This window comes from Schistocerca gregaria, chromosome 7, assembly GCF_023897955.1.
Source record: "Schistocerca gregaria isolate iqSchGreg1 chromosome 7, iqSchGreg1.2, whole genome shotgun sequence".
In the NCBI taxonomy this organism is placed as follows: domain Eukaryota; kingdom Metazoa; phylum Arthropoda; class Insecta; order Orthoptera; family Acrididae; genus Schistocerca; species Schistocerca gregaria.
Window position 1 is genome coordinate 63,913,810 of NC_064926.1, and position 288,358 is coordinate 64,202,167.

The window sequence follows — 288,358 nt, forward strand, 5'->3', positions numbered from 1 at the left end:
ACATACATATGTTTACTGTAAGATTGAAACTAACAGTTAGAGCAGCACAAACTATTTGCAAAATTATATCAGATACCGAAACACACTATTACTTTCAGGGCTTACACAAACTGAATGGTCTTTATAACGTTATTATTACTATTCACTGCAGAATCATTAATTGGATATAGGTTAAGTCTCTCTCAGTTAATTACTTTACTATTTAAAATGAAAGATAATTGGGATCCACAAACAGGTTGCTTCTCACTATCATTTGAATAAAGAAATAATGTTTTTCATAATTAGTGGTCTTCCCATTACTTGATACCTAGCATTTAACACAATCGGCAAACTGTGGATCCTGTTATATTATTAATATGCACTTCCAATACACAAGAGAGACAAACACTTAGCAAACATGAGTATATAACGTTACACACTGCAGTTTTCCACTTTTACTACATTGAGAGACAAAATTAACATATATGTAAGATACTGACTCACCTTCTGCGATTTACAACAGGCAGTAATGTGATCATTTATTAAGCAAAACTTTATAAGCCTCAGTCTTAAGAACTCTTAATTTGAAGTTGGCAACAACACATTAATAAGCAGTTTCACTAGGAAAATTATTTTTAGAGGGCATCATTAACTTTAACTTTCTTTTTACTATGTTCAAGAGGCATTAATTAGCAAAAACGCTGGTCTTTAATGTTATTTCGGTAGGGATACTCTGTAATCACTTTAGTTCAAACGGAGAGGATCCTGATAGGTGTTATGATGGGGAGATAAAACAAGGTAGGTACATAAATTCAGTTGTAAATTACGTTATATTTGACCACACTAACACATCCATTAAGCTGATCCTTCACTGTACATTATTATAGTACTCCTTTACAGTGATTGCGCAATGTGGTGGCACCTGCAAGTCGGTAGGCGGATTTGCAGATAGAATTGCTGGACTCTGGCCTTTCATGGTGGCGATGATGAATACCAATTCCAGAGTCGTTCGAGCTATTTATCCATCCATTCGAGGCATTGAAAAGTAGCAGAAAATATCCTCTCTCGGGACCAGCACAATATGCAACATTTACATTGCAGTTCACAGTTTGGTATCTCGTCCCCGACTCGTAGCTCGTTCCCGACTGACTCTTGTTCCACCTTTTCTACATGGGCCAACCACAATTTGCGCGCGCTACACAGTTCCGTCCCCAAGGGAATCACATCACCTTTTACATACAAACTAACTAAGAACCCTAAGTGAGGATCAGCAGTTTACATAGCAGCAACCAAATTCATTCAATAAAACAGAATATTTGCACATATTGACATTTCTACAAAAAATTATTCACACAGAAATTACAATTATATACAGTAAGATTTGTTCCTTCCAAATGGGACAAAGAATTAAATGACAGATATACTACACAGCATAGAATCATATCATGACATCGAAGTTCTTACAGAGAAAGGAGTATACAATTCTGTGTTATCTATTCAATCAAAACATTTACAGAAGGTTAACTATGTAATATTAAATGAAATAAAAACCAAAATAAATCATTGGAGTATTAGAGCTATGGTGTTACACATGCCCCATGTTTCGTTAAAGCTTCCCGTCAGAGATACTTCAAGGAAACATCTATAACACCTAAGTGGTGCTGGCTACCAAAAAATTATTCTATCCAACTTCAGTTGGGAGAGAAAAAAAATACATATTACAAACATACAGTATATACACTAAGAAATTTCATACATTTTTTCCCAAAACATTTTTAAAATAATACATTTACAGTATTTTTCATTTTCACAGTAGTTTAAGGAAACTAATTATCATCATTACACAAGATATCTTTAAGCATGTTCATTTCATACACACACTTCAAGTAATTGACAAACAGTACACAAAATAATCTACATATTAGTAAAATAGGTAAAGCCTTTAAATTAAATAAAAAAGATGAACTCATATACAATAGAACAGAACATTTGAACTTAACAGAACAGAAATCAGTCTTTCAATATTTTTAAAGAAAGTAAATATTCATAGACAAACAAGCATGTTAATGACCATAGTACATTTCACAAGGTTCAGCAATTAATGAAATATTAAAATTTTCAGTTTGCATCCACATATGCAGAAATATTTAGATGAACAGCTATGAGAAACCTTTTCAGCTGATTATTTAAATACAAAAGCAACTTTTCAAAGCTTTTTCTTTTCAAAATTTTTAACTTTATAGCTGCTCTTCATTAATAGCAGTCCAAAATGTTTGTTGCATACAAACACACTAACCTATTCAGAACCTATCTTTAATCATCACTGCTGTATTTTTAAAACAAGGCAGTCCAAAACTTTAAGTTATTTCAAAAATCCTAGTATCAAAACATCTACATACATTTGAATAAGAATGCTTATACATTTTATAATAACTTTTCACTGACTCCAATAATTACAGTTAGTCCATAACACATTGATCAAAAAACCTAACTTACTTCACTGCTTGCCTCAGCACTAGCAGTCTATGTTACTGGTTATATATTTGGCAGTCTTTGTATGTAAACATTTAAGTGTAAAACACAATTTAGATTAAGAACACTAAAAGACACATTTTTAAATTAATACACTGCCCCATCTTCTAGGTCTGGATGTATGTGACCACCTATCAACTTCTTGCCCCACAATGGCAAGTCCTTTGGCTACTGCTCACATAGCATATTTGGTTGTCCTCAACTTCAGGACCACAGCACTTTTATACTTTCGTCTTGCTTTGCTGCCCAGCAACATGTTTCTGAGCAGTTTATAGTCATCATCTTTAAGTTTTTTATCATTATGTCACCTCTTTGGTAAAATTTGCATTAATGGTATAAAACATAAAACTTGCAACTTTGAAACAGCAATTAGACACTGGTAATATTAAATCTTCCTTTACACCATAATCAAAATCAGGTAACATACACATCATTACTAGAGAAAAATTTAAATGACATTTTTGGTATAATGACGATGTTCAGGAGTTATTTGAGAGACCCAGAATTGTGGTTTTACTCCCCACCTTTTTACTCATCAATATTTCTTTTATAATCAGTATTCAATTTAATAATATTTACACATATTTATGTCATCACATACGTCATTTTCCAGTAACCTACTCTCTTCTCATCTACACTTTTCCCTTTACTTTTCCATTATATTTTCACTTTTACAGCACCCACTATACTTTCATTATTCTTGGTCATTTTCTAGTGTACCCAATTTAATCATTCATTTACTTGTCCACAAGCAATACACAGTATCTCATATCATTTCCACATTTTTTTCCTACTCTGATAGAGAGAAGGAAAGAATATAGTAAAAGTTATGAATGATGAAGAGGAAGATTGGCAACACGAAAAGAAATGCAAGTAGTGCTGCCAACGACTCGGGTCCCTGGTGCTCGTCAGGCACCTGACAATGCAATGAGTGCATATCCCCTGAGGGTTTAACAACCCTCATATAAGGACATGTGCCTTTAAATACACAACATGGTGCAAACATAAGCTTTTTCTGATCTTTAGGTATATTAGGAATAAATTATCTTGTGGAATTCTTTGCACTTTCGTTAAGTTACTATAAGCATCATTATTCATAAAGTTTCCAGGTTTGTCACACTATGCCCTATCCTCATAATTAGACTGGCAACAATAAGTATTCAATTGAAAATAAAGAGTTCCTAAGCAAAGTTGAACTATAAATAAACAACAGCCTGCCCCAGGTCTCATGATCAACAAAACAATAATCCACTTTCAGGTAACACTCAGATACAATGAAATTTAAGTCATGCATTATATTAACAGTGTATATACATTCAGCAACCTGCCCCCAGTCTCTTTGTTAACAAGGCCGTCTTTTATGGTTCATAAAACAGTTACTAAGTCTGGTGGCTTTTTAGACCTCCTATCTTCTACATCTTTCACTAACCCATTCAGATCTTGCCAACGTTTTGTTTCACCAGGCGGCTTTTTAGGTTTTGGAATTTCAAAGTCTTTAGCTAGGTACATCACCGATTGTTCTGCTATTATTTTATCAGGTGGATCTTTTTCTTCCTGTAATTCACACTCTTTCAAAACATTAGTTAAAGCTTGCCCTAATATAGTGTTACCAGGAAGTTCTTTCTGCTCCTGTAATTCACACTCTTTCAAAACATTTGTTAAGGCTTGCCCCAGTATAGTATCATCTGGTGGTTCCTGCAAATTATGCCCTGGTGTTACAATACTAAATAATTCCTTCGGTTTTGGCCCAATTCTACTTTCTGTATCTTGCTTTAGAAAAATGTCACTAATTCTCTCATACCCTCTTTCAGTAAAAGTATATTCACTTTCGTTTACACCTGAAAATTCGTCTTCACTGGAATCATCACTACTCTCTTCCTCACCATCAGATTCACTTAAGTACTCGACTTTTGAACAATAGGGAAAGTTAGTATATTCATTCTTATCTGTATTCATATACCCTTCATTATCTGAACTATCACTGATTTCATTTTCATCAACAGATTCGAGCAGGAAAGCAACTTTTAAACAGTGAGGCAGATTATCACTAGATGTTTCAGCTACTTCGTTTTTCGATTCATTTTCTACACAATGCACATCGTTTGGACACTCAGGTACTTCTGCTGTATCACTTTGAACGATTTCAGCCTTAACTTCATACTTAGTATAATCGTCATATACTTCGATAACCTTCATTTCATTTTCCCCTTTGTTATCGTTTTCATGTAATCGTGCGAAATTCCTAGTAGGCCCTTCTGCATTAAAATCATTAAACACATTTCCATTAACAATAATTTCATCTGCACTGCTTATAATGTCTTGTTTACTAACGTCCTCCTTTACATCACTTTCACCTATTGTTAATTGTGCACACGTCTTTTGCGTGGCATATTCTACCTCCCTTTCCTCTTTATTCATCATAACCTCCCCCACATCTACGTCTTTTACCTCATACACATCATTAACAGTACAAATATTCTCCTTTTCACTCGCCTTTTCTGGCTCCCTTTCATTCTTTAATGGTGCCTTTTCGCACGATTTCGATATCGAGTTATCTTTACCATATGACATATTAACTTTATTTACAGTTTCGTCTGTTACTGAAACTGGCCAACGAAAGTGTCCGATCCCGCCTCTTCTGTTTCTCTCTACGACAGCCATCTTGTTCTGACATCTGCCATTTGTGTGTGCTGCCAAGTGCAATGTGCGGTTCTCCAGCAAGCGTTGACCCGAGCACGAACGGTCACGTGATTTCGCACTAGGAACGCCACTATGATCACTCAGCGCATGTCTTCCCTAGGTGCGTCCTTAACCTTCCTGCCCCATATTTTATATCTTTCCTTCTCAAATTTATTGATTGACATGTTTTCTTTGGGCCCAAAACCGGTTTCCGCGTGAATCCGGCCCGTAACACACGCGGATTACAGTTTTCCATTTCGTCACTATTTTGGAAATTCCGCGCCATGTATCCTCTGCCGCGCGTACTGTAATTTCCCCTGACTCTCGCACGACCTCTTTGAATCGTGCTTACACGATATCTATTGATTTCAGGTCGTTCGTTTTGGTCATTGCTTTCACGCAAATAATTGTTATTATTATGAGGACGAGGTTCGCGATTTCTTCGCCAGTGATCTTCATCCTCTACCCTTTCCAAGAACGCAGAAAAACTTTTGTGGGTACTCCCAACATATCGTTTAGAATCCTCAGGCAGTTTCTGCCAAAGAACCCAAACGATCTCGGCTTCAGTCCTCCTTGCTTTTAGGTGTATCAGTTTTCTATACCACGATTCGCAAAACTCTTTCATGGTTTGTCTACCCCTGCTATCATACAGCCTGGCCGTTAGGAACTCACGCCACAACTGGTCTAGCTTTTGTTCCGACCAGTATTCGTCAATAAATTTTTTCTTAAAGTTTTCAAAAGATATCTGGTTTGTATCCAGATTCAACCCCCACCTCTTTGCTTCTCCCGTTAAGGCACTGATTACCACATTAATTTTTTCCTAGTCAGATAAATATTCAGGAAAGTTTTTTTCGCAATTCTTCACAAAATATAGGGGTTGCCATCCGTTATGCCTCTTTGCAGGTTCGAATTTTTTCTCGCCCTCTAAGATTTTACTGAAAGGCATTTTTTCAGTAAAATTTGTAGGTCCTGATTGTATTTTTGTTTCCAAGTCATACATTTTGCCTTGGATTTGTGAAGTGTTATGTTCACACTTCTTTTCGCAAGTAACAGTCTGTTTGGTTAGTTCTCTAATTGTTTCTGTTACAGATTGTTTAATCTGTGCAAATTTCACGTTACATTCTGTTTGTATTTCCGATTTAATACCGAATACCTTTTCGTCCACAGACTAATGGTTCTATTTGATCTTGAATTCTAATTACTTCAGAGTCAAATCTTTCGTTATTGTCATCAATTTGTCCTTGTACATTGGCAATATTGCCATTGATGACAGTAATTTCGCTTTTAATAGTTTTGATATCATTACTCACTGTTCCTACTCTTGAGTTGACTTCTTCAATTAGTTTACTAAGTCTGGTACCCTGCATTTCGATTTGTTTACTTTGTGCTGTAATTTGTGCCTTAATATTGTCATTGATACTGTCATTTTGGGCTGGAAATTGCGCAGACAGTATTCTAAGTAAATCAGTCAGATCTGGTGTCTTTTCACTTTTAGGTTCTGCTACATTTTTGTGTTCGAGTCCTACTTCCCCTTCAGTTTTTGGTGATTCAAACATATCCCGCGATTCATCAGCATAGCCACTGTCTTTGACAACATCGCCTACACTGTCTTGCTTAGTACGCGCCACGTTCATAGCCTCTATCTGTTTATTTACCTCCGCGAGATAGCGTACGTAATTTAACTCGCGCGTAATGCCATCTGTTGGTGTGCTGCCTGAACTGCTCCCGATTGCATCCTGTTCTCGCGTGTCTAGATTTATTTCTAGTTTCCTGTCAATTTTAGCTATTATTAAGTACTGATACCTTTTATTTTCAATTTCAACTGAACTTTCACTATCCTTTCTGTCAAATAAGGTACAGCTTCTTGCCGCTGGACGTTTTATGTTCACTCTATCTTTGTAAAATGCTAACTACTTATAATTTTTTCCGTCTGTAGATGCAAGTTGAACAACGTCCTGTCACGCAGAGCCACGTAAAACACTACCGTATGCTGCCGCTGTACCGTAAACTTAAAGCTGGAAGCAGGTTGTGTGATAAAACTATTTTATTAAAGCAATAATGGTACAACGCAACAGAGCAGTGTTACCCTCTGGGACGAATTTTGTTGTGTTGACCGTGTTGTACCTAACGGAGGTGGCTTATCGGAAGTGAAAGTCAGAATTACGTAAATATTTGAACAGTAACAAACAAAATTTTGCCTATCTGCACTGTTCAACGGATAAAGAAAACGGTCACCAGCCTAACTAGGCAAGAGACTGATTAACATTCTCGTTCCAGAATATAGTTAATAATTACGTTAATGGATAAACACAACCTATACTTTGTCACACGCGAGTGCAGTGAACTCTTGACACATACATATGTTTACTGTAAGATTGAAACTAACAGTTAGAGCAGCACAAACTATTTGCAAAATTATAACAGATACCGAAACACACTATTACTTTCAGGGCTTACACAAACTGAATAGTCTTTATAACGTTATTATTACTATTCACTGCAGAATCATTAATTGGATATAGGTTAAGTCTCTCTCAGTTAATTACTTTACTATTTAAAATGAAAGTTAATTGGGATCCACAAACAGGTTGCTTCTCACTATCATTTGAATAAAGAAATAATGTTTTGCATAATTAATGGTCTTCCCATTACTTGTTACCTAGCATTTAACACAATCGGCAAACTGTGGATCCTGTTATATTATTAATATGCACTTCCAATACACAAGAGAGACAAACACTTAGCAAACATGAGTATATAACGTTACACACTGCAGTTTTCCACTTTTACTACATTGAGAGACAAAATTAACATATATGTAAGATACTGACTCACCTTCTGCGATTTACAACAGGCAGTAATGTGATCATTTACTAAGCAAAACTTTATAAGCCTCAGTCTTAAGAACTCTTAATTTGAAGTTGGCAACAACACATTTAATAAGCAGTTTCACTAGGAAAATTATTTTTAGCAAGCATCATTTACTTTAACTTTCTTTTTACTATGTTCAAGAGGCATTAATTAGCAAAAACGCTGGTCTTTAATGTTATTTCAGTAGGGACACTCGGTAATCACTTTAGTTCAAAGGGTGAGGAACCTGAGAGGTGTCATGATAAGGAGAAAAATCAAGGTAGGTACATAAATTCAGTTGTAAATTACGTTATATTTGACCACACTAGCACATCCATTTAGCTGATCCTTCACTGTACATTATTATAGTACTCCTTTACAGTGATTGCGCAATGTGGTGGCACATGCAAGTCGGTAGGCGGATTTGCAGACAGAATTGCTGGACTCTGGCCTTTGGTGGTGGCGATGATGAATACCAATTCCAGAGTCGTTCGAGTTACTACCAGCGGTTCAGACTAGCTCGAAGTGCTGCTTGTACGTGCGGAGAGGGTGATCAAACAGCAGAAGGGTGATCTAAGACTAGATCACCTGTTACGGGTGTGTCACGAAATTAATACGGAGAGAGGGGTGCGTTGAGGGAGAGTATTACGTGAAAGGGAGGCAGCTGGCCTGTTGATAAGCCAGTTTCAGTAAAGCTATTGATGAACGAATTTCACAAACTTTGCAATTTAACAACGTTTCCCAGCATATGAATATTTGTGTTACTAAAACTTAAAAAAATGATGTTCTACCTGAAAATCTTATATCAATCATACAAAAGTTTATTTATTGGAATATAATTATTAGTATACTTTTATCGTGTTCTACCTGGAAGCCTTACATCGATCTTACAGAAATTTTCTATTGTAATACTTCTCATTCATGCTATTGTAACTCCTTACAATTAGACTTCTTTATGTGCCTTTGTTTCTAAACATGTAGTGTTGCAAATACTATAATGGAAGACGTTGAATAACTGAAATAAAAATGAAAAATACAATGAGTATTACCCAACATCTGAAAAGAAACTTCCTTCAGAACAAACTCAAAGACGATGGTGTACATGACTCTAGAAAAGAAAACATAGCAAGGAGCAATCTCACACTACACACACACACACACACACACACACACACACACACACACACAAAATCAAACTCGCCTCCAGGGCAAGAAATAAGTTTCACCTACCTTCTGTGAGACGTCTCCGACCGGCAATACACCCTCACCAACACACTGCTCGCTCCTCAGTTAGCTGACAGGCTACGTGCCTCGCTGTTATCTCGTATGCCATGTGTAAAATGGATCATAAGGCCTACGTCACTGCAAAAGGACATGCTTCCGTTCGGAAGACTCAAAGATAATTCTTTAAGGGGGTAGGACGTTAAGCGGGCCGACTTGGAGCAGGTGAGGCACCACAGGACATTTTAATTTCCGCTGTCTATACTTTAACAAATAAATTCATTAAAGTTTGTCAGCATGGCCAGGAAGGAGTCAGGTTTCACACTCATAGCAGTGGAAGTTCAAAAACATAATAAAATAAACTTTTCTTCCATGTCAAATTTCATCATTTTTTCACTTACTATTGGTTGCATTTGTTGCTACAGGTAAACATTTCTTCATAAGTAAGAGAGATTCTTCGATGACTTTTGCACATCATAAAAACCATACTTGCAAGTGTATGAAACTCTATAAGTTTCCAAATCTATTAAAAACTGCGGTAAAAATTGATATAATTAACTATAAAATTCGAGTTTTTTCTAAACATGAAGTTTAAAATGTAACAGCTCATTCATTTTTTTATAAAGTAAATAAATTGTAGAGTTTCATACACCTGTAACTATGGTTTTATATTAAGCAAAATTAATCGGAGAATCTCTCTTACCTATGAAGAAATGTGCGCCTATAAAAACAAATGCAGCCAACAGTAAGTAAAAAACTGATGAACTTTCACATGGAAAAAAATTATTTTGTTATATTTTTGTACTTCTACTGCCGTGAGTTTGAATCCTGCATCCTTGCTGGTCATGCTGACGAAGATTTTATGAATTTATTTGCAAAAGTATAGACATTGGAAATTAAAAGGTCCTGTGGTGCCTCTGCTGTTCCAAATCGGCCAGTTTGACGTCCTCCCCCCCCCCCCCCCCCTTTTCCCCTGCCTGCTGGAGATTTGTATACGCTAAGCCCAATCGATCAAACAGTTCACTTGTAGACTGCAGTCGAAAGATAGCCATCAAGCAGCAGGAGCGATGGCAGGCGTCCTGTCTCACTGCTAAAAATCGATTTGCCTATGAGGTATGATTCTTTGTAGAGCATCGAGATTAGTTCTTTTCAAAACCTCTCGAGCGATCTTCATTACATGGGCATTTCGAACAAAGTTGCTCTAGTGGTTACTAATTAACCCATTAATCACAGGTAACGATATGTAGCATTGTCAGTTTTCGCCTGTGTGTGTTACTGCATCATTTGTACATCCATAGAACTCCACTGGGGGAGCAGTCTGCAGACAGGCAGACAACTACAGGGGCGGACAAAAATATTACCTTCCTAATATGGTGTAGGAACACCACTGGCATTCGAAACAGCTTCCAGTCTCCTCGGAATGGATTAAATACAGGTCCTGTATCTTATACCATTCTTCCTAAAGAAAAGTGGTAAGTTCATATAATGATGATGGAGGTGTTTAGCGATCCCGGACCCTTCTCTCCAAAGGAGATCACAGAGGCTTGATAATATTGAGATCTGATGATTGTGGTGACCAGGGGAGACACATCTCATGCTCGTGCTGCCAAAACCAGTACTGCAAGATGCGAGCTGTGTGAACAGTGGCCCTCTCGTCTTGGAACCCAGTGCTATCATTGGGGAACAAACACTGTAGCATGCGGTGAACCTGATTAGCCGGACTGGTCGTATAATCCTTAGCAGTAAAGCTGTCTTGCCGCTTACACATTGGGTCTATGGAATACCACGATATGACTGCTGAAACTGAACCCCAGCAATGTTAAACTTGGCCATAGGTGGAAAAAGTGAGCAAAAAGATTGATCCAAATAAATGTTTTCTTCATTGCTCCATACCGTACGCCTTTTCGCTTTAGCTCCACGTTTTCCTGATATGGGCACTTGCATCGCCGACAGGAGATCTAGGAATTCCAGCTCTCTCTACATTTCCCTCTTTATGGAGATCGCTTCGTGTCATTTTGGTGCAGACGGGGTTTCTGTGTGCGACATTCAGTTCTACAGAGACTTTCACAGGAGTCGTCATCTTATTTTTGCTCACACTTCTCTTCATTCACCGTCTGTCACGATCACTCAATACACACTTTCGTCCGCGTTCTTACTTAGTGGATATTTTTCCCCCTTCACCCACATACGTATAAATTGTGGATATAGCGCCTGCTGATGAACCAAGTACTTTGACTACCTCGGTTACACAAGCACCCACCTACGAGCTCTACCAATTTGCTCACGTTTGAATTCAGCTAGTTCCTACATAATGTACTCACAATTACACAGTGCACTGTTGTGACGCCGAACGGAACTTGCAACCTACTGTGGACATGTACAGGTGCAGTTAGCGGTCAAATACAACAGTGCAATCTATGTGCTTGGCTACCATCCGCATTTATATTCAAGCATGCATTTTTGGCGGTGTTTCCGTATTTTTGTAAAACCCCTGTAAATGAAATTGTGAACATTTGATACGTGCGACACCTTGGAGCACAGAACACAGGGAGATGTCGTTGTCTGGTCAAAATAGTGAACCTCACCAAAAACCAATTCAGAGTCTTGAAGAGATGGCGCAATTTTCAGTGTACTCGAGCTGTGTGAATTTTTGAGACAAGGTTTGTATATTGTCTCTTTTACCAGTACGTTATCACGTACATGCCACAACAAACCACTACCGTTAGGAATGCAGTCAGAATTATTATGCTTTAATTTAACGAAAATGGGCAGTGCTTCATGAGAATTTGACAAGCTGTCAACTGGAGAAAACACGTGACAACCGAATTAATATCATTTCTGTTATCGCTGTCATCTGTCGGAACTACAGTACGTCTTCATCTCACTCGTAGTTCCAGATAAATCAGTTCCATTTACTTTACACATTGTCCCTAAGGCACCAGCGTACAGGATAGGAGCTAGTCAAGGAGTATTTAGGGATTTTGTTTAAAAATTTTATTTCAGAGGCCCCAGTCAAATCGTTACAAGTTTTCACCCAGAGAAACAAGTGGCCTGCCTTTAAGAAACGAGGCACTTCTGTCCAGTTAAAGCCGCTGCCAGGAGACGCCTTTAGCCATTTGTAGAAATCGCTAGCTAATTCACGCCATCGGTTTTAGCGAATAGCGTGAGTGGTAAAGAGCTCAAATGTGAGGAGAGGATTCTGCAGTTGCCCCCCTCTTGTGATCCAGACTTCGACTAGCAACAGACGTCTTTTTTGGCAGCCAGAGCTTCTGCGCGGCATGACCGGCCACCAACATAACATAAAGCGCCTCTCCTTCCGTTGCCCATTTACCCTACTGGCCATTAAAATTGCTACACCAAGAAGAAATGCAGATGATAAACGGGTATTCATTGGGCAAATATATTATACTAGAACTGACATGTGATTACATTTTCACGCAATTTGGGTGCCTAGATCCCGAGAAATCAGTGCCTAGAACAAACACCTCTGGCCGTAATAACGGCCTTGATACACCTGGGCATTGAGTCAAACAGAGCTTGGATGGCGTGTACAGGTACAGCTTCCCATGCAGCTTCAACACGATACCACAGTTCATCAAGAGTAGTGACTGGCGTATTGTGACGAGCCAATTGCTCAAACGTTTTCAGTTGGTGAGAGATCTAGAGAATGTGCTGGCCAGTTCAGCAGTCGAACATTTTCTGTATCCAGAAAGGCCCGTACAGGACCTGCAACATGCGGTCGTGCATTATCCTGCTGAACTGTAGGGTTTCACAGGGATCGAATGAAGGGTAGAGCCACGGATTGTAACACATCTGAAATGTAACGTCCAGTGTTCAAAGTGCCGTCAATGCGAACAAGAGGTGACCGAGACGTGTAACCATTGGCACCCAATACCATCACGCCGGCTGATATGCCAGTACAGCGATGACGAATACACGCTTCCAATGTGCGTTCACCGCGATGTCGCCAAACACGGATGCGACCATCATGATGCTGTGAACAGAACCTGGATCCATCCGAAAAAATAACGTTTTGCCATTCGTGCACCCAGGTACGTCTTGAGTACACCATCACAGGCGCTCCTGTCTGTGATGCAGCGTCAAGGGTAATCGAAGCCATGGTCTCCGAGCTGATAGTCAAAGCTGCTGCAAACGTCGTCGAACTGTTCGAGCAGATGGTTGTTGTCTTGCAAACGTCTCCATCTGTTGACTCAGGGATCGAGACGCGACTGCACGATCCGTTACACCCATGCGTATAAGATGCCTGTCATCTCGACTGCTAATGATACGAGGCCGTTGGGATCCAGCACGGCGTTCCATATTAGCCTCCTGAACCCACCGATTCCATATTCTGCTAACAGTCATTGGATCTCGACCAACGCGAGCAGCAATGACGCGGTACGATAAACCACAATCGTGATAGGCTACAATCCGACCTTTATCAAAGTAGGAAACATGATGGTGCGCATTTCTCCTCCTTACAAGAGGCATCACAACAACGTTTCACGAGGCAACGCCGATCAACTGCTGTTTCTGTATGAGAAATCGGTTGGAAAAATGGCTCTGAGCACTATGGGACTTAACGTCCTAGGTCATCTGTCCCCTAGAACTTAGAACTACTTAAACCTAACTAACCTAAGGACATCACACAACACCCAGCCATCACGAGGCAGAGAAAATCCCTGACCCCGCCGGAAATCGAACCCGGGAACCCGGGTGTGGGAAGCGAGAACGCTACCGCAAAATCGGTTGGAAACTTTCCTCATGTCAGCACGTTGTAGGTCTCGCCATCGGCGCCAACCTTGTGTGAATGCTCTGAAAAGCTAATCATTTGCATATCACAGCATCTTCTTCCTGTCGGTTAAATTTCGCGTCTGTAGCACGTCATCTTCGTGGTGTAGCAATTTTAATGGCGAGTAGTGTAGTATTTTATGAACTGATTATAATCTCACTGCATTATTTCCCTTTCTTTATGTGAAGCTTTATGAATAGGACGAGGATACTGTTAGCTGTTTCGTCGCTATGGGCACACATTTTAATTATATTGTCTAGAGTTTTGCCTTGTGGTTCTCCATGACTATAACTTTGTTTTACAAGCAGGTATTTTTTTAAAATTTTAGAGAAAAAAATAAGGTTTCAACATATCCTCAATTTCAATTCATAATACAGGAAGTGCTGTTTCTGGTCTTGTCCTTCAGTCTTTCGAGTTTTAATTTTAGTCGCAGAGAACGGTTTGTTAATAACTATTGTAACATATTTGCAGAACATCGTGGTAGAGTGACACTATTGAGAAAAACATTAAATCTGTGTTTATCATGAGCAGTAGATCTTGCACTTCCTTGGCATATTTTCACATTTTATCTTCTTAGATAATGGAAATAAGTTTTTTTTCACGTGTTTCTTGCAAAAGGGACTTAGCACGCTACCATGGTTTTCTTGAGATAATGAGCAATATCTTTACGTAAGATAATGGATATTAATGATTTGCCATAAATCTGTTCCCTCAAGTACTTCTGCTTTATGTTTTTCTTATACCTGTGATGTAATGAGGTGACACATGTTGACAATTTTATTTCGTGCTTCTGGGAATTAGATAAGCATTCCTACAATTAATGAGCATGAGTCGAAACTTTGCTATGACAGGGAACTTCTAGGTGCATTCATCCTACAAATGTATAACGTCATGCCAGATACTAATTTGCTAATTGGACAATATTGTGTTGGATCTTGAGCTCTAAATTAAGAGAAATGTTGATTATAGCTACCCATTTATGAGACCTGTGTTATTTGTCGGACAAACGAAAACCATTCCGACCACAACTTGGTCACACATCAACCTTACTAACTTTCATTTGCCTCAGTTATGACAAATTAATTTACATGAAAAATTGTGTGCATAATTACTATTACCCCATGAGGTAATTTAAAATAGTTTTTTAATGAAAAGGTATATCTTTTATTTTGCTTTCCTGAGATTTTCACTATTACGTGACTGCATTGCCCATTTCCAATGATGTATCCACGTTAAGGCAGTGACTACTCATCAGACACTCTGGCTGGTTTATGTTACCATTTTCCAGGTGAAACTACTGTGTAATTTTGACCTATGTGTAATATTTCACTTTCTCTCTCTCTCTCTTACTTTGTACCACTAAGTATGCCATAGTGTTTCACATTTTGAACGACTGTTACTCCACGAGGTGATACAAGGTATTTTAAATCGAGTAGTTAGAATTGCGGTGTTAGAAATTCATGGCTTGTGTTATGTAGCCATTGATGTCTCGTAATTTCGTCTGTAAATCCAATATTTTGTCAGTTTGTTGTCTTTTAAATTGATCCAGAGTAATTGTATTAACATAGAGGCTAAATAATTCTATGGTTGCTTTTATGAATTGAATTTTACTTTTATTCAACTTCTTTAAGCAGTTAAACTCATCATTTTGAATACTGTTTATCTTGCAATTTATTTTTGCATCCTCTTTTTGATCTTAACACCAGAATTACGCCTTCAAATGGACCACCATACTTACATTTATGTGTAGCCATTTTATTGTTACTACTCATCACTACTATTCTGGCAAACTATAAATTCCTGGCAAACTAACTAAGTCAACCACCTGCTTGTAGCTAGCAATTAGAGTTTTTTCGTTATTCTGAATGGGGATATGTTATGCAAAATATGAAAAGACATTGTAGTTTTGTATTTTGAAATGGTTTAAAATAGATAAGGTTTGCGTTATGTGCTTTTACGGTACCCTAACTCTTGAACTTAGTAACTAAATCTTACATTTTATGGAAATGAGTTAATATTTTGTAGCTTGTGGAACTTTGTGTAACTATTGCCTGTAGTTAATATATGGAGGATATGACAAGATTTTACTATTTTATTACTTTTTTTTAAATGCACTTAATCCATTCCTTACAATAGTTGGGTGTTAACGTTTGCATCAAGTTGATCTATTGTGGATACCACTCAAATACATTGATTTCAGAGAATTAAGTATCTTGTTATGTTGATGATACAATACATATTTTGGCATTAGTTCCACCATGTGGCAGCGAGATTAATATTTGCCAGACAACACAAACAGCTACACATTTCTATGTGCGCCTGTAAATTATTGAAAGGTCAACGGTGATTCAGTTTGCCCACCATTTTATTTCTGTGACGCTGTTACAGTAAATTAATAATAGGGTTTTTCCCCTCAACCTAACGCAAACGTAATAGTTAATTCCTCTTCTGTGAAGCTAAAAAATGGTTCAAATGGCTCTGAGGACTATGGGACTCAACATCTTAGGTCATCAGTCCGCTAGAACTTAGAACTACTTAAACCTAACTAACGTAAGGACATCACACATACATCCATGCCCGAGGCAGGATTCGAACCTGCTACCGTAGCGGTCGCGCGGTTCCAGACTGTAGCGCCTAGAACCGCTCGGTCACCCTGGCCGACCTTCTGTGAAGCTCTCTGACACGATTTTAAAATAGTTCATTTTAAGATTTGATTATGTGGACGATGGCGATTTCAATTATTACAGGAGCTATTGTATTTCTGCACAAACTTTGAACAGTTAATATTTTACTGTTTTCTTAACTCATCAAATTTGATAAACCTGACAACATGTAAGTCCCCTGCCACTTACACTAAATGAAAACAATTGTAACAGATCCCTCCCATAGTATTAAGACCACAGCTAGGGCAAACCGTCTTTCTGGGGATGACTAACATCGATTTGTAAACAATGTGAGTCACCACTCCTCTGGAAGAAGCAAGAAATGTATGGGTTGGCAGCCCATCAAGGAGGATTTAGGGATTTCAGAGGTCCCAGTCAAATCTTTACAAGTTTTCTCCCAGAGCAACTCGCGCTGTACCTACGTGACACAAGTTGTCTGCCGTTCAGAATGGAGGCAGTTCTTTTCAGTTAAAACTGCTGGCAAGAGACGCCTTGAACCCTCTGCTGAAATCGCTAGCGAGTTCACGCCATCGGTTTCAGCCAATAGGGTGACTGGGTCACAGGTCACATGTGTAGACGCTGAAGGATTCTGCATAGCAGAACGCAAGTGCTTCTCTCTCTAGCGATCCAGACCTGGACTAGCAACAGACGTCGTTTTTGGGAGGCAAAGCCTCCGGTTCTGGCCCCGTGGTCGACCACCATCATCAATTAACATGAACTGCCTTCCCTTGCGTTGTCCGCTTATTTAGTTGTTCGTTCTCCTAGGCTAGCCTAAACCTGGTAACTTCCTGTCTAGGCGCGCTCCTTGTACGCCATACGTTGAAATATGCTCTCTTTGTTTTACCTAATTTTCTGTTCTGACGCTTAACGTCCGCCCTGGATGCTCACTCAACAACTGCTGACCGCTCGATCTTCTTTCTGCACATTGTCGTCGTAAGCTGCACGCAACGTTCTTTCCCCTCCCTGCCCTTGTACATAGCCAATAAACGCTGTGTAAAACGTTTAAATGATTCAACATCGCCTGCAGCTGTCGTTGTTTCTATATTCGTTGCTCGATTGTACAATTTCGGTACTGGATCATTGTCGAGTACTTTTACAAAAAGTTCATAAATGGCATGTTACACCATACAAGTCTCTGAGCCTGCGTATATTTAAATAGTGACGATCGTTATTGAGTGTACGTCGAGTGCATTAGTACGTGAGATATATGTAACTGTAGGGTCGACAAAAAAGCTAATGATGAAATGAGAACAACAATGACAGCAAATGAAACATGTTTTTGAGGCTTGTTGAATTAACATCATCTGTTTGTGTGTTTAGAAGCTTGTCTTTTTACTTTGTGTTCTCTCCCGTGTGTAGAACGACTTGCTTGGGGAGACGGGCGAGCTGGGCCTGTTGATTGTTGGAGAGTAAAAGGGCTCGTACCAAGAGTGGCAGTTCATGTGTAACGAAGGGAAAGCTGCGTAATCCTGCTTTGGGTATACGCCTCCAATTATAACCATTATCTCCTTATGCATTCGTAGTTGTGTGAGTGGTGGGGTGGCTTAATTTTAAAACCACGAGCTTGTTTAATGTTGCTTAATGATCCTGTGTTCAACTATTCCATAAGTTAACTCTAAAGTCATTTGCTTGTCAGCTTGAATTTGTTTTAGGGATTTCCCTACTTAGAGTAATGTTTTTATGAGAAACTTTATGTTAATTTTTTTTAATCAGTACCAAGGAAAGAAACTCCTTTCATTAACTGAACCTTTCCTGTGCTAGCGTAAAGTTGCGCTACAAACTCATCAAAGCAGAATGGGCATTTGTTAAGAATGGCGGATTACAGGCGATGAAAGAAAAATTTTGAACTTAAACCGCCTGGCAGATGTAAACATGAAACACCACAACTTTCTTGGAATAACCTCATCAGCGAAATAATGGAGCATCGCAGTGTGCGCAAGAAGCGTGCCATATATAGAGAGGCTTGGCGGAAAATAAAAGGAACACAGGAAAATATTTTTAATAATTGATTTCTGTATTAGTTGATCCTGTGATATTAATAACTGGAACTGCGATGTGCACCTTTAGTAAAGGTGCTAGTGATATAAATTTCGTGACAACTACGACGCGCACACTCATAATGCCATTAGGGACGGTGAAAGAGTGCTTGCCGAGCAACTCGAGTGAGTGCACTAGGAAATGACTTGGCATTGCTGGTTGACGGTGCATCAAACTACCTGACGTGAGTGCGCGAGATCTTGCAGGAAGTAAATAAAGAACAAATTGAACTGCTGGTACAAAATGTCTGTCAGTGCCTTGCTTGGTACCAAGAGGTATTGTACCAACGTTATGACGAGGTCAGCAGGATTACTGACAAAGCAGGAGTTTTGGCGACGACAATGGAACGGCTGTGACAGTGTTGCGAGGCAGATTCCGACCGCACTAGCCCTATTGTTATGAACCAGAGTGAATACGTCCAGTCGTTTCTCTGATTTAAGGAAAACCAATTGGAAATAAATCGTGGGAATTGCGAGACGCTACGTCTACTCCAGTGTACCACTGATCTTGGGAGTGGCACGCTAGACAGCTCGAAAACACATGGAGGCTTACGGAGGTGGATGAATTGGGAGATACTGAAGAGAGCTTAGGTCGCACCATCGGATTTGCGAGTTCAGTATTGAAAGTCTCTTCGGGTTTGCTGCCGGATCCTAAAATCAACTTGACTCGATATTTCGGCGATCCAACTTGTCTCGCTGAGACTCATCAGCAGAAGCAGCATTTTCCTGAAGATGTCGACCAGTTGGATCGCCGAAATATCGAGTCAAGTTGATTTTAGGATCCGACTTATTACGCCGGGAAAGCCTACGTAGTCAAGAAGTTCAGTATGATTTCGACGATGATGAGAGCAGAAAATTCTTTGAGTCTGTCGAAAAGTATTCGCTCTTTCCTGACTCCTAGAGTAACCAGTTTCCTAAGATGTGGATTGAGCAATTTAACTATCCTCTAACGATGTCGCGGTCACCGGCATTAACAATGAACTTGGGTGTCGGCACCTCAGAGAAGAGGTGGCAGCCTGCTAGCACACAAGTGTAAGACATTCGCCGATCTCAAGCATGCCTTATTACAAGAATACTAGAGCACCCAAGGTCGAGTGAAACTCAGCACTGTAGTGGTAGAAGCATATGGAATAGTACTTTAAAGAGATTGTACGAAAAACCAATATCTCGACGCGCCGTACGATCACCCTGAGTTAGTGTGCATAGGCCTGACCAAGTTGCAACACAGTTTACAAATACAAATGTTCGTTGTCGGTCAGATTATGCGTGAGATCTAGGTATTCCAGTGCCTTCTGCAGGAACATGGAAAGTGTACTTTGTTTTAATCTTCTTATCAAAGAGTATGAATAGTTGGTCTCTATATGCTATATATACTTTCACTAATGAAATGTTAAATCCCCTGAGTAACCGGAAGTCACCTGGTGGGACTTTTAGTGATCTCTCAAAGCCTTTTGATTGTGTTAATCATGGAATACTTCTAGACAAGCTCAAGTACTGTGGTATGAATGGGATAGCGCTCAAATGGTTTAAATCAAACGTAACTGGAAGAGTGCAGAAAGTTGAAATAAACAGTTCACATAATATGCAAAAAAACTGGTGATTTCTCAAACTTGGGAACAATCAAGAATGGGGTGCCGCAAGGTTCGATCTTGGGACCTAAGTTGTTCTTAATATATATTAATGATTTGCCATTCTATACTCATGAAGATGCAAAGCTGGTACTTTTTGCCGATGATACAAGTATAGCTACCACACCCAACAGACAAGAATTAACTCGTGAAATTGTAAACAATGTTTCTCTGCAAATGGGCTCTCATTAAACTTTGACAAAACACAGTACATAAAGTTCCACACAGTAAATGGAATGGCATCATTAATAAATACAGACTTCCATCAGAAATCGGTAGCTACTGTAGAATATTCAAAATTTCTAGGTGTATGCATTGATGATGGGTTGAACTGGAAAAAGCACACTGAAGATCTTCTGAAACGGTTGAGTGCAGCTACTTATGCTATTAGGATCCTTGTAAATTCTGGCGATATACATCTCAGTAAATTAGCTTACCACGCCTATTTTCATTCTCTGCTTTCGTATGGCTTCATATTCTGGGGTAACTCATCATTGACTAAAAGAGTGTCATTGCACAAAAGCGTGTAATCAGAACAATTGCTGGAGCTCATCCAAGATAATCCTGTATTCACTTATTTAAAGAGCTAGAGATATCAGTGTACATGGTGACAACACTAGGAGAAAGGATGATATCCACTACTCAAGGTTAAATCTAACTTTGGCACAGAAGGGGGTAAAATGCTGCCACAAAAGTCTTTGTTCACTTACCTAATAGCATCAAAAGTCTGACAGATAGACATATAACATTAAAAGAATTTCTTAATGGCAACTCCTTCTTCTCATTAGATGAATTTTTTGATATAGTTAGTGGGTAATTTCCCCAACCCCCACAAAAAAGAAGATAAAAAATATTAAGTGTCATGTAATATTTAGTATAATGTAATATCTTGTATAGACACATTTTATTAACCTGACACGTTCCTCATCATTAACGAAGTGTAGTATTCATGTAGTATCTATGGAAAAAGTACTAATCTAATCTGATCTAATTAGACGCGATGATATCTAAATTAATCGACTTGTGTGCGGTGTGACAGTCTTGTCGTGAGTTCATTTTGAGTACAATGCACAGGAAGGTTTTCTGTTGTGTGCATCTTTATCTCGTTGATGTGATATGAACAGAGCGTGAAAAGAATGGGACGTTATAGTGCTGCAGGTCGAAATGCTGAAAGTGAATATGATAAAACAGTGCTGCTGAGAAGTTAGGATTTATGTTTTTGAGTGATAAATAAGTGATTTTGGAACCACAGATGTCGAACTGACTTGTGAAGGTTCTGTTTCGATGTTGCCAGCTGCTACGAAAGTGCTGAGCCTGTGGCGATATAGCTTATTTTGTGGAGCGGAATGTACCTGCCGAAGTGAGTGAGAGTACACAGTTTTACATATTATCAGAAATTTTTTGGCCGACCGTGATCCCTAGTAGAGAAGGTGTGTAGGAGAAAACACTGGGCATCACTATGTTATCCAATGAATTACGTGTAGCAAGCCTCGAGCCAAAATTTAGTTCCTTGCTGTGTTCTATATTGTAAACATTGTGGTGTAGTCAACGTTCTCTGCTGTGACCGAGCGGTTCTAGGCGCTTCAGTCCGGAACCGCGCTACTGCTACGGTCGCAGGTTCGAATCCTGCCTCGGGCATGGATGTGTATGATGTCTTTAGGTTAGTTAGGTTTAAGTAGTTCTAAGTCTAGGGGAATGATGGCCCCAATTGTTAAGTCCCATAGTGCTCAGAGCCATTTTGAAATATAAAGCGGAAGTGGGATAGCGCTCCATCATGAAGAAACCACGTAACCTGTCGTATTGCCAAAGGTGTATACCCAAGCAGTCCAGGCAGAGTGCTCCGCAAGAAGTCCAGGTACATTCCTCCATCGAGGTGTAATGGAATAATAACCGACCCAAGTGTGCGGTCGTCAAGAATCCCTGCCCACACGTTGATGCTGTACCGATGTTAATGAGAGACCTCGGCCATTCCCCGAGGATTATCTTCAGCCCACAGGTGACGATTATGCAGATTGACAATGTCAATTCTGGTGAAGATTGCTTTGTTCGTAAAGAGGACTGATGACAAAAATCCCATAATTGTGATGATGTGGTGAAAAACCATCAAGAAAATCCTTTTGTTAAAGGGAAATCCGTTGTTGATAATCCTTGCACGCGTTTCACGTGTCATGCATGATACACCAAATCGTTCTTTTCTTGATGCAATAATTTACCAACAGCCGCATGTACTGTAGAAATTTATTTTATGAACTTCTTATGTGCTATCAGTTTCAGCATTACATTGATGCCATCTTCAGGCCCTACAAGTCATAGTCGTAGAAACGCAGCTATTGGTGGCTCTTAGTGGCCAGTTGCATAACGATTGGATTGACGGATCCAGTTGTATGGCTCCTTCCGTGTATAGCGTTTTTACGACTATGACGTTTGGGGCCTGAAGATGGCATCAATGAAATGCCGAAACCGGTAGCACATCATAAGTTCATAAAATAAATTTCTACTTTACATACTGCTGTTGTTAAATTATTGCATCAAGAAATACTTGCCAGCCGTTGTCCCACGGTCCATAATGGATCAACGAAGATTAAATCGTTCTTTGGCTTACACTATGTTGGTGCGCCACTTGCTTGGAGCTTGTACAAGAGTTCGTCTGCGTGCACCAGACTTGGAGGACTGTGTTCTACAGTATATTTATAGTCCGTAGCCTCCATGCACGTTCGTCTGTCTGAAAAGACCTTTGATCACACAAACGCCCAAAAAGGGCTTGAAATGTTGTGTGACGTGGTTGGTGTCTGCGAGGCTACTTGTTTTGGTGTAGCCATGCTGCCTCACGACAGTTTCCATCTGCTTAGCCGTACACAAACACCATTTCGTAGTGTTCTCGACATGAATACCAGACCATTCTGCCGCTTACAGTACGATTTGTCAAGCACACAGCTTGCAACACAAAAGGAACAAGTGGTCAGAGGAACTTTCATTCGTCAGCGGGGCTGACATGCATTTCCGGACACTGATTCATAGGACTTTTTCTCAATTTCCAGTCAGGGATCCGTCCCTGAATTTTATCGCTTTTTTTAAAAGTTCACACTGTATATATCAAAATTAGCAGTTATTTAATTGTTCCAATACAGCTACACAGCTTTCTATACATCCAGAATTGTATACACTTGCTCTGGATTTTAATTGTGCTCCTAATCAATAACAAAAAGATATGATGAATACTGTAAATTTTGAGATTTGTCTTCGATTGATGAAGGTTTATTCGTTGATCAAGGTGCCTAATTTGATTTTTATTTGTATCACTGGTATTTTATTCTTGCCGTCTTTCTCGATTTCCTTGTGGAGAAAATGTTTATTTGTCGGCAAGGTGTCCAATGTTTTCCTTTTCTGTGCTATTGCTATACAATACAAGTGTATATATATCACCATTAGCGTTTCTTTCCTCTATCTATTTCATTGCAGAGATCAAGCTGTTTTGTTGGTGTTTATTTTGGCTCCTTCTAAGTAACCAAAGTTAGGGTGAGAAAATTTCTGTTCATTGTTATTTTAAATATTCAAAACAATCGCTGCCTGAGAAATTTCCTGAAGGTGAGCACCTAAGCTCACGCAGTTTTTGGTAGAGATTCGTGTGACAGACTCATGTATGTATTGAAAAGATTATTTTTCTGCATGTTGTAGCCCGGTGGGAAGAGAATATGAGTGGTGTGACAATATTTACTTTGTGTAATCCCCAGCATCATGTCAGTTGTGTCTGGTGTATCGTGTTGGCTGGGCCGGTCGTGTGCACCGATGGCAGAGCCTGAGCGTTGTAGGATAAGGTAAAAGCAGCCTCGCGCATATGTAGTATTGTTACATCAAGTCCCATGTAAATGTTTTAAAAAATCTGTTAATAATAATCTTTCTCATAAAAAGTATCTTTTGACATTCATCTCAATTTAAAGAATTCACTAATTTCTCCAATCCTTGGCCATCCCGATTATTGAAAAGAAAAATCAGTTCTTTCCTTTTATATAAGATAAATCTATCGGCCAGCATTGCACTTAGCTGCGCCAGGAAAATTTCTTATAGGAGCAGATATATACGCGTTATCCGGCGATCTAATTAAGGTAAGATTTTTCAGTTTATTCAGAATGATGTATCAGGGCCATGACAGAGCATTGCTGACGTCCAAAATTTACCAGGTTAAATTGACTGTCAGTTATAAGTGACCCACATTTTTTTTATTGAGAGATTAGTCACATTTTATTATTGATACGTTACGCAATTTTCCTGTAGTAATGAGAATATTATTCATATTATTTTCGTTTGTGGGGAGGTTACAAAGTCTCTGCAATATGTGGATGTGTGAGAAAAACTCTCTTGTCTTGTATGGTAGTTTAGTGCTAACCTTGTAAGCTTCTCCAGAGAGGTCTAATAAAGTTATTATTTTTGAGGAAAAGAGTTTCCATTTTCATCCCTCCGAAACATTGGTAATGAGAACCACCCATGCGTCCTGTAGGAAAACTAATGGTCTCAGCTGCAACCTTTTGGATGGTTGATAATGTTTGATTCTGTGTGAATCAGGGCGTTTCTCAATCTTCTATATCCAGGAGCCACTGGCTATCCACCTCAGCAGATCCCCACGGCAACGGCCACATGACAGAGACTAAGGGTTCTCACGTCTGGCCCGCACACTGGTGTGGCATGACGTTCTTCCAAGCATGTTTTGGTATATCTTCGTGTTTTGGTTAAGGAAACTGCTTCATTTATTTCATTAAACATTAGGGAGTATTTTCCATTCGAATTGTTGAGTTTTTCATCAATTCTCGTGGATAATGTGTCAATTAGATTTCTTTCTTTGTTCGTGCCAACTGGAACCACTTGCCATCAAGACTGGAGTTCCTCCATCTGAGAAACTGCTTTCAGAAATTTGTGACCCTAACGATTCTGACAAAATTTTCATTCGTCGGTATAAGCGGATTAATGATTTCGAGAATGAGCCTCATGCAAAACAAAGCTGAAGTTTGCGTCTGCTCGGGCAGACTTTTGCTTTCAGTGATAAGCTCGAAATGTTGAAGTGAGCTGTCAGTTGGATAAGTTGATTTGAATTTTGTTTCTTCATTACTTCGACTTTCACGCGACTCGACCATCATGTTTGCACTAAGTGAAGATATTGCGTTCATAGCGCCTATTAATGAGTATGGTAGATCTGTAGTTTCTTCTTCTTCTTTCGAATAACACATTTGGAGGGTACGATGAATCAACTTTGGCTAATCTTCATTGTATTAGATTTCCTCAGTTTCCAAATTTCCTTCATCCTTTTAGAGTGTTGTTCCCTTTCTTCTTGAGTCCACTTTAGTCCAGTTATTTTCTTTCTCTCCTGAAATTCTGCCTTTTGAACTGCCTTTCTGAAATGTGTTCTGTTTTCTATTGTGTCTATTGTAACTCCAGCATTTTCAGTGTCCTTTTCAGTCTCTATGAACCATGCTGGCTTGGATTTGTAGCTATTGAGTAATGTGAATATCCGCTTGGTTAGTCTGTTGTTATCCATTCTGAATATATGTCCAAAAAACTGTAGTCTCCTCTTCCTCATTACATCAGTTAGTTTCTCCGTTTTCAGATATAGCTCTCTGTTTGGTCTTAACCTGTATTCAGCATTATCGTTTCTTTTAGCTCCCAGTATTTTCCTTAAAATTCTTCTTTCGACCTTCTCTAGTTTCTCAAGATCTCCATTTCTTGTTAGTTTAAGTGTTTCTGCCGCATAGAGAGCTTCACGTCTGGCCACTGTTTGGTAGTGTCTTAATTTCGTGTTCCAGGACAAGGATTATTTATTATAAACGTTTTTGGTCATATGAAACACTCTTTCCATTTTGTGCGCTCTAGTTTCTATAGCTATCTTTTCTTTGGCATTGTATGTACTCCACTCTCCTAGGTATTTAAAGGAATCTGTTTTGTGTATTGTGTTGTTGTCAACTGCAATATTTTGAGGAGCATCACAGATGTTTGTCATAAACTTTGTTTTTCCATAGGATATTTGTAGTCCTACTTTGGCTGCTTGTTTGTGTAGTTCTCTTATTTGTTCTTGGGCATTGTCTAGTGAATCTGTAATCAATGACATGTCATCTGCGAAGGCTAAACAGTCGACAGTGATCTTGTTTGGATTTCTCCCTAGTTGAATCCCTTTAGTATTGATGGCCTTCCTCCATTCTCGTACTACCTCCTCCAAGACACAATTGAAAAGCAGAGGTGACAGACCGTCTCCCTGTCGAACACCTGACTTTATTTCGATCGATTTTGAGAGCTCTCCCCTAAATTTTACTTTCGATTTTGTATTTGTCAAAGTACCTTTAATTATTGCAGTTGTTTTAGCATCGAGTCCCAATTCTTTTAAGATATCAAGCAATGTATTTCTGTCAATTGAATCATAGGCTTTTTTAAAATCCACAAAAGTAATTACATATTTTAAGTTCCTGATTTTCCTCATTTCTATTATGTTCTTTAAATTTAGTATTTGTTCTGCACATGACCTTCCCTTCCTAAATCCAGCCTGATACTCTCCTAGCTGTTTGTCAAGTATCTCTTCTGCTCTTGTTAAAAGCGCCTTCGACAAGATCTTATAGGTCACTGATAAGAGGGAGATTCCCCTATAATTGCTAGGATCTGTTTTCTTCCCTTTCTTATGTAGTGGATGTATTAATGCAGATGTCCAGTCTGGTGGTAATCTGTGTGTTGTCCAGATTTCTTTTAGTATTTCTGATAGACACTGTATCATGTTGTCACTAGAGTACTTCCATAGTTCAGCAACTATATTATCCTCTCCAGGGGCTTTATTATTTTAAGCTCTTTTATGATTTCTTTTATTTCTTCTGTGGTTGAAATTAAATTTTTCTTTCGGTGGATAACAGTTGTGTAATTCTTCAAAATATTCAGCAAGTATTCTACAGTTCTCTGCTATTGTATGCAGTTTACTGCGTTTTTGGGTCCGTGACTAGGAGGAGAGTATTTCTTTAAGTTACTTTTGAAAGTTTTGTAAAAGTCCCTAGCATTGTTCTAGATCTGTAGCTTATATACGAATTTTCAAATACGACGAAAATTACGGATTTCTTTAAATCTGGTGAGGAAGCTTTGACTTTGACTTTAGGGTCTTTGTACCACGACCTCTTGCTCTCACTTGATGAGATAGTGGTTGAGGAAACGTTGTAACTTTTTTTACTTTGCTGCATTTTGATATTAATGCAGAATTATTCTCACTTTTTCATGTTTCTTTTTTTAATGCCATTGCTTTTGAGGTCATCTGTGTTGATGCTCTCTTGTAACTTCATTTAAGCCTGACCACTACTAATGAAGGACTACATAAATTTTATCCCATGTACGTTATCAATCATTGTAATAAATTCACAGCATTAAGCAGAATAGCCCGTCAAAGGTTCCCTCTTGTCATATAGACCGAGCGAGGTGGCGCAGTGGTTAGCACACTGGACTCGCATTCGGGAGGACGACGGTTCAATTCCGCGTCCGGCCGTACTGATTTAGGTTTTCCGTGATTTCCCTAAATCGCTTCAGCCAAATGCCGGGATGGTTCCTTAGAAAGGGCACGGCCGATATCCTTCCCTAATCCGAGCTTGTGCTCCGTCTCTAATGACCTCGTTGTCGACGGGACGTTAAACAGTAATCTCCTCCTCTCTTGCCATGTACTCACACAGTTGCTAAATGTTCCCCCGAAAGCTGTTGATCTCAGATCAGTTCCTCATGAGATTTTATCCATAACGTGTATAGAGGTGTATCTCTTCACCGTGCAGGTGGACCGTATTACCGGGGCCTAACCGTTGTACAGTTTGATAAGGTTGATAAGGACCCTCGACGGTAGTCATTGCATGCATGGTGGTTAAAAGTGAGGCGAAAGTTACATTAATTATCTGCTTCGTTTCGATACCACAGGACAAGTTTCAAAGTCCATCATGCACGGCAGTTTGCGTCAATACTTTTGCACAATAGTGAGCAGTCCTTTAGGATTCAGCGTCTCTTGTGAAACGAGGTCCGATTTCTATGAAAGTATTCTTAATAGGAGTAGCAGCTTTGCACTTGGCGACTCCTATCAAAGGCAAGTAGCAACCTGGCACTGCGGACAAGGCCGTTGTCATCTAGAAAGGCGATTGTGGCCACAGCATTCTGATCTTGAAGGTATAGAAAGAAGGGAAACACTTGGTAATCGAGAATGTCCTAAGAAAAATACTGGTTGTAGTTCACGGTAATCTGAAAGTGGTCCCAATTCACGGTGCGAGAAACAACCTCAAAGCATCACAGAACCACCACCAACCTGCACAAACCCTCCACACACTGTGAGGTGAATTCGTTGGTGCACATCGTTTAAAAAGACGGAAAATCGCGATCATGCTATCCGTCTACTTGTACAGTTACCTGTTGTCACACTGAAGAGGTGCAGCTTAATGTGCCGGTCTAAGGGCCTTATGCGACGACCTGACTCCAAAACCCCACTGTATGCACTTCTCTTCGGAATTTACAATCAGCAACCGGTTGAGGTGGACCTGCATTCACCGACAGCAAAAATTTCTCTCGGGTTTGATGCCGATCGTCATTGACAAGTAGTGACACCTGTATCCTTTTTACAGCCACTGGACTTACGCCTTGTAAAGGTTGTGAGGCATACGGACATCAGTACAGTGGAGAATGGCCTATACTGACGAGCTCAGGTACTGACAAACGTAGATCACAGTATATAATGGCAAGAACGGCGAGGACATCAAAGAAGCGGTTTCAGGCCCTGAAAGAGCTGCTGGAAAGATGACTGTACGGGTAAGTAAAGGAAAACTAGGCATATGCTTGTAAATAAGAAAGATTATCATGACGAACTCATATTCATAGAAATCGCTTCGTGTAAGTTCGATGTTGTACGTACTTTCACTTACCTTGGAACAGACGTCAGTTATTAAGAACTATGGCAGCCCTGAAACCTAAAAGCGAATATTGTCCACTGATAATGCTACCATTGCCTCAGAAAACGTCTGAAATCTAAGCAGCGAAAGTTATGGGTGTACAGAACTTTTGTAATGATGCTAACATAATATTCTGCCAGAAACGAAATTCTATGACAAGCTAATCGTCATATTTGAAATAAATGTCACGATGTCAGTTTCTGAGCCAGTGAAATAAAAAAAGGCTCTTGAGGAGGAGTTTGGGCTATAAATTGCATAACCTATACAGGGTGATACAAAAGTCGTTTTGAATTCGAAAGACTCTGTATTAGTCGAGACAATGAAAACTACAACGAGAGGAATGACCCACCACCACCATGCCGCCGCACTGAGCAGTCGTTTGCTGTGAAGGCCACTACATGGCTGGAGGTACGCCGACTCCTGGATGAGAATCTTCCTGGGCGTCGTATTGGTAAACGGGGTCTGGCGCAATGGCCAACTAGGTCGCCGGACCTCACACCACCGGACTGTTACCTCTGGGGGCACCACAAATCTGCAGTGTACACCAAGACACATCAATTTACCTGCAGGCGAATGTCACGAGAGCCTTTACAGGAACACCAACAGCAACGTTATGGTTAGCGTCGAGTAGAGCCACTCGCCGTGTCCAGATGTGTCGTCTGTGGGACGGCTGCCAGTTTGAACACCTTCTGCATTAGAGGAATATGTAGCCAGTTGACTGGGGACGGCTGTTGCACTATAGACTGTCGGGTCATATTTGACCGATGATGTAACATTTTGTTTGTACAGTTGAAGCATATTTGTAGCATGCGTTTGTCTCTTTGTATTTTCGCTATCTCCACTAGTTACCACTTTGTGCAGTAGACTCAAAGTAGTGAATCACCAATGTAGCCTTTGTACTGTGGACATGACGTTTTAATCACCCCGTATAAAAGGCTGGTAGGGCAGGGCTTGTACTAAGAGATAGTGGCAGAATGACTAAGAAGATATGCACTGCAATGTGAAGGTACCAGCAGGTTAGAAGACTAGAGCTAAGATGTGAGGAAAGTTTTAGAGAGTGACATATGGAAAACTGGAATTCAGAACTGGAGGAGTTCGCCGATAAACAGGAAAGAATGGAATATTGTTCTACAGAAAGCCAAATTCCACAAAGAGCTGCCGTGCCACTAATGTTGATGAGGGTCTGAGTGGTACACTAACCGTAGACACCTTGAACAGTCTGCACTAATGCATCAACAAATCAGCAGTTTAATTCACGGTGAGGTGATAGTCACATGTACACCGCCAGGTTAGCAGAGAGCGCTAATGTGCTGCTTCCTGGACTCGGGTAGGCTCGCCGTCCCCGGATCGAATCCGCTCGGCGGATTAACGACGGAGGCTGGAGTACCGGCCAGCCTGGATGTGATTTTTAGACGGTTTTCCACATTCCACATTCCACTGGGCTGGTCCCCATGTCCCGCCTCAGTTACACGGCTCGCAGACATCTGAACACATTCACACTGTTCCATGGATTACTATAGACGCAGACAGTTGGGGTACACTAATTCCATCCTGGGGGGTACGGGATGGTGGCAGGAAGCCCTTAAATTAACCTTGCCAAATCCGATTAACCATGCCGATCCTGCGTCACTGTGGGAACAAGGCATAAGCAAAAGAAAGAAAAAGGAAGAAAGTGGTGGTCACATGCACACAAGAAAGCTCATGTCTTCTGTTCTGTCACGCCATCGTGTTCACCAGTTTTACAGCACTGAATGTATAAAATTTAATGGTACATGCTTACCACTTCATTGCCGTTACTTACGTCAGCGGAGGAGTGTCACATAGCAGCCTGATACCAGTTCCATAATATCTACAGTGCTCCCAAGATAGCCGTCTCCTCTTTTAAACTGGCAACTACAATTTTTCCTGGTCAGCTTATGTCATAGAGGAAAGGAGAGGAGAAGAGGGAAATAGAACATGTACTGCTGCTTATAGTATTTACAACGTGTAACATTTTTACATTCGGTATGCTAAAATATTTATGGCTGTCTCAAAGACTAGGCTCTATGGCTCCTCTACAAGCCTTGGTGTCAGCCCGACCTGCGTCGCAGCGAGCTGCCGATTTTAGGAACTGTCTTCTTCGCCGTCTGCGTTTTCTTTTCCTTCCTCCCCTCCGGCCGTGAACGCTGGGTCGGCGTCGGCAGTCGCATCGACGTCCTTCTGGTCGAACCCGTGTCTACGTCTACGTCTTTAGTGGCGCCGATGTCTTCACCGGCAAAGGCAGCCAGGACGAGAGGGTAGACTAGCGTGGGAGCGTTTTTGCCGGTGAGGAAGTCAGAGTGAGCGAAACCGTCCTCCGGTACGCGGTAGAACTGGACATTAGGCGGCGTGTCATTGGCTAGGCGCTTCACATCCTGCGGACAGAGACGAGTATTGTTAGAGGCAGTGCCTTATCTTCTGTGATAGATATGGTCGCATCTTGTTACTGCGTCATCAGTATCTTCAGGATTTCCAACAACTAGACAATCGTACACTACTGTCTAAATGTTAACCATGATCAAGAAATGAGACTATTATACGGATGACAAAATTTTGCACCTGCGCTATTATTACATATTATTATACAATCCTGGAAATGGAAAAAGAACACATTGACACCGGTGTGTCAGACCCACCATACTTGCTCCGGACACTGCGAGAGGGCTGTACAAGCAATGATCACACGCACGGAACAGCGGACACACCAGGAACCGAGGTGTTGGCCGTCGAATGGCGCTAGCTGCGCAGCATTTGTGCACCGCCACCGTCAGTGTCACCCAGTTTGCCGTGGCATACGGAGCTCCATCGCAGTCTTTAACACTGGTAGCATGCCGCGACAGCGTGGACGTGAACCGTAGGTGCAGTTGACGGACTTTGAGCGAGGGCGTATAGTGGGCACGCGGGAGGCCGGGAGGACGTACCGCCGAATTGCTCAACACGTGGGGCGTGAGGTCTCCACAGTACATCGATGTTGTCGCCAGTGGTCGGCAGAAGGTGCACGTGCCCGTCGACCTGGGACCGGACCGCAGCGACGCACGGATGCACGCCAAGACCGTAGGATCCTACACAGTGCCGTAGGGGACCGCACCGCCACTTCCCAGCAAATTAGGGACACTGTTGCCCCTGGGGTATCGGCGAGGACCATTCGCAACCGTCTCCATGAAGCTGGGCTACGGTCCCGCACACCGTTAGGCCGTCTTCCGCTCACGCCCCAACATCGTGCAGCCCGCCTCCAGTGGTGTCGCGACAGGCGTGAATGGAGGGACGAATGGAGACGTGTCGTCTTCAGCGATGAGAGTCGCTTCTGCCTTGGTGCCAATGATGGTCGTATGCGTGTTTGGCGCCGTGCAGGTGAGCGCCACAATCAGGACTGCATACGACCGAGGCACACAGGGCCAACACCCGGCATCATGGTGTGGGGAGCGATCTCATACACTGGCCGTACACCTCTGGTGATCGTCGAGGGGACACTGAATAGTGCACGGTACATCCAAACCGTCATCGAACCCATCGTTCTACCATTCCTAGACCGGCAAGGGAACTTGCTGTTCCAACAGGACAATGCACGTCCGTATGTATCCCGTGCTACCCAACGTGCTCTAGAAGGTGTAAGTCAACTACCCTGGCCAGCAAGATCTCCGGATCTGTCCCCCATTGAGCATGTTTGGGACTGGATGAAGCGTCGTCTCACGCGGTCTGCACGTCCAGCACAAACGCTGGTCCATCTGAGGCGCCAGGTGGAAATGGCATGCAAGCCGTTCCACAGGACTACATCCAGCGTCTCTACGATAGTCTCCATGGGAGAATAGCAGCCTGAATTGCTGCGAAAGGTGGATATAAACTGTACTAGTGCCGACATTGTGCATGCTCTGTTGCCTGTGTCTATGTGCCTGTGGTTCTGTCAGTGTGATCATGTGATGTATCTGACGCCAGGAATGCGTCAATAAAGTTTCCCCTTCCTGGGACAATGAATTCACGGTGTTCTTATTTCAATTTCCAGAAGTGTATATATGAAGATGGTACTGTTCTTTCGGGCATGTCCTCGAAAAGTGGACTAATAAAGTCATTAGAAGATCAAAACAAATTGTAAAACGATTTAGAAAAGATATCTGGTGCGAAAATTGGAAATTGACCCTAAGTAATGAAAAGTGTGGGCTTATCCGCATGAGCTCTAGAATGAAAGCCGCCGGTGTGGCCAAGTGGTTCTAGGCGCTTCCGTACGGAACCGCGCTGCTGCTACGGTCGTAGGATCGAATCCTGCCTCGGGCATGGATGTGTGTGATGTCGTTAGGCTAGTTAGGTTTAAGTAGTTCTAAGCCTTGGGGCCTCTTGACCTCAGATGTTAAGTCCCATATTAATTAGAGCCATTTCTAAAATGAATTCGTTGAACTTTGGTTACACTATAAAACAGTAAAATCTAAAGGCCGTAAATTCAACTAAATACCTAAGAACTACAATTACGAACAACTTAAATTGGAATGAACATACAGTAAATGTCGTGGGGAAGGCTAACCAAAGACTGCGTTTTATAGGCTGAACACTTAGAAAATATAACAGACCTACTAAAGAGACTGCTTACACTACGCTCGTCCGTCCTCTTTTAGAATACTGCTGCGCGATGTGGGATCCTTACCAGATGGGTCTGACAGAGTACATCGAAAAAGTGCAAAGAAAGGCAGCACGTTTTGTATTATCGCGAAATACGGGAGAGAGTGTCACTGAAATGGTAGAGAATTTGGGGTGCACATCACTAAAACAAAGGCGAAGTCTTCTCACGAAATTCCAGTCACCAACTTTCTCCTCCGAATGCGAAAATATTTTTTTGACACCGACCTACAGAGGGAATCAGAGCTAATACGGAAAGATGTAGGTGTTCGTTCTTCCCGCGCGCTATACGAGAGTGGAACAATAGAGAATTGTGAAGGTGATGAGGTGAACCCTCTGCCAGGCACTTAAATTCGATTTGCAGAGCAGCCATGTAGATGTAAATGTAGATTTAGACGTTCCTCTGTACTACGCAGACGTCCAGAATCTGGTCTACATATGTGAAGATGTTCTACATTGGACAGTTGATAACAGCGACATACCACCATCATGTTGTGCTCAACATGTTCAACAGGCTGTCGATACATCCATCCGGCTTTGGTTCAAATGCCTCTGAGCACTATGGGACTTAACAGCTGTGGTCATCAGTCCCCTAGAACTTAGAGCTACTTAAACCTAACTAACCTAAGGACGCCACACACATACATGCCCGAGGCAGGATTCGAACCTGCGACCGTAGCAGTCGCGCGGTTCCGGACTGAAGCGCCTAGAACCGCTAGACCACCGCGGCCGGCCCATCCAGCTTTCCTCAAGCCCACAACGCGAACCCTTTCAAATGGTTGAAGCTGTTGAACAGGGCTATGTACACGTGAGTGGAGCATGGTAAACACTGATCATATCTCAACTCATCATACTAACTGCGTGCAGATTCAAAACATAGGGCGGACAGACAGACCTCTTGACTGTCATCTGATGGCCGATGACCATGACAAATGAATCACTAACAGGGCAGCTCCTCAGTATGCACTGTTTGAGTTCATGGGCGAGTTGTGGAGCCCTGAAAATATTATAAGTTCTGAGTTGGCGTGGCCAAACGGGCCGCTCGGCAGTCTGACCACGTGGTGCCAGACGCTTGCCGGGACAAGAGGGGTCCAGACCGAGAGCGTGGCCGGGAATTCCATGTTGACGCTGTGACGAGGACGGTGCTTTGTGTCGATGAACAAGATTTGTATGCCGAGAGCGCCAAAGGTGCAGACTTTGTGAAACCTTAATGGCAGACATTTCACAGTTCATATAGAAATTAATAGTAGCCAGATGAATCATGATACCTGAAACAGAAACATGTACCGGGTGATCAAAAAGTCAGTATAAATTTGAAAACTGAATAAATCACGGAATAGTGTAGATAGAGAAGTACAAATTGACACACATGCTTGGAATGACATGGGGTTTTATTAGAACCAAAAAAATACAAAAGTTCTAAAATCTCCGACAGATGGCGCTTCATCTGATCAGAATAGCAATAATTAGCGTAACAAAGTAAGACAAAGCAAAGATTATGTTCTTTACAGGAAATGCTCAATATGTCCATCATCAATCCTCAACAATAGCTGTAGTCGAGGAATAATGTTGTGAACAGCACTGTAACGCATGTCCGGAGTTATGCTGAGGCATTGGCGTCGGATGTTGTCTTTCAGCATCCCTAGAGATGTCGGTCGATCACGATTGTGACTTCAGGTAACCCCAAAGCCAATAATCACACGGACTGAGGTCTGGGGACCTGGCGGCCAATCATGACGAAAGTGGCGGCTGAGCACACGATCATCACCAAACGACGCGCGCAAGAGGTCTTTCACGCGTCTAGCAATAAGGGGTGGAGCGCCATCCTGCATAAACATCGTACGTTCCAGCAGATGTTTATCAGCCAGGCTGGGGATGATACGATTCTGTAACATATCGGCGTACCTCTCACCCGTCACTGTAGCAGTCAAGCGCCATCTCTCGGACATTTTGTGAAATCTTTTTTTTTTTGTTCTAATAAAACCCCATGTCATTCCAAGCATGTGTGTCAATTTTTACCTCTCTGTCTACATTATTCTGTGGTTTATTCAGTTTTCGCTGTCCGGAGTAGCCGAGCGGTTCTAGGCGCTACATCTGGAACCAAGCGACCCCTACGGTCGCAGGTTCGAATCCTGCCTCGGGCATGGATGTGTGTGATGTCCTTAGGTTAGTTAGGTTTAAGTAGTTCTAAGTTCTAGGCGACTGATGACCTTAGAAGTTAAGTCGCATAGTGCTCAGAGCCATATTAAGTTTTCAAATTTACACTGACTTTTTGATCACCCTGTACATTACCATTATTTGCACTACGATTGTGATGGTGTAATCAGATTTTCAATATCTTTATTAGTTTAAAGTTTAGTATCTGACGGTAAATTACGCAAGTAACACACAGCAACGAATTTCCAAAATCAACGGTTCATCCGATTTTGTCGATAGACGTGTCTTTAGAAAGCTGTTAGTGTAAACCTAAATTGATATAAATTACAGCCATGTAACTTGAAGAGTACATAAGTTATTGGAGGTCAAAGTGGTCGATTACTATCGATCGCGTCAGACCTTAAGTACTCCACAGTTACACGAAAAAACGGTAGCAGCATGCTTATAAATATATTTATTCATCTATCTATTTCTACATCTAAATCTACATCATTTATACTCCGCAAGCCACCCAACGGTGTGTGGCGGAACGCACTTTACGTGCCACTGTCATTACCTACCTTTCCCGTTCCAGTCTCGTATGGTTCGCGGGAAGAACGACAGCCGGAAAGCCTCTGTGTGCGCTCGAATCTCTTCAATTTTACATTCGTGGTCTCCTCGGGAGGTATAAGTAGGGGTAAGCAATACATTCGATACCTCATCCAGAAACGCACCCTCTCGAAACCTGGCGAGCAAGTTACACCGCGATGCAGAACGCCTCTCTTGCAGAGTCTGCCACTTGAGTTTGCTAAACATCTCCGTAACGCTATCACGGTTACCAAATAACCCTGCGACGAAACGCGTCGCTGTTCTTTGGATCGTCTCTATCTCCTCTGTCAACCCGATCTGGTACGGATCCAACACTGATGAGCAATACTCAAGTATAGGTCGAACGAGTGTTTTGTAAGCCACCTCCTTTGTTGATGGACTACATTTTCTAAGGACTCTCCCAATGAATCTCAACCTGGTACCCGCCTTAGCAACAATTAATTTTATATGATCATTCCACTTCAAATCGTTCCACACACATACTCCCAGATATTTTACAGAAGTAGCCCGTGGTCTAGGGGTTACAATGCTGAACGCCGATTACAAGATTTTCACCAGGATTATGGCGAGCCGTATTAAGACGACTTTGCCGATGATCCTCGCTCCAGAACAGACGTCGCATGGGGGAGAAGCCAACATACACATGGCCACCGGTGACTGCAGGGACTTAATAGCGATCGCTTCTGCGTGCCGTCTGAGAGCGGCGATCGTCTCCGTAGATTTCAACCGCGCCTTTGATGGAGTGCACCACAACTTCCTCCTACGAGTGACGGGCTGTATGGGATTTCCCCCGGGCCTCATCGACACCCTACGGCGTCTTTGGACCGCAGCCAGCTCACACGTCCAGGTCAATGGAAGGACGGTAGGACCAGTACCCATTAAGAGGTCTCTACGACAGGGTTGTCCCCTTTCTACCTACCTTTATGCCATCGCCCTCGAGCCACTCCTAGGGGGCCTTCACCACCGTCTATCTGGCATCACGCTGCGGGACGTCACCTTTCGCTATGGGACATACGCTGACGACCTGCTACTGCTGGTTCGTTCCAATGACGAAGTTCAAAGCGTACTAACCTGGATTGAGCGTTACGGACAGGCCGCAGGCAGTCTTCTGAACATCAACAAGTCGGCGGCGTTGGATATTGGGCGTGGTCTCGGACCGGAAGCCCTCGCTCCCCTCCCACCAGTTTCTGATCTGCGATATTTGGGAATCACGTTCAAGAAAGATGTACGTAAAACAGCTGCAGCAAACTACCGACTGTTATTACAGACCATAAGCGCAATGGTGCAACAGAACCTGCTCCAGGACTTGAATCAGCTACAACGTGTTGAATACCTGAACCTCTACATGGCATCAAAACTCAACCACGTGGCACAAGTCCTCTCACTACCGATGCAGATAGGTCGCCGGCTTCAGGCGGCCTTCAGTTACTACGTATCCGCAGGTCATATCTTTAAAGTACGATACGACACTCTTACCCTCCCAGTGAACAAAGGAGGGCTGGGATTGGTCAACGTCAGGGTGAGAGCAGCTAGCCTTTACATGAGCAACATGAGGAAACGATGGAAAAGTCAATATACCTCTCTCACGAGTCGTTTACTACAGGTTCTGATGCAGTGTCTAACGTCCCGCCGGTGTCGGTTGCGCACGTCGCACCACAGCTCTCCCATGTGTCGACCTTCATTCTTGATTACAGCTATGTCAGCTCGAACCTCTCCGCCACGCGTCCACCAAAGGCGAAAGATTTTTATACCAACCTTCTGCGTGCTGTTCCCCATAACGTGGTGGAAAATAAGTACCCTACGGTTCACTGGCCAAGAGTGTGGAAAACGATACACCACAACTTTCTGTCTTCCACGGTGCGTTCGAAGTGGTATCAGATCGCCAACAAAAAATATGCCACACTACACCGACTTCACACTATTGGACTGGCAGACTCCCCTTATTGCCCAGATTGTCACCTTTTGGATACTGATGAACATCGTTTTACTTGCCCATCATCGTCCGGAGTTTGGCGACTAACACAGAAGATATTGGCTTGTTACCTCCGGGTCACACATGATTGACCCTCAGACCCTACTCTGTCCCGATGGAACTTACTTTCCGGCTGCAAAATATCATGCGCTTACATGGTTCAAAGGACTTACCGTCGCCTACATCTTTAGCGACGGAGAGAAAGAGCAGCTTGATTACTGGTGGTTCCTTCAAAAGGCTCACAATGCCCTCGAACGCACACCGAAATACCGTACGCTCTTCGCAAATTATTTACGCAGCGTTTTCGTTAAATCCCACCCCTCCCCCCTCTCAGCTGGGGAGTGCCGAGCTGCGGTTAATGTTCTGTGCCGCATCACACAAACGGCTGAACGTTCTGCCTTGTCAGCCATGAGCGAAGGAAGAGACAAGCTGCTGCAAGGATGCTGTTCTCCTTGAGGCACTAGTCAAGCTGAATGCCTCCGTTGCAGATGCCCTTCAAAGGCGCAATTGGAGATATCAGGTAACAATGACGAGGCTCCAAGTGGAACCAGTTACATTACTGAAGAACCTTTTAGTTGGAATTACATCAGTGATTTATGTTTTTATTTCTGGATTACTCTTTTATGCCACCTTTCTTGTTGTAACACTTACTTGTAACACTTAGTTACTAGAATTCTCATTTGTACACGTTCCCTAAATGTAATCATGTAACAAACCAAAAAAAGTGGCAAAGGATAGCCCTAACATTGATTTCCCATATTTCCCCTGATATATAGGCAGCTCTCTGGGGTGGGTTTACTCAGGAGCCAACGCCTGAAGTGGATCAGATTTTTTGTTATAGGATGAAAAGTGGCGGTGGCACTTAGGGGGTTTTTTTAGTTCCATTTTCCTAAGGGGCTTTTTAAGGGATATTTTTTTAAAAAGTGGTTAAGGCGCTATGATTTTAAAAAAGGGTAGCGTCTTTAAAAAAATTAAAAAAATAAAAAGAAAAAAGAAAAAAAAGAAAAAAGAAAAAAAACAAAGAAAAAAAGAAAAAAGGGGTAGCGTCGAAAAAGGAAAAAAAAACAAAAAAAGCGGTTCAGGAAAAAAAAGATGGTAGAGCACTTGAGACAAAAAAAAGGGGTAGCGTCTTTGATTCATAATCAAAACGTCTTCGGTCCCAGGTTCGATCCCCGCCACTGCCTAAATTTTGATAAATAATCAGCATTGGCGGCGGAAGACTTCCAGCATAAGAAGTCAGCCTCATTCTGCCAACGGCCTTGTCAAAGAGAGCGGAGGAGCGGATAGAGGTTCAGGGCACTCTCTTGTCCTAGGGGTGGGAAATTACCCCTAAAGGCGGAAGAATCAGCAATGATCAACGACATGATGATGCAGAAGGCAATGGAAACCACTGCATTAAAGACACGTAACGTGTATCCACAGGACATGTGGCCTGTAGTAGAAGAAGTGTCATGATGATCTCTCCATTGGCAAAAGATTCCGAAATAGTCCCCCATTCGGATCTCCGGGAGGGGACTGCCAAGGAGGAGGTTACCATGAGAAAAAGATTGTATAATCAACGAACGGATAATGTTCTACGAGTCGGGGCGTGTAATGTCAGAAGCTTGAACGTGGTAGGGAAACTAGAAAATCTGAAAAGGGAAGTGCAAAGGCTCAATCTAGATGTAGTAGGGGTCAGTGAAGTGAAGTGGAAGGAAGACAAGGATTTCTGGTCAGATGAGTATCGGGTAATATCAACAGCAGCAGAAAATGGTATAACAGGTGTAGGATTCGTTATGAATAGGAAGGTAGGGCAGAGGGTGTGTTACTGTGAACAGTTCAGTGACCGGGTTGTCCTAAGCAGAATCGACAGCAGACCAACACCGACAACGATAGTTCAGGTATACCAGCCGACGTCGCAAGCTGAAGATGAACAGATAGAGAAAGTGTATGAGGATATTGAAAGGGTAATGCAGTATGTAAAGGGGGACGAAAATCTAATAGTCATGGGCGACTGGAATGCAGTTGTAGGGGAAGGAGTAGAAGAAAAGGTTACAGGAGAATATGGCCTTGGGACAAGGAATGAAAGAGGAGAAAGACTAATTGAGTTCTGTAACAAGTTTCAGCTAGCAATAGCGAATACCCTGTTCAAGAATCGCAAGAGGAGGAGGTATACTTGGAAAAGGCCGGGAGATACGGGAAGATTATATTACATCATGGTCAGACAGAGATTCCTAAATCAGATACTGGATTGTAAGGCGTACCCAGGAGCAGATATAGACTCAGATCACAATATAGTAGTGATGAAGAGTAGGCTGAGATTTAAGACATTAGTCAGGAAGAATCAATACGCAAAGAAGTGGGATACGGAAGTTCTAAGGAATGATGAGATACGTTTGAAGTTTTCTAACGTTATAGATACAGCAATAAGGAATAGCACAGTAGGCAGCACAGTTGAAGAGGAATGGACATCTCTAAAAAGGGCCATCACAGAAGTTGGGAAGGAAAACATAGGTACAAAGAAGGTAGCTGCGAAGAAACCATGGGTAACAGAAGAAATACTTCAGTTGATTGATGAAAGGAGGAAGTACAAACATGTTCCGGGAAATTCAGGAATACAGAAATACAAGTCGCTGAGGAATGAAATAAATAGGAAGTGCAGGGAAGCTAAGACGAAATGGCTGCAGGAAAAATGTGAAGACATCGAAAAAGACATGATTGTCGGAAGGACAGACTCAGCATTCAGGAAAGTCAAACAACCTTTGGTGACATTAAAAGCAACGGTGGTAACATTAAGAGTGCAACGGGAATTCCACTGTGAAATGAAGAGGAGAGAGTAGATAGGTGAAAAGAATACATTGAAAGCCTCTATGAGGGTGAAGATTTGTCTGATGTGATAGAAGAAGAATCACGAGTCGATTTAGAAGAGATAGGGGATCCAGTATTAGAATCGGAATTTAAAAGAGCTTTGGAGGACTTACGGTCAAATAAGGCAGAAGGGATAGATTACATTCCATCATGTAGAATATATGAGTCTGGTGACATACCATCTGACTTTCGTAAAAGCATCATCCACACAATTCCGAAGACGGCAAGAGGTGACAAGTGCGACAGTTATCGCACAATCAGCTTAACAGCTCATGCATGGAAGCTGCTTACAAGAATAATATACAGAAGAATGGAAAAGAAAATTGAGAATGCGCTAGGTGACGATCAGTTTTGCTTTCGGAAAAGTAAAGGCACGAGAGAGGCAATTCTGACGTTACGGCTAATAATGGAAGCAAGGCTGAAGAAAAATCGAGGCACCTACATAGTTTTTGTCTACCAGGAAATAGGGTTCGACAATATAAAATGGTGCAAGCTGTTCGAGGTTCTGAAAAAAGTAGGGGTAAGCTATAGGGAGAGAGGGGTCATATACAATCTGTACAACAACCAAGAGGGAATAATAAGAGTGGACGATCAAGAACGAAGTGCTCGTATTAAGAAGGGTGTAAGACAAGGCTGTAGCCTTTCGCCCATACTCTTCAATCTGTACATCGAGGAAGCAATGATGGAAATAAAAGAAAGGTTCAGGAGTGGAATTAAAATACAAGGTGAAAGGATATCAATGATACGATTCGCTGATGTCATTGCTATCCTGAGTGAAAGTGAAGAAGAATTAAATGATGTTTTGAACGGAATGAACAGTCTAATGAGTACACAGTACGGTTTGAGAGTAAATCGGAGAAAGACGAAGGTAATGAGAAGTAGTAGAAATGAGAACAGCGAGAAACTTAACATCAGGATTGATGGTCAAGAAGTCAATGAAGTTAAGGAATTCTGCTACCTTGGCAGTAAAATAACCAATGACGAACGGAGCAAGGAGGACATCAAAAGCAGACTCGCTATGGCAAAAAAGGCATTTCTGGCCAAGAGAAGTCTACTAATATCAAATACCTGCCTTAATTTGAGGAAGAAATTTCTGAGGATGTACGTCTGGAGTACAGCATTGTATGGTAGTGAAACATGGACTGTGGGAAAACCGGAACAGAAGAGAATCGAAGCATTTGAGATGTGGTGCTATAGACGAATGTTGAAAATTAGGTGGACTGATAAGGTAAGGAATGAGGAGGTTCTACGCAGAATCGGAGAGGGAAGGAATATGTGGAAAACACTGATAAGGAGAAGGGATAGGATGATAGGACATCTGCTAAGACATGAGGGAATGACTACTAGAGGGAACTGTAAAGGGCAACAACTGTAGAGGGAGACAGAGACTGGAATACGTCAAGCAAATAATTGAGGACGTAGGTTGCAAGTGCCACTCTGAGATGAAGAGGTTAGCACAGGAAAGGAATTCGTGGCGGGCCGCATCAAACCAGTCAGTAGACTGTTGACCCAAAAAAAAAAAAAAGAAATCTGCTACCAGTGTTTGTTCCGCTATCATATAATCATACAATAAAGGATCCTTCTTTCTATGTATTCGCAATACATTACATTTGTCTATGTTAAGGGTCAGTTGCGACTCCCTGCATCAAGTGCCTATCCGCTGCAGATCTTCCTGCATTTCGCTACAATTTTCTAATGCTGCAACTTCTCTGTATACTACAGCATCATCCGCGAAAAGCCGCATGGAACTTCCGACACTATCTGCTAGGTCATTTATATATATTGTGAAAAGCAATGGTCCCATAACACTCCCTTGTGGCACGCCAGAGGTTACTTTAACGTCTGTAGACGTCTCTCCATTGATAACAACTTGCTGTGTTCTGTCTGCTAAAAACTCTTCAATCCAACCACACAGCTGGTCTGATATTCCGTAGGTTCTTACTTTGTTTATCATGCGACAGTGCGGAACTGTATCGAACGCCTATGTGTTTGTTTATATCGGATATATAATATTCATGAAGAAAGTAGTTAAATATTTACTGTATTTTAGAAAGCACAGGGACATTATGCTACTGGCCGACCTTCTGTTCTATCCCTTTCATATATGTTTATTTAATTTGCTTATGTATTTAATATTGTGTGTTAGAGCGTGTTTATGGTCCAGCCATAGGAATATTTATTTGATTTCAAGTTATTTAAATGTAAATCCAGTATTTCGAATGTGTTTTAAAATGTTTGTGAGTGTGCGTTGGCTTGGAGACATGACGGAAGCGCTATCGCCAATCACAGCGCTCGTTACTAAGGGAGGCGACTACCGAATCGAATGGAGGGTGAGTTGTGGGCAGTGTGGCGCGAGGGAGAGTCGCACAGACACGGTAAGTGCTGGACGCTACGGCGCGGCGGACGCAGAGTCGCGGGAAAGACTAGGAGCACATTGCGCGTGGTCGCTCAAGGTAGAAATATTTCGTAGTGCCGACTTGTGCTCTTGTGTGATTTCCATGGCTTCTACAGTGAAGACGTAGTATGTGTTTAGAAGTGAATATCTCGTGAGCTATGTTGTTGTTCATAACTAATTACGTGCAGTAGGCATCTAGTGTTCCTCTGTTATTCAACTTATATTTTATTTAATTGCTGGACCATCGACACCAATAAGCGTTTTGCAGAAACATACGACATTCTCAAAAGTACTTCTACTATCGTACTCATCATTTATATTCATTAAGATAGTACCTGCGGATTTTATTTAATTGCAATCTTTCATTTATAAACGTCTATGTTACGTTCAAAATTCGCAATTGCCGAGTGGTAGGAACCTTCAACCATTCGATTCATGTGTCTATTCATATTGCATACTGTAGACTGAGCAGTATTTGGCATGTAATGTGGCAACTACGAATCCCAGCCCCTAGACAACGAAAACAGCGAAAACTTCAAACATTTCAACTGTGAGAGGGAACATAGTTGGGGGCCACCACACCACCAGTTCACATTTATTGTGAAAGCGCCACTGAACAAAATTCCGTGAGGGTGTTTGCATTTTTTCCGTCAATGTATATCGATTATGATACGTTCGCAAACTGTTTCTTAACCACTAAATCGGAATGTTTGCCTTTGGTGAGCTATCGGCCTAGAGGCAATCATGTGCCTTAACGGTAGATACTGGCCTGTGCTTGTTCATTCGAAAAGATCTCACCCATTATTCTCTTTCTTCTTGTTACTAATGTAGCCGAGCATTGGAGAGAGTGATGTTTCAGTGCCTTGAAGTATTAAGACGTGTCCTGTTCTGAAGCTATATTTGAAGCAGCAAACTGCCCTGATTAAATTACTGTGCTTGATGAAGACCCATGGTTTTGAGTGGTTTTTAAGGCGTGCAAGCTTGCCGGTAAGGTAGTTTGAAATTATTTACTGTTCTCACTTCAGTCTTGCTGTCTAAGACGACTCAATTCGTGTTATGTATCCTTCGCGCGGTGTTTTATGTCTGTGTATTCACAAGCAATTGTGGAGTTATGTGTGGTTGCGAAGTATCGAGAATTTAGTTACTACAAAACTCATTCAATTCTGTTTTGTATTAAATTCTTCCGTATTAAATTTCATCAGCAGTACAAGATAGGCTTGGTCGATGGTATCCTGTAGTATTTCCTACACCATAACGTTGTTTCGTAAGGCTGAATGTGAGAAGGACTTGTAATTTGTATCTATTCTTTTGAGCAACAAAAGCTTGAGTTTTAACAAAAAGTGTCGTACAGTCATCTCCAGACAGATGATTTCTTTCATTTCTTTCTGCTCCAGTATTATGACAGTGGATTTCCCCATATGTGTCCCGTATAATCGCTGGACTGCTACCTCATTCGTCTCTGCGTACATAGTTTCTTTACCGCTTCATACGCCCACGAACCAGGTGGAATTGAATCTCGCGGGCCGGCCGCAGTGCCCGAACGGTTCTAGGCGCTAGTCTGGAACCGAGCGACAGCTACGGTTGCAGGTTCGAATCCTGCCTCGGGCATGGATGTGTGTGATGTCCATAGGTTAGTTAGGTTTGAGTAGTTCTAAGTTCTAGGGGACTGATGACCACAGAAACTAAGTCCCATAGTGCTCAGAGCCATTTGAACCAGTTCTTTTTAATCTCGCGGTGAGCAATGGTCGTGATAATTTGTATCATCAGCGTGGAGCCTTGCATCCGATGCACCAACGGTATGAACGGCTTAAGTCGTATTGCGTTACGACGCATGTGGCTTATGGGAACGTATCCATGGGTTTCCTGTGTAGCACAGTCTCAAATCTAGCACGTACCATGTTTTTTATGTCCTCACACACAGGACGGACAGTATGGCGTCCTATTCTATATGCGTTTATTATGTTTGGATGCTTCTCGCGACGATAAATGTGAAAGTGGCAGAGATTATTATTATTTTTTTTCTTTTCAGTGCCACACTTTTTTTTGACCTCCACTGTAATTGTTTCTGACCCATTGCAAAGGAAAACTAAATTCAGAGTCTTATAATTATATTCTTATGAATTAAATTTCTCGTCTAAGGTGTGCTCTTGGTATGTTTCTTCCCATTATTTATCCTGTAAATTTAATGAACGAATCATGAAAGGTTGTCAAAGGAAAAGAAATAATAATTTAAATGTATTAGCTGTAAGCTTACAAACTTATGTAGAGGTGCACAGTACAACCGCTGTCATCAGTCCATTGCGAGCTCATACAAACTGAAAACCCCTGATGTCACTCGTACCGATTAACAACTGGAGGTAAAAAAGCGACGCATTCACGTCCCATCTGTGAGCAGTCCCAAATGTCATATATAGGATGATTCAAATGTAACTGTACACACCTTGTGTGTGTAATGTCTGCATCAAAATAACAGCAAAATGTTAATTAAAGATTTGTCTCAAACTGCTGTATTTCAGAGTTATGTAGTACATTAGGGATCACAAGTGCAACACAAATAACACAAAATTAATTCTTCTCAGAAAGCAAGGACACGTAGGGACCCGAAACCCAACACAACTATACTGCTGGCCATTAAAATTGCTACACCAAGAAGAAATGCAATTGATAAACGGGTATTCATTGGACAAATATACTCCTGCAAATGGAAAAAAGAACACATTGACACCGGTGTGTCAGACCCACCATACTTGCTCCGGACACTGCGAGAGGGCTGTACAAGCAATGATCACACGCACGGCACAGCGGACACACCAGGAACCGCGGTGTTGGCCGTCGAATGGCGCTAGCTGCGCAGCATTTGTGCACCGCCGCCGTCAGTGTCAGCCAGTTTGCCGTCGCATACGGAGCTCCATCGCAGTCTTTAACACTGGTAGCATGCCGCGACAGCGTGGACGTGAACCGTATGTGCAGTTGACGGACTTTGAGCGAGGGCGTATAGTGGGCATGCGGGTGGCCGGGTGGACGTACCGCCGAATTGCTCAACACGTGGGGCGTGAGGTCTCCACAGTACATCGATGTTGTCGCCAGTGGTCGGCAGAAGGTGCACGTGCCCGTCGACCTGGGACCAGACCGCAGCGACGCACGGATGCACGCCAAGACCGTAGGATCCTACGCAGTGCCGTAAGGGACCGCACCGCCACTTCCTAGCAAATTAGGGACACTGTTGCTCCTGGGGTATCGGCGAGGACCATTCGCAACCGTCTCCATGAAGCTGGGCTACGTTCCCGCACACCGTTAGGCCGTCTTCCGCTCACGCCCCAACATCGTGCAGCCCGCCTCCACAGGTGTCGCGACAGGCGTGAATGGAGGGACGAATGGAGACGTGTCGTCTTCAGCGATGAGAGTCGCTTCTGCCTTGGTGCCAGTGATGGTCGTATTCGTGTTTGGCGCCCTGCAGGTGAGCGCCACAATCAGGACTGCATACTATCGAGGCACACAGGGCCAACACCCGGCATCATGGTGTGGGGAGCGATCTCCTACACTGGCCGTACACCTCTGGTGATCGTCGAGGGGACACTGAATAGTGCACGGTACATCCAAACCGTCATCGAACCCATCGTTCTACCATTCCTAGACCGGCAAGGGAACTTGCTGTTCCAACAGGACAATGCACGTCCGCATGTCTCCTGTGCCACCCAACGTGCTCTAGAAGGTGTAAGTCAGCTACCCTGGCCAGCAAGATCTCCGGATCTGTCCCCCATTGAGCATGTTTGGGACTGAATGAAGCGTCGTCTCACGCGGTCTGCACGTCCAGCACGAACGCTGGTCCAACTGAGGCGCCAGGTGGAAATGGCATGGCAAGCCGTTCCACAGGACTACATCCAGCATCTCTACGATCGTCTCCATGGGAGAATAGCAGCCTGCATTGCTGCGAAAGGTGGATATACACTGTACTAGTGCCGACATTGTGCATGCTCTGTTGCCTGTGTCTATGTGCCTGTGGTTCTGTCAGTGTGATCATGTGATGTATCTGACCCCAGGAATGTGTCAATACAGTTTCCCCTTCCTGGGAAAATGAATTCACGGTATTCTTATTTCAATTTCCAGGAGTGTATATTATACTAGAAATGACATGTGATTACATTTTCACGCAATTTGGGTGCATAGATCCTGAGAAATCAGTACCCAGAACAACCACCTCTGGCCACAATAACGGCCTGGATACGCCTGGGCATTGAGTCAAACAGAGCTTGGATGGCATGTATATGTACAGCTGCCTATGCAGCTTCAGTACGGTACCATAGTTCATCAAGAGTAATGTCTGGCGTATTGTGACAAGCCAGTTTCTCGGGCACCATTGACCAGAGGTTTTCAGTTGGCGAGAGATCTGCTGGCCAGAGCAGCAGTCGAACATTTTCTCTATCTAGAAAGGCCCGTACAGGACCTGCAACATGCGGTCGTGCATTATCCTTCTAAAATGTAGGGTTTCGCAGAGATCGAATGAAGGATAGAGCCACGGGTCGTAACACATCTGAAATGTAACGTCCACTGTTCAAAGTGCCGTCAATGCGCACAAGAGGTGACCGAGACGTGTAACCAATTGCACCCGATACCATCACGCCGGGCGATACGCCAGTATGGCGATGATGAATACACGCTTCCAATGTGCGTTCACCGCGATGTCGCCAAACACGGATGCGAACATCGTGATGCTGTAAACAGAACCTGGATTCATCCGAAAAAATGACGTTATGCTATTCGTGCACCAGGTTCGTCCTTGAGTACACCATCGCAGGCGATCCTGTCTGTGATGCAGCGTCAAGGGTAGCCACAGCCATGGTCTCCGAGGTGATATTCCATGCTGCTGCAAACGTCATCGAACTGTTTGTGCTGGTGGTTGTCTTGCAAACGTCCCCTCTGTTGACTCAGGGATCGAGACGTGGCTGCACGATCCGTTACAGCCATTCGGATAAGATGCATGTCATATCGACTGCTATTGATACGAGGCCGCTTGGGATCCAGCACAGCGTTCCGTATTACCCTCCTGAACCCACCGATTCCATATTCTGCAAACAGTCATTGGATCTCGACGAACGCGAGCTGCAATATCGCGATACGATAAACCGCAATCGCCATAGGCTAGAATCAAAGTCGGTAAACGTGATGGTACGCATTTCTCCTCCTTACACGAGGCATCACAACAACGTTTAACCAGGCAACGCCGGTCAACTGCTGCTTGCGTATCAGAAATCGGCTGGAAACTTTCCTCATGTCAGCACGTTGTAGGTGTCGCCACGGGCGCCAACCTTGTGTGAATGGTCTGAAAAGCTAATTATTTGCGTATCACAGCACCTTCTTCCTGTAGGTTAAACTTCGCGTCTGTAGAACGTCATCTTCGTGGTGTAGCAATTTTAATGGCCAGTAGTGCACATATTGTACATGTACCCAATAACATGTCAAAATGATGTCCATGTAGCCGAAAACATTGACTTGTTCGTTGTATTACTTCTCTCTGAATGTTGCAGGCTCCTTTCATCTCGGTCTGCACAGTTGCACAGCCGTTTTAAGTTCGTTAGTGTAGTTTTGTTACATTCTCAATAGCAGCACTGCACACGGGCTCCTTGAGATGGCCCCGAAACTGAAAGTGCAGGGGATTAAGATGTGGAGACCTCGCAGGCCAAGCAATTGGTCGGGCACGGCTGATCCACCTACCGGGATTAGCAACACTGAGATACTATATTGTCTGCCGGCTGATGTGAGCAGGGCTACCATCCAGCATAAGCCGTAAGTTTATTCGTGTAGCAAGTGCGACATCATAGAGCAGGCTTCACACTCCATGTTCCAAAATCTCTCGATACCCTCTGCCAGTCAGGCAACGTGGAATTGAATGTCGCAACTGATCGTCCACTCTGCTGCATAAAGTGTTCTCTGAAAAATGATGTTGATATCTCGTATTCTAGTTACAGGAGTGTTCTCATATGCTCTCAAGTGCATCTTCTGAGCGTTCAGGATACCTGCACGTCTTGTGACTGGATCACGGCGTCCCCGGTTCGTTTCCCAGTCAGGTCGGGGATTTTCTCTGCCCGGGGACTGAGTGTTTGTGTTGTCCTCAGCATTTCATCATCATCATCATCATGATCATCATCATCATCATTTGTGACAGTGGCTAGATAGACTGTGTAAAAAATTGGACTGTGAAAAAATTGGGTGTTTGTACTGGCGGTGATGACCTCGCAGTTGAGCGCTCCAAAAATCGAACATCATCACGATACCTGCACAGGTAACTAGCCCCTCATTCTTTTACGGCATCCGGCGACCGAACCGTGAATAAGCAGCTTGGCGCTCGAGTAACCACTAACAGATATTCTGAAGTCTAGGGCAGACTACAGGTGTCAGCTCCTGTACCTTCTGCAGGTGAAATGGGTCTATTGCTGTCTCCCAATGAGGCGCCATACAGTTGATTGAGGGACCCCCATTTATACGGGGGGTACTTATGATCGGATCATCTCGACGTCTTACCGCCCTCCGAATCTTGCAAACTTTATTCATCTCATTCTGAACAGCTTGTAATGGTACTTGAATTACGTAACCATTGCGGCACCTCCTCTCAACCTCTCGATACCAGAAATATTATACTGTGTTTCTGTAAATTAGTTAACATATTTCTGAGTCAACATTCACATTTGATCTCATTGGGGTAGAGGTACTTTTATACATCGATATGTTTATATTACAATGATATTATTCTTATGTGTATTCTTTTTTTGTCACTATGATCTTGACGTACTTGTAAGTCTGATTTTTGGGCGCGTAAGTGATTATTAGAGAGTCAAGTCTTGGTCGTCATGTTGAAAAGACGCAAATTGTAGTCAGTTTATAAAATGTGAACTTTAACAGTGAGGAAGATATTTTCAAGTATGTTTTATATTGTCAAGTGATGTTTTGTGAGTTACGTGATATTACAACAAAAGTAATAAAAAAGAAGTGTAACTTAAATTCGGAGTGCTGATTACTTTTTTACATCGCCATTGTCTTAACTTGCAAAAGTTTAATCTTCAAGAATGGTTTATGAAACACAAATATAAAACTTTTGAATATCTCAGAATAACACCTAGGTCTCTTTGCATCCGAGCTTGGAATCATCACTACCTAGATTTTGGACGATTGAGCCATGGGAAACACGAAAAGATGAGTGCCTAGTTTATCCATTATTGCAAGAAATGACTTTATTAACTGTGCCACATTTAACTTTGTTGTTCCCCGAAAGTGCAATATTTAGCAGCGTGAGCAACACTACAAATCATAATTAATTTTTGACCTTTGTTGTGGCAGGGTTGTTAGAAGCTGCACATTCATTTTAAGTTCGCTGTTGTAGCTGTGCTACATTCTCAATAGCAGTACTATACACGAGCTGTTTCTCACCACCCACTTCATCCAGTCGCGACCGACCTAAAAGTGGCGCACCACGAATGCCACATTCCTTTACACGCCTGTCCACAAGAGTGAAAGTCTGATAGTCTTCTGTTCGGAAACATTTCCGTATACCGTCGTCTTGCTGCTCCTGCATTGCCTTTTGCTGCACCGTAAAGGAGGTGCGTATTCACCGTGTGAGTACGTCATCGTACCGTACACAACGACTGCAGTCAATGAACTACCGACAGAATGAATGTACGCAGTACATCTGAAGCCGCTACACAACAACAGCGTCATAGAGTATAACGGACCCCACCAAAGTCAAGTAAACAAAAGCGCTTCTTGCCAGAATCGACTGAGCAGTGTAGAGATGTGTAAAAGCAACAACAGTCGATATGCAGGCAAAGCCTGTACTTGACCATCATGTAATACCTACCACATATGACATTATGCATCATAATTCGAAAATAAAGCTAATTCAGAAAAACATTATTTAACGTTTGGCTGTTGTTTTGATGCAAAAGTTATACCCACAAAGTGTGTGAAGTTACTTTTGAGCCGCCCTGTATAAGGTCCTCAAACGCCAAGCAAGGCAGAGCTCTAGTTAGAGTGTTCCAGCGACAGCAGCCTCGGATGAACAAGCCTACAGTTGATACTATGTGAGTGAGGGTTGAACTCTATCAGTCTTGTACAGTAAGAATGACTTGCAGATGCTTGCCTACACGCATCTCTGGACTATTCGTTTCCGTCGTACGTTTCTCTACATGTACCTACACCGAGGTGACAAAAGTCATGGGACATATCGTGCTGCCTCCACACCCGTCCATAATTGAGAAAGTTGGACGATAAATGTTCGATGGGATTGATGCCAGGCGTTTTGGGTGGCCAAATGATACGCTCGAATTGTCCAGACTGTTCTTCAAACCAACTGCGAACAATTGTGACCCGGTGACATTGCGCATTGTCATCGATAAGAGTTCCATCGTTGTTTGGGAACATGAAGTTCATGAATGGTTGCAGACGTTCCCCAAGTAGCCGAACGTAACCGTTTCCAGTCAATGATTGGTTCATTTGGACCAGAGAACCCTCTCCATTCCATGTAAATACAGCCCACACCATTACGGGCTTTGTGCCTTGTAGAAAACCTGGGTCAATGGCTTCTTCGGTCTGCGACCACACTTACACTCCTGAAAGAGAAAAAAGAACACATTGATAACCGGTGTGTCAGACCCACCATACTTGCTCCGGACACTGCGAGAGGTCTGTACAAGCAATGATCCCATGCACGGCACAGCGGACACACCAGGAACCGCGGTGTTGGCCGTCGAATGGCGCTAGCTGCGCAGCATTTGTGCACCGCCTGCAGGTGAGCGCAACAATCAGGACTGCATACTATCGAGGCACACAGGGCCAACACCCGGCATCATGGTGTGGGGAGCGATCTCCTACACTGGCCGTACACCTCTGGTGATCGTCGAGGGGACACTGAATAGTGCACGGTACATCCAAACCGTCATCGAACCCATCGTTCTACCATTCCTAGACCGGCAAGGGAACTTGCTGTTCCAACAGGACAATGCACGTCCGCATGTATCCCGTGCCACCCAACGTGCTCTAGAAGGTGTAAGTCAGTTACCCTGGCCAGCAAGATCTCCGGATCTGTCCCCCATTGAGCATGTTTGGGACTGGATGAAGCGTCGTCTCACGCGGTCTGCACGTCCAGCACGAACGCTGGTCCAACTGAGGCGCCAGGTGGAAATGGCATGGCAAGCCGTTCCACAGGACTACATCCAGCATCTCTACGATCGTCTCCATGGGAGAATAGCAGCCTGCATTGCTGCGAAAGGTGGATATACTCTGTACTAGTGCCGACATTGTGCATGCTCTGTTGCCTGTGTCTATGTGCCTGTGGTTCTGTCAGTGTGATCATGTGATGTATCTGACCCCAGGAATGTGTCAATAAAGTTTCCCCTTCCTGGGACAATGAATTCACGGTGTTCTTATTTCAATTTCCAGGAGTGTATATCCTAAAATCAGCTCCTACATACTGCGACGGTTTATGTTATAAAGCTTGGTGCAGTGGTATTTACAGATTTTCTGGTTCTTTAATGAGCACTTATGAGCAGTGGCCGGCCGAAGTGGTTCTAGGCGCTACAGTCTGGAACAGCGCGACCGCTGTCCCATAGTGCTCAGATCCATTTGAACCATTTTTTTCTGAGCTCTGAGATGATGCGTTCGTTGTTTTGTGAGATTTCTAATTTTCGAAAGATGGTACAGAATCGGGCTTACTTACAAAAGACCACCCGACTATTACAACAATTGAATTCACTATACCTTCATGCAGTGAGGTTTGTTTCCAGTACTTTATTAAGCATATACGGTACGTATCTGAGCTGCGTGTGTGCAATATTGTTAGCAGCCGCTCTGTGGGAACGTCTACTCGGTTGCTGCTTCAAATGAGGCACCCTGTGCTGGTCGGAGTCCACTGTTGCTGCGGACGTGTTTGCCTACCCGCAGAGATGATCAGTGGGACAGAGCGACTGTCCGGCCTGTGGACTGCTGGTGCCGAGCCACAAGCCATTCAGCCACTTGACAGACGGGAACGTGGCCAGGAATTTCTTCTCGTGTGAAATCTTCCTGGTGGTCATCTGCCTCCGTTGTTGGGCGGTGATTTGAACTTTTTAAACAGGTGTTCTTGGCTCCCGTCATCTGGTTATGTCGCTTCTCGCAAGTGAATGTTCTGTGCCTTGCATATAACCGGGCAAAAGTTCGTTCGTCAATTAATTGTAAAAGGCAGTTTGTAAACGTTTCGAAGTCATCATGAACTGTTGGGTGCCTGTGTTATTTGCTAAATTTTGTTGTTAACGCCGGCCGGAGTGGCCGAGCGGTTCTAGGCGCTACAGTCTGGAACTTCGCGAACGCTTCGGTCGCAGGTTAGAATGCTGCCTCGGGCATGGATGTGTGTGATGTCCTTAGGCTAGTTAGGTTTAGGTAGTTCTAAGCTATAGTGGACTGATGACCTCAGAAGTTAAGTCTCATAGAGCTCAGAGCCATTTGAACCATTTCTTGTTAACTGCACGAGGCGCGTGCTTGGCACACTTATTGAAGGTGAATAGCCCATTTCTGCTCCTGACATTCATGCAAACTTTACTAGTTATACAGTTATTCTTTTTATGAGCTACTCTGTTAAGAGATTGGATTTATACTCTCCGTGCTGGATTGCATTTTATTCCGAGGCTATGCTCTCAAGTTTATTTGTGCATGTGTCCCTATGTTAGTGGGAGGTTTATTAATATAATTTAGTATGTTGCAGGGTATTACTATTATTGTTGTTGTTATGATACATATCTGGTAAAGAAGCCTGGAAGGGGCTTCGTTGTGCAGTCCTACGTACCTGTTATCAGACGCCTCAGTTGACAGCTAATTCAAAACAAATGGCCACTTCGACGCGCTATTTAATTCATGAATGCAGAGGCTAATAAAGGTATTCGTCTCCATTTATTAAAGCAACTGGTTAGTTAGTCAAGTTTATGTGGTTCTATTGGCTGTTGATGTAGTTCCTTTTGGTTAAAGAAACTAAAATAAACCTTTGCTAGTACCTCCGTGACGCCGTTTTTGTCTCTAACTTGTAATTGGCCGTTGTCGACGAATTATGACTTAAAAATATTTTTCTTATCCTCAGTGGGCCTTGCTAATATTCCGGTCTGGCATTCTAAGTACGTTTACTGTAAACTTGTAATTGACTGCTGGCCAAAAATATTGTATTTTTATTAATTTTTAATTATTATTTATTCATTTGCCAGTAAGCCTTGATCATTTATATAAGTTGAAATTCTAAGTCTTTTTTTTTTCTTTTAAAAATATTACCATGAAGATTCAAGTTCTTATTAAACTTGTATTTATCTGTGGTACTGCCGAGCGGTTCTAGGCGCTACAGCCTGGAACCACGCGACTGCTACAGTCGCAGGTTCGAATCCTGCCTCGGGCAGTGATGTAGCACTTCGACACATGCCTCATAGACTCAACACAGTACCACTCACCAAAGAAAGCTACCAAAAAGAACTGGGCATAATAATTGAGATAGCAGAAAATAATGGTTACAATAATAAGTCACAAAGCGCTAAACAACAAAATTAAAAGTAAAATAAAAGCAGAAAGCTCCAAACCACAGACAACAACACAAAAGAACCAAACACAAAGAAGCAGTCCCATAACAACTACACAGGATAACGAGAAAAAGATGAAAGAAAACACAAGATGGTACACAATGGGATACAAACACAAACTCACCCATAAAATCAGCAACATTTTCAAAAGACAGGGAATAAACATAGTATACACAACAGATACTTCTATACAAAAATACCCCCCAAAACTGACAAGAAACAGAGACATATACCAGAAAGCAGGTATATATCAGTTAAAGTGTAGCACTTGTGAAGGCACATGCATATGGCAAACAGGAAGAACATCTGATGTCAGATACAAGGAACAAATGAGAGCCTGGAAATATGGGACAAACCATACCACATTTGCAAAACACCTAAGAGAAAATTACCACAAACCAACCAATAGAGAAGATGACATGAAAATAATTAGAATCAACAATAAAAACATCTGACTATGCAAGAAAATTACCACATACATAAAACCAAAGCAGAAGGGAAAATCCTGTTAATGACTAAGTACACATGCCAAGTAATTCATTATTTTCAGTAATAGATAAAATAATAGAATAACGTTCGCAAAAAGTATTAATATAATAATACTGTCCAATTTAATAATAATAGAACCCAACATCTTTACACTCACTCATCCATGAACCCCTCCACAGAATACTGAAACGAAGAGTCAAAAACAGCTGTCCAGCCCAGCTGTCACCAAAGTTTTCAGTCACTCGCTAACGGCAAGTACACCCCCCCCCCCCACCCCCCCCCCCCACCCCCCAAAAAAGAAGTCGGCTCTATCCCCCCTCTCTCTCTCACCCATACACACACACACACACACACACACACACACACACACACACACAGTATAAACATCATAAATAGAAGTTAGTATCGAACATATACTTATCTAGGTTGGCAACAGATAGGTAAACCTACCAAAGAAGATGAAACACGTAATGGAATCGCAATATTTACGCTGTGAAAATCAGTGTACGACGAAATAGTTGTATCGGGTGGCAAAAGAACAATAGTCCACCACAAAATAATAGTGAGAAACATGGTGGACAGTGTGTGGAAGGCGAGAACACAAAGATATGGCAGTGAAAAAAGTGGTAGTGCGACCTCCAGACCAGATGTGAGGAAACGCAGATCAGCAAATCGTAAGTAATTACTTTTTCTTGCAAAAAATCGCGAAGTGAACTGTTTGATAATCCATAACTAACTAAACTGTATCGTTATAGATCCCACTGATGATGCCTTAGGAGAAGGAGAAACGCGTATGGGATAAATAAAGTGACTAGCAGCAGGAAAAGGCAGTTTCATTTACAAAACAAAACAAAAACTAGGATAAGGACTTACCTTCTCCCCGACGAGCCAGTCACCGTTGCCATACATGGCGATGACGGGGGAAGATATATTTCTGAGGTTGTAATCTGGCGGAGAAGTCCTGCCGTACTTCTTCATGTTTCCTAGCAATCCAAAGTCGTATTGACGGAAGTGCCCTGTAACAGGTAAAGTTTCTAATAGCCAAATACACATACGCCCGCGTGCGCGCACACACACACACACACACACACACACACACACACACACACACACATACACACTCAGAGAGAGAGAGAGAGAGAGAGAGAGAGAGAGAGAGAGAGAGAGAGAAAGTGACAGGGAGATAGGACTTGTCCGAGAGAAACTTTTTGCGCCATTCAACACCTGGGACCAGTATAATATCATCACTTGCTCACAGTATGGCACATAAAGTCAACCTGAAACCTTTTCAAAGTAACCACAGGACATCGACTGACCATGCCGTTTATCGAGGGCAGACATGCCGCTGACTGTGGCAGTCTTTGCGATATAGAGAGGTACTCTGAAATGCTCTATGTTTCTGATGCTTAACGCATCGGAGAGCTGGAAATGGATGAACAAAGGAGTTCTCATAATTCTTATCAATTAATGAATAGCTAATTCCTGTTAGCTCGTAGTGTTTATTATTCTTTCGTACTATTAGGTTATTTCGGCGTTATTGCCATTTTCTAGTACAACTTGCAATAACTACACATGGAATAGATGTCGTAGTTAAAGTATATATAAAGGGCTTATTTCAATAGTAGTACAAGTCCATTACCTCCACTTTTCTGCCTATAAAGCTTCTGAAGTTAATGATCCAAACAAACAGAAAGAAAGGTTCATCTCTAGCAAGAAGCCATATGCTTGAATATTTCTGGTATCTCAACTGCAGATTTTTCAGCGCTCATTTAACTTTAATACCCTGTATCTCAAGTGAACAAAAATGGACTTGTGCCGCTATTGAAATAAGCCTTATATATAGTGTATGTCCAAAGTGGGCCACTGCTGAACACAACCAACACAATGTAGCTGTGTCGCAGGTCCTCTGAACGTCAAAACCCGGTGGGGTACAGATGTTTGACTATACACAATGGTTACCACAAGAGAACACTGCTCATTATGGCAGTCAGTCCAGATGTAAACCAATACCGTCAGACAAGAAATATTAGAAAAGGCGTTACTGGAGATGAGACACTCCTTAAACTGGTGAGTAAAAGTTCAGTACAATAACTGATACTTCAGAAGTCTTTACCCAGCCATAAAATGATATGAGAGTTCTCTTTCGTGATCTGAATTTCAACCCATTGTTTACCAAACAAAGCTGACGTCGTTGATCGAGACTCGACTAGACATAAAGAGACGTAATTTATGGTTTTCACGAGTATCAGTTTACAAAGCCGAATGTCCGAACCTGAAAATAAATGACGATACGTTTAGCACTGCACTGGGAACTCCAAAATGTTCAAATGTTTGTGAAATCTTATGAGACTTAACTACTAAGGTCATCTGTCCCTAAGCTTACACACTACTTAAGCTAAATTATCCTAAGGACAAACACACATCCACGCCCGAGGGAGGACTCGAACCTCCGCCGGGACCAGCCGCACAGTCCGTGACTGCAGCGCCTTAGACCTAGACCGCTCAGCTAATCCCGCGCGGCACTGGAAACCTCATGAAGCTTATATTGGCCCTGAGAAGTAACTACGAAATATATATATAATAAAGTGCAACGCACAAGGGCCAAACGCCATGAAGCAAAGTTGTGGTGATGGACGGGGAGTAGAACCCAGTACCTATATAAATTGTCAACTAAACACAATCGGATGACAGATGTTATATATGTTCACCAATAGCGTGATATTGGAACCTGAAACGACGAAACAAATTATTTTTGCTTGGCAGGTATTCGAAACCGACACCTTTCACTATTCTCTTATAACTATGAATAGACATGAAGCAAAGGAGGTCCAGTGTGGGCTGTAATTATCGTTCGGCAGCGAAATTTGGTACACATACTAAATTGTACGTCAATGCGGAACAGATTTACACTGGAAAAAATTTACTTTCAGTTTTGCCCGGGAGTGCTAATCTGGCGCTGTACCCTTTGTATACCGGTATGACATCGACGCTGTCATTCGACTAGCCATTTCGTGAGTGAATAGTAGGGCTGTCGAGAAGAGAGACCGATCGCCGTCAGTGTAACTGCTTCATCTGAACGGCAGCAATTACACTGCTCCATTGCGAGTATACCGCCAACGGAAACGTCTGAGGAGAAGCCAGATATCATTAAATGATTTAAAGAAGTCGGTAATGGAATTCTAAAACACAAGTTAGCTTGGTGTGGAACATGGAAAACGAAGGCGTCCCATCCCAGAGGAAGTTACTGACGAGTTAGCTGTTGCTTACCATGCAGCACATGTCCCGGGCAGTGCTAACGCTCTTGCAGTGCCACAAGTATTGTCCATCCCGTGGTCAAAATGTAATGTAATGCTATTGTAAATATAATACTGCCATTAATCTGTATATTTTAATTTTTTTTGTTCCATAATAATTTTGATAAATTAAGAAAATACTCTAACAAGAGTAACCTTTTGTATAGTTTATCTATTTAAAATAACCTCTTTGATGTATGTGGAATAAATGTATTAAAACATATTTTGTAAATAATTATGTAATATTTCAAGTACAACTGTAATTAATGTTGTCAATTATATATGTATATGCTGTCATGCAATCGCAGATGGTTCATATCTAGGGTTTTTGTAAGCAGAAGTGTAAATTGAAAAGGGTAGGGATCGTAGGTAGAACGGAACTCCGTTCTGTGCTGGAATTGAAAAGGGTAGGGATCGTAGGTAGAACGGAACTCCGTTCTGTGGTGGAATTGAAAAGGGTAGGGATCGTAGGTAGAACGGAACTCCGTTCTGTGGTGGAATTGAAAGGGGTAGGGATCGTAGGTAGAACGGAACTCCGTTCTGTGGTGGAATTGAAAGGGGTAGGGATCGTAGGTAGAACGGAACTCCGTTCTGTGGTGGAATTGAAAGGGGTAGGGATCGTAGGTAGAACGGAACTCCGTTCTGTGGTGGAATTGAAAGGGGTAGGGATCGTAGGTAGAACGGAACTCCGTTCTGTGGTGGAATTGAAAGGGGTAGGGATCGTAGGTAGAACGGAACTCCGTTCTGTGGTGGAATTGAAAGGGGTAGGGATCGTAGGTAGAACGGAACTCCGTTCTGTGGTGGAATTGAAAGGGGTAGGGATCGTAGGTAGAACGGAACTCCGTTCTGTGGTGGAATTGAAAGGGGTAGGGATCGTAGGTAGAACGGAACTCCGTTCTGTGGTGGAATTGAAAGGGGTAGGGATCGTAGGTAGAACGGAACTCCGTTCTGTGGTGGAATTGAAAAGGGTAGGGATCGTAGGTAGAACGGAACTCCGTTCTGTGGTGGAATTGAAAAGGGTAGGGATCGTAGGTAGAACGGAACTCCGTTCTGTGGTGGAATTGAAAAGGGTAGGGATCGTAGGTAGAACGGAACTCCGTTCTGTGGTGGAATTGAAAAGGGTAGGGATCGTAGGTAGAACGGAACTCCGTTCTGTGGTGGAATTGAAAAGGGTAGGGATCGTAGGTAGAACGGAACTCCGTTCTGTGGTGGAATTGAAAAGGGTAGGGATCGTAGGTAGAACGGAACTCCGTTCTGTGGTGGAATTGAAAAGGGTAGGGATCGTAGGTAGAACGGAACTCCGTTCTGTGGTGGAATTGAAAAGGGTAGGGATCGTAGGTAGAACGGAACTCCGTTCTGTGGTGGAATTGAAAAGGGTAGGGATCGTAGGTAGAACGGAACTCCGTTCTGTGGTGGAATTGAAAAGGGTAGGGATCGTAGGTAGAACGGAACTCCGTTCTGTGGTGGAATTGAAAAGGGTAGGGATCGTAGGTAGAACGGAACTCCGTTCTGTGGTGGAATTGAAAAGGGTAGGGATCGTAGGTAGAACGGAACTCCGTTCTGTGGTGGAATTGAAAAGGGTAGGGATCGTAGGTAGAACGGAACTCCGTTCTGTGGTGGAATTGAAAAGGGTAGGGATCGTAGGTAGAACGGAACTCCGTTCTGTGGTGGAATTGAAAAGGGTAGGGATCGTAGGTAGAACGGAACTCCGTTCTGTGGTGGAATTGAAAAGGGTAGGGATCGTAGGTAGAACGGAACTCCGTTCTGTGGTGGAATTGAAAAGGGTAGGGATCGTAGGTAGAACGGAACTCCGTTCTGTGGTGGAATTGAAAAGGGTAGGGATCGTAGGTAGAACGGAACTCCGTTCTGTGGTGGAATTGAAAAGGGTAGGGATCGTAGGTAGAACGGAACTCCGTTCTGTGGTGGAATTGAAAAGGGTAGGGATCGTAGGTAGAACGGAACTCCGTTCTGTGGTGGAATTGAAAAGGGTAGGGATCGTAGGTAGAACGGAACTCCGTTCTGTGGTGGAATTGAAAAGGGTAGGGATCGTAGGTAGAACGGAACTCCGTTCTGTGGTGGAATTGAAAAGGGTAGGGATCGTAGGTAGAACGGAACTCCGTTCTGTGGTGGAATTGAAAAGGGTAGGGATCGTAGGTAGAACGGAACTCCGTTCTGTGGTGGAATTGAAAAGGGTAGGGATCGTAGGTAGAACGGAACTCCGTTCTGTGGTGGAATTGAAAAGGGTAGGGATCGTAGGTAGAACGGAACTCCGTTCTGTGCTGGAATTGAAAAGGGTAGGGATCGTAGGTAGAACGGAACTCCGTTCTGTGCTGGAATTGAAAAGGGTAGGGATCGTAGGTAGAACGGAACTCCGTTCTGTGGTGGAATTGAAAAGGGTAGGGATCGTAGGTAGAACGGAACTCCGTTCTGTGGTGGAATTGAAAAGGGTAGGGATCGTAGGTAGAACGGAACTCCGTTCTGTGGTGGAATTGAAAAGGGTAGGGATCGTAGGTAGAACGGAACTCCGTTCTGTGGTGGAATTGAAAAGGGTAGGGATCGTAGGTAGAACGGAACTCCGTTCTGTGGTGGAATTGAAAAGGGTAGGGATCGTAGGTAGAACGGAACTCCGTTCTGTGGTGGAATTGAAAAGGGTAGGGATCGTAGGTAGAACGGAACTCCGTTCTGTGGTGGAATTGAAAAGGGTAGGGATCGTAGGTAGAACGGAACTCCGTTCTGTGGTGGAATTGAAAAGGGTAGGGATCGTAGGTAGAACGGAACTCCGTTCTGTGGTGGAATTGAAAAGGGTAGGGATCGTAGGTAGAACGGAACTCCGTTCTGTGGTGGAATTGAAAAGGGTAGGGATCGTAGGTAGAACGGAACTCCGTTCTGTGGTGGAATTGAAAAGGGTAGGGATCGTAGGTAGAACGGAACTCCGTTCTGTGCTGGAATTGAAAAGGGTAGGGATCGTAGGTAGAACGGAACTCCGTTCTGTGGTGGAATTGAAAAGGGTAGGGATCGTAGGTAGAACGGAACTCCGTTCTGTGGTGGAATTGAAAAGGTGGTGGGGCGCGCGAGTGAGATTTGGCGCGCAAGTGGCTCACACAGTCGGTAGCTGACCTGCAAGTGGTGAACACACATTATGTTGGTCAAGCACTAGAGGACCCGAATGTACCTGCAAGACTGAGTTTTGTCCTCGGACGTGTTCTACATAAGTGGCGCAGTACGGCAATAAATTAATAGCTCAGAAATTTGTAATTCTATCGTCGCCACCAAGAGGAAGCCGTACGTGCGCAATGTTACTACGCAGCACCGCCTCACGCCACCTTCGACATCGGTAACAGGCAAAGTACTTTATTTATAAGTGTATTACAGTATGAACCATCCAATCAGTAGAATAGTGTTAATGTACCTTTGTGTTTAACCGTGATTTTCCTATGCCATTTACCTCAGTAGGGTCCTTACCTAAACGAATTTATTCAGAGTATCCTGGTGTTCATTGAAGCTCGAAATATAGTAAATTACTGGCAAGAGTACTGTTTTGGTAGTAAATTCTGAAAATCATTATTAAATACTAAAGTTTGCACGCATCAGTTTAAGGCCACCGCTTTGCGTGACCATGAGGTTAAGTTTTCAATAGTATTTCTGAAACTAATGTAACATAATTGTTTAACTGCAACAATCTTAACAGTAATTGTTCGTGTTGCTTCTCCATGTTAAAGAAAGCCAGATAGATATTGGTGTTAGTAATCGTGAACAAGTAATAGTCCTAAAGAAATGAAATTTAGTCGTGTTAAATAATAATTTTGGTCATATGAATGGTAGCTATAAAATTAATATTTTTTGTATCCTTGTTGAAACATATGTGTGTTTTATTTAAATAATTACTGAAGTATAGTGATAAATTCCATAAGTAACAGAAAGTGAGATTAATAGTAGTTACTGCCAAGTGACCGTAATAAGTAAAAGTAGTTATTTAGTCAGTGTCTTCATCTTTTTGTATAGACACTGTGCCCGATTTGGGCTCGCGGCCGTTTTATTAAGCGAAACAGTTTATTGTTATAACAGGCTTTGTCTGATGAAAGGTTTCCAGAAGTAATTATTTTCAGTGCTTTTCTCCCAAACTGTATGATTCGGAGAAAAATAGTTTCAAACTTTACCATTGGGTTGAACATGGTTAAAATCTCTCTCCGAGAGTCGATGGTTTGGAGTGTTATTGCTGCGTGATTTTGTGGTGGTGTTCCTGCCGCTACTTACGGCACAGTTCTGACATTCCGAATCGCGGATCTTCCGTCTGTACAGTGGTATAAGTTAAACGTTCTCGTACCGTATTGACGAGAACGCGAAAGTACCGTTTCAGTGCTCGTACAAGACCCAGACAGTGCAGCAACTGAAACATCATAATCCGCAGCAACGTTCTGCTTTTGCTCCATGCATTGACAAGGCACATTTTCCACGGCAGGGTCTACTTAATACACAGAACTGTCGAATTTAGGGCACTGTTAACCCACTTGCTGCGCGAAGTGTCATTACGCCGATCGTATGTGGCTGCATGATGTGAATTCATGAGCACCGTTATTCTCGGTCCGTTCCCCTTCGAAGAAAATAGATGCAGATGGTCTGTCAGTTTTAATGCGACGTCTGCACATTATCTAGACCTTCTTGCACAATATGGGATTCTGCCATGTATGAGCGAAACTGTGCGGAAAGCACTGACTTCACGCAAGATGGGGCAGTGCCTTGTCTCTGCCCAGTGATAAATATGCTTAATGCAGCTTTGCACGAACGTGTTGTCTCCAGAGGTTTTCCAGAGACGTAGCCTGCAAGATGACCCCATCGGAGCCCATGCTACTTTTGGCTCTGGGGATATGCAAAAGACCACGTTTACAGAGAACACGTTCGGTCTCTGCCTGACCTGAAGGCAGGTATACAGAAACACGTTGCTCAGATCAACCGGAACTGCTGCGAGCAACAAAATGTGCAAGAGACCGTTAATAATAAAATCGACATTACGCCTTTCTCACTTTTTGAACTTCTCCCGCACGTTCCGTTCCTAATGACTTATACACTCCTGGAAATGGAAAAAAGAACACATTGACACCGGTGTGTCGGACCCACCATATTTGCTCCGGACACTGCGAGAGGGCTGTACAAGCAATGATCACACGCACGGCACAGCGGACACACCAGGAACCGCGGTGTTGGCCGTCGAATGGCGCTAGCTGCGCAGCATTTGTTCACCGCCGCCGTCAGTATCAGCCAGTTTGCCGTGGCATACGGAGCTCCATCGCAGTCTTTAACACTGGTAGCATGCCGCGACAGCGTGGACGTGAACCGTATGTGCAGTTGACGGACTTTGAGCGAGGGCGTATAGTGGGCATGCGGGAGGCCGGGTGGACGTACCGCCGAATTGCTCAACACGTGGGGCGTGAGGTCTCCACAGTACATCGATGTTGTCGCCAGTGGTCGGCGAAGGTGCACGTGCCCGTCGACCTGAGACCGGACCGCAGCGACGCACGGATGCACGCCAAGACCGTAGGATCCAACACAGTGCCGTAGGGGACCGCACCGCCACTTCCCAGCAAATTAGGGACACTGTTGCTCCTGGGTATCGGCGAGGACCATTCGCAACCGTCTCCATGAAGCTGGGCTACGATCCCGCACACCGTTAGGCCGTCTTCCGCTCATGCCCCAACATCGTGCAGCCCGCCTCCAGTGGTGTCGCGACAGGCGTGAATGGAGGGACGAATGGAGACGTGTCGTCTTCAGCGATGAGAGTCGCTTCTGCCTTGGTGCCAATGATGGTCGTATGCGTGTTTGGCGCCGTGCAGGTGAGCGCCACAATCAGGACTGCATACGACCGAGGCACACAGGGCCAACACCCGGCATCATGGTGTGGGGAGCGATCTCCTACACTGGCCGAACACCTCTGGTGATCGTCGAGGGAACACTGAATAGTGCACGGTACATCCAAACCGTCATCGTACCCATCGTTCTACCATTCCTAGACCGGCAAGGGAACTTGCTGTTCCAACAGGACAATGCACGTCCGCATGTATCCTGTGCCACCCAACGTGCTCTAGAAGGTGTAAGTCAACTACCCTGGCCAGCAATATCTCCGGATCTGTCCCCCATTGAGGATGTTTGGGACTGGATGAAGCATCGTCTCACGCGGTGTGCACGTCCAGCACGAACTCTGGTCCAACTGAGGCGCCAGGTGGAAATGGCATGGCAAGCCGTTCCACAGGACTACATCCAGCATCTCTACGATCGTCTCCATGGGAGAATAGCAGCCTGCATTGCTGCGAAAGGTGGATATACACTGTACTAGTGCCGACATTGTGCATGCTCTGTTGCCTGTGTCTATGTGCCTGTGGTTCTGTCAGTGTGATCATGTGACGTATATGACCCCAGGAATGTGTCAATAAAGTTTCCCCTTCCTGGGACAATTAATTCACGGTGTTCTTATTTCAATTTCCAGGAGTGTATATGGAAACATTTCTTGCAAACACAGCGCCAAATTTGCACCTGATGACCATAATTGGAACCATTTTTTTCGTAGCGTAAATCGTTTCCGCATTAACGCATTAGCATTTCTACCCAACTTTCGTTACCATGCGATAACAACAGCCCACCTTGGACCTCCGTGAGTAGTTGCACTATAATTACACTACTGGCCATTAACATTGCTACACCAAGAAGACATGAAGATGATAAACGGGTGTTCATTGGACAAATATATTACACTAAAACTGACATATGATTACATTTCCACGCAATTTGGGCGCATAAATCCTGAGAAATCAGTACCCAGAACAACCACCTCTTGCCGTAATAACGGCCTTGATAACACCAAACAGAGCTTGGATGGCGTGTACAGGTACAGCTGCCCATGCAACTTCAACACGATACCACAGTTCATCAAGAGTAGTGACTGGAGTATTGTGACGAGCCAATTGCTCGCCCACCATTGACCAGACATTTTTAATTGGTGAGAGATCTGGAGAATGTGCTGGCCAGGGCAGCAGTCGAATATTTTCTGTATCCAGAAAGGTCCGTACAGGACCTGCAACATGCGCTCGTGTATTATTCTGCTGAAATGTAGGGTTTCGAATGGATCGAATGAAGGGTAGAGCCACGGGTCGTAACACATCTGAAATGTAACGTCCACTGGTCAAACAGCCGTCAATGCGAACAAGAGGTGACCGAGACGTGTAATCAATGGCACCCCATACCATCACGTCGGGTGATACGCCTCTATGGCGATGACGAATACATGCTTCCAATGTGTGTTCACTGCGATGTCGCCAAACACGGATGCGACCATTACAATGCTGTAAAGAGAACCTGGATTCATCCGAAAAAATGACGTTTTGCCATTCGTGCACCCTGGTTCGTCGATGAGTACACCATTGCAGGCGCTCCTGTCTGTGATGCAGCGTCAAGAGTAACCGCAGCCATGGTCACCGAGCTGATAGTCCATGCTGCTGCAAACGTCATCGAACTGTTCGTGCAGATGGTTGTTGTCTTGGAAACGTCCCTATCTGTTGACTCAGGGATCGAGACGTGGCTGCACGATCCGTTACAGCCATGCGGTAAGATGCCTGTCATCCCGACTGCTAGTGAAACGAGGCCGCTGGGATGCAGCACGGCGTTCCGTATTAACCTCCTGAACCCACCGTTTCCATATTCTGCTAACAGTCATTAGATCTCGACCATCGCGCGCAGCAATGTCGCGATACAATGAACTGCAATCCCGATAGGCTACAATCCGACCGTTACCCAAGTCGGTAACGTGATGGTACGCATTTCTCCTCCTTACACGAGGCATCACAACAACGTTTCACCATGCAACGCCGGTCAACTGCTGTTTGTGTATGAGAAATCGGTTGGAAACTTTCCTCATGTCAGCACGTTGTAGGTGTTGCCACCAGCGCCAACCTTGTGTGAATGTTCTGAAAAGCTAATCATTTGCGTATCACAGCATCTTCTTCCTGTCGGTTAAATTTCGCGTCTGTAGCACGTCATCTTCGTGGTGTAGCAATTTTAATGGCCAGTAATGTACAATCATCCGGTATTAGAAACTGCGTGGAGATGGCTGTGGAAGTAGAAACGTAAACGCCGCTTTTGCAGAAGTCGCCAGTGCGAATCGGCACAAAAGGAAAGAGAGATATATTCAAGCTACCAGAAGTTGTATGGTTAAAAATTACTCCATATGATGTCCAAACAAGAGAAAATGGAAGACAGGCAGACGGACGATATGGCGGCAGCAGAGATGGAAAACAGAATTCTGTTTGGTGTTTACGTCGAAGAAGTGGAGCACTTGGAATTGTTTTGAAGCGAAGCTGTACGATACAAACTGTCACCTTCCATCAACAGTGAATTCATCGCACATCCCATCGGATATCAGCGTGTGTGTGTGTGTGTGTGTGTGTGTGTGTGTGTGTGTGTGTGTGTGTTGCTAGAGTTTAGCGACCAGTTGGCGGATGGCGAATGGTCAAAACGGTATACCTGGGTGTGCTCTGTGTGCAAGTATTTCTCAATTAGGGGCCTAGGAACGTAGTTAGCTCGGATTCATGTTTCAGCCCTCTGTAATGCACTCGAGCCCAATCGCCTTTGTGGGCCAGCCTCATGTTCTGCACTTGTCTGAATGTCATTTCTCATTGGTTAATGAGGATAAACTCCTCAGGTCTCCGCGGTTAACTGAATTAAATCAACACCCAGGATCAAACTCCTCTGTAGTGGTACGTGCCACCCAAAAATCAGTTTGAATCAGTTCTGTTACAAAATGAATTAAATAGTAAGAAGATGAACTCAAAACTGTAAAATATCATCGTCAATTAATAATCAGCCACCGTGAATTCTGAGTCTGCAACAGAATACCCGCTAATCTGAAATTTCTTGGTGGGTCAAAACTGCGCCCAGAAGATGGCCGCTGCGATGGGCTGAAACTGGTCGGCACTAAGCAAATAAAAAAACCCGATTAAGCCTGTTTTCTTAACACTAAGTTAAGTTTATATCAATCGCTGTTACTCTTCAACCACGTTGTTCAAAACTGTGTGCCAAGCCGTACATCGAACGTGGGACCTTCGCGAGAAAGTACTCTATTAACTGATCTATCCAAGCCGGACTGATGTACTGCCCTTACAGTTTTACTTCTACCTTCAAATTCTCAAAATTCATCCGGATGCCTTGTAGGACTAGCACTTCCGAAAGACAGGTTACTGCCGAGTGTGCGCTAATTCGGAACCTCCGAACAGGTAAACACTCTGTGCTCGGCCGGGACTCAAACCTGGAACATTTCTAATGCACGAGCTAGTGCGGCAGAGCATTTCGAACTCTCCACTGTAGAGTGAAAAAAATCCCAAGGCTGTGTCCAAGCAATTTTTCAACAATCTCCCTGTCTCCAGGAGTTGTAGTCCTGCAAAGTATGCAGGAGAACTGAGAATTTTGGAAGGTAGACGAGAAGGTTCTGGCCGAAGTAAAGCTGCGAGCTTTGGTCGTGAGTCTTGCTGCGACGGTCCAGTCGCTAGAGTACCTGCCACAAAATGCAAAGGTTCGAGGTTCAAGCACCAGTCTGCCAAATTGTGTTAATCTTCCAGGAAATTTCACTGATTAACCATTCCAGTTTTCTCTCTCTGCAAACTGGCCCCTGGCGGCCCAACAGTATTGACCGACCGCCGTGTCGTCCTCAGCCGATGAGGATACGGATTTGGAGGGGTCCTGAGTTCGATTCTCGGTTCGGCACACAGTTTTAATCTGCCAGGAAGTTTCATATCAGCGTACACTCCGCTGCAGAGTGAAAATATCATTCTAGCTATCCTCTGTAGCTTCACTGCAGCTCATGATCAACTGTCTTAACGGCGCCGGTGTGGCCGTGCGGTTCTAGGCGCTTCAGTCTGGAACCTCGTGGCCGCTACGGTCGCAGGTTCGAATCCTGCCTCAGGCATGGATGTGTGTGATGTCCTTAGGTTAGTTAGGTTTAAGTAGTTCTAAGTTCTAGGGGACTGATGACCACAGATGTTAAGTTCCATAGTGCTCAGAGCCATTTGAACCATTTTTGTCTTAACGGTGGAACACCAAAACGAACAAAGGGAACTTAAAGGAGATTGAGGAGAAACTAAGACTCCAGAATAGATACCAGTCACAAAACAGAGATCAAGTCCAGCATGGGAAAAGTTTTCGTGTGTTTATGAGGCAACTTCAATTAAATCAGTAGGTGTCTCGCAATGCAAATTGTGTACAAATTTAGTAAACGCTCGTTCGGAAACCTCGAATATGTTACGAGATATATATAAATTTGACCGGCAGTTTCCATACTGCATTTTTTAAACAGGAGAAAGACTATGAGGCTGGGAAGTGTGTGGGAATGTGTGCTAAGGACTTGAGGCCATTTGGCAGTATATAGGCTTTCTAAATTTAGAGCAAAAGTTGTTTGAAATAGGAAAATATATGGCTCGACGTATGTTACGAAGCACAGTCTCGTGGTATGAAACGTAGTGCGAAGAAATCTTAGTGTGGGAGAAAAACTTCTTCTTTCGGACATGTACTTTTTGGACTAACGTAATATGACAAACGAACTTCGTGTGTGCTAAAATGCATTTGGGAACTTTAGAATGAATTATTTTGGCCACTGTAAGGGGACGCCCTCCTCTAGCATTACTTTTCAATAGAAGAAGGCGATACCGAAAATATTTACGAATTTTTGAACAGGTTAATACTATCTCAACAGTTTTCCTAGTAATGGACATGCCTCTGACGTGTTCTGGCCTGTTTTTATTTACGGCAATAACAATGTAGTTTTCGGTTTTTAAGTGGAAATTGTAAAGACAGTGTGTTGTAGAAAAATGTGAGAGGATAAAATCAACTATTCAAGCAATTCTTCAGAAGTTATTACGTCAGTTGGAACAATAACATAACAAAAATTTCAGCTTCAAGAATCAACCCCTAAATGTGAAGAACTGGAGCCAACTAGAAGGAAAGAAGATAAGTAAAAAGTTGATTGTAAATATTCCTCCTCTCGAAGCTTATTAAACGAATTCGTACGAAGTCACAGACAATCAAGAAATGAGGGAGGGGTAGATTACACCACTTAGAACAAATTCGGCGAACCCGCAGCAAACATCCTGGAAAAAGTAATTAAATTGTTATGACTAAAATCATATTTGGCTGAAACACACTAAGAATACAGAAACTAGTCTTCTAAAACCTTACTTTAGTTGGCGTTGCAGCATAATAGACATCTTCAGGTTCTTAACGGCAAAGGATCTCGACTTTCGAAGATGATACAGAAGATCTCGACTTTCAGAGATGGTTCTGCTCACTATAGAAAACATTTATTAGAGGTGATCTGACGATGGTTCGAAGTAAGCACCGCCAGTAGTAGTCGAAAGAGAGAGAAGTAGCAGAGATAACAGTTCGTATCGAAATAAATAAATAAGCCAGAAACAAGGGAAAGATAAATACAATCGAGAATTTTCTGGGCTGAAAGAATATGTATGGTGTACTGGGTCTCGTCTTGCTATATACGGTAAGAAAAACATCCGAACCGTACTCGTAACAGTACAGTAAAAGTGCACAGAATAAGACGGGCAGGGAAGCGAGACTACTTCAGCCTCCCTGCGTTCGACGCAGCTTGGCTCGGATGGGAGTGAAGCATCCTGCCCGTTCGGCTGATGACGAGGGCGGCTTGCCTGCCTGGCTAAAGCCCGTGTTACACGATGCGCTTAAACCGTACACCTATGCACCAACGCCCCAAGCGCGCATATCTGTATCTACAGACTGGTTCACGTAGGTCTATTACACAGTACATGCTGGATATACCAGGCGCACATGCGCAGTAGACGGTAGTAATGCGCCAAGTGCAAATAGAACTGTCTGAGCTCTTGTAACGACGTTCGTTCTACTGCGCAAAACACGATTAGGAGCGAGTGATATATTGGAACGTCATTTGCTCAAATTATTTCTGTACGCTCAAGGTTCCTCCACAGTAAGAAATTGTTTTTTATCATTATTTATTACGTAATTGTTATTCTCTTATGAAGGTTAGTACTGTTCTGAATTACAGACTCAACAATTATTGCGACACTTGGTTACACAGGTGTCTAAATTTACATTTGTACAGCATTTTGCACATGGAGGATCCACTTGTTTTTGGAGCTCTTGCTGTGGCAGTGACAGTAAATCTGCGGATTAGAGCAGAACGACGACAAAAACGAAACCCCAGACGTTGTTGGGTTCGACCCTGATTCAAATGAAGGGACGAAGGGAGCTAATGAAAGAACTGAGGCCAGATCATGCGCAACAATTTCGGGAACTTCGTGAGGATGCACATGGGCTGTTTCGTGAAGCTACTGTCTATGACAGAATATGGAATTAGCAAGTGTGATATACTCATGAGGGATGCTATCTGCCTTCTCGAAAGTAAGAATTACTTTCACTGATGAAATACCGGTACATACCCTGTTATGTTGCAAGCTGGTTGTAACATTACGTTTCCTGGCGACTGGGGAATCTTTTAAGAGTTGGGTTTCTAGCCAAAGAATAGCACAGTTGATGTATGCACTGCAATTTTCAACGCTTTAAAGGATCAGCACTTAAAGAAGCACTTGTGTTATTTTCCGAGTTTGGAATATATACATGTGCCACTCAGAGCCTTCATCTGTCGCACTGGGTAAAACTGCACGGACTTTCTCGGCTATCACTGCCAGTTTCTCTTTTCTGGCATACTGAAATAAGGCAAGACATGCAACCAAATCAAACATGAACTTCTGTAAGCTAAGGCATTACTTTACAAGGCGGAAATCACCGTCTAATGTTATACGCATATTACCCACATATAACCGACTGCCAACGTACCTTATTATAATATAGCGGGTCATACATACACCTTTCCCCGCTGTATTCCTGAATTAAGACGGTTAATGCCTCTTAACTCCTTTCCATTTCTAGAATATAAAGCAATCAATACAAAAATGCTTTTACAAACAGCATAAAAGAAGGTCTATTGGCAAAAAATCTGACAATAATCAAATAACAAGCAGTAACCACTGCGGTACCCCATTCTGCGCACGTGCGAGTTATCGATGCCTAGTGCGCATGCGCGGATTGACGGCAGTTTAAAACTGCTGTGTTCTAGCACGCGGATAGCATCTGCTTATTTTCGTAGTTTCACCTGTTCTACCGCTAGATGGCTGTCGCGCTGGACCAGTACCTTTCGCGGTGGATCATTGTGTAATACTACTTTAACGGTCACGTTTGGGCAGTTCAAAAGAGACATGTGTATTCCGCTGGTGCGGACATTTGGTCCCACCTGCAGGAACCTAGCGGGGGCTTTTCTAATCCATAACGCGCAGCATATTCGCCTTATCGCGTTGCGCCGGTCGACCAACGCGACAGGCAAAATGTAGCGGCTCAGCAGCTCGCGGCCTGCGACTCACCGCTCACGACTTCCTGGGTGAAGTGTATCGCCTGGCGAACGGAACCCCCACTGATGCCTCGCGAGTGCTGCGCCTCGTACCTCGACTGAAACACAAGAAACCGGTTCTGTGTCGTCGGCCAAACAGTTAACAATCTAAATTTAATGCACTGAAATCAGAAATGAGCGTCTTGTGTCTGCACATGTGACACAATCTGATGATGATGAGGTCCCACACTCTGAGGAGCGTAGGGAACGATGCGGGAGGCCCGTACCGCCGACTAGGCAAGATCGTAGCGGAGGTGGTTTCCATTGCCTCTAAATGGTTCAAATGGCTCTGAGCACTATGGCACCTAACATCTGAGGTAATCAGTCCCATAAGAATATGGAACTACTGAAACCTACCTAACCTAACGACATCACACACGTCCATGCCCGAGGCAGGATTCGAACCTGCGACCGTAGCGGTCGCACGGCTCCAGACTGAAGCACCTAGAACCGCTCGTCCACACCGGCCGGCCCATTGCCTTCCTCCGACCCAGTCATTTCGAGGCGGGGAAAATCCCTGACTCAGCCGGGAATCGAATCCGGGACCTCGTGCACAGGAAACGAACTAACACAATCTGACTAGAGGACAACACGGCAATCGGATTTTTTTTCCATGAAGTTCAGAACTCTAATATTAATCCCCCAAAATGGATCGATGCAACTCTCAAAAATTCTCGAGAAAAAGCAACTTTCAAGTTTTCCGAGCGTCTTTATTACGTTAAAGCAAAGCAAGGCCGATTTTTCTCGACAGGCTGTGTGCTAGAACGCTCGCCTCCCACGTAGCATTTTAGTTTCAATTCCTGGCTGATGTAGATTCTTAAACAGAGGTGCCTGTAGGATTGGATTGGATTGTTTGGGGGAAGAGAGCAAACGGCACTGTCATCGGTCTCATCGGATTAGGGAAAGACGAGGAAGGAAGGCGGCCGTGTCCTTTGAATGGAACCATCCCGGCATTTGCCTGGAGCAATTTAGGGAAATCAGGGAAAACCTAAATCAGGATGGTCGGACGCGGGATTGAACCTCCGTCCTCCCAAATGCGAGTCCAGTGTGCTAACCACTGCGCCACCTCGCTCGGTCAGAGGTGCCTATCCTAGCAGTAATTCCGTGAACTTTAAAATGCATGAAGGTGGAAAAAAATGTTAGATCAGATTGGTAATCACTGGTTCGAGTCTCGTTTTGGTCATTATTTTTTCGTTCCTTACCGTTCAGTTCGAATATCTACGTCATTTAAATATAAAATTCATCAACTGCCTGCTAGCTGACAGATAGCTAATTACTAATGTTTCCATAAGGCGAGGTTGAACAGCCGTAAAGTATTTCAAAAATTGCATTTTAACCATCAGCTCTTTATTGTCCCATGAGTCATCTACTGTTTTGGGCTATTAATAGTCATCCAGGTGTAATATCCACGACTACATTTTACTCAGAATAATTTTCACGACAGAATTGTGTGTGGAATTTGATCGAACATTATCGTATTATCAATCAAAAGGACTTGATCGACACTGAAAAAAATAATAAATAATTATTATTTGTGTAATAATTTAATTTTCTGTGTCAACAATATCTCAGACAATGTTCTTGGAAAACAGACAATGCAAATCATCTTTGGTTATCTGTGATAATTGTAGATAAAGGACGCTTCTTCTTCGAACCATTGAGCTGACTGGACGCGATTGATGTAACATCGAGGTCTGTAAGGAACTGTAATGTGTTGTAAATTAATATTTACAAAATAGAGTTACTTTGGATGTGAATTGATTTTTATTTATTTCAATGTTTCATCCATTGTAATTCTCATCCTATATAACTGTCAATTTTTCCGCTCTTCTACTAAGGAGCGCAGCCATTAGCGTTAGTGATTTACAGCGCAGTTTATTAGTAAATGGTAGGAAAAGTATAAGCAATTTTCATAGAGAATATTTTCAAGTGTTAATGCATAATGAGGCTAAAGCGAAATGATTTAATATATATTATTTGTTTGTGGTATAATAGGACCTGAAGCGACAATCGATAAGTGAATGTCTCATGTCAGCCGCTATCTTCGTAAAATATTGCAGCGGCAGTTTTCAATGGAAATTTTATGAGACACGAATGATGTTGATTATAAATAATTACTATAATAATTGTGGATTGGTGACCCAGAACCTACTTTGAAAAGACAAATTCAACTTGGATTGAATCTTCAAATACAGTGCAGATAGCACGTTACGTTATATAAATTCTTATCCTCTGATGTATGAAAAATAGGTCAGTGTGGCGCGAGTGTAGTATTCTGTGACAAACTGTTCATTTTGCTAAAGAGAAGTGCCTCCACCTCATATAACAGTAGTATTAAATTTGATAAACGATCTGCAATTTAGTGCCATTTACACTACTTCAAAGGCAGTATTGGTACACAAATCTCACGTGGATACTTCTTTAGCAAAGTGACGATTATTAGCAGGAAAAGCAATGTTGAGATGAAACGACTTGTTACGTTGATAATAGGTAACTGGTTTATTGGTGATCTTGCTGAAATAGAACAACACATAATCAATCCACGAATACTGCGCACGCCACACAGGACGTAGGGTACAACAGATTAGTTCGAAACATCCCATATTCTTTTCAAGCTGAACCATATCGAAAGTATCCATAATCATACTTGGAATACTGACACTCATATTTTATGTCAAACATACAGACATTACAGGAGAACATAATAACTAATCTGTTGTAACCTACATCCTGACACTCAAATTTTATAAATATTTTTTATTCTTGTCTCTGATCACAATATCAATTCTTTAGACGATGACCGGTTTCAGTCCGTAATGACCATCCCCAGATCTAAAATATATAAATATATACATCTAGTGAGCAGTGTGTCTTTCAACATAAAACAGCAATATGTATCACAATATACTGTCATACAACCAGGGAGACGTACAGATAAAATACGGTAAAACGTACCTTTTCTACACCATGTCCTAAAGTGATGACAGTATATTGTGATACATATTGCTGTTTTATGTTGAAAGACACACTGCTCACTGGATGTATATATTTATATATTTCAGATCTGAGGATGGTCATTACGGACTGAAACCGGTCATCGTCTAAAGAATTTATGTTGTGATCAGAGACTGGAATAAAACATATTTGACAGTATTGGATCACTGTTTGTATACACGACTATGTCGCAGCTGGTGAGATTCATACTTTATGTTAAACGTACAGACATTACAGGATAACATAATAACTAATCTGCTGTACCCTACATCCTGGATGGTGGTTAATAACCGAAACCGGTAGATGAATAATAGGACAATAAACGGCTGATGGTTAAATTGCATTTTATAAAAAAACCTAATTACTATTTTTATGAAAAATGCACGTCTTCCCATTTCTAATTACATTTCGCTCACAAAAATCGAGTTGTCATTGCAGATATACACTGATCAGCCAGAACGTTATGACCACCTACGTAATAGCCGATATGTCTACGTTTGGGGGGGGGGGGTATATCAGAGGCGACTTGTCGTCGGTTGGAGGCAATGACGCCCTGGTATGTCACTCGAGGGAGCTAGTGCCACATGTGCACACACAAGGCCAATAATTTCCGCAAATTCCGGGAAGTAGGGTGATGAACCTTGAGGACACGTTCAGTCACATCGCAGATGTGCTGGCCTAACATCTCGCCAGATCTGAAACCGATCGAACACATCAGTCGGAAATCGCGACCGTGTCCCTCGAACGACCCCATCACGGTCCTGGCCTTGCGACATGGTGTATTATCTAGCTGAAAATGCCACTGTCGTCGGGAAATATGATCGCCATCAAGGGGTGTACGTGATTTGCAACCAGTGTACGAAACTCCTTGGCTGTCGTGGTGCCTTCCACGAACTCCGTCCGACAGTAGAGATGTCAAGGAGCTATTTCCTGATGGATTCGCGTCATCCCAGCGGCTTGATGAAAGCATCAGGATTCATTAGACCTTGCCATGCTTTGCTGATGACCACGTGCCGATCACTGACGCAGTTGCCGATGTCGTGTTGGTAGCATTGGCACATGCATTGTTCGTCGGCTGCAGAGGTCCATCGTTAGGAGTGTTCGGCGCACTGTGTGTTCAGACAAACTTGTACTCTGCCCAGCATTAAAGTCTGATGTTAGTTCTACCTTAGTTCGCCGCCTGTCCTGTTTTACCAGTCTGCCCAGCCTACGACGTCCGACATCTGTAATGAGGGGTGGACACCCAGCGCCACGACGTCACCTTAGTTCCGTCACTAGTTGCAGACGCTCAGCACAGCACTCCTGGAACACCCAAGTCGTGCAGTTTACGAAATGCTCGTACCGAGCCGTGGGGCCATCACGGTCTGCCCTGTGTCAAACTCAGATAGATCGCGCGCCTTCCCCGTCTACACACGGATACTACATGAACGATGCGAGTGTGTGACTAGGAATCATGCCTCGCCAGGTGACGCCTATATCGATTGTAGGTCGGTGGTCATAATATTCTGACTGCAGTGTAAAGTTTAGTTACGTATGAGGAACGCACAGATCCAAGAAGATACAAGTTATGTTCAACATACAACACTTTCCAGTTGCTTGCGTGAGGACTTGCTTACGATCGGACTTGCGTGATGGGAACATCGTACCAGGTACATCGTCCGCAGGTCATGGTCGTGTGGTAGCGTTCTCGCTTCCCGCGTCCGGGTTCCCGGGTTCGATTCCCGGCGGGGTTGGAGATTTTCTCTGCCTCGTGATGACTGGCTGTTGTGTGATGTCCTTAGTTTAGTTAGGTTTAAGTAGTTCTAAATTCTAGGGGACTGATGACCATAGATGTTAAGTCCCATAGTGGTCAGAGCCATTTAAACCATTTTTATGCTACCACATCAGATCTCATACATATTCCAAAGACTGAAGTGACAAACCACAGGACGCTGAGTAAGGCAAGCATAAAGCGAAAGACACTGCACTACATACACATCCTTAATTACTGGTTTTTATAAAAGACTGTACATATTAAGAAATATAAGAAATCGAATTGTTTCTCAACCTTACGTTTTTTATGCGTCATGGATATGTTCACAGAACATACATCTTTGTTTAAAATTTCACGCAGAGCCGGGAATCGAATCAGTGCTCACACATGGTAGGCGAGTATTCTGCCTCGCGGAAACACAATCTATAGAAAATAATTCATCTTGCTTTATCATATTAAACAGGGTTGAAAACTTCAGAGCTAGGCGATTTACTAGAGAATTTTTGAGCTTCTGACCAAATTGCTTCGTTGACTGATATTTGATTTCTGAAGTTCACGCGGTATAAATATAAAAAAAGACACAATGTAAAAGTGTCTCGTCCATAATGTGATGATGTAATGTTTGGCTTGATTGTGACAGCCTTTCGTAGCGCATGTGACAGTGAAATTGGGAAAGAAAATGTTTTCTTGATGAGCTGCATGCCTCTGATCAATTATGTACGTTACCCAAACGTATTGTCGTTATCCCAACAAGGAAAGTTGAATGTTGTTGAATTAAATCAGGCAATGGTTAGTTAATTCATTAAGAAATGGAACACTAAAAACAGGAAACTAGTTTTGATATTTCGTCAGAAAAACAACTGATGATTGTAAAATAGAGAGGTATGCACATGAATCACAGACTGGTAAATGCAGAAATAACATTTTTGAAAACGAGAAATTAGGATCGAACATAAATTTAAATGTATAGGAGACGGCAATCTCCGGATGGCCTCTAAACGCATAGTAAAGGAATGAGAGCCGTAGGCGTAATGAGGTGTTCCAAATATTCAGTTCCAGTGCTGAAAAACAAAAAATTTTGAATATTACACTTGACTCCTGCGCCAGGGAGAACATAAAAAAGAAGACTAAGTTTCTGAGCTACTCTTCTGATACTGTTCTGGTGTTTTACCGGACACAATGATTCGTCCAAATAGTTTCACCAGGACGGAAATTTCAGCACAACTTTTACGAGAAAGTGTTGAAATAAAGCAGATGCAGATGCGCTTTCGAAGAGAAGGCGTTAGTATCGTTACAAGTCCAGGTGCACTGACAACCTTTTTTTTCTATATTTCTGCATCCAGAGGAAGCTAAATGAGTTTTTGAGAAGAATCGCCCACGTGCTAGGAGATCCATAAGCCCCAACATACGACGAAGCAGGAAAGAATCAATGACTGTTTGGGCGTTAAGTGTGTCTTTAAAGTTTGTGCAAAGTCTGAATTTCTGTTCGTTTTCTTGCTATGAGAAGAGGAGATGCCCGTTGACCTGCAGTAACTGGTTTCAGAACACCGATTTGTTGTAGTTCCTTGAGTTCAGAAGCAACTGCATCGCGATTAGCGGGAGGTACCAGATGTGAGCGGGATAAATTCGGTCGAGCATTGTCCTTTAGTAACATATTTTGCATGTGACAAAGTGCCATCGAACAAATATCCATCACACAAGTATTGAATACTGGCATCGGAAACTTGCGTATCAATAGCATTAATCTTGTCTTGATTAAACGAAACAAATCAAATGCATCTATGCCATAAATATCACGATTCGATCTACTGGGAATGGCCCTGACGCAGTTGCAAATGCAAGGATATTTTCCCTGTTGTAAACTGTGAGGAGAAAATGTGATTTTTGTTTCCGAGGGTCTTCCAAGAGCTCATAAGCATTTGAATTAATCAGTGTGACTGCAGTACCACTATCTAACTAAAATGGTACAGGTAGATTCCAAACCTGTAAGGAGATGAACAGTTCACGATTTGTCCTCTCAATCTGTCAGTCAGTTCTGATTTTTGGAAGACTGTCTTTGTCTGATTTTTGATGGATAGAGTGTTTAGTAGTTGATCTAATAGATGAGAGCTTATGTGAATGAGCCACGTTTGCACTGTGTGTATAGCTTTGCGATCCCAGACCTTCCATGTACTCTCTCTTTAGCGCTCAAACCTGAAAATGATTTGAAGCAGTACGCCATTCTTCTCCTGTGGCTGCCTGCCTCTTCATTTCCGCGTATGAAGTACATCCCTCTTGATTCGTAATTGCCGCATGTTTTCTTGCACGTCCCTAGCGATTCCTTCTCTCAGTTCCTCCTTCCGCTATTGTTCCAATTATGTTTTTGTGTCTTAAAATGTGTCCTGCAGGTTTGTCTCTTCTTGTATGCATTTGCCTCCACGGACATCTGCTTTCTTGCACGCTTCTCAGCACCTCTTCATTGGTAACTCTGTCTATTCAGCCGACCTTCATCATCCTTCTGTAATACCAAAGCTCCAGGGGTTCTAGACGTCTTTTCTTCTGTGTTCCTGTTGAACAAGTTTCACAATGGAATAGGGCCACAAATGTTTTCATGATCCGTTTTATTATTTTCAGACTGATGTTCTTGCTGGTGGGTATGTTCTTTTACAAATTGAACGCAGTTTTGACCTGCTGAATTCTGTTCACGATTTGTTTCCGACTTCTGCCATTCATTACAATCCTGCTTTCCAAATAGCAAATTCCTTTGTTACTTCCAGTTCCTCTCTTCCGTTTCTAATTCTTCAGTACTGCATAATAGCTTCATTTATTCGACTGTTCATTTTCATACCACAATCATTACCGAAATTTCTTTTTATTATGTTCGGGACCTTCTCTAGATCTTTCTTTTGCGTGACCACAGCAATATCATCTTCGAAAGCACAGCATGACTATCTTTCGCCTATTAATTCTGAACTACAGGGTGTGTTACCATTATGTTTTTGAATATAAACTGTATTGTCAATACAACCTGAAAGGAACATATACTACAATGAAGGGCCGTCTATGGAGATTTGTTCTAACTCAGCACGTGCTCAATATGTCCACCATTTCGTTTCCTAACTTCCTTCAAACGAACACTGAAGTTAGTGATTACCCTATGGCACATGTCTTCCGTAATTTCACTGAAAGCTTGAAGAATAAGTCTTCTGAGCTTCAAAGAAAAAAAGTCACATGGATTGAGGTCTGGACTATTGGGGGGCCAATTTTGTCCGTCATTGAAGTGACCTGGAAACCTGAGTGAAATGATCCGCATGTCGAAATGCTCGTGTAAAAACTCCGACACAGTGTTTGCAGTACGTGGCCTTGCTCCATCTTGCATGAACCACTGCGTGTTGAAGGGCAAGGCAGTAGCAAGGAGCTGTGGAATGAAGGTATTGCGAAGCATGCTCAAATAACGCTCGCTGTTCACAGTTTCTTCAAAGAAAAAGAGTCCAATAAGTCCGTGGTTGGAAATTGCTGCCCACGCTGTAATCCTCGGAGCATAATGTTGTCGTTCATGAAGCACTTGTGGGTTTTCAGTGGCCCGAAAGCGTACATTTTGTTTGTTAACCACACCGTCTAAATGAAAATGCACCTCGTCTGAAAACCAAACGTTGTTGAGAGTTTCTTCCCTATCCTCAGCCCGCTGAGCAAACAGTAGTCCCTGTTGCTTGTGTTCTTCAGTGAGCTTCTGTGCACAGGTCATCTTGTATGGGTACGTATGGAGGTCACTTTTAAGAATGCGTTGGACGGAGCGTCTAGATATTTCCAGTTGCGCTGCTGCCTTTCTACACGATTTCCCGGGATTTCTCTGTACAGCAACTCTTACCGCTTCAATATACTCCGGCGAACAACTGAGTTTTGTGCTTTATACCTGTTTTCTTCAACCCTGAACATCTCTTGCGAGAGAACACCATCAGACAGCTTTTCCACGTGTGCAGAGGCAATATAAGTTGATTTATTTTTCTGTATCCGCCTTTAGATAAGAAGCCTCAGTGCCGGAGTTGCCTCCCTTGTTCCTTTTCTCTCCTGAATCCAAACATCCAAACTGACCATCATTCGGCATATCCTTCACCTTCTCTTCAATCCTTCTCAGAATTATCTTCACGAGAAGTTTTGATGCCTGCGATCTTAGGCACAAGGTTCGATACTGTTTATATTTTGTAGCTGCCACCTTCTTCGGTGTATGCATTTCTGGAAGTCACTTCCTACTTCTCTTGTTTATAGATGGACCTAATGAGTTTCAGCAGCACCATTTTCATGCTGTCATCAATATTCTTGATTAGTTCTCTAGGAGCGGCATCAATAACCATTGGGTCACGAAATTTCATCAATGTCTGCATGGTCGAAATTTTTTTTCTCCCTACAGATCGTAAGCAACTGGCCGCTCTTTTGCATCCAACGAAAGATGCACCTGTTCGTGTATCACAGGAGATCCAACGTTGGTCATCACTTTTTTCAAATTACCAATATCATCCTGCTTCACAGCATGCAAACGCAGATGCTCTGTCTCGTCTATGCGAAGCGATCCGGAGTTCGATGCATCAGAAGCTTCTTGTCTTCAAACGGATCAATTTTACTCACAGGTGCTGCAAGCAAAGGCACTGATGGTCGCTGGATCGCACACGCGTCTGAACAGGATCAGTCACTACAACTGTTCAAATGCTACATTCAGATTGTTTGGCCTCGTATTCCGAAATCGAGTTCAGATTCAGTAGTACCCGAATACTACGCGTAACACAATGACCATTTCCTTCAGATTGGTGTGATTTTACCGCATTCTGCTCATGAGTAAACGCGAGGCATTGTTCCCTTAAAACCGTGCAACAATTCGTTTTGATGCTGTCACGCAGAGAACACACCGGTCGTTAGAAGTAAGCATATATCGCGTCACCATTAGGCCTGACAAGTAGACAGAACAAATGACTGCCCAAAGCCAGGCATGCGCAAGCATTCAGGCAGCGTCGCGCCGACAATTTTTCAGTAATGGGCTGCGATCGGACGGTCCTCGGCAACGCATACAGACTGATATTCTGGTTCTTGCTGGAACAGTCGGTGGCTTATAATTTGGAAATTTGTCATTAGTTCCTATGGCATCAATCTGCTGAGGTCATCGGTCCCTAGGTACTCCTAACTTAAACCAACTTACGGTAAGGACAACGTACACACCGATGCCCGAGGGAGGACTCGAACGTCCAACGGTGAGGAGGCGGGAGGGGTGGGGGGTGGGGGGTCGGGGCAAGGCGCCTCAGACCGCGCGATGGCTTATAATCATCGATACCAATGAATTCGACAACTAGCAGTAAAGCTACGAAAGCACTCGTTTCTGTCTAGAATGTTTGCCGCAAACTGTTGTTTCAGTGAGTGGTTCGTAGGTTTCTTCGTTGTAATTTCAAGACTTTTGCCACAAAGATGGAATTAAGATTATCAGCCGTGCGGGATTAGCCGAGCAGGCTAGGGCGGTGCAATCATGGACTGTGCGTCTGGTCCCGGCGGAGGTTCGAGTCCTCCCTCGGGCATGGGTGTCTGTGTTTGTCCTTAGGATAATTTAGGTTAAGTATTGTGTAAGCTTAGGGACTGATGACCTTAGCAGCTATGTCCCATAAGATTTCACACACATTTGTACATTTTTTAAGATTATGAAAACAGCACCATTCTCTCATTAATCGAACGGTGAAGGCGAACTCGCCGTTAGGACTTTCAGGACTCAGATGTCCAAATTTGCTTTGTACCCGACGTAAAATCTTTTGTTGTTAATCTGATCACCTGCAGCACTCTGCCTTCCCATGACTTGATACAAGCTCGTCGTCACACCATACTGCAAGTATTTCACCCTCGACACACTACTTGAGATGACACCTCCGCCACGAAATTGTAGACGAGAGATAACCTTCTTTGTCATATCTATAACAAGCCTCGCAACTGGAAAACCCGTTTCGTCACTCAGGTGACGAGCTGAGCTTTTTATACCGCTACAGGCACCCATCGACGGCACCGAAACCAACTTCGGTTTCGTGTCTATTCTGATCCTGCGGTAAATTTTCAGTTTTCACAAACGTTGCCTGTACCCCAGACTGCCGCCCCTGAGCAACCTTTTCCGGGGCTCGATGACTCAGCCGCGGACAATGGAGCGCTGCCTGCAGCGTTCGTAGCCGTTCGCAGCGACCTCAGAAACGACCAATGCGTTCGCAAGACGAATGTCGGGACGCGGGTCGGTTGGAGCCATCTGACATCGGCCAGCTCCGTCAGCAGCAACACGACGCCGACGACCACCACGTCACCGGCCGCACTCACACCATTGGACGACGCTGCGCAATTCCGGTGGGCAGGAGTGCGGTAGCGATGGCGTTTTCGTCGACCACACGTGACTCGTCAAGTGCTTTTCGAACACTGTCCAGTCACATTGCTGTGACCACCTGTCAAAAACTGAATAACGACTTTTTGCAGCGGTGACCTCTGCGAAGCATGCGACAAGTGAGTCAGTGAGGTTCTGGAAGGTACCGACAGGGTTGTGCAGCCTTGCTGATTCCAGTCCCGTGACCAGCTGTGCTGGGATTCACGGTTGAGGATCCGTGCCGCGAACAGCCCGTTCGATATGGTCCCACAGATTCTTAATTGCGTTTAAACTGGGGGAGTTTTGTGGCCAGGGAAGGATGGTAAACTCCCCCTGGTGCTGTTCGTAACACGTTGCGAGTTGCTTGGCGCGTAAATAGCATCGTGTCGAGGAAAAATAAACTGCATGTTGGGGTGGACACAGATGCATACTCGTGTTGCCCATTGTGCCTATCAGGATCACGAAATCTCCCAGAGTGTGCCACGAAAACATCTCCGAGACCGTAACGCTCCCTCCTGCGACCTGGATCCTTTTGACGGTTGTTGCATGGTGTTTGCTTTGAGACTTTGCACGCCTTACACGCCGACGGCCATCAATCCGAGGAAGCGTAAAACGTGAGTCATCTGACAGGGCTACTCTTCGCTACTTGTTGGACGTCCATTTTCGGTGCTGGCGTCCAAATTCTAGCATTAGTTGCCGACGAACGGCAGTCAGCATGGATGCACAAGGCTGCAGAGGCTCGTACGCAGCAGCTTTCGCCGAACGGTCGATGATGTTGTCCGGTTTGTGGAGCGCTCAACTGTGCGGTCATCAGCGCCTGTAGAAAGTCCCAGTTTTTACACAGCCCAATTTTTATACACAGTCCAATCTAGCCATTGTCACGAATGGTGGTGATGATGGAGAAATGATGAGGACAACACAAACACCCAGTACTTGGGCGGAGAAAATCCCCAACCCGGGCGGGAATCGAACCTGGGACACCGTGATCCAGAAGCAGCAACATTAGCCACTCTTTTTTTTCATTTTGTTCAATATTGTTCATTATTGTTCATTGCGTTTGTTCTGGGACGACGACACAAGATATTCATCCAAGTTGATCGTGGATTCCTTTGCTCTTTTTTTTTTTTTTCAGAGGGCGGGCAGCCCACTGACCGAACACGCTGAGCAACCGCGTTGGCACCATTAGACCACGCGCTGAGGACAATGGTCGATGAGGAAACACTCCTGATATCCCCTTCGTTCATGTGGACGGTCAGTTGCTCAACAGCTGCAAGTCTATTCGCCTGCAGGCATCTCAACAGGCATCTGTTCGCCTTGTCATTTATGTTCGTGGTGCAGCTCAATTGACTGGGTGCCGTGTAGTAACCAAAACCAACCGCGGGAACGCCTTGGGCTGCAGATCGGAGCCGCCAGGCGGGGAAGCCGCAGGCGGTGGAGCACGCACCACCAGGTAAACAAGGACGAGTCGGACGACAGACCAACGACAACGGACAACAACCGACAACGACCGACTATGACCGACAAAACAAGGAAGAGATAAACAACGGAGGCTTGTGAAAACCACAACACCAAACACCAATCCACTCGGAACCAGAGTCAGGCAAATGTCAACAACGAGCAACGACCAGAAAGCAGGACCGCAGAGATAGAAACGAAATCCAGAGCGAGTACCAGACTGGCTGGACTAGGGCAGAGCGGGTCCCTATATACGAAACCGGAGGGAGCGGCTATTGGCCACGGTCTGCATGTGGCGTAGCGGTGGCGCCCTCGCTGCGCGAGAGCCGCTGCGCGGAACCCTCTATGGGCTGGCCACATCAATTTGTTCGGGCATGTGTTCGACTTCCGCTGCGGAAGGTACTAGATGCCGGTTCTCCTTAGCGCCATTTTTCCATGCACACTATACTTTAACTCGGCGGCACGTGAACAGTTTACAAACTTAGCCATTTCGGAAATGCCCCAAAACCAACGATCATGTCCTTCTTAACATCAGATAATCGCTCTGTTTCAGCGTTGTGACAGCGAGTGCATTATTTTTAACTCCCCTCCCCGCCTCCACCCACCTCCCCACCAGAATACATGCCTCCCACTGCCAGTGCAGCCACCTGACCTGTCAGTGGTTACTGCACGTTAACGTCGAACATAAGCTGTGTTCCCATCAGTGTGACAGGACAGAGATATCGACGGGAGACGATACATTTAAACAACCCGCCAGCGTGCCTCAGATCCTTTCGGCGCTCGCCGTGTTTCATGAGTGTCGCCATGGACGTCACCAGAAGATTTCGTCTTCGAACCGCTAACTGCATTCAGCTGTTCCATAAAAAAGTCTTTTCAAGTCGGCACACACCGACTTCTGCCCCCCTCCCACTTCCCCCCTCCCCAACCCTCCCAAGGTGCCGGAAGACTTCCGGGAGTACGTCGTTATAGCAGAGCGCTATTATTCCTGCCGCTATGAAGTGGCTGGACGGTGTTACCGAGCGGTTCTAGGAGCTTCAGTCTGGAACCGTGCGACTGCTGCGGTCGAGGGTTCAAAATCAAATGGCTCTGAGTACTATTGGACTTAACTTCGAAGGTCATCAGTCCCCTAGAACTCAGAACTGCTTAAACTTAACTAACCAAAGGACATCACACACATCCATGCCCGAGGCAGGATTCGAACCTGCGACCGCTCGGCCACTCCGGCTAGGACGGAGGTTCGAATCCTCCTTCGGGAATGGATATGTGTGATGTCCTTTGGTTACTTAAGTTTAAGCAGTTCTGAGTTATAGGGGACTGTTGACCTCAGATGTTAAGTTCCATAGTACTCGGAGCCATTTGAACCATTTTTGAGCTATCAAGTGACTGAACATGATTCGTTACCAGTTGTATGTATATCTATTGTTTTTGTTGTGGTCTTCAGTCCTGAGACTGGTTTGATGCAGCTCTCCATGCAACTCTATCCTGTGCAAGCTTCTTCGTCTCCCAGTACCTACTGCAATCTACATCCTTCTGAATCTGCATAGTGTATTCATCTCTTGGCCTCCCTCTACGATTTTTACCCTCCACGCTGCACTCCAATGCAAAATTGGTGATCCCTTGATGCCTCAGAACATGTCCTACCAACCGATCCCTTCTTCTGGTCAAGTTGTGCCACAAACTTCTCTTCTCAATACTTCCTCATTAGTTATGTGATCCACCCATCTAATCTTCAGCATTCTTCTGTAGCACCACATTTCGAAAGCTTCTATTCTCTTCTTGTCCAAACTATTTATCGTCCATGTTTCACTTCCATACATGGCTACACTTCATACAAATACTTTCAGAAACGACTTCCTGACACTTAAATCTATGCTCCATGTTAACAAATTTCTCTTCTTCAGAAACGCTTTCCTTGCCATTGCCAGTCTACATTTTATATCCTCTCTACTTCGACCATAATCAGTTATTTTGCTCCCCAAATAGCAGAACTCCTTTACTACTTTAAGTGTCTCATTTCCTAATCTAATTCCCTCAGCATCACTCGACTTAATTCGATTACATTCCATTATCCTCGTTTTGCTTTTGTTGATGTTCATCTTATACCCTCCTTTGAAGACACTGTCCATTCCGTTCAACTGCTCTTCCAAGTCCTTTGCTGTCTCTGACAGAATTACGATGTCATCGGCAAACCTCAAAGTTTTTATTTTTTCTCCATGGATTTTAATACCTTATCCGAATTTTTCTTTTGTTTCCTTCACTGCTTGCTCAATATCAATAGCAACTATATCTGTAGCAACCGCTAAAGAGCTCACGTCGTATTTAAAGTTAAGTGTTGCTTTCATTTCAGCATTTTTGTACACCAAAATAAATATTTGTTTTCATTTTTGGGTATTTGTCTCATGTTAGAGGGCACCATAATATGGACAGAACAGTGGCATAGTCGGTCAGTATGGAATACTGACGTTTCTCTTCCGTTAGTCGCAGGTGCCTCATGTGAATACTGTACACTAAATCTCAGCGTTCCCATTATATTTTATAGTGAGTGTTGACCACTTGCCAGCTGCTTTCTTCGTTGCTCAAGGAAGTTTATTTTCCAGTTTTGTGAAGCTTTTGTAGATAAGTTTGCAAAAAATTTATATCAAGTGGTAGGTGACTGTCTTAGGCATTCATAAATAGTGTGATTCGTATTCAACGAGTATTAGTTTATTAAGCACCCGTTACTTTCTAATTTTGAGTAGTCAACTTTTTCTTTAGCGACAAAAAGGATTTTTTCTAATATAGTGTACCGGAGTTCTGATGCAACTGTTACACGATATTGCAAGTTTTCTTACGAACCAGAGCCTCGCTAATCAAAAACTATGGTTCCACCCATGGAGGTATGATCACCACTAAAGAAAGGCATCCAATAGGAGTAGCGTGTCTCGACGACCATCTATACTAAACTCTCCAGTGAATTAGAGGACGAACTAAGAGTATAGCAACAACCCAAACAAACCGAAAACCTCCCAACAAAAGAAGAAACAGAAACTCTTCAACAAATTACCGTATTCTTCAAAGGACGATTCGAGTGGTGGTGATGAATCTTTCCATTATGATGCACCGTCTGAGTTTAACTTTGTACCATCCACTGTACCAGAAGGCAACGATGCTCATTGTTTCTTCTGTGAACGGGAATTTTTCGAAGATAAACCAGAAGAGGTATGACAGCAATGTTTGACTACCTCTTTGTTGGCCCACCTCGATTGTGATTGCATAGAAAAGGAAGATTGTGCTAGTGACATCTGAAAACAAAATAAGCGTATGTTGCATACTAAAGGAAGTAAGTGTGTTGTGGATTGCATTACACATAATGTATTTCGGTGTTTATTTGGTGAGGGCTATTTTTTAAAGGTTCGATTGTTTGTGGAATGGAAACCACTGTGAAATTAGAAAAGTTTTTACTTCCAACACTGAGCTATACTTTCCAGCCAATTCTCCACATAATCGCGCTCCGACGTAGACGTTTCTCGTGGAGTTAAACCAAGTTTCCAGTACCCTCTTTACTAAAGGCACCAGTCTGCCGCGCTTTCCGTCAGTCCTCTGTGCTGGTGAAGAGCACGTTGTCTCTGCCAAAATCCTGTCCTCGGTTCGTGTGAGCGATGAGGTGATAATTAGAAGAAGCTACTCAGACAACATATGGTGGGTGATCAAACACCTCCCTTCGAAAACGCTGCAACAGCGTCATTGTTGGAGCTGTGGTGTGCGGCCAAGCATTGTCTGAAAGGTGTACAATGCCTGATGGCGAAATTCCTCTTCACTTGTTCTGAATTGTCCTTCGTAGACGACTTTCCACGCACTGAGCAAAATCGTCTGAATCTAGCTTGCTTCCCTGAGCACCTGGATCACTAACGTCTGTACGTCCCGCTTCACTAAAGTTGTATAGACTGCATGAAATCAGGCGGTATCCCTCCCCTCCCCCCCCCCCCCCCCTCACGTAAAGCAATAGAATAACAGCGCGCACTTCACGACTGGCGGTAGACGATATTATTCTAGGCATCTTAACCTGCCCACAGCGCGCTCAGAACAGAAAAGTTCGACAGGTGTGCTAGAGTCACTGTGCAACATACAGGCGCAAAAAGCTTCATCAGATTCTCGCTGTGGTTTTAATTTCGTGACCGATCGGACTTTCAAACCAAAAGAAAGGTTTCTTATATATTCTTTCTTGCCAAATGCCTCGAATATAATCATGAAATGAAATACAATGAGACCGGAATCGTGGTGCAAACGCCAAGTGTCTGGCACAGGATAATTAAAGAGTATATCTAAGTATAGATTTCAGAAAACATGATAAAAATTCTTGAGGGTACTTTCCTTCCGTCGTTGAAACCTACAAGCAAATGAAACTTCCTGGCAGATTAAAACTGTGTGCCCGACCAAGACTCGAACTCGGGACCTTTGCCTTTCGCGGGCAAGTTTTGCCACAATAAAACTGCCATTAGTTTGTCTTCGACTTATACTTTTATTTTAGTTAATTCTATGTTTGTAATTCTATTTCATTATGTTGCTGTGTACTCATATACAGTGTAGGAGCAGAGAAGGAATAACGATGGCGTTCTTCTTTTAGGTGGGGGAGAGATATGCCATGATGAGTGGTCATGTCTGATGGCTGATGGAGTGTGAGTTGGAGGCGAAAGTGAAATGTAAGAAGTGGAATGAAACTGGAAGGGCTGGGGTTTGAGTAGGAGAGGTTAAATAATGGAATAGGCTCTTACATGAAAAAAAGAGCCTTTTCCATAAATCACCTGTCCCAGCCCACCCCCAGCCCTTTCGATCTCATTTTATTTCTTACTCCTCACCTTCTTCCCCAATTAACACTCCATCGCGCATCACACCACTATACACTTATAACCATTCATCTTGGCTTCTCCCTCCATCGCCTAGTAAAAAAAAAACTCCATCATTATTCCTTCTCTGCTATTACGCTGTGTATAAATAACAGCAACATAGTTAAGTAGAATTGCATACATACAGGTAACTAAAGTAGAAAGAAGTATACGTTAAAGACAAACTAAATGGCTATGTTATGTTGGCAACACCACAATACACAAACCACACTACATACATAGAAGTACAAAAAATAGAAAAAAACAAAAATTAGGCTACAAGTATCAGAGTCCAACGTAGAAAAACACCAGCAATGGGCTAGTAGATGGCATATCCCGATGTAGACGAGAAACCAAGAGGAAATTACCTTAAGCAAAAAACAACATATTGTTAACGAACTGCTTCTCGATCTTAAAAACAAATCAGATTGTAAATATCTTCTATTATAAACCACTCATGATGCTTTACATCAATAACGCGGAACGCATCTGGAGAAAAATGCGCACATTTTGTTGTAGTTGCAACGACAGAACGAAAATACCCTCACAATATGTAAAGCAACTACGAACAATATGGCCATACAAATGAAGAAAATAATAAAAATTGACGGAGGTTTCAGTTTAAACAAATTTTGGGGCCGGAACTCAATTTAAGATCTCACTGACATCACTTAAAGCCGAGCTTGGAAACTTACGTTTCACAGAATATCAGTGCAGGCTCCGAAATTGTTGAGGTCATCGGTCCCTAGGCTTAGTCTAACTTAAGCTGAGGACAACACACACATGCCCGAGGGAGGAGTCGAGCCTGCGACGGGAGGGGGGGGGGGGGGGCGTTGAACCGTGGCAAGAGGCTACGCCGCGCAGCTCTCACAGTCTGGTTGGAGTCCGGAGGGCGAATGCACTTTGCAGCAAAGCTCGCAGCTTTCTGATGAGAAAGTCTTTATTGGTCGTCAATATAATGTGCATTAAATGGAGATAATACGGCACAACACCCGGAAGCTGTACATTAATTAATGCTGCCGAAAAAATCTGGGAGGTGAGTACTTACGATGTTGACTTCTTTGATGTTGGTGGTCTGCAGGAGGGTGCCCAGTATCTCTAGCACCTGCGCCACGGTGCTGTTGTGCTGCGTCTCGACTGACTCCGGTGTTGGCGGCTGACTGGGTGGTATCTCCCAATGCAGCACTGGGCCCAGAAGATGCTGTGGCGACACAGAACAGGATATATTAGCTGCAGCAGAGGGCCTGAGGTCCACAGAAGTACCTCTATAAAGAAAAAAACAAAGCTACATCCACTACATTTATACTCCGCAAGCCACCCAACGGTGTGTGGTGGAGGGCACTTTACGTGTCACTGTCATTTCCTCCCTGTTCCAGTCGCGTATGGTTCGCGGGAAGGAAAGCCACCGTGCGCGCTCGAATCTCTCTAATTTTACATTCGTGATATCCTCGGGAGGTATAAGCAGGGGGGAGCAATGTATTCGATACCTCATCCAGAAAGGCACCCTCTCGAAACCTGAACAGTAAGCTACACCGCGATGCAGAGCGCCTCTCTTGCAGAGTGTGCCACTTGAGTTTGCTAAACATCCCCGTAACGCTATCACGCTTACCAAATAACCCTGTGACAAAACGCGCCGAACTTCTTTGGATCTTCTCTATCTCCTCTGTCAACCCGACCTGGTGCGGACCCCACACTGATGAGCAATACTCAAGTATAGGTCGAACGAGTGTTTTGTAAGCCACCTGCTTTGTTGATGGACTATGTTTTCTAAGGACTCTTCCAATGAATCTCAACCTGGCACCCGCCTTACCAACAATTAATTTTATATGATCATTTCACTTCAAATCTTTCCGTACGTATACTTCCAGATATTTTATTGAAGTAACTGCTACCAGTGTTTGTTCCGCTACCGTATAATCATACAATAAAGGATCCTTCATTCTTTGTATTCGCAATACATTACATTTGTCTATGTTAAGGGTCAGTTGCCACTTCCTGCAACAAGTGCATATCCGCTGCAGATCTTCCTGCATTTCTCTACAATTTTCTAATGCTGCAGCTTCTCTGTATACTACAGCATTATCCGCGAAAAGCCGCATGGAACTTGCGACACGTCATTTATATACACTCCTGGAAATTGAAATAAGAACACCATGAATTCATTGTCCCAGGAAGGGGAAGCTTTATTGACACATTCCTGGGGTCAGATACATCACATGATCACACTGACAGAACCACAGGCAACAGAGCATGTACAATGTCGGCAATAGTACAGTGTATATCCACCTTTCGCAGCAATGCAGGCTGATATTCTCCCATGGAGACGATCGTAGAGATGCTGGATACAGTCCTGTAGAACGGCTTGCCATGCCATTTCCACCTGGCGCCTCAGTTGGACCAGCGTTCGTGCTGGACGTGCAGACCGCGTGAGATGACGCTTCATCCAGTCCCAAACATGCTCAATGGGGGACAGATCCGGAGATCTTGCTGGCCAGGGTAGTTGACTTACACCTTCTAGAGCACGTTGGGTGGCACGGGATACATGCGGACGTGCATTGTCCTGTTGGAACAGCAAGTTCCCTTGCCGGTCTAGGAATGGTAGAACGATGAGTTCGATGACGGTTTGGATGTACCGTGCACTATTCAGTGTCCCCTCGACGATCACCAGAGGTGTACGGCCAGTGTAGGAGATCGCTCCCCACACCATGATGCCGGGTGTTGGCCCTGTGTGCCTCGGTCATATGCAGTCCTGATTGTGGCGCTCACCTGCACGGCGCCAAACACGCATACGACCATCATTGGCACCAAGGCAGAAGCGAGTCTCATCGCTGAAGACGACATGTCTCCATTCGTCCCTCCATTCACGCCTGTCGCGACACCACTGGAGGCGGGCTGCACGATGTTGGGGCGTGAGCGGAAGACGGTCTAACGGTGTGCGGGACCGTAGCCCAGCTTCATGGAGACGGTTGCGAATGGTCCTCGCCGATACCCCAGGAGCAACAGTGTCCCTAATTTGCTGGGAAGTGGCGGTGCGGTCCCCTACGGCACTGCGTAGGATCCTACGGTCTTGGCATGCATCCGTGCGTCGCTGCGGTCCGGTCCAAGGTCGACGGGCACGTGCACCTTCCGCCGACCACTGGCGACAACATCGATGTACTGTGGAGACCTCACGCCCCACGTGTTGAGCAATTCGGCGGTACGTCCACCCGGCCTCCCGCATGCCCACTATACGCCCTCGCTCAAAGTCCGTCAACTGCACATACTGTTCACGTCCACGCTGTCGTGGCATGCTACCAGTGTTAAAGACTGCGATGGAGCTCCGTACGCCACGGCAAACTGACTGACACTGACGGCGGCGGTGCACAAATGCTGCGCAGCTAGCGCCATTCGACGGCCAACACCGCAGTTCCTGGTGTGTCCGCTGTGCCGTGCGTCTGATCATTGCTTGTACAGCCCTCTCGCAGTGTCTGGAGCAAGTATGGTGTGTCTGACACACCGGTGTCAATGTGTTCTTTTTTCCATTTCCAGGAGTGTATATTGTGAAAAGCAATACTCCCCTGTAGCACGCTAGAGGTTACTTTAAAGTCTGTAGACGTCTCTCCATTGAGAACAACATGCTGTGTTCTGTTTGCTAAAAACTCTTCAATCCAGCCACCCAGCTGGTCTGATTATTCCGTAGGCTCTTACTTTGTTTATCAGGCGACATTGCGGAACTGTATCAAATGCCTTCCGGAAGTCAAGGAAAATGGCATCTACTGGTAGCCTGTATCTAATATTTTATGGGTGTCTTGAACAAATAGAGCTGAATCTGCAATGATTTAGGCTCCACGGACACGAGTGGGAACCACACGGATGCGCGCGCATCGCCCGAAATCATTTCAGTAGACACACACGGCAACATTGCAGCGACAATCGTGCAGAGGCACTAGACGGGAGGTAACCGATGTGGATGTAGCTGGAAGAAAGGAAGCAGTCTTTTGCTTATTTTATGAATACATCGAGAAACAAAACAGGATGTTTTGGACTCATCCTCTGGTTGATTCACGACTGCAGAAAGATGTGTTAGTGACACTGTTTATAGATTTAAGAGTAGATGGTTGGTTGGTTGGTTGTGGGAAGAGACCAAACAGCGAGGTCGTCGGTCTCAGCGGATTAGGGAAGGATGGGGAAGGAAGTCGGCCGTGCGCTTTCAAAGGAACCGTCCCAGCATTTGCCTGGAGTGATTTAGGGAAATCACGGGAAACCTAAATCAGGATGGCTGGACGCGGGATTGAACCGACGTTCTCCCGAATGTAAGAGTAGATGCACTGTGGAGACTATAAATCTACTCTGTAGGACTCAGCATGGGTTTCGAAGAAAACGATCGTGTGAAACCCAGCTCGCGCTATTCGTCCACGAGACTCAGAGCGCCAGAGACACGGGTTCACAGGTAGATGCCGTGTTTCTTGACTTCCGCAAGGCGTTCGATACAGTTCCCTAGAGTCGTTTGATGGACAAAGTAAGAGCATATGGACTATCAGACCTATTGTGTGATTGGATTGAAGAGTTCCTAGACAACAGAACGCAGCATGTCGTTCTCAATGGAGAGAAGTCTTCCGAAGTAAGAGTGACTTCAGGCGTGCCGCAGGGTATTGTCGTAGGACCGTTGCTATTCAAGATATACATAAATGATCTTGTAGATACAATCGGAAGTTCAATGAAGCTTTTTGCGGATGATGCTGTGGTATAGCGAGAGTTTGTAACAATGGAAAATTTTACTGAAATGCTGGAGGATCTGCAGCGAATTGACGCATGGTGCAGGGAATGGCAATTGAATCTCAATGTTGACAAGTGTAATGTGTTGGTAATACATCCCTTATCATTTAGCTACAATATAGCAGGTCAGCAACTGGAAGCAGTTAATTCCATAAATTATCTGGGAGTACGCATTAGGAGTGATTTAAAATGGAATGATGCCAGACTGAGATTCATTGGAAGAATTCTAAGGAAATGCAGTCCGAAAACAGACTAAGTAGGTTACAGTACACTTGTTCGCCCACTGCTTGAATACTGCTCACCAGTGTGGGATCCGTATCAAATACGGTTGATAGAAGAGATATAGACGATACAACGGAGAGCAGCGCTCGTCGTTAAACAGGATCATTTAGTAATCGCGAAAGCGTTACGGAGATGATAGATAAACTCCAGTGGAAGACTCTGCAGGAGAGACGCTCAGTAGCTCGGAATGGGCTTTTGTTGAAGTTTCGAGAACATACCTTCATCGAAGAGTCAAGCAGTATATTGCTCCCTCCTACGTATATTTCGCGAAGAGACCATGATGATAAAATCAGAGAGATTAGAGCCCACACAGAAGCATACTGACAATCCTCCTTTCCATGAACAATACGAGACTGGAATAAAAGGGAGAACCGATAGAGGTACTCAGGGTACCCTGCGCCACACACCGTCAGGTGGCTTGCGGAGTATGGATGTAGATGTAGATGTAGAAAGTTTTTGCAGAAAGACACACATGAAACTTTCCCACACACATGCTTCCAAGTTATTCCCTTCTTAGTCTTCTCACCTTTACCATGTTTCAGGGTGTTTCTTCACATCTTCAACACACCCATACACAAAACGGCCCCACCCGTGGTAGGCCGACGGCAGATATTCGCGCGTTTGCAGACACGTATGTACCGCCTATTGTCTCACAACGACCGTCGCTTCTCGGAAATCGGCGAGATCGCTGCTACGCAGTGTGTCTAAGAAGTTCCGCGAATGGTGCCACATCTGAACGGCAACTTGGCGAGTGTGTGCGTGCATGCGCACGGGTGTTCATAGACTTGAGGAGAATCGATACACGCATGCACTGCATGGGACTGGCTGCGCAAACCGACTGCGACCGGTTGAACGTAGTAAGAGTGGGAGCAAATGTCACAGCGCAATGGAGCAACGTGCGAACATCAAGTTCTGCTACAAATTGGGGAAGACTGCAACGGAGGCACACGGAATGTTCGCTCAGGTGTACGGGAGGGAAGCCTCGAGCAGAAAATGTGCTTACGAATCGTTTAAATGCTTCCGTGAAGGGAAGGAAACAACGGAGGATGTGTGGTGTCACCGCCAGACACCACACTTGCTAGGTGGTAGCCTTTAAATCGGCCGCGGTCCGATAGTATACGTCGGACCCGCGTGTCGCTACTATCAGTGATTGCAGACCGAGCGCCGCCACACGGCAGGTCTAGAGAGACTTCCTAGCACTCGCCCCAGTTGTACAGCCGACTTTGCTAGCGATGGTTCACTGACTTCTAAGCTCTCATTTGCCGAGACGATAGTTAACATAGCCTTCAGATACATTTGCTACGACCTAGCAAGGCGCCATTATCAGTTTCTATTGATATTAAGAATCATGTACCGTCCAGACCGACGTTCATCATTAATGGATTAAAGTTAAGTATTCCACCAGCTACGTCCGTTGTTTCTAAATTCTAATTTCCTTGTCCTGTTTCAGACCTCACGCCAGCCTGCGTGAGCTAAATCGCATTCCATTCGGTCTCCTCTAGTAGCACGGTGTTGGTTCTCCTGCCAACCACAACAGGATGAGCCACTTTCAAGTCGGCCATCGACAAGCAGACGCCCAAAAAAGATGGAGAAAGTGCGACAAATTCTGGCACAAGATAGACGACGGACTCTCAGAATGATTGCTGAGGAACTGGGCGTTCACCATCATCCGCGATGATTTGGGTAAGTGGAAGATCTGCTCCCGATTTGTGACGTACAAGCTCACAGACGAGCAGAAAGCAAAACGCATGGAAACTGCTGGTGCTTTCATTTCCATGCGTGACCAGGATCAATTGCTTCTGAACACCATGGTCACGACAGATGAGACCTGGCGCTACCAGTTCGATCCGGAATCCGGAATGAAGACGGCAATCAATGTGATCGTCTTCACCGCAGGGCAAAAAAAAAAAAAAAAAAAAAAAAAAAAAAAAAAAAAAAAAAAAAGTCTGCAAGAATACAAGGTGGAAACACTGCTGATCGCCTTCTTATGCAACAACGGCATCATCCACAAGGAATTTGTTCCTGCAGGTCAAACCGTTAATGCTGTATTTTACCAGTTCGTTTTGAACCGATCGCTACAGAGTATCCGGCGCGTTCTGCCAGAGTTCCACATGACAATGCCCCTGCAGACTGCGAGATCCGTATGCGCCAATTCCGGGCGCAGGAGATGGAAACTCTTCTTGAACACCTCCGTACTCCACTGATCTGGTTCCTGCAGACTTCCTCCTGTTTCCTCGCTTGAAGGCGACCATGAAAGATGAACGTCGTGCGGACATGAGTGGCATCAAAGATCGTATGACATCAGTTCTGGGACCATTTTCACAGGAGGCACTTGCTGAGAGTTTCCAGAAGCTGTACGAATGTTGTCACAAGTGTGTTGTAGAGGGTGGCGACTATTTGGAAGTGGAATAAAGAATATTTGTTTGCATTTTTTCTTTTGTTTGTTGTCTGATAGCATTCACCTAACTTTTTAGACACACCACGTAAAAACAGCAGTGCTTGGCCAACACAATCACGGCAGGTTAGTAACTTCACTGCTGTAGTCTGCATGGCTCCATTATTCCACATCTACAACAAAAACCCGCTAGGAAATGACTCTCTGAGCCAGCAATTATAAATCAACCGTGTGCGCAAAAGGCGCAGGGACAAATGCGTGAATGTAGCTTTTGTAAAATTCACACGGTTCTGCATCAGAGATTTATGAGCAAGAGCTGTAGCTAAATACATATCTACACAAAATTTGAAGCAGCTTTCTACATACTGCCTGTATCTCCAAAAGTCGTGAGCGGTATTTCTTCTGTTTTCTTCTGCAGATATCTGAAATTTTGTTTTTACAGATCGTATATGGAGTCAGCCCAAATAAACAGTGTCTAGATACGGCCGAGGGGATTGTCTGCAGAAACACAACTATTAAAGATCTTTTATCAATTTCATGTAAACCATCTTAGCCGCCCACTGCTTCGCTCGCATAAACTGTATGATCTGCACAGATTTTTTTTCTTTAACGTATTCTTATATTGTTCACAAATTTTAACAACTTCTAAGCCTTTACCGCGTATTAAAGCCACAGAAAAATGGTCTTTTAGAAAGTACGAGGGTCATGCAATAGTTAATGAGGCAAATTGTTTAGGAGAAAAACGCGTTTACTTTTACAAAACAATACTTTTTCTACTTTTCATCGTAATTCCCTTGAACATTGATGCACTTGTTCCAACGGACTACAATCTTTTTTATTCCGGCTACAAAGAACTTTCTATCTTGATGTTTGAACCAATTTCCCAGAAACTTTTTCACGTCTTGTTTGTCCTAGAACCTCTTCCCACGTAATGCCTCCTTTAGTGCACCAAACAAATGGAAATCACTAGGTGCTAAATCAAAACTGTAAGAAGAATAGGCAGTACTTCCCAGCCCATTTTTTCGATAGTTTCACGGGTTAGTTGGGCAATATGAGGACATGCATTGTCTTGCTGGAGAATCACACCTCCCCTCTCAGATCCACGACGTCTCTCTCTCACCTTGTTTGAACAGCCAACACTAATCAGATTTGCTTTTATTGTACGCTGCACCTCGATATAATCACAGGAAACTGGGCCTTCAGCATCCCAAAACACCGTCAACATGACTTTTCCTGCTGATGCTTGGGTTTTGAATCTTTCTTGACAGGTGAGTTGGTGTGGTTCCACTCCATGCTTTGTCTTTTTGATTCTGGCTCATAATAGTGAATCCAAGTTTCACCACAAGTTAAAATTTTGTTGAGGAAGTCCTCACCTTCTCTTTCATAACGTTCCTTTAGCTCTGTGCATGCTCTTAATCTTGTTTCCTTGCGTAGCTGTGTCAACTCCATTGGGACCCATATTACACATGTTTTGCGGTACTTCAGCTTGTTACCGATAATGTTATGAACTGTACCAGTACTAACTAGAACCTTATTAACTATCATTTCCACAGTAACACTGCGGTCGGCACGAATAATGTCACAATTCGACTTTCAACTGAGGGAGTTGAAACTGCAACTGGTCGGCCAGAACGGTATTCGTTAATCACTGAGACGCGACCATTTTTGAACTGCTCTGCCTACTTGTAAAAATTTGCACTATTCATACAACCTTAGTCATAAAATTTAGACATTCTACAGTATATATTCAATGGTTTCCCGCCTTCAGTAAGTAAAAAACAAATAATAGAACGTTGTTTAACTAACGTGGACATCTCAAGCTGACTCGCCATCTTGGAATGTATTGTTGAGGTTATAAACAAAACAATTTTCATGCATCAGCTGATCAGGGCCAATTCCAGTGATGCCAACTTAAAGCCATGAAAGTACCAAACTTTCCCTACAAATAGTTTTTTCCCCAGACCAATTTGTCTCCTTAATTATTGAATGGCACTCTTACTCATCAAAAAACGATTCTGGCAGCAGGAGTCGAAGGTTTTGTCAATCATGCCTTTTGTGTTATTGTGGTGATATTTCCATAGAAACTTTCACCCACTAAGACATATTTATTTCTATCTAACCCAGAAATATAACACCGATTTGCACAGATTTAACATTAATTTTTTTAAAATATAACGATATATTTTCAAAACACCTGAGGAGCTGAATTTCCAAAAACGCTGAAGAAAGTATTTTTTATTTCCAACTGTGAAGTCAAATATCAATGTGCATGTATGTAGCTGTAGAAATGCTTTACTACTTTTTTCGATAAAGACTGTTTTCCAAAACAAAATTCATCCACTGTTTTACGCCATTCTCGGTTGAATTTCCAGAAATACTGAAACGTGTACTTTCGAAAATCCCTCCTTAAAAATCCTTACAGTGTGAGATCCACACTCTCTCCTAATTTCTAGTTTCTGTTCTTAGCGATGAGAAGTCGGTGATTCAGTCTGGACGTATTTCATTCCCTTATTGGTTGATTTTCTAAAAACAGAGCAGTATGAATTTTTTATTTCTAACCGAGAAGCCAAATTAAAATTTTCATAGGTTGATCTTTAAAAGTGCTTCCATAATGAAATATTTCATAAAACATTTTGTCCTCTATTTTAGCCCCTCAGGGCTTCAATTTCCACAAACACTGAAACTCATGTTCTTTTCATTTTTAATCAAGAAGTCAAATACCAGTTTTCATAGATGGAAATGCTTAAGCAGTTGTTCAATAATGATTTTTTTTTAGATAAGACTTTCATCCATTATTTCACTGCCCCTAGGGGTCAAATATCCAAAAATTGTGGAGCGTGTATTTCTGTATTTCTGCCGGCCGCGGTGGTCTAGCGGTTCTAGGCGCTCAGTCCGGAACCGCGGGACCGCTGCGGTCGCAGGTTCGAATCCTGCCTCGGGCATGGATGTGTGTGATGTCTTTAGGTTAGTTAGGTTTAAGTAGTTCTAAGTTCTAGGGGACTGATGACCACAGATGTTAAGTCCCATAGTGCTCACAGCCATTTGAACCATTTTGAACCATTTCTGTATTTCTGACCCAGAAAACAATTCTAGTAGATCCAGCTTCAAAATCGCCTTAGTAGTGACATTTTTCAAAAAACATTTCATCCCCTATTTCACCCCCAAAGGAGTGGGATTCAGAAAAATCCCTTGTCAAACGACGCCTACAATATATGGTCAACACCCTCGCCAGATATGTTATTTGGGCTGGGTGATGATTAGTCAGTGAATGAGTCAATCAGTCGGGATTCTGGCTTTGATATAGAATATAATTATCTTTAAGAAAAAGGGAAGAAATATATTTTTTAATTTTTCCTGTATGGAGATCAAAATTTTTCAGGCCAGAATTGGGCTACGTCAAATGCTTCCCTGCTATAATTCATCGAAGAAACATGTACTGGGACAGATGAGAGGTTCCTTATCCTGATATTCCCCGCAGTCATATGCGTCGCCACATTCACCTCTCGATTATGTCTGCCTGTTCCGACGCGCTTCAGGCTCCTCCAAATCTTCCACCTCAAGTACTCGCCGCCAGGGATCTTCCTTAGTGGTCCACCACGATAGCTGAATGCTCAGCGTGACGTACTCACGTCCTAAGAGGCCCGGGTTCGGTTCCCGGCTGGGTCGGGGATTTTCTCCGCTCAGGGACTGGGTGTTCTGTTGTCTTCACCATCATTTCATCCATATCCGGCGCGCAGGTCGCCCAATGTCGCGTTGAATATAATAAGACCTGCTCCAAGGCGGCCGGACCTGCCCCATAAGGGGCCTCCCGGTCAATGACGCCAAAAGCTCACTTCCACCTTCCTTAGTCGTTTTTTTTCAGGACCATTCTCTGGCATTTGAGTCTTTCAGGTCCAGGGCAGTCGCCAATAATACGAGCGTTCATAAAAGGAATGCTGAAGCTTTTCATTGTGTCAGTGACGGCTCTTCAGCAGTTGGAGTCGGAAAATCCGGCGGCTCTGTATAGCTTATCGAGCGGCGTCGGTTTCATGCGACCGGCTGTTAGTCGGAACCTTTCATTTAAGCTAAAGGTTGACCTTTGTGGTATATACAGATGTGGACCACACGGGACAGGCTTATTCTGTATCGCCTATGGATCTTAGCAGCTTCGTTATGGCACTCCTTTTGCTTTTAGCCAATTTCCTCAATCTGATGTTCCCACTTTGGATGTGTCTGATAGTGAGGTTTGTACGTCACTGTCAAGTACGACATCCGGGTGAGTCGGCTTCCCTGAGTGTTCCAAGTTGATGCTATTCCAGCCTATTTTCAGCTTTCTGTTTCCCTTGGACGATGGTGAAAGCCACTGATTCCTCTCTGTGTGAGATCTGGTTTTACAGGAATGGTGCTTAGGAGTGCGTTCCAGGTTTTGTTTTACTTCCTCAAACTCTTCCCTTCAGCTGTGATGGTCAGATCGTCGGCGTACAGGAACTTGGGCGTGTAATTTGATGTTGGTTGGTGATTAGTATGTACAGATAGAGTACGGAGATGGCCAGGAAAATAAAGGAAGAAATACAGCTCAAGCAGGAAGAGTAGACCAGAAACTCGGCTTTTGCTTGTAATAGAGTCCGGTTCCGGCTGGTGGTTTTATTTTTCTGATGTGAAATGGACATTACTGATTAACCTTTACAGAATCAAGTTTAATAAGGGATGCTTACATCAGGAAGTAATTCCAGAATATGGAAGCTTAATATTGTCAGTAAGAAGGCAACAACTCGTGCAAATGAGAAAAAAAGTGAAATCATGTCGGTAAAAGAAGAGGCCAGCAGTGCATTAGGAATTATATTTATTCATTGCATCGATTCTGGACGGCAAACTGCAGCCGCGATTTATATTCGCGATTCATGTGGGTATAATATGCAGTGAGTCGCTTTTCTGAATTTTCATAAGAATTACTTTTTCTAGCCACTCCAAGCTTACCATCGGATGAACCATGTCCAGATCGTGGAGACTGTGCCATGATGAATTCATTCTGACAATGTTACACACACACACACACACACACACACACACACACACACACACACAGACACACACACACACACACACACACACACACACACACATACACACGTGTGTGTGTGTGTGTGTCTTAAAGTTAGCTAAGAATTTGTCCCTATACGAGATGACAACTTATATAGGAGTATGTTTTACAGCTAACAGACTGGATAACCTAGTAGCAAAATTAGTAGCGAGGCAGCCCAAAAAAATATTATACCTAACACATGGAAGAAAGAATAAAAATATTACGAAACCTATTGTGCTTCTCCTTGGTTGCCGATCTGTAAGTTGCTTTCTTCCTTCGTCTATCCATTACTTTATTTCTTGCTCTATTTCGTGAAGTTTTTGAGGTGTAATTGTGATCTCTTATACTCGACAATGCTTGAACACAAGATATTCTCCGAAGAGGCGATTTGAGACGTTTACAGGATACAACTAGTTACTGTATCTCCAGTTCAATGCGGTGCTGAGATATTAAGTTGTACATACTTACCGCCAAGGGATTTGCGAACTGAGAGATGAACCTGATGATCGGACTGGGGATATTGCTCATGTAGGAGACAGGCGCCAGCAAGACAGCCAGCTGGACCTTTTGTTGGTACTCCGGCCTTTCGGACGCCATCACAAAGTAAATGGTGGTGCCCATAGAATGTCCCAAGTACATCAGGGTACTCTTTCCAGTCACATTGAGTATGTAGTCGATAATTGCTGGGATATCGTATACACCCTGCTCGTGCCAGCTGCAGAAAAATCGAAAACTTTTAGTGTAACGTGAGAGTAAGCAATACGCTACTGAAGTAATTTGGAGTGCAGAAGTGCAAGTTGCAATGAAACCTTCACTCAATAAATTAATCGCAAGTAAGTTGGGCGTTAGCGAATGGTACTAATTATGAAGATTGTTAATTCTGGAGGTTCATATAGAAGATAGGCCTATACAGAATGACAGGAGAATAGGCACAGATATTTCGATAGTTGGTACTTTAATATGTACCTACACTCTTCCCGTAAAAACATCGTATAACGCACTCCCTGATATTTTCTGCACTGTCGTAAATGCGCCACAAGTGGACTACACCTGTCAGAATGGACTTTCACGTGTCCACACTTCAGTACCTGACCAACTGCCCAGGTGACAGTAAACTTTAATGGCTTGCTTGTGCCACATTTACTAGCCAACCTAAAAACACAGTATTCTTAATAGCTACAATTTTGAGTTTGCAAATGACGTAAATGCTAATGTAATGTTGGTCAGTAGTCTGTCCTTAATCATTAACAGAAATACTGCACTTATACCCCTAGCACCCTCTATATATTTCAGGTGTGGGTGAAACTCATACACCAGCTGATCAGAAGTAGCCGGACACCTGTTAGTGCACATTAACAAGGCCTTTGCCTACATTTCGTCTTTATGATGGCTGTAACTTTTCTGACAACACTTTCAATTAGAATGCTGAATATCTGTGAAGGAACAACAGACCTTTCTTCATGAAGAGCTGGAACCACAAAAGGTTATGTTGAGCATTGGGCCGGCCGGAGTGGCCGAGCGGTCCTAGGCGCTACAGTCTGGAACCGCGCAACCACTACGGTCGCAGGTTCGAATCCTGTCTCGGACGTGGATGTGTGTGATGTCCTTAGGTTAGTTAGGGGCCTGATGAACTCAGAAGCAAAGTCACATAGGGCTCAGAGCCACTTGAACCATTTTTTGTTGAGCACTGGCGTCTCTACGGAATCCACGTTCTAACTCACCACAAACGTGTCCCATTGTATTCAGGTCCGTAGGCTTAGCAAGACAATTCATTTGAGGAATGTTAATGCCCACACCAATGGTCTAGGGGTGACGCTGGCACGGTAGTTCAGCGTGTTCGGTCAGAGGGATAGTTGTGCCCTCTGTAGTTAAAAAAAAATTGAGTGAGTACATCAACAATAAACTTGAACGGGCGTCATGGAACGTCCGCCACGAACAAATGCAACGAAAATGACGAACAAAATGAGATCAACCAAAAAAGGGGATACGACTTTTACTAGTAATCGAAACGTCCTCAGTCCAGGGTTCGAAACTTGCCACCACTTAAATTTTGAAGAAAAATAATCAGCAACGGTGGCCGAAGTCTTCCGCCATAAGCAGCTACCCTCATACTGCCAATGGCCGTGTCAAAGAGGTAGGAGGAGCGGGAAGAGGCTCAGAGCACTGGGGTGGGAAACTATCCCTAAAGGCGGAAGGATCAGCAATGATCAACGGCAGGAGGGTGCAGAAGACAATAGCAACCACTGCATTAAAGGTAAATAACATGTTTCTTTGCAGTGTGCCTTGACTTGAGAGTGGCCAATGGTTGTTAGCTTCTTTGAAGCTACATGATTTTGTTAATTGGTAAACCGCTTGTGTGCGCCCGCTTGGGGTGCGATATTATGAGTTGGAGTGATATTGTACTGTATCAGGCACTGGGTGTGAATTTGAAATGTAATTGCGATTTAGTAACGTGTATTCATTCTAACCTACGTTGATGTGTTTTAGTCATAATTTAATTACATACGGGTACTAGTGAGTGAAATCTTCTGTCTTTCTTAAGGGTTTAACTGAAACTGCTCTGTTTGTACCTGCACCTTATCAGTTACATGTACTCGCTTATCATCTTACCTAGACGGAGGCGTAAGTATTTATTGTGTATGACGAAATCCATTCTAATTATCTCTGTCACTCTCAGCGAGTTTCCCATGATCTGATTAAAAGATTTGTAAAGGTTTATTTAAGTTTGGCTTACCTATTTGTTTTATCTAAGTTTACGAGTAGTATTTATCTTGTTAAAGATAGTCTCATCATTTGTGAGTGTATATTCTCTTACAGCTTGAGGGTGCTGCTTCGCGTGTGATTTATGTTCACAATTGATTGCAAACATTAACTCATGAACTTCTGTAAATTAATATTCAAATTTCGATCTTACTGTTATAACTCAGATGCTTTGTGTTTATTGAATACTGTTTTCTTTTTCTTATATTGGTAAATTTCAGTAGTTCGTCACTTCATATGTCAGTACAATTCTGATGGTTTTTGTGGTGTCACCGCCAGACACCACACTTGCTAGGTGGTTGCCTTTAAATTGGCCGCGGTCCGGTAGTATACGTCGGACCCGCGTGTCGCCACTATCAGTGATTGCAGACCGAGCGCCGCCACACGGCAGGTCTAGAGAGACTTCCTAGCACTCGCCCCAGTTGTACAGCCGACTATGCTAGCGATGGTTCACTGACTTCTACGCTCTCATTTGCCGAGACGATAGTTAGCATAGCCTTCAGCTACGTTATTTGCTACGACCTAGCAAGGCGCCATTATCAGTTTCCATAATGTACTGTCAAGAGCGACGTTCGTCATTAATGGATTAAAGTCAAGTATTCCACCAGCTATGTCTGTTGTTTCTAAATTCTAATTTCCTTGTCCTGTTCCAGACCTCACGCCAGCCTGCGTGAGCTAAATCGCGTGTCTTTCGGCCTCCTCTAGTAACACGGTGTTGTCTCTCCTGCCAACCACAACAGTTTTCATGTCATTATTAATCTGGAATTTAATTGATCAGTATGTTGGTGAAAACGACGAAGGCTCTGTTGGGTCCCCATCCATGTGTTGATGTTTGATCCTTTTTACTCTGAAACTGTTACCTGGGTTTCAGCAACAGTATGAAGCCCTCATCATTGTTCACAAAGTATCAGGTACTGTGAAACTTCAATGCTTTTTGACAGTGGTAGCAAGTGCAGTCTTTCGCCTCATTCAGAAACGCCACTCAGAGTGAACTTCCCTATGGTCAGATTGTAGATTCTCTAAATAAGTATTATAATTAACAAGTTAATGTGGTGGCAGCTAGGTAGCAATTCCTTTGTTGCAAGAAATGGCCAGACCAAATTTATCATGAGTGGGCAACAGATTTGCAGGATATGATGGGGAAATGCAAATTCAAATGTGCTTGTGGTGCTTTATATTCAAATGTTATGTTGCGTGATGCAGTCGTGTACAATTAACTAATGTCAAACTTAGAGAATAAGTTTTGAAACAGTCAGATCCATCATTTCATCACGTAGTGCAAATTGTAGATCAGTATGATTCAGGTGCCGTAATAGCCGACACCAACTTGTTGGCTTGAGTTGTCCCTTGCTCACGGCGAGGCCAGTGGGCAAGAACAGCACGCGTACGCCAATCCGTGTAAAGAGTTCTCTAAACAGGGGGTTACATCAGTGAACAGAATTAAGTCACCCCCTCGGTGGTATTCGTGGCACAAACGCCAAGACTGTCCGTCCAGACAAGCTTGCGACCAGAAAGGTCACATGTAATCCGCCCACTCACAAAAATCTAGTCACAAAGCCCCTGCAATGAATGCTGTGTACTTACAGCCTGCTGCAGGAGTTAGCAAAACTAGGAAGCAAACAGTTTATTCAGTGCTACGCGGGTCCAACACACGTTTTATTCATTTGCAACTTAGTGGAAAAAGTGAAATTTCAGTTGGACACGTGTTACATAGCTGAATAGTAACACGTATGAACTGTTAGGCTCCCCATGCCTGTTGAATACTAGCACGCAACTGATGGCTTATAATGGACAAAGCATTTCCATTCTTGGAAAATGTACTTTGCTTTCCATGTGTGGCTTTCATTTGCGAACTGTGACTTTCACTGTGTTACAGTCACGTGATTGTGAGAACATATTTGGCTTTGATTCGTTTGATTTGTTTGGCTTCCAAATTCAGGACAATGTGTTGTCAGTGACTGCATTCAATGACAAAGACAGTGTAGCTAGCTTGCTGTAAGAATTCTCTGAATTCTCTTCTGTAGGTTTAAGCAAGGCTAACAATTTTGTTGCACATATTACTATGAAAGACAAGGCTCAGCCGAAATTTTGCCGGGCCAGAACTGTTCCCATTGCATTAAGGGACAATGTGGCTGCCTGAATATCATGACAGCAGTGCTATTGCGCACATACACTCCTGGAAATTGAAATAAGAACACCGTGAATTCATTGTCCCAGGAAGGGGAAACTTTATTGACACATTCCTGGGGTCAGATACCTCACATGATCACACTGACAGAACCACAGGCACATAGACACAGGCAACAGAGCATGCACAATGTCGGCACTAGTACAGTGTATATCCACCTTTCGCAGCAATGCAGGCTGCTATTCTCCCATGGAGACGATCGTAGAGATGCTGGATGTAGCCCTGTGGAACGGCTTGCCATGCCATTTCCACCTGGCGCCTAAGTTGGACCAGCGTTCGTGCTGGACGTGCAGACCGCGTGAGACGACGCTTCATCCAGTCCCAAACATGCTCAATGGGGGACAGATCCGGAGATCTTGCTGGCCAGGGTAGTTGACTTACACCTTCTAGAGCACGTTGGGTGGCACGGGATACATGCGGACGTGCATTGTCCTGTTGGAACAGCAAGTTCCCTTGCTGGTCTAGGAATGGTAGAACGATGGGTTCGATGACGGTTTGGATGTACCGTACACTATTCAGTGTCCCCTCGACGATCACCAGAGGTGTACGGCCAGTGTAGGTGATCGCTCCCCACACCATGATGCCGGGTGTTGGCCGTGTGTGCCTCGGTCGTATGCAGTCCTGATTGTGGCGCTCACCTGCACGGCGCCAAACACGCATACGACCATCATTGGCACCAAGGCAGAAGCGACTCTCATCGCTGAAGACGACACGTCTCCATTCGTCCCTCCATTCACGCCTGTCGCGACACCACTGGAGGCGGGCTGCACGATGTTGGGGCGTGAGCGGAAGACGGCCTAACGGTGTGCGGGACCGTAGCCCAGCTTCATGGAGACGGTTTCGAATGGTCCTCGCCGATACCCCACGAGCAACAATGTCCCTAATATGCTGGGAAGTGGCGGTGCAGTCCCCTACGGCACTGCGTAGGACCCTACGGTCTTGGCGTGCATCCGTGCGTCGCTGCGGTCCGGTCCCAGGTCGACGGGCACGTGCACCTTCCGCCGACCACTGGCGACAACATCGATGTACTGTGGAGACCTCACGCCCCACGTGTTGAGCAATTCGGCGGTACGTCCACCCGGCCTCCCGCATGCCCACTATACGCCCTCGCTCAAAGTCCGTCAACTGCACATACGGTTCACGTCCACGCTGTCGCGGCATGCTACCAGTGTTAAAGACTGCGATGGAGCTCCGTATGCCACGGCAAACTGGCTGACACTGACGGCGGCGGTGCACAAATGCTGCGCAGCTAGCGCCATTCGACGGCCAACACCGCGGTTCCTGGTGTGTCCGCTGTGCCGTGCGTGTGATCATTGCTTGTACAGCCCCTCTCGCAGTGTCCGTAGCATGTATGGTGGGTCTGACACACCGGTGTCAATGTGTTCTTTTTTCCATTTCCAGGAGTGTATTTGGACGACATTGTCATAGCAGGTCATACACCAGAAGAACACATTGCAAATTTCGTGTGTTATCTGATGCAGGACTAAACTGTAGACTGGACAAGTGAGATTTTTTTAAACCTGAGTTGCAGTATCTTGGTCATGTCATAACAGTGAAGGTGTACGCCCCATCCAGTCACATTTGTCATCCTTATAGGACCTGCCAGTTCCTCGCACTGCCACAGAATTGCAGTCATGGAAAATGGACTATTATATCCTGCTCATACTGAATACTGCACAAATCGCAGCGCCATTGCGTCGCAAGAACGTCCTCTTTGTTTGGGCAGATGAGTGCTAAGAAGCTTTTTCAAAAACTTAAAGATACATTGTTCCTGACAAACCAGTTGCGTTCCAAGTTGATGCTTCCTCTTATGGAATTATGGAATCGGTGCAGTGCTTTCACACGGATTTGGCGGTAAAGATAGCCCTACTGCTTTCGCATCAAAAGTATTACCTAAAGCTCAGTGTAACTACTCACAAGTAGAGAAAAATACGAATTAACTTATCACAAGCCATTGCGGTCCTTATTTCATCCGATGAAGCCATTTCCTGTACGAACTGCCCAAAAATTGCCAAGATGGGATTTGTTGTTGTCTCAATACCAGTATGAGATTGTGTATTCGCCCGACAGCTCTACATGGTAATACAGACACACTTTCGTGTCTTTCGATTGGCCCTGATCCTTCGTCGACTTGGCGCATGCATGTGCCTCATTTCAAGCCCAGATGGACTGCAGCCCCGACATCACAACCAAACACGCCACCATCATGTTCACGGTGATCCTTCTGTATCTCTTTCGCCAGACTCATGGCTCCAGTGGACAGCATAGCCACAGCAGGTGCCAGAGGGTGTCATAATTTTCATCACGACAGCGCCGGACGACACCATGGAGACGGAGCCTTTGTCTCTTCCGCCTCCTGTCGTCCTAGCGATGGAGCTAGACCACTCCACGCGGCAAGCAGCCGACGCCTTCTTTGTATGGGCCTCAGGAGTTGGACGCATACCCTTTTGGGCGTTTCCCGGGTCACGTTTCCACAAGAGCGAAGGACAGATGTCGGACGCGACCGAAGTCTGACGTCCACTGCAGCCACAGCTTCCGGTCCATCTGAGCGTCCACGCTCCTGCCTCTCTCCCCCCCCCCCCCCCTTCCCCTGTTGTCGTGCTGTATATACGCCGACGGTCTGTCGCTTTGCGAGGGGGTACGACTTTGCGGGGAAGAATGTTACGGCGTAAAGTCAGCACCAGAACCGCAGTCGGGAACGACAGAGAAGAGGAGGCTGTGAGGAGATGTCAGCCAATCGCATGCTGACTGACCTCCGTCCAGGACGACAACGCAAGAGCAGCAATCCCTGGAGTAAAACGACAGAAGCGCCGCGCCCGACTGACGGCTGCCGACTTCGATAGCACTCTAAAATTGTTTGAAGTGGTATTGCATATATCACGACAGGTGGATTGGTCGTCGAAGCACTATACCATGGCCCGCACCTTCATCGGATCTGAAGTCCCCGGATTTCTTTATGTGGGGAAAGTTGAAAGATATTTGCTATCGTGATCCACCGACAACGCCTGACAACATGCGTCAGCGCATTGTCAATGCATGTGCGAACATTACGGAAGGCGAACTACATGATGTTGAGAGGAATGTCGTTACACGTATTGCCAAATGCATTGCGGTTGAGGGAGATCATTTTCAGCGTTTATTGCATTAGTGTAGTATTTACAGGTAATCACGCTGTAACAGCATGCATTCTCAGAAATAATTCACAAAGGTACATTGGAACAACCAAATAAAATGTTCAAACGTACCTACGTTCTGTATTTTAATTTTAAAAAACCTGTTACCAACTGTTCGTCTAAAATTGTGAGCCATATTTTTGTGACTATTACAGCGCCATCTATCACAAAGCGAAATAAGTGGTCCAACTAAAACATTCATATTTCTTTACGTACTACACGGATATGTAATGAAAAATGTGGGTTCCTAAAACATTCATATTTCTTTACGTACTACACGGATATGTAATCAAAAATGGGGGCTCCTATTTTTAAAAACGCTGTTGATATCCGTGTGACTTATGGAGCGCCGTCTAGCGTGCCAACCATAGTGCCATCTGATTTCTTCCTTCAAGCTAGACAAGTTTCATTCTTTGTAGTTTTTTCGTTTGATGCTTATTTCGTGAGATATTTGGCTGGACCATTGATCGTGACCGGGCCAGTGTACACGTGTGGCGGGGCAAATAAAAGTGGCCCAGAGATCCGAGTTCCAGGGTACAAAGAAACACAGCAGAGGAAAGGCAATATAGTACTGACCTGGCTACAGCAGATGGTGAAAGTGATCGCCATTCATGGCCCTTGTCAACAAATTGCTGAAGGCAGATCGAAGCTGGATTGCTGGAATTGATGCAGTCTCTTCATAAATGTTCTGCTGCAGTTCTTGAAGACTACGAAAGACTTTGTGTGGAGAGCCCACAAGTCTAAGGTGTATCGCAAAGTAATCGTACAATAACAGATCAGGTAACATGGGTGACCAGCTACGCAACTCTGCCAGGCGTGAAGATTGTGTAAATGTGTTCCAAGGTTCGGTCTGTTGGGTGGATGTTCCTCTATCCTCTTGGAAGTATCTGTAGGTCTTCTTCCCCTCCGTTACTGGTGTCACAAATGGCATCCACTAGTTCAGGCCAGTTTTATTTACCCCACTCTATACATACGACGCCAAACGGTGTAAAAGAACAAGGCATTGGCGGAGCTGTCCTTTGTACTCAGGTGATGCATGTGAAAACGTTTCCACATGATTAAGACCGCACGACAGGCATTGACACACTCTGAACGCGTGAGACACTTCATTTCGGATATGGTTAGGAAATTCAATAATCTAAGGTCCACAGCGTCAAGAGAGTGCCGAGAATACCAAATTTCAGGCATTACCACTCACCACGGACAATGCTGTGTCCTACGACCTTCGCTTAATGACAGAGAGCAGCGGCGTTCGTGTGGAGTTGTCAGTGCTGACAAACAAGTAACACTGCATGAAATAAACTCAGAAGTCAATGTGGGACGTAAGACGAACATATCCGTTCGGACACTGCGGCGAAATTTTACGTTAATGGGCTATGGCAGCAGTTTCTGCTGCTAACAGTATGACATACTCTTGACCATATGGGTTGGACATCAGAGGACCAGAAAAATGTGGCCTGGTCAGGTAAGTCCCGTTTTCACAAAGTAGGAGCTGATGGTAGGGTTCAATGTGGCCCAGATCCCACGAAGCCATGGAAGCGAGTCCTCAACAAGGCACTGTGCAAGCTGGTGGTGTCTCCATAATGGCGTGGGCTATGTTTATGTGGAATGGACTGGGTCTTCTGGTCCAAGAGAACCCATCATCGACTGGAAATGGTTATGTTCTATGGTACTGGGTCACAACCGTTCACGATTGATCTGAAGAACATTTGAACAATTCGAGCGAATGGTTTGGCCACCCATATCGCCCGACATGAATCCCATTGGATACATATGGTCATAATTGAGAGGTCAGTTAGTGCACGAAATCCTAACTTTCAACACAGTTGCGTTTTTTTAGATGGTAGATGTTTTTCTACTGTAGTGCAAAGTAGACGTAATATCGGCGACGGCAGACTTGGTTTCACTACTCTAAACCTTATACCTTGTGGAATAATTATACTTTTAATAATGGAAATGGAGCTACGGTTTCTGCTATAATGCAGTGATGCGGGTTGTCTGCACTATCCTGAAGCCTGCTATCGGCAAGCCTTGCTCTGCGCATTACGGCAGCAACTGTGGCGCCTTTGCCATCCTTTATCACTAACCCTATATGTAGTTTTCACTTCTGTAAGGAAAACATACATGCGTCATTTAAAAAGGAAACATTGTGTTGAAACCGATGTTTGCTTACTTGAGTGAGCATCTGACATAGGTGCATCCCTGGCCAACGGCATTTTTTCAAATTTTGTTTCGTTTTGGAAATATGGAAACACATAAGGTGGCAAAGTTAGGTGGGAAACAGCTAATCACATCCAAATGTTTTAGTGCCTTTCAGCATGTAACACCCCCACCGGAGTCTGTGATCGTTTTACTAAGGCACGACCACTGGTAGAGGAAAGCATCAGCTGGCGCGGAACTCACCTGAACTGCCAGTATTCGCTCTTGTCAGGGTCCAGGGTCGTGTGGTTCCTGGAGTACCTGTTCCCTCGTCCGTTGGCCAGCCACACGTCGTAGCATTCGTTCGAGTCCACCAGAACGTACGCTAAACAGAGAAAGGCTCGCTGTTACACTTCGGCTGGAGATCAACCAAATTAGCCAAAACTTAATGACCACTGCCAACTGCAGTGTCGCCTGGTAGCTCGTGGCTCGGTAAAGAAAGTGTATAAAATGAGCAGATATGAGTGCGGAATCATTCTAGCGAGGATATTAGCTGCAAATGCATAAACGACTTTGGTAAAGGGCAGATTGTTGCGGCCTGGTACATGGGAGATCGCAAAGATGGTCGACTGTTTGGGTGCTACTGTCGTGAACATCTGTGGAAAGTTGTTGAAGTGCTTTGAAACCACAAGCAGCCAACAAGGTGTTGGACGCGCACGCCTCATCACGGAAAGTGGATGTCGAGGAATGCCGGCGAAAGACCATTTATTGGGAACTCACCGTAGAGGTCGCTACTGAACTGCTCATAGTGGTGTTTATGGTATAGACATTATTATTATTATTATTATTATTATTATTATCAGGAATATTACTGTGCTGTGCAGGTGAAATTTTCTTAAATATAATTGAATCAGTTAGAACTCAAAACTTTTATTTATAATTATAGTTGCTGATCTCGCTGAGTAAACAGAGGTTAGAAACTTTTCTTTCAGTGGGAAAGACAAGAATGTGGACTTGTAGACTGGAAACTATAGTCAGTATGTTCTCCATCGCTTTCTGGCTGACCACAAAAATAGTTTTCAGGAGCTCGTAGAATGCGCCGAAAAACGTATTTTTTATTATTAACCTGCCACCCCACAATTAGCCTTCAGTTGCGCTACATTTATGGAACGAGTTTGCTACGGTAACTTTAGCACTTAAGACTCATCCTAGGCAACGTTGCGCCCCTCATAGTGTCTTAAAAATAACGTTAGGAGAGTACGAAGAACGTTTGCTCTGTGCTCTTCTAACCATTTTCTGATGAGCTCACGAGACTATTTGCTGTTTTTGATACTTTCCCTTGATCGAGAACACTGGCTGTTCGAACTTAGACAAAACTTTGCCTCTCATGTTTCCCTGCTATTTTCTTTACGTAACACAGCCAACATGCGTTAGGACGGCCACAGAAACGGTTTCTTGAGTCACCAACAGAGCCTTTCTGGGTAACAGATAAGCAACACAGCAGTTCTGTAGATGCAACGAGGCGCACCAGCGTTCATAGCCACGGACAGGCGACCATTAGGACATAAGATCACCAGGTGGCAGTCGCCGTCAACAGTACTGAGGCAGCAAAAACAGACGTGTCCAGGCAGGGCTCCAGTGGGGTGGAGTCCGGCGACGATGGTCGGAGCAGGTTCAAAAGCTGATGGATGAAGAGAGCTGGCGAAGTCGCTTTGCAACAGACGTCGGGCAGCTTAGTTTAGGCGGCGCCACAGTAGGGACGGCAAAAAACCTACTGGTTAAAGCCGACTGCAGTAGTTTATTTCTGAACAACCGGTACTTTCGTTATTGGTTATCGCAGGCTTTCTCCTTTTTTTACTAATGTTACGACTTCTGCACCACTCGTTAGCAGCGCACGCAGTGGCTGCGCCAAAGACTCAGACAGTTTGGAGTGTTACAATTATTTATTGAACTTTCTTTACAATTTCTCCCTCGTGGTTGCTGCCCAGCCCTGCGGATCCCTGCGCCTGGCTGCTGATGTGTAGATTCTCCGACAATGCGCGCAACGCTGATCGCACTCGGGAGCCTCAGGCCACCAGTGCTGCGCTGAAGCCAGGGTGCCCTGTGGTTGAGATGAACTCGTCGCCGCTCGGCGCCCCAGTACGGGCACGTCCACGGTGCCGCGTCGCTGTGACGTCAGCTGCCGACGGCTGGGAAGCCGTCAGTCGCGATGTCCGCGAGGTCCCGTCATGGACGAACCACTCGCCGTGGGGCCGGGTTGCCGTGAGGTCCGGGCGTCAGTCCCCGGCGGCGCCTGTGACCGAGACCGCGCTGCGGCCGGTCCTGCTGGAAGTTCTCGCTGTAGTTAGTCAGCCATGGTGCCGACCGAACTCGGGCCGACCTCCAGAGCTGAAGCTGACATCTGGCGGCCAACGGATGACTCCTGTGAGCTGGAACAGACTTCCGGAATCGTCACCTACGAAGATTGAACATTCGGACACGGACCACGTCCGTCCTCAGATCCGATCTGCATTCTAATGGCTTCTGCCTGTTGCTGCCTGCACTCCACTGTTTATATCCGGCAGGAGGGCTTTTTTTTCCCTCGGTGGTAGCTTTTTGTTATTACTCGCGCAGTATATTGCAGCGTAACGTAGCGCGCTGGCCTCACTTCCCCTTATTCAGCACTCTCCAGGCTTCGCTCGGAGCTCTGTCTGTGTACGTCCTTGCGTCAGCCTGCTGGTAGACTGCTGCTGTCAGCAAGGCTATCTGTGCCTGCCTACTTCGCAACGCCTCGGTCGCCTTTGTGCCTCTGCTTTGCCATTCTCCACTGCGTGAAGCAACACCTACTACAAGGGGCCGCAACACTAATAACCTGGTAAGAAAACCGGCATAGCAGTTTGCCATAGCAGCAGTGCTACAATTTAAATATAACGTTTTTAATGAGCAATTTTCATTCTTGAAATATTAGACATTTTAGTGTCTGTGACTCAGCAACCGTACGCTATTTAATTACACAAACGTATGTAGAGCCACTTCGGTTGCATAAAAGTTTGTCAAATGACCACGATTTCGACTGCACTAGGGCAATCTTCATCAGTATAAAAAGGTACATGCAATACTTGTAATCACACCATGGTTAAAACGTCTGAGCAAAAGTGCTCTTGTCAAACAGAAATGTAATGGGAATATGTCAATTTGTAGGAAATGTCATTGTTTGACGAGAGCACTCTTGCTCAGTCGTTTTGAACCATGGTGTGATTAAGTGTATTCCATGTAACATTTAATACTGATGATGTTTGCCCTATTGCAGTGCAAACTGAGGTCAAGTGACAAAATTTTGTGCAACCAAAGTAGTTGTACATACGTTTCTGCAATTTTTATTCATAAAATTTCCATTGCTTTGAAGTATTTGGTTGTAATAGAAATTGGAGAACTCAGTTAGTGCCATTTTAATGACGACACCTACAGTTAGAAGCTAAGTAACAAACACATGACATACGGTTCGGTACAGCATTGTAGAGACAGCAATGTACATGTTGCCATGTGGCATGGCCTACTAGATGACGCGCATGTACCTACAGTGTGAAAGACTTGCCCCCTTATGATCTATATGTTAGTTTCTCGCTGTCGTCCTCGCACATCTATTATATTGCAATCAAGTACGATGCTTTTTTTTTTGTCATCAGTCTACTGACTGGTTTGATGCGGCCCGCCACGAATTCCTTTCCTATGCTAACCTCTTCATCTCAGAGTAGCACTTGCAACCTACGTCCTCAGTTATTTCCTTGACTTATTCTAATCTCTGTCTTCCTCTACAGTTTTTGCCCTCTACAGCTCCCTCTAGTACCATGGAAGTCATTCCCTCATGTCTTCCTCCTGTTTCTTCTTCTATCACATCAGACAAATCTTCACCCTCATAGAGGCTTTCAATGTATCCTTTCCACCTATCTGCTCTCTCCGTGGAATTCCCGTTGCACTCTTAATGTTACCACCGTTGCTTTTAATGTCACCAAAGGTTGTTTTGACTTTCCTGTATGCTGAGTCTATCCTTCTGACAATCATATCTTTTGCGATGTCTTCAAATTTTTCCTGCAGCCATTTCGTCTTAGCTTCCCTGCACTTCCTATTTATTTCATTCGTCAGCGACTTGTATTTCTGTATTACTGATTTTCCCGGAACATGTTTGTACTTCCTCCTTTCATCAATCAACTGACGAATTTCTTCTGTTACCCATCGTTTCTTCACAGCTAGCTTCTTTGTACCTATGTTTTCCTTCCCAACTTCTGTGATGGCCCTTTTTAGAGATGTCCATTCCTCTTCAACTCTACTGCCTACTGCGCTATTCCTTATTACTGTATCTATAGCGTTAGAGAACTTCAAACGTATCTCGTCATTCCTTAGAACTTCCGTATCCCACTTCTTAGCGTATTGATTCTTCCTGACTAATGTCTTGAACTTCAGCCTACTCTTCATCACTACTATATTGTGATCTGAGTCTATATCAGCTCCTGGGTACGCCTTACAATCCACTATCTGATTTCGGAATCTCTGGCTGACCATGATGCAATCTAATTGAAATCTTCCCGTATCTCCCGGCCTTTTCCAAGTATACCTCCTCCTCTTGTGATTCTTGAACAGGGTATTCGCTACTACTAACTGAAACTTGTTACAGAACTCAATTAGTCTTTCTCCTCTTTCATTCCTTGTCCCAAGCACATATTCTCCTGTAACCTTTTCTTCTACTCCTTCCCCTAGAACTGCATTCCAGTCGCCCATGACTATTAGATTTTCGTCCCCCTTTACATACTGCATTACCCTTTCAATATCCTCATACACTTTCTCTATCTGTTCATCTTCAGCTTGCGACGTCGGCATGTATACCTGAACTATCGTTGTCGGTGTTGGTCTGCTGTCGATTCTGATTAGAACAACCCGGTCACTGAACTGTTCACAGTAACACACCCTCAGCCCTACCTTCCTATTCATAACGAATCCTACATCTGTTATACCATTTTTTGCTGCTGTTGATATTACCCGACACTCATGTGACCAGAAATCCTTGTCTTCCTTCCACTTCACTTCACTGACCCCTACTATATCTACACTCCTGGAAATGGAAAAAAGAACACATTGACACCGGTGTGTCAAACCCACTATACTTGCTCCGGACGCTGCGAGAGGGCTGTACAAGCAATGATCACACGCACGGCACAGCGGACACACCAGGAACCGCGGTGTTGGCCGTCGAATGGCGCTAGCTGCGCAGCATTTGTGCACCGCCGCCGTCAGTGTCAGCCAGTTTGCCGTGGCATACGGAGCTCCATCGCAGTCTTTAACACTGGTAGCATGCCGCGACAGCGTGGACGTGAACCGTATGTGCAGCTGACGGACTTTGAGCGAGGGAGTATAGTGGGCATGCGGGAGGCCGGGTGGACGTACCGCCGAATTGCTCAACACGTGGGGCGTGAGGTCTCCACAGTACATCGATGTTGTCGCCAGCGGTCGGCGGAAGGTGCACATGCTCGTCGACCTGGGACCGGACCGCAGCGACGCACGGATGCACGCCAAGACCGTAGGATCCTACGCAGTGCCGTAGGGGGCCGCACCGCCACTTCCCAGCAAATTAGGGACACTGTTGCTCCTGGGGTATCGGCGAGGACCATTCGCAACCGTCTCCATGAAGCTGGGCTACGGTCCCGCACACCGTTAGGCTGTATTCCACTCACGCCCCAACATCGTGCAGCCCGCCTCCAGTGGTGTCGCGACAGGCGTGAATGGAGGGTCGAATGGAGACGTGTCGTCTTCAGCTATGAGAGTCGCTTCTGCCTTGGTGCCAATGATGGTCGTATGCGTGTTTGGCGCCGTGCAGGTGAGCGCCACAATCAGGACTGCATACGACCGAGGCACACAGGGCCAACACCCGGCATCATGGTGTGGGGAAGCGATCTCCTACACTGGCCGTACACCTCTGGTGATGGTCGAGGGGACACTGAATAGTGCACGGTACATCCAAACCGTCATCGAACCCATCATTTTACCATTCCTAGACCGGCAAGGGAACTTGCTGTTCCAACAGGACAATGCACGTCCTCATGTATCCCGTGCCTCCCAACGTGCTCTAGAAGGTGTAAGTCGACTACCCTGGCCGGCAAGATCTCCGGATCTGTCCCCCATTAAGCATGTTTGGGACTGGATGAAGCGTCGTCTCACGCGGTCTGCACGTCCAGCACGAACGCTGGTCCAACTGAGGCGCCAGGTGGAAATGGCATGGCAAGCCGTTCCACAGGACTACATCCAGCATGTCTACGATCGTCTCAATGGGAGAATAGATGCCTGCATTGCTGCGAAAGGTGGATATACACTGTACTAGTGCCGACATTGTGCATGCTCTGTTGCCTTTGTCTATGTGCCTGTGGTTCTGTCAGTGTGATCATGTGATGTATCTGACCCCAGGAATGTGTCAATAAAGTTTCCCCTTCCTGGGACAATGAATTCAGGGTGTTCTTATTTCAATTTCCAGGAGTGTAGATTGAGCCTTTGCATTTCCCTTTTCAGATTTTCTAGTTTCCCTACCACGTTCAAGCTTCTGACATTCCACGTCCAGACTCGTATAACGTCATCCTTTCGTTGATTATTCAATCTTTTTCTCATGGTAACCTCCCCCTTGGCAGTCCCCTCCCGGAGATCCGAATGGGGGACTATTCCGGAATCTTTTGCCAAGGGAGAGATCATCATGACACTTCTTCAAGTACAGTCCACATGTCCTGCTGAAACACGTTACGTGTCTTTAATGCAGTGGTTTCCATTGCCTTCTGCATCCTCATGTCGTTGATTCGTTGACCATTGCTGATTCTTCCGCCTTTAGGGGCAATTTCCCACCTCTAGGCCAAGAGAGTGCCCTGAACCTCTATCCGCTCCTCCGCCCTCTTTGACAAGGCCGTTGGCAGAATGAGGCTGACTTCATATGCCGGAAGTCTTCGGCCGCCAGTGCTGATTATTTATCAAAATTTAGGCAGTGGCGGGGATCGAACCCGGGACCGAAGACGTTTTGATTATGAATCAAAGATGCTACCCCCTTTTTTTTTTAATTCTCATTTTGTTCGCTTTTGTTCGTTGCATCTGCTCGGGGCGGACGTCGTAAGACATCCATTTATGTTCGTTTTTGATCGATTGACTCAGTTTTTTTATTACAGAGGGCGCGTAACCCTCTGACCGAACACGCTGAGCTACCGTGCCGGCTATGAAAAATACATCTTTAAAATATAATTCAGACTGCCTCGTCCCACCTTACGCTCCTAGACCACGGGTCGATGCTCTATTGGCTTAAGAGATTAAAAATGGGGTGATACAACTGTTCATTGATGCAGCTATAATTTTATTTCCGTGTCATAAGCTTAGGATAATAACTGAGCCCTTAGTTTTGTGGTTGCTTGATGGTGAAAAATTGATGCCATCCAAAAGTGGCGATGCATCTAACTTGTAAGGCGCCCGCATTTTTCAGACCTTGCATGAGCTTCATAATTACGATACAGAATAAAATCCACCGAAAAAAACTCTATATTGTTAATAGGACAAAATTGAAATAATCTCATGTACCGAATAACAAAACAGTACCGACAGGGGCATGTGTAAATGAGATAAAGTGAACGCAGTTTGGAGGCGGACTGCGCACATGGCTGATGGCTTTGGGAAACCCCAATTAACATAAACAAAAGAAGGCCCAACTGCAGCGCACAAAGAAATAAGGCGAGAACAATATAATAGCATTTAAATAAACACAGCCAAGACCATTTGTAAGTGGCTCGACAGTATTAACTAGGCTAGAGGCGACCCGGCAAGAAAAATAAGAATTGACCTATAACGAGGAAGCGGTTAGCTGAAGCCATACTGTGTGACGAACAAGAGACACGGTAGGGAGAGTCATGTCAAATAAAAGCATTTTAGAGAACTAAATTAACAGAGCTCTCTCGTTTTGCAGCGGGCCATACCTAAGTGTGGAAAAATAGCGAAGACTTTGACACCTTTATGTCTGCAAAGTGAGGGCAGTACGCTTCATGTATCATTGCGACAGACGTAAAGCTGTAGTTTATATTCTTGTAGGAATTTTTTCGGGCAGAGCATTGTGCAAATCACTCCACCCCCTAGTGAGTGTGCAGTAGCCATTATTTCGACTGGGGAAAATTTAACGTTCTACAAAATGCAGAAAAGTTGAGACTGGGCTTGACTGAATCACTCAGAGTAGGGAATTAGCGTTTCAGATCCAGCACGGAAACAACGCCGCCGCAGTTCCCGATTGTTGATGTACTAATGCACATTAGGCGACATTGAGTCGAGAGTTGGATCACTCCAATCTGTGTATGCTTTGAATATAGAATTTCAAGAGCTGAATACTAACATACCCTCCACTGAGTACCTGAGACTTTGTTTAGTTTAGAAAAATAAAATTTCATTCTCCACCAACTTAGTCCACCGAACAGCTATGACAACATAGATGTACATTTCACTGATGAAGATTTAATTGTTTTGCTAGTTATAACATTCTCATATACAGGGATAAAGATTTAATAATCACATATTCAATGTCTTAATTTTAATTATTTTATTGAGAGTTGAATGCAGTTGAACTTGCTTGTTATGTATCACTTGTACCCTGAAAGCAGAGATAAATTAAATGTAGAATGAAAAATGGAGAATTTGTGTTGTCATTTTGGAAAAAAATACCTAACTCTCATCCAAAATTAATAGGTATGAGAAGACATTAAGATACGTTATCCACTTGTGCACTATCACAAAATAGCTTTACCCACCAGCAATTTACACAAAGTGAATGCACATTATAAATGGCGACCTTACCAGGATTCTGAATTAACAGCATTTTGATAGTCTGACAGGATTGAAATCTGATAGATTGGGGGTAAACAAAAGCTAACACAAATTGGAGGAACGTAATTTTTGTAAAAGTACATGTGCTCAACTGTGTAGTGGTAAGTAAACAAATAAGTAAATAAGCGTAGATAGAAGAGTATTCTTGTATGTTTAATTACTGTCGCAATATATTGTTGAATTGGGTTGTGTTGCGTTCTGTTTCAACACTAGTATCTAAAAAGGCTGGATGAAAGATGAGGAAATGGACTGAATGTACGACTGTGTTAGTTTGGGGTAGAGTCAAGTCTTTCACCAACAGCCACGCTTAGAGGGATGTTCAAAAATGACAGAAAACAATAGGTCAAGGCAGAGAGAAGTAATGTCAGATCTTGATAGGATCGAGTTGGACACGCAACAGCTACATCAGCGTTAACAACACGAATTAGAGGATGTAGAAATACCGAATGAGATCGAAAATGCAAAACGTGGTGGTCAATCTGGTCAAAAGAATGGACATGAGAACAGCATTGCAAATGATTCAGTTGTAGAATCCGTTGCCAGTAATTTACAGTACGTAGAACCAAACAGGATGGTGGTGGTGGTGGTTAGTGTTTAACGTCCCGTCGACAACGAGGTCATTAGAGACGGAGCACAAGCTCGGGTTAAGGAAGGATTGGGAAGGAAATCGGCCGTGCCCTTTTAAAGGAACCATCCCGGCATTTGCCTGAAACGATTTAGGGAAATCACGGAAAACCTAAATCAGGATGGCCGGAGACGGGATTCAACCGTCGTCCTCCCGAATGCGAGTCCAGTGTGCTGACCACTGCGCCACCGCGCTCGGTACCAAACAGGATCATATTGAATCAGACAGGTTGGCAATCACATGAAAGAACAAGTGTTAGTGCTCCTACAGTATGTTCGGAAGAGAAGGAAACGGCTCACGAAAAACGAGACAGGGAATGGTTAGATCAGATGGCAACAGGCGATAATGGGGTAGTTGCAGGAAACTATATTAGGAATGCTGCAGCAGTTATTACAACAATCTCAGGAATCAGAAAAGCGTTTAGAAGAGGGCATGACACAAGGGCAAATAGAATTAACATTGGGGCTGAGAGAAACTAATAGGGAAATACAAATAATATGTGATAATTTACCAGGACAATTAGATCAAATCCGATCTGAAGCTCAAGAGGCAGAAATTACGCTTCAAACACTTGTTACAAGACACACACAAATGAGAACAGACATTGACACTGTCCAATTATGCAAAGCAACGGAACAGTGTCAAAAAAGTTAAACAACAGGTCGAAGCTTTTGCTATTAGAGCGTCGACGAAAGTGAGACACGTAATTGATGAGACGATGTCTCATAAGAGAACAACCAAAACTACGTTAAAGAAATTCGATGCTAACATTTTAAAAATACAAGAGAAAAACGAACATCAATTTCAATGGCTCAGATCGGTAGTTTTGCATTCAATAGGGAGTCGAGGAGACGCAGAAAGCGTTAGTGAGGAATCGCAAACTACGACAGAATCCACGTTAATGTTGGTAGATAATACTGTGAACACGGGAGAATAAACAGTCGCCGATAACACAACAAAAAGAGAACGCGAAAATAAGTGTGATGCAAGACGGAAAGGCACATGGAAATGTCAGTCCGAAACAGCAAACAGACAGTAGGAAATTAGTCTAAAACACCATATCCCATAACAGTATCGTAACAGTAGGGAATAGAGTGGACTGCGACCACTTATTCACGAAAGAATAACAGGTCAGCCAGGAATATGCATGTGTGGATTGCAGCAAGATTCCGCACATCAAGCACAAAGCATCACATACGCAGATCAAGCTGTAGCGACACATTACGCAACGTCACAGGACGATTACCGACGGATTACAGTACGGTACCTGACGAGCCAGAGATGCTTACACAAGATGCAGAGCCGGTAGTGGGTGTTATTCAAGAGTTGAATACTAACATACCCTCCACTGAGCACATGAGAGTTTGATTAGTTTAAAAAGATAAAATTTCATTCTCCACCAACTTGGTCCATTGAACAGCTATGACGACGTAGATGTAAATTCCACTGATGAAGATTTGTTTTGCTAGTTATAACATTCTCATATATAGGGATAAATATTTAATAATCACATATTCAATATCTAAATGTTAATTATTTTGTTGAGAGTTGGAAGTAATTGCACTTGCTTCTTAAGTATCACTTGAACCCTGAAAGCAGTGATAAACTCCATTTTAGAGAAAATCCGAAACTCTCATTTACATCAATTTGTGCATTCTTGTTATGTCACAGCAGAATTTCTGATTAATTTGAGACGATCCGCACCTAACATTAGTGGCATTACAGGGCCAAAATTAATAGCTATGTAGAATGTCTGTTTACCACCCTCGGCTTGAGAAGATATTATTTTGTAATCGCGCGCAAGTGGCTAACGTATCTTAGCCTTACCCACGAGCACTTTACACAAAAAAGTTGTTTGTTCGAAATCTAAGTTTATTACTGGAAGCGTTAATACAAAAAACCGAAAATCGGTTATTTCAGAAACCGGTTATTTTGAGAGGCTTTAACAGTCAAGTTAAGTTGGAGACAAAAAGAGCCGGTATAACTGAAAACCGGTTGTTCCAGCGATGACCGCCATCCCCACGCCAGAGTCGCAATGCCCACACCGCCGCCCAACGGCAGATACATCGCAACAGCGGCGACTTTTGCGTCGGCACAGCTGTCACCTCTGACTGTTGGCTACCCCACAGTCTTGGCAAGAACAGTTGCGATGCGCGTATGCCACTGTCAGAGGTAACAGAACGATTTCTGCTTACAAACTCCAACTCGGAAGTTTCCAGACTAGGGTCCTTTACCTCAAATTCGTACAATTATGCTTATCCAGCGTCCCTGAAAGTCTGAAACACCGTCACGGAATCAGCCTGTTTAACGACGGACCTCGGCAAGAAAGCCTCAATTGACGGTGTTTACACCGCAACAGCCGACTGCAGCCCCCTCGAGCCTCAGTTTCAGTAAACTTTTCTGGCGCTTGTACTAAAAAAAATTTCAACGTCGACATTAAAAAGCATTATATTGTCTTTGAAGAGCTATCGAATGCCGTATAAAAACGCATATCGTTCACTTTAAAAAATGAAACACACCTTAGTATGTCGATTGATCCAGGGGTTATGCGCTTCAAACATACAAGAAAACCACGTGTCACTATTTATAGCTTACTATAATTGCCGAAAACCTTCTTTCACTTCTTGAACTTTTCACGGACTACGAGTTTTACATCTTACACCGCTCATCGTATATAAGCCCAGTGGATAAAAATTAGTCACCCCTAGAGAAATCATTACAAGCATCACTTAGTACCGTGTAATTACGCCCCTGGACTTGATAACCGCCTGGACTGGCTTAGGAAGTGAGTCCACAAGGCGCAGTTACGTTGCGTCCATTTTAAGCCAGTCACTGAGGATTTGGTCGTGCAGTTCCACCAAACAGCGACGATGCTGATCTCGGCGTTTTATTCGCTGTACCAACAAGTCTCACAGATTTGCTCTGGGTTTCAACTCAGATGATTTTGCAAGACAGTCGAGATGTAATAAGCTAGGGGAGTCTTCGTAAAACCTGTCTGGTATTCTTCCATATCCTATCAACTTCGCTGTTGTGCTCTTGAAAAGTAAAGGTATCAATAGGCGAGATAACGACTCCAACCGTTCATTGTATACAGTCCCCATCGTATCTCTGTTCAACAGGTGGGGACGGACCTCCATTCACTGCCTGTAGCCGTTCGGTATTGGATGCGAATTTGATTCACAACCCATGAAATACGTCTACGATCCTCCTCAGTCATGATCTTTTTTCCGACTTTTGTAGACCCTGGGCGCCAGTTTTGTAAAGGCCTGGTCGCTACTGCCTAGTTGCCACTGCTGTTACGGTAGGCAGAGTCCGTAAGTTCGTGGAACCGATTCTGGTGCAGTACACTTTCACAATTTCTCCCTGCCAGTATTAGACAGCTATGTCTCAGGATCAGGTAACAGGATAGGAGAACGGAGGCTCTACAACACTCCATAACAAATTAGTAACAAAGTCACACGAATTAGTTAGAAAGGTTTACTTATCTTTGTGACTTGTTGAATTATGAAGCGTGCAACACTGCATGTAATATTACACAAAATAGCTAAGTGCAAATAACCGTAAGTAAACTTCACAGGACATAGCAAATGCAGTTTACAATAACTGTCTGTTCAGTTCTAAGAGATCACTAAAGGACGGTCCCTGTCTAAACCAGCCATGGATAATGATCTACAGGGTGTTACAAAAAGGTACGGCCAAACTTTGAGGAAACATTCCTCACACACAAAGAAAGAAAATATGTTATGTGAACATGTGTCCGGAAACGCTTACTTTCCATGTTAGAGCTCATTTTATTACTTCTCTTCAAATCACATTAATCATGGAATGAAAACACACAGCAACAGAACGTACCCTTTGTTAGCGAGGATACCTGCATCCACCCTCCGTCGCATGGAATCCCTGATGCGCTGATGCAGCCCTGGAGAATGGCGTATTGTATCACAGACGTCCACAATAAGAGCACGAAGAGTCTCTACATTTGGTACCGGGGTTGCGTAGACAAGAGCTTTCAAATGCCCCCATAAATGAAAGTCAAGAGGGTTGAGGTCAGGAGAGCGTGGAGGCCATGGAATTGGTTCGCCTCTACCAATCCATCGGTCACCGAATCTGTTGTTGAGAAGCGTACGAACACTTCGACTGAAATGTGCTGGAGCTCCATCGTGCGTGAACCACATGTTGTGTCGTACTTGTAAAGGCACATGTTCTAGCAGCACAGGTAGAGAATCCCGTATGAAATCATGATAACGTGCTCCATTGAGGGTAGGTGGAAGAACATGGGGCCCATTCAAGACATCAACAGTGCCTGCCCAAACGTTCACAGAAAATCTGTGTTGATGACGTGATTGCACACTTGCGTGCAGATTCTCGTCAGCCCACACATGTTGACTGTGAAAATTTACAATGTGATCCAGTTGGAATGAAGCCTCATCCTTAAAGAGAACATTTGCACTGAAATGAGGTTTGACACATTGTTGGATGAACCATTCGCAGAAGTGTACCCGTGGAGGTCAATCTGCTACGGGAGAACCAGTTGTTTCCGTACAGCGTGTGCAGGCACTATCAGCAGCTCTCTCCATACAGTGACGTGGTTAAAGTTACCTAGTACAGCAGCAACTTCTCTGACGCTGACATTAGGGTTATCGTCAACTGCACGAAGAACTGCCTCGTCCATTGCAGATGTCCTCGACGTTCTAGGTCTTCCCCACTCGCGAGTCATAGGCTGGAATGTTCCGTGCTCCCTAAGACGCCGATCAATTGCTTCGAACGTCTTCCTGTCGGGACACCTTCGTTCTGGAAATCTGTCTCGATACAAACGTACCGCGCCACGGCTATTACCCCGTGCTAATCCATACATCAAATGGGCATCTGCCAACTTCGCATTTGTAAACATTGCACTGACTGCAAAACCACGTTCGTGATGAACATTAACCTGTTGATGCTACGTATTGATGTGCTTGATGCTAGTACTGTAGAGCAATGAGTCTCATGTCAACGCAAACACCGAAGTCAGTATTACCTTCCTTCAATTGGGCCAACTAGCGGTGAACCGAGGAAGTACAGTACATACTGACAAAACTAAACTGAGCTCTAACATGGAAATTAAGCGTTTCCTGACACATGCCCACATAACATCTTTTCTTTACTTGTGTGTGTGAGGAATGTTTCCTGAAAGTTTAGCCGTACCTTTTTGTAACACACTCTATAACCAAGTGGGCGAGAGCTGCTGTTCCGTCTTCCGAGTAGGCTTCTGTCCCTTTGTCGTCAGATCATTGGCGCATTCTACTCGGTCGGCAACTGGCCGAGGTGAAGTTGATGTCTTCATCCTCAGCGCCGCCCCTGGCGCTGGTGGAATTCGCGCACGTGGCTAGTCTCTATGGCACTTGCAGCAGTTCGCATCTTTGTGCCTGTGGTGCTTTTGCCCTGGCTGTGTCTTTTTCGGACGCCACAGCACCGACCACAGTTCCGATGTCGTGTTTCGTGGCCACCTGTTTTACAGCACTGCCTATAGGCACGTTGAATAGTCCGCCAAGTCCGCCACGAAACACCAACAACTCCTGCAACTTTGCACACCGAACGGACATGGGCACTACCAAAGAGGATGGTTCTTCTTTGCCGATCACTCACGTCCTTACATTTGCCCATGTTTACATACAATGTCTCACTCACCGCCGGCAACTGTGGCCGAGCGGTTCTAGGCGCTTCCGTCTGGAACCGCGCGACCGTTACGGTTGCAGGTTCGAATCCTGCCTCGGGCATGGATGTGTAGTTCTAAGTTCTAGGGGACTGATGACCTCAGATGTTAAGTCTCTTAGTGCTCAGAGCCATTTGAATCCCACTCATCACCATTGCCTTGTTCTCACGTCTGAGGACGTGATTCGATCGCTATGTCATCTACAAAGGATTCACGATTAATCAACGCGTGTGGAATAGGTGAATAGTTTTTTGTCCGGTAAGCTTACTCGGAATAGTTACTCATACTTTTCTAGGCAGGATTTCAGAGTATATCTGTAATTTATTTCCGTTGTACATTCAGCAAGAGTTTAACGGCAAATTTGAAAATATTCAAGCAACTTGCATCATCATGTCCACCGCCAGATGACGTCTACGACAACCGCCGACATTTAGACAGCTTAACACGTCATTTTCAAGGCACTGAACTGTAGAAGAGAAACAAGAAATCAGGAAACCAAAAACAGTTCTGATATTGTTGTATGTCACGGGAGTATGGTTTGACTTAGTAAAGAACTGTTTCAGTTTCCGGAACGACGTTAAAGAGCTCTGCTAATATGCAAGTTACGTGGGAGTATAAAGGTAAGGATTCCAAGTTATGCTGCAGCTTCTGACATGGAGAAAACGGCGCCCAAAACAGCATGAATAGATCAGTAACCTCGAAATAGCAAATTAAAGGAGAGGTAGGACGTCAAACGGACCGACTTGGAACAGGAGAGGTACCACAGAAGATATTAATTTATTTGTAAAAGTATAGACAATGGAAATTCAAAAGACTTTTTCAGTATAACCAGGAGGGATTTAGGATTCACACTCATAGTAATGGAAGTTCAGAAAAATAACAATAATTTTTATACATGTGCAATTTCAACTTCTTTTGTTACTATAGATACACTTTTCTTCATAAGTAGGAGAGACTCTGCTAATTAAAGACAAACTCCTTAATATAAAACCCTAGAATTTTGCAAATCTATTAAAAACTGTAGTAAAAATTGAGATAATTAACTATAAAATTTGAGTTTTTTCTAAACATGAAGTTTCATTTTTTCATAAATTAAATAAATTCTGGAGTTCGTAGACCTTAAGTATGGTTTGTATGCTGTGAAAAATTCACCGAAGAATCTCTCTTACTTATGAAGGAAAGTGTACCTACAGCTACAAATGCAGCCAATAGTAAGTGAAAAGAAAAACGATGAAATTTCACATTAAAAAAATTTTTGTTCTGTTTTTGAACTTCCATTGCTATGAGTGAATCTTGAATCTCTCCTGATCATTCTGACACAAAGTTCTATCACTTTATTTGTAGAAGTATAAACAGTGGAAATTAAAATGTCTTGTGGTGCCTCTTCTGCTCCAAGTCGGTCTCTTTGACGTTCTACTCCCATTAATGTGCAGAGAACCCTTATGTAGTGCATCTGATCCTTAAGAGTGAATCAACTTATCTGATTGGTATTTCAATGACAGTAGTCTAGTTTATCTTCTAAAAGATAATCTGGGCTAATACTGCTATTTTTAGAATCTCACGACCACGGGGGGTTCTTCGTTGTTTGCTGTAGATGTGTAGTAGTATAAATGCACATATGTGGACTCATACTCAGTTGCATTGACATGAATAGTAACAATTTCCAGCAGATCGAATTCAAACTCGAACTGTGACAACGAGGTGACGGTACTGTTCCATCTAAGTAAGGTACATTATTAATTTCGACAGCCAAACGCTTAGTGGGTTAGCTATTCCTGCAGAATACATGGAGGGACCTGTGAGTAAAAGAAAAATCCGACACGAGCGTGTGGTAGATCGGGGGAGGTGGAAAACCAAAGGAATGGGAGTGTGAGCTTCGGCCACAAAACTGTGTCACTCAGTACATCTACATCTACACTCCGCAATCCACCCAACGGTGTGTGGCTGAGGGCACTTTACCTGCCACTGTCATTACCTCCCTTTCCTGTTCCAGTCGCGTATGTTTCACCGGAAGAACGACTGCCGGAAAGCCTCCGTGCGCGCTCGAATCTCTTAATTTTACATTCGTGATCTCCTCGAGAGGTATAAGTAAGGGGAAGCAATATATTCGATACCTCGTTCAGAAACGCACCCTCTCGAAACCTGGACAGCAAGTTACACCGCAATGCAGAGCGCCCCTCTTCAGACTCTCCGACTTGAGTTTGCTAAACTTCTCGGTAACGCTATCACGCCTACCAAATAACCCTGTGACGAAACGCGCCGCTCTTCTTTGGAGCTTCTCTATCTCCTCTGTCAACCCGATCTGGTACGGATCCCACACTGTTGAGCAATACTCAAGTATAGGTCTAAAGAGTGTTTTGTAAGCCACCTCCTTTGTTGATGGACTACATTTTCTAAGGACTCTGCTAGTGAATCTTAACCTGGCACCCACCTTACCAACAATAAATTTTATACGATCATTCCACTTCAAATCGTTGCGCACGCATATTCCCAGATATTTTAAGGAAGTAACTGTTAGCAATGTTTGTCTCGCTATCATATAATCATACAATAGAGGATCCTTCTTTCTATGTATTCGCAAAACATTACATTTGTCTATGGTAAGGGTCAGTTGCCACTCATTGCACCAAGTGCCTATCCGCTGCAGATCTTCCTACATTTCGCTGCAATTTTCCAATGTTGCAACTTCTCTGTATATCATCCTCTGTTTCAATGCCATTATTGTCCCAGAGTGTCTGGATATGCTGTTTCGATGCACTTACTGATTTAACATAAGACCAGAACTTCCTAGGATTTTCTGTCAAGTCGGTACACAGAATTTTACTTTCGAATTCACTGAACGCTTCACGCTAACTCTGACATCGTTTAGCTTCTGTTTGTCTGAGAGGTTGAAACGTCCCCTTTGAAAAATTTATACAAGACTGTGCTTAAACTCACACACAATATTTTTTTAGCGCAACGCAATGTGACTTTCAGTAATCCGTATAAAGGAATGGCCCTGACTAACATTAACCTAAACGTTTCACTATTCACTTACCTCACAAAAATCTTCGTTACTCAAACTACTGCAATACAGCGAGCGCCACTACTGCCAGCTAAATAAAAGATTCAAACTACAGAAGCCACTAACTACTGATAGGCATAGTTAGCGAATGAAAGATTTTAATAGAGAACAAACAATGTATTTACCTTAACAGTCATAATATATATATCAGTTCATGACACCAATTCTTACAAATTTGAAAACTCCGCCATCTCTCTCCCCACGTCCACCACTGCTGGCGGCTCACCTCCAACTGCGCAACGCTACGCGCTGTTAGCATCCAGCTGCCGCTGCCCAACACTACAATGGCAGACAACAATGCCAACCAGCCACAGACTGCACACGGCACAGCCAGTGATTTTCATACAGAGTGCTACGTGGCGGCGGCGTTACCAATAAAAAAACCTAAACATCCTACTTACAAGGTTTTGGCTGCGCTTAAATTTGCAGTGAAGCTCTCTTTGCTTTCGGGGTAGTTTCCTAACTTTGTTGTTGAACCACATGGGTTTTTCCCATCCCTCACAGTTTTACTCGGCTCGTACCTGCCTGAAACGCATTTTACTATTGCCTTGCACTTTTTCCATAAACACTCAACATTGTCAGTGTCGGAACAGAAATTTTCGTTTTGATCTGTTAGGTAGTCTGAAATCTGCCCCGTATTACTATTGGTAAACAGATAAACCTTCCTCTCGTTTTTTATATTCATATTTACTTCCATATTAAGCGATGCTGCAGCGGCCTTATGATCACTGATTCCTCAGTACGCATGACACGCACCGGTGCGGTGGCCCGACGAAAGCGAACGCACTGATGGCTCACCTAGAGTCGGAGAATAGCGCAATATGGAGTTAACTTGGGAGTACAACTCGATTACTGAATCGATACCGTTCGTATCATTGGCCACTCAGATCGTAATGCGACCGACAGCAGATTATACGAACTGAATGGAAAGAGTGCCGGACATTCGGATGATAGTAGTTTGTAGCGTATAAAGTCCGAGCAGGTAAATGGTAATACGAGCCAATTAATACTGTTGCTAGTTGTTGGTAACGAAGTGGGAGGACGTTTCGTATGGCCGTTGGTGTCACAGCGAGCGTTCAGCGCCATAGAGACCACCGGAACAATATCTCATCGCTCTTCTTTCTTCTCTAGTTTTTGTTAAGCGAAGATAGTGTTTTGAAGAAATCCACGCACGACTGTTTCGAGTAACCTTGTGTAACCCAGCTACTTTTGAAGCTCTACTCGTTCACCGGTACTGTCCGCACCAAGCAGCGACAAGCCACTGTACTCAAATTTCAGATGAAACAGGATCACGTCTCCTTGCAACCCTCCAGATCTATGTTTTGCATGATGTTCATAAATCGCCTAAGGGGACTTGGACGTCATGAGGGCCCAAGACATGGAATTGTTTTATTTAATAAAATTTTATGGTTCTTCCTGATGTTAAAAATATATACGGGTACTTAACGTATAATACCTCATCATAACCATGATTAAATGCTTTCTAAAGCAGATGCGGGAAGTCAGTGCCTAGCTGTCACACTACTTTCAAACAGAACTTTGCCTACGATGTCTTGTTATTTAATTTTTGCGCCTCCATTTCCACAGCAACTTGTTTGTGTAACATACTTGAGGGACATATAGACTGTACTGTGAGCAAGGGTTTATTCCAATCGATCTTTCTGTCGATACAAGTAGATCATTTGGATTTACTTGTGTTTTTCGTGTGGGTAGGAATGTTAAACTTGTTTTTTTTTTTTTTTTTAACTGCGTCTTTCAAGCATTTTACATCGTAAAGAATGAAGAAGTTTAATTGCAGTCGTAAGCTTTACTGTAATCAACACAAGCTTGTTGTTGAAACTCGTAAAAATGAAGATATTGTTAGGCCGCAGCGAAGTGAGATTGGGCCTAAAAGTTCGCCAGGTAGTGTTTCGCAAATTGAAACATCTTACCAAAAATGAACAAGTTGTTGGTGTCAGAAATAGGGAAAATCTGTTACATTTTAATTAATAAGTGGATGTTCTTCGAACTACTGTTCACTGTTGCTAAATGTAAATGCTGTAATAGTGAAAAATTTCTTAAATTTAGTGAGGACATAAGTAAGAGAAGAGATCTAGTCAGCAAAATTTTAGTGGATTTTTGTATGTATAAAGTAATGAAGTGTACTATGACATCTCCCGTAACACGCAGAGAATATAGTGAAGTGAATAGTCGCCTTGCTTTGCCATGAGGTGTAATGTAAAGTGGAAAAAAAAAACAGTCCAGATGTTCTGTGCTATGAGGATATCCCACCACCGCGTGTCAAATTTGAGGGGTGTTACGAACGTTTGCATAATGCCCTATCAGAAGTCAGTGAGGCATCCATGCAGAGGGCAGCGAAAGAAACCGTAGGCATTTGTCAATCTACTGAAACTGTAGCTGAATTGGGTGGTCCCTGGCACAAGATGGGTCATACATCGCCGAATAGAGCGGTCAGTTACCTCTTTAGATAGAGGCAAGGTGCTGGACTGTGAATGTCACAAAGCGCTGCCAAGGTTTTACCAATAACGTAACTGAAAAAAAAATGTGACAAAAACTTTGAAGGTTTCAGTGGCAATGTATAAAGCAAGGGCAGTGTCTATTTTTAGTAGGTCAATTGCTAGACCTGGTGGGCAACACACTCGCTACCTTGACGTCTCTAAAGCTCCAGTAGTGTTGTGGCTCCTAAAACGATATGGTGAAACGTATATTAGAACGGTGGAATGTGTAGGACATGCGAGGAGAGAATGGGGGTAAGACACAGGAAACTCTGGAAGTACATAACAGGAAGTCTGATGGCAAGTTAGTTGGTAGACAAGGCAGACTCACCAAATAACGAATAAAAAAACCTGATGGTCAGTCCATCAGGACAAACAACGAAAATGACACTGAGATGGCGAAAGCAGTTTGGTCAACTCTGTTTCACAGAATATCCTCTGATGATCATCCACAGCGCGGTCTCTGTCCAAAGGAAATCACATGCTGCAAGTATAATAGGAGTGAAGCAGTTGGACAGAAACATGCACTTGCACACCCGTTGCCAGAAACTGTTATGGTAGAACTAAAGCTAATATTAGTGATCGTTCAGATTCTAAACTCATGAAAGAATGTTAACATGGCAAAAAACAGAATCCGAATGAAAGATACAATAGTTGCATTTGGGAGCACTTGCCAAAAACTGTGCTTGTCGGCGTGTCAGCTTTTCATATTGGTATGATGGACGCCATAATATGTGTTAATGATGGAGTAACAAGCAGTTAAACTAGGTATAGAAACTGGCGACAGCATGAAGAGTGCGCTGCTACGAGTGGATAGGCTACTTTTGTCACTGAAGCTTAAAAAGCTGCTGAAAGCATGACAGAGAAGGCGAGTATAACAAAGAAAAGACAGTAAGATGAAGGACATTCACATTTAGCAAGATTATGGAGCTTGAATGTTTTGACATTGGGAAGAAAATTGCTTACGAGAAATTGAAACTACAGATTTGTCTGTAAAGTTTCTATATACTTAGGTATCATCATCTCATGCAGCATTAAGGCTACAAAAATTAAATTTGGCATGAATAATAGTAGCGAAATTACCTACACAGTGAACCACATTACTCAACAATATATTAAATATTTTAAGCCTGAGCCAGTGAACCACATTACTCAACAATATATTAAATATTTTAAGCCTGAGCATGTAATATATCGTTAAATTATCAGGAGAGGAAGAAACACAAAATATCAAACAGGTAAATATTTCTGGTTTGCTGTTACAACAAGTTAATAATTGAAGGAATAAAATTTGTTTTGACCTTTTGCTTTGAATAGTTTGGAAGTACAGTGTACCTAAAATAAAAATAACACGCAATTCAGCGTGTAACATAGATATCAATATTCACTTCACTATATATTCCACAGTTTTTAAGTTTGTTTCACATGCAAGTCACAATATACTAATTGCTTGGTTAAAGTTTCATCCCAGTATCTATTGAAGTTCTTCAGATGGTTCAAATGGCTCTAAGCACTATGGGACTTGACATTTGAGGTCATAAGTCCCGTAGACTTTTTTTTTGTCATCAGTCTACTGACTGGCCCGCCATGAATTCCTTTCCTGTGCTAACCTCTTCATCTCAGAGTAGCACTTGCAACCTACGTCCTCAATTATTTGCTTGACGTATTCCAATCTCTGTCTTCCGCTACAGTTTTTGCCCTCTACAGCTCCCTCTAGTACCATGGAAGTTATTCCCTCATGTCTTAGCAGATGTCCTATCATCCTGTCCCTTCTCCTTATCAGTGTTTTCTACATATTGCTTTCCTCTCCGATTCTGCGTAGAACCTCCTCATTCCTTATCTTATCAGTCCACCTAATTTTCAACATTCGTCTATAGCACCACATCCCTCTTGGTTGTTGTACATATTGTATATGACCCGTCTCTCCCGATAGCTTACCCCTACTTTTTTCAGAATCTTGAACAGCTTGCACCATTTTATATTGTCGAACGCTTTTTCCAGGTCGACAAATCCTATGAACGTGTCTTGATTTTTCTTTAGCCTTGCGTCCATTATTAGCCGTAACGTCAGAATTGCCTGTCTCGTGCCTTTACTTTTCCTAAAGCCAAACTGGTCGTCACCTAACGCATTCTCAATTTTCTTTTCCATTCTTCTGTGTATTATTCTTGTAAGCAGCTTCGATGCATGAGCTGTTAAGCTGATTGTGCGATAATTCTCACACTTGTCAGCTCTTGCCGTCTTCGGAATTGTGTGGATGATGCTTTTCCGAAAGTCAGATGGTATGTCGCCAGACTCATGTATTCTACTCACCAACGTGAATAGTCGTTTTGTTGCCACTTCCCCTAATGGTTTTAGAAATTCTGATGGAATGTTATCTATCACTTCTGTCTTATTTGACCCTAAGTCCTCCAAAGCTCTTTTAAATTCCAATTCTAATACTGGATCCCCTATCTCTTCTAAATCGACTCCTGTTTCATCTTCTATCACATCAGACAAATCTTCACCCTCACAGAGGCTTTCAATGTATTCTTTCCACCTATCTGCTCTCTCTTCTGCATTTAACAGTGGAACTCCTGTTGCACTCTTAATGTTACCACCGTTGCTTTTAATGTCACCAAAGGTTCTTTTGACTTTCCTTTCCTGAGTCTGTCCTTCCGACAATCATATTTTTTGCGACGTCTTTACATTTTTCCTGCAGCCATTTCGTCTTAGCTTCCCTGCACTTACTATTTCTTTCATTCCTCAGCGACTTGTATTTCTGTATTCCTGATTTTCCCGGAACATGTTTGTACTTCCTCCTTTCATCAATCAACAGAAGTATTTCTTCTGTTACCCATGGTTTCTTCGCAGCTACCTTCTTTGTACCTATGTTATCCTTCCCAACTTCTGTGATGGCCCTTTTTAGAGACATCCATTCCTCAACTGTGTAACCTACTGCGCTATTGCTTATTGCTGTATCTATAGCGCTAGAGAACTTCAAACGTATCTCGTCATTCCTTAGAACTTCCGTATCCCACTTCTTAGCGTATTGATTCTTCCTGACTAATGTCTTGAACTTCAGCCTACTCTTCATCACTACTATATTGTGATCTGAGTCTATATCTGCTCCTTGGTACGCCTTACAATCCAGTATCTGATTTCGGAATCTCTGTCTGACCATGATGTAATCTAATTGACATCTTCCCGTATCTCCTGGCCTTTTCCAAGTATACCTCCTCCTCTTGTGATTCTTGAACAGTGTATTCGCTATTACTAGCTGAAACCTCTTACAGAACTCAATTAGTCTTTCTCCTCTTTCATTCCTTGTCCCAAGCCCATATACTCCTGTAACCTTTTCTTCTACTCCTTCCCCTACAACTGCATTGCAGTCGCCCATGACTATTAGATTTTCGTCCCCCTTTACATACTGCATTACCCTTTCAATGTCCTCATACTCTTTCTATCTGTTCATCTTCAGCTTGCGACGTCGGCATGTATACCTGAACTATCGTTGTCGATGTACAATTTTCTGCTGCTGTTGATATTACCCGATACTCATGTGACCAGAAATCCTTGTCTTCCTTCCACTTCACTTCACTGACCCCTACTATATCTAGATTGAGCCTTTGCATTTCCCTTTTCAGATTTTCTAGTTTCCCTACCACGTTCAAGCTTCTGACATTCCACGCCCCGACTCGTGGAACATTATTCTTTCGTTGATTATTCAATCTTTTTCTCATGGTAACCTCCTCCTTGGCAGTCCCCTCCCGGAGATCCGAATGGGGGACTATTCCGGAATCTTTTGCCAATGGAGAGATCGTCATGACACTTCTTCAATTACAGGCCACATGTCCTGTGGATACACGTTACGTGTCTTTAATACAGTGGTTTCCATTGCCTTCTGCATCCTCATGTCGTTGATCATTGCTGATTCTTCCGCCTTTAGGGGCAATTTCCCACCCCTAGGACAAGAGAGTGCCCTGAACCTCTATCCGCTCCTCCGCCCTCTTTGACAAGGCCGTTGGCAGAATGAGGCTGACTTCTTATGCCGGAAGTCTTCCGCCGGCAATGCTGATTATTTATCAAAATCATCCCGTAGACTTAGAACTGCTTGAACCTAACTAAACTAAGGACATCACACACAGCCATGCCCGAGGCAGGATTCGAACATGCGACCGTAGCAGCAGCGCGGTTCCGGACTGAAGCGCCTAGAACTGCTCGGCCACAGCGGCCGACCGAAGTTCTTCAGTCATTAGATTTCAAAATACCAGTAAAAATTGCAGGCCACGATGTCCACGCCCAGGCAAATGCCTTGATAGTTCCTTTGAAGAAGACACAACTGATTACATTCTCTAGCGTTCCCAATCCGTGCCTGTGCTCCACCACAAATGAACTCGTTCGAGACTGGGCGTTAAACCATAACGATCCCCTGACATGGCAGCGGTCTATGGCCGGTAGTGAAGTGTCAACGGCGAAAGCGAGAGGCAAGGTGAATGTGAAGCTACCAGTAAAAGCTAGAGCTGTCAAGGAAAACACCGGCAATAACTGATAAGCGACCACTGTGTCACGTCCAGGCAGATAATTGCACCCGCGACGACGCAAAAAGGTGAGAGAAGTTGTATTTAAACTGGGGGAAACTTCCCGAATCACTATTGTTAAAAGTATGCCGCTATGCCAGTGTGCCTGCATGGTGTCAAAAGTAATTACAAAGTTAATTAAATGGAACAACGTCTACTCCAGAGCTGATCATCATAATAAATGTCAAGTCTGTGGTGGAGTCTGCTGAGAAAATAATAGCGTTGCATTCACACTTGCATATGGCTTCATAGTTCTTTAATGTATGAAGTGAACACACTGTCAGCTTGCAGGGTACGTACATTTTCGTGCAGGCACTATGAACCACAAGCAAACATCTACGAGCTCTTATTGTATTAATAGATTCAGTATTTCATTACTTATTACTCATGCATTTTTTAGGATTAAGGCATTCTGCTGTATACATGTTATTGCTGACACTCGCAGAAGAAGGCATTAAGCGCCCGAAAACTGTTAAGAAATTAAATTTCTTTTACGCAGCTGGCTGCAGATTATTTCAGTGCATACAACTACAGCTGCTGAGGATGGATAAAAACTAAAAATATGTGCATAACTATCACCATCGAGCGAGTAAAATCCTACTGCAGCCTTAACGACAGTGAATTTGTGGTCAACACTGACGTACCATTTTCCTAGTAATTTTGTCAAAGACTCATCAGGATCAAGAGTAGTAAACGGACTTGTTCGGAACCCAATGCAGTGGTTCACGAGAGGACTGTGTAATAAGATTCTAATAGGCAACAGTTTTACGTCTATGGTTTAACCCCTACACTTCTAAAATAGGTAAGCAAATTTCGTAGAACAGATATCCGTTATTGTGGATATAGAGAAGTGGAGCACATTAGCAATATACTTTTTGTGTGCCCAATACAGAGCGCTAAGACAGACAATCTTTTTTCGTGGCTACGCAGGTCAAGAATCAAAATCCTTTACGGACAACATTCTTTTACCAAAAGATTTAAAAGTTTCATGACAGCTCGTTTAATTTCCCAGTGATGCAAATGATTCGATAGAAAGTCATGTTTGTGCAACGGGAGATTCCGCTAGCGATAAACATGGTATGTATTGTATAACAGTACAAATGAGTCATGATGTAGGTTGACGTCTATTTTCAGTACTTTTTTCGGTTCTTCCACTATAGCAGAATCTGCTTCTCAGTATGACACGTAAAGTATATTAGAACACAGACAACTGCATCATTTTGTTTCATCGTCATCTCCTTCACTACAGAGCTAAAACACTATAACTGTCCAAAGCAAGACTGAATGCCACCTGGCTCCGTTGTGAAGGTGGTGTCTAAGAGTATACAAGGTGAGACAGCGAAAACGGGCCATCCCAAATATCGGATTGCTGTTTTCACCAAGTAATAGTGGACCATATGGCGAATTTCCTCACGTTCGCAGGTAGCATTTATCGTATACGAGGGGCCTTTGAAAAGTCCATGCAAAATAAAAACTACTTACGTGTTTGGAGTAAACCTTTTTCATTTTTCCACGTAGTCTCCTTTTAGACTCATACACTTCGTCCAACGCTGTTCTAATTTGTTGATGCCTTCCGAATAATAGGACCTATCTAAGCCTGCAAAACGGCTATAAGTTGCAACAATCATCTCCTCGTTTGAATAAAATCTTCGTCCTGCCAACCATTTCTTCAAATTGGAGAACAAATAGTAGTCAGAGGGAGCCAAGTCTGGTGAACAGGGGGAGGGGGGGGGAGATGTGAAACGAGTTGGAATCCTATTTCCATTAATTTTGCGATCACAACTGCTGAGGTGTGCTGGTGCATTGTCGTGATGGAAAAGGACTTTTTTGCGGTCCAATTGCCGGCGTTTTTCCTTGCAGCTCTGTTTTCAAACGGTCCAATAACGATGAATAATATGCACAGGTGATACTTTTACCTTTTTCAGATAGTCGATGAGGATTATACCTTGCGAATCCCAAAAGACAGTCGCCATAACCTTTCCAGCCGAAGGAATGGTCTTTGCCTTTTTTGGTGCACATTCTCCCTTGGTTACTCTTTCTTTAGATTGTTGTTTGGTCCCAGGAGTATAGTAATGTATCCATGTTTCATCCACAGTGACGAAACGACGCTTAGTCATGCTGATTCTTCCTGAACAGCTGCAGACCATACTTGCAACACTTCACACGCTTCCGTTTTTGGTCAAGCGTGAGCTGTCTTGCAGATAGTTTTCTCATTTCCCAATGTTTATGCAAAATATTATGTATCCATTCATTCGAGATTCACACAGCACTAGCAATCTCACAGATGTTAACTCTTCTGTCATCCATCACCATATCATGAATTTTATCAATGATATATGGAGTCGTAACCTCCACATGACGTTCAGCATTACTTGTGCCCATATAGCCACTCTGAAAATTTTGAAACCACTTATAAACTGTTCTAATCGAAGGTGCAGACACAGCTTAATGTGTTTCAAGCTTCTCTTTAGTCTCCTGAGGCGTTTTGTCTTTCGTAAAGTAATGTTTAATCACCACACTAAATTCTTCTTCATCCAATTTTTGACAATCACTGGACTTCCTTGATTCACACGAATGCCAAACACAAAGAAATAGACCAATATGGCTGAAACTTGGTGTGAGTTCTTTCCAAAGATGCTACTAACTGAACGTGACCTCGATACGTGCTGGTGGTGCCATCTCTCGGACTTTGCACGGACTTTTCAAGCCGCCTCTCGTATAGTCGCCAAATTTCGACACCACTTTTTTGATGGAATTACAATATGTACTTTTTCTGTGCATTCGAAAGAAGCTTCTAAGACAACATGGACTACATGACATGTATTTGGCTTAATCAAATGGTATAATAGGGCAGATATTTGTGGAATCTGATCTTCTGACGGCGTGACACTGGTTACGGCACAGTTATCTTAATACTACGTGTAAGCAAACACGCAACTCACCTACACCCCTGAGTTTACTGTCGCGGATGCCATAAGAAGTGCCGAAAATGATGACGTTAAGCACTGCTACACGTTGAAAAGTGATTCTGGAGAAACAATACTGTACGTTGAATTTCATCATCGGCAGCACAAGCCCGTGTCGTAAGGCGTTAATTCGAGAGTCACTAGTGTTTCCTTGAAGATCTCTTGTTTTATTTTGCACCACAGAGGGAAGTGTAGACGTATTAAGATTGGCGATTGTGCATACCGTTCCGAGTTTCCTGAATGGCAGCTGCAGTTGTCACCAAATGTTCTTTTAGGAGGGTCTGTTATTACATGAGCAGAATGGGACATCCGTCATGTTTGTACCACACAGGTTGTCATATGTCCAGTGGGATGTCTTCCAGTAACGATCGCAGCAGCATATCTTAGTAACTGGAGATACTTGAGAGTATTTACATTCCCATTAATATCACTGGGACCAATTTACGGTTCTTGATAAACACGCATTAAAAGTCATTTTCATATAAATTAAATAATGTCAGCAGTGATGAAAAAATAGATTAAAAAGGAAGTGGCAGCGGGATTCGAACCCTCAACCCGCTTGCTCACCGCAAGCCTAATGTGTGTGTGTTGTTTTTTTTTTTAATTTCATTTTGCTCCTTATTTTTCGTTGCACTTTGTTGGGTGGATGTACTATAACACCCATTCAAGTTCATCGTTGATCCATTCACTCAGTTTTTGTTATTACAGAGATCAGCTGACCCTCCGACCGAACATTCTGAGCTACCGTGCCGACATCCGCTTGCCGACAATGGCTTTTTACGAAGGATAACATTGCACAGGTACATCAGTTATATAACAGACACGTAAAAGTTCTCGGAATTGCCAGTTCTCGGAATTGCACATTACGTTGTTTTAATGGTCTACTAAAGGTGTACAAAGTCTGAAGTAAATCCGTGATCCCCCGATCCCCCCCCCCCCCCCCCCCGTCGCGACCTCCCGTTGTTAGTAACACAAGGTTTTCCCACATAAAACGTCATTCACGTACTACTCTCTAAATTTCTGCAAAATCAGTTAAAAAATAAATCAGTAGCAATTTGGTTTTAGATCAGCTGTTTTACGTACATAATTTCAAACTAATCATAATTGGAAACAGGGTAATTTCCAAGAATGATTGCCTATCAAACGATACATATCGAACGTACGATGGAAATCGATCATGCGACTCCGGTGGCGGGCGTTATGAGTATGTTTACGTTAGTCACTACAGCAACGACAACATAAGAGCGTTACAAAAATACTTGTAATTGCAAAGGAGACGACTTACCTTATTCGACGTCGGTATTGTCACGAGATAGTCATTTACGGTGGTCTGGATGGATAACTTGGAAGAATCGAACCGTGTATCCTTCTTGATACTCGTACGTTTTCCGCACAGTCCGCAATGAGATTGTAACGGTATTTCAACATCGAAACTGTTCTTAAAGGTTAACACACTTTGCACCACCACAGTCTACACAGTCCCTTCTTTCCTCGTCCGGTAGTACCCCATATTTGCGACAAAAAGTCGAACAACTTTCTACGCTGGTTAAACATGGAATTAGATTCTTCCACTTGAGAGAAGAAACGTCAAGAACGCCAGACAGTCCACTCACTAACGACATACATCGTCTGGGTTTCGCTAGAAACTCACAAATAATTTAGAGCAAGTAAGGGAAGGACGAAAAGCAGACAAAATGACGACCAAAAATAATTGAGCACAACGCCCGCCACCGGAGTCGCATGATCGATTTCAGATCGCACGTTCGATATGTATCGTTTGGATCGAAAGACTTAGATAGCAGAATATCACGTTCGATTATCTAACGTGCGCTGACAGTACCTGAAAGTGACAGACAAACGTGAGGGATTCTATCGTAGCACCAAGCAACGTGTTGCCCGTGTTTCTTTGCGTGTGCCTTTATTTTTAAACCGACAAAGCTGATGCGAATGCGGCGCCCAGTGGGGTCCGGCAAAGCTCTTACGTAGCGACTGGTACTCCTGCAGCAGCCAGCAGTCCGAATCCAACAGGAGGCCGTGGTGGATGAGGACGGGCTCCCCCGGCGCGCTGCAGTTCTTGCCGCGCGGGATGCGAAACAGCGTGAGGATGTAGCCGCTCTGGCTGACCACCTCGTGCTGCTCCACCGGGTGGCCGTACTTCTCGATCAGTCCGGGCTGCACAAACAGAAATGGAAACCAAATTGCACACTCGGTGCTAAAATTTGGAACAGCAGGGATCCAGTTCATACAATCGCACGGAACAGGTGTCTCAACTGTATAAATGGCCACGTCGACCGATAAACCAAGAAGTACACTACTTGCCATTAAAATTTCTACGCCACGAAGATGACGTGCTACAGACTCGAAATTTAACCGACAGCAAGAAGATGCTGTGATACGCAAATGATAAGCTTTTCAGAGCATTCGCACAAGGTTGGCGACGGTGGCGACACCTACAACATGCTCACATGAGGAAAGTTTCCAATACATAGAGTTGACCGGCGTTACCTGGTGAAACGTCGTTGTGATGCCTCGTGTAACGAGGAGAAATGCGTACCATCACGTTTCTGACTTTGATAAAGGTCGGGTTGTAGCCTATCGCGATTGCGGTTTATCGTATCGCGACATTGCTGCTCGTGTTGGTCGAGATCCAATGACAGTTAGCAGAATATGGAATCGGTGGTTTCAGGAGGGTAATACGGAACGCCGTGCTGGATCCCAACGGCTTCGTATCGCTAGCAGTCGAGATGACAGGCATCTTATCCGCATGGCTGTAACGGATCGTGCAGCCACGTCTCGATCCCTGAGTCAACAGACCGGGACGTTTGCAAGACGACAACCATCTGCACGAACAGTTCGACGACGTTTGTAGCAGCATGGACTATCAGCTCGGAGACCATGGCTTCGGTTACCCTTGACGCTGCATCACAGAAAGGAGCGCCTGCAATGGTGTACTCAACGAGGAACCTTGGTGCACGAATCGTAGACATCATTTTTCCGGATGAATCCTGGTTCTGTTTACAGCATCATGATGGTCGCATCCGTGTTAGGCGACATCGCGGTGAAGGCACATTGGAAGCGTGTATTCGTCATCGCCATACTCGCGTATCACCCGGAGAGCTGCCATTGGTTACACGTCTCGGTCACCTCTTCTTGGCATTGACGGCACTTTGAACAGTGGGCGTTACATTTCAGATGTGTTACAACCCGTGGCTCTACGTTTCATTCGATCCCTGCGAAACCCTATATTTCAGTAGGATAATGCACGACCGCATGTTGCAGGTACTGTACGGGCCTTCCTGCATACAGAACATGTTCGACTGCTGTCCTCCATATCTCTCACCAGTTGAAAACGTCCGGTCAATGGTGGCCGAGCAACTGGCTCTTTACAATACGGCAGTCACTACTGTTGATGAACTGTGGTATCGTGTTGAAGCTCCATGGGCAGCTGTACCTGTACACGTCATCTAAGCTCTGACTCAATGCCCAGGCGTATCAAGGCCGCTATTACGGCCAGGGATGGTTGTTCTGGGTACTGATTTCTCACGATCTATGCACCCAAATTGCGTGAAAATGTAATCACATGTCAGTTCTAGTATAATATACTTGTCCAATGAATACCCGTTTATCATCTGCATTTCTTCTTGGTGTAGCAACTTTAATGGCCAGTACTGTATAAAGTACACGAATTTTACATGTTTCCTCGAACGAATCAATTCCTTCTTTAAAAAGACGCTTAATCTTTCTCTTCGTCCATTGCCTCTTTAGCTCCGTAATGTGCCTTTCTGTCATCAGATATAGGCGCTAGCGCAGAGCTGCTTTATCCATGAAGATTTGCTTTGCGACCGAATTGAAGAGTGCGTAGCAAACACAACGCACAACGGAAAGGAATACTCAGACGTAAAAGTAATTCTGGGCAGACCCAAAGGAAGTGCTACAGGTGGCCCATAGTAAATAGTAAGCTTTCGGTTGGACACTGCGCTAACATTAGGTGTGCTCGACGCATCTGCCACTTCTAATCGGGCCCATATATTATGCCATGCAGTGTAGCGTGGAATTTGACCAGCGCAGGTGCCTACTGAGGCAGTGGACGAGTTAAGGCAACGCCCAGCACGACATTTCCGTGTTTTAGACAGAGATACGGTACCCAGATGAGCAAAACAATGGTGTCAAACGGGCTCTATAATCAGTGAGAAGCATAACAGACCTGAAATGACAGTTCGAACGCAGGAATATATCTGAGCTTCGTTGCAGAGCTGGACAAAATTGTCAAAGCCTGCTGCTATTAGTGGGCCATCGACATTGGATAAAAGCGAAATGGGGAGATTTATTCATTTATTTATTTATTTATTTATTTCTCAACCTGATGCCTGCTATTACAGCCAGTCGTACATTGTGCGATTTTACATGTTGTACTATATAAATTCAGTTTTACGCTAGCGATAAAAAAAGTCTGTCTCAAAATTTCGTCCAGCGAGTACATCCGGCAAAAAAAAAGGATTTTAAACATCTGGCAACACTGTAACCTCTGTCAGCAGATTGCAATTGTTCAGTTCAGTTGGTGCAGTTGGTAGAGTTTTGGAGTAGCTTGCAGGAGTTCGATGGTTCGATCCTGCGTTAAGGCATATGCTTTCTATTTGATAAATGTAGCCCAGGCGGTAAGAAATGGTGTATATTACAGTATGAAGTGTCAGAATGAAATTAGCAAATAATAAAAAAAATACAGCCACACCAGGATCGAACCCTTGACTTCCTGCTTGCTAACCCAAAACTCTACCCGCTGCACCAGCCACACAGCACAATTAGTATGTGCTGACAAAGATAGTTACCATACATGTGGTTCCAGTGTTGCCAGATTACCACTCTCTAACGTTCTTTTTTTGCCGGATTTACTCGCTGGACGAAATTTTGTGACACATTTTTTTTTATAGCTGGCATGTGAGGAATTGCGTTGCGAAGCCCAAGTGCGCTAATTTCGCCTCACCCTATATATGCACAGTTTTGTATAAACTTGTTGCTAACTTAGATAATGATAATAAGTAAGATACATAATAAGTTTTGATGAATTTAAAAAAATTAAAAGTGTATTTAATGGAAGAAACAACAGATGGCAACTTGACTTAGGTGTTACACTCCTGGAAATGGAAAAAAGAACACATTGACACCGGTGTGTCAGACCCACCATACTTGCTCCGGACACTGCGAGAGGGCTGTACAAGCAATGATCACACGCACGGCACAGCGGACACACCAGGAACCGCGGTGTTGGCCGTCGAATGGCGCTAGCTGCGCAGTGTTTGTGCACCGCCGCCGTCAGTGTCAGCCAGTTTGCCGTGGCATACGGAGCTCCATCGCAGTCTTTAACACTGGTAGCATGCCGCGACAGCGTGGACGTGAATCGTATGTGCAGTTGACGGACTTTGAGCGAGGGCGTATAGTGGGCATGCGGGAGGCCGGGTGGACGTACCGCCGAATTGCTCAACACGTGGGGCGTGAGGTCTCCACAGTACATCGATGTTGTCGCCAGTGGTCGGCGGAAGGTGCATGTGCCCGTCGACCTGGGACCGGACCGCAGCGACGCACGGATGCACGCCAAGACCGTAGGATCCTACGCTGTGCCGTAGGGGACCACACCGCCACTTCCCAGCAAATTAGGGACACTGTTGCTCCTGGGGTATCGGCGAGGACCATTCGCAACCGTCTCCATGAAGCTGGGCTACGGTCCCGCACACCGTTAGGCCGTCTTCCGCTCACGCCCCAACATCGTGCAGCCCGCCTCCAGTGGTGTCGCGACAGGCGTGAATGGAGGGACGAATGGAGACGTGTCGTCTTCAGCGATGAGAGTCGCTTCGGCCTTGGTGCCAATGATGGTCGTATGCGTGTTTGGCGCCGTGCAGGTGAGCGCCACAATCAAGACTGCATACGACCGAGGCACACAGGGCCAACACCCGGCATCATGATGTGGGGAGCGATCTCCTACACTGGCCATACACCTCTGGTGATCGTCGAGGGGACACTGAATAGTGCACGGTACATCCAAACCGTCATCGAACCCATCGTTCTACCATTCCTAGACCTGCAAGGGAACTTGCTGTTCCAACATGACAATGCACGTCCGCATGTATCCCATGCCACCCAACGTGCTCTAGAAGGTGTAAGTCAACTACCCTGGCCAGCAAGATCTCCGGATCTGTCCCCCATTGAGCATGTTTGGGACTGGATGAAGCGTCGTCTCACGCGGTTTGTACGTCCAGCACGAACGCTGGTCCAACTGAGGCGCCAGGTGGAAATAGCATGGCAAGCCGTTCCACAGGACTATATCCAGCATCTCTACGATCGTCTCCATGGGAGAATAGCAGCCTGCATTGCTGCGAAAGGTGGATATGCACTGTACTAGTGCCGACATTGTGCATGCTCTGTCGCCTGTGTCTATGTGCCTGTGGTTCTGTCAGTGTGATCATGTGATGTATCTGACCCCAGGAATGTGTCAATAAAGTTTCCCCTTCCTGGGACAATGAATTCACGGTGTTCTTATTTCAATTTCCAGGAGTGTATATGATAGTTCTGCCCTTTGTATCTTTTGATTAATTTGCAAATGTCATTGTCACGTGCTTGGCAAAATTATGAGCCAGTCACAGGTGATGCAGTGAAAGAAGAAGAAATCTCACACCTTCAGATAGCCTTACTTCCTATGAAATGGTATAACAAACAGCTACGCAGATAGTTCTAATTTCATACTGATTCGATGTAGTGTTGTAGAACCTTCACTTACTTTTGCTATGTTTGAATGTTTATCTTTCGTCATTTCCTGTGTGCGATACTGCATCCGATTCTGTGTCTGCGTATTGCTGAGCTGTCCGATGTGCAGCCTGTCTTATTCTAGCGTGTGGCCGCATGTAGTGCTCGCAATACTTCATCTGTGGTGTTGTTTGTAGAGCTCCACTAATCTTGCCTGCGTATTAACTGCTCTGTGTCCTGGTTTCCTAAACTCGGTCTTGTGTGTCCGAGAACATCGCAGACAAGCACTGTGTGTTCAGGTGTGCCATTCTCACCACAGGCGCAAGTGTAAGCCTGTTTCGAGCCAAACCTGGGGAGATGCACGGGATACGGGCCACGGCCCGTGAGAAAGTGCACCACGCCGCCTGCTGGATTTATAATCAGAATGGGCTTCTTCGACGTTGTATTTCTCGCACACAGCGGCCACGTGTTCACATCTGTGATGGCGGGGAGCCATGTGGCCCCAAGCCTAAAGCCGCCCTCTCTGTTGAAGTTTGTTGACGACCAATCCCCTTCTCTTGCTCCTCCCGTCTAGCTTCTCTCCAATGACGGTGGTCCACCAATAGCATCTCTTCTCCAACATAATTAATGAGACCGATTTTTTATCTGCCAAGGTTGTCATTTCTTCCAGACAACAGCATTGCTCCCTACAAAGCAGATCCCTTCGGCATCTGCACGCCGGCTGGGTCGTTGTTGCCAGTCGCGGTAGAAGCGCTGAATGCCTTCGACTGGTAGGGCCTTTAACATGAAGGCGACATTTTTTTGAATGTCCTCCAGCAACCCGAAATGATGTCCTTTAAAGACATTCTTCAATTTCGGGAAAAGCAGAAAGCCACAAGGAATCAGGTCAAGTGAATATGGGGCTGTAGAATAAGAGGAATGCCTGTTGAGGTCAAAAACTATGTGGTGAAAGTGGCCGTGTGACGCGGGGCGTTCACACGATGTAGAATCGACTTACCTGCAATTTCCGGACTCCTCAATTTTTTCTCAGCTTCTCAAGGACACCTTTGTACAGTACTTGGTTGAAAGTTTATCCTGCAAGAATAAATTCATTATGCACAATATCCCTACCGTGTAACAAGCAAATCGGCATTGTTTTGATCTTTGGTGTGCTTATTCAAGCTTTCTTCTGTCGGGGAGAAGTCTCAGTGCGACACTCCTAGTTTTTCTGTTTCATCAGGATCCTACTAAAAAATCCTGGATTCATCACAAGACTGAACCATTGATGCTCATGGGCAATCCTCTCAACAAGAGCAATACACACATAGATTGTCCATACGCTCACTCCATTGTGAGGGTTTTCGGTACTATACTGGGACAATGGTTTCGCATGTGCGAATCTTCGGTCAACATTTGATGTGTTAAATTTAAACAACCTTTTAAACTTAGCCACTTTCCCCATACGTCACCTACCATCTTTATTATTAGACGGTGATCTGATCTCTCAAGAGCGCGCGCATTTTCGACGTTCCGTCTGTTTTTGAAACTGAAGGTCTCCCTGAGCTAACCACGCGGATCAGCGCAGTGGTTAGTACACTGGACTCGCATTCGAGAGGACGACGATTCAAACCCGCGTACGGCCAACCTGATTTAGGTTTCTGCGACTTCCCTACATCGCTTCAGGCAAATGCCAGGATGGTTTCTTCGAAAGGACACGGCTGCTTTGCTTCTCCACCCTTCCCTAAGCCAAGCTTCTACTCCGTCTCTAATGACCTCGTTAAACACCAATCACCTCTTTCTGCTCCCTGAGTGAGATTCATTTTCAACGGCTTGTCGGCCTTCCAAAAAATGATTTGTGACAGCGAGAAACTTGTGCTCTTGACAGGGCATGTTCCCCATAGGTCTCTTTCAACTTATAAAAAATCACACTCGCAGATTCACCAACTTTCACACGAACCGTGATGGCATAGCGTTGCTCTAAATATCGCTGTTCCATTTTCTTTATACACGACGAAAACACAGCATCACTGAACGAAGATGAAATTTAGACTGAGCATCTGGAACCGATGAACACACCGGCCTACACATGTGGAACAACACAGCGTTGTCAGGTCGCTAGCCGTGTTGTCAGTCTCGTTACTTTCCTCACGCACCTCAGAAGCTTGGGAAAAATCCCTATATATCCAATGACGATAGCCTACCAGTGGCAACCAAAGGAATTTTACCCGATACTTCCATTCTCAGAAAGCTGGTCTCTGACAGTTCCTGCAGAACGTTCATCTTGTCTTAAAGTCGCTGAGTGAGACGGAAACAGTGGCTGATAGATAGACAGTGGTTAATCTTCAAAACAGAACAGTGAATAAAAATATCGTGTATGATCAGAGGCCGGCTGCTTTGGGATTTAACTGCGTATGATTAGTTTGCATCTGTTCTTCGAATAGTACATAAAGACACAACATTACTTTTCTTCCGACTTCAGTTCAGAGAAAATTATTCAGTTTTTGATCATGGAACTGTAATCAACGCAAGACAAAAAGGCTAAACCTGCTTCTTACCTTTGCTGTAGCCAATGTTTTCAAAGTTGAGTAATACATTTTACTACTCACTACTCTTTGTTCATTCCATTGTGTTCGTTCTGGCCCAGAACCCAGTCATTCGTCTTACCAGGACACCTCTGTTAGACTTTTTCAGCGCTGGCGTGATTCACATCAAAGTGGAATCACCCTGCTCACAACAGGATACTGCGTTAGTAGGATCTTGGTTGATACAGTCACGACGTTTAAATAACTGAGTGTAGCATTGCAAAGAGATTTAAAATGGAACTCATATGTGAGGATTGTGGTAGGAAAGGCGAATTGTCGAGTTCACATTATTGGGATAAATTTAGGAAAGTGAGTTCATCTGTAGATACTTCCTGCGAGTTAGTATGGGCAGAGGTCATTGTTGGCAACCGGAATAAAATAATAACTGGATCCTTTTACCGACCTCCCAATTCATATGATACAGTTCCTGAAAGGTTCAAAGAAAACTTGAGTTTGATTTCAGACACGTACCCGACTCTTACGATTATAATTTGTGGTGACTTTAATTTACCCTCGATATGTTGGCGAAAACACATGTTTAATTCAGGAGGTACGCATAAAAAATAATCCGAAATTGTGCTAAACGCGTTCTCTGAAAACTATTTCGACAGTCAGTTCATGAGCCCACGCGATTAGTAAACGGTTGTGAAAATACACTTGTCCTCTTAGCAACAAATAAACAAATAATCCTGAGTTGATAATGAGCATCAAAACAGATACAGGGATGAGTGAACATAGGGTTGTCGCAGAGAGATTAAATATTTAAACCCCAAAATCCTCCAAAAATAAACGAAAAATTTACCTATTCAAAAAATCAGATACAAATTCACGTGACGCCTTCCTGAGAGACAATCTCCACTCATTCCATATTAATAATATAAGTGTAGACCAGATGTGGCTTGAATTCAGAGAAATAGTATCGGCAGCAATTGACAGATTTATACCAAATAAATTAACAGACGACGGAGATGATTCTCCTTGGTACACAAAACGGCTCAGAACACTGTTGCAGAAACAACGAAACAAACATGCCGAATTTAAACAGGCGCAAAATCCCCAAGATGGGAGATCTTTTACAGAAGCTCGAAATTTAGCGCGGACTTCAATGCGAGATGCTTATAACAGTTTCCACAACGAAACCTTGTCTCGAAACCTGGCAGAAAATCCAGAGAGATTCTGGTTGTATGTGAAGTATGTTAGCGGCAAGAAACAATCAATGCCTTCTCTGCGCGATTGCAATCTCATACTATCGAAGACAGTGTTGCCAAAGCAGAGTTACTAACCAAGCCTTCCGAAACACCTTCACAAAAGAAGACGAAGTGAACATTCCAGAATTCGATTCAAGAACAGCTGCCAACTTGAGTAACGTAGAAGTAAATATCCTCGGAGTTGTGAAGCAACTTAAATCACTTAATAAAAGCAAGTCTTCTGGTCCAGACTGTATATCAATTACGTTCCTTTCGGAGAATGGTGATGTAGTAGCTCCATACTTGACAACCATATAAAACCGTTCGCTAGACGAAAGATCCGTACCCAAAGACTGGATAGTCGCACTGGTCACATCAATATTGAAGAAAGGTAGTAGGAGTAATCCACGTAATTACAGACCCATATCATTAACGTCGATATGTAGCAGGATTCTGGAACACATATTGTGTTTGAACATTATGAATTACCTCGAAGAAAACGGTCTATTGACACACAGTGAACATGGGTTTAGAAAACATCGTTCTTGTGAAACACAACTAGCTCTTTATTCGCATGAATTACTGAGTGCTATTGTCAAGGGATTTCAGATCGATTCCGTATTTCTGGATTTCCAGAAGGATTTTGACATTGTACCAAACAAGCGGCTTATAGTGAAATTGCGTGGTTATGGAATATCGTCTCAGTTATGTGACTCGTTTTTTGACTTCCTGTCAGAGAGATAACAGTTCGTAGTAACTGACGGAAAGTTATCGAGTAAAACAGAAGTGATTTCTGGCGTTCCCCAAGGTAGTGTTATAGACCCTTTGCTGTTCCTTATCTATATAAACGATTTGGGAGACAATCTGAGCAGCCGTCTTAGGTTGCTTGCAGATGACGCTGCCGTTTATCGACTAATAGTCATCAGAAGATCAAAACAAACTGCAAAACGATTTAGAAAAGATATCTGATTGGTGCGAAAAGTGGCAGTTGGCCCTAAATAAAGAAAAGTGTGAGGTCATCCACATGAATGGTAAAGGAATCCGTTAAACTTAGGTTACACGATAAATCAGTCAAATATAATGGCCGCAAATTCAACTAAATATCCAGGAATTACAATTACGAACAACTTAAATTGGAAGGAACACAGAGAAAATGTTTTGGGGAAGGCTAACCAAAGACTGCGTTTTATTGGCAGAACACTTAGAAAATGTAACAGATATACTGAGGAGACTGCCTTCACTACGATTCTCCGTCCTCTTTTAGAATATTCATGCGCGGTGTGGGATCCTTACCACACAGGACTGATGGTGTACATCGAAAAACTTCAAAGAAGGGCAGTACGTTTTGTATTATCGCGAAATATGGGAGAGAGTGTCACTGAAGTGATACGGGATTTGGGCTGGACATCATTAAAAGAAAGGCGTTATCGTTGCGACGGAATCTTCTCACGAAATTCCAATCACCAACTTTCTCCTCCGAACGCGAAAATATTTTGTTGACACCGACCTACATAGGGAGAAACGAACACCACGATAAAATAAGGGTAATCAGAGCTCGTACTGAAAGATATAGGTGTTCTTTCTTTCCGCGCGCTATACGAAATTGGAATAATAGAGAATTGTGAAGGAGTTTCGAGGAACCGACTGACAGGCATTTAAATGTGATTTGCAGAGTATCCACGTAGATGTAGCTTTAAAGGAGACCACATATAAGATGCTAGTGTGATTTATCCTTGAGTATAGCTAGAGTTTTTGGGATCCATGCCAGATCTGATTAAAGGAAGACATCGAAGCACTTCAGAAGCCGGCTATCAGAGCTGTTACCGGTAGGTTTGAAAAACATTGAAGTGTTATGAAGATACGTCGGAGACTCAAACGGAATCCCCGGTGGCGACAAGGCGTATTCTTTTCGAGGAACACTACTGAGATAATTTGCAGAACCAGCATTTGAGTCTGATTGCGGGAGAATTTTACTGCCTCGAACATAGATTGCGTAAGCACCACGAAGACAGGATACGAGAAATTAGGGCTCGTACGGAAGCGTATCGGTAGTCGTTTTTCCCTCGTTCTGCTTGCGAGTGGAACAGGAAAGGAAATGGTACAGGGCAGCCTTCGCTACGCGCCGTACGGTGGCTTACTGATTATGTGTGCAGGTGTAGATGCTGATGTATGGTTGTACGAGGGAAAAAGGTGTTTTCCGGCAAAAGTTACCTAACGGCTGAGTAATAAGTAAGGAGCCATGTTTGAAAAGAATGAGAAAGAGGACTCATTAAACAATAAGATGTTGAAGAAAGCGAAAGAAACACATAGGTAGAAAGGATGCTGAAGGCTGCACTGTCTGAATTGTGAATATTCAAAATGTAAGGTTTACATATGAATTAATTTAAATGGGTTTAGACCAAAGATACATGCATTTGCTGATGTAAATTTTAGCGAAAGAAAGTTCACAGTTCAGTCAATAAGATTGAGTAATTGGTTACGTAAAGATTTTAAATGTGGCTGACTGAACGTGGCATTAGAATCATTATTGCTTGCTTCCGTCTTGCAGTTTTAAGTATAAGTCACATTGCTTTTTAAATTCGCCGTAAATTTCATAATAGATCGAAATCAGATTAACTTCTTCAGAGCTTTGCAACTGGAAGAACCTGGACATAATATTTCTTTGAGATGATTTAGTAAGGTGAACTACAAACACCTCTTTTCCTCTTCCTGCAAAAAAACTGTTTTTATTGGAGGATTTAATCACGGTCTGAAAACAGTACTGGTGATAGGCACGGTTACATTTAAGGTAGTGCCTTCTGTAATACTGGGTGAAATAGACGTGCAGGCACCTACTGCACCAGTTACTTAGGAGTTAGTAGTCGATTGCCTTAATTGTTCAACAACAATCCAGTTAGAGCTCACGCGATTCAGATTAGAAAGACAGTGATAATAATTTCGTTTTTTGGCCAAGTAATAATAATGCGAATGCTCTGCTAAGTAATAGGGTAAAGTTTTATGTTCATTGAGGACTTTTGCGAAGGCAAAAGTTACGGTCTCTTTCCCAGTCAAGGTATGCAGGCCGCAGGTGCAGCGTGCGACTTCGCGCGTAGTGTCTTGTGATGCGGAACTGTGGCAGTACTTTGCTCATTTAAACACTACTAACATATGTAACAACCAACCAACTAGACTCTAAATATCAGTCTTCTTATAACTGTGCTTTGATATGAGGTGACAAATTGCGTACAATCGCAACACTTTCTGAATTATCAAATTTAATTTAATTTTGTCATATGATGACATGATGGAGACCGTGGCTGTTGTTTGAAGACAAATGTTGATGGTGTTAGGACATCAACCAGCCACAAATTTTAGTTTGGAAGGTAGGAGATGAGGTACTGGCAGAAGTAAAGCTGTGAGGATAGTGCGTGAGTCGTTCTTGGGTAGCTCAGTTGGTAGAGCACTTGCCCGCGAAAGGCAAAGGTCCCGAGTTCGAGTCTCGGTCCGGCACACAGTTTTAATCTGCCAGGAAGTTTCATATCAGCGCACACTCCCCTGCAGAGTGAAAATCTCATTCTGGAAATTTACTTTTACTTCCTTTATTCAAAGGATACCGTTACTGGTTTCGAATCGTTGTGATTCATCCTCAGATGGTTTACACGCTTTCTTTATAACATGTGGTGTGTTTTTACAGATTAATTCACGACAATTCGAAACCGGTAACGGTATCCTTTGAATAAAGGAACTAAAAGTAAATTTGTGGCTGGTTGCTGTCCTAACACATTAACAAATTTATTTTTGTAAAATCTTGAAGGATTGGTCTCGTCATCCCTTCTGTCAGTCTGCTCCTCCCCCCTCTGCCCCTCTCATCCCACACCCTCTGAGTCGATATCCTCTTCCCCCCATCTCTGTGTTCATCTCCCCCTTTTCCACTCCATCTACTCCTTCCAAATCTTTCTGATCATCTCGTCTTCCCTCCTCTCTCTGCCTATCTCCTCCAATCCCCATACTCTGTCCATTTCTCTGGTCATTTCTCTGCCTATCTGCTCCTCTCCCACTTTTCAATGTACTCCATTCCCCCTGTCCATCTACTCCTTCCTCTATCTCATCCAATCAAATCCATCTTCTCCTCCCCTTGATCTCCTCCTCATGTATTCTGTATCCTCCTTACCACCTATATCTGCTTCAGCCTCCTCTCACTGTCCCTCTTCTTCACGTCTCTCTGTCCATCTCTTCATCCCAGTGGCCTCCATATCCTCTCCAAATTTACCCATAACCTTTTCATACCCTTCTGTTCGATTTCCAATCCTGGCATTAAAATCCCCCATGAGCAGAACACAGTCCTTGTCCTTTACTCTAACAACTACATCACTGAGTGCCTCATAAAAACTATCCATCTTATCTTTATCTGTCCCTTCACAATGCGAATATACTGACACAATCGTAATTTTCTTGCTAGACACTGTCAAATCTATCCACATCAGTCGTTCGTTTACATACCTTATTGCAACTACGCTGGGTTCCATTTCTTTCCTGATGTAAAGCCCGACACCCCATTGTGCTATTCCTGCTTTGACTCCTGACGGGTAGACCTTGTATTCTCCCACTTCCTCTTCTTTCTCACCCTTTATCCGAATGTCACTAACAGGTAAAACGTCCAGCCCCATCTTACTTGCAGCCTCTGCCAGCTCTACCTTCTTCCCAGGGTAGCCCCCATTGATATAAATAGCTCCCCATCTCATTACCATTTGTTTGCCAAGTCGTATCTTAGGAGTCCCTGGCTTGTCAGTTAGAGGTGGGACTCCGTCACCTCCAAAGGTCCGAGGCATTTTGCTCTGATTGTTGCCAGCATCATATTTAAAATATCGGGGAAGCAGGTTGCTAGCCTTACTTGCCCCCGAGTCCCATTGGGTTTTACCCCTAACGGTTGAGGAACTAACCGGTGGATTTGGTAGTCTTTGCCATATGAGCACAAAGGTGACCACGAGTCAGAATATGTCCGAGACGCCCAGCCTTCTTGCAAAGTAACTGGTATCCCGACTGTCAGGACCACTTACTTGGCCACACATACGTTGCACGTGGTTCATGAACTAGGACATGACAACAGGAACTCACACCATGAACCACTGTGGAACAAGTGTCTGTAAATTTAAAATGTAATAAAATTCAGAAAGAATGTATCTCAGTATGAATGTTAGTTGAACTGAGCACACTCTAAATATTGAATTTGTAGCATGAAATGATGAACTATTGTGATGTGAAAATAAATTGTGTCGAGTAACTAACTACCTGCAAAATGAAACTATGTGAAAATACGTTGGCTCTGAGCAGTATGGGACTCAAACTCTGAGGTCATCAGTCCCCTAGAACTTAGAACTACTTAAACCTAACAAAACTAAGGACATCACACACATCCATGCCCTAGGCAGGATTCGAACCTGCGACCGTAGCAGTCACGCGGCTCCCGACTGAAGAGCCTAGAACCGTTAAACAACACTTAGAATCAGTAAATGACAAATAATTTGACTAGGTCAAAAGTGTAATCATTGTGTCAAAAAAATGGAAATAATTTTTACTGAGACGCTACACCATTCCAAGCAACGCAGAGTCGTATGTTTACTTGAAACAAAGAGTAAGAAAAGTAGATGGTATGTTTTGTCTCCCAATGAGTCTCTTTATAAAATATATCCCATTCGCTAAAGAAGTCGCTTACTAAACATGTAATCGAATAATAATTATTTTTCATCAGTCTGAGAGCCTTATCAACTGGGATTAATAGAAGAGGTGGAAGAGGTCCGACGAAGAGATTGCGCTTTGTCGCGGGTTCGTGTTGTCAACGCGGGAGCATTACGCAGATGCCAACAAACCTCAAAGCAGACGCCACGAGAGAGGCAGTGAGCACCATGTCCGGATTTCTAGTTAATAATCCCAGAGAATATCTTCCACGAAGAGTCTTTGTACACGTTATTATCCATTCGTGGAAATTTATTTGCAATCCCATATTTTCCTTTGCCTTTCCACTTCATGCCTTTTGTGAAAATGCTAATAAATACCATCTTTTGAGCATTATTTCCGATCATTCTTAGTGTAAGTAACGTAAAACTTGAAAAGGAAAGAAGTTTCCTCATACGAACTCGACCCAAAGACCCTTGGATTACTGTTTTGAACTTTTCCCGCTGCACCAAAAGCTGCTTGCAAACTACCATAACGTTAATGGATTCCGACCCGCGCCAAAAAATTCTGTTTTTCCTAAACTCTTGGCCATCTGGAGCTTCCACCTTTTTCATTTCCGGACAAAACCTGCGTGCACCGTACATTTGGGCGAAATCGCTGATGACCAAGTAGGCGCCGTCCCCTTGCCACTCGTAATACGTCGTATTGGGGCAATTATTGGTTTCTGGACCTATGTCTAATAGGATTATTTGCTTGTTTTCTTTTGCTCTACTGACCCTCTTGTTTCTCCCTATAATAGTGAAACACCCTACATACTGGCCTGGCTTGGTGCAAGTGCCTTCCAACGCGTGCCGATGGGTATGTCAGTTACTGCGCCCTATCGATAGGGTTTTCAGAGTCATAAACATTTCCAGAAGATTGCACAAAGCTATGAGGGTCACTCCAAAAGAAATGCACACTATTTTTGTAAAAATACAGTTTTCATTCTGCATGTGTGAAAGTTTTACAGTGTGTAGATACATCCTTCCCATTTGTTTTCAAACTTAGTTCAACCTGTTCCCGTGAGTCGCGCCATCACAGCATGTCTTCAAGATGGCTGCTACACTTGACGTTCGTCAGAAGCAATGTGCTGTCATAGAATTCCTGTGCTGTGAAAACGAGATAGTGGGAAACATCCACAAGAGGTTGAAAAAGGTGTATGGAGATGCTGCTGTCGATCGCAGTACAGTTAGTCGGAGGACAAGCAGGTTACGTGATGAAAGCGGGCACGGCAGTATTTAGGATTGTCCTCGCAGCGGCAGGCCTCGTACTGCACACACTCCAGACAATGTGCAGAGAGTTAACGAATTGGAGACTACTGACAGACGCATCACTGTGAACGAATTGTCACGCTACATTGGAATAGGGGTAGGAAGTGTTTTCAGAATACTGAAAGTGTTGGCGTTAAAAAAGGTTTGTGCCAGGTGGGTTCCCACGATGTTGACAGTGGCTCACAAAGAAACAAGGAAAATGGTATGCACCGAACTTTTGGAACAGTACGAGAACGGTGGAGATGAATTTCGTGGAGGAATTGTGACAGGTGATGAAACATGTCTCCGTCATTTTTCACTGGGAATGAAGAGACAATCAATGGAGTGACATCATGCAAATTCACCCAAGAAAAAAATTCAAAACCACACCTTCTGCTGGAAACGTTATGGCTACGATGTTTTTAGATTCCGAAGGACTCTTGCTTGTGGACATCATGCCAAGTGGAACCACCATAAATTCTGATGCATAGGTGAAGACACTGAAGAAACTTCAAGTTCGACTGTGTTCGACCACATCGGCAAAAGCAGGGTGTTTTTCTGCTGCACGGCCACATGTCAGTCAAAAAACCGTGGAAGCGATCACAAAACTCGGATGGACAACACTGAAACACCCGCCTTACAGTCCTGACCTGGCTCCATGTGACTATCATCTCTTTGGGAAACTGAAAGACTCTCTTCGTGGGACAAGGTTCGAAATGATGACTCCCTTGTGCACGCTACCAAACAGTGCCTCCAACAGGTTGCTCCAGAATTTTACCGTGCGGGTATACAGGTGCTCGTTCCAAGACGGCGGAAGGCAGTTGAGAGGGATGGAAATTTTGAGGAGAAATGAAAATATTGTTCCTATAGGACGTATCTACACACTGTGAAACTTTTAAATATGTAGAATAAAATATGGATTTTTTTTAAAAATAGGCGGAATTCCTTATATTTATAGTTTCAGATTAAACGTAAATGTGAAACTTACTATCTTTACTATATTTGGGACAAACTCTAATAAGACATGAGACCTCGAAACGACACATTCGACGCTGGTCAGTTATTCTCTGCTACCTTTACGTGGCACTAGAGATGAAAAATGCCAGGTCGTGTTGCTTGTGCTCGTAGACGCAGGGACATCTATGAATACCCTCTTCTCACATGATATCCGGTGAACCACGAATGAAGTGAGCGAGGCATTCCATAATCCTAGAGTTCGGATTGCGTTTGACACCGTGCCCGACAGCAGACTTATGCCGAAATTACGAACATACGGAATAGGTTCTCAGATACGTAAATGGCTCGAATACGTCTGAAGTGACAAGATTCAGTATGTTCTTCTGCACGATGAGTGTCCGTCGGAGACGTCAGAAGTGCCCCATGGGAGTGTTACAAGATCGCTGTTATCCTCTATATACACTACTCGTCATAAAAATTGCTACACCACGAAGATGACGTGCTACAGCCGCGAAATTTAACCGACAGGAAGAAGATGCTGTGATATGCAAATGATTAGCTTTTCAAAGCTATTCACACAAGGTTGGCGCCGGTGACAACACCTACAACGTGCTGACACGGCGAAAGTTTCCAACCGATTTCTCATACACAAACAGCAGTTGACCGGCGTTGCCTGGTGAAACGTTGTTGTGATGCCTCGTGTAACGAGGAGAAATGCGTACCGTCACGTTTCCGACTTTGATAAAGGTCGGGTTGTAGCCTATCGCGATTGCGGTTTATCGTATCGCGACATTGCTTCTCGCGTTGGTCGAGATCCAATGACTGTTAGCAGAATATGGAATCGGTGGGTTCAGGAGGGGAATACGGAATGCCGTGCTGGATCCCAACGACCTCGTATCACTAGTAGTCGAAATGACAGGCATCTTATCCGCATGACTGTAACGGATCGTGCAGCCACGTCTCGATCCCTGAGTCAACAGATGGGGACGTTCGCAAAACAACAACCATCTGCACGAACAGTTCGACGACGTTTGCAGCAGCATTGACTATCACCTCGGAGACAATGGCTGCGGTTACCCTCGACGCTGCATCACAGACAGGAGCGCCTGCGATGGTGTACTCAACGACGAACCTGGGTGCACGAATGGCAAAAAGTCATTTTTTCGGATGAATCCATGTTCTGTTTACAGCATCATGATGCTCGCTTCCGTGTTTGGCGACATCGCGGTGAACGGACATTGGAAGCGTGTATTCGTCATCGCTATACTGTTGTATCACACGGCGTGATGGTACGGAGTGCCATTGGTTACACGTTTCGGTCACCTCTTGTTCGCATTGACGGCACTTTGAACAGTGGACGTTACATTTCAAATGTGTTACGACCCGTGGCTCTACGCTTCATTCGATCCCTGCGAAACGCTATATTTCAGCACGATAATGCATGACTGGATGTTGCAGGTACTGTACGGGCCTTTCTGGGTACAGAAAATGTTCGATTGCTACCCTGGCCAGCACATTCTCTAGATCTCTCACCAAATGAAAACGTCTGGTCAATGGTGGCCGAGCAACTGGCTCATCAGAATACGCCAGTCACTACTCTTGATGAACTGCGGTATCGTGTTGAAGCTGCATGGGCAGCTGTACCTGTACACGCCATCCAAGCTGTGTTTGACTCAATGCCCAGGCATATCAAGGTCGCTATAGCGACCAGAGGTGGTTGTTCTGGGTACTGATTTCTCAGAATCTATGCACCCAAATTGCGTGAAAATGTAATCATATGTCAGTTCTAGTATAATATTTTTCTCCAATGAATACCTGTTTATCATCTCCATTTCTTCTTGGTGTAGCAATTTTAATGGCCAGTAGCGTAGATAAATGATCTGGTTCAATGAGCACCAATCTGGTACTATTTGACGATAGTGATGTGGCGTACGGCAAGGTATCATCGTCTAGTGACTATAGGACGATACAAGATAGCTTATACATAATTTCTACTTTGTATGATGAGTGTCAGATTGCTCTAAATTCAGAAAAATGTAAATTAATGCATATGAGTTGGAGAAGGAGTACTATAATGACTGAATACAGCATCTTTAGCGTGCTGTTTTACACAGTCCCGTCGATTAAACATCTAGACATAACGTTGTACAGCGACCTGAATGGAACAAAATTGTAAGGACGATAGTAGGAAAGGCGAATGGTCAACGCTGGTTTATTAGCAGAATTTTAGGAAAGTTCGATTCTCCTGCACAGGAGACCGTTTGTAAAATTCCAGTCCGACCTATTCTTCAGTACTGACGGAGATTGTGAAACCTCCACCAGTTCGGCTTAAACAATGGATTTGCTGCCAGTTACCCGTAGATTCAATCACGACCCGAATGTTACAGAGCTGTTTCGTGACTTATACTGGGAATCCATGGAGGAATACTACTGAGAAGATTTTGAAAATCAGCATTTGAAGCTATCTGCAGAACGAATCGACTGCGGCCTACATGTACTCATATTTCGCGTAAGGACCACGAAGATAAGAGAAACTGGGTCTCGTAAGGTAGCATACAGTCTTCTTACCCTGGCTCTGTTTGCGAGGGAAATACAAATGGAAATCACTACTAAAGTGCCCGTCATTTGTGACGGCGGCCGAGTTTAGGTTCGTTCTGTGCATCTGACGTCACAAAACACAGTCAGCCAATGAACAGAGAGCGACGTTGCCAGCTCGATTGTAGTGCAGAGCACAGTCGAGTGCCTTCAGTTTTAGAAACGTTCAGTCATAAATAAAGTAATTGAACAAAAGCAGTGTCTTGCTGGCAGACTTCCCTTTATTGAAAGTTTGGAAAAAGAATTCATTATACCAATTGCTTCATATTCTATTAATTAATTAAACCAAACAAGCAATAAGCCTCCTAATTTAGGCGATAGCAAGGATAAGTGTTTGTATCATTCTCACTAACCGCTTTTGCGCAATAAAGAACAGCGGTAATTGTTTATTTCCTATTGTACTTCGACGAAACGTGAGTAATTCATAATCATTCCTTGACTTGCGCCATAGGGTGGTGGGGTTTCGGGTTCCGCTGAATAGGAGGAGTTCACTACACTCAGCTGGCGGCTACACGGGTAGCGGAGGCTGTGTGGCGTGGACTGGGCGGTTTTTTAGGTTAGAAGGCCTCGGGAAAGTACGGGGTGTGCTGCAATGTCAAAGGGTGCATGCCAAATACAGGACGTGCTTGGATCAAGGAACAGTCGGAATTATAGTTGTAAATTGTTGTAGTTGTGCTGGAAAAGTCCCTGAGCTTCAAGCGCTAATAGAAAGCACAGAAGCTGATATCATTATAGGTACAGAAAGCTGGCTAAAGCCTGAAATAAGTTCTGCAGAAATTTTTACGAAGTCTCAGACGATGTTCAGGAAAGATAGATTAGGCAGAATTGGTGATGGAGTTTCTGTGTCTGTCAGTAGTGGTTCATCTTGTAGTGAAGTCGAAGTAGATACTTCGTGCGAATTGGTATGGGTGGAGGTTATACTTAACAGCCGCATTAAGTTAATAATTGGCTTCTTCTACCGACCCTCAGACTCCGATGACACAGTTGCGGAACAGTTCAGAGAAAGTTTGAGTCTCGAAACAAATAAATACCCCACTCATAAGGTTATAGTTGGTGGGGACTTCAACCTACCCTCGGTATGTTGGCAAAAATACTTGTTCAAAACCGGTGGTAGGCAGAAAACATCTTCCGAGATTGTCCTAAATGCTTTCTCCGAAAATTATTTCGAGCAATTAGTCCACGAACCCACGTGAATTGTAAATGGTTGCGAAAACACACTTGACCTCTTAGCCACAAACAATCCAGAGCTGATAGAGAGTATCATGACTGATACAGGGATTAGTGATCACAAGGTCGTTGTAGCTAGGTTCAATACAGTTTCTTCCAAATCCATCAGAAACAAACGCAAAATAATTTTATTTAAAAAAACGGATAAAGTGTCACTAGAAGCCTTCCTAAAAGCATTCCTTTGAACTGACTATGCAAATCTAGACGAGATGTGGCTCAAATTCAAAGATATAGTAGCAACAGCAATTGAGAGATTCATACCTCATAAATTGGTAAGAGATGGAACGGATCCCCCGTGGTACACAAAAAAGGTCCGAACGCTGTTGCAGAGGCAACGGAAAAAGCATGCGAAGTTCAGAAGAACGCGAAATCCCGAAGATTTACAGACGCGCGAAATTTGGCACGGACTTCGATGCGAGATGCCTTTAATAGGTTCCACAACGAAACATTGTCTCGAAATTTGGTAGAAAATCCAAAGAAATTCTGGTCGTATGTAAAGTACACAAGCGGCAAGACGCAGTTAATACCTTCGCTGCGCAGTGCCGATGGTACTGTTACCGACGACTGTGCCGCTAAAGCGGAGTTATTGAACGCAGTTTTCCGAAATTCCTTCACCAGGGAAGACGAATGGAATATTCCAGAATTTGAAATACGAACATCTGCTACCATGAGTTTCTTAGAAGTAGATACCTTAGGGGTTGCGAAGCAACTCAGATCGCTTGATACGGGCAAGTCTTCAGGTCCAGATTGTATACCGATTAGGTTCCTTTCAGATTACGCTGATACTATAGCTCCCTACTTAGCACTCATATACAACCGCTCGCTCACCGATCGATCTGTACCTACAGATTGGAAAATTGCGCAGGTCGCACCAGTGTTTAAGAAGGGTAGTAGGAGTAATCCATTTAACTACAGACCTATGTCATTGACGTCGGTTTGCAGTAGGGTTTGGAGCATATACTGTATTCAAACATTACGAATCACCTCGAAGGCAACGATCTATTGACACGTAATCAGCATGGCTTCAGAAAACATCGCTCTTGTGCAACGCAGCTAGCTCTTTATTCGCACGAATTAGTGTCCGCTATCGACAGGGGATCTCAAGTTGATTCCGTATTTCTAGATTTCCGGAAAGCTTTTGACACCGTTCCTCACAAGCGACTTCTAATCAAGCTGCGGACCTATGGGGTATCGTCTCAGTTGTGCCACTGGATTCGTGATTTCCTGTCAGGAAGGTCGCAGTTCGTAGTAATAGACGGTAAATCATCGAGTAAAACTGAAGTGATATCAGGTGTTCCCCAGGGAAGCGTCCTGCGACCTCTGCTGTTCCTGATCTATATAAATGACCTGGGTGACAATCTGAGCAGTTCTCTTAGATTGTTCGCAGATGATGCTGTAATTCACCGTCAAGTATGGTCATCCGAAGACCAGTATCAGTTGCAAAGCGATTTAGAAAAGATTGCTGTATGGTGTGGCAGGTGGCAGTTGACACTAAATAACGAAAAGTGTGAGATGATCCACATGAGTTCCAAAAGAAATCCGTTGGAATTCGATTACCTGATAAATAGTACAATTCTCAAGGCTGTCAATTCAACTAAGTACCTGGGTGTTAAAATTACGAACAACTTCAGTTGTAAGCACCACATAGATAATATAGTGGGGAAGGCGAGCCAAAGGTTGCGTTTCATTGGTAGGACACTTAGAAGATGCTACAAGTCCACTAAAGAGACAGCTTTCACTACACTCGTTCGTCCTCTGTTAGAATATTGCTGCGCGGTGTGGGATCCTTACCAGGTGGGATTGACGGATGACATCGAAAGGGTGCAAAAAAGGGCAGCTCGTTTTGTATTATCACGTAATAGGGGAGAGAGTGTGGCAGATATGATACGCTAGTTGGGATGGAAGTCATTACAGCAAAGACGTTTTTCGTCGTGGCGAGACCTTTCTACGAAATTTCAGTCACCAACTTTCTCTTCCGAATGCGAAAATATTTTGTTGAGCCCAACCTACATAGGTAGGAATGATCATCAAAATAAAATCAGAGAAATCAGAGCTCGAACAGAAATGTTTAGGTGTTCGTTTTCGGGGGTATGATTGTGGTTCGATGAACCCCCTGCCAAGCACTTAAATGTGAATTGCAGAGTAGTCATGTAGATGTAGATATCAACAGTGTTTGTCGGTATTTTGCGTGATATTTTAAAGTCCTCTGGGAGATGAAATGGATGACGAGCTGCGTTATCGTAATCGACCGTACGGAATGTATAAGCCGTGGACTTTACCTCTGCAAACTCTTCAAAATTTCGCGCAATGGTTTACTACATCTAATGCTGCACAATAACTGCGTTGAACATCGAAACAAAATTAAGTCATTTATGGGGGGAGGGGGGGGGGGGGGAAGGTATCAGTCAAGAAGATGTGTAAAAATCAAAATTTTGGGCCAAATAGTTTTTGTGAAATCGAATGATAAAGTGTGTCAAAGCAGTCGAAACACCATGTATCTGCACAGGCGAGCAGTGCAATGATGACAAAATCGCGTAAATCGCGGAATGCGGGGAGCCGTCTCTGTAGCAGCGAAAGGGTTAACGCGCCCGTGGTGGCTTTACTTCATAAACTGCGCGCTCCCCCCTAAACGTAAGTTTGCGAACTAGTACTTTGGCGCTGCTTCTCTTGGCGCGTACAACTGGCAACGCAGCAAACCCCCGGTTCTGGGCGGGCATGCACGAACCGCCAAGATAAAAGAATTGAACTATAGTGGTACAAGGTGCCTGTGACATGCACCATACGGTGACTGAAGTACGTATGTAGACGTGATTGTAGGTGAATGCGGCACTAGAGTCGGACGCTTTTGATGAGTTTTACAAGTCTTGCTCTCTTTCCACGACTAGCCCTACCTTGTAGACGAGCAATTGGTGATGTACCTCACCATTATTGTCTTTTCAGACAGCAAATCTTCCGCGTGCCAACTTTGGGAATTGTACAACTGTTCTGTGTCACTCTCTCTCACTCTGTCACACACACACACACACACACACACACACACACACTCTGACACATGCCTATGGAGAGTGTTTCTCACCGTGTCGAGGTAGGCGTCGGAGTTAACATCGGTGGGGCTGTCCTCTGCTCTGACGAGGACTAACAAGGCGAGCAGCGGCAGTAAAGAACCCTTCCGCTGGACGGCAACCATGACGTACACCGCACACTGTTCTGTGGCGAGGGCGATGAGGTCTATATGCGACGTTCTCAAGGTGACTGCCTTATCGGAAGAGGTGTGGCAATAAGTGCGAACAGAAAGTTTCTTCGCGCATAACACTCGAGCCTTGTAAAAGGAATAAACTAGGAAAACAGGAGTGACGTCACAGATAAGAAACGTAACAGTTATAAAGAAATGAAGGCGACGGTCGCACATTTTACAAGGTGTGTAATTACCGTGTGAAGCAGTCATTTGCTTCACATGTGAAAAATGTACCTTCGTGCTGTCGTGCCCCGGTACAAGCTTACAAGGGGAGTACGCCAATTGTGAAATTCAGGTTCGATTCATACTGCTCATAATAAAAGCTCCTGGCCAGAGGTGTAATGTGGCAAAGCACCAAGATGTACTTCTCAGCCGTTGTCGAGAAAATAGACAGTTAAAAGAAACCGTTGCGGTGAAATACTCTCTACGATTAATTATTTTCTACAGCGTCGTGGCGCAGCGGTAAGCGCTCACGTACGTAATCCGAAGGTCGCCGGATCGAATCTCGCGCCATGTACCTTTTTTTATTATTTGTTTTTTGTAATTCAGTTGCAACAATTATGCATATAATAAATTGTTGAAAGTCGTTTGTCGTGAAAAAATAATACTTGAATATTATTTGTGATATTGTGTTTTAGTTCAAGTGGATACAATTTATTGAAAAGTTCGGTATACACTCGCACATAATTAACAATTAGTAGCTGGAGTATCGCACTAACCAGAGTGATAGTAATCATAGAAACATGGAAAGGAGAAAACAGCACGACATCGAGCGTTTTTACAAGAACAATTGTTTTTTAAATTATCTGCTGGGAAACACATCTGATTAACATTCTGAAAAATTGTTCTATCGTTCTTCAGGTTTGATGCATACCACGTGTATCGTATCATATCGGCAAAATTCGGAGAAGACACTTGGTGGTGGTCGATGGATTGGATTTTTATACAGTCGTCTCTAGAGTTGATGTCACGGTTTCGCTCGATTAAAAAAGCACAATTTCGAAGGCGCTTGATCAAATTTTTTACCTGCCGGTAAAAATACACGTCCCACGGTTGGACGAGAGGAGTGCACTTTGGAGGAATGACTTTTATAGTGTACGTTGGTAACTTCTTATCGTCCTGGAACATCTCATCGTATAACACCGGGTTCGTTTGCCCACCCCAAGAGTTGATCAGAAGGTGAAATTCTTTCTTTTGTACGTATGGTATATACATTTTAATTACAAAAAACAAATAATTAAAAAAAGTTGCACGGCGCGAGATTCGATCCGGCGACTTTCAGATTACGAACCTGAGCACTTACCCTTGCGCCAGGACGCTGTAGGATATTATTGCTCGTAGAGAGTATTTCACCGCAATGGTTTCTTTTAACTGTCGATTTTCTCGACAACGACTGAGAAGTGCATCTTGGTGCTTTGCCCCATTAAACCTCTGGCAATGAGCTTTTATTATGCGCAGTGTGAATCGAATCTGAATTTCACAATTGGCGGCCTCCCTTTGTTAGTTATTGTGTAACAGGGAGGAAACGCGCGCAATTTACTACTACGAATGTGTTGTCCAATTTTGATCTTTACCTTGCAGCTGTTAATACGGATACTTCTTTCTCCCGAAGGGAAGGCCTGGTTCAGTAAGGAGAGGAGTCAGCGTGGATTGTGGAAAATGGGAAATATTTTAGGCTGACTGAAACTTTCAGAAGAGCTTGATAGCGCGTTCACCTCTAGGTTTGCCCTTGACGAGTAATGGTCTGGCCTCCTATGCGGGCCATGGTAAGGAATCACGAACTTCAATTCCTCCAAGTTAGTTCGTAAATAAAACACCTAGTTACTGGTGACATCTAGGCAGTAGAGAGTAATCTTCTTGAGCTTACAGCTGTGTATGACTGCTAAAAGTTAATTAGTTTTCGACACAAGTCCCAGACAGTTGTTAAGACACACGTCATGTACATATCTGACTTTCTTATCTTTTTCAGCCACATTCACCGGTATCTTTTACCCACGTGTGACAGAAGAAAGGATTTTTTCATACGAAGAGCTTTGCCTTCACGATGAAGGCCATCTTTCATTAATGTTTAACGAGAACTCAACGAAGTCATGAAACCGTCCTAAGTATTGTGTTCAGATTAGAAGTCTTAGATTTCGTATTGCAGTGTGCTTTTTTTCTTTACATGTAAGCAGTCTTTTGATTGCTGTGATGCAACCCGCCACGCCGCGCGGGATTAGCCGAGCGGTCTGAGGCGGTGCAGTCATGGACTGTGCGGCTGATCCTGGCCGAGGTTCGAGTCCTCCCTCGGACATGTGTGGGTGTTTGTCCTTAGGATAATTTAGGTTAAGCAGTGTGGAAGCTTAGGGACTGATGACCTTAGCATTTAAGTCCCGTAAGGTTTCACACACACACATTTTTTTTTTGTTTTTTGTTTTTTGTTTGTGACCCGCCACGAATTCCTCTCCTGCGTCAACCTCTTCACTTCGAAGTAGCACTTCCACCCTACATTCTCCGTTATTTATTAGATGTATTCCAGTCTCTCTTCCCCTACAGTTTTTGTCGTCTACGGCTCCCTCTGGTACTATGGAAACTGTTCTCTATTACATTAACGCACGTCTAGCCAGCCTCTCCCTTGTAATAATTAGTGTCTGAGATATGTTCCTTTGTTCACCAATTCCGCGGCGAATCCCCTCATTTCAACCTCAACGTTCCGATTCTCTCCTTTTCCATTATTCCCATAGCCTACGATTGATTTCCATATAATGCTGTGTTCCACACGTGCATTATCAGAATTTTCTTCCTCAAATTAAGGCGTGTGATTGGTACTGGTGAACTCCTATTCGCCAGGAATCTCCTCTTTGCCCGTGCTAAGCCACTTTTTGTGTCCTCCTTTCATCGTACGTCATACATTATTTTACTTCCGCGGTAGTGGAATTCCTTCATTTTATTCTTGGTCATAAAAATTAATGTTAAGTTCATCGCTAATCCCATTTCTGTTATTCCTGACAACCTTCGCCTTTCTTCAGTTTACTCTCAATTTACAGCCTGTACTCACTAGACTATACATTCAATTCAACAGATCCTATAATTCTCCTTCACTTTCACTTTGGATAGCAATGACATCAGCGAATCTTATCATTTACATTCTTTCCCCCTGAAACTTTCTTTCATTTCAGTAAATGCTTTTTCGTAGGGTAAATTACAGGGTGTTTCAAAAATGACCAGTATATTTGAAACGGCAATAAAAACTAAACGAGCAGCGATAGAAATACACCGTTTGTTGCAATATGCTTGGGATAACAGTACATTTTCAGGCGGACAAACTTTCGAAATTACAGTAGTTACAATTTTCAACAACAGATGGCGCTGCAAGTGATGTGAAAGATATAGAAGAAAACGCAGTCTGTGGGTGCGCCATTCTGTACGTCGTCTTTCTTCTGTAAGCGTGTGCTGTTCACAACGTGCAAGTGTGCTGTGGACAACATGGTTTATTCCTTCGAACAGAGGATGTTTCTGGTGTTGGAATTCCACTGCCTAGAACACAGTGTTGTTGCAACAAGATGAAGTTTTCAACGGAGGTTTAATGTAACCAAAGGACCGAAAAGCGATACAATAAAGGATCTGTTTGAAAATTTCAACGGACTGGGAACGTGACGGATGAACGTGCTGGAAAGGTAGGGCGACAGCGTACGGCAACCACAGAGGGCAACGCGCACCTAGTGCAGCTGGTGATCCAACAGCGGCCTCGGGTTTCCGTTCGCCGTGTTGCAGCTGCGGTCCAAATGACGCCAACGTCCATGTATCGTCTCATGCGTCAGAGTTTACACCTCTATCCATACAAAATTCAAAAGCGGCAACCCCTCATCGCCGCTACCATTGCTGCACGAGAGACATTCGCTAACGATATAGTGCACAGGATTGATGACGGCGATATGCATGTGGGCAGCATTTGGTTTACTGATGAAGCTTATTTTTACCTGGACAGCTTCTGCAATAAACAGAACTGGCACATATGGGGAACCGAAAAGCCCCATGTTGCAGTCCCATCGTCCCTGCATCCTCAAAAAGTACTGGTCTGGGCCGCCATTTCTTCCAAAGGAATCATTGGCCCATTTTTCAGATCCGAAACGATTACTGCATCACGCTATCTGGACATTCTTCGTTAATTTGTGGCGGTACAAACTGCCTTAGATGACACTGCGAACACCTCGTGGTTTATGCAAGATGGTGCCCGGCCACATCGCACGGCCGGCGTCTTTAAATTCCTGAATGAATATTTCGATGATCGTGTAATTGCTTTGGGCTATCCGAAACATACAGGAGGCGGCGTGGATTGGCCTCCCTATTCGCCAGACATGAACCCCTGTGACTTCTTTCTGTGGGGACACTTGAAAGACCAGGTGTACCGCCAGAATCCAGAAACAATTGAACAGCTGAAGCAGTACATCTCATCTGCATGTGAAGCCATTCCGCCAGACACGTTGTCAAAGGTTTCGGGTAATTTCATTCAGAGACTACGCCATATTATTGCTACGGATGGTGGATATGTGGAAAATATCGTACTATAGAGTTTCCCAGACCGCAGCGCCATCTGTTGTTGACAATTGTAACTACTGTAATTTCGAAAGTTTGTCTGCCTGAAAATGTACTGTTGTCCCAAGCATATTGCAACAAACGGTGTATTTCTATCGCTGCTCGTCTAGTTTGTATTGCCGTTTCAAATATACCGGTCATTTTTGAAACAACCTGTAAATAGGGGAGAAGGAATGCATTCCTCTGTTGCACCTTCCTTTCCGAGCACTTAATTGTTTCCTGTTGTATATTACTCGTCTTTTCCTGTAACTCACAATTTTTCACCGTTTTACGCTGTAAAACACTTTTTTTAGGATAACAAATCCTGTGAACGTGTCCTGAGTTTTTTTAAAAATCTTTCTTGGATCATCAGACTCAAAGTCAAAACAGCCTCTATCGTGGATAATATTTTTCCGAAGTATGACGGTGTGTTTCCAGTGTCATATACAGGACCAAATATCTCACGAAATGAGCAGCAAAGGAAAAACTACAAACAACGAAACTCGTCTAGCTTGAGGGGGGAAACCAGATGGCGCTATGGTTGGCCCGCTACACTGGCGCTGCCATAGGTCAAACGGATATCAACTGCGTTTTTTAAAAATAGGAACCCCCATTTTTATTACACACTCGTGTAGTACGTAAAGAAATATGAATGTTGTAGTTGGACCACTTATTTCGCTTTGTGATAGATGGCGCTGAAAGAGTCACAAACGTATAAGTACGTGGTATCACGTAATATTCCGCCAGTGCGGACGGTATTTGCTTCATGATACATTACCCGTGTTAAAATGGACCCTTTGCGATTGGGGAAAAGGTCAATATCGTATTGATGTATGGCTATGGTGTTCAAAATGCCCAACGGGCGTGTGCTATGTATGCTGCTCGGTATCCTGGACGACATCATTCAAGTGTTCGGACCGTTCGCCGGATAGTTACGTTATTTAAGGAAACAGGAAGTGTTCAGCCACATGTGAAACGTCAACCACGACCTGCAACAAATGATGATGCCCAAGTAGGTGCTTTAGCTGCTGTCGCGGCTAATCCGCACATCAGTAGCAGACAAATTGAGCGAGAATCGGGAATCTCAAAAACGTCGGTGTTGAGAATGCTACATCGATTGCACCCGTACCATATTTTTATGCACCAGGAATTGCATGGCGACAACTTTAAACGCCGTGTACAGCTCTGCCACTGGGAACAAGAGAAATTAAGGGACGATGACAGATTTTTTGCACTCGTTCTATTTAGCGACGAAGCGTCATTCACCAACAGCGGTAACGTAAAGCGGCATAATATGGACTAATGGGCAACAGAAAATCCACGATGGCTGCGACAGTTGGAACATCAGCGACCTAGGCGTGTTAATGTATGGTGAGGCATTATGGGAGGAAGGATAACTGGCCCCCATTTTATCGATGGCAATCTAAATGGTGCAATGTATGCTGATAGCCTACGTAATGTTCTACCGATGTTACTACAAGACGTTTCATTGCATGACAGAATGGCGATGTACTTCCATCATAATGGATGTCCGGCACCTAGATCGCGTGCGGTTGAAGCGGTATTGAATAGCATATTTCGTGACAGGTGGCCCGCAGGTTCACCGGGTCTGACGTCCCCGAATTTCTTTCTGTGGAGAAAGTTGAAGGATATTTGCTATCGTGATCCACCGACAATGCCTGACAACATGCGTTAGAGCACTGTCAATGCATGGGCGAACATTACAGAATGCGCACTACTCGCTGTTGAGAGGAATGTCGTTACACATATTGCCAAATTCATTGGGGTTGACGGACATCATTCTGAGTATTTATTGCATTAATGTGGTATCTACAGGTAATCACGCTGTAACAGCGTGCTTTCTCAGATATGACACGTTCACAAAGGTACATGTATCACATTGGAACAACTAAAATAAAATGTTCAAACGTACCTACATTTTGTATTTTAATTTAAAAAACCTACCTGTTGCCAACTGTTCGTCTAAAATTGTGACTATTACAGCGCCACCTATCACAAAGAGAAAAAAGTGGTCCAACTATAACATTCATATTTCTTTACGTACTACACGAATACGTAATAAAAATGGGGGTTCCTATTTTAAAAAAAAACGCAGTTGGATATCAAATGCCATAGGTCAAACGGATATCGTTTGACCTATGGCAGCGCCACCTAGCGGGCCAACCATAGCGCCATCTGGTTTCCTTCTTCAAGCTAGACGACTTTCGTTCATTGTATTTTTTTTTTTCGTTTGACGCTTATTTCGTGTGATACTTGAGCCGGACCACCTTGTATTATATACACCGACTTGAATAGTTGTTGGTTTGGTCTCCACTTTGAAGAAAGGGTTATTTGGTTGCAAGTCTTTTTAAACTCTGACACGGGATCCCTATGTGTCTCACACTAACTTACATTTCTTTTCAGTAACGTCCTTAAACAAATCGTCCCACTCATGATGGTCTTCAGTGTACCCTTTTGATCTATCTGCTCTTCCCTTTGCGTATTTCAATAAAATTTCTATAGCATTTTCAATTTTGATGCTCTGGCTTTTAATTTTCTGGCCGGTTGTTTGTGGTTTTCTATATGCTAACACAATCTTTCCGGTAACTATTTCTCTTTGAGCATCTTCACATTTTTCCTGCAGGCATTTTTCCTGCTGTTGATTTCATTCGCGAGTGACGTACGTTGCTGTATTCGTGCCTTTTGTACTTCCTTCTTTCGTCAAGCATCTGAAGTGTTTCTTGTGTTACCTAAAGCTTTTTCGCAGCTACATTTCTTGTAGCTAAGTTTGTCTACCTATCTTCTGTCGTTGCTTTTTCTAGAGATATCCATTTTTTCAACTGAAGTTTGTATTGTGGTACTCATTATGGAAGTACCTACAGTCTTACAAAACTTCAAACACACTTCGTCATTTCTCCCTCGTACTTCTGTCCCATATGGTTCTTCCGGATAATTCTAAACTGTAATCAAATGTTCTTCATCATTAAGCTGTCATCCAAGCCTATATCTGCTCCTGGATATGCCTTGCAATCTAGTATCTGAATTCGGATTCCAGTCTGACACGATGTAATACAGTTGGAATATTTGGGTATCTGTGGGCCTTATCCGAGTGTTCCTCCATCTCTTAGTATTTGAACATGGTATTCCCTGTTACTTGCAGATATTTATTGAAGAATTCAGTTGCTCTTCTTCCTCTCACATTCCTCCTACCAATTCCATATTTTCCTGTATGTTTGACTTCGACAACGCCCTTTCGACCGCCAGTATTTAGATCGCTTCCGCGGACCAGAGGGCCCTGTCAGTTAGTCATCCAGTCAACGAGTCGTCATAACTCACATCGCAGCTTCCATCTCAGAGCTGGTCAGAACCTAGAGACCAAAGAAGTGTGAACAGCAGGACGTGTACTCCACTAACTGTGAGGCTAATGTGGACTATTACAGTAGAGCTTGTACCACAACATCTGAACTATCTCAAGTTAAGTAACTTCTTTTTCCCAAGAGTAAAGAACCCTGTTAATACATGTGTGCAGTTTGGTGGCCGGTATCTTCTTCTATAACGCAAACACATCCTCTCCTTGCTTCCCGTGGTACAAGCCCACAGTGAGAACGAGACGAAACAAAACTTTCCCCTTCTACTTTGCTCCAATTCTCCATGATTATTAGATTACCATCCCCATCTACATACTGAATAACCAATTCAATGCCTTCATTTCCATTGCTTCACTTGTGGAATCGGCATGTACGCTACAACTATTGTTGTTAGAGTTGGTTTGCTGTCAATGCTGATGAGCAAAACCCCAGCTAGAACTGAACAGTTCATTCCCAGCAACACCTCGCTATTCATAAGGAAACTTACTCCCCTTTCGGTGACTGTTGTTGTTACCCTATATTCTTTCTAGTTCACGCCACTGTCCCCTTTATATATACATTGATAGTTTTCCGATTTTCTAGTTTCACCATCAGTTTCAAAACTCTTACAAATCCTCTCTACCAGAGATCCGAGTGAGGAACTAATCCGATATCTTTTGCCTATGAAGAGGTCACCATGGTACCTTTTTCAGTTACGGGCCAAAATGTCCTGTGGATACATATTACGTCTTTTTAATGCAGTGGTTTCCATTTGAGTCGTGGCGTGGCTGGCCTCAGTGTACATGGCATCGCTGCCATCGGTTATAGGGTCACCATCTTTGTCTTCCGCGATTCAGGCCGGTGGTCGGGTGGTTAACGGAGAGAGAAAACAGACAGCGGAGTGGATATTCACAGGATCGGTTTGTTGACGTTTACCGTGAGGCCTGTGGTACGTCACCTGTACGCTATGGGCAGGGTCAGCGAGATATCCCGGCAGTGACTTTATGGGGACCTCGGGTATGGTATCGCAGTGGTGCACTGTGTTTTGGGGCTTTTCTGCTGCGAGGGCATGAATAGGTTCTTGCCACTGGCCATTGAAATTGAGATGTGTCTATGGCGTGACGGAGGAAATGTGTGATGCTCGCCGCTGTTGCATGTGAAAACGCTTCGTCTGCCTTGTGTCTGTGCAGGAAATTATGTGAAGTAAATAGCTGATACCACAGCGACGTCTTGCTCTCACGCGTTGTTGAATATATTTCGGAATTACTGAATGGTGAAGATATCCCACTTGTAAAGCAAATGAAGCCATTTGCGCCATACGAAGGTAGTTTTATTCTGCTTAAATCTGTTCAGTTATATGTGCATTTATATGACCTACTTTAGCTGCAGAAGTTATAGAAGTGTGTAAACAGAGAGCTATGTGGAAAGGGATGTAAGGTTGAAACTCTTCCAGTAAGTGAATACACTCGAACTCTGCATTACTAAAGGTGCATTTCGAATAACACTTATTACCCAAGGTTGGTGCTGGTATCGGAGGTTCTCATGGTACTGTAAGAAATTATTATACACAAAATTGTTTATTCTGATTATGCTGAATTGTAGATGTAAAGTCGCTTGTGTGTCGCTGTAAATTACTATTGTCTCCTGCGTGTGGCTGCCTAGCATTGTCGGTGGCTTCAATCATCATTATTCCTGTCATATTTCTAGTTTTGTATTCGCGGGTTTGCTTAAGCTGACACTGTTGAGTTGTAAGACCTATAAACAGGCAAGTCAAACTGACTATTCTGTGAGCTCAAGACGGTATTCTATTACGTAGTACCTTAGTTTGTTACAGGTTAGAAGTATTTTACGTGTTATTAATATTCTGCTGTTTGCTTTGTCTAAAGAGGAGCTAGTTCTGTGAAGTAGTCTTTTATATTTTATTAGTGGGTTACGCATTGTGCCTTTTAATGTTAATTGTTTTTAAGAAGCTACAAATGACTCTGTGTATGATGCAGGTAGATGAAACTGACGTGTTCACGGGGGTCGCGTCCTGACGGGGTTGATAGTGGCCCTTTTTACTACAGCACATCCGGCGATCCTCCTTCAGTACATTTGTCTCGCTTATATCGTTACTACGTTTTTGTCGAGTCGAATTGGGGCTTACGTAACTTCAACATTGAAGGTGATAACAGTATCTCCCTTGCCAGGGAGCGAATCTTCGTGGATGTAGTCGTACTCTCATCTGTAAAGATTGGTACAGTTATACATTTGTTCTCGTCACATGTATGATTATTTATTTTGTTACATTTAATGTCAGTAAAATGTAAGTGTTAGCTAGGTTGGGAAGTTGTATTCTCCTCTTGTGGAAACAAATTTAAGTGATTTTATTCCTTTTTTAAGTAGCCTTTAGATTGGTACATTTTGCCTCTATGTTTGGTGTTTTATGGCTTCCACGTTAATTAAAATTACAATAAAGGTAAATTTGGGAACGGAGGGTTTCGTGTATTTATTAGTTGTTAAGTGGATCCTATGTACAGGAACTCTACCACCATTCACTTCTGCAGCCTCATGCCGTTGAACATTACTTATTCTTCCATCTTTTCTCAGCAGTTTCCGACACCAAAGGAAATACGCTGCCCCGAAAGTGACCATCCATCCGCCCTCTCTGACAATGTTGTTGGTAGAACGAAAGTGTATTCTTATACCATAAGTCATCATTGTTGATGATTTTTATTCTAAATCTGAGTAGTGGCAGTCGAATCTGGGATCCAGGACATGTAAGTTATTAGTGAAAAACGCGATCTTTAGGCAATGGGTGCAGCAATTACTGTGTCTCTGTTTTTGTCGAAGGCACGTACGATATGGTCCTTCCAAAATGCTCGTGAAGTCCGTTCCCTACCTGGAACAAGAACTGGAACTATAAACTTCGTGCGAAAACGCTTACTTCACAACCATATAACTCAAGAGCGTTTTTCGAAGATATTTCACTAACTTTTTAATTGTGACATATAAAGAAAGATAATCTGACTAAAAGCTGACTGAAAATCACAGTCCTTTGCTAGGCACGATACTACTGCACAAGGCGCACTCTTATCTTCATCTGACATTCGAACTGAGTTAGCAGCCAGCTACAGCGAGACGTTCAGTTTAATGTTGACTGCCAACCACGGTGCATCTCGTCATTTTACAATTTATCAAACATTTCAGGAGACAACGCCGTGGATAAAAATCGTTACATTCGCCAGGGTTCGAATGGTAGACGTTTTGGATCTATAGCGTGCCACATGAGTCAATTTTTTTTCCTTTCGTTGATGTTTAGCAAGTCTACAGGGTAAATAAAAACCGTAGCTGAAGTGATAAGTGCCAGTCTAAAGCTAAACTGAAACGTTTTATGTTTTACTGTCACGATGTACTTTCTTTCATTTGATTTGAGTTCAACTGAGGCTAGTAGATGTATGTTCTTATTCATAGAAATCAGTATTAACTGATTGTGGAGATTAGAGTGACAATCAACATCTTACATCTCTATCTATACCTCAAAGTTTCATGCAAAATTATCTGTAGTTTTCGCGAATGCTGAGTGTGTGTCAATCGACAATTGTCTTCGAAATAATGCATTATGTTCGAACACAATATATATTCCAGAATCCTGCTGCATATCGACATTAGTGATATGGGCCTGTAATTTAGTCGATTATTTCTGTTGCCTTTCTTTAATATTGGTGTAACTTTCCGTTCTTTGAGTGCGGATCATTCAGTTTGACACGAAACTCATTCTAAAAGCGAAATTTTTCTGTCTGAAGATTGTCAAACAGGGAGTGAAGTTTATCTTCTTAAATTCTTCACAATCAGGATAAGCGGAAGGCTGTCTTAGTAGTATTTCATTATTTAAGATTTTGTGCAAAAACTGAATACTGCAATAACATTGATCTCAACTGTCTCTGATAATGAAACATAAAGGCTTACCAACTATGCTTCGTTCCGTTCTATTATGTCGTATGGTGTTATACACTCGTGCTCATAAATTAAGGATAACGCTGATACATGGTGAAACATTGCTCTGGTGGGCGGTTTGCGGGTTTAAATCACCTCGGGGTATGACCATGCGGTGCATTTGATCTGCGGTCGTCGCACGGTGGCGCTGGCAGCAGTCCACATACGCAGAGGTGTGTTGGTGGTTGTCAGAATATGGTGCAGCGAGAAAGTGCTCAGACGTTTTCAGACGTACTAATTGTGACTGTGTTGAAAATGGCTCAAGAGACACATGTTGATGACGTTATGAGGGGTAGAATACTAGCGCGACTGGAGGCTGATCAAACACAGCAGGCCGTGGCACGGGTCCTCCGTGTGCCACAAAGTGTGATCTCAGGATTATGGCAACGATTCCAGCAGACAGGAAACGTGTCCAGGCGCTACAGTACGGGACGTCAACAGTGTACAACACCACAAGAAGACCGATATCTCACCATCAGTGCCCGCAGACGGCCACGGAGTACTGCAGGTAGCCTTGCTTGGGACCTTACCGTAGCCACTGGAACAGTTGTCTCCAGACACACAGTCTACAGACGAGTGAACAGACGTTTATTCACCCGGAGACCTGCAAGGTGCATTCCAGCGGAGCCCGTAAAGCCTGGTGTCAAGAACGCAGTACATGGTTATTGGAACAAATGTCTCAGGTTACGTTCACGGACGAGTCCAGGTATAGTCTGAACAGTGATTTTCGCCGGGTTTTCATCTGGCGTGAACCAGGAACCAGATACCAAACCCTTAATGTCCTTGAAAGGGACGTGTATAGAGGCCGTGGTTTGATGGTGTGGGACGGGATTATGATTGGTGCACGTACACCCCTTCATGTATTTGACAGAGGAACTGTAACAGGTCAGGCGTATCGGGAAGTCATTTTGCACGTCCGCCTTTCCAGGGGTGCGGTTGGTCCCATGTTCCTCCTGATGGATGATAACGCACGGCCCTACTGAGCTGCCATTGTGGAGGAGTACTTTGAAACAGAAAATATCAGGCGAATGAAGTGGCCTGTCTGTTCTCCAGACCTAAACCCCATCAAGCACGTCTGAGATGCTCTCGGTTGACATATCGCTGTACGTCTTCACACCCCTAGGCCACTTCAGGATCTCCGACAGGCACTGGTGCAAGAACGGAAGGCTATACCCAAGCAGCTGCTCGACCACCTGATCATATCCTATATTGATGTCGTGCTACAAAACGCCACTGTTTCCTGCGCATGTATCCCATGTGTTTTTGGACGGTTTTCTCAACTTATCATCAATACCGTGTCGTATGTGTTCTCTATGTGCCTATTCTACTAGCGCCAGTTGTGTGGCACGACATTCTGCAATCATCCTTAATCTATGAGCATGAATGTATTTAGGGCAACTATGTGCACTCAGCAAGAATGTTCTGAACCTAGAAAAGTGTGGTCAGTCTGGTTTTTGGTCTTCGAACAGGCCGTTGTTCAGGTGTCCCGAAATATTAACCCCCACACATCCGTACATACAATCGATCATGGGCTTGCTTTTGTGAATACTGTCACTTTGGGAAGAACATTCGTTCAGTGAACACTAGGCAAACGATACGGACTTTGGTAACACTCCCGTAGCATTGTACAGAATGATGTACGTTATTTGACAGGAACCATTTTGTTTCGAGGATAAATGAAAAAATGGGTTAAATCCCAGGTATTGAAACTGAGGTTAAAAGAGTACCATGTGGTACACACTGTTTATTCTGTACAAGAGTTCTTCGCAGTATTGAACTTTTCTCTATATTATGTTATTTACTTTTAGACTCTCTCACAATACTGTATGTGTTTTATGAACATTTTAATTTTTTTATTGCAGTTGTTCCAGTTAGAATATTAACGTTTTGTAGTGTGCTGGAATGTTACATGAAAATGTAGCTTCGGCTTTTAGGGTCACACGAAATCTGACTGATAAAGGGATAAATAAATAAAAAAATTCCATATTTATTTCTATTCCAGGTAGCACCACTAATCGAAATTCTGATTACCCCCATTCAACTGAACACCTGACTCACTGCCTGAAGAGACACATTTGCTCGAATCAAACTCCTCTCGTTTATCAACACTAAGACGCCAGACAACGGACTGCCAGGTCACTAGTAATCTCGGTCTTAGTAGTGTCGCGGGCCGGGGTCGGTTCTTTCACGTTGTACTGCTCGAATTAAATGCCCACCTACCTCAGTACGGCTTCCTTGCGACGTCCCTTCACTCTGCAATCGTAGGTACTTACTAGGCAGCGAAAAACCAGCCAGAGGCCGGGTAACTCTAGTGGCGAAACAGTTCCTGCAAGTTCATTTTTTCGAATATCTTGGGTGAAATGAGAAAGTACTTTGATTGAAATAAGTGCCCGAACATTCTAAGACAATAGTTTTTATTGCTTAGGCAACATATGGAAATGGCTATCAAGTCCACATTTAGTGAATGTACCAGCTATGTCATTCTAAGTTCACAGTCAAACAACAAATTTCACACGCAAAAGCAGCCAGAATCTTTTACACATCCGACCCGATTGAATACGCGACCTCACAGTCACAGAGCCGCTACTATAAGCGAGTTTCACATTCGATCTTATCAGTGGTCTTCTATAATAGAAGTGCTCGCCAAAGATTCCATAATGAATGCGGAATATGCCACGCAGAATTTTCACTAAAAGCCGAAATCTCACACGCTCAGAACTTTCCAAGAAATGTACTCAGAAACGTCAAACTTTTCCATAAATGTATGTAATTCCAAATTTCCTTAGTTACAAAATCCAAACGCGAGGAATTCAATATTACTTCATCTTAAACATAATGTGCACCTTTACATCTAACATGGCCTTAACGTCCGATAGCCGGCGAGCGACTATATCGATGCTACCCCACTCTCTGCATATCTAACTTAAGGTGCGCGGGAACATCTGAATTCTGATTGGCTGATAGGTCTGACTGACCAATCTGAATGACCCTTCTAGATCATTCTCACGGCAAAACGTGCTTAAGCCAATGACTAAACAGGAAGTCATTGGCGTCATTGAAAGTACAAATACTAACACATTGTTTAACAAAATAGACGGAAATGAAAATTAATCTTGAAATTAATTTAGAAACTTCTTACGCTTCAGCTTCGTGGTTATGACACAATTTTCCCACGCTTCAATTTCATAATGTTTTACAAAATTTAATATTGAGTCTTAACGTTTGTCCCACATACACACTCTCATAGATCCCCATTTATTCACACGACAAAATAATACACGAATAATAATATCACACTATGAAAAGCAGAGTAATTAAAGTTTTGAAAAGAAAATATCCAACTTATTTTATATACTGAAAATTCTGGGATGACTTTAAAGGATAACCAAAGAAAAACTGTTAGTGTTCCTAATTGAATTCTGCAACCTAAGTGTCGGTTTTCTGTCTTTTAAGTAATTTTTCTCAATCGCCAAAACTATAATAGATACAATTTTGAAATTTTAATAGGCTCCTTTCCTTAATAACAAAAGATGGTATACCAAGTGTGAACAAAATTGGTTAATAATTACTATAGTTTATTTAGATTCGTAGGGTGCATGAATTTGCGTTCCTACTAGGCGTAACAAGAGACAGTGCTCACGGATGCAGGCGCTAGCTGCTAGTGAGTCATAGCTGAGGTTTCGCTTTCTATACTGCAATGAACGTTATCTGGTAATAGCTTGTTAGCCAGCAGCGGTGGCCGAGCGGTTGTAGGCGCTTCAGTCTGGAACCGCGCGACCGCTACGGTCGCAGGTTCGAATCCTGCCTCGGTCATGGATGTGTGTGATGTCCTTGGGTTAGTTAGGTTTAAGTAGTTCTAAGTTCTAGGGGACTGATGACCTCAGATGTTAAGTCCCACGGAGCTGAGAGCCATTTGAACCAATAACTTGCTCCGTTACAGTAGATGTAGTGGGCATACGTCAGGTAAGGCCATTTGGCGCAATGCGCTGTTTCTCCTGACAGCAAAGCAACGTGTGGCGTTACCGTTGAGTGGAAAACACCACTGAGTCGGCCTAGCGATCGATACTATGTGAGCAGCATAGAATGCCCTTCGTTGGACTACGGCTTCTATTAGTGGTCAGTTGTGTTGTGATAACTCTAAACTTCCATAATCTCATAAGGCTTTACTGAACTGTATGAAATGGATGAAATAGATTTAAAAGTGTGACCCTAATGAAATGTGAGACTTGACTTGACCATCTATTAATATTCAGGATGATTCAGTTGCTCTTACCACTGGGCTTTAAGCTGCCCACAACGCCTTCAAATACCATACGCAAGAATTTCACATTCTCTCGATCACGTCGCCCAAACTGTCAGTCCTACAGCAAAATGAACAAGACTTTTATGTAGGAAATTTAATCTAGTTAAATTTGATACGATATATTTTCGCTGTAGTTTGCGAATTGTTCCTGAAAAACATACAAAAGTGACCTTCAAATATGTTTTTATTGAAAGACTCGAATACTGTGGCCTGCAATGAAAATACACACATCAAAAACAGTTTTGCATCACTCCAGTTCCCAGAACTCCTGACGATAGACGTTGACTGAACAATCAAACGTACTGCGTCTGTGATACAATTGAAACGTCCCCTTAGAAAAATTGTACAAGACTGTGCTTAAACTGACACACAATATTTTTAGCGCAACGCAATCTGACTTTCAATAATCCCTACAAGAGAATGGCCCTGACTAACATTAACCTATATGTTTCACAAATCACTTACCTCACAAAAATCTTCGTTACTCGAACTACTGCAATGCAGCGAGCGCCACTACTGGCAGCTAACTAAAAGATTCAAACTACAGAAGTCACTAACTACTGATAGGCACAGTTAGCAAAACAATGTATTTACCTTAATAGTCATAATATATATATATATATCAGTTCATGACACCAATTCTTACAAATTTCAAAACTCCGCCATCTCTCTCCCCACGTCCGCCACTGCTGGCGGCTCACCTCCAACTGCGCAACGCTACGCGCTGTTAGCATCCAGCTGCCGCTGCTCAACACTACAATGGCAGACAACAATGCAAACTAAACACAGACTGCGCACAGCACAGCCAGTGATTTTTATACAGAGCGCTACGTGGCGTTACCAATAAGAAAACCTAAACAGCCTACTTACATAGCCCCCATGCTCCCCACAAAAAATTTATAAATTGTTTTGGGCAGTGGCCAATACAGGTTTGAAAAATTTTTTCATAATTACAATGCCAAAGAAATGAAATGCACACACTTATCGATACAATGTTGGTGAAGAGCTAAAATTTTCTCACAGTCCATAAAGACAGTCCTGATCATTCATCAAAGTAAAATTGCAGTCTTTTTCTCAAAGTCTGAGTAGTAAAAGAAAATGCACACGGAAGTAGTGGATTTCCATGCAGTTTTGAAGTAGTGTTGTCCTTTCAACGAAAGAAAGTGCTGACTCTCGACATGCACACAGGTAATGGGCCACAGTAGAGTCAGTCGACGTTGAAGACTATCGGTAGGTAGGTCATCACAGAGCAGACCCACTGTAGTCCTGGTAGACATTATTATTGGTGGGCCACCAGAGGTGCAGACCCACTGCAGTCCTTGTAGAAATAATGGTATTGGTGGGTCATCAAAGGTGTAGACCCACTGTAGTCCTTGTAGAAATAATGGTATTGGTGGGTCATCAAAGGTGGAGACCCACTGTAGTCCTTGTAGAGATGGCCAGCAGCCATCTGTTGTGAATGTGCAGGTGAACAATCACCCTCGAAGAGTCTTGCGAAGAATATAGCAAGTCCATAAACCACCACTTGTCCAATCACAAAGAATTTGTTTGAAATGTCCTTAGAACCAGAAATGCTGTTATCCAGTCCCTTGCTGAATTATTAACACATGTGCAAACACTATCAGTCCCTACTTCTCACATATTGTCCATATACTATGACCAACAGAAACGTGTGCAGTGAAATGTAATTTACAAATTACTTAATTTGATGAACTGCTGTCAATTACAATTTTATAACATAAGAATACAATAACAAAGGTACAAAATATATCATTAAAGAACATAACAATACAGATAACATTTGCAGTAGTACAGGCTTTACAAAAGAATCGAAATAGCAAATACATCAGTGTTACAAAAATTACGACATAAGTACATATATAAAAGATCAGAATAACTTTTGAAACATCAACTTCACACATGAGCGTTAGAACAAAACAGAATAAATAACGTGTAAACATCTTTACGAAGTAAATAACATGTTATTAACGCAAATTATATTTGAGGATAACAGTATTCCTCATCATAGTGAATGTAGCTTAGTATTAGAAGAGAAAAAATTCTATGAAACAGCACACAGAGACAGGAAGAAAACAAATACACAAGGGTACACAAACACATAGTGGGATAACACAAGGAAAGGACAGGGATTGTTTTACTGCAGTATTTTCCAAACAAAACTTTCTTTACTTCTCGGAGATCTCCCTTCGTTCTTCATTATTTCCAAAAAGTCCTATCTATACCTGATTTCTGTACCTTTTTCGTAAAACTTCTCAATGCATTTCTTCCAATCCATCGCAAATCATTCTCTTATATAGGCTACCCCCTCTTAAGCTAACTTAAATCTACTGAGCTCAGATGCTTAACTAAGGGATGAGGCAATGCAGCAGCACAAAACAATTTACACAAACAGCAATGTTAAAAAATGGAAATTGGCAAAAAAAGGCAGCAATATTACAACTAATATAAGGCAATGTGCAGCAAATAAGAAAAATAAATCAGTAATAAAATTGGCTTAACCTAGTAATACAAAGTTACATTCAGTAGCACTATGAATGGAAAACAGCCGCAGCAAATGCTATAACTTATACCTAAACATGACAAACCTCAAGCAGAAAAAATGTTACACTAAAGACAACAATGCAGATAAGGACAATATCTATTCACATCTTAATGTCTATGCAATTAAAGTGGTGCGCCACAAAAACTAATGCTACAACAAATTACCAAGTACTTGAAAAGAAAATTATATATACAGTTACTGTTATTAGTCGCTTCTTATTGCTCTTTCCATTCCAAGAGCTCCTTTTTCGAAGAATGTGGATCATGAAATAATTATTTAATAGATCTGTTGACAGAAAGTGTTCACATTAGCAAATGCATTTAATTTTATTTTATAAAACCAATGCTGCAACACAGCTGGAAAACAGATATCAAATGAAATAAGCAACTATGAAAGGCAAAGCATAAAAATATCATTCGATAGTCATGTGACATTTCATAAGTTAGTACAAATTCTCTCAACTCTTGTAGAAAGACGCTTGTCATTATCAGGTGTGCAGAATTAAATAAGTATCTTTTCCAAGTAATGAGTGTGTCGTTTTTGCGATGCTTTCTACAAAGGAATGTCAATAGCGAGGATAATGGCCTCCCTTTTTTTTTCCTTGTGCCTCTGAAAGGCACACAGTAATGGCTTGTTTCCTGGTGGCTGTCGCCCAGCTGGGCGCCCACGACGCATTACGTGCAGGTGGTCACTTAACTTTCTTACCGAAATATTTACGACACCAGTTTCCGCTACAGTGGCAGTCTCATATAAAAAAATTCACAGGTCAAGAATTTGCGTTACAAATCTGTAGAAATAAAATCATTTAAATATAATTGTGTCCAAAAAATTTTCGCCAGCATAGTGATACATTCACGCATATACACTCATTTCATAACTCTTAAAGTACGATTCTTGGTTTCCAACATCCTTTTTCACAAATCAGAGTCCCTAACCACTACTCATTATTTCTTACCTTATTACACATATATATATTCGTCGACACTTCTTCAATATTTCATCATAACAGATACGTAGCATAACCAAATAACTCATATAGCATCAGCTTAAACATACCTCAGCAGCATAATTCACATCGTCGTCGTAATAATATCATAACACCTCAGTCAAATTCTCAAAATCTCCGTAGCTTCCTCCAATAATTTCAAAACCTAAAATAAAATTCTCTGCTCATGTCAAAAGTGTCATCTGCCTCAAATGTACTTTAAAAATCGTGATCCCATACCAAATACACCATTCAAAGCTCTCATAGTATCACAATGGTTCTGAAAAAGTATGAACAGTTCACAAAGTACAGACAAAATACAACTTCGTAAGTGTGAAGTTATCCAGTGGTGTAATTACGTAACCATCTGTCACTGATGTAGTAAAGTAAATGTTTGTCTCTCTCAGTTAAATGATCAGATAGCTGTGTAATTTATGTGTTAGAGAAATATGGTACCGATGTGTAAGGTTGTATAAACAAATACCATATTAGCTAGGGCTCCTTGTGCTTGCCAAACACATGGTACACAAAGTAAGCGTGTACCCCCCTGAGGAATAATGTAATTATATCCTCAGGTGTTACAGATTACAGCAATGGAATGAAATGTATCACAAAAAACTTCCTGTTTAATTCGACAATATTGATAAATAAATGGTTTAAATACCAAATTAATCACTCAAATGCGTGCCCTGTAGTGCTAAATGTGCGTTTTGCTGTAAGATAATTCTGTGGAACTGTCGTAGTTATCGTCCTCTGTAAGCAAAGTTCTGATGAAGTCAATGTACTTACCTCATCATGAACGAAGTTGAAATGCTTTCTGTATAGATATCGTAGTTATTACGTACCTTACCGTGATCAAGAAAGTACTATAATGTAACGTATTGTTGTGCTACGATAAGGGCTGTCTCATTGTAGCTATACCACAAAAGTTACTACTAAAACACGTTTTACTTTCCAGAAAAATTCAGAAATACTGTGCAGATATAAAACAGATAAACTGCAAAAGCAACATTGTAAATTGTCACTCATTAGTAGCGTCGTGATAAAATCGTGTAGCTGTCACATAAACTAACCACTGTGTCATCTGGTATCTCACAGAAAGTACTTTAAATCCAGAATGTATTTTCAAGTAAACCAAAATGTTGCATTAAAATCTCATTAGCAATACTGGTAAATGTTCTATGTATGTGAGCCTTATAGCCGTTATGTAATCGTGCACCTAACAAGCAAGAATGTACACACGCAATAACACAGTGATGTCTGTTCACTATAACAATGCACTCGTAAATACTGTCTAAATATGTTCCGTAGGTTCTAGACTGGATAGTTAACTTCAAAACATTGTTGCATGTTAACATATTCTTAGTGTGACAAAGTATACTAGTGACGTGATGTGAACAGCTTTATGACAAACACAAAGTTAAAAAGCAGATAATCTTTCAATAAATGGTTTTACATGTGAAATGTGGTGTAAACCTTTACTCTTCCTAGTACGCAGACTGTCAACTGAAAAGCAATTATCATGTGGTTACGTCGGTAAGGAACACTGGAATTTTGCTCAAGTTTAGCTTATGTTATTTTTCTCGGAGCCAGCCGGCGCACGTGGCTGCCTGCGGTGCGAGTCATTGTCTGTTTCTTTGTTGGCGCGCACCGTTATTGGGATTAGGAGACCTAACTTCTACAAATTCACCTTGCCAAGAGGGCCCTGCTCTCTTTGATTCCCGCCAGTTCTGCTGCAATTCAGGTCTGTCGTTACGATCATATCGTCTGTCGTCATGTCGGTAGATTCCATACTTTCTTTCTTGTCGGTCACGGGTTGGAGAATTTCTCTCTGAATCGTAACTGCGCGCTGGACTGTTGCGTCTAAAGTTATTCTGTCTCCCTTGATAGTAATTATTTTGGTTCCCATATTGTCTGTTTCTCTGATTGTCTCTGTGATAGTCACTACCGCGGAGAGGTGACATTTCCCTGTAATTATTACTACCCTGCCAACGGTTGTCATGCGGGTGGTGTCTGTTTTGGTCACAATTTGTATTGTGAGAATAGCCATGTCGTGTCCAGTTATTGTTTCTTTCATCGCGGACTTGCGACAGATATGACCTGAAATTGTTGTGCTTCTGTTTTCGCGTTCCGCGATTGTCAGTGTCAATTTCCAGTTCTTGTAAGAGTCCCTGAAAAGCTTCAATGTCGTCTTTGCAACAGCCTGCCAAAATAATATGCCGTAAATGTTCAGGCAATTTGATTAAGCAAATGCGGATGAGTTCTGACGGGCTGTATGGGTTTGACAGGTACTGATTCTTGTGCAACATGTCTTCAAAATATTTCACAAGACTGGAAAATTCAGATTGTTCGAAATGTTTCATCATCATGATTCCATGTTTTACTCGGTCTTGTGTGGCTTGGGACCAATATGCTGAGAGGAAGGCATGGTAAAATTCTCCTTCACTCTGGTAATCGTGAATGACCGATCGCATTCTTACAGCTGGTTCATTCTCTAAGTAGCCACACATAAATTCTAATCTGTACTCTAGTGACCAGTTGGGAGGAAAACAATGAGAGAATTGATGGAGCCACGCTTGTGGATGAATGTCGTTGCCAGAATTCTTAAATGTTTTGAATTTACGTGTAGTAATGAACAGCTTATAGTCAAAATCATCGTGTCGGCGGGTCGCATATCGGTCATTGTTACGTCGTTTCGGCGGTTCCATCTCAAAATTCGGTGTACTTTACCAATTTCTTTCATAATCTCCAAAGTTCCCTGTGTTATTATTTTGTGGCAGTTCCGTATTTTTATGCCCCTCTTCCCATATTGGTGTGCGAGAGTCGTCTGAAATACGTAATTCTTGTATTACCTGTGTCAGCTGATTTTGTACTTCCCGGATTTCTCTTTGGTGTTGCGTATTAATTTGATTTTGATTTTGTTTGATTTTCCTAATTTGTTCGAACTCTTCTGTGTCATTAAAGACTACCGGTTTTGTGTCATTCAGATTATCATCTACCTTCGTAGATAAATTATTTAGCTGATCTGAAAGTTCAACTACTTTCTCTGATAATGAACTAATGTCCTCCATGTGTCTTTCTGAACCAATTTTCAGAGTATCTACTGTGTCCTTTAAGTTTTCTTGAGTTTTTGCAAGTTGCGTAACCGAATCGGTAGATGCAACTGAGTCAATTTTTGCTTGCAAGGTCTCATGATTTTCATGAACAATTGTTTGCAGTTCTTTTATGGCTGCTTCGTGATTCTGTAATGCATTTTCATACCGCGAAAACATAGGTTGGAAATGCTCACAAATTTGTGTTTTTACGTCATTACAGACTTTTTGACAATTCGATTCGATTTTATGTAATTCAGTAGTTAAATCTTCACGTGTTTGTTCAAGCGTATGTTCCACTGAGTCAAACTTTTGAACCTTTTGCTCCATTGCGTCTAACTTTTACTGTGTTTGTCTCTGATTTTGTTCCATTGTGTCTAACTTTTGAAGCTTTTGCTGTGTTTGTCTCTGATTTTGTTCCATTGTGTCTAACTTTTGAAGATTTTGTTCCATTGTATCTAACTTTTGAAGATTTTGTTCCATTGTGTCTAACTTTTGAAGCTTTTGTCCCATTTGTTGCAATAATTGTAATAACAATGCACTGGTGTCTGAAACATGTTCCTTAGTGCTATTCGGCAATGCATTTGAACCGGCAATGGTCGCAGTTTGAAAAACAGAAAATGTGTCTTGACTTAGTTGAGAAAGCGGTGAGGACACAAAACCTGAATCTACAGTATTTGCAAGAATGTGTCCTGTAATTTCGGAATCCTGAGGCAAGCTGTTGCCGACTGATCGATCGATAATTGTTCCCTGTTCATTACTTATTTCACTGTCTACACCATTGTTTGTAGCCCGCTCCATTTCCCTATGTACAATTACCAAATTACTACCTTGAACATTAGTTAATTCATTACTCGGTGGCACTAACACACTGCTTTCGTCTTCACTGTCATTTCTCAGTTTACTTTGGAGCGTAGTATTACGTTTTTCACACGCCATTATTGTCACAATATTTCACACGACAACACAGAAAAACACAATTTGAAGAGCAAAAATAAGAGAATACATTAATATAGAAAATAATATCTAGTTAATTGCAAGCGCAGCTGAGAAATACTTGGTGCAACTCTACATGCATGCTACAACTGTTGTACTGTACAACAATGAAAGACTACAACTACAAAGGAGATTCTCTCTACAATTACGCGCTAGCAATAAACAAAATCTACATTACTTACACAAACTACAAGAAAAAATCAGAAGATTCCAGTGAGGTATCCTTGGCTAAGGGTCGACATATGAAACGTCCCCTTAGAAAAATTGTACAAGACTGTGCTTAAACTGACACACAATAGTTTTTAGCGCAACGCAATCTGACTTTCAATAATCCCTACAAGAGAATGGCCCTGACTAACATTAACCTATATGTTTCACAAATCACTTACCTCACAAAAATCTTCGTTACTCGAACTACTGCAATACAGCGAGCGCCACTACTGGCAGCTAACTAAAAGATTCAAACTACAGAAGTCACTAACTACTGATAGGCACAGTTAGCAAAGGAAAGATTTTAATAGAGAACAAACAATGTATTTACCTTAATAGTCATAATATATGTATCAGTTCATGACACAAATTCTTACAAATTTCAAAACTCCGCCATCTCTCTCCCCACGTCCGCCACTGCTGGCGGCTCACCTCCAACTGCGCAACGCTACGTGCTGTTAGCATCCAGCTGTCGCTGCTCAACACTACAATGGCAGACAACAATGCAAACTAAACACAGACTGCGCACAGCACAGCCAGTGATTTTTATACAGAGCGCTACGTGGCGTTACCAATAAGAAAACCTAAACAGCCTACTTACGCAATATCCACAGAGATGTCACTAAACCCACCCAAAGATGTAAACAACCGCGCATGAGCAGACGGAGGGGATCCGACAGTCGGTCAGTTCCAGTCATTCCACCAGGAAGGAGGTACATGTCTCGTCTGTGGTTCAACTATGCCAGACGGTCAATACTGCTGTTCGATCGCGTCCGCATTGTTACTTTGTGCCAGGAAGGGCTCTCAACAAGGGCAGTGTCCAGGCGACTCGGAGTGAACCAAAGTGATGTTGTTCGGATATGGAGGAGATACAGGGAGACAGGAACTGTCGATGACATACGTCGGCCAGGCCGCCCAAGGGATACTACTGCAGCGGATGACCACTTCCTGTGGATTATGGCTCGGAAGAATCCTGACAGCAACGCTGAATGATGCTTTTCGTGCAGCCACAGGACGTTGTGTAACGACACTGTGCGCAATAGGCTGCATGATTCGCAACTTCACTCCCGACTCCATGGCGAGGTCCATCTTTGCCACCACGACACCGTACAGCGAGGTACATATGGGCCCAACAACATGTCGAATCGATCGCTCAGGATTGGCATCACGTTCTCTTCACCTATGAGTGTCGCTTATGCCTTCCAGACAATCGTCGGAGAGGTGTTTGGACGCAACCCTGTTAGGCTGAACGCCTTAGACACACTGTCCAATGAGTGCAGCAAGGTGGAGTTTCTGTGCTGTTTTGGGGAGGCATCATGTGGGGCCGACGTACGCCGCTGGTGGTCATGTAAGGCGGCGTAATGGATGTGCGATTCATGAATGCCATCCTTCGACCGATAGTGCAACCATATAGGCAGCATATTGGCGAGGCATTCGTCTTCATGGACGACAATTCGCGCTCCCATCGTGCACCTCTTGTGAATGACTTCCTTTAGGATAAAGACTTTGCTTGACTAGAGTGGCCAGCATGTTCTCCAGACATGAACCGTATCGTACATGCCTGGGATAGATTGAAATGTTCGTGACCCACCAGCCACTCTGAGGGGTCTACGCCGAATCACCGTTGAGGAGTGGGACAATCTGCAGCAACAGTCACTTGATGGAACTTTTGGATAGTATGCCACGACGAATACAGGCATGCGTCAATGCAAAAGGACGTGCTACTGGGTATTAGAGGTACCTATGTGTACAGCAGTCTGGACCACCACCTCTGAAGGTCTCGCTGTATGGTGGTACAACAAGCAATGTGTGGTTTTCATGAGCAATAAAAAAAGCGGAAAGGATGTCTATTCCAATTTTCTGTACAGGTTCAGTGACTCTGGGAACCGAGGTGATGCAAAACTTTTTTTTGATGTGCGTATATCTCAGTCGAAAATTTAACTACATTGAATGTCCTGTAAGAAAGTACTGGTCATTTTTTCTGTAGGAATAATAAATTGCGCATAGCGAGCGAGAGTTCAAGAATCTTGTGTGTCGTTGTCGAAGGCACTGTACATTGCATAAAATCGATCAGTAGGGGTAGATGAATCACCCTGTATATAATTAGTGCTTATCAGGTCATCTAATTACCAAATGCCACGGATTCCAAACTAAGGCCGAGAAGCCACGTGCGAATCTTGTTTTGGACAGAGAAGTGAAGTCCCATATAGCACTCAAGGGCAACCACCAATCTGGAGTCAGTCTCTCGTCCCCAGCTTTCTAGTCTCTCTCGTCCGAATTTGTGGCGCAGTGAGAGAACTCACCGAGTGGTCACCCGGTCGGAGGCTTCGTTCCTTCATCTGAGTCTGCGCGTTTGGGCCAGGTAACCTGAGGTCCAGTTCGGCTGAATGGCTACGCTGCCTGCCCTCTCCCCCTCCACACTGTGTACTTAGGGCCATGAACATGCTGATTAGTCAGTCGACCCCCCCCCCCCCTTCTCAGCAGATCCAGGTCTGCTTCGTGACGTTTGTCTTTGTGTGAACTATTTGTTAATGTGGTTGGGTCTGTGGTCTGCGCGCGTCGGTTTGCTGTCGGACTTCTACCATCTTTCACCGAATGCTATTAGTCATCCCAACACTGTCAATGTTGGAAGGTAGAGTCTGCTACGCTGTCGTAGTGTGCCACACACAGTCAGATTGTTTCACCAAACAATGGAGGCGTGTGATGTTTGGTGGTATCTTGCAGAACTATGAAAAACAGGGAGGCCCAAGTCCTCATATAAGACAGCTCGGCCAGTTTGTTGAAAATTTAGAACAAGTGTCCTTAATAGTTAAAAATAAAGATATAGCAGAGGAGCTAAGTGCTGGTTTCCAGGAAGTCTAAAACGTAAAGCCAGAGGATTGGCTAGAGAGACAACTCGATGTCAGAGTGGCGGCATTGGGAGACTGACTCTTTCCATATGTTAACATCGCAAATTCGGCAATTGTTGATTCGCTGATGGCGTTGGTGGATTTGTAAAATCCTCTGGTTACCCAATCTGAACAGCTTAATTCCCATCGCTCTGCAATCTTCCTCTCCCTGGACCTCGAACGTACTGATGACCGCGTATGGCATTCCGGTCTCCTCTTCAAGCTCCAAACCTTCGCCCTTCCCATTAATTACGTCCGTCTGATCGGCTCCTTTCTCTCCCGCCGTCCTTCCTACGTAACCATCCATAACACAGATTCCTACACCTTTTTTCCCTCCGCCGGTGTGCCCCAAGGCTCCGTCCTCTCCCCCCTTCTGTACATTTTGTATACGGCGGACGTGCCGCCACCGTCACCCCCCGTCCACCTTCTCCAGTTTGCCGATGACACTGCCTTCCTTGCCCCCACCCTGCAGCTCTCCCAACACCTTCTCCAATCCCATCTTGACTGGTTCACCGCTTGGTGCAACCAGTGGTTGCTCAAGGTCAATCCCTCCAAAACCCAGGCGATCATTGTAGGCAAAACCACCCCTTCCTTCCGCCTCCTTGATTTCTATCTAACCGTCTATGGCCGTCCTATCGCCCTCACCCCCACCCTCAAGTACCTTGGCGCCACCCTCGACCGTCGACTCTCCTGGACCCCACATCTCCGGACAATCCAAGCCAAGGCACACTCCCGTCTCCATCTCCTCAAGCTCCTTTCCGGTCGTATGTGGGGTCTGGACCCCTCCACCATACTCCACACCTATAAGTCCCTCATCTGCCCTATCCTTTGTTACGCCCATCCGGCCTGGATCTCCGCCCCCGCTACCTTTTACAAATCCCTCCAAATCCTTGAACGCCATGCTCTCCGCCTCGCCTATCGCATCCGTCTCCCCTCCCCCACGCGGATCCTGTACGATCTCATTCCATTCCCCCATCTCCTCCTTTTCCTTGAGAGGATACGGATCCAGTACACGTCCCGCAAACCGATCCTCCTCACCCGCCCATCCTCTCCCGCTCCCCCCCGCCCCCCCACCGCTGCCGCACCTGTATTCCCACGTCCCACCCGGTCTACATCTCTCTACCCTCCTTACCCTCTCCCAAGGTGGCTTCCGCCAGCTCCCCCTCTCTGATGATGTCCTCCTTCCCTCCATACACCCCTCATACCAACTTTGATCCTCCTTCCATCTTCCTGTCTCCGTTCCTTTGGGCAACCTCCCTCCCTCATCCCTTTCTCCCCACTCCTCCCCCGGGCTTCCCCTCCCCTGTCCCTCTGCTCCTCCTCTCATCTCCTCAGCCATTGGCGGTATATGTGTACTGTAGAGCATGTTTGGCCAACCTTGTACAATTTTATGTAAGATTGCATTTCATGGGCTTTTATTTAAATGGCGATTTTAGTATATAGTCTTCCACCGTAAGACTTTTCTTAGAAGTTAAAATAAAGTTGCACCTTCGGTGGCAAGTTAATCTTTTGATTTTAGTGTTTTGTACCATTTCCATTCCTCCTACGGGGTGAATTGTTTGTGTGCTTGTGTGAATTGTTAAAACTTTTACTTCAAGGTAAACTGGTGTGTTGCAGATTTGCCCCTGTGTAGTCTTTCAGAGGTTGTTGTGAGCGGTCGTGACTACGTACGTGTCGAAAGGGAGCGGCAAGGTTCTCGGGCCGAAATCTCATACACTCAAAAAGTTGTTTCTTTCTGCCTCTGAATAAATTGTAACTTTATATTTAGAGGGTGATTTCTGCTCATAATTTTGAATCTGTTTCTTAAAAAAAAAAGCTTTTAGGAATAAAATTCCCATTTGTTAAAAGCAATTTCATTTTTATTTCATCAGTTACTCCCTGGCAACTATTTCCACGCTCACATAGTGTGATTAAATGTGTTAATGTTCTTGATGAATCGCTAGAAAATAAATTCTTAAGAAAAGGTTTTGGAAGTAAATTCACGATTCAATCGTCATTTTATTCTGGTCTTTCCAAAGAATTTAAGGTTACCCACGTTAAACAGCGTTTAGCCTGTTAACTTCCCAATTCTGATCTTCAGTCAGATTGTATGATTAAATTCTTGTTAACGTTTCTAACCGCAATTGGTAATAAGTTAATGTGATTTGGAATCCGTTGCACTTGGTAATTAGATGTCCTGCTTGGCACTAATTATATACAGCGTGATTCAGCTGTCCCTACTGTTCGGTTTTATGCAACCTGCAATGCCTGCAAGAATTACACACGAGATTGGCAAATTCTCTCGCTCGCTACGTGCAAACTATTATTCCTACAGAAAAAAATGACCAGATATGTTTCCGTTGGAGGCCATCGTTTTCGAGTCATTGAATAAAAAAGCAATTGAAAGTCACAGTTGTGGAATAATTCGAAAACCACAGCCTCTAGCGAAAAGATAGGCCAATATCAAATTTAACTAATTTAACTTCATTAGAGTTACTACAGAAAAGTCCTGTTCATTTTTCGTGTGGAAATAATAATTTGCGCTTAGTGAGCGCGATAATGTGAAAATCTTTCGTGTGGTATTTGAAGGCCTTGTGGGTTGTATAAAACATTGTGATAAGAGCAGCTAAATCATCCTTAATATTACTAGATAGTCAACCCAAGTCTCACATTTAATTGAGATCGCGCTTTTAAATCTATTATATCCATTGCACACAGTTCCATTTAAACTTCCATAGGCTTATATGATTAATTAGAGTTATAACAACACAACTGGCCACTAGTAAAAGACGTAGACCAACAAAGAACTCAAGGCAAAGGAAACAAGCAGCAGTGATGACGCAGCACTATCTCGTTGCGTCAGGTTTTGGCAGAGGCCAGTGCACATTGTGGCAGTGCAGCGTCATCTGCATGTGTCTATCGTGAATGGGCAGCCGATAATTGTGACCTTTTTTTGCATTCCATCTGTAACGCTATAAAATCGGAAAACTCTACTCGTGCTGTGTGTTTATTTCACTGTACAGTAAACAATCCAGTAGTAAACAGTGCATATCAGGGATAGAGCACTCATAACTGAGTCGTGGGAGCATTCTATGCTGACATACACTACTGACCATTAAATTGGCTAGACGAAGAACAAATGCAGATGATAAACGGGTATTAATTGGACAAATATATTATACTAGAACTGACATGTGATTACATTTTCACGCAATTTGGGTGAATAGATCCTCAGAAATCAGTATCCAGAACAACCACGTCTGGCCGTAACAACGGCCTTGATATGCCTGGGCGTTGAGTCAAATAGAGCTTGGATGGTGTGTACAGACACAGCTGCCCATGCAGCTTCCACACGATAACACAGTTCATTAAGAGTACTGACTGGCGTATTGTGACGGGCCAGTTGCTCGGCCACGATTGACCGGACGTTTTCAGTTGGTCAGAGACTTGGAGAATGTGCTGGCCAGGGCAGCAGTTGAACATTTTCTGTATCAAAAAACGCCCGTACAGGACCTACAAAATGCGGTCGTGCATTATCCTGCTGCAATGTAGTGTTTCGCAGGGATCAAATGAAGGGTAGAGCCACAGGTCGTAACACATCTGCAATGTAACGTCCACTGTTCAAAGTGCCGTCAATGCGAACAAGAGGTGACCGAGACGTGTAACCAATGCCACCACATAACATCAAGCCGGGTGATACGCCAGTACCGCGAAGACGAATACACGCTTCCAATGTGCGTTCACCGCGATGTCGCCAAACACGGAAGCGACCATCATGATGCTGTAAACAGAACCAGGATTCATCCGGAAAAATGATGTCTACGATTCGTGCACCCAGGTTAGTAGTTGAGTACACCATCGCAGGCGCTCCTGTCTGTGTTGCAGCGTCAAGGGTAACCGCAGCCGTCGTCTCCGAGCTGATAGTCCATGCTGCTGCAAACGTCGTCTAACTGTTCGTGCAGATGGTTGTTGTCTTGCAAACATCCCCACCTGTTGACTCAGGGATCGAGACGTGGCTGCACGATCCGTTACAACCATGCGGATAAGATGCCTGTCTTCTCGACTGCTAGTGATACGAGGCCGTTGGGATCCAGCACGGTGTTCCATATTACCCTCCTGAACCCACCGATTCCATATTCTGCTAACAGTCATTGTATCTAGACCAACGCGTGCAGCAATGTCGCGATACGATAAACCGCAATCGCGATAGGCTACAATCCGACCATTATCAAAGTCGGTAAACGTGATGGTACGCATTTCTCCTCCTTACACGAGGCATCACAACAATGTTTCACCAGGCAACGCCGGTCAACTGCTGTTTGTGTATGAGAAATCGATTGGAAACTTTCCTCATGTCAGCACGTTGTAGGTGTCGCCACCGGCGCCAACCTTGCGTGAATGCTCTGAAAAGCCAATCATTTACATGTAACCGACAGGAAGAAGATGCTTTGATGTTTCACGTCTGCAGCACGTCATCTTCGTGGTGTAACGATTTTAATGGCCAGTAGTGTGGTAACGCGAGGAGAAAGCAATGGTGTTTTCCGCTCACCGGAAGCTCCGCGCCTTTTTTTTCTGTAAGGAGAAACATCGCAGTGCGCCCATTGGGGGTCTTTTGGGGGAGGAGACCAAACAGCGAGGTCATCGGTCTTATCGGATTAGGGAAGGATGGGGCTGGAACTCGGCCGTGCCCTTTCAAAAGAACCATCCTGGCATTTGCCTGGAGTGATTTAGGGAAATCGCGGAAAACCTAAATCAGGATGGCCGGATGCGGGATTGAACCGTCGTCCTCCCGAATGCGAGTTCAGTGTGCTAACCAATGCGCCACCTCGCTCGGTGGAGTGCACCCAATATTCTTACCTGATGTGTGCCCACTGCATCAACCGAGATCGAGATCACTGGTGACCTGGCAATCTGTCGTCTAGCATCTTAGTGTTGAAAAATGCGAGGGATTTGATTAGAGTACATGTGTGATTTCAGGAAGTGACGAAATTCCGACTACCTCCATACAACTGAATACTTCCGAGTAGTGGCGCTACCTACAACAGAAATAAACATGGGATTTTTTATTTATTTATCTCTTTACCAGTCAGATTTCGTTTGATTTTGCAAGCTAAAACTGTATTTTCATGAACAATCCAGTAAACAGTTTACAGAAAGTTAATGTGGTTCAACTAGCTCTGAGCACTATGGGACTTAACATCTGAGGTCATCAGTCCCCTAGAACTTAGGTTAGTTTGGTTTAAGTAGTACTAAGGACATCACACACATCCATGCCCGAGGCAGCATTTTCACCTGCGACCGTAGCAGTAGCGTAGTTCTGGAGTAAAGCCCCTAGAACCGCTCGGCCACAGCGGCCGGAGAGAACGTTAATATTCTAACTGGAATAATGGCAATAAAAAGGATTAAAGTGTTAATAAAACAAGAACGACATTGCGAGAGAGCTTGCAAATAAATAACATTGTACAGAGTAATGTTCATTGCTGTGAAGAAACTCTTGTACAGGATATACTGTAGGTGCCATACATCGTTAGGTGGCTTGCGGAGTATGGATGTAGATGTAGAAACATTTCTACCTGGGATTTAACAAACATATTTTTCGTTTATCCTCGAAACGTATTAAAATGATTTCTATCGAACAATGCGTGCACATCCTTAAGCATTGTCCAGATTGATGTGCAAAGTCCGTATTGTTTTCCTAGTGTTCACTGAACGAAAGTTGTATGATTCTTCCGGATGTGTCAGTATTCTCAGTAACAAATCCCATGATGATTATACACTCCTGGAAATGGAAAATAGAGCACATTGACACCGGTGTGTCAGACCCACCATACTTGCTCCGGACACTGCGAGAGGGCTGTACAAGCAATGATCACACGCACGGCACAGCGGACACACCAGGAACCGCGGTGTTGGCCGTCGAATGGCGCTAGCTGCGCAGCATTTGTGCACCGCCGCCGTCAGTGTCAGCCAGTTTGCCGTGGCATACGGAGCTCCATCGCAGTCTTTAACACTGGTAGCATGCCGCGACAGCGTGGACGTGAACCATATGTGCAGTTGACGGACTTTGAGCGAGGGCGTATAGTGGGCATGCGGGAGGCCGGGTGGACGTACCGCCGAATTGCTCAACACGTGGGGCGTGAGGTCTCCACAGTACATCGATGTTGTCGCCAGTGGTCGGCGGAAGGTGCACGTGCCCGTCGACCTGGGACCGGACCGCAGCGACGCACGGATGCACGCCAAGACCGTAGGATCCTACGCAGTGCCGTAGGGGACCGCACCGCCACTTCCCAGCAAATTAGGGACACTGTTGCTCCTGGGGTATCGGCGAGGACCATTCGCAACCGTCTTCATAAAGCTGGGCTACGGTCCCGCACAACGTTAGGCCATCTTCTGCTCACGCCCCAACATCGTGCAGCCCGCCTCCAGTGGTGTCGCGACAGGCGTGAATGGAGGGACGAATGGAGACGTGTCGTCTTCAACGATGAGAGTCGCTTCTGCCTTGGTGCCAGTGATGGTCGTATGCGTGTTTGGCGCCGAGCAGGTGAGCGCCACAATCAGGACTGCATACGACCGAGGCACACAGGGCCAACACCCGGCATCATGGTGTGGGGAGCGATCTCCTACACTGGCCGTACACCTCTGGTGATCGTCGAGGGGACACTGAATAGTGCACGGTACATCCAAACCGTCATCGAACCCATCGTTCTACCATTCCTAGACCGGCAAGTGAACTTGCTGTTCCAACAGGACAATGCACGTCCGCATGTATCCCGTGCCACCCAACGTGCTCTAGAAGGTGTAAGTCAACTACCCTGGCCAGCAAGATCTCCAGATCTGTCCCCCATTGAGCATGTTTGGGACTGGATGAAGCGTCGTCTCACGCGATCTGCACGTCCAGCACGAACGCTGGTCCAACTGAGGCGCCAGGAGGAAATGGCATGGCAAGCCGTTCCACAGGACTACATCCAGCATCTCTACGATCGTCTCCATGGGAGAATAGCAGCCTGCATTCCTGCGAAAGGTGGATATACACTGTACTAGTGCCGACATTGTGCATGCTCTGTTGCCTGTGTCTATGTGCCTGTGGTTCTGTCAGTGTTATCATGTGATGTATCTGACGCCAGGAATGTGTCAATAAAGTTTCCCCTTCCTGGGACAATGAATTCACGGTGTTCTTATTTCAATTTCCAGGAGTGTATGTACAAATGTGTCGTGGTTAATATTTCGTGTCACCTGAATGATGGTCCACTCGAAAGTTGACGAACTGAGACCACAGACCAGATAGACTGCACTTGTCGAGTGCGCAGAGTTGCCGTAAATAGAACACTGTACGAGATAAACGAATGGAACTAAGCAGAGTTAGTAACCCTGTACGTCTCATTATTAGAGACAGTGGAGGTCAATGTTGTTGCAGCATTCAGTTTTTGCACAAAATCTTGAATGATGAAATACTTCCAAGAAAGTGTTCCACTTATTCTCATTCTTGATAATCTGAAATGATGAACGTCACTCACTATTTCATCACCTTCAGACCGCAAAATTACGCTCTTACAAGTGTGTTGTGTCAGAAACTGTATGAATTACGTTTCTCTGCAACTCAGCATTAATCCCTTCCCTGAAACTCAAGTCCTGATTTTACTGAGTATCCTATTAACTACATCTTTTACATTGCGCTCCATGTCTTTCAAAATAATACTAATGCTATCTGAAAAGATAACAATTTTTGCGTGATCTCTCAAGTTCAGTGGCATATTATTGATGTACATAAATAAAAACAATGGATCCAGAACGGACACCTGTGTTTTCCCTTCCCACTTAAAATGTCTCCACTTAAATTCAAGCCTCGTGATTTTTTGTTGGAAATGGAGGACAATTTCTGCTTTTTACTATTCACGTGTGAAATGGACCAGTGCTGAGATGCTTCCCCAGTTCAATAAGATTCAAACTCATGTAAAAGTATTGTACAACCCACACAATGAAACCGCTTTATTAAATCTAAGAAAATGAGATGTAGTTGTCTTGGAACGCCATGTTTCTACATGTTTACCTGTACTATTAAAATTTTGGTTTAAGTTGCTGACTGCTGACAAGAAATGATCAGTAAATATAATCCACAATTCTGGTGTATCACTAATAGTTTCATTCCCACGTAAGAGAGGTGTACCAAGTTGAGTACCCACATTCTGCCGTGGTGTCTCTTTCAAAATTGACCCTATAGGTTTAATTTAGTTCTGAAAGCTTTCTATGCTCTCATTTTAATGCAATGTTTTGGCCTGTTCGACAACATTATCCATCGCTTTTCAGTATTATCTCTCGTGAAATTTTGTTACCGTTTCTGACTGTTCTTCAGATTTTGTATTACGATACAGCTCCTGTTTCCTCCTACATGATATTGTAATGCAATTAATTACCTAGATTATTTATTAGTTCTACATTTTTTCTATGATTTTTAATGCACCGGACCGTCAGGGAAAGTGATAAATTTCTGAAGAAAAATATTACATTCGTCGTTCAGTTTGTGTTATTTGTAGAATTCTTCCCAAATTTGCCATTCGAGATTGGCTTTAAATGTCTACTTTGCAAGTGCACTCAGATCTTGAATTTTTTTGTTCATTACTTTGGGTATGACTCTGCCTTCACTCCTTTCAGTATTAGTCAGACACATCCCAGCCTGTAACATCATAGTGAACAGGTACTAACTACCATGATGGGACGACACACGTGCACCGTAGATAACACTAAATGTGTCAGAACGACTTTCTGCGTGTGATGTCATCATAAGACACCACTCCTGCACTGTCCTTTAAAAGCCCATCATCGCGAACGCCAGCATCTGTGGACACAGAGCGGTGACACCAGCGTGATAGAATACGCAAACCAGGCGGTGCAGCTCCCCTCTCTGGAAGGATTACACGACATCAGCCCCCTCTCTGCTGTCACAGAGCGCTCAGCACCACGGGACAGCTACGCCGACATCATAGTTAGTTAGGTCTGCAAGAACCAGCGCAGCCAGGAAGATAGTCTACTGCTGAGTTGACAAAATACTTTATTCAGAGATTGGAAATGCTTGTTAAGTTCTACATGACTGCTTCTCAAAAAATAAGTAAATGTGTTTGATTATTTTATTGAAGACCAACAACGACAAATGGGCGAAACGCATGGAGTGACCACCTTGGAGCGATCTGCCATCGTTCATGGGGAGTTAGATCCTACGTCCAGAAAGACAACGATAACGCTAAACTGATATCAAGCATAAATTCAGACGTCTAACAAATAACAACTAAACAGCAAACCTCACTATGTCATTGGCATGACAATGTGTTAGACGTACACCTATTCCTCGCAATATACGCTGGCGATTTTAATGATCACAACACTACCTGGAAATATCGAACTGCAGACGGAATGGGGAACAGTCTGTAAACTGCGCTGATTTCAATAATCTTAATTTCTGATGCCAAACTATGTTATTCTTTCAGATCAGGTACGTGGAATATGGAAACGAATTCAGACTTGAATTTGGAGTCAGGCGTTTTTAGAGTCCTCTGGGGCAAAGCTCATGGGGAATCTGGACGCTGTTTCGTGCAGCCAACACTGTCTCATTATCATCTAAATAGAAATTCAAATCCTGGTCATCCATTCTGTACCAAGTGAAACGACCCCTTTGAACATTTTATACATTACTGTGCTTAAACTGACACACAATATTTTTAGCGCAACGCAATCTGACTTTCAGTAATCGCTACGAAGAATGGCCGCGACTAACATTAACCTATACGTTTCACATATCACTTACCTCACAAAAATCTTGGTTACTCGAACTACTGCAATATAGCGAGCACCACTACTGCCAGCTAAATAGAAGATTCAAACTACGGAAGGCACTAACTACTGATAGGTATAGTTAGCAAATGAAAGATTTTGATAGGGAACAAACAATTTATTTGCATTAATAGTCATAATATATATAGCAGTTCATGACATCCATTCTTACAAATTTCAAAACTCCGCCATCTCTCTCCCCACATCCACCACTGCTGGCGGCTCACCTCCAATTGCGCAACGCTACGCGCTGTTAACAGCCAGGTGCCCAATACTACAATGTCGAGTATTACAACAATGCCAACCAGCCACAGACTGCACACAGCACAGCCAGTGATTTTCATACAAAGGTGGCGTTACCAATAAAAAAAAAAAACCAAACAGCCTACTTACACCAGGCCTAGATAAAATTTTGGGAAGACCCAGTAGGACACTCTGCTATACAGTTAGATACAATCGTCTGATGGATCCCTCTAAAAAGCCTCTATAACAAGAGCAAAAAGGCATATACTCCGAAGTGAATGTATTTTGGGTGGGATGATGATACAGAGAGGCTTTTTCAGGTGGTTCAGAACAGCAAAGATAGTGAAGTTGCTAATGAGCTCCTCAACCGTCCAAGTAAAGATTGTTGTTATTGTTGAGGTCTTCAGTCCTGAGACTGGTTTGATGCAGCTTTCCGCGCTACTCTGTCCTGTGCAAGCTTCTTTATCTCCCAGTACCTACTGCAACCTACGGCCTTCTGAATTTGCTTGGTGTATTCATCTCTTGGTCTCCCTCTACGATTTTTACCCTCCATGCTGTTCTCCAATACTAAATTGGTGATCCCTTGATGTCTCAGAACATGTCCTACCAACCGACCCCTTCTCCTAGTCAAGTTGTGCCATTAACTTCTCTTCTCCCCAATCCTATTCAACACCTCCTCATTAGTTATGTGATCTACCCATCTAATCTTCAGCCGTCTTCTGTAGCACCACATTTCGAAAGCTTCTAGTCTCTTCTTGTCTAAACTATTTATCGTCCATGATTCACTTCCATACAAGGCTACACTCCATACAAATACTTTCAGAAAAGACTTCCTGACACTTAAATCTATACTCGATGTTAACAAATTTCTCTTCTTCAGGACGCTTTACTTGCCACTGCCAGTCTGCATTTTATATCCTCTCTACTTCGACCATCATCAATTATTTTGCTCCCCAAATAGCAAAACTCCTTTACTACTTTAAGTGTCTCATTTCCTAATCTAATACCCTCAGCATCAACGAACTTAATTCCACTACATGCTCGTTTTGCTTTTGTTGATGTTCATCTTATATCCTTTCAAGACACAATCCATTCCGTTCAACAGCTCTTCCAAGTCCTTTGAGGTTCGCCGATGACATTATAATTCTGTCAGAGACAGCAAAGTTTTTATTTCTTCTCCATGGATTTTAATACCTACTCCGAATTTTTCTTTTGTTTCCTTCACTGCTTGCCCAATATAGAGATTGAATAACATCGGTGAGAGGCTGCAACCCTGTCTCACTCCCTTACCAACCACTGCTTCCCTTTCATGCCCCTCAACTCTTATAACTCCCATTTGGTTTCTATAAAAATTGTAAATAGACTTTCTCTCCCATTATTTTACCCCTGCCACCTTCAGAATTTGAAAGAGAGTATTCCAGTCAACATTGTCAAAAGCTTTCTCTAAGTCTAAAAATGCTAGAAACGTAGGTTTGCCTTTCCTTAATCTAGCTTCTAAGATAAGTCGTAGGGTCAGTATCGCCTCACGTGTTCCAATATTTCTATGGAATACAAAGTGATCTTCCCCAAGGTCGGCTTCTACCAGTTTTTCCATTCGTCTGTAAAGAATTCGCGTTAGTATTTTGCAGCCATGCGTTATTAAACTGATAATTCGGTAATTTTCACATCTGTCAACATCTGCTTTCTTTGAGATTGGAATTATTATGTTCTTCTTGAAGTCTGAGGTATTTCGCCTGTCTCATACATCTTGCTCACCAGATGGTAGAGTTTTGTTAGGACTGGCTCTCCCAAGGCCGTCAGTAGTTCCAATGGAATGTTGTCTACTCCGGGGGCCTTATTTCGACTCAGGTCTTTCAGTGCTCTGTCAAACTCTTCATGCAGTATTGTATCTCCCATTTCATCTTCATCTACATCCTCTACCATTTCCATAATATTGTCCTCAAGTACATCGCCCTTGTATAGACCCTCTATATACTCCTTCCACCTTTCTGCTTTCCTTTCTTTGCTTAGAACTGGGTTTCCATCTGATCTCTTGATATTCATACAAGTGGTTCTCTTTTCTCCAAAGGTCTCTTTAATTTTCCTGTAGGCAGTATCTATCTTACCCCTAGTGAGATAAGCCTCTACATTCTTACATTTGTCCTCTAGCCATCCCTGCTTAGCCATTTTGCACTTCTTGTCGATCTCATTTTTTGGACGTCTGTATTCCTTTTTGCCTGCTTCATTTACTGCATTTTTATATTTTCTCCTTTCATCAATGAAATTCAATATTACTTCTGTTACCCAAGGATTTCTACTAGCCTTCATCTTTTTACCTACTTGATCCTCTGCTGCCTTCACTACTTCATCCCTCAAAGCTACCCATTCTTCTTCTACCGTATTTCTTTCCCCCATTCCTGTCAATTGCTCTCTTATGCTCTCCCTGAAACTCTGTACAACCTCTGGTTCTTTTAGTTTATCCAGGTCCCATCTCCTTAAATTTCCCCCTTTTTGCAGTTTCTTTAGTTTTAATCTACAGGTCATAACCAATAGATTGTGGTCAGAGTCCACATCTGCCCCTGGAAATGTCTTACAATTTAAAACCTCGTTCCTAAATCTCTGTCTTACCATTATATAATCTATCTGATACCTTTTAGTATCTCCAGGGTTCTTCCACGTATACAACCTTCTTTCATGATTCTTAAACCAAGTGTTAGCTATGATTAAGTTGTGCTCTGTGCAAAATTCTACCAAGCGGCTTCCTCTTTCATTTCTTGGCCCCAATCCATATCCACCTACTACGTTTCCTTCTCTCCCTTTTCCTACACTCGAATTCCAGTCACCCATGACTATTAAATTTTCATCTCCCTTGACTATCTGAATAATTTCTTTTATTTCATCATACATTTCTTCAGATTCTTCGTCATCTGCAGAGCTACTTGGCATATACACTTGTACTACTGTAGTGGGCGTGGGCTTCGTGTCAATCTTGGCCACAATAATGCGTTCACTATGCTTTTTGTAGTAGCTTACCCGCATTCCTATTTTTTTATTCGTTATTAAACCTACTCCTGCATTACCCCTATTTGACTTTGTACTTATAACCTTGTATTCGCCTGACTAAAAGTCTTGTTCCTCCTGCCACCAAACTTCACTGATTCCCACTATATCTAACTTTAACCTATCCATTTTCCGTTTTTAATTTTCTAACCCACCAGCCCTATTAAGGGATCTGACATTCCACGATCCGATCTGTAGAACGCCAGTTTCCTTTCTCCTGATAACGATGTCCTCCTGAGTAGTTCCCGCCCAGAGATCCGAATGGGGGACTATTTTACCTCCGGAATATTATACCCAAGAGGACGCCATCATTATTATCCATACAGTAAAGCTGCATGCCCTCGGGAAAAATTACGGCCGTAGTTTCCCCTTGCTTTCAGCCGTTCGCCGTACCAGTACAGAGAGGCTGTTTTGGTTATTGTTACAAGGTCAGATCAGTCAATCATCCAGACTGTTGCCCCTGCAACTACTGAAAAGGCTGCTGCCCCTCTTCAGGACCCACGCGTTTGTCTGGTCTCTCAACAGATACTCCTCCATTGTGGTTGCACCTTCGGTACGGCTATCTGTATCGCTGAGGCACACAAGCCACCCCACCAACGGCAAGGTCCATGATTCGTGGGGGGGGGGGCGGTGGGAGGGGGGGGGAGTAAAGATAACCCACCCCTCCCAAACATTTCGTAGTATCCCAGAGTGGTCATTGGGCCAAGCTCCCTTCTGGGAATTCACTACCGATGACCATCGCTCCATAGTTCAAGTGGCTTCTAGCTATCAAGTGTAGAATGTCATAAAAGATGGGAGCAGGCCACCAATAACATGAACTTTAAATAATGAAGAAGAAAGCTTGGAGTCTCATTATAAAACTAGATGGCTCTAACCCACTCATAAGACAACCTGACGAAAAATTGGTGGACCAAATTGCAGCGCGAGTTGAAAATGCTCCTTAATGTTCCAAATAGTAAACAGCATGACAAAGATATTAAAAAGAAATTGAAAGTTCGTTGCCTAGCAACAACAACAAAAATGGTTCAAATGGCTCTGAGCACTATGGGACTTAACATCTCTGGTCATCAGTCCCCTAGAACTTAGAACTACTTAAACCTAACTAACCTAAGGACAACACACACATCCATGCCCGAGGCAGGATTCGAACCTGCGTCCGTAGCAGTGGCGCGGCTCCGGACTGAGCGCCTAGAACCGCTAGACCACCGCGGCCGGCTAGCAACAACAGCTAATCATGAAAATTCGAGAATATATATTGTTGATGATGTAAATAAAGGCCGGTCGCGGTGGCCGTGCGGTTCTATGCGCTCAGTCCGGAACCACGTGACTGCTACGGTCGCAGGTTCAAATCCTGCCTCGGGCATGGATGTGTGTGATGTCCCTAGGTTAGTTAGGTTTAAGTAGTTCTAAGTTCTAGGCGACTGATGACCACAGATGTTAAGTCCCATAGTGCTCAGAGCCATTTGAACCATTTGTAAATAAAGCCATAGAGAACACTAAGTGTTATGTGCCAGCTTATCCCCAAACTGTTACGCATATTTCCATGGTCAGTAGATGCTGCATACAATATTCTACTACAGACAATATTCAATACTACTAGTGACTGTCCAGCTAATTTACTTCTTTGTTTCCCTTCCTTTTGTTACTGTGGTGGGCATGTCATTTTCTGCAGCCTTGGAGGGCGTTATCTAGCTAGCTAATGGCATAGGAGTTCACTTAAAGGCCCAGGGAGAGTCATAAATTAATTCAGAGCTGAAAGCTGTCATTGAGACCAAGAAGGCGAAGCAGAATTCGCTTCGTTCTACCTCCGCACACTGGGAGGCCGAAAGGGCTATTTGCCACAAAGCCAGGGGCGGCTTCTGGGGTAGCGCCACTGTGCGACAGCACCCCTTCTATGAAAACGAAAAAAAAAAGTTATACGTACTGCACGTAAAGCATTGTTTCCGCCAACTTGTCGTTATTTGAGAGGTGCGCTATACTGTGTTCATGCACTCTCCCAGTAGTTATATGAAACTTGCAGCCAACTCTAGATTGACAAACCGTGTAAACAACTGGAACGTCGGTTTCTACGTTGTTCTAAAGACAGTTTTAGCACCAAAATTGCTCTGACTCAGAGTTTTACGTTACTACTCTCTAGCGGATGCAGAGTACATAACCTGCAGAAGCACGATTCTGCCATCTAGCAACAATGGTAGAACCTTGAAGGCAATACCTCAACTGATACAATGCATTAATGGAAGTTTGAGCCCGAAATGTACTCTTACAATCTTGCTGCAAGGTAATGCTAATGCATTTGGAAGTGCAAGTTAATGCTTGATTTAATCGAAAACGGGAACAATACACTTAAATATAAGTGTAAATAAAAATATATAGTTTTGAATATAATTGAGCTGTTAGATTTTGAAATTAACACATAGAAGGCATAATTCAGTGTATGTATATTTCACAGATTAACTGTGTGCAGAGGAAAATTCAGTTGACTGTGAAAATTACAAAAAAGAACAAAGTAAGTGCATTATTAAAAACTCCATTCACCAACAGGACTCGTAGTGAAAAAATTCAGATAAAATCATTGGTTAGGCCACTCCCAAACGTAAATTTACGACAGCAAACAAAAAACCGATGCTGTAAGTTCAATCCAGAAATTAAAGAAAAAAAGGATTTGTGCCTATGAAGAAAACAATGTTGTTTTCTATATCCCTCAGATGTTATTTTGGGGGGATACCCATTGGTGTAAGACCAGAATAACTGATATTAGGAGTATGCGGCATAAAATGAAAGTACATGAAACGACAAAGTGACAGATGAATCATGTTCTGAGTCTTTCATTTTTAGGCTAAACGGGTATTCACCAGTGATAAAATTCCCATCATAGGCGAACAACAGCCGCAACAGACTAGTAGAAAAGAACAGATATGTACTAATTTCCAGCATTGTCAAAGGCATGATATCAGCAACTATTCCGGTTAACCAAAATGAGCAATCGAAGTTGCAACATTAATTACTTTTATTACTTGATAACTAATGTAGAGCCTAAACACACTACGAAATCATCCAATAAACTATGCAATAATATATATTACTACGGTCACATGACTTTTAGTTAAACACATCTTTAATATAAACCGGTATAGGGTTGAATTTCATTCACCTAACGAATATTTGGTGGGTTAAGTTCAGCCCTCTACCGGTTTAAATTAAACACGTGTTTGCAGTGAGCAGTCATGTGGCTGTCGTAATGAACGTCATTGCTTAATAAGCGTGAATTTAGTCTGTAGTAGGCTGTAATGTGATTTTTATTTAATCGTGCAATTAACTAATTTCGACTACTTGTCATTATCAAGCACCTGTAAAACTGCAATGGAAAAGTACTCCATTTTCTGCATGCATCGCTATGTATAAATAACACTTAGAACACCTCATATTAACGTAAGGTAATGTAATGTTTTATGGTAATGTGAGTAGCATAAGGACTTATTTACACATATCGATGTACGCAGACAAAGTAGTGTTTTTCCATGTTGGTTTTACAGGTACTTGATGGTGACAAGTAGTCGACAGTAGCTAATTGCACGATTAAATGAAAATCACATTACAACCTACTAAGGACCATGTTTACGTTTGTTAAACATCTGGAGGATGTGGATCCCAACAAATACAGAAATTTAAGAATGTTACTGCATAGTTTTCTGGATGATTTGGTAAGGGGCTTAGGCTCATAACTAGTTATCAAGTAATAAAGGAAATTAACATGGCGGCTCTGACGCTTCTCTGAAATAGTAATTTAGATAAAGTGTATAGAATTTAGCTGTAAACTGCATTCGGCTTTGTGGTGCTTTGGAACTGTCTCCCAAGGAGCATGATGAATGTGACACCTGTCAACATACAGGGGTTTTTCAGGAGGTAATTCATTTTAGTGCAGAGTTGGATAAGGAACTTCATATTCATCTCAGAAATGTCTTTGGCACAGTCCCAGTAGCCACTGAAGTACTTCGTTCTGAACAATCTTAGTCAAATACCAGTGACCAGGGTACTTGACTCGGTCCACTAGTTATACTGTCTCTGACACCCAGGGTCCTTGTCCAGTGTAGTCTTAAACCACCTGTTAGATAAATTATGCTAAACAAGTTATTGATTGAATACCGTAAACAACGGTTTTCTTAGAAAATTAAATGTTGTTAGAACACTAAATGATTGAGACTGTTGGCATAATTTTAAACAGTCCCCACTAGGTTTAACCATCATTGTGGCGTCCCATGCCAGGATCTCAGATTGATGGCACCTTCTGTGACCGTCAGAAAGTAGAGAGTATTGCCTAGAGAAGTTTGTTTCCCATGTTTAATGAGGTGCACTGGGTAGAGTAGATTCGAGTTGCTGGCGCCTAGACATAATAAATGGTTAAAATGGCTCTGAGCACTGTGGGACTTAACATCTATGGTCATCAGTCCCCTAGGACTTAGAACTACTTAAACCTAACTAACCTAAGGACATCACACAACACCCAGTCATCACGAGGCAGAGAAACTAAACATGATACTAATACTTAATTATTGTATGTGCGTATTTTCATTTTGTGGTTGTGACTTCGGTGTCACTCGATTGTTTGTTTCTTACGGCGAACGGCGTTACACTGATTTGTTATGGTATATTGAGATTTTCATTTGTGAGTACAGACAAGCGTGTTGTTATTTGAATCTGTAGTCAGGAACCACGAATCAGTAATTCACGGGAGCATAATTTAGAGTAGAATCTGTTTGACGTAGGAATATGTATTGTTCAAATTCGTTTGGGTCGAATTAGAGCGCATGCTTACAAGAAGCAAGGCACGTTTGCTGCAGAGTAGCGGAAGTAATTGTGTTTTGTTAGCCATGGATCCACGTCAGATTATTAGCGATGAGCAGGCATACCAGGGAGTTTGTCGAACGTAGAACCTGCAGAGTATGACGACATGTCTCAGATGAAAGTCAAAGGGATACCTCAGCCGAACGATATGTAGGAGCTCCTGGTACGTGAAGCACAATCAGCGAAACTGACAGACCAGAATCACGAACGAAACGTCACGAAATGATGGAATCTCGTTCATCTATCCTGGAGGTGTTAACAGTGTATCTCAGTTGGAGGCTCTCATGCAGTTCATGCAAGAGGCAGAAAGGAACAGACAAGATACAGAAAGGAAGAGACAAGAGCCAGAGAAAAAGAGATGGGAGGAAGAGGAGGAAAGACAGAAATTAGTCATAAGAACTGTCACTGACGGTATAGATGGAATCAAGAAAGAGATCGCAGGAATCCAGTTGGTAGTGCAAGTAGCAAGAAAGGATGCATCAGTGGCCAAAGAACAAATTAAATGGGCAAGAACTGAGATGTGTAAGACAAAAAGGCACTTGCAACTCTCCAAAAGCAAGGCAAAAAAAGTTCAAGAAACGCGAGAAAAAATGTGTAAAGTTCAGCAGACCCGAGTCGCCGTCCATTAAAACGTCTTGGCTAAGGACGTTCTCCCGGGTTCGATTCCCGACGGGGTCAGGGATTTTCTCTGCCTTTTCTCTCCTTAGGTTAGTTAGGTTTAAGTAGTTCTAAGTTCTAGGGCACTGATGACCATAGATGTTAAGTCCCATAGTGCTCAGAGCCATTTGAACCATTTGCTAAGGACGTTCGGCAGGCCTCGCAATTGCAAACACAATCTCGTCCGACAGAGAGCCATCGAGAGCATCACAGAAGTGACGAAAATGTTTTCCGACTCTCCGAACCGCTATATGAGGACACACCCCCCGCACATTGGCGAATGCAGCAGGAATATGCTCCAGCTACGGCGGAACGCGTGATAGAAAATAACACGCAGCATGTCAGAGACAGAGCCGGAAAACAATTGTATACGTCTACGGACGTCAGAAATGTCATACGTGAGTCTGACAACACGAGAGGATACCATAACAGTGCACGAGGATCGTTGGGGCACGGATACATACACTCCTGGAAATGGAAAAAAGAACACATTGACACCGGTGTATTAGATCCACCATACTTGCTCCGGACACTGCGAGAGGGCTGTACAAGCAATGATCACACGCACGGCACAGCGGGCACACCAGGAACCGCGGTGTTGGCCGTCGAATGGCGCTAGCTGCGCAGCATTTGTGCACCGCCGCCGTCAGTGTCAGCCAGTTTGCCGTGGCATACGGAGCTTCATCGCAGTCTTTAACACTGGTAGCATGCCGCGACAGCGTGGACGTGAACCATATGTGCAGTTGACGGACTTTGAGCGAGGGCGTATAGTGGGCATGCGGGAGGCCAGGTGGACGTACCGCCGAATTGCTCAACGTCTCCACAGTACATCGATGTTGTCGCCAGTGGTCGGCGGAAGGTGCACGTGCCCGTCGACCTGGGACCGGACCGCAGCGACGCACGGATGCACGCCAAGACCGTAGGATCCTACGCAGTGCCGTAGGGGACCGCACCGCCACTTCCCAGCAAATTAGGGACACTGTTGCTCCTGGGGTATCGGCGAGGACCATTCGCAACCGTCTCCATGAAGCTGGGCTACGGTCCCGCACACCGTTAGGCCGTCTTCCGCTCACGCGCCAACATCGTGCAGCCCGCCTCCAGTGGTGTCGCGACAGGCGTGAATGGAGGGACGAATGGAGACGTGTCGTCTTCAGCGATGTGAGTCGCTTCTGCCTTGGTGCCAATGATGGTCGTATGCGTGTTTGGCGCCGTGCAGGTGAGCGCCAGAGTCAGGACTGCATACGACCGAGGCACACAGGTCCAACACCCGGCATCATGGTGTGGGGAGCGATCTCCTACACTGGCCGTACACCTCTGGTGATCGTCGAGGGGACACTGAATAGTGCACGGTACATTCAAACCGTCATCGAACCCATCGTTCTACCATTCCTAGACCGGCAAGGGAACTTGCTGTTCCAACAGGACAATGCACGTCCGCATGTATCCCGTGCCACCCAACGTGCTCTAGAAGGTGTAAGTCAACTACCCTGGCCAGCAAGATCTCCGGATCTGTCCCCCATTGAGCATGTTTGGAACTGGATGAAGCGTCGTCTCACGCGGTCTGCACGTCCAGCACGAACACTGGTCCAACTGAGGCGCCAGGTGGAAATGGCATGGCAAGCCGTTCCACAGGACTACATCCAGCATCTCTACGATTGTCTCCATGGGAGAATAGCAGCCTGCATTGCTACGAAAGGTGGATATACACTGTACTAGTGCCGACATTGTGCATGCTCTGTTGCCTGTGTCTACGTGCCTGTGGTTCTGTCAGTGTGATCATGTGATGTATCTGACCCCAGGAATGTGTCAATAAAGTTTCCCCTTCCTGGGACAATGAATTCACGGTGTTCTTATTTCAATTTCCAGGAGTGTAGAATCACGCGCTACAGACGAGGGAAAATTAGTACGGCTGATACTTTAAATGCGAATATTGTAAGTTAGGCTTTACCGTGACTGTTATTGACATTAAATGAAAGCAACACGTTTACTGTTACCAGTCACCGTTTTGTTTATTTCCACGACGCGTTTCAAAGGTTTAAACCTCGATCATTGGGTGGATTTACATTAGTCAGTATGATATTTCTGTGTGTGTTGTGTTAGTGTCTTGTTTCTAGACTAGACAGTGCCACAAGTTCCACCAAAAAATCCTATTTCAGAACATGGTTTTGGGTTTCTTCTGACAAAAATTAAACTGATATCTAACGGTAAACATAAAATAAGTAAAATAGAGTACCTCCAGTGGTCACAGGTTCGTTTCGCTATTATAACACATCACATGTACACTGTCATATTTGTAAACAAATATGGCGTCTGGAATCTGCTGGGTGCAAGGTTCGTATAGCAGAAGAGAAGACATAATCGCAAAGTACAAAGAATATACATCGTAAAATATTATTACAGAATAGTTATTTAAAGGATTTGGAGGTGTTTGTTTTGAGGTGTCGAATACATGTGTGTGTACTTCAGGTGGCACATAAATCCGATTCTGACAAGTTAAAACAGCTTAAACTTCATACTCGTTTATACAGTCAGATAAAATGTTAAAATGGCTTAAAGTCTGTAGCATTTCACCTGACTGTCATTAATAAGTATGAAGTTTGAGTACAATGATCATATAGGCTACAGCAGTAAAATTATACATAAATGACAATATTGGTGTACATATAGTTTCAAGCTGTTTCTTTTTTTAGAGCTGCCATGTGTTCCTTGAATCTAATCTCAAATGATCTGCCTGTCTGGCCAATGTAGAAGCAGTCACAGTCCAAACATTCAATTTTGTAGACACCTGTGTGATGAAGTGGGTTTCGTGTGGCGATGTTGTGGGGTAACTTCTGTCCCAATTTTGTTGTCTGTTGTAAAGGATATGTTTATGCCTTTTCGTTTGAATACATTGGCAATTTGATGTGAAATGTTCCCTAGAATTGGGATTGTATGGAAGATGTTATTTTCTTTTTGTTTTTCGTGTTGTGAGTGCTTTGCCATTATTGTTTTAAGGTGTCTACTATGGAGCTGTTATAACCATTCTCAAAAGCTGTTTGAAGAGAAATGTGATCAAGAACTTGAAATAATAAAACAGAGAGTGGTAGTTGGATAGCTCTATTCATCATCTACCGGAATGCTGCCATTTTGTGTGCTGTGGGGTGACAAGAGGAGTTGGGGATTGTGGTATTTGTTGTGGTAGGCTTCTGATCAATTTCAAACTCATGTCTGTTATTCTTTATTCTAATGGTAAGGTCTAGGAAATTTATACTGTCATCTGTTTGGTGTTCAACTGTGAATTTTATGTTTTCATTGTAGTTGTTGAAAAACTGGTTCAACTCACTGATGTCATCTTGAGTGCCTTTGATTAAAATGGTGTTATCATCTACATATCTATAGTAGTAGATGATATTTTTCAGAAGGTGGTGATTGGAATTTAGGATTTTGTCTTCTAGGTTACTAAAACCTTTCCGGACTGCTAGCAGAAATATTTATGAGCCCATTGCCAGACCATCTGTTTATTTGTTGATTTTCTTATTAAATTTAAAATAGTTGTGTGAAAGTGTGAATTCAAGCAGGTCCATTAGTTCAGAAATGTGAGTTGAAGAGATTTTTTTGTGTTTATGTAGGTTGGCATTGATTATCTATAGTGTGGGATCTATTGGTACAGAGGAATAAAGGTTTTGTATGTCAAGTGAGGCAAGTGTGGATCAGGTACTTGTATGTTTTTGACATATTGTGTGAAGTCTTTTGTGTTTTTAAGTGTTCTCTCATTATTGAATGTGTACGGTATACTTCTTTGAGAATTCTGAAGAGCACTTTGTTGAATTTGAATGTTGGGCTGTTTCTACAGTTCACTATAGGCCTGATGGGGCTCCCATTTTTGTGGATCTTTGGTTGTGATCTAAGGCAAGGTGCTTGTGGGGCTCATTGTTACAGTGTTGCAGATTCCAGACGCTATATTTGTTTACAAATGTGACCAGCGTACATGTGATGTGTTACGACAGCGAAACGAGCCTATGACCACTGGAGGTACTCTATTTTACTTATTTTATGTTTACCGTTAGATATCAGTTTAATTTTTGTCAGAAGAAACCCAAAACCATGTTCTGAAATAGTGTTTTGTTTCTCCAGTAGACAGTGCCACAAGTTCTTCCAAAAAATCGTAACACAACACAAACACAAATGTCATACTAACTAATGTAAATCCATCCGATGATGGAGGTTTAAACCTTTGAAACGCGTCGTGGAAACAAATAAAACGGTGACTGGTAACAGTAAACGTGTTGCTTTCATTTAATACGGCGGATACGTCGAATCTTTCGACCACAAAAATCTGGATGGTCAAGAAAAGTTTAAGTCTACAAGGAGGCAAACAATGCATTGCATCCAAAGACCTGGATGGCTCAGTACGATCACATGTTACCAGAATCTTGGCCATTGAAGTACAAGCTCCAGTTTATCTGTGGTTTCTTACAAGGGTCGATTGCAGAACATATGCGCGAAGTTGCGGAGAGTTGTCGCTCCCACCAAGAATTTAAGGACGCAATCGCTAGCACGCATTGGACACGAGACACACAGGAGAAGATAAAACAGGAGATCATATTAGGAAAGGACTTAGAAGCGCCAGGATTCCGCAGTCCTGTCAAATTCTTCGAATCCTAGTCAAGAAGAACCGATTCTTGGATCAACCGTACAGCCCAAGGAAATTATAAGGCACTGCTACATTAAATTACCTTTACGTTACCAGCAACTGCTCATCAGTAGATGCAGCGATTCAATCCAAGCTTTAAAGAGTGAGCTGTGCGGACTCGAGTACATGAATGAAAATCACAATACACGGGAACGAAGTAGAAATAATGACCGTAACTGGCCAGGTTCGGCAGAGAGGAATGACGATGGACGAAAATATCGATCGAATCGAAATCAAAATTCAAACTTCACTTGGAATAACCAGCCATCATGGGAAAATGGAAGAAGATGCGGAAATTATAATCATAATAACAACTACCGACGAAACGGAAACTGGAGAGAGCTACAGAACTCGAACCATGGTTAACAGGATTCTAGGTACCAACAGCAAAGAAATAGCAGGACATAAAACGGTCAAGGTCAATGAAATGACCAGCATAGCCAATATGTGCAATTGTGGCCACCTAACCCATCACAGCAATCATGCAGACAAAATTCAAATAGGAATTGTCACACAGATACTGCGGACTCAGCTCAAAACAATGCCGCAGAAACTATCGGAAAGAGCGATATTAACCTGTTAGAGCACGAAAATACAAGAGAACTGCTACGGGAAGAGGAGATACAGTTTGTAAATGGTCTCTATGGGTGAATTGTTTAACGTAATTTAATGTTGATATTGTGTTGCTTAGCGTAATTTTCCATTTGTTCTATTTTGGTGTTAAGCTGAAAACTAATGGAAATGACAAACAAAATGAGTCCTTGTTGAACGTGGTCAAATGAGTTGTGTATTTGTGTCAGATTGAATTAAAATTCCGTTGCGAGTTATATGTCAACAATTGGCACCTTTTGTGGCATGCCATACCAGGCACATTGCAATACTGAGTACTCCAAACAACTTGTAAGGTGCAAATCTTACCACTTATTCTGCCACCTTACATGAGATCTTCACCTTCTGATTGCGATTTGTAAAGATGACACCTAACGTAAATCGACAGTTATGAGAACATTTGCCTATCAGTATGTAATGCAAAAAGGGATGACAGTCAATCTATGGTAATTAACACACCATTCCTATACAATGCATGTCTTTGAGCGGAAGGTAGAACAGGGAACGCGTCGAGTCACTTTTAGTTTTGAAAAGCCAGCTCCACAATGGCGTATCGAAGCTGCACTGTGGGAGTTCCGCTGGCGACCACTTACAGGTATGGCAGGAAAGAGGACAGCGACCCTGGGCCAGGTGACTCGAGCTGGACGGCCGCCTCTAGCGAGGGCATCGGTACAATGCAAAGAAGAAGCTTTAGAGAACTGTGTTTCGAAATTCCAGTGGGATACGAACAAAAGGAAGTGATGCATTTTCGTCCAGCGAGTGCGACACATGGAAAGGTTGAAACCTTCCCGTCTAATATTGGATGAACGTTTGCTTGCTGACTGAACGCTGCGTCTCTTAAAATCTTTTAACTGCTGCTCTGTCAAGACTACCTGCTGATTATTACGACGAAACATAAAATGTGTTGTCGCCGTGGCCCTCAGTCGTTACCTGAAATTATTAAGACTGATTCTTACCTTTAATTATTTATACTGGATCGCCATCTGACTGCTACAGCAAACTGTGGAATGAATATACTTACTTCTCTTTAACATAATTATAAGCTGCTGGTGGAGTTTCATAATACTTTGTGACTGGAATTCTTTAAGTTGAAGTTAATTTAGATTTGATAAAAGCTGAAGCTCAGTTTAGACTTTTCTTTTAAGGTAACAATAAATTCCGTAAAGCATTTACGTGAATGATTTTGGGATAGAAAATTCTTAATGCATTTAATCTGGTAGAAGTTAACTATATTCTAAGAACGATCTTGACAAACAATTATAAGGGGTATAGTTCTTTACAAAAATTCTTAAGAAGTAGCGTTGCGCTACATACCTAATTTTCCATCAAGATTACATAACTATATTCTGAGAACGATCTTGACAAACAATTACAAGGGGCATAGTTCTTTACAAAAATTCTTAAAAACTAGCATTGCGCTACATATAGCGAGTGGCTAACGAGCACACCGCTTCTTTCAAAGTGTTAATTCATACCTCGCTTACAGCGACCTCCTCTCATGTCTCGCTAGCTACGACTGCCTCGTCTCACATCTTACTCGCAACTGCTCGCTTCCAACGCTCAATGCTACAAAAGTGCGGTCTCGCCGCCAACAATGGTTTTTGGTGCAGACAATCCCTGCTACCATTACAGATGTATTACTGCGCGCTGTTTCCCGCTCTTTCTCAAAATGTATCTATGCGCGGTTTCCCGCTCTTTCTCAATAATACACAATGCAATTTAATTAACAAAACAATTTAAATAAGAAACAGTTCAGATAATTACATGCTAAAACAGTTTAAATACGCCTATTACATAATTACATATGCCGCTACTCGGCTTTCTTAAAATTTTACTACGTTGTTGAGTCATATGGACTCAACATAAGTATAAAATTTGATTATAGAAAATAGTTTGAACAAAGTGTATACACAAATGCTGTCATACGAAATGATTTGTCTATCTCTAATAAAGAGAATATGTAAATAGAAAGGGTTTTAGTAGGAATTGTACATCAAGTAAAATTTGGTTCCCTTAAATTTAACAACAAGAATAAGAGTAAATGTGAAAATAAATATACAGATCATATGAAGCAATTGAAAGTTTACATTATGAAACATTTAATTCAAATTGGCATCTCTTAGTACCACAATTAAGGAAGGTACAAAAGGAATTGGATAGCATGGTCAAAGCACTGGCAACTGTCTGTGAATGCACTCAAAAGTCTGTTCCTTTCCCTCACATAGCACAACACCAGGTTTCGCCATGTGGTTCCATCATCGCCTTGCTCCATAGTTTTAGTGTACCCAAACACTAAGTACGTCGTCGAATAGCCTGAGTTGCCGCAGCCACATCAGGATTAAGTTCCATCTCCAATGGTCCATTAAGGTTGGTGGTGTGCATCTTGGTATGCAAACACCTATTGTCGTACATCATACTGTGGTGTGTATCTAGGTATGCAGGCACCAATTGACATACATCGGGCTGTGGTGTGCATCTAGGTATGCAAACACCTCGTCGAGAACATCATTGGTTGAAGTCACGTGTTTCACAATTCACTGATTCTGTGCTCAATAACCATGGGGATGCACAGGAATTAAGGTACGGGTAAAATTGTTTTGGCAATGGGTTCACGGACATTGTTGGTACCATAATTTGACTACCAAATAATTTTCCCTATGACAAAATATGTTGTGTCGTAATTTGTAACAATATGTAGTTTTAATTTAAGAATTCTTCCAGAAAATTATTCCCATATATAAAAGACATAAAAGTTCCTACTTATTCAGTATTTGATAGTATACAGATTTGTTATAGACAAGTACATTATTACTTATTCTGTATTTATATATCTTAGTTTCTTACATCATTAATTATAAATTTTGTTGACAATGCATTTCTTGACTTACTGTCCTAAAATTTTATCTTCCATTCAGGGGTGTAGTCGTCAGTTATGAGTCGTCAAATGTCAGGTCATAATATACAATAAAATTACTGTCATAAAATTATTTAAAGTATTCTTTTGCAGCTGAAAATTAAGGTAAACATTATTCTGGTTAGACATTGTAATGTGTGGTCCCCATCCATAGTGTTGCAATGTGTCACATGCTAGCAAAATTATTTCTTAACATTATACATTTCTTATATACTAACATAACATACACATTCTTCTTCTGCATAACCTGTTATAAACATTCAGCATTAATTAACGTCAGCGCACGGCATGACTTATTATAAAACATTCAGTATTAATTATCGTCAGTGCACGGCATGACTTCAGTAAACATCTTCTGGTACTTCTCGTCCGCTCCTGGCATGACCTATAAAACACTTTATCATAATATTAACTGCTGCAAAATCACGTCAGCTCCCGGCATGACCTATAAAATTTCTGTAATGACAATTAGCGTCAGCTATCTGCGTGACCTAAAGATTCACATCCTTATTCTAACTAAAACTACGTTTCATTTTGATGACGTGTGACAACAATGCTGCATTCTGGAATAAAGAGTACATGTTAATGTTACCACTAAAATAATTGATTAATGAACGATCTATATTATCAGTTTAGCTATTGCAAAAATCGACATTTTCTTAAGTAATTATGTCACGTTATAAAAAAAATTTCTTTCATTTATGAGCTCTCAGTGCACAAATTCATACGTCGTGTCGTTGTCTGCATGTTCTCTTTAAGTTAGGAAATGTTTCTCGTGTTTTTATTTGTCTTGGCTGGCGTAGCATCATTAAGTACTGCTGTGTTCTTTAAGGTACGGTGAAATATTAGCGGCCCGCTGCGTGTCGCGGCTTTGTTTGTTACTGAAGCGCGCTGAAACTACCATTGTTGCATACTTACGTGTCACGCCGTCCTTTCGTCAGCTGAAATGCAAAAATTTAAGTCAAGAAATGTTTCACGTTGGATACAGGATGATTCCCTAATGATTTCTTCTTACGTAGCGTTTCCACATGCACTACATTAGCGTGTGGAATATTACGAACTCTGTAAGGGCCTGCATACAGAAGTTCGAATTTACGGCATCTGTGCTTACCTTTGTTGGAAAGAAAATGAGTGCGAATCAGTACTTTGTCGCCAATCTCGTACTTCTGTAGTCGACTTACCTGCTTCTGTTGTTTCTTCCGCCGATCTGCAGCTCTTTTAGTGTTTGCTAATGCTGTGTCTATTATTTCACAATGTCGAAGCCTACGCGTCTTAGGAAAAGTAATTAGTTCGGTAATTTTGTTCGGTGGGTCTTTATTTGTCAGTATTACGGTTGGTGATAGCATCGTAGATTCATTGGGTATTGCATTTATCACTTCTTGAAACTGTAAAATATATTTATCCCATGTTGTATGTCTTTTATGACAATAAATTCTGCATAACTTCCCGATCTCTTTCATTATTCTTTCTGATGGGTTGGAAGAACTGTGATATCTTGATATGTAAATAGGTGTTATGTTCTTACTTTCTAACATTTTCTTCCATACGTCTGACCTAAACTGCGGACCGTTATCCGAAATAACCTTCTGTACACGTCCTACTACTGATAGAAAATCTCTTACAAACGCTCTTGATACTGTTCTTGCTGTTGCTTTCCTTAGTGGAGAAAATGTTACAAATTTGGATGTTAGTTCTACAGCTACAAAAATATAACTATAACCATTATTTGTTCTGGGGATTGGACCGAAAAGATCCACTGCTGCCATGTGTCTTAACTTAACCGGTATGATGGGATACAATGGTGGAATATGTGACACTGTTGATGATTTAGCTTTTTGACATATCTTGCATGATGCTATTACTTTTCTTATGTGTTTTTCCATGTTATTAAAGTGGCAATTTTGTCGCAGAATCAGAAAGCATTTCCTCGCTCCGTAGTGTCCATAACTTAGATGTGTATACCATATCAGTTTATTTACGATCCCTTCCGGAATGCGTAAAAGCCAATTATTACCGTCTCGGTATGATCGAATAAAGAGTATATTTTGATGTACAGTGTAATGAAGTCTGACTTTAGCGTTACTTCTGTCTTTCCAAAGCGTTACAATCTCTTTCAGTGTTTCATCTTTCTGCTGTTCTCTCTCTCTATATCCTGTAATGCTGCTGATATAAAGTTTTCGAAAGCTACTTGTTTAATATACATAATACTATGGTTGTTGTAGCAAAAGGTATTTTCTTTCTCCATGCGTTTATTGTGAATGGACCTCGACAATGCGTCGGCAACAGTATTCTGCGTGCCTGGAATGTGTATAATGGTAAAATCAAACTCTTGTAAGTATAATTTCCAGCGGCTTAATCTATCGTGCGTAAGTTTTGCTGACAATAAAAACTGGATTGCTCGGTGATCGGTATATATTGTTGTATGTCGGCCATATAGAAAATGACGGAATCGCTTAAAAGCGTAAATTACACATAGTGTCTCTAATTCTGTTACAGAATAATTGCGCTCTGCTGGAGAAAGTATCCTGCTTGCAAAAGCAATGTGTTTCACGACTGTCTTATCTTCTTCCTTTATTTCTTGGAAAATATGTACTCCTGGTGCTGTGGTTGAACTATCTGTTGCAACGGAAAAGTTTTGTGTTGGGTCAGGGTGTGATAACAAAGGTGCTTTTAATAATGCTTCTTTCAAGTTCTCGAATTCAGCTTCAACGTCTTCATTCCATGACCAAAGTGTGTTTTTACTTGTAAGCTGGTATAGCAAGGGCGTGTCTAATGCTTTGTAGTGGATAAATTTTCTAAAATAATTGATAAGACCTAAAAAGCTCCGAAGTTCCTTTTTGTTTGTTGGCACGTCGATGTCTTTCAGTGCTTGCAATTTGTCAGGGTCTGGTGCGATACCTGTTTGTGAGATAATGTGCCCTAGAAATTTTATTGACGCTTTACCAAATTCAGATTTACGCAAGTTTATAGTTATACCATTCTGCTCGAATGTATTCAGTAATTGTTGAAGAGTATGATTGTGTTGTTCCCAGTTTTCTGCTGCAATTAAAATGTCATCGACATATGTAGTAATTTTGTTTTTCAGATCTTGTGGTAGAATAGTATTCATGCCTCGTATAAAGGCGGCAGACGAAATCGTTAGTCCAAACGGAAGTTTACAAAATTGATAGCATTCCCCAAAGCAAAGGAATGCCGTATATTTTCGGCAATTTGGGTGTAGTTGGATTTGCCAAAACCCTGATTTGAGGTCGAGTGTAGTATAAATGGAGGTGCCATGAAATTTTTGCAGTAACTCTTCTAACGTCTGTGGTCGGTCGGTTTCTGTAATGATTATTTTATTAACTTGACGTGAATCTAAAACTAAACGTAGTGATCCATCCTTCTTTTCAACAATGTGTAGTGGATTTATATATTGGCTGGCTGCTGGTTCTATTATTCCTTGATCGATCATTGCTCGTAATTCTTTCTTAACTGCTTCTGTGTGTATGTGTGGGATTGGATAATGCTTTGCTTTGAAAGTCTCGTGTGGTTTCACCTGAAATTCGTACATAAATCCTGTCATTGTTCCTGGAACATTGGCAAAAACTGCTTTGTGTTGTACCAGAATATTTTCAAGTTCTGTGCGTTCTGCGTCGCATTTTGCTACACTATTGTCTACCTTGCGTGTAATTGTCTCGAACATATTGTACTCCTGTTCCTCTACCAAGTCATTATTAAGTGTGTTCGTGTATAGTGCGATATAACAATCGTTCTCTTGAGAATCAGTAATAATCTCGATCCTGTGCATATTTTGTTCTTCGGAGGATACTGTGTTTTGAAATCTTACGATCACTTCCCTGTTTTCCTTTTGTAGTGTGAGGTATGACGATTTGAAGTCAATCTTCGCATCGTACTGAACAAGAAAATTTATTCCTAATATCATGTCTGTTGTTAAATTCGGAACTATCCAACAATCACTGTGGAACGTTTCCCCTGCAAAAACAAATGTTAATTGTGTCTGTCTTTTAACTTCAATGCCTTTTCCTGCAAAAGCTCCCTTGACCTTCGTTCTGTTTAAAGGAAATACTGGGTAATCATTATTGCTATTGCATCTGTTAAATGTGTCTTCGTTAATTACGCACATAGGTGAACCTGAATCAATTATCGCTAAAATATTGTGCGACTGTAAATTTATCTCTATTATTGGGTGATATATTGTTTTCTGTAGGATTGGTTTTTCCTGTAACAATGTGTCTCTCACGTCGTCAAATGTAATGGCATTTTCGGTCGTTATGTTTTCTCTGTGTGATTTCATAGTATCGACATTAAGAGATTCATTGCAGGTTTTCTCTAGTCATAATTCTTCCGATATGTGATTTTCAGCTTGGGAGTTTGGTATGTGTTCTATCAACTGTACAGTTCTGCCGTTTTGATTATTAGCAGTGTCTGGTGGATGAAATCTGGTGTCTGGTACATTCATACGGTAACGCAGCTGTTGGGCCCTGTTGTAGTTTCCGTTAAAATTGTCATTGTGGAACGTCCTCGGCGGTCTGTGTTCGTTTTCTTTTCTCCTGTCGTTATAACTGTGACTGTACGGCAGCCCACCTGCACCCCGTAGAAACGTTTGTTTTTGTTCATTTTGCGGTCGACCCGCGTAATGGCCTTCCCCGGTCGCATTATCTGAGCGATGATTCATATGGAAATTTGACCTATTCGGTTGCGTGTTAAGTCTCGGATTCTGTTGCTGTCCTGAATATAAATTTACCGTGTCAGTATAATGTTTTTCATTACTCCTGTTTTCGTTGTCATTTTCGCTGCGAAAGCGTTTACTCGGATTGTTATTACCAAATCGTGTTTGTTCAAAAGTAGCTGAGTTTGTTTGTTTTCCGTTCTGTCGTGAAAAATTTTTGTTAACAAATGCGTAGTCTGCCTGGTGTGCTTCTAATAGTTGTAAGATGTCTCTAAAAGCGGATACATTGTCCTTTTGTTGCCCTCTCAGTAATGACACTTTCAAAGCTCTGGGCAGTTTTGAAATGCAAAGCTGTATTAATGCCGATTGACTGTATGGCTCGTTGAGGTACTGGTTCTGTTCCACCATGTACTCGAAAAATTGTGTGATTGTTGGAAAGGTAGAATTTTCAAAGTTTGGCAAACTAAGTAGCCGATCTTTGATGCTGTTTTGTGTAGTGTCAGACCAATATGCTGATAAAAATGCTTCCTCAAATGCTTCTACGGAAAAACATTGTCTAGCAATTGGTCGCATTCGTCGTGCTGGTTCTCCTTCAAGAAAACTGACAATAAATTCTAACTTATGTTGTACTGGCCATGATGGTGGAAGTGCTCCCCTGAACTATTGGATAAAATCCAACGGAAGTATTTGCGCCCTGTCGTTTTTAAATGTTTTAAACTTTCTAACTGAAAGAAAATGTTTGTGATCAAAACTGTCATGTCTGTGTGTGTAGGTGTTGTCGTATTGTCTTGAATATGGATTCGGGTGTCTTTCTTCCTGGGTAAAATCTCTTACTCTCTGAAGTCTACCAACATTATATGTATTATGGATCTGAGGCATTTCGTAACGGTGTGTGTTCTGTTGAAAATGATTATGTGCGGCGGTTTCTTGTGCGTCCGCTATCTCTTGCTGTAGAGAATTTATTTGCTGATGCAATGAATCATTACGCGATTTTAGATCTGTGATAGTTTGTTGTATATTTGTCAATGGCGTGTTATTACTATTAGAGTTCTGTTGCACTGGGACTGGTGCAGTGTCGTCTGATCTCTCGTCATTGTTAGTATCTAAAAGATCTATTCTTGTAGTGAGTTCATTGATCTTTTCTGTCAGTTCGTTTCGTAATTTACGGTTGCTTTTGGTGACTTTCTTAAAATCTGCCTTTAAATTTTCTGTGTCATGGTTAATTTCTATGTGTTCTATTTTGTCAGTTAGTGTCTGAACGTCCTCTGTTAATTTATCTTTAACATTCTGGATTTCAGTGTCTGTAGAAGTTTTCACATAGATTGTCTGTGTTTGGATTTCTGTAAGCCTGTCTTGTATTTGATTATTTGTTTCTTTGACCGTTTCGATTTCTTCCGAGATCGACTGTATGTGATTGTCTACATATGTTTTGCCCTGGGCAAACACTTTCTTTTTGTCGTCCTGACGCTGTTTAGTGATTGTTTGTAGTAATTCTTTTCGTTCTTTATCCTGCGATCGCACCAGTTTACGGTGACGTATCAAACAGTTTTCTGTGTGATTGTTAAAACGTTCATCAATCTGAGCGTTTTGTTTAGCAAAGTTTTCTGTCATTGTTTCCCGTATACTAACTGCAAATGTTGCTTGGTTATCGGATATTTCTTGAATTTTGTCGCGTAATTCTTGTGTTGATTGTGAACATTTTTCAGCGACTGTTTGAATTTCTACTTTGATTTCGTGTTTTAGATTTTGGTACATGTTGTCTAATTTCTGATCTGTGTGTGCGTGTTCTGCCTTAATTTCGTTTTTTAGATCTTGTGACCTTTTTTTCTAATTCTTGTGACCCTCTGTTAAAGTTTTGATTCATGTCTTGTCTCATTTGTAGCAAAAATGCCATTATTGGATCCGTTTCGGATTGACTGCTGTGTGTATTTGTATTCGTTGTTAAAGGCTGTAGATCTGTGTTCATTTGAACATCCTCAGATGATTGTGACTGCGTCACGTTTTCCGTAATTTCGGAATTTTGGTCATGAGAACTGTTGGATCTGCTACGCAGGTTGTGTAGCTGTGTACCGTTTGAATCTAAATCAGTGCTTAATGGAGTCTCTCTGTCTGACTGCATTGTAGTGGTTTCGTTACTGAAACTGTTATGTCTACTATGCGGAATTTGTGACTGTGTACCGTCTGTTGCATTTAATGCCAAATTATTTTGCACTACCGTTTCATTGTCTGTGGGCATTTCTGAAGTTACTTGTTCGTTAAACGCTTCCATATTGTTACAGTTATTAAATGTCTGTTCACCTAACGTTTCAGAATCAGGGTTTTCACACGTATTATTACTGCCTATTCCAGAAAAGAATCTCTCGTCAGTATTTTGTACAGTTTTATCAGTTTGAGAACGAGTAATTACTCTGCGGGACATTGTCTATAATCATCACACGCAACAAAAAGTTTTATCAGTTTGAGAACGAGTAATTATTCTGCGGGACATTGTCTATAATCATCACACGCAACAAAATATATCACTGTTCAAAGCGGATTCAACACTGAACAAACACTTTTCAACGCCGAATCAATAAAGCAAACAGAATTGCCGATGACCTGTGAATAAAAGTTATACACTTTAGTATATGCGTTGCGCCACTTAACAGTAACTTATTCACACTATTATCAAAGTCAGTATATTCATATCCACAGTAGATTCACTAAAATGTCGTACTGAATGGATATCGCCAAGTGAAACCTTCCCGTCTAATATTGGATGAACGTTTGCTTGCTGACTGAACGCTGCGTCTCTTAAAATCTTTTAACTGCTGCTCTGTCAAGACTACCTGCTGATTATTACGACGAAACATAAAATGTGTTGTCGCCGTGGCCCTCAGTCGTTACCTGAAATTATTAAGACTGATTCTTACCTTTAATTATTTATACTGGATCGCCATCTGACTGCTACAGCAAACTGTGGAATGAATATACTTACTTCTCTTTAACATAATTATAAGCTGCTGGTGGAGTTTCATAATACTTTGTGACTGGAATTCTTTAAGTTGAAGTTAATTTAGATTTGATAAAAGCTGAAGCTCAGTTTAGACTTTTCTTTTAAGGTAACAATAAATTCCGTAAAGCATTTACGTGAATGATTTTGGGATAGAAAATTCTTAATGCATTTAATCTGGTAGAAGTTAACTATATTCTAAGAACGATCTTGACAAACAATTACAAGGGGTATAGTTCTTTACAAAAATTCTTAAAAAGTAGCGTTGCGCTACATACCTAATTTTCCATCAAAATTACATAACTATATTCTGAGAACGATCTTGACAAACAATTACAAGGGGCATAGTTCTTTACAAAAATTCTTAAAAACTAGCATTGCGCTACATATAGCGAGTGGCTGACGAGCACACCGCTTCTTTCAAAGTGTTAATTCATACCTCGCTTACAGCGACCTCCTCTCATGTCTCGCTAGCTACGACTGCCTCGTCTCACATCTTACTCGCAACTGCTCGCTTCCAACGCTCAATGCTACAAAAGTGCGGTCTCGCCGCCAACAATGGTTTTTGGTGCAGACAATCCCTGCTACCATTACAGATGTATTACTGCGCGCTGTTTCCCGCTCTTTCTCAAAATGTATCTATGCGCGGTTTCCCGCTCTTTCTCAATAATACACAATGCAATTTAATTAACAAAACAATTTAAATAAGAAACAGTTCAGATAATTACATGCTAAAACAGTTTAAATACGCCTATTACATAATTACAAGGTCAATGCACTTTAGATGTCTAGAATGAGCACAAAACATCCGATTGGTGGAAACCCACTAGGAAGGAGAGAACTACTGAGCTTTCGATGCAGTTGTATAGATGGGACGTTGCGATTGGTGGAGGGTGTTTCTACAAAATAAGAGGAACGCCCCTATTGGTTGAAAAAATCCGTGACGTCCAAAAGGAACCCAAGTGGAGGGAGGCCGTTCTGCTATGAGTAGGACGAGAGAAATATTGTGCAGCGGGACTCTGCTCTAAACGGGCATAAAGTGCAGAACAAAGCACATAACGCTTCGTACAACGCAGAGAAGGAATTGGTGTGGACACTGCGTTCACAGCGGCTGCACTCCTGCTAAAAATAGCTGTAGCAACGGTTAACTCTAACTAATTTGGCTGGTTCGCTTTTTCACAGTTGATTGTTCTTGCGAGAACTCAGAGGGCACTATAATATGCACCCTTCTCCAACCATGTGCATGTACATCGCCACATAATAAGACTAGGGCAGAGTACATGTTTTCTCACATAACGAGAAACATAGGGAAAGTTGTAGGAATTTCAGTGGGAGACAGCGGTCTTGCAGACAGCAGAACGTCGCAGCTTAAGGTAAGGTAAATACCACGTGCAGAGGCGTAAACTTTGTTGGTTCACCAGCTTGCATCCACTGTAAACTCGAGCGGGCTTGGGTAATCTTGTGCTCAAATTTGTCACTTGACTAATCATCCATCGTGGACATGATTTTCATCCTGAACAGTACCGAACTTTGAACTGGAATCGGACGATTTTCGTAGTACTGACCAACACCATAACGTATCTGTAGGAGCAATTTTGTAAAGAAACGTCCAATTAAACTTTCACATTATTGTGCTTAATATTAATATTCCTTCAGAGAGTTAATATTTAACATTGTTGTGTATAAACTTATTTCACTTTTTGATGTCGGCAATATGCGTTATCCATTCCGCTGCTTTTATGTTGGCGAGTTGAAAGCTGTGTGAAAAGCTGTAATGTGGTGAGAAATATTGCGACATTAAACTTGTCATTTCACCTCACACAGTTGTTCTCAATTCAAGAATAAGCAAGCAAAAACTTAACCCCCACCCTTACAAACTAAGTACCGTTATTATTTCTTTGGACCTCACAATTGTTGTCTGATTTCCGCTCCCAGCGGAGCGGGGAGATCTGTCGTAAGTTGACCACAACTGAGAATCGTACTGTCATAGCCTTCTCATAGAAGAGCCTTCACAAGTATCACCATGGCACTGAAATTGTTTCTGTTTACTCAATGCAGTTTCTTGAACACTGCCCAAGTGACAGATGTACGTCACTTTATGTTTTCAGTGCAGTCAAGACAGCAAATCGTGCCGTAGAGCATGTGCGTCTCGATTTTTGGATGTGCTTCATGTGTTGTTAGTAGTCCATGATTTGGTTGCGTGTCGACTGTGTGACTCAGTGTGTTTTGAGCGTGTGCGTCTCGATCTTCAGATGTGTTTCGTATGGTGTTAGTGTCGACACGCACCCAAAGCCTGGACTGCTAAGACTCGGTGTGTTACGAGCCATCGCCTGTGGTGTGGTGCAGCCTATCTCATGGTGGAATTTTGCCAGTGCTATGTGAATGCTGTCGGCGAAATATTGTGTATGGGGAATTAGCACGGACAAATGCAAGTCACGGTAGAATGGCGCACCCGACACCCAGAAACAGGAAGCAGAAACAAAGTGATGGACCGTGGCCAGCCTCAGTGACCGAGCGGTTCTAGACGCTTCAGTCTGGAAACGCGCAACCGCTACGGTCGCAGGTTCGAATCCTGCCTCGGGCATGGATGTGTGTGCTGTCCTTAGGTTAGTTAGGTACAAGTAGTTCTAAGTTCTAGGGGACTGATGACCTCAGATGTTAAGTCCCATAGCGCTCAGAGCCACTTGAACCATTTGACGGACCATGGATGAGACTTACATTGGAAAATAATGCAGATGCTTGTGTTTCATTTCAGCAGCAGCGATCCTGACAGAGGAGACAGCAGGCATCCTTGTACTATGTCTACACGTCATTTTGCAATCATAAAATCTCACTGCAAAGATTTCAGGCAAATCACCAGCACCTGAGTGAGTAGATGCACTTCCTGACCACTTCAGCGTCGGCAGACAGCACCGCCGGACATCGAAAAATAAGAGTATACAAGGAATAAAATGCATTAAATTTCGCTTCGGTAGTATTAGCAAAGGCTTAGGGTAGTACAATAAGTTAAGTGTTTAGTATTGGGAGAAGTTTGCACGTTTGATGGAGCTACAGAGCTAGCGCCAGAGTAAAATTCGAGTGCGCGACTGAAGGAGAAATAACCAAAAACTAACAAAAACACGTGCACACACGAACAAAGACACCTTACACCACATAATTTACGTCCATTCAACGTTAACAGGGCCCAGCATCTCTCTCTCTCTCTCTCTCTCTCTCTCTCTCTCTCTCTCTCTCTCTCTCTCTCTATTCTTCATCTTTTTTTCTGTAAATTGATTATATCGATGTAATGACATGTGTGAGAAGATATGGCACTTGACCGCAGTTGAGGATTGTGCAGACACCAGGACCGACATGGCAGACTGGACGTCACGGCCCACGCCAGCCAGTGAAAGACGAGTGGAGTAGGCAGCCTTAATGACTCAGCTGTAGCAGCCCAGGTGTGGGGAACCATCCGCTGCAACTGAACCGGCCTGTCAGCTGATGGGCCCACGTCACTCATCCCCTGTGGAGGTGGCACGTATCAAGTCAGCCCAGACAGCAGGAGGCCACTGCGTGCCAACAACCACCCCCAAGCGGGCAACGACCCGCCAGGCCTCAGGGCAGGTTGCACATCAAATGCAATGCTCTCATGCCAGTTCCTGATGGCTGACTGCGGCCTGACCAGGATGAGGCCAATGGTCCTGCTATGGTCCATAAGCTGCCCAAGATGCCAGATGCTGCAAGATGAGAGAGAATGCCAGAGACATCTGCCGCCACTTCTGCCACACCATGCACTGAGTGCACCAGAGTGGAATGGCCTCTCAAAGTGCTGTTGTTCAGTCCTACCAGTCACGGTTTGTGTGTATGCATGAGTGCCATGTTCTCAATTTATGAGACATTTTCTGTTGTAAAATTCGTCTCCCGGGGACTCTTGTGGAAGGGGGGCGATAGGATACTTTTCTGGATTGTCTTTATGTAATATGTTTTTCTGTTTTTGTATGTATCAGTTGAACTCTCTTGATTCTAAAGTATGATTTTCTCCACATTTATTAATGCTCTCATTAAGTGAGTGTATTTGTTTTCATGTCGTAGAAAATAACACACAAACTTACACAACTTAGGTAATAAGAGAAACAGATTACACATGTGATTTCCTTGTTCATTGAGAATGTATGTGTTTGAGACTAAATGAGTGATAGAGCAGGGATAAATCAATCATCTGTGAGCAGAGAACAGTTCATACTCCAGGACATTGTAAATGATTAAGGACATTAGACATCTCTGACCTCAGGATATGGTGTGAATGGTTATATTTCTTTGGTGCAAGACCTTTTAACCATCTATCAAATGTGATGTATCAATGACCGCTGGGTCTAATTTAATTCATACTAATCACAGCAATGTTTTGATTTACTCTTGCTGGCTTGCAGGTTCATGTGAGCAAATGACCCCTGGAATGAATGAGGTCAAGCTAGGATGTGTTTTAGCCATGGCCAATCCTGATTGGCAAAGTTACCTTAGTCACACTGTAAGTAAGCTGTTTAGGTTTTTTTTATTGGTAACGCCACATAGCGCTCTGTATGAAAAATCACTGGCTGTGCTGTGTGCAGTCAGTTGTTGGTTGGCATTGTTGTAATACTCGCCATTGTAGTGTTTGGCAGCTGGATGTTAACAGCGCGTAGCGTTGCGTAGTTGGAGGTGAGCCGCCAGCAGTGGTGGATGTGGGGAGAGAGATGGCGGAGTTTTGAAATTTGTAAGAATGGATGTCATGAACTGCTATATATATTAATACGCAACACCAAAGAGAAATCCGGGAAGTACAAGATCAGCTGACACAGGTGATCCAAGAATTACGTATTTCAGAGGACAGTCGCGCTCCAACACGGGAAGAGGGACTTAAAAATACGGAAAAGCCACAAAATAATAACACACGCCATTTCGGAAATTATGAAAGAAATTGGCAAGGTGCACCGAATTTTGAGATGGAACCGCCAACTCAATATGCTACCCGCCGACACGATGATTTTGACTATAAGCTGTTCATTACTACACGTAAATTCAAAACATTTAAGAATTCTGGCAACGACATTCATCCATAAGCGTGGCTCCATCAATTCTCTCATTGTTTTCCTCCTCACTGGTCATTAGAGCACAGATTAGAATTTATGTGTGGCTACTTAGAGAATGAACCAGCTGTAAGAATGCGATCGATCATTCACGATTGTCACAGTGAAGGAGAATTTTATCAAGCCTTCCTCTCAGCATATTGGTCTCAAGCTACACAAGACCGAGTAAAACATAGCATAATTATGATGAAAGATTTCGAACAACCTGAATTTTCCAGTCTTGTGAAATATTTTGAAGACATGTTACATAAGAATCTGTATTTTTCAAACCTATACAGCCTCTCAGAACTCATCCGCATTTGCTTAATCAAATTGCCTGAACATTTACGACATGTTATTTTGGCAGGACGTTGCAAAGAGGACATTAAAGCTTTTCAGGGACTGTTACAAGAACTGGAAATTGACACTGACAATCGCGGAACGCGAAAACAGGAGCACAACAATTACAGGTCACACCTGTCACAATTCCGCGATGACAGAAATAATACACGACAAGGCTATTCTTACAACGTAAATCGTGACCAAAACAGACACCAACAGTATGACAACCGTTGGCAGAGTAGTAATAATTACAGGGAAAGATCACCTCTCCGCAGTAGTGGCTATCACAGAGACAATCAGAGAAACAGACAATATGGAAACCAAAATAATTATTATCAAGGGAGACAGAATAACTTAAGACGCAACGGTCCAGCGCGCAGTTACGATTCAGGGAGAAATTCTCCACCACGTGACCGACAAGAAAGAAATTATGGAATCTACCGACATGACGACAGACGATATAATCGTAACGACAGACCTGAATTGCATCAGAACTGGCGGGATTCAAACAGGGCAAGACCCTCTCGACAAGGTGAATTTGTAGTAGTTAGGTCTCCTAATCCCAATAACGACGCGCGCCAACAAAGAAACAGACAATGACTCGCACCGCAGGCAGCCGCGTGCGCCGGTTGGCTCAGAGAAAAATAACATAGACGCTAACCTTGAGAAAAGTTCCAGTATTCTTTACCGACGTATACCGCATGATAATTGCTTCAAGTTGAAACTTAGAGTACTATAAAGGGTAAAAGATTGCACCACATATCACATGTAAAACCGTTTATTGAAAGATAATCTGCTTTATAACTCAGTCTCTGCCATAAAATTTTTCACTTCACGTTACTAGTATGCTTTGTCAGACTTAAGAAACTGTTACTATGCAACAATGTTTGAAGTTCACTATCCAGTCTAGAACCTAGGGAACATATTTAAACAGAAATTACGAATGCGTTGTTATAGTGAACAGATGACATAGTGTTATTGTGTGTGTGTACATTCTTGCTTGTTAGTGGCACGATTATGTAACGACCATAAGGCTCACATACTTAGAACATATACTGTTAATGAGATTTTAATGCAACATTTTTGGTTTACTTGAAAATACATTCTGGATTTAAAGTACTTTCTGTGAGATTAAAGATGACTTAGCATTTGGTTTCTTTGATAGCTGCACGATTACATCACGACGCTACTAATGAGTGACAATTTACAATGTTGCTTTTGCGGTGTATCTGTTTTATATCTGCACAGTTTCTCTGAATTCTTCTGGAAAGGAAAACATGTTTTAGTAGTGACTTTGTGGTATAGCTACAACGAGACAGCGTTTTCTGTAGCACAACAATACGTTACAGTACAGTACTTACTTCATCACGGCAATAAGCGTAGTAACTATGATATCTGTACGCAAAGCATTTCAATTTCGTTTATCATGAGGTAAGTACATTGACTTCTGCAGAACTTAGCTTTCGTAGGACGATAACTACGACACTTTCACAGAGATTATCTTACAACAAGACGCACAGTTTAGAGCTACAGTACACGTATTTGAGTGATTAATTTTGTACTTAAAACATTTATTTTTAAAGATATTTGAAGTACAATGATACAAAGGTTTTTCATGATACATTTCATTCCATTGCTGTAATCTGTAACACCTGAGGATATAATTACATTAATCCTCAGGGGGGTACACGCTTACTTTGTGTACCATGTGTATGGCAAGCACAAGGAGCCCTAGCTAATATGGTATTTGCTTATACAGCTTTACACATCGATACCATATTTCTCTAACACATAAATTACACAGTTATCTGATCATTTAACTGGGAGAGACAAACATTCATTTTACTACATCTGTGACAGATGTTCACGTAATTACACAGTTGGATAACTGCATACTTACGAAATTGTATTTTGTCTGTACTTTGTGAACTGTTCATATTTTTTCGGAACCATTGTGATACTATGAGAGCTTTGAATGACATATTTGGTATGGGATCATGATTTTTAAAGTACGTTTGAGGTAGATGACACTTTTGACTTGAGCAGAGAATTTTATTTAGGTTTTGAAATTATTGCAGAAAGCTATGACGATGTGACAATGTGAATTATGCTGCTGAGGTATGTTTAAGCTGATGCTATATGAGTTATTTGGTTATGCTACATATCTGTTATGATGAAACATTGAAGAAGTGTCGACGAATATGTATATGTGTAATAAGGTAAGGAATAATGAGTAGTGGTTAGGGACTGGTTTGTGATAAAGGATGTTGGAAACCGAAAATCGTACTTTAAGAGTTATGAAATGTGTGTATATGTGTGTATGTATCACTATGCTGGCGAAAATTTTTTGGACACTATTATATTTAAAGGATTTTGTTTCTACAGATTTGTAACGCAAATTCTTGACCTGTGAAATATTTTTATATGAGACTGTCACTGTAGCGGAAACTGCTGTCGTACATATTTTGGTAAGAAAGTTAAGTGACCACCTGCACGTAATGCATCATGGGCACCCAGCTGCGCGACAGACGGCTTGAAAAAAGCCATTAGTGTGTGCCTGTCAGAGGCACAGGTGGAGAGAAAAAAAAGAGGCCATTATCCTTTCTATTGACATTCCTTTGTAGAAAGCATCGTAAATACGACACCCTCAAACTTGAAAACCTGATTACACTGTAGAGTTCTTAATTTATGGTATTTACTGAAATGAAATGATGAGAAACGTTTCATGTCTCTTGTCTTGCTAGTTGGAAGATTGTTTACTGCATTATGAAATTCCTTATGGCTAGCAAATGACGTTACACGCCTTGCTTTGCCTGTTTTGTTTAAATCTAGTTTCTAGCTGCACTGCAGCATTGGTTAAAATAAAATTTTATAGATGTAATAACATAATTTTTTTCTGTCTACAGATCCAGTATATAATAATAATGTGATATACTTCCAAAAAATGAGGGAGCACAAAAATACATTTCCCTTCACAGGAACTGCATACATAGTTTTCTTTTGAAGTTCTTGGTAATTTATTTAATAGAATAAGTTTTTGTGGTTCACCACTTTAATTACATAGACATTAAGATGTGAATATACATTTCTCTTAGCTGCATTGTTGTCTTTAGTGTAATATTTTTTCTGCTTGAGCTTTGTCATGTTTAGATATAAGTTATTGCATTTGCTGCTGCTGTTTGCCACGCATAGTGTTACTGAATTTGTCTTTGTATTACTCTGTTAAGCCAGTTTTACTACGGATTTATTTTCTTGTTTGCTGCACAGTGCCTTATATTAGTTGTAATATTGCAATTGCTTTGCCAATTTCCATTTTTTTTTGTCATCGCTGTTTGTGTCAATTGTTTTGTGCTGCTGCATTGCCTCGTCCCTTGGTTAAGCATCTGAGCTCAGTAGATTTAAGTTAGCTTAAGAGGTGTAGACTATATAAGAGAATGAGTTGCGATGAATTGGAAGGAATGCATTGAGAAGCTATAAGAAAATGGTTTGGCCAAAAAAGTAACTTGAAAGAAGATAGGAACAAAAAAAGTAGGGTTTAGGGACAACAGGTTCAGGTAGAATTTTCTTGGAAATAAATGATGAGGTAATATAATGGAAAATAAATAATGAGGTAAGAAATACGTGAACATATAAATACAAAAAGCATGCTTGCATATATATTTTTTTGCTGGAAACAAATGTTGAAATAAGATGAAAGATCTATGGAATGAAGTTCTGGATTGGACTGCAGTACCAAATGTTACACTGAAAACAAACCCTGTCCTTTCCTTGTGTTATCCCACTATGTGTTTGTGTATCCTTGTGTATTTATGTTCTTCCGGTCTTTATATGTTTATCTGATAAGACTTACTTTGCAGAAATTTTCTAATACTCAGCTACAGGAACTATGATGAGGAATACTGTTATCCTCAAATATAATTTGCATTAATAATATGTTATTTACTTTGTAAAGATGTTAGACATTATTAATTCTGTTCTGTTTTAATGCTCATGTGTGAAGTTTATGTTTCATAAGTTATTCTGATCTTTATGTATGTACTTATGTCATAATTTTTGTAACACTGATGTGCATCTTTATTTCTATTCTTTTGTAAAGCCTGTTTTACTACAAAGGTTATCTGTACCATCATGTTCTTTAATGATATATTTTGTACCTTTGATATTGTATTCTTATGCTGTAAAATTGTAATTGACACCAGTTCATCAAATTAAGTAACTTGTAAGTTACATTTCACCGCACACATTTCTGTTGGTCATAGTATATGGACAATATGTGAGAAGTAGGGACTGATAGTGTTTGCACATGTGTTAATAATTCAGCAAGGGACTGGTTAACAGCATTGCTCATTCTAAGCACATATAAAAAAAATTGTGAGTGCACAAGAGGTGGTTTATGGACTTGCTGTATTCTCCGCAAAACTCTTCGATGGTGATTGTGCACCTGCAGAGTCGCAACAGATGGCTGCTGGCCATTTCTACAAGGACTACAGTGGGTCTGCATCTTTGATGGCCCACCAATACCATTATTTCTACAAGGACTGCAGTGGGTCTGCATCTCTAGTGGCCCACCAATACCCTAATCTCTACCAGGACTACAATGGGTCTGCTCTGTGATGACCTACCTACCAATAGTCTTCAACTTTGACTGACTCTGCTGTGGGTTTGCTTTGTTGTGGCCCATTACCTGTCCTCATGTCAAGAGTCAGCACTGTCTGTCCGTTGGAAGGAAACACTACTTCTTCAAGACTGCATGGAAATCAACTACTTCCATGTGCATTCTCTTTTACTGCTCAGACATTGAGCAAAAACACTGCTATTTTACTGTGATGAACGATCAGGACTGTCTTTATAGACTGTGAGAAAATTTTAGCTTTTGACCAACATTGTATCGATAAGTGTGTGCATTTCATTTCTTTGTTATTGTAATTATGAAAAAAATTTTCAAATCTGTATTGGCCACTGCCCAAAACAATTTGTAAATTTTTTGTGGGGAGCATGGGGGCTATGTAAGTAGGCTGTTTAGGATTTTTTTTTATTGGTAAAGCCACATAGCGCTCTGTATGAAAAATCACTTTCTGTGCTGTGTGCAGTCAGTGGCTTGTTGGCATTGTTGTAATACTTGCCATTGTAGTGTTGGGCAGCTGGATGTTAACAGCGCGTAGCGTTGCGCAGTTGGAGGTGAGCCTCCAGTAGTGGTGGATGTGGGGAGAGAAATGGCGGAGTTTTGAAATTTGTAAGAATGGATGTCATGAACTGCTATATATATTATGACTATTAAGGTAAATACATTGTTTGTTCCCTATCAAAATCTTTCATTTGCTAACTATACCTATCAGTAGTTAGTGCCTTCAGTAGTTTGAATCTTTTATTTAGCTGGCAGTAGTGGCGCTCGCAGTATTGCAGTTATTTGAGTAACCAAGATTTTTGTGAGGTAAGTGATTTGTGAAAGGTATAGGTTAATGTAAGTCAGGGCCATTCTTTTGTAGGGATTTTTGAGAGTCAGATTGCGTTGCGCCAAAAAATATTGTGTGTCAGTTTAAGCACATTCTTGTATAATTTTCCTAAGGGGACATTTCAACATACATATAGCTTATCAGGATAAGATTCTCCTACTTCCTCTGGTTCATGTCACACTAAACAATATTGAAGTGAGACACTACCCATGCGGAAATCAATGGCAGGTAGAGGACAGTGAGAGAGGATGTTGCCCTCCCATGTGTTTTCTGCATATGGAAAATTATTAAAGATTTCATTTCAACCTGACTCACCTTGAATGAGACTTTAGAAAGTTAACAGCATCAGCAGATGTTGATGGAGCCTGGTAGCGCACTAAAAGCATGAGGTATTTTTATGGTTCTTAGCTTGTAGAAACGGCATTTGGGAGTTGAAAGCAGTTGGCAGCGAGCCATCCCTTAGTAAATCTTGCCGAACAGGCCCACAGCCGTACAGGGCAACCTCTCATCGAGAAAAGTCTCCAGCGGAACAATGCCACGATACCTGCTGTGGTGCCAGCCAAGGCCTGGACAGGGGGCAACGGTATGAAAGAACACGTCTACACAGTGTAGTTGTAAACTGGGCAATGTGTGAACAGCCACACATGATAAAAATTCATAAGTTTTCGTGTTCGCCAATACTGTAAATAAGCCTGTGAACCACTTTCCATAGCCCACCTCACTAGGATAAGAAACACAAGCATCTGAGAAAGGTTTAGAGATAGAATCTGTTAGTCCTAGCTATGAGGTGTAATATAGATTCTAAGGTACAGGAGATTTAGATAAAGATCTTTAAGATTGCCGTCATGTCGCTTCCCATGGCATCAAGCAAACAAGCAAACAGATACAGAGAAAATCATCTTCCCCGTGTGCGAAAACTTAAAAAAAGTCAGTAATTGGTGGTTTCCTTTTTTTTTCAGACACCTGGTTTCCTTAGCACAAATGTCAAACTAGGGAAAGAGTTGTCATGTGGGAGGGGAAATTTAGCGCCTCTAGAGCGCTGTGATTTGCTCAAAATGGGGTGAAGGTGGTGTCGTTTGTGCACTTTGTGGGAAAACGGAATTTTTTTCTGGAAAGGTGTGAAGCACTCAGGTGCAGGACTTTGGTTTGGAAACACTTCTGTTCTAGGCTCTGGCGTATGTGATTACTACTTAGGAACTGTCCTGAGACTGACTTCACTTGCGAGTAGTTTAGACTGGGGAGCCTGTGGTGAAGTTCTTAGTTTACCGACAGTGTGACTTCAAACGTCTCGGATTACTCGTTTGGTGAGGGCACACGCACACATTTTTGGTTTACCAGTCTTGACGTTTGGTACCCTTGTGCACTCTGTTCCAAGGACCAATGTGGCTCACTTATACGACAACCGCCGAACGGTTGTGCCACACACTGGAATCTACAGTGATTTCAGGGCTCAGGTAGAGAGTAAATTGCGATCCGTGTGACTGATCACTAGACCGTTAGATTTCTGCATTTCTTTCGTGACCGCAGTCGACTAAATGGTGCCGCCTCCACTTCTCACCTCCACCGCACATATCTCGCCAGCTGCACGTTATATCGCCGCACGGAGCAAACAGGGTAACGCACGGCCACTCCTGCATTGTCAGGTGCAGCTGAGAACAAGTCGTGATTGAGATCTGTCCGCATTATGTAGAAAAACTACAGTATATTTTATCAATCGAAGTCTGCTGAGCCTCAGATCAATTCAGATAGCATTCTCCACAGTTTTATGGCCAGAGTAGTTGACTCACTCCAGTACTTATACTGTCTCTGACACCCAGGATCCTTGTCCAGTGTAGCATTAAACCACCTGTTAGTTGTTGACGGTATTCAATCAATAACTTTTTAGCATAATATATATAATGTTTTATTTAGAAAAAGTAAATGTTGTTAGAACACTAAATGATAGAGAATGTTGTCATAATTTTAAACAGTCCCCACTAGCATTACCTTTCAGAGGGATAAGATTGACAACACTCGTCGTTGGGAGAACGAAAAGTAAAGACTGGGTGCCAGTGCCAGAAAACAGACGATATGGGACTTGCTGTCATACAGAAGGTTGTCTTCACTTTTCTAACGAGTACAGAGGGTGAGCTCAGCTGGACTCAGATCAGTCATTACTGTTTCCATCTTCGACTTTAACTAGTACTGTATCGTCCTCGACTCTGTGACTGCATTGCCAGCTTATTCTTATGTGAATTTTCATCAGTGACGAATTGCATGATTTTAACATTGACAGACAGCTAGTTGCTTTGGCGATTCTGTAGGTGTTGATACTTACTTCCCCGTGTTCTTCCTTTAAACCACTAACTGTTCTTGCAGGCATGGGCCATATCCATGATTTATACTCATAAGTGTGTGAACATTTAATGAACACAGGAGGCATTGCAACTGAAATGTAACCTTGGCTCCAGATGGTGAGCACAGTAAAAGCATAATTCTATCATTGGGTAGTTCACATGTTTCTGCTTTACAGTAATAAAACAAATAGTTATGGCGACTGCTTGTTTAGGCTGTAGATAGACGAACCCTTCATAAATACCTGTATATCCGTATGTGGCTTGTACCTATATTTTCAAGCTTGCTACAGCTCACTACTAGTTATCATTCAATAAGCTATTGCGATTGTATGACAACTAGCATTTAATTAAAATTTGTATAATCTTGTGGAGAACTTCCGTTCTCTGCAGGTCAAGGGGATTAGACCTATAGCATCTCAAGTGTACACTCAACAGCTCAACTGGCAACACTGCCAGGATTAATTTCCGAATTCCCACGATCCTCTGATCTATAAAGAAACCACATACATCAATCAATTCTTCACATAGAAGTTTTTTGAGCTTTAGCTGTGGTTTTCAAAGCCTGAAAACCTCTTTTGCACATAACAAACTTGTTATTGACCGAAATTTATCAATAAAGGAAAGATGAACGTCTTAATAATAAAAGAACATCAAGGTATTAATTGCACGTTGCCTACACTTCTGTAATTTGTACATCTTTACAGGAAAAGGTAGTGAGTAAAAGTCCATCATCATCCTGAGCCTCGTCTTTCAAGGTTTGGGGGAAATATTTTGATATGTTCATGTTTAGCTAGGACATTCTTTTGTTTTGTGGAATGTAGGTGAGGAATTTGGTTATTTGGGGGAACTGTGAATTTCTGGTGTCAGTATTTGATTACGCCAAAATTAACCAATACTCATGCATGTAGCTTAGAGACATTGAGTAAAGATGGTAGTGACAAAGTGAGTCAGTCTGCCTTGTTCTACATCATGTAATGTAATTCATGGTTTACAAATACAGTCTGCACAGTTCAGAGGTGAGAGAAAGTGGTGAAAGTAATTTGGACGAATCATTAGCAATGGATAGAGCATTAAACTACTTGTAGAATAACAAGGAACAATCTGTCACGTCCTCTCCACATAATAAGTCAGCTTCAATGTCCGTGGAATGGAAGATTCCATAGCCACTGGTCACAGAGTGATATCTCCTCTTATAGATGAGGTTCATGGGTCAATAAAGCTTTCAAGGTCTTGTAATCCATCCTCTTGCATCGTAACTATAAACAGGTGAACCAGTAACTACTATTTCCTGTTAACCAATGTGGCTCTTGTCACATTATCTTAACAACAGAAAAATCTACAAATGTAGTATCACTCGACCTAAAACAAGCCTATGGCCATGTATGGTAGTCTTGTCTCCTCTGTAGTCCCCTGATGTATGGTCTCTGAGTAATATATGTACTTTTAATCTGTTTCTTTCTATATAACATTCCATCCCGTTTCAGTATTAACAGAACCAATTCATGTACCATCCATCCTAGTGCTGGTTTGCCCCAAGTCCACCCCCTACCCTAGTTATATCGTCTTCACTGTTGATATGCTAAAAACCACTTCCTTCAATCCATTTCCTTTGTATGCTGATGATACTGCATTCATACCTCCCTACCCCTCACTCTATAAATCCCAAACATATCTTCAACTCTGTTATAAGCAGTTTTCTTCATTCCACCTGAAGATGAACGTCTTCCATATCCATGACTATTACCTAACTATTTAAAACTGTCTCTGTCCAGCAAATTAATGCACTAAAATATCTACGAGTAATGGCATGGAGAACTCACCTACCAACTATATGACAGAAGTTGTAGTCGTTGTCTTTCTAACTGGACGAATATATGGGAATTTGGGAATTGCGACCCTGAACTGCATTCCACATGTATCATATTAAACGTTGATTCATCCTGTCCTCTCATTCGCCAATATTGTGCGTGGATATCCAGTCCACATAAGTTCTGTCACTCCCTCAAAATCTGTGCTCTGTCTCTCTCTCTCTCTCTCTGTCTCTCTCTCTCTCTCTCTCTCTCTCTCTCTCTCTCTCCTACATTTTCCATCGATTCATCTTATTCCACATGCATTGTTTACCATCTCATGAAACCCTCCTCACCCACACTGATTAATTCCATATATGCTATACAATCTGCTAATTATGCTAATTAGTTTACAACAACCCCCATATTTCCCCTCTGATCACAAATCCTAGTATGCTGCCATGTCTTTACCAGCACAACGCACAGCCTCTTCGCGTACACACACTCCATGCTTCACCCCAACGCAACTTCAAATGATTCTCCTTCCTAGCCAATGACATCAGCTCCAGTATTTATCCATTCTATCCACTATAACTCTTCCCCACCTATTACCGCTCTGCATCAAGGTTCCCTTTCCATTTTCAGTCATCATAATCCCCCCCAACCCATTCTTTCTCCCCTTTGTACTACATCCCAGAACGTGTACCTAACTACTCATCCCTTTTCCACCTATCATTACCCACCCTAACACCTACCTTCATCTCCGTAGATGCTTCCCGACAGATCCACGCCTTTATACCCACATCTTTCAAGCATACAGAACATCTAACATTTCTCCTCCAAAAGATAACTTTTCCGAGGGCAGATCCTCTACCTTCTTAGTGGAAGTGCAATGCTCCTTATTAAAGAACATTACCGTTTCTACAAAGTATTCTAAGAGTGTATTGTTGTTTTCATCTTTACATTTTACTCCTTCGATACACATTTAAAACACAAAGAAAATCAGCAATCTCATGGAACTTAAATACTTCAAAAATAAGTCTTTTTATACATTTTTAAGTACGTTTGTAAAACATTTTCACTTTTTAATCATATTTATTTCACCTTTATGTATATTTTACAGCTGTTGGAAGAAGAGCAGGATGCTGTGCTGCTGGCGGCCCACTCACATCGATATTGGCCCAGGAGAAAAAGTAAATAAAAATTCGCTACATTCTAGCTAATATTATAATTCTTGTTGCATTTTTTACGCCTTTTACGGTCCACAAACAGTAAAACATGATAGGTAATACCTGGATAATAGCATTAAATCTATGACTAATAATATCTGAGGCATTATAACTAAATTTTATTTTTATTTTCTTAAGTTTAGGTAAATGCTTGACGGTGACCGTGAGCTTGAAAATTAGACAATAGTTGAGATTTCGCAACTTTATGTAGTAGTTATACCATCATCATGCTTTTATCTCCCAAACCAGAAAACTATGAGTAATTGTGGGCAGGCCACTTCTCTAAGACTTAACTTATGAATTAAGAAGTGCGCAAATTGAGGAAGATAACGTGATACTAGCCTCTATGTGTTGTTGTTTATTATAAAAATCCCCTGTTTAGCGTCATGTGACTAGAAGGGACCTGATGAAAAAAATCAATTGTATAAACATCTAATTTCGTTAGATTAGAATACTGGCTATGATCACTCGTGACTAAGCATTTTTCAATTGTTTTGTGTTTCTATCAGTAGGAAGTTACTAGTTTTAGACTATTGTTAATCAGTCGAGTTATGTTTCTTTCCATGTCGGATCCTATTAACTCAAATCCTGATCTGAGACTCAAATGCAGTATCACAATACAATCTCCTGCTATGGAAGAAAATAGTGACTGCAATCAGATCGTACATGCAACACATGAACGCTTAACTTGAGATGGAGATATCTTAGGTTAATTTGTTCCGCTCTTTTCATATATTCATTTCATGTCTTCCCGGTGCTACTTTTAATGCTTACAATGAAATTTCTCGTACTCCAAGGTTAACGTCGCTGGCGTGGAAATGGTTCTCCAGAGAAGAAAATGGCATGTCGTGATATCGGCAACACGATAACGTGATCGGTAGCGAACGGAGAGCAGTACATTTTTAGAGACGAAGTCCACGATCGAAATCGAAACTATACCGCCCTCGACCGGAATTTCTGACTGAATCTAGGCTTCGCCTTTCCGTTACGCTCCTGCGCTATTTTTTTCCTAGGAAGAATGTCTGTCGTCAATAGCTAAATTAGAAAGAGACGCCAATCCTATATCAAAACTCTCTCCAGCAACCAAAAATCGTCTGTACCAGCTGTGCACTCGTGATGTCAGACTTTAACAAACCAACACCGACTCTTCCCACCTAGGTGCTTGCCTCACATCAGACGGCCGCAGAAATTAATGGACTAACCTCGCAAGCAGCATTTCCTATCTTTCCCACCTTGTGTTTCCGAAAACTGCTGGTGCTTATCTACAAAGCCAGTCTGCAAAACATGAAAAAAACCGTCCTTTCCCGTCCCTCAAGACGCCTGTCCACACACTGGAATCGCGCTGGATGGAACGGCATTGTAGAAAGGACAATGGTTTAGCCTCAGCAATACAGTTCCACGAACTCAATGCCTTGGCCTCCAGGTCACCGACGTACAAAGTTTGGTACCGATCTGAGTGCCGTTTCTCACACCAAAACCTCCAGACGTCAGAGTATCAAGCAAAACACCGATTTCGTTTGTGCTGCGTGCTGTTGTCGAGTAAGACATGCGTAAAAGTATCGCCAGAGAAAAGCAGCACAGGAAAAGCGTATCTTTAGGTGTCGCGTGGGTGAGAAGGTAGAGCGTTCGATCGTCGTACCAAAGATCCTGTGTTCAAACTGAACTGATGGCAATGTTTTAACTGTTTACGCGTGGATCTGTTATATGAAGGGCTTATTTCAATAGTGGTACAAGTCCATTACCGTCTCTTTTCTGCCTATAATGCTTCTGCAATTAATGATCCAAACAAACAGAAAGAAAGGCTCATCTCTACCAAGAGGCCATATGCTTGGAGATTTGTCGCATCTCAAGTGAAGATTTTTCAGCGTTCATTTAACTTAAGGACTCTGTATCTCACAACGAACAAAAATGGACTTGTCCTTTCACAGATTAGGAAAATGTACCACTATTGAAATAAGCCCTTCACATGCTAGAACTTTTCAGAGTCGTGGTCTTGCGGTATCGTTCTCGCTTCCGGCGTACGGCGTCCCGGGTTCGATTCCCGACTGGGTCAGGGATTTTCCCTGCCTCGAGATGACTAGCTGTTGTTGTGTCGTTTTCATCATCATCATTCATCCCCATTACGGTCGGAGGAAGGCAATGGCAAACACCTCCGCTAGCACCTTGCCTAGTCGGCGGTGCGGGTCTCCCGCATCGCCCCCTACGCTCCTCGGTGTATGGGACCTCATCATCATCATAATACGAGGGTTGAACAGAAATTTTTAAGGCTCCGCATTTTTTTTTTCTTATCTGAAGACAATGCTACGAATGCGAAACGTTACGTATGTATTATTTGAAGTCTCCTGAGAGAATGTGCCAAGTTTCCGTCACTTTGACAGATAGTGTGGCTGCAGGACAGTGTCAAAATGGCGTCTGTAGGTGATGTGCGATACAAGCAACGTGCCATCATGGAATTTCTCCCCGCAGAGAAAGAAATTGTGGGGAATATTCACAAACGCTCGTGCAAAGTCTACGGAACATCTGATATCGACAGAAGTACAGTTGGACACTGGGCACAGAGGGTGAGGTCTTCAGAAGGCGGTTCTGCAGAGCTCCACGATTTGCAGCGGTTGGGGAGACTATCCACGGCTGTCACACCGGACATGTTGCAGCGAGCTGATGTTCTCATTCAGGAGGATAGATGCATTACGACTCGGCAGTTGGCGCTGCATCAGCATAGGATTCACTCAGTGAAGCACTGGCTCCGCCACCAGGACAAGCATTGCTACCGACAGGGCATACACTCCCTTGTTTCGCGCTGGAGGAAGACTATAGAACGTGATGGAGATTACGTGGAAAAATAGGGTGTGTAGGTAAAATACCATTCTTTTATGTATGTAATTCTCATTATGTTCAATAAAGAATTATTGAAGAAAAAATGTGTCGCATTACTTTCTGGGCAACCCTCGTAGCAAAGTTTTTTTGCCACCATGCTTTCGCTTCGTTAGTTGCATGTTTTGCGCTTAATATAGATATTATTTCGTTTATTATTAATAATTATTGTTACTGTTGTATTGTATAGGATGTTTACCGGGAGCCTAGAAACGACGGAGAGGCTCTGTCCCCGCCACAGCGGCAGTGGTTCATAATCCTATGACGACTACCGCAGTCCCCTTCACCCCTCCGCCGCCCCACACCATACCACTCTTTCAGGGTTATTGTACGGTTCGGCCTCCAGTGGACCCCCGCAGGGAACGTCTCACACCAGACGAGTGTAACCCCTACGTTAGGATGGTATAATAATGGTGGAGAACACGTACGTGGAGAACTTGTTTGCGCAGAAATCGCCGACATAGCGAATGCGGGTTGGTTCCCCTTATTCTGCCTTAGCTACACTGAGGCAGATGGAAAACCGCCTAAAATCCATCCACAGACTGGCTGGCTCAACGGACCTCGACACAAGTTCGCCGGGCGGATTCGTGCCGGGGACCAAGTGCTCCTTCCCCAATCTGGGAAGCTGTGCACTAGACTGCACGGCTAACCGAGTGGTCTATTACTGTCACTTGCTCACATGTGATGCAATTGTTTCTTTGTTTTTCTGTTCTCATTGTATATTCTGTGAAACTGCAAATGTACTCTAGAGGTTTACTACTTTCAAAGAATCGAAGCGAAAGCAGACTGGAGTGTACAACAATGTTCTCTTGACAAACAGTCCTTTTACATGTCATAAACGCATTGTCCCATATAACACTTTAACAACAGATTTTTTAGTGTATTATCCGTGAGTTACGTTTGAATCCGGAATCCTTGGTACGTGGATCTACCCGCTCTGCCAACACCTCCACGGATGCAACATTTGTTATTTACTCACAGTCATGCTTTTGATGTACTCCTTAGTTTTGGTGTCACTTTAATTAATGTTCTTGTACCTTCTTCTGGACGACACCACGTATTACGAACTAAACCGATGTTTTAGTTGTTACTCTACCGACACACGATGTCTGATACTGATCTGAGTGTCTGACATCTGGAGGCTTGTGTGTGAGTGACGTTCTTGCTGGCCCCATCTAAGTTCCAACACTGGTGTTTGTAAAGGACTCTCTGTGTTTTCCCATACATGAAAACCATTCAATATTAAATAAGGGAAATTACATAGGGCTCCATATTATCGACCTATGCGTTGAGAATATTTTTAAAGGTATCTTGCACCACAAACTCCTAATAACTTTATGCGTTCTCATTCTCTAAATTATCAAAATAATATAAGAATTAATGCAGAAGGCATACAGAATTTGCTTGTCATATTTTATAGTTATAGCGTCACTGGAAACATATCTGCTTTTAAAAAGTATTTTAAGGCTTTGAAGCCAGTGATGATGAAATAAATATTTGTTTTGCTTTACAGTACTTCCATAGATTTCTTCAATTTTCAACATAGGTCTAGTAATGTTTCTTGCAACCCATTACTGCTTAACCGAATAAGTATAAACTGTTATTCCTCATGTCATTAGCGTAGACCAACTTGTGTAGTTATATTTAATCACATTTTGCGTGCAGATAAGCTTTACATGATTACGTCGTTTTGATTATGGTTATTGTTGTGTCATTAACGGAATTCGTTTCGTTATAGTTTCTAGACAGCAGATCATAAAGTTTTGTAGTAAATATGTAAATAAGTACTATGTACAACTGAATAGCTGATATCCTTTTCAGCACCTATTAACAAAGCATCTTTTATTTACTTAATGTCATGCTTAAGGACATCACTATTAATGGTGTCAGAACAATAAACCGTTGATTTCTTACTTTTGAGCTGTCTGTGTGGGAGATGTTCAGAAACTAAAACTATTTATTACTACAACATAGGACAGCAACAATAATAAATCCTGTAACAGGTATTTCTCTTTTTCTACTTAGGCGAGTCTTGTGATGTTTAAATTGCAACACCTTTGCAAACGTTTCTTAAGAACTTGGGAAAAGCTGTGACGGCTTACTATGCTAGCGTCGGAGAGATAACACTTCGAAGAAGTAATTTTCAGTTCCTTTTACGCTCGTCAGTAGATAAATTAGCTACAAGGCTTCAGCTGCCATAACTAGCAATAAATAAATTCATATACCGAGTTACCATCTTTTCCAATTGCAAAAAATATTTTTCTTTAGAATGAAGGTGCGTTAACTGCCTCACTGTAACAATAACATTACAATGCAACTGAAAAAACTTTGACCGTACTTGTTCGATGTAAAGAGATGACACAAAATTCTAAATAACTTGTACAGTCAGAAACTGTCTTAAGTTTTCTGTCATACACTACATAGCACTACGCTAGTATCTAACCATGAACTGGCGCTAGTTTGTTGTTTGAACTTGTTAATTACGTAATGTGACAGGATACCTCAGTGTCACACGAAAAAGTTTCAGATAGTCTACCATGTGTGTTCGTCGTGTGTAATAATACATAAATTAGTGACATGTATTATTTTCCTGGAGATTTTTACTGAGTATGAATAACGTTATGTTAATGAATGTGTAAACAGACAATACCAGAATATGAAAACTATTATATAGACGGCTGTTACAGAACGTATACAGTGTGATCCACGAAGATATGCAAATATTTTAATATGTTATTCTACAAGTAAAACTAAAGTAAAAAGTTCATGTAAACATAGGTCCGCAAATGTTTAGTTACCGAGTTACGGCCAATAAAAGATTTTGCCTGAAATTTAACAACTTCGCTAATATGATGCTGTCGCAGATCTGTGCGACGTTAAAGTAAAGCACGATCTCCATTTATTTTGTTGTTTCATTAGATTCACCAGACCAATAACATGTCCCAGACGTGTATCTGTATATTTGAATACAGTTTTGGGAAACTAATGCAGTCAGTGCAGAGGCATATTGTGATACTCACTTCTCAACTGCCAATTAGCTGCGTGATTTCCAACAGTCACAGATAATCTTTAATCCCGAGTGCTTGACTTTATCTTCCTTGAATAAAAGTTTTCTTCACTCTTTAATCTGTTAAATGAAATGTTGCTGTAGTTACTTCTCTCTGATGTTCAACAGTAACGCAGTTAGTATATGTGAAACGGACCTGATCGACAGTACAGAATGAGTCTAACTGGTAAGTGTTTGTGTTAGTTCCCTTACCTCACACATTGTTTCAACAACCAGAGTTTATATTTAATGTAGGTAATCGTTACGAAATCGTTATGAAATCCATCTCTAAAGCTTCTGGAAAAGCTTACTTTTTTTTAATACTGTATTAGGAAAATGTATCAATAGTAACCATCATGTTAATACTAATAGATTTCAACAATTTTTATTTACATAGACACTATACATTTTCCAGCACTTTGGCTTATCCCGGTGGAAGTTAGAGTCCTCCCTCGGGCATGGGTGTGTATGTTTGTCCTTAGGATAATTTAGGTTAAGTAATGTGTAAGCGTAGGGATTGATGACCTTAGCAGTTAAGTCCCATACGATTTCACACACATTTGAACATTTCTTCTAGCACTTTATAAAAAAAATTATAATTCTGATAATATGTAACTTTCATCGACAATGACTGAAGTAAATCAAAGCATCGATCTTTTCATGTTCAGATCTGGATGTAATGAACTTTCTTTTCTTTTACAATATGAAATACAGTGTATTTTATCCTTAGATTTACTCTTTTTTGTTTTAAAATCCATTAAATCTACAGGTAAAGTACAGTTTTCGGTGTCTTTTCCCTTCATCGGTCTTCGGCTGGTGGGCGAACGTTGCCGGCGACGCCAGGTACTTGGGATACTGCCACCAAAGGTGGAGACTGCCGTCCTCCGTGCGTTACTTGCAGCGCCATACATGAAGAAGAAGAATCACAAAACAGACTGTTTTATCTATGTTATTAGCACATCTCCATATCATTATTGCTGCGGGAAAAAATGTCCTGCGGTTCATACTATACATTTCCCATTGAAACTTTTACAAAACGCTTAAACAGATGAATTTTGGAGACTAAATTATAAATTTCTGTTTTCCAGAGACCAGCAATATCAATTCATCTAACTCAGGACATTACCGTTTTCTGTGATGGGTGCTTTGGGTAAGCACCATCAGTTACTCTATTCCTGCTCCGTTCACGAATGGTGTGCGCAAAGAACAATCGCGATCGAATGTATCTCGTTTTGTCGTCCTGGACATTTCGCGAAATGTATGTGAGTGGAACTAAGACGTCCGTCGCTTCATTCTTCAGGGAACTTATCTTTCTGGTAGACTCTCCATGACGCACAACGCCTCTCTTGTACTGTCTGCATCTCCGCGACATTCTCGTACATACTAAACGAATCCTTCACCAAAAGACCTGCCTTACTTTGTATGATTAATAGAGGATACAGCGAAGATACAGTGTGTCAGGCTCTGAGAAATGTTCAAGAACCAGTCCAACGACGCTTTTGTGCTGTTGTGTGAGTGATATTCATTAGGAGACTCCAAGGAAGTGTGATTCAATCAGGAATATGCTTTACCTACAACAAGTTTTAACTGCCCAGTCGCTTTCAGTCGCTCTGGACGAACACTACTTGGTGTCTTATACTTATTGCTCTTCCCTGTGACTCACTGTGAACGGTGAAATAGAACAGTTATTGGACTTCCTCCTATTCAGATGCATAATGCTACATTTATTAATGTTGAGAGTCAGCTGCTGGTTATTGTACCGTGCATCGAATCTCCACAGACCTTCTCGTGTATTGATACCATTTTCTGGCGTTGCGCCTTGAGTACACAGCACATAGGCGCTACTATGTAACTGGTTTTGATAGACTGATTCCATATCCAGTCCACATCATGGTAACTGCAGGAGATCCGGAAGTATTAGTGTGAGACCCAAATCAAATAAACCCCCGCCTCTCCCCCCCCACAGACGACATTTGGCATACTAGTGAACAAATACCAAAACTTTTGCAAAGAAGTGCCAGAGTTTGAAGCACTTCTAAAAAGCAGTGCAGCTCACATTATACTGAGTACAAAGAGTAGGCTAAAGTCCAAAACTGATATACTGTGAAAATCTCAGTATTATCTGTGTGTATATTGAAATGATAAGCTAGTGGGAAATTTAGAAGTGTAACCTTATACTGAAGCTCATCTAGAACTGGTACTGACATCTCGTGTCAGGTTACAGCTGTGGCACTTGTTATCTTCAAGGTCATAACCTCCCTCCCCCCCCCCCCCCCCCCTCACGCCGTTTTCAATCAGAAGATAGACACTGTGCCCCATTGTTCTCTGATTCCTATTGCCCAATAGCAAATTGCCACATTCCCCTCCCTTCCTCTTTTTTATTAGAAAAATGCAATTGCCTCTCATTCAAGGTCTGTACATCTGTACATCAAAATTCAAGTGCCATCAGCAGGGATCAGATACAGCCTCATAGCTGAAAGTTAATAATATTATTGTTAATAATGGATGGATAAGTATTTATACTGTTATTATTCATGTGTTAATATGATTGTTTATGTTTATGTATTGTTATTTATTTTGTACATCAGCACAATGCACCCACAATCCAGTACTATCTATACCTGTGAGACCTAGGTAAGCATTACAGACATACTGTGCCATTACCACAACAGCAACAGTCCACAAGCGGCCTTCCTGACTTATCAGGATTTTACCAGCACTAAAGCAGCCGTAACTTCCTCAACTGACTGAGCCTCAGTTAAGCACAAACAAAATGCTGCTGTTTGCCAGTACAATAAACCGACTGCTAGTGAGTCTAAAAGCATGAATATTGGCTTAGAAACTGGCAGTAACTTTGATGTAGTAATTTAGTCCTGACATGTTGAATGTTTTCTACTTAGAGTTCAATATTTATGGTATGAATGGTACTATGCAGTAGGAATGAGTACATAGAGAATAAGATAATGGTATAGTATGACCCATTCCATACACCTGTTTACATCCATATGTTCAGGAGGAAGGTTGAAATAGCCAATATGTTTGGAGGAGCTGTGCTGGAAATAACTTCATGGGACACACACAGTTACATAAAACTTTCCAGTTTTATGATTTGGATTATCTGTACAACTCATTAATGACTGCTGCAGACATAGTGTGCGCATGTGGATGCCATCAGCTCAATCTGACTTTGAGAACTGTTTGCATAAGAACAGTTTAAGTCTGAAGCAATTAGAACAGTGTATAATTGCTTGTATTCACACAGTGCAAAAATGTACTAATATATATCCAATAAGCACATTCCAGATGCAAATTTTGAGCACTGATGCAATGTATTTCACTACCATCACAAACGTTTGCAGCAAGAAATATGCATCTGCCCATTCTCTGAATACAACAGTTAACTTGCAATTAAAGGAGAATGTTGGATGCACAATATTTCTTTATTCCAGAAACCTGCATAGCTCTGATGTTCTTAATGTTCTGGAAGTTGGTTTCACAGATGGTATACCTATGTTTGATGTTGTAAGTTTTATTGTTATACAGGGCGAATTTAAGGTATGCAGAAGATACCTTTTCGCTGAATATTGCAGAACAAAATGGCCATAAACAGTGACATTGGATCTACATAATTGATCAATATATTTCCTACAAAATTAATCTTTTTTCCGACGTCCCTATCCTATGCATCAAATTCTTAGTATGTAGTTCGCTGAATAGAAATACATACAATTACTTCCCACCAAGAGTCAGTGCCCAACAACAGAAGCTAGTCAATAAAAATTAAAGGGAAAGTCTTAGTCAGCATGGTTTAACGACTAAAATACTTCTTTCCCTAACCGAAATAGTTTAGCAAGTTGGCTGGGAAACTATTAATGTGCAATAACCACACATATTATACATTATTATTAAGAAAAAAGTATATTGTAAAAAGGAAGCAGACGTAAATTAATGATTTTTTCAATCCATACATAAGGAGGGTCATCAATCTGACATCACGCATTCACAAGATAATTTTATAATAGGGGTCGAGTGGTTTTAGGCGCTTCAGTCTGGAACAGCGCGACCGCTACGGTCGCAGGTTCGAATCCTGTCTTGGACATGGATGTGTGTGATGCCCTGAGGTTGGTTAGGTTTAAGTAGTTCTATGTTCTAGGGGACTGATGACCTCAGATGTTGTTCCAAAGTGCTCAGAGCCATTTTTATAATGGGACACTTACAGAGAAAGAAATGCATCACTCTGAAGCAGTTGAGCAACCAGTTAAACCTGTGTGAAATATTACATTAACAATTATAAGTTGTTTAGGGAAAGTATAATACCCACTGGAATTTGGATTATGATGTCGTTCTACGAGTTTCCTTCAATGACTAAAAGCCACTCGAGTATGTGGTAAGCATTAGTACGATGCTCTTCTTTTTCATCAAAACCGCAATCCTCCAGCTGAATGATCACGGCATAGTTAGAGACGTTTAGTTCCAGAATATCGAGAGCGCGTGTGATAACCAAGATTCTTGAATAAACAAATATCGTGCAATAAATATTAATGGTTGTATTGAGAGAAAGGGCAGATGCATCAGTTCTGATAAATTGCAATATATATTCACTACCGTCATACAAGTTTGCAATAAGAACTGTTTGACTGCATTTCTTGGAATATAATCATGTTGATGACTGCACAGCATCAGTGACGAACTGACTGTTGGGCCCAGAGTATTTATTATTTTATACTGATTTTAAAGTTGTCATATATCCTTTAATGTTTTAAAGTTGCATATGCTGTTGCTAAAAAAACTTACATATTAGCAGCTATCGATAAATTGTTCATCCAGTTATCTGAGAAATCTCAAAGGGTAATAATGCTGAATCATATAGCAACACTCCCCACTGAAAGACAGCCATGTTGCAAGTATTAGGACAGACGATGATGATGAATAAGAATGTTGCGGGAAAATACAGGGGCAGTCAAAAACATGTATACACACTTTGAACTGTCATAGACAATTTATTTCCCATTCTAAAAAGTTAAATATCTGTGGGAAAGTAATGTTATGTTTCTTCAACATGTGGCAGCAGTGGCAAGGAAGTAACTGCAACATGGCGGACGTGCGTTTGAGCTTCGAAGCGGGAAGCAGATAATTAAGTGGTACTGGAAGTTTGTTAACCTCGAAGGTGGTTCTGTACCATACTGACTTATCCACTTTCTTCGAACCGCAGCTACATTCTCAATTACACGTCTACGAGACAAATTCAAAATTCATGGAACAGTGTGTGATGTGCATAAAGGTCGATCAGAGCGACCTTGTACAGCTACAAGGGATGATTCCACAACTGCGGTCTTGGAACTGTTTCAGCGTTCGTCTCAAAAATCTTCAAGACAAGAGGCACTTGAGAGTAATGTAAGTGCTAGTAGTGTGCTACGCATTCTGAAGAAAGGCAGGTTTCGTGTGTACATTTCAAGTCTGGTGCAACAGCTAAGTGACGACGATCCAGATCCAAGGTTATAATTTTGTGAATAGGTTCAGGAGATGGTGAGACGTGAACGAAGATTTTTGGATAGCATAATTTGGTCGGATGAAACCCAATTCAAACTCAGTGGAACTGTCAATAGGCACAATTGTGTGTGTGCTGGGCTGAAGATAATCCTCACATTACAGTTGAAAAGACTGTGAATTTACCTGGTGTAAATGTGTGGTGTGGTTTGTCTGCAACGGGACTCGTTGGACCTTTCCGCTTTGAAGGTACTATTACTGTAAAACGTAACTAACAATGCTTGCTGACTCCCTATTCCCTGCCATTCGTGCATTAACGGTAACGATGAGATTTATTTCCAACAAGATGGCGCTCCACCGCACTATCATAGGGATGTACGAGCATACCTGGATCAGAGTGTGCCAGGCCAGTGGATAGGACGCAGGGGATCAATCGAGTTTCCTGCACGCTCTCCAGACCTTACGCAGCTGTATTTCTTCTTATGGGGCACAGTAAAAGATGGGATGTACAAACGTAAACCACGTAACCTGGACACACTTTGGAATGATATTCAGGTGGTGTGCGCAGAAATCTCATTGGACACCTTGGTACGATGTATGGAGTCAGTGGTGACACGTACACAGAAATGTGTTTAATGTTCAAACTGGTATACTTCAGCATCATCACATTTGCAAAGTACATTTATTTTTACATTTGGACTTTAAGCTTTCCATTTCCACAAATTTAACATTGAAGCGTCATAGAAAATTTATTTCCCATTCTACAACGTGTGTATGCATTTTTTTGACACATCCTGTATATACTGAACTAATAATTATTTCTTTCCTTTTCCTAGGAGCTGTGGTGATCTCATCATGATATCAACTGCCTGAACTGTAAATAAAATTAATACCAGGTACATCTCGGACAACAACACTTGGAAGTCAATGTGAGAATGGTGTCAGATCGTGTGTTCTATCCAGTGTCGGTATTTGGAAATCCTACACATAGTGACACCAAAGTACAACCATCCCTGGATGACTGGATTTGTCCCTGTAGTGCTTCAGCGCAGATTTTCCAAGCGCAAACAACTATGGCATGGAGACATAACTAGTTGTCATCTATAACTACCGTTGTTTGGGAACACGAACTTCATGAATGGCTGAAAATGGTCTCCAACTAACGTAATCATTTCACCAGAGGACCCAGTCCACTACATGTAAACACAAACCACATCATTATGAAGCCACCACCAACTCGCACAGTGCTTTGTTTACATCTTGGGTCCATGGCTTCGTGAAGTCTGCGCCACACTCGAACCCTGCGATCAGCTCTTACCAACTGAAAAATGGACTCATCTGAGTAGAACACGGTTTTCTGCTCGTCTAGGGTCCAACTGATATTGTCACAAGCCCAGGAACGGCGCTGTTGGCGATGTTGTACTGTTAGCAAAGGCGTTCGCATCGGTCGTCACGGCACTGTTCTAAAGGGTATGTTCGTCGTAGGTCCCACACTGATTTCTGCAGTTGTTTCACACAGCGCTGCTAGTCTGTTAGCCTTAAGTTAACGACCGAGAGCAGCGGCGTTTGTGTACAGTTGTCGGTGCCGTCACCACTGCGTTGTTCATCGTGAGGGATAATGCTTGGAATCTGGTATCTTGGTACGCTCTTGGCACAGGGAATTCAATATTCCGAGATTCACAAACGATTTACGAAACTGAACGTGGAATGGTGGTTGGAGCTAGACACACAGGACGTTCTAAGTCTATTAATTTACGTTGTGCGGCCGTAATCAGGACGGACACATATTTACATGAGTTACCTGAGTAGAAATGATAGCTCTACCAATGCACTGCCCTTTTATATCTTGTGTACGCGATACTACAGCCATCTGTATATGTCGATATCGATATCACATTGCTTTTTGTCACCTCAGAGCATCTGACGATACTATAGTGGAAAACAGTGTCAGATATGCAAATAGTTTTGTTTCGGTCGTCACACGAAAGCCAAAATATTTTGCTTGAGCCAGATGTTTTCTAGAATTCGAAAACAGTTGGATATTTATAATATTACTTGAAAATACAGCTCTTCGGTTGCACAGGTAAAAACGTCCAACTTTACCTAGATTTCAACTGCTCTAAGGCAGCCTTCATCAGAAGTAAAAAAAATTACATTATCTATAACAGAATTTTGGAATTATATAAAAATTATTAAATTAAACATATGTAATAAAACTACATCTTAGCTAACTGCTACGGTACTGTAGACAAAGAAAGCGTACTTACATAGAGTAAATAGTTATGAAATGGTTTAGAGCAACAATGCTCACGTTAAAGATAAAAATATATTTGTACACTATAAAATATTCCTAGGAATGCACAACTTGATTAAGACGCGCCGCTAAGGGTCGCGTGTGCGGCCGGCACTGTAAGCAGCATCAGACTGACTGGCGCGCGCGCCGTCGATGTTAGCAAGTCGTCACCTTGTATCGCGCCATCTAGTATTGAATGCTTGTAATTTACAGTGGCAACAGCTGTCAGAAGCATTGGAACAGGAGTGCACGTAGTGAGCTGATTACATTATGTCAGATAGTATGTAACAGATCGAGAGTTGAACAAAATATTATACTGTAAAACAGGGAGAGAGAGAACAATATTTAAGGCTATAAGGCTGCAGTACGGGAAGCATAATAGCAATATTCCGCGTTAAGTGATTTTAAGCAAGGGCTTTACACCATCAATTACAATTATGTGATAAAAATTTCTTTGCTTATTGAGGATGAAATGGTCGTTACGGGAAAAATGTTTGAAAATTTCCAACTGTTCAAGAATATCAAGTCTGAAGCCTTTCTTTTCCGTATGTAAGATACTAATATCATGAACATCTTTAGGCTTGTGTTAGCGAATGACGAATTTTGTATGTTCGTACCTTTTTCCCCTAATAGATGCTCTTTATATCTAATCACAAATGCTCATCCAGTCTGTCCTATATAATAAGCTGAGCAAGTGTACCAGGTGATTTTATAAACACCTGAGTTTTGCAGAGGCGACCGTCTTGGTTTTAAATTATGGATACGATTATTTTTGAGAGAGTTGTTGGTAGAGAAAACTATGTTGCAGCCATATTTATTTTTAAGGAGAAGTTGCTATCTGTAGGTTATTGGCCCTACATACGGTAAAGAGAAGTATTTCTTCAAATCGCTAGGCTCGTCAATAGTGGTCCCAAGTGTGGTAATTCTGTTATTGGTTTTCTGTCTGAAGACATCATCTACTATATTTGGTTCGTAACCATTATTAACTGCAATGGTTTTAATTAGATTCAATTCGGTTTTTAAATTTTCAGAGGACAAAGGGGTAGAGATTGCTCTATGAACAGCAGAGTGAAAAAATGTTTTTTTGTGAGATTGTGGGTGTGTGGAACAGGCTGGCACAATCTGGTCAGAAAAAGACTCCTTACGAAAAATATTGGAAGAGATTTTGTTATTCACTATTGTCAAAGTTAAGTCTAAGTAATTTAACTGACGGGAGCTGTTTTCAAGTTCACATGTGAAGGTGATTTTTTCATGTAGTTTGTTAAAGATCTCGAACAGTTGGTTAATGCCATCGTTCGTTCCATTATAGACGATTGAAATGTAATCGACGTACCTAGAATATGAAACAATTCCTAAGGTGGTAGTGGAAAATTTTTTTGAAAAATATCTCTTCTAGAGAGTTGATAAAGTTGTGTGCTAGGATGCCAGCTAAGGGATTACCCATAACAAGACCATCAGGTTGTTGGTACAGCTGTCCCTTGAATTCGAAGTAATTGTACTTTGTTACGATCTGCATTCAAAAAAGAACTCTCTGATAAACTGATCACTGAGTTCATTAACCTAATGCACTACCACCTTAGAATAGCTAATTCACAGGATAAAATTAAAACCATTTCTATTAGCATAACATTTACTCTTTCCCTTCCTAATAACATTTTTAAGGACCTTACAACACTTTGTAATGGACTACTGTAGCTTGATTGTGACTACTTCTAACATTTTGATATAATTCAAACTTCTTTCTACATGATACATTTATCCCACCAGTCAGCCACCCAGGCCTATTGCTACGAGCACCCCGTTTAGAAAGTTCTAATGGAAAGCAACTCTCAAACAGCATGAGAAATGTGTTTAGGAAAGCATTATATTTATCATGTATGTTATTGGTACTATAAACATCCTGCTACTCTTGTTCCTTGACAAGGTCTAAAAAACTCTCTATTGATGTTGGATTAACTTTCCTACATAGTTTGTGCAGCAATCAAATGTCACATATAATTAAAAACTTTTACACTAAAAGACTTTTGTACTCATAGTAAAAAGGTGAAAGGAATTTCCGACTAACAGAATGACCATCTAGTAATGAAGAATGAATAAAAATATTGTCTGGCTGTGCTACTCTTTCCCTGCAAAGTAGTTGGAGAAAAAACACCCTGCATCAGATCATATGATGTTGGTAGATCTCCAAAATTCATTTTTCTCGCACCATCATACACAAAATTTATGTTCAAGTCACCACTTATAACTAATTTGTGGTACTTCCTACAAAGTGAATCAGGAGCCCTGTCTTGTTGGAGAAGAAATGCTCTGAAGCCAGAGTTAGGGGACCTCACAACAAGAGTTAATAGTTTAGTTTTACTAAATTCAACTGCCCCTGCACAACCTTCAAATACCTGTTCAGTGCAATGCCTCTGAATTATCAAATTATTTAAGTGGTGCCTCAATATACCAATAATTTCAGAGTCAACACCCATAAGCAGTCCACTGACTTTATCTCTAATACCTCTTATATTTTGATGAAATATACTAATTCCTTCTCTACTTGGAAACATGACGTCATCTGCAGGTGAGCCCCTAGTTAGAGGGACTTCCTTTAATCTTCTGTTGGGCACGGCGTTTCAAATTGATACAACTCGAAGTTAACTGTAAATTATTTGTCAACGAGTGGCAGCACTGACCCCTACTCGCTAGTAGCTAGCCTTTTCTGAGCGCTTGTCATTGTTGTGTGCTTCAGTATCGATACGACTGCTCTGTTGTCGATATATGTGCTGATTGATCAGTTTGATACACAGTGCCCGTTCGTGTTGCATTTCAACAATTCATTTCTTTGGTTATCAACATAACTTAGTAAGTAGTACAATGTTAATATACAATGTGTAATGCACTTATTTTCTTTTTGGACTGTTTAATCGTCAGTTAAGAATGTTTGAGTATCAGGTATGAAAATTCCTATAAAATAACTGTCAGGGAGCAGTGTATCAATTTTTCATTTTAGGTGTGAGACACTTGATCATGGCTGGCTACTGTAAGATGCACAACCTCCTTGACCCAAATCATGTTGCAGAAATACGAAAAATGTTGTTCGAAGAGGATAATGATGAAGTTCAAGAGGATTTTAAAGATGAAGTAGACACAAATTGTGATGACACGGTTGAAGTTCGGCAGGAAGATTCGGAAACAGAGGAAAACAACAGTGAAATCGATGAGGAAGTACTTCAAGAAAGCCAGTATTATTATACTGGGACTAAAGGCAAAATGGAATAAAGTTCCACCATCGCAGGGAGTATGTTTCGAAAGTTACCTGGTCCTATAGGTGCAGCGAAAGCATTGATAACGCCTTTGGTATACAGAACTATAATCGACAAAATGTCCTCATCTATGATGCAATTCCAACATTCCAATCAGTATATTGAGAACATCAAAGCTTCTTCTCAGCGAGAGAGAGACCTTTATATACTACTGAATTAAAAGCTTTCATTGGTCTTCTGTTTTTGGCTGGTGTTAACAAAAGTAACAGACAAAGCTTAGAAGATCTGTGGGGAAGTGATGGAATTGAAAAATTTCGTCTCGTTATGAACATAAAACATTTCAAATTCATCATGCGCTGCCTTAGATTTGACAATCGTGTGACTCGCGATGAAAGGAGAAAATTAGACAAGATAGTAGTGATTCGGAAAATATTTTCTCCATCTGTACATAATTGTCAGAAATCCTACACCCTCAGAGAAAACGTTACAGTAGATGAGAAACTTGAAGGATTCCATGGAAGGTGCAGTTTTCGCCAATACATACCTAGCAAACCGAACAAATATGGAATTAAGATATATGCTCTTGTGGATTCCCAAGTATTTTATCTCTATAACCTGGAAATATACACTGGGCTTGCAGCCAGAACTATTGTACCACGTTAGCAATAAACCTTCAGATGATGTTGTGCGACTATGTGAACCAATTTATAAGTCAGGTCGAAATGTGACACCAGACAATTGGTTTACTAGTATTGGTTTGATGGATTTTTTCTTCTTAGCTGTTCTTTCTTTTGTTGGGACGATGTAGAAAAACAAGCATGAGATTCCTCTGGAGTTAGAACTATGGGCAGCCCTGCCTTTACTGGTAGAACGTTTTGGCTTCAAGAAAGGCTGTACTCTAGTTTCCTACATTCCTAAGAAGGGGAAGTGTTTTATCTTGGCATCAAGTTTGCATGAAGATAATTGAGTAGATGCTGACACTTGAGATAAACAGAAGCCATCCATTGTAACATTTTACAATAGCACAAAATAATAGCCCATGGTCTTATTTTTTTGCAATGATCAATATGAGTGGAATCAATTTACAAGTAATTTACTATGGCAACAATGAGAATTTTATGCGAAGAAAAGGATTCCTGAAGCAAGTCTGACATGCGTTATTTCTACCTCATTTGGTTTGTAGATGCTTGGACACCTCAGGAATTCACAGAGATCTTCAACTGCGGTTACAACAATACAGGCCAACGTGTGAAGAAGAAGCAGAAGACACAAGCAGAAACGAAAAACAAGGAACTGGGATAAAGAGGAAAAGGTGTAATACTTGCAAAGAAAAAAAACTGACAAAATATTGTTGCAAAATGTGTCAGAAACCTATCTGTTCATTGTTGTCCTGCTCCAGTGTCATAATAGCCTTTCTGTGAAGATAATTGTCATTTGTAACGTGTATTATTAGTGAAATATAATAAAGAAGCAAATGAAAAAGCTACGTTTTTATCATTTGTTACTAAAGCCCAACATTGACGATAAGAAATCTGAATGATGAAATTTCTACTGCAGTTGTGCTCCTATGTTATCTTTGTCTTTCTTTAAATATATCTGGCACTTATAATATGTTTTGTGAACAGAATTTAATAAATGATCACGTGAATAAACGGTGTGATCAATTTGATACACTGCACCCAATCTCGCTGCGACAAACACCACACCCGACAGAAGGTTAAGCAGGTATACATATCAGCTGACTTCAATCTAAAAAAGCTGCAGCTCTAAGTCAAACTACTACAATCAATAGAAATTTTCGAAACTGGGAATGTTATTCTTTCTAATCCAGTTGCATACAAATTAAAATGTTTAGATAGAAAAGAACTGAAAGAAAATTTTTGTAAACAAGGACTACCGTAAAGAAATTATCCTACTGTATCTATTGCCAGAAAAGTTTAGAGGAAGAAAGATGATAAAGGTTATGTGGAGTGGATAGGTTTTCACGAATCACACAATCGCTGGGTGAATAAAGAAAAAAAACTCTATAAAAGTTTGGTTTACATAAGTAGAATTTGTTACTGAAATTTTAAAACAGTTTGATATTGGCTAAATTTTAATTCTGAACATTGAGTTATTAAAGAAGGCAAAGCATATTTTTATCTTAAAATAAAAGCTAGTAAGAAAGATATAAGGTAAGAAACATGTAAGAATTTAAAATTTGACTTGATTGAATGAGATGGCTTTAACATCTTAATTCCATTACATGCTATAAAATTTCAGTGTGAAAGAAGTCTAGTCATGTAAGGAAATCAGTGTACTACTTAATATTTTAAGAGAAGTGAAATGAAACAAATAAATTCATTGCATCATTCCATATTACTTTCTTTCCCTAAATTTTATATCCTTTTGATTCAAGAAATATCTTAAATATTTTTCTAACATCATTTTATTGGTTGCATTAGTAGTAAGCTCTTGATAACAGACTATTGCCTTTAAAAATAAGTTACATGACAATATTATAATTTCTTCATTGTTTAGATCATATATCGAATTATTTTCATCATCTACAAACTTATCAGGGTATCTTTTTATGACATCACATTTCATGTTGTATAATTCTCTGCCTTCTTCAATACTGAAGCACTAAAAGGAAGATTTAAGCTTTGCTAGAATATCTTCATAACTCACACACTCTTTGGTATATACATAAACATCTGAATGGTTTCCAGTGTTGTATGAAGATAACCTATATTTGATTCAATGAACTTTCTGGAGTGTTTCAGTGGCGATGTAGGTTATATAATTCAGTTATGTTTCAGATAATTTATAGTTTACCTTAGTGTTTTACTCTTTGCTTTCTCTTCCTCTACCTACATAGCATGTAGTTTTTGTTGTTCTCCAATTTTTAGTTTATTGAACAACAAACCACAGAATTTGGAAATAATTTTTTGAGATTAGATTACTCTACATTCTTTTGTGTGGTTAAGATAATCATGTTGCATTTCTTTAAGAGTGCATTGAAACTGAAGATTGTCATATCAAACTTTCTTCATAAGCGTATTACTAATTTATTGAAGTGTTTAACAAGTAATTAAATCCATGTTTTTTTAACTAAATTAATAGGAGTAAAAGCTTCGGCTCATTTTAAATGTATTTGTGTAAAAGAATTAGAATATACTGTAATATTATACATTGTAATTGTTTAAGTAATGTAATATATCTCTGTTAACTTAATTTATTCTGGGTCTATCTTCAAGAACCCTGAATTACTGTAAGCAATGAATATAAAATATCATGCAAGATCAGCATATTCTTTTTCTCAAAGAATGGAACCAAATACCTTTGAACCAATTACCTAAATTGAACTGACAGTTGTTATAGTTAATGTATTCACATCTATTCATAGTAGGTGCTTCTGAACTGCAAGCAAGTTTGTTATGTTTAAGTTTCGTTTAATAACAACTTCTTGTATAAGTGGAGACAATTTCAAACATATTTTTTTTTGAATATGTGCATCAAACAAGTAACAGCAACCCATTTATTGAGTATTGTTGTTGTGTCTGTTCTCACTACTATTCATTATTTGCTTATTTCTTACTTCATCAAAATCTGTTACAATGAGGATATGAAATTAGTATATTGTTAACAAACTTTAATGAATTAAAATTGCATGAAGCTAGTGCATGATGATACACTCCATTTACACATAATTTTTAAGCTTCAATGTTTATTGGTTGACTGGAGAATAATGTAAATTTTATGATTTTTCTTGCATTTCACACAATTTTGCTCCAGTTAGAAAACATCTAGCTAAATGACAGTTTTCCCCAAATGAATATAATTGTCATTTCCCTTTTCTCAAAATTTAATGTTTCTGTATGATCTAATGGTGCAAAATTAAAAATGGTTTTACTTTAATGATAACGTTTAGAAATAATTTGCCATTTTCTGATTTTTCTCTCTTCAATAATGTAGTTAGTTTGTGATATTGTTAGAATTGTTAATACAAATTCCATTGTATTAATGAATTAACAGTTTTATTTAAATACATTTTTTCTATATAAATGGAATCTCCAGACTGTATTAAATTCAGGAAGTGTAAAGATTGTGATGTGGGGACATCAGTTGATAATTTCTATTCACGTATGTGCAGAGATGATAAGTTTCACTAATTTGCAAATCATGTGATCGAAACTATCATAAAAATATGTATAATAATAAACAATTTCTCTGTATATGTGGTAAATATGATTCAGCTCACTATTACATGAAGCATTTAAAGATATTATTCACTGATGATCATTCAAAATATTTTCAATGAAAAATGATGACGACGATGATGTTGCTGAACAACAAACTAGCTTGAAGATGTATTAAATGTCAAGAAAATAAAGATTTTGGTTGTTTGTCAGATCTTGCATCTTCTTAAGATGTAGCATTTAAGGACAGTGACAAGATAGGAAAAATCGAAAATATGTTTATGTAAAGGTGATAAGTAAATGTGGAAATGAAACAAGTAAAAAAAATCTCTAGAACATTTACTTTCAACTGAATACATGCAGTTTACAACCAAAAATTCTCAAATAACTTATAGGTTTGCTGCCAGGTGACGTCGTCGACCACTGCCGATATTTCGACAGGAGCTCACCCTGCCATTCTCAAGGCACAAATGCAAGGAGGAAGAAATGTGGAAGGGAATTTAATACCTCGGTTCACAGAGGCGAAACAAGGAAGATACCACACACAGAACGAGTGTCAACACAAACAAAGATAACCAACATTAGAAATATTGATAATTGGTGCTACCTCACCTGTTGATTACTAGTCACTCTGTCTCTCTGTTTTTTTTTACGAGAGACAGAGTCGGATTCCAAGCAGCTGCAGATTATAAACATCAACAATTTTATATAAAGACCTCTTAGTAGCTCCCAAAAGAATTTGATTTGAAAGCACTGAAGAAAGGTTACTTTTTATATTTGTTCAATGGACTAGAAAATGAAAATTTCCTAGATGTTTTCTTGATGTTCAATTCATTATTTCATGGTCAACAAGTTAAATAAAATTATGTATTCAATATGAAGAAAGAAATTAATGAATACTGTAATTCTGAGAAGAGTTTGCATACAACCAAGAAAACAGTTCCTAGACATAACTAATACAGATCCTCCTGTTATTTAACAGTTGCTGGAATTTGTATCACATCTAAGTATTTGCCTAATGTAAGAACTGTTGTACTACACAAAGAACGAAATGAAAATTGTAGTAAAGGGTCTGCTGATTGCCTAAACAGTTTAAACAGTACTAATATTTAACATGCTCTTAATGCTTGTCATGTAAGTGTAGCTGGGGAAAAAGTAAATGGTTTTGATAAAGAAAAACAGTATTGTTATCAATATCTGGTTAATTTGGGTATTGTTGTAAAAAGTGTTTCATTAATAATGAAATGAGTAACTATAAAAGTAAAGAATTGATTAATAACATGCATGAAAAGACATTAACAAGAAGCACAGAAATACGAAATGGTGGACATTATTTAGCAGAGATGTAGGAATGTGACTGAATTAACTCATTAGAATATAAAAAGAGTTAAGAAATTACCTGAAGTGATAGGCATTTCTTGGATTCAATGGCTTTTTACTGTGTCATACAAATACAGTAAAATTAAGAGATAAAGGAGACATCAGTGTCACAAAATTAAAATATACTGACATGTGCAATCTTTACCCAGCTATGCAGTATTTTAATTACTGTAAATTGTGGCATGCAACAAAAATATGTAAATCAAGATATTATGCTAAAGAAGGGTATGGATTCATAAAATGTAAAGTATCGCCTCCTAGGGGATTATATAATATATGAGTATTTTTGCCAGTTTGAATATAGATCAATAAAAATGAAATGCTGTTGTTTCCTTTGTGTGTCAAATGTGCAGAAGAAAAGAAGAAGTAAATGTAATCACAATGACGATGATAAAGTTTTATTGGAACTTGGACAACTGATGAAGCAAAGAAAGGTGTGGAAAATGATATAAAATTTTAGATATCAATCAAGTGTGGGGTTTTAAAAATGAAAGCAACATGTTGTTTAAAAATTATGTAAGAGAATATATGTAAATAAAATCAGAAGCCAGACTACTATTTTCCTATGTAGCTCATTGGATTCAAAATTATTAAAAGTAAAAATTGGTAGTGAATAGTATTGTGACAATATACAGTAAAAACCAGGAAAATGAGCTATTGCTTAGATACACTATGTGATCAAAACTATCCGGACACCCCCAAAAACATAGTTTCTCATATTAGGCGCATTGTGCTGCCAGGTACTCTAGTGACTTCAGTAGTCATTAGACATCATGAGAGAACAAAATTGGGCACTCTGCAGAACTCACAGACTTCGAACGTGATCAGGTACTTGGGTGTCACTTCTGTCATACGTCTGTATGCGAGATTTACTCACTCCTAAACATCCCTATGTCTATTGTTACCGATGTGATAGTGAAGGGGGAAACGTGAAGGGACACATACAGCACAAAAGCGTACAAGCCGACCTCATCTGTTGACTGTCTGGATAGATGTCTGCCTATTACACATCACAACCCTCTTCAACTGTTGCGATCTCTGACAATCACACAAGAATTCCAAACTGCATCAGGATCTACTGCAAGTACTATGACAGTTAGGAGGCTGTGCATAGGCCACACATCAAGCCAGTAAATGCCAAACGATTTCTCGCTTCATGTAAAGGGCGTAAACACTGGACGTTTGAGCAGTTGAAAAACATTGTGTGGGGCGAGGAATAAATTCCCAGTGATTTTGATCTGCCAGCGTGTGTAGTGCCAACAGTAAAGTTCGGAGGTGGTGGCTTTTCATGGAGGGGGATTGCAACCCTTGTTGTTTTGCAAGGCATCACATCACAGGCCTACATTGATGTTTTAAACACCACCTTGCTTCCCACTGTTGACGAGCAAATCAGGGATGGCGATTACACCAATCAACACCATCAAGCACCTGTTCATAACGCACAGCCTGTGGCGGAGTGGTTCCACGACAATAACGTCCCTGTAATGTACCAGCCTGCATGACATCCTGACCTAAATCCTAAAGAATACCTTTGGGATGTTTTGGAACGCCAACATCGTGTCAGGCCTAACCGACTGACATCGCTGCCTTCCCTCAGTGCAGCACTCCATGAGGAATGGGCTGCCATTCCCCAAGAAACCTTCCAGTACCTGATTGCCTTAATTACAGCTTTCACTCTCGCAGGCAATACGTTCAAAGGGTGGGCCAATACCATATTTAATTCCAAGTATTACCGATGGAGGGTGCCACAAACTTTTAAGTCACTTTCCGCCAGGTGTCTGGATACTTTTGGTCACATGGTGTATATCTTAATTCATTCTGGGGAAAGTTAGACAACTAAAGAATAAGAGTAAAATAGAATATGTTAGAGTTTTACAACAAAATTGTGAGATACTGTTGGATGATCAATTACTCAATGTAGGTACAAATTTTATTAATGAGAATAGGTTGCTGTTGCAATGATTATTATTAGGGAAAAATACATCTACAGATATTTTCATAGCAGCATTAACTACAGAAAATGCAAGGATGGCAAAAATACTGTGGAAACAGTTTGTATGCTTGGTGGATGGACTGCTGCACTAGGATAGAACAGTATTAAAAATAGGCTATCGATAGTAGCTAAAAGTTACTATCTTGAGAATAATGGAAAAAGAATGTGATGAAGAGAAAGAGGTTTATCTTGAGCTACTAGAATCATTGAAAGTTGAATGGGCAATCTATGATAAGGTTAACCAACAATGAAGTAAAAGAAAATTTTCAATTAGAGCAGAACTAGATAATCAGAGATGTTAACACAAAACTTTCAACAATTGAACTAAGTGAGAATTCCCATTTCGGTATGACAAAAGAATATTTCTAAAAGATGATACAGTGCCATATGGATATTAAAATTATTTAATGAAATAAGTTCTATATTTTCTAATGTAAAAACAAAATTTGTATCTGGAATTTTTTTTAAACAGTTACATAAAAGCTATAAGTGTTTTTATTGTATTCTCTGTTTTCTAAATCTATTTCCTCTCCATTTTTCTATTTTAATTCATAGTTTTGAGGATCAAGAAAAACATCACAATCAGAATGAGACAGTTAGAAATCTGAAAGATTTTTTAAATGTATCAGGCTTTATTAAACATAAGCAATGCACCCATTCTTTTTAATATAATTTTTTTAACAGAGTTATTACATAAATATTCATGTTTGGCATATAAACTTTGATTGGTTATTCTTTTTTATTAATTTTGAAGTATGTTTCTATTCTTTATAAAAATAGGATATTTTTCCTATTTCTATTTTTTTGTCATAGTTTTTCAGCATAATTTTTTTAAACAATTTATATTTGCAATTGCTGCCTGTTTTCAGGTAATTAATTTTTAAATTGTATGTAACTTAAACAACTTAACAGGTTGCATAATACTGTTTATCCTAAAATCTTTCCCAGTTTTTACATTGTTGTGCATGTAAAACATATTTTTCAAGCTTAATAAAATTTCTCTCTGTATAAGTGGAGGCTCTACTGAAGAAACTCACTAATTTCTTTAAACAGATGAGGATTGCTAGCATTGTTGAGCTACAAGTTAATGTTTTATGTAATATTACTGGATGTGAATATTTAAGTACTAGAATTGGTGAAAAACTTTCTATGGCATAATTTTTAAATCATTACTGAGCTTCAAACAGATATTGCAAATTATTTAATGGTCAGGATATTCAAATTTTTGAAGAGGAAAATATTAAGCTGAGATACAAGGGAATGATGAACCTTAAAAATAATAATAATGAATTTCATGACCTAAAATTTCTGGATTAACTAAACTCTTACTTTTAATTTTTTTATTATTTTAGCTCTTAATCACTTATGATGTTCTGCCGCCACTCTCATTTCTTGTCTTTACCACCTGACAGATGGTCATATTTTTTGCCCCAAGTGAACTCAATGTGCCACTTACCAATGACAATCCAACCTATGAGAAAGGTTAATGAAAGATTTGGGAAGGTTATGGAGAACATATTGTTGAAAAAAATACTACATGGGCACAGCTGGTTTCAGAATTTCAAGTGATAATAAAATAGTTACCACACATGGCTAGTGGCGTATCTCCAGGAGAAATGATGAATGAAATCTTTATAGGAGTCGTTATTGAAATTATTTAAATGGCCATCTACACCCACAGAAAATTTGAAGACATACATAGAACAGCAGGATAGCGATTACATAGATATGTAGATATGAGGGTACACAGGTTTAATAGTAAAGCTCAGACTCCAATGTTCAATGTTTATGAGTTATTGCTTGTTCAAGATCATTACCACAGTGACTACATATGGAAAGAAACTAGCAAATTTCTCCAAAAGTAATGTGGACCCAACAAGATTGTGAGTATACCTCACCCAGAAGTAGTATACCTTTCAGAGCCCACAACAGATCAACATAAATGTTTATATAACAGGATGACATGACAAAATGGTTTAAGTCCTCAGGGGAACCCACATTATAAGCTGTTCCAGCAGGGTGATGTGTCACACCCTAAGTTAACTATTCCATTATTTAGCTTTTCAGGTTTTGTGGAACAGTTTATTCTCTCTCTTTCTAACCTATAATATTTCGAAATATGTTATTTTTAACTGTGCTATCCTACATTTAGATATACAGGGTGTTTCAAAAATGACCGGTATATTTGAAACGGCAATAAAAATTAAACGAGCAGTGATAGAAATACACCGTTTGTTGCAATATGCTTGGGACAACAGTACATTTTCAGGCGGACAAACTTTCGAAATTACAGTAGTTACAATTTTCAACAACAGATGGAGCTGCAAGTGATGTGAAAGATATAGAAGACAATGCAGCGTGTGGGTGCGCCATTCTGTACGTCGTCTTTCTGCTGTAAGCGTGTGCTGTTCACAACGTGCAAGTGTGCTGTGGACAACATGGTTTATTCCTTAGAACAGAGGATTTTTCTGGTGTTGGAATTTCACCGCCTAGAACACAGAGTTGTTGCAACAAGACGAAGTTTTCAATGGAGGTTTAATGTAACCAAAGGACCGAAAAGCGATACAATAAAGGATCTGTTTGAAAAATTTCAACGGACTGGGAACGTGACGGATGAACGTGCTGGAAAGGTAGGGCGACCACATACGGCAACCACAGATGGATCACCAGCTGCACTAGCTGCGCGTTGCCAACAGCGGCCTCGGGTTTCCGTTCGCTGTGTTGCAGCTGCGGTCCAAATAACGCCAACGTCCACGTATCGTCTCATCTATATCTACATCTACATCTACATGACTACTCTGCAATTCACATTTAAGTGCTTGGCAGAGGGTTCATCGAACCACAATCATACTATCTCTCTACTATTCCACTCCCGAACAACGAGCGGGAAAAACGAACACCTAAACCTTTCTGTTCGAGCTCTGATTTCTCTTATTTTATTTTGATGATCATTCCTACCTATGTAGGTTGGGCTCAACAAAATATTTTCGCATTCGGAAGAGAAAGTTGGTGACTGAAATTTCGTAAAAAGGTCTCGCCGCGACGAAAAACGTCTATGCTGTAATGACTTCCATCCCAACTCGTGTATCATATCTGCCTCACTCTCTCCCCTATAACGTGATATTACAAAACGAGCTGCCCTTTTTTGCACCCTTTCGATGTCCTCCGTCAATCCTACCTGGTAAGGATCCCACACCGCGCAGCAATATTCTAACAGAGGACGAACGAGTGTAGTGTAAGCTGTCTCTTTAGTGGACTTGTTGCATCTTCTAAGTGTCCTGCCAATGAAACGCAACCTTTGGATCGCCTTCCCCACTATATTATCTATGTGGTCCTTCCAACTGAAGTTGTTCGTAATTTTAACACCCAGGTACTTAGTTGAATTGACAGCCTTGAGAATTGTACTATTTATCAGGTAATCGAATTCCAACGGATTTCTTTTGGAACTCATGTGGATCATCTCACACTTTTCGTTATTTAGCGTCAACTGAAACCTGACACACCATACAGCAATCTTTTCTAAATTGCTTTGCAACTGATACTGGTCTTCGGATGACCTTACTAGACGGTAAATTACAGCATCATCTGCGAACAGTCTAAGATAACTACTCAGATTGTCACCCAGGTCATTTATATAGATCAAGAACAGTAGAGGTCCCAGGACGCTTCCCTGGGGAACACCTCATATCACTTCAGTTTTACTCGATGATTTGCCGTCTATACTACGAACTGCGACCTTCCTGACAGGAAATCACGAATCCAATCGCATAACTGAGATGATACCCCATAGCTCCGCAGCTTGATTAGAAGTCGCTTGTGAGAAACGGTGTCAAAAGCTTTCCGGAAATCTAGAAATACGGAATCAACTTGAGATACCCTGTCGATAGCGGCCATTACTTTGTGCGAATAAAGAGCTAGCTGCGTTGCACAAGAGCGATGTTTTCTGAAGCCATGCTGATTACGTGTCAATAGATCGTTCCCTTCGAGGTGATTCATAATGTTTGAATACAGTATATGCTCCAAAACCCTACTGCAAACCGACGTCAATGATATAGGTCTGTAGTTAAATGTATTACTCCTACTACCCTTCTTGAACACTGGTGCGACCTGCGCAGTTTTCCAATCTGTAGGTACAGATCTATCGGTGAGAGAGCGGTTGTATATGAGTGCTAAGTAGGGAGCTATAGTATCAGCGTAATCTGAAAGGAACCTAATTGGTATAAAATCTGGACCTGAAGACATGCCCGTATCAAGCGATTTGAGTTGCTTCGCAACCCCTAAGGTATCTACTTCTAAGTAACTCATGGTAGCAGATGTTCGTGTTTCAAATTCTGGAATATTCCATTCGTCTTCCCTGGTGAAGGAATTTCGGAAAACTGCGTTCAATAACTCCGCTTTAGCGGCACAGTCGTCGATAACAGTACCATCGGCACTGCGCAGCGAAGGTATTGACTGCGTCTTGCCGCTTGTGTACTTTACATACGACCAGAATTTCTTCGGATTTTCTACCAAATTTCGAGACAATGTTTCGTTGTGGAACCTATTAAAGGCATCTCGCATCGAAGTGCGTGCCAAATTTCGCTCGTCTGTAAATTTTAGCCCATCTTCAGGATTTCGCGTTCTTCTGAACTTCGCATGCTTTTTCCGTTGCCTCTGCAACAGCGTTCGGACCTTTTTTGTGTACCACGGGGGATCCGTTCCATCTCTTACCAATTTATGAGGTATGAATATCTCAATTGCTGTTGCTACTATATCTTTGAATTTGAGCCACATCTCGTCTACATTCGCATAGTCAGTTCGGAAGGAATGGAAATTGTCTTTTAGGAAGGCTTCTAGTGGCACTTCATCCGCTTTTTTAAATAAAATTATTTTGCGTTTGTTTCTGATGGATTTGGAAGAAATGGTATTGAGCCTAGCTACAATGACCTTGTGATCACTAATCCCTGCATCAGTCATGATGCTCTCTATCAGCTCTGGATTGTTTGTGGCTAAGAGGTCAAGTGTGTTTTCGCAACCATTTACAATATCGCGTGGGTTCGTGGCCTAACTGCTCGAAATAATTTTCGGAGAATGCATTTAGGACAATCTCGGAAGATGTTTTCTGCCTACCACCGGTTTTGAACAAGTATTTTTGCCAACATACCGAGGGTAGGTTGAAGTCCCCACCAACTATAACCGTATGAGTGGGGTATTTATTTGTTACGAGACTCAAACTTTCTCTGAACTGTACCACAACTGTATCATCGGAGTCTGGGGGTCGGTAGAAGGAGCCAATTATTAACTTAATTCGGCTGTTAAGTATAACCTCCACCCACACCAATTCGCACGGAGTATCTACTTCGATTTCACTACAAGATAAACCACTACTGACAGACACAAACACTCCACCACCAATTCTGCCTAATCTATCTTTCCTGAACACCGTCTGAGACTTCGTAAAAATTTCTGCAGAACTTATTTCAGGCTTTAGCCAGCTTTCTGTACCTATAACGATATCAGCTTCTGTGCTTTCTATTAGCGCTTGAAGCTCAGGGACTTTTCCAGCGCAACTACAACAATTTACAACTATAATTCCGACTGTTCCTTGATCCAAGCACGTCCTGTAATTGCCAAGCACCCTTTGACATTGCAGCCCATCCCGCACTTTCCCGAGGCCTTCTAACCTAAAAAACCGCCCAGTCCACGCCACACAGCCTCCGCTACCCGTGTAGCCGCCAGCTGAGTGTAGTGAACTCCTGACCTATTCAGCGGAACCCGAAACCCCACCACCCTATGGCGCAAGTCAAGGAATCTGCAGCCAATACGGTCGCAAAACCGTCTAAGCCTCTGATTCAGACCCTCCACCCGGCTCTGCACCAAAGGTCCGCAGTCGGTTCTGTCAGCGATGCTGCAGATGGTGAGCTCTGCCTTCATCTCGTAAGCAATACCGGCAGCCTTCACCAAATCAGATAGCCACTGGAATCCAGAGAGAATTTCCTCAGACACACGTCATTAGTGCCGACATGTGCCACCACCTGCAGCTGGCTGCACCCTGTGCTCTTCATGGCATCCGGAAGGACCCTTTCCACATCAGGAATGACTCCTCCCGGAATGCACATGCAGTGCACACTGGATTTCTTCCCCTCCTTAGCCGCCGTATCCCTAAGGGGCCCCATTACGCGCCTAACATTGGAGCTCCCAACTACCAGTAAGCCCACCCTCTGCGATTGCCCGGACCTTGAAGGCTGAGAATGATCCTCTGAAACAGGGCAGGCAGCTGCATCTGGCTCAGCCAGAGACAGTGCCTGAAACCGGTTTGTCACACGCACCGGGGAGGCTTTCTGATCAGCCTCCGGGGACGCCTTTCGCTGCCTGCCACGCCTTGGAACGATCTCCCAATCAACCACAGGCGAGGGCTCAGCCCCACTGCGGGCAGCAACTGGGGCAACCACAGCGGCAGACCGATCTGGGGACAGACGGGACGAGGTTGACATCCCCGTGATACCCGAGTCCGGCTCCCCACAGTGGTGCCCATTGGCAACAGCCTCAAGCTGCGCGACCGAAGTCAGCGCCGATTGCAGCTGTGAGCGAAGGGATGCCAAGTCAGCACTCATCCGAACACAGAAATCGGTGCAGCACGTGATCCAACAGCGGCCTCCGGTTTCCGTTCGCCGTGTTGCAGCTGCGGTCCAAATGACGCCAACGTCCATGTATCGTCTCATGCGCCAGACTTTACACCTCTATCCATATAAAATTCAAACGCAGCAACCCCTCAGCGCCGCTACCATTGTTGCACGAGAGACATTCGCTAACGATATAGTGCACAGGATTGATGACGGCGATATGCATGTGGGCAGCATTTGGTTTACTGACGAAGCTTATTTTTACCTGGACGGCTTCGTCAATAAACAGAACTGGCGCATATGGGGAACCGAAAAGCCCCATGTTGCAGTCCCATCGTCCCTGCATCCTCAAAAAGTACTGGTCTGGGCCGCCATTTCTTCCAAAGGAATCATTGGCCCATTTTTCAGATCCGAAACGATTACTGCATCACGCTATTTGGACATTCTTTGTGAATTTGTGGCGGTACAAACTGCCTTAGACGACACTGCGAACACCTCGTGGTTTATGCAAGATGGTGCCCGGCCACATCGCATGGCCGACGTCTTTAATTTCCTGAATGAATATTTCGATGATCGTGTGATTGCTTTGGGCTATCCGAAACATACAGGAGGCGGCGTGGATTGGCGTCCCTATTCGTCAGACATGAGCCCCTGTGACTTCTTTCTGTGGGGACACATGAAAGACCAGGTGTACCGCCAGAATCCAGAAACAATTGAACAGCTGAAGCAGTACATCTCATCTGCATGTGAAGCCATTCCGCCAGACACGTTGTCAAAGGTTTCGGGTAATTTCATTCAGAGACTACGCCATATTATTGCTACGCATGGTGGATATGTGAAAAATATCGTACTATAGAGTTTCCCAGACCGCAGCGCCATCTGTTGTTGACAATTGTAACTACTGTAATTTCGAAACTTTGTCTGCGTGAAAATGTACTGTTGTCCCAAGCATATTACAACAAACGGTGTATTTCTATCGCTGCTCGTTTAGTTTGTATTGCCATTTCAAATATACCGGTCATTTTTGAAACACCCAGTATATTTTGTATGAATACTATTTTTTTAAAATACTGAAGTGCAGTAACTTAAGTATATTCAGAAGGTATATCAGCTAATATGAAATGCACATGAAGAAATATGCTAAGTACAAAGTTGTTACCCATCAGCTGTTCCGTTTACTAATATTATGGAACATCACTAACATTGTGTCGGTGACATATAGCATTTTTTGTTGATATTCTACTATCGCTCATATTTGTCTGATATAACACAGAAGTAAGTGTTAACGATGAATTTATTTAAGATTTTATACAGAGAATTTTTTGTTAACATTTGCTGAAAAAATATAGTGGGCAAAGATCGAGTTTATGGAGATTTTCTGGGGGAGGTATGAGTATAGTAGTATTGTTAGTTGGACTCTACACAGACACAGGAAATTGATGACTGATGATATATTATTTTTTTCTACAATGTCGTTTCGTCCTTTCTCCAAATCCTTACAACAGTCGTTCGTTGGTGTTACTTTTGGGACCTGCAATGGTGAGGTTGTCACAAGACTGTTCTATAGGAAATGCTGATCAACTTCTCTGTCTGGCTTCCCAGTGAAGAACTTTAGCAGAAGGGGTTTCCTTTGGGAGGAGAGTGGTATGGGTATCATCTTTCTTTCTTCAATCTTTATGAAGCTGTCTGTCTTTTCCTTTCTTACTTTCAATAGGAAGACCAACTTTGCCTTTCCTACTGTTTCATATTCACGAGTTTCTATTGCTGAAACCTTTCCTTCTTATAGATTATCTTCACTGGAAATCGACACGTATGGGACAATATGACGACTACACTTATAATTATTCGCCATAAAATTTTGTATGTTTCACTCGTTAGTCACGTCACGTGTTGTGCAGGGAATGTTGCTTATAGCAGATCAACAGAAACGGTGACGGACAAACATGTGCACTTCGCACATCACTTATGGTAACAACAGAGAGATGGGATAATTACAACAGAATTCTCATAGTGTAAATGGAGCGTTCTGTTGTGGAAATAACTCACAAACATGGAAGGCTGAAAGACATTTATTAAAGAATAAGGTTAAAAAATTAAGACCCTTGAAACGTGATGAGTTATCAAATAAACATATTTTGCAATAGAAGTATTATAAAGAGGAGGAGAGACTTACAATACCATTAAACATACAGTCTTGTTGGTACCTATAACATGTTAGATTAAAACAGAGGAATAGTGAAAAAGAAGTTCAAGTGCTTTGACCACAGACCAAGACAAGCCGATGGAACAGAACTATTGGTGGAAGTTATTGCACAAGGAAAACCAAGCAACAAGGATAAATAGTTCACAATTAAGGTAAAATATCAGTATAGAACTGTTGAGAGGTGTAATTAGTAATGTAAGGCAAGACCTGACGAAGTTTAGTGGTCACTCCTTGTATACATTCTAGAGTCAAACATGAAACGAGTAAGATCTTCTACCTGTGAGAGTATAAAGTGGGTAGGATACTTTGCACCTTTGCCTTTCAATTCCTGTACAATGTACCCGAAGCCAACATATTAGGAGAATAAAAGATAGTGGACTATGGAAAGGATGACTTACTCCTTAGGTATGGGGAATCCGAAAAGGTAGGACCCATATCGCTTTTATAAAGGGAGAACTGTGAGGCGACACTGGCGTCTGAAAAGGAAAGGTAATGAGAAATACCCTCCCATAGAATGAGGTATAAACGTGCACAGGAATGATGTTGACTTACAGAAGCGTTCTCCAGATTTGTGTAATGTGGTATAGACGTGATTACTCAAATTTATGAAATTTAATCAGATTTTTACTGCAGTTTAAGGAAACTAGTATTTGAGGTTAGGAATAACTAACCACATTGTTGATTCCAATCCAGGAAGTAACTCTTCAGGTAAATGGATGAATTAAGTGAAGTAATTTAAAATCGCGAATAACTGTAATATAAATTACTCTGCCGAAATCTGGGGTACAGAGAACATGACAGTAAACTAGTGTTACCTATTTACAGCAAAGAAAACAAGATAATTAGTTAAGTTATGTAGACAAACCTACAGAAATGTTTGTTCATGTCAGAATACCCACATCTAGTTGACACAGAACTCATGTAGTACGAGTAATAAGGACTAAAGAATAATCACGAAATTAAAATGTCAGAATGATGGGGCAGAGGTGAAGTTATAATGCAATAAATAAAGACTGTGGTGAAAAAGGAATTGTATGTGAATGCTGTAGGTACCGGATCTGAACATAACTTAGTGTTAGGTAAAGTTATGAGGCGAAGTAATTGATGAAATATGAGCTGCATTGAGCGAAGCGTTATGCGAAGTCCCAGAGGGAAATGAACTGTAGACAACTGTAGTATTTTGTAAGTACAATATCACACAATTGTTTGAAATCTGATGTTTATTGTAAATGCGTTAAACTTTTAGAATTGAGTTTGTGAACACGGCATATTTCATGTCAGTGCGAAAATATGAGGTATAACATGTCATTCATAGAATGAGATTTTTCCTTCATTGATATCCATTGGCCGACGACAGATTTTCGTGCTTTAAGGTAGTTAGTAGGAAGCACCCCAATTTTGTTTTACTTCATTTATTTTTTTGTGATTGTTCAGATCGGAACTGTAGCGATCCTGTGATATCGGCGATGGGGGCTATGGACTGGCCCTTATGCCTGCTGAATTGTGTTGTTTGCTCTGTGGAGTGCCGAGGGAAAGGCATGGAGCACACGTTACCTTCATGATGCCAAAGAAACCATCAAGCCATTGATGTACTGTTTTTATTGTACTATTATTCAGTGTCTCTTGTGAGATGAACGAATGACAACACCGAGCTGCAATGTAACACACGTGTAGCCGACTCATTAAGAGAAGTGAGAGTTGAACTCCATGTAGTTCCTATAATGTACAACTTATGTAAGTGTGTTATTCCACTGGAGCAAACAAAGTCTGTTTCAGCATCTTCGACGCAACGAGTCGAACGTCCACGGATGAGAAGCTGTGTTACCGTTTAAGGGTACTAAATAGCAGGACCCTTGCAGCATTGGCTTTGTATGGTGACCAGAGAAAAAGTAAGAGACGCAAAAAACCTAGCAAGATACGGAAGTTACGGATCGACCTATTCCTAATAGCCTCATTATGGAAATGAACTGTGTCTTAAATTCCAAGGAAACATTGTGATCAAAGCACAAAGATATCAATAACTAAATCTTCATCTCATTAGGGAAATGCAAGTCAGCAGGAATTCCGAATCAGTTAAGGCTTCACTTTTATCCGGTACTGTCACAAATGTAGAACCAACGCAGTCAGAGACAGCTATTACAAAGGAATTTGCAACTCTGGACTTGCTCAGAATCCTGCTTCATAGGCAAACACAGTAGTGCAAAAAGAAGAAGACATCTCTAATCAGGTAAGTCACCTGCGTCGAGCTCATGATTACAATCTCAGTTATAAAAGGTAGCATAAGAAGTGAGAGGAATGTGAAAGAAAAAGAAGTAGGAACTTCTGCAGGACAGTTAGCCAAAATGTTTACGAGCTTATCATTTGGTTCTGATGAACTACTCAATTAAAAGTTTCATGAACGTTGATTAAAATTTTCTAGCAAATTAGGTGATTGTGTAAAAACTAAAGTACGACAAGTATGAGTGCATGGTTTCGTGGCAATATGAAATAATAAAATCTGTCGTTATGAAGACGAAAGGATTTTGGAATAGCGTCATAAAAGAAGCTATTTAAATAAAAACCTCATAAAACACCATCAACAAGGACGGAGGTTTGCAGCTCAGCACAGCCTGGGACCCCGCTATCGCGATGTTAAAACGAAAACGACGGACGTGGAATGAAAACATTACCATATATGCCGAGGAAGAGAGCACCAATGACGTCACAGCCAGCAGTGCGGCTATATAACGACGCGGCCACGGCGACACAGTAGTCTGTCGTACCACTTGACAATGACCGTAGAGAGCATCTTTCAAAGCTTGTGGAATTTCAAGCAGCTGATGCGGCTGGAAGCCCGAGAAAATTTTTATTAACAACGACAAGTTATCCACTGTATGAATAAAAGCATTGATGAAGTAGGAGAGAATCTCCAGTGGGTAATTTATTCAGATTATAGTTAAGCTGATCGTTCGAAGTAAAGTTCTAGATAAATTAGGATTTAACTTCTTACAGTGGCGGGCAAGAATGGCACAATCTGTGGAAGTATTTTCGCGAGATATGGGGTAGTTTTAGGGGGTGTGCGGGCGGGGGGGAGGGGGGAATAAAGGATGGTTGCACTAAAATGCGTGAGGAAGTCAGACAACAGACCTCGACCACCAGACTGGACCGTGGCAACGCCCACGCTTATCAAGTGTTTTGCAACACTAGTTCAGATTCAGAGATGTACTGCTAATGAGATTTTAATGCAACATTTTGGTTTACTTGAAAATACATTCTTTATTTGAAGTACATTCGGTGAGATTAAAGATGACTTAGCATTTGATTTCTCTGATAGCTACTGGATTATATCACGACGCTACTAATATGTGACACGATTTATATTGTTGCTTTTGCGGTGCATCTGTTTTATATCTGCACAGTTTTTCTGTATTATTCTGGAAACTAAAACAAGTTTTAGTAGTAACTTTTGTGGTATAGCTACTATGAGACAGCCTTTATCGTAGCACAACAATACGTTACATTATAGTACTTTCTTGATCACGGTAAGGTACGTAATAACTATGATATCTATACGGAAAGCATTTCGCTTTTGTTTATGATGAGGTAAGTACATTGACTTCAGCAAAACTTTGCTTACAGAGGGCGATAACTACGACAGTTCCACAGAATTATCTTACAGCAAAACGCACATTTAGCACTACAGGGCACGCATTTGAGTGATTAATTTGGTACTTAAACCATTTATATATCAAGATTGTTGAATTACAAAAAAAGGTTTTCGTGATACATTTCATTCCATTGCTGTAATCTGTAACACCTGAGGGTATAATTACATTAATCCTCAGGGGGGTACACGCTTACTTTGTGTACCATGTGTATGGCAAGCACAAGGAGCCCTAACTAATATGGTATTTGCTTATACAACTTTAAACATTGGTACCATATTTCTCTAACACATTAATTACACAGCTATCTGATCATTTAACTGGGAGAGACAAACATTTATTTTACTACATCAGTGACAGATGTTTACGTAATTACACAGTTCGATAACTTCACACTTACGAAATTGTATTTTGTCTGTACTTTGTGAACTGTTCATATTTTTTCGGAACCATTGTGATACTATGAGAGCTTTGAATGATGTATTTGGTATGGGATCACGATTTTTAAAGTACGTTTGAGGCAGATGACACTTTTGACATGAGCAGAGAATTTTTTTAGGTTTTGTAATTATTGGAGGAAGCTACCACGATTTTGAGAATTTGACTGAGGTGTTATTATTATTACGATGAATATGTGTATTATGCTGTTGCGGTATGTTTATGATCAATAAGCTGATGCTATACGAGGAATTTGATTATTCTACGTATCTGTTATGATGAAATATTGAAGAAATGTCGACGAATAAGGTAAGGAATAAAGAGTAGTGGTTAGGGACTCTGGTTTGTGAAGAAGGTTGTTGGAAACCAAGAATCGTACTTTAAGAGTTATGAAATGTATGTAAATGCTTGAATGTATTACAATGCCGACAAAAACTTTTTGGACACTGTTATATCAATACAATTTTGTTTCTACAGATGTGTAACGCAAATTCTTGACCTGTGAAATTTTTTATATGAGACTGCCACTGTAGCGGAAACTGGTGTTGTAAATATTTCGGTAAGAAAGTTAAGTGACCACCTGCACGTAATGCGTCGTCGGCACCCAGCTGGGCGACAGCCACCTGGGAACAAGCCATTAGTGTGCGCCTTTCAGAGGCACAGGTGGAGAAAAAAATAAAGAGGCCATTACCCTCGCTATTGACATTCCTTTGTAGAAAGCATCGCAAAAACGACACGTTAAATACTTGGAAAGATACTTTCTTGCATCTGCACACCTGATAATGACAAGCGTCTTTCTACGAGAGGTGAGAGAATTTGTACTAACTTATGAAATGTCACATGACTATTGAATGATATTTTTATGCTTTGCCTTTCATAGTTGCTTGTTTCATTAGAAATCTGTTTTCCAGCTGTGTTACAGCATTGGTTTTATAAAATAAAATTAAATGCATTTGCTGATGTGAAAACTTTCTGTCAACAGATATGTTAAATAATAATTTTATGATCCACATTCTTCAAAAAAAAAAAAAAAAAGGAGAACTTGGAAAGGAAAGAACAATAAGAAGGGACTAGTAACTGCATATATAATTTTCTTTTCAAGTACTTGGTAATTTATTTCATAGAATTAGTTTTATGGTGCACCACTTTATTATATAGACATTAATATGTGAATATACATTTCCCTTATCTGCATTGTTGTCTTTAGTGTACTGTTTTTTTCTGCTTATGGGTTTGTCATGTTTAGATATAAGTTATTACATTTACTGCTGATTGCTTTGCCAATTTCCATTTTTTTGTTATTGCTGTTTGTATTAATTGTTTTGTGCTGCTGCATTGCCTCATCCCTTAGTTTAGCATCTGAGCTCAGTAGCTTTAAGTTAGCTTAAGAGGGGGTAGACTGTAAAAGAGAACGAGTTGTGATGAATTGGAAGAAATGCATCGGGAAGCTATAAGAAAATGATTTGGCAAAAAAAGTAGTGTACAGTGGAGAAAAACTATTTTTGAAAGAGGATGTGAGCAAAATACAGAAAGCATGCTTGGATAGGATATTTTTGGTGGAAACAAATGTTGAGATATAACGAAAGATCTACAGAATGAAGTTTTGAGTTGGACTGCAGTACCAAATGTTACACTGGAAACAAACCCTGTCCTTTTCTTCTGTTATCCCACTATGTGTTTGTGTACCCTTGTGTATTTATGTTATACCAGTCTTTATATGTTTATCTGATAAGACTTATGTTGCAGAATTTTTCTAATACTAAGCTACATTAACTATGATGAGGAATACTGTTATCCTCAAATATAATTTGCATTAATAACATGTTATTTACTTTGTAAAGATGTTTACACATTATTTATTCTGTTTTGTTCTAATGATCATGTGTGAAGTTGATGTTGCAAAAGTTATTCTGATCTTTTATGTATGTACTTATGTCGTAAATTTTTGTAACACTGATGTATTTGCTATTTCGATTCTTTTGTACAGCCTGTATTACTGCAAATGTTATCAGTACTATTATGTTCTTTAATGATATATTTTGTACCTTTGTTATTGTATTCTCATGTTATAAATTTGTAATTGACACCTGTTCATCAAATTAAGTAACTTGTAAGTTACATTTCACTGCACACATTTCTATTGGTGATATTATATGGACGATATGTGAGAAGTAGGGACTAATAGTGTTTGCAAGTGTGTTGATAATTCAGCAATGGACTGGTTAACAGCACTGCTGGTTCTAAGGACAATTCAAGAAACTTTGTGAGTGGGCAGGTCGTGGGTTATGGACTTGCTACATTATCCGCAAGACTCTTCAATGGTGATTGTGCACCTGCAGAGTCGCAACAGATGGCTGCTGACTATCTCTACAAGGACTGAAGTGGGTCTACACCTTTGATGACTCACCAGTACCATTATTTCTACAAGGACTGCAGTGGCTCTGCACTTCTGGTGGCCCACCAATACCATAATCTCTACCAGGACTACAATGGGTCTACTCTGTGACGACCTACCTACCAATATTCTTTAAAATGTCGACTGACTCTGCTGTGGGTTTGCTCTGTTGTGGCCCATTACCTGTCTGCATGTCAAAAGTCAGCACTGTCTTTCTGTTGTAAGGACAACACTACTTCTTCAAGACTGCATGGAACTCCACTACTTCTGTGCGCATTTTCTTTTACTACTCAGACTTTGAGAAAAACACTGCAATTTTACTTTGATGAATGATCAGGGCTGTGTTTATGGACTGTGAGAAAATTTTAGCTTTTGACCGACATTGTATCGATAAGTGTGTGCATTTCATTTCTTTGTTATTGTAATTATGAAAAAATTTTCAAATCTGTATTGGCCACTGCCCAAAACAATTTGTAAATTTTTTTGTGGGGAGCATGGGGGCTATGTCAGTAGGATGTTTAGGTTTTTTTATTGGTAACGCCGCCGCCACGTAGCGCTCTGTAAGAAAATCACTGGCTGTGCTGTGTGCAGTCTGTGGCTGGTTTACATTGTTGTCTGCCATTGTAGTGTTGGGCAGCGGCAGCTGGATGCTAACAGCGCGTAGCGTTGCGCAGTTGGAGGTGAGCTGCCAGCAGTGGTGGACGTGGAAAGAGAGATGGCGGAGTTTTGAAATTTGTAAGACTGGATGTCATGAACTGCTATATATATTATGACTATTAAAGCAAATATATTGTTTGTTCTGTATCAAAATCTTTCATTTGCTAACTATGCCCATCAGTAGTTAGTGTCTTCAGTAGTTTGAATCTTTTATTTAGCTGGCAGTAGTGGCGCTCGCTGTATTGCTGTAGTTCGAGTAACTAAGATTTTTGTGAGGTAAGTGATTTGTGAAACGTATAGGTTAATTTAGTCAGGGCCATTCTTTCGTATTGATTTTCAAAAGTCATATTGCGTTGCACCTAAAAATATTGTGTGTCAGTTTAAGCCAAGTCTTGTATAATTGTTCTAAGGGGACGTTTCAAATGGAAGAGAAACTTCTCAGTCACTGGCAATTCCAATCGTTTCCACGAAGGCAGTGGATTTTGAGGAATCTTACCGAGATCTTGGCCAGAATGATACAGAAGCGCCTCAGAAACGAAATTTTTTAATCTGGAGCCTTTTTTTCTTAAACCTGGTAGCTTGTGCCTGAACTTCAGAAACTATTTGAACAAAGCAAGGAACTCGGATGAACTAGTTACACATAAGGATATCCTGTAGATTCTAAAGCCAAGCTAACTGCTGAGATTCGCGTAGAACTTATAAATTCGTCTATATTCCCGTCAGACACATGGATGTCAGTCCTATATTCAATTGATTTGATACAAGAGAGCGTTCTGTAAATAAGATATGCACACAAAACTAATGGTAGTTGTCCTGTGCACAACAACCACAATCAAGCACACAATAATAATTATCAGTTTAATGGAAATAGCTTATATCCTAATCGTGGTTGGCTAAAAAGATCACACAGAAGATACACTTCAGCCTACTATATAAATGCCAATAAGCAGCATTGTAATCAGAATAATAGCCAAACACAGCAACAAGTAACTGGCGAGACTAGACACCAGTGATTACAAAGCGATGCTCCTCATTGCGGTGACCAATGTGTGTTAAATTAAGGTCGACCATATCATGTCCCAGAGGAGTGGTCGTGGATTGGAATACGGACTACAGGCAAGGAGTCAACTTCTTCCGTTATTATGAAGGGTTGGATATTATAGTGGAAAACTGTACTGATGTTAATCCAAGTAATAGAAATAATTTCTTCTTATCGATCTCAGACATTGAAGCAACAGTTGAGGATATTCCGGTTGCTGTGGTATTAAGACACTGCAGTGTCAGTTCACGCTATCTGGAATAGCCTCTTCCAAACACTATCCTAGAGGACCAGTTTGCCAACTCTTCCGGTACACTGCTATAAGATGGTTGGAACGATAGGGACGCAATCACAAAGTGTAAGAATACAGAGGCAACTAGATGTTAACCTGGAAAATGTAGCCATGCACTGTGTATGCTTAGTTACAAAATAACTGGTGGGAGACTCTGTTGTGGATTTTATTAAATCTCTCTCCCCAATACATCCAATCGATTCCCCTAAGGGAAATGTCTGCTTGGGCGATGGCTCTGTCAGTCCACAAACTGACTTATTACAGAAGGAAGGTGGGGATGGTACATGCTGCTGAGGAGCGAGTACAAATTTAATAATGAAGAATAGCCGATGTACCATTATGTGTGGCAGAGCGGTTCTAGGCGCTACAGTCCGGAACCGCGCGACCGCTACGGCCGCAGGTTCGAATCCTGCCTCGGGCATGGATGTGTGTGATGTCCTTAGGTTAGTTAGGTTTAAGTAGTTCTAAGTTCTAGGGGACTGATGACCTCAGAAGTTAAGTCCCATAGTGCTCAGAGCCAGCCATTTCACCATTATGTGTCCTGTGAACACGACGAATGTGCTAAGATTATCTGTTGAAGACAAAAACAAATATAAGTGTTGCCAGAGCACCTCGCTAATGAACGGAAAAGGCAACTGTCAGCCCTTCTGAACCAATAGTACCCAGTCATTCAGAGGAAACCAGAAAGAATCGAAAGTTGTAATGTAGGTGTTTTTTGGCACAAAACATATTACCATTGCTTCTACCCAATCCCCTGAAAACAGAAACAGGCAGTATAGGGCGAAATCCAAAGACAGATTAAGTGGAATTTAATAGAACCACTAACCATTCCTTCCTGCTGTCCGTTCCTACCAGTACCTGAAGCTGAAGGAAAGGTTCATCATCTGCTAGTTGCGCGAGTGATAAATACCGTAACTGCACCAGTACGAACTCACCATGAAACTACTGAATCAACTCATCAGTGTTTTCTGGCTGTCAGGTATTTTACTAATACAGATCTTACTGGCAGGTTCAACACTGGGGAATCTTCGAGATAGTACACTGCATTTATCTATTCTGGATGGAGTTATGTTAACGTCAGACGGAAGAACCATAAAATCAGTTCTGGCATATTTATATCAGCCATCAAGTTAAATCAGGGCCAAGAACATAATTTAGTACTAACTTTCTTTGTCAACGATCTGTTAACTGCTAATTCTTCATGGGAAGAACATTAACGTTTCTGGTACCCTGGAAAGTAGTGATTTAAGAACACAAGAGTTACAACTAACCTACAGAAGTTACTTTTGCTTTTGAAAGAACTGATTCCTTGGTTCATATTAACTCAACTGGAATTTTACCATTGTAATAGGTCCATGATTAAGGAATTTGTTGTTAGCGCATTCGAGCAGGCGTAATTTCGATGGACTGCTCACGCGCTGCCTGCGATATGTGAGCTATAAGAGAATCTCAGACCAAGGAGCAGTGTTGTATGCAGCAGGAACCACAGTCTAATATATACAGCCGCGACACTCTCGCTGATTTTTGTTATACACCGCGACAACAGCGCCCCAAGCGGTGGAGAAGCTACGCTGCTGAATACGGTATTCAGTAAATGTAAGCAGTATCGTTTACATTCATTTTTAACATGGTTTTTAGAAAGGCAGCGTATGTAGCGCAATCAAGTGCAGTAATAATAGGAAGAAGACACCACATTTGTCATTCTTCAGGTTTCCTAAGGACCCTGAGAGGTATGAAACATCACATTGGAGCGCTATTTATTTACGATTTTTTTCTAAACTGTATTGAATTACTTAATTTGTTTTTCTTTTTTAGGAGCAAAAAATGGTTAATAAATAGTAGAAGGCAGGACCTGCTGCAAAAAGATGCCCTTTATATGCACAATAACGTGAAGTTTTGTGTGTTACATTTCGAGTGAAACTAGTTTATGAGCGCAGAAAACAAGAGATTGGTATGGAATGCAGTTCTACCTTATTTGCGGTGCCGAATAAGTCACAACTAGTGATGATGAAGAGAAAATCGCCATACAAACGTGAAAGTGTTACTGCAAAAAACAATAAAACTGTCTCCTGGCCAGAAGAAACAGCTACAACAACTGTTCCTACACGAGAGACGTATATAAAATCACTATCAACGGAATTGCAACACAGACATCTTTTGAAGATGAAATGCTTAGATTACATGAAATTATTCGCGTGTTGGAAAACCGTGTGAAATATAAAAACGTGCAAATCATTAGACTTCGTACAAAATTACTACGTGACAAGGAAGGTGCCCATCGTAAGAATAAACTGCAGCCACAACGTCACAGGACACAAGTACAAAAGGACAAGGTCATTTTAAAAAGTATTGGTTCCAAGTACCTGAAAAAAGATGCTCTCCATTTATCGATAAGCCAAATCAGTATACCATTGAATGGAAAAC

General features: G+C 42.3%; 1 protein-coding gene across 1 annotated transcript; it reads right to left on the reverse strand.

Annotated features, from left to right (window-relative positions):
* Positions 1–31,016: 31,016 nt before the first annotated feature.
* On the reverse strand, positions 31,017–166,553 carry LOC126282076 (lipase 3-like). Its single transcript, XM_049981531.1, has 8 exons — positions 166,425–166,553; positions 143,128–143,317; positions 113,150–113,270; positions 103,094–103,340; positions 91,180–91,332; positions 72,690–72,774; positions 56,834–56,976; positions 31,017–31,703 (listed from the first exon to the last, which is right to left on the reverse strand). The coding sequence occupies exons 1-8, from the start codon at positions 166,533–166,535 to the stop codon at positions 31,380–31,382; spliced, it is 1,374 nt and encodes a 457-aa protein (XP_049837488.1). The 5' UTR covers positions 166,536–166,553; the 3' UTR covers positions 31,017–31,379.
* Positions 166,554–288,358: the final 121,805 nt, after the last annotated feature.

Bases quoted from the DNA above. Each gene is read 5' to 3' on its own strand.
- LOC126282076 (XM_049981531.1), bottom strand. From the start codon at position 166,535: ATGGTTGCCGTCCAGCGGAAGGGTTCTTTACTGCCGCTGCTCGCCTTG. The intron at 103,341-113,149 runs GTGAGTTCCGCG...ATTTTTCTGCAG, and splicing joins AGCGAATACTGGCAGTTCAG to CTGGCACGAGCAGGGTGTAT. The intron at 31,704-56,833 runs GTAAGTCCTTAT...CTCTGTCCGCAG, and splicing joins ACTGGCTCGTCGGGGAGAAG to GATGTGAAGCGCCTAGCCAA.